This window comes from Eleutherodactylus coqui, chromosome 2, assembly GCF_035609145.1.
Source record: "Eleutherodactylus coqui strain aEleCoq1 chromosome 2, aEleCoq1.hap1, whole genome shotgun sequence".
Taxonomy (NCBI): Eukaryota; Metazoa; Chordata; class Amphibia; order Anura; family Eleutherodactylidae; genus Eleutherodactylus; species Eleutherodactylus coqui.
The window spans coordinates 316,395,259-316,683,616 of NC_089838.1; the positions used below are offsets into that span (position 1 = coordinate 316,395,259).

Consider the following 288,358-nt stretch of genomic DNA (forward strand, 5'->3'; position numbering starts at 1 on the left):
TCAAAGCTGCCCTGGTAGTCTAGTGGCTTAATAAATAATATCTGGTGGTCTAGTGGCTTAATCAGTGATATCCCTGATGGTCTAGTGGCTTAAAGGGGTTGTCCCGCGCCGAAACGGGTTTTTTTTTTTTTCAATCCCCCCCCATTCGGCGCGAGACAACCCCGATGCAGGGGTTAAAAAAGAACACCGGAGAGTGCTTACCTGAATCCCCGCGCTCCGGTGACTTCTTACTTACCTGCTGAAGATGGCCGCCGGGATCTTCACCCTCGGTGGACCGCAGGGCTTCTGTGCGGTCCATTGTCGATTCCAGCCTCCTGATTGGCTGGAATCGGCACGTGACGGGGCGGAGCTACAAGGAGCCGGCATCCAGCACGAGCGGCCCCATTGAGGAAAGAAGAAGACCCGGACTGCGCAAGCGCGGCTAATTTGGCCATTAGACGGCGAAAATTAGTCGGCTCCATGGAAACGAGGACGCTAGCAACGGAGCAGGTAAGTGAAAAACTTCTTATAACTTCTGTATGGCTCATAATTAATGCACAATGTACATTACAAAGTGCATTAATATGGCCATACAGAAGTGTATAGACCCACTTGCTGCCGCGGGACAACCCCTTTAATCAATTATATACCTGGTGGTCTAATGGCTTAATAAATAATATTTCTGGTGGTCTAGTGGATTGAAGAGTGATTGGTGGTCTAGTGGATTAATAAATAATATTCCAGGTAGTAAGCATCCATGATACTGTAGAGGCTTTGCAGTACAATAGGTTAATGATAATAAATGATGATTTTTATATCCGTGGTGGACTAGTAAATAAACAGAATGAAGGTTGAGTTGGCAGAGACAATGGCTAGATTTTGACCTACTTCTGCACTCAAAGAATCAGAGCAGGTGAGGAGGAATGGTGTAATCAGGCATAGCATGTCTATTTCTACATCGGCGTGTGACTAGTAGGGAAGCTGTCTTCTTGAGATCCAGTGTCACAATATGGTGAGATGTACAAATTCCTTGTTGCCACATATCCTCCTGTTTGTATCACTTCACAGTAGAAAGTATAGCTCATTTCCTCCTGTATGTGCCACACTGTAGTGGAATGAGCAGACTCCACATCACATAACTACTCCCTATTGGTGTCAACCAATGATGGAAGAGCCTTATTCCATGTCACGTAGATCCTTTCTATCTGCCAATGGTAGGAGTACGGTAGACACCCCTCCCACCAAGAAGTACTGACCGTCAAAGAAGATGGCATGATCTTGGTGTAGTGGCCCAAATGGGTCCTATAAAAGTGCATTGCCTTTAAATGGCGGTGCTCAGTTCATGTTTAACTAGCAGGGGTTAACCACTACTTAATTTGTCCTACGACAGAGCTATTAGTAATCTGCCAGGTGGATAATTAATTTTGATTGGTTGTTGGCAGATTGAACTCGGATTGGCTGCAAGCCAGTGGGTGACAGTTGGGCGGCTGTTGATCGTGCAGGTCTGAGAAGTGAAGAGCGAGAGTGAGCGGTAGGAGAGGAGTCATGTCGTAGTAATGGTGAGAAGATCGTCAGTCAGTGAGATTTCAGTCATATCAAAACAGTAAAGTTTGCAGAGCGTTTGTCATTAAGTCGGCTGTTAAACAAGTGAACCATATACTTAGTCAGTGTGACCATGTGTGTAGTTGAGAGGAGTCAATCAGACAAGTGAGAGAGTTAGAGAGTAAAAATCTTCGGGTGTCCATCAGAGAGAGAGAGAGAGAGAGAGAGAGAGACAGTGTTAGTGTGTATAGAGAGTGAGTTACAATTACCGGGAGAAGAAAGATCAGTCAGCATTGCAGTCAGGCAGCTGCCGGAATCTCCAGAATAGCTGTTGGATCCAGAGGAGAGTTACGGTCTGTCACAGGAGAGTCCCTGCGAGGTGGCCGAGACATGAGAGGTAAAACACAAAAGTATTTATTTTACTGTGAGGATAGGGCCCCAAATACGGAGCAGAGTTCTAACTGCAAACCCCAGAGCCACGGAATACCCTCATAACCTGGGCCAGAACAAAAGTGTATACTGCTCACAGTTCATGCCACTGAAGAGCCATTAAACCAGCCCAAAGAAGACTACCAGCACTGCCATATGTTACCCCGAGCATCATCTCTGTCTGTAACCTGAGGAACCCCATGTACATCATTATCCCTGTTAATGATACTGCTAACAGGTAAATAAAAAAATAACCACTTTTAATGAAAGGCTGGTATGTGTATACTGATATATGATCGCTACTGACAGCAACAAAAAATTGGAAAAGAAAGTTATTACGTTTTAAACCCTGGTTCTTGGGATTTCTTAATTGCATCACATTTAACATTCCTGTGTTAATGTAGCACTGGCGTCACGATTTAATAATAACATAAATAAAATCGCAATAACGCCATGAAGAGTCCGTTGTGGCTCTGTCACAGACAACAGGGAGTCTCTTCAGAGCACCTAAGCAGCCACCTCTTACATTGGGAGCATGTCTTCATGCAAAGTCTGAATTATATAATACCCCTGGGGTCTAAGGTACTGAAAAGCTTAATACCAATGTCCTGGGTGGTCAGTGGCAGTAAAGGGGTTGATACAGGCATATCTGGTGCTCTAGGACTGGGAGAAGGTAACTTCGGCATCTCTGATGGCCTAGGGTACTAAGCAGTTAAATGAGATGTCTGGGCTCATTTCAACTGATGGCCTATCCTCTGGATAGGTCACCTGTAGTTGATGGACGGGAGTCTGCCGCTTGGGACCCCCATTCATCAGCTGATCGTCTTTTCGCGGGTCAAACTTTGTCATCATCGGATAGGGGAGAAAGTGTGAGTGCCGGCTTCACCCCTTTAATTCCAGTATTCCTGGTGGTCTAGGGCATTAAGTGGTTAATTTCAGTATGCCTGACGTTCTAGGTATGTAAGAGATAATGCTAATATCCCTGGTGTTCTATGGCTGTTATGGGTTCATCTCAGCATTACTCGTCGCATAGTGCAGCAAAGGATTGGTATCAGCTTTCCTTGTGGTTTAGTGTAGTGAAATGGTTAATTATACCTGGTTTCTAGTTGGTTTCTTAGCTCCTCAGGCTCCTGTGATGACAGGAAGTTGAATACAATGTGTTAATCATGTTCCGCTTCCTGCTACTTTCCCACTGTAGATTTTTATGGCATATCCAGAGGATGTGCATGCGGGTCCCACCTCTGGGACTGTCAACTATTTTCAGAAAGGGGGTCCTATTCTTGCTTGGCTATTTCTATAACTCCAGTAGAGATTATAGGAGAAAGCTTTGCACATGCGCCGCCACTTCTTCTCCATTCATTTCCTGTCTGGATGCGGGGGAGTAGTCAGCTTACCAGGTGGGATGGGAGAGCCGTGACGTACTGCAGCCAATCACTGGCTTCAGTAGTCTCATGTCATACATGCAAGCATCACTACTGAGGTCAGTAATTGGTCGAAGTGGTCACATGCATACCTCCAATCCCTCCCCGATCCAGTAGGACAGTCCTGGATTTCAGTAGGCGTGCCACGTGTCCCGATTTGAACTGTATGGGTGTTCTCAGGATGTAGATACAGTTGATTATTATGGTGGAGCAGGAGGCCGTCAGCTCTTTGCTCCCATATTTATCTTGTGACTCCTCCAACTTGCAATGTGTATGTGCTCAAGTTAATGTCAGGGGGTGGGCAAATACACAACGAACGTCCCCAAGCCAACAGAACACAATAAGGAGGTTGCTGTTGTCCCAGTACACCCTTCTCTATGGCTATGTGAGTTGGTCGAGGCCCCTACTGTTCTGAGGGGAACCGCCTGTTCATCTAGGAGTCAGAGGCCCAGCTCCAGAAGGGTCACCAGAGTTTCCTATTGGTTTAGGTGGGACCTAGGGCTAGCAATGCCTCATGGCCTACCTTGGACCGGACAAGTTCGGGATAGACTGTAAGAAGCCCCGGGTTGTAGAGATGTACCGGAGGCTCCGGGGAAACTTTGTGAACTTTAATAAGGAATGTTGAACGGGAAACTTTGCCTGTTTTCGGGCCGCAGTTGGAAACAACTTTTCACCTGTATATCAGATACAAGGAGAATAACAGTCTATGTTCACAGGGAGTAGGATGTAAGTGAATGGAATTAGCATGTGAACAAGCCAACAGTGTATCAACAGGCTGACTGAGCGAACTGGTAAGAGGGCACTATTACTGCCAAAATCTATTGGCCATTGGGTAGATAGGGTTAGTACCCCCCCCCCCCCCCCCCCCCCCAGCATTTTAATGCAAGTTTTAGAGCCTAAACCAAGTGCGGATCATAATATGGAAAGTATAAAACACGGATACAACTTCTCTTCCATTATGATCCACTCCCATTTCTAGCTTCAAAATCTGCAGCAAGGTACGGAATGGCACTAAATATTCTTCTTATTGGCATTCTCAGACCCCGCCTGTTTGTTTGCTGTCACTGGTAACCTCTATGGCGTGGGCCACATTCCTGACACACATTTAACCACCGGTACTATGTGTTCCCAGCGCCGGACAATCCACGAGAAATGTCAGTGAGTGAAGCTGTGACGTCTGCAGCTTCTTATACACAATGTGTAAATGCAGGCGACCCGAGGAAATCACACGGCTGCTGTACACACGGCTGATCTGTTTTCCTCTGCAGGTTACGTAAGTTCCCCTCCCGCGTCTCTTCTGCGTGCAGCTAATGTTACAGCATGTTACAGAACCCGCTTGTCCTGACCTTATTACTGCAGGAGAGGAGGAGGCCGGGGAAGTGAGGACAACCGAACACAGAGCGGCAGCGACAGCATACTGCACTGAGCCATTATATACTGTACAATTATATATCTGTACACTGCTGATTATCACACAACACTTATAATGATATATCTATACACTGCTAATAATCACCCCGCACTGTATAATGATATATCTATATACTGCTAATAATCACACCGCACTGTATAAAGATATATCTGTACACTGCTAATAATCACACCGCTCTGTATAATGATATATCTATATACTGCTAATAATCACACAGCACCATATAATGATATATCTATATACTGCTAATAATCACACCGCACTGTATAATGATATATCTATACACTGCTAATAATCACACCACACTGTATAATGATATATCTATATACTGCTAATAATCACACCACACTGTATAATGATATATCTATATACTGCTAATAATCACACCGCACTGTATAATGATATATCTATATACTGCTAATAATCACACTGCACTGTATAATGATATATCTATATACTGCTAATAATCACACCGCACTGTATAATGATATATCTATACACTGCTAATAATCACACCGCACTGTATAATGATATATCTATATACTGCTAATAATCACACCACACTGTATAATGATATATCTATATACTGCTAATAATCACACCACACTGTATAATGATATATCTATATACTGCTAATAATCACACTACACTGTATAATGATATATCTATATACTGTGTGAGGGATTAGCGTTTAGGATCGGTAGCAACCTGGGCATAAGCAGTCAGAGACAGTGACACATAGGATAAAGTCTTTAGTCCAGGCTTTGCCTGGGTTTATTTCCAAGCAAAGAAAAGCAAAATACAGGCCTTAGCATCAGGCAAACATAACGTAAATCCTGCTCATCCTAGCACTTACTAAACATGTAGCGTCCCTGTCTACGTACTGGTAAACAAATGGCTCCTGCCCACAGCCAGCCAGGACTCTCAGACCTGCAAAGGTCTCAGCTCTCCCCCTGGCCCTGTAGGCCCAGGCTTTATAAGGCCTGGTACCAGCCCCACCTGGTACATGGGAGTGACCATCCCACCCTTCACTTTGGTCACTCCAGGAAAAGCCGGCCCGCACTGTATAATGATATATCTATATACTGCTAATAATCACACCGCACTGTATAATGATATATCTATACACTGCTAATAATCACACCGCACTTTATAATGATATATCTATATACTGCTAATAATCACACCGCACTGTATAATGATATATCTATACACTGCTAATAATCACCCCGCACTGTATAATGATATATCTCTACACTGCTAATAATCACACCGCACTGTATAATGATATATCTATACACTGCTAATAATCACACTGCACTGTATAATGATATATCTATACACTGCTAATAATCACACCACACTGTATAATGATATATCTATATACTGCTAATAATCACACCGCACTGTATAATGATATATCTATAGACTGCTAATAATCACACCGCACTGTATAATGATATATCTATATACTGCTAATAATCACACCACACTGTATAATGATATATCTATATACTGCTAATAATCACACTACACTGTATAATGATATATCTATATACTGTGTGAGGGATTAGCGTTTAGGATCGGTAGCAACCTGGGCATAAGCAGTCAGAGACAGTGACACATAGGATAAAGTCTTTAGTCCAGGCTTTGCCTGGGTTTATTTCCAAGCAAAGAAAAGCAAAATACAGGCCTTAGCATCAGGCAAACATAACGTAAATCCTGCTCATCCTAGCACTTACTAAACATGTAGCGTCCCTGTCTACGTACTGGTAAACAAATGGCTCCTGCCCACAGCCAGCCAGGACTCTCAGACCTGCAAAGGTCTCAGCTCTCCCCCTGGCCCTGTAGGCCCAGGCTTTATAAGGCCTGGTACCAGCCCCACCTGGTACATGGGAGTGACCATCCCACCCTTCACTTTGGTCACTCCAGGAAAAGCCGGCCCGCACTGTATAATGATATATCTATATACTGCTAATAATCACACCGCACTGTATAATGATATATCTATACACTGCTAATAATCACACCGCACTTTATAATGATATATCTATATACTGCTAATAATCACACCGCACTGTATAATGATATATCTATACACTGCTAATAATCACCCCGCACTGTATAATGATATATCTCTACACTGCTAATAATCACACCGCACTGTATAATGATATATCTATACACTGCTAATAATCACACTGCACTGTATAATGATATATCTATACACTGCTAATAATCACACCACACTGTATAATGATATATCTATATACTGCTAATAATCACACCGCACTGTATAATGATATATCTATAGACTGCTAATAATCACACCGCACTGTATAATGATATATCTATATACTGCTAATAATCACACCGCACTGTATAATGATATATCTATATACTGCTAATAATCACACTGCACTGTATAATGATATATCTATACACTGCTAATAATCACACCGCACTTTATAATGATATATCTATATACTGCTAATAATCACACCGCACTGTATAATGATATATCTATACACTGCTAATAATCACACTGCACTGTATAATGATATATCTATATACTGCTAATAATCACACCGCACGGTATAATGATATATCTCTACACTGCTAATAATCACACCGCACTGTATAATGATATATCTATACACTGCTAATAATCACACCGCACTGTATAATGATATATCTATACACTGCTAATAATCACACCGCACTGTATAATGATATATCTATATACTGCTAATAATCACACTGCACTGTATAATGATATATCTATACACTGCTAATAATCACACCACACTGTATAATGATATATCTATATACTGCTAATAATCACACCGCACTGTATAATGATATATCTATAGACTGCTAATAATCACACCGCACTGTATAATGATATATCTATATACTGCTAATAATCACACCGCACTGTATAATGATATATCTATATACTGCTAATAATCACACTGCACTGTATAATGATATATCTATACACTGCTAATAATCACACCGCACTTTATAATGATATATCTATACACTGTTAATAATCACACCACACTGTATAATGATATATCTATACACTGTTAATAATCACACCACACTGTATAATGATATATCTATATACTGCTAATAATCACACCGCACTGTATAATGATATATCTATACACTGTTAATAATCACACCACACTGTATAATGATATATCTATATACTGCTAATAATCACACCGCACTGTATAATGATATATCTATATACTGCTAATAATCACACCGCACTGTATAATGATCTATCTATACACTGCTAATAATCACACCGCACTGTATAATGATCTATCTATACACTGCTAATAATCACACCCCACTGTATAATGATATATTTATATACTGCTAATAATCACACCGCACTGTATAATGATATATCTATACACTGCTAATAATCACACCGCACTGTATAATGATCTATCTATACACTGCTAATAATCACACCGCACTGTATAATGATATATCTATATACTGCTAATAATCACACCGCACTGTATAATGATATATCTATGCACTGCTAATAATCACACTGCACTGTATAATGATATATCTATACACTGCTAATAATCACACCGCACTGTATAATGATATATCTATATACTGCTAATAATCACACCGCACTGTATAATGATATATCTATATACTGCTAATAATCACCCCGCACTGTATAATGATACATCTATACACTGCTAATAATCACCCCGCACCGTATAATGATATATCTATACACTGTTAATAATCACACCGCACTGTATAATGATATATCTATACACTGCTAATAATCACACCGCACTGTATAATGATATATCTATGCACTGTCAATAATCACACTGCACTGTATAATGATATATCTATATACTGCTAATAATCACACCGCACTGTATAATGATATATCTATACACTGCTAATAATCACACCGCACTGTATAATGATATATCTATATACTGCTAATAATCACCCCGCACTGTATAATGATACATCTATACACTGCTAATAATCATCCCGCACCGTATAATGATATATCTATACACTGCTAATAATCACACCGCACTGTATAATGATATATCTATATACTGCTAATAATCACACCGCACTGTATAATGATATATCTATACACTGATAATAATCACACCGCACTGTATAATGATATATCTATATACTGCTAATAATCACACCGCACTGTATAATGATATATCTATACACTGCTAATAATCACACTGCACTGTATAATGATATATGTATATACTGCTAATAATCACACCGCACTGTATAATGATATATCTATACACTGCTAATAATCACACTGTACTGTATAATGATATATCTATACACTGTTAATAGTCACACCACACTGTATAATGATATATCTATACACTGCTAATAATCACACCACTCTGTATAATGATATATCTATACACTGCTAATAATAACACCGCACTGTATAATGATATATCTATACACTGCTAATAATCACACCGCACTGTATAATGATATATCTATACACTGCTAATAATCACACCGCACTGTATAATGATATATCTATATACTGCTAATATTCACACCGCACTGTATAATGATATATCTATATACTGCTAATAATGACACTGCACTGTATAATGATATATCTATACACTGCTAATAATCACACCGCACTGTATAATGATATATCTATACACTGCTAATAATCACACCGCACTGTATAATGATATATCTATACACTGCTAATAATCACACTGTACTGTATAATGATATATCTATACACTGCTAATAATTATACCGCACTGTATAATGATATATCTATACACTGCTTATAATCACACCGCACTGTATAATATTATATCTATACACTGCTAATAATCACACCGCACTGTATAATGATATATCTATATACTGCTAATAATGACACTGCACTGTATAATGATATATCTATACACTGCTAATAATCACACCGCACTGTATAATGATATATCTATACACTGCTAATAATCACACCGCACTGTATAATGATATATCTATACACTGCTAATAATCACACCGCACTGTATAATGATATATCTATATACTGCTAATAATCACACCACACTGTATAATGATATATCTATACACTGCTAATAATCACACCGCACTGTATAATGATATATCTATATACTGCTAATAATCACACCACACTGTATAATGATATATCTATACACTGCTAATAATCACAGTGTACTGTATAATGATATATCTATACACTGCTAATAATTATACTGCACTGTATAATGATATATCTATACACTGCTTATAATCACACCGCACTGTATAATATTATATCTATACACTGCTAATAATCACACCGCACTGTATAATGATATATCTATATACTGCTAATAATCAAACCGCACTGTATAATGATATATCTATACACTGCTAATAATCACGTCACATTGTATAATTATACAGTGTGGTGTGATTATTATCAGTGCAGAGATATATCATTATACAGTGCGGTGTGATTATTAGCAGTGTATAGATATATCATTATACAGTGCAGTGTGATTATTAGCAGTATATAGATATATCATTATACAGTGCGGTGTGATTATTAGCAGTGTATAGATATATCATTATACAGTGTGGTGTGATTATTAGCAGTGTATAGATATATCATTATACAGTGCGGTTTGATTATTAGCAGTGTATAGATATATCATTATACAGTGCGGTATGATTATTAGCAGTGTATAGATATATCATTATACAGTGCGGTGTGATTATTAGCAGTATATAGATATATCATTATACAGTGCGGTGTGATTATTAGTAGTGTATAGATATATCATTATACAGTGCAGTGTGATTATTAGCAGTGTATAGAGGTATCATTATACAGTGCGGTGTGATTATTAGCAGTGTATAGATATATCATTATACAGTGCGGTGTGATTATTAGCAGTGTATAGATATATCATTATACAGTGCGGTGTGATTATTAGCAGTGTATAGATATATCATTATACAGTGCGGTGTGATTATTAGCAGTGTATAGATATATCATTATACAGTGCGGTGTGATTATTAGCAGTGTATAGATATATCAGTATACATTGCGGTGTGATTATTAGCAGTGTATAGATATATCATTATACAGTGCAGTGTGATTATTAGCAGTGTATAGATATATCATTATACAGTGCGGTGTGATTATTAGCAGTGTATAGATATATCATTATACAGTGCGGTGTGATTATTAGCGGTGTATAGATATATCATTATACAGTGCGGTGTGATTATTAGCAGTGTATAGATATATCATTATACAGTGCGGTGTGATTATTAGCAGTATATAGATATATCATTATACAGTGCGGTGTGATTATTAGCAGTATATAGATATATCATTATACAGTGCGGTGTGGTGATTAGCAGTATATAGATATATCATTATACGGTGCGGTGTGATTATTAGCAGTGTATAGATATATCATTATACAGTGCGGTGTGATTATTAGCAGTGTATAGATATATCATTATACGGTGCGGTGTGATTATTAGCAGTATATAGATATATCATTATACAGTGCGGTGTGATTATTAGCAGTGTATAGATATATCATTATACAGTGCGGTGTGATTATTAGCAGTGTAGAGATATATCATTATACAGTGCGGTGTGATTATTAGCAGTATATAAATATATCATTATACAGTGCGGTGTGATTATTAGCAGTGTATAGATATATCATTATACAGTGCAGTGTGATTATTAGCAGTGTATAGATATATCATTATACAGTGTGGTGTGATTATTAGCAGTATATAGATATATCATTATACAGTGCGGTGTGATTATTAGCAGTGTATAGATATATTATTATACAGTGCGGTGTGATTATTAGCAGTGTATAGATATATCATTATACAGTGCGGTGTGATTATTAGCAGTATACATATATATATATATCATTATACAGTGCGGTGTGATTATTAGCAGTGTATAGATATATCATTATACAGTGCGGTGTGATTATTAGCGGTGTATAGATATATCATTATACAGTGCGGTGTGATTATTAGCAGTATATAGATATATCATTATACAGTGCGGTGTGATTATTAGCAGTGTATAGATATATCATTATACAGTGTGGTGTGATTATTAGCAGTGTATAGATATATCATTATACATAGCGGTGTGATTATTAGCAGTGTATAGATATATCATTATACAGTGCGGTGTGATTATTAGCAGTGTATAGATTTATCATTATACAGTGCGGTGTGATTATTAGCAGTGTATAGATATATCATTATACAGTGCGGTGTGATTATTAGCAGTGTATAGATATATCATTATACAGTGAGGTGTGATTATTATCCACGGGGATGAAGGAAATTCCTGCCACAGCTGTCACAGCTGTGGCAGAAGTCTGCGGCATTCTCCCTATGTTTTCAATGGGGCTAGCGCAGCTGGCCCCATTGAAACCACTAGCGATATGCCGCTTCTATACTGGCGTCTTTCTTGCGCTGCGTGGCGAGAGATTTCTCGTGCTCTTGCAGCGCAAGGGAGAAAATATCGCTAGTGATTGTCCACCCTTAGGTAGACATGGAGGCTCTAGTACCCTGTTGAGTCGCCTCTAGCATGGATACAAGATCTGATATGGGTGGGCATGGAGGCATTAGTACCCTGTTGTATCGCCTCTAGCTTGCATAGAAGATGTGATACAGGTGGGCATGGAGGCTCTAGTACCCGGTTGGGCTGCCTCTAGCTTTAATTCAAGATGCGTTATAGGCGGGCATGGAGGCATACCGGTTCCTTTTGGTGTCCTATGGCGTATATGTCCACATTTGCTGTAACTGAGCCTCTCGATCGTGAGAACTCGTAGGCTGTCAGACGCAAGCCGGGAGCAGGCGACTGAGAGAGCCGCTGGAGGATCCATCCAGTGGGGAGAAGAGGAACAGGTCCTGGAGCGGCAGGAGGCCAGAAAGTGGAATCGCCATTGTGAGAAGTTGCGACGCTGAGCCTGCGCATGGTGGGAGACATCAGCTGCTGAAGAGGAAGACTGCTGCTGACAAGGGCTGATAAGTATATTCTGTGTCTGTAAGTGAGTGCGAGTGTCTGTAAGTGCGTGTGGCTGAGGTTTAAATGAAGCAAAATTGTGTGAGTGAGAGCAGACAGTAAGTGTGTGAGCAAAAAAAAAAGCGTGAGAGGTTGAGAATGGCGGAGGTGCGTTTGAAGGGTGATCTAGTCAATCTTCATTACTTTGTAGGTAAATTTGTAGATCCCCAGTAGAATGAGCTCCATGCTTGACAATGCCGTCCAGTGTGCTGATTGCAATGAATGCGCTCCTTGATCAGCCGATCGAGGGAGCGTACTGTTGCGCAAGATGCATGCATATCGCATATCTTAAAGCCCAAATCCTGGATCTAAATGGGCGACTGGCAACACTGAGATCCATTGGCATCATGGAAAGAAGTTTGCTGCTCACTGAGCGGGCACTCGCGGACGTAGAGGCAGGGGCAGATGGTAGTTCAGAAGAGCAGAGGGAGCAGGTAGTTAGCTGGATGACAGAAGGGGTAGAGGAAAGAGAACCAGGGAGGCTAGTCCTGAACTGGCATACCCCAACAAGTTTGCAAAATTGGCAGATGAGGGGGATGTCATTACAGAGCCCGCACCCCTGCAGCACGAGATGCCCACTGAACGAACGCCAAGGAGATGACTGCTCCACTAAGAAAGGGAAAGGGAGTGCAGGGGAGGTTAGACAAGTCATACTGGTGAGGGACTCAATTATAAGGGGGATAGACAGGGCAATCTGCCAGAAAGACCGGGATCATTGAACAGTGTGTTGTCTTCCTGGTGCTCGAGTTCGACAGATTGTGGATCGGGTTGACAGATTACTGAGAAGGGATTTGAGGATCCAGCGGTCATGGTGCACATTGGCACCAATGAAAAGATTAGAGGTCAATGGAGGGCCCTCAAAAATGATTTCAAGGACCTAGGATCAAAGCTTAGGGCGAGGACCTTCAAGGTAGGTTTCTCGGAAATACTACCTGCACCACGTGCCACACCAGAAAGGCAGCAGGATCTTAGGGAGGTAAACAAGTGGCTCCAGAGTTGGTGTAGGAAGGAGGGATTTGGGTTCCTGGATAACTGGGCTGACTTTGCTGTCGGCTACAGGCTCTACCATAGGGACGGGCTGCATCTCAATGGCAAGGGTACAGCTGTGCTGGGGGAGAAGATGGCTAGAAGGTTGGAGGAGTGTTTAAACTAGGGACCGGGGGAATGGCATCAAGAGAAATAGGGGAATAGACAGTGTAGACAGCGACCTGGGACCAAATAATGGGAGTGGGGGTCATGCAGGGGGTGGGGTTAGTACAGTTAGAACTGGTAGAAAAGCTAATAGAACCAGAAGTAGAACAATGAATATAAAGGATAACAGCCATCGTATGAATTTTATGGCAACGAATGCAAGAAGTCTGATCAATAATGTGGGTGAGCTTGAAGCGAGAATGACTACAATATAGTTGGAATAACAGAAACATGGCTTGATGAAAAGTGCGATTGGGCGGTGAAGATATAGGGTTACAATCTCTTCAGAAGAGACCGTGGGAACCAGAAAGGGGGAGAGGTGTGTCTGTACATTAAATCATACTTAATTCCGAGGCTACGGGACGATATAGGTGTAGGAGATGAAGATGTGGAATCTCTGCGGGTAGAAATACAGCAAAATATAACAAAATCCTGATAGGGGTTTTCTATAGGCCACCAAAAATAACAGAAGAAACTGAAAACTTATTATTAAGAAAAATAGAAGGGGTGTCAAACTACAATGAAGTAATTATTATGGGAGACTTTAATTATCCGGATATAATACGGGAAGACGAAACCTGTGAATCTCACAAGGGCGATAAGTTTTTTAGAATAATTAAAGATAACTGCCTTTCACAACTTGTACGGGAGCCAAATAGAGGGAGGGCCACTCTGGACTTAGTATTAACCAACAAACTGGACAGAATCACGGGGGTGCAGGTTGAGGGACACTTGGGAAATAGTGACCACAATATAATTAATTTCCAGCTGTCATTCAATAAGAAGCCTTATCAGGGAGCGACAAAAATGCTAAACTTTAGTAAAGCAAAATTTGATCAGCTCAGAATTACTCTTGGGAACATTAACTGGGACAACATCCTCAAAAATAACAGTACAGGCAACAAATGGTAAAAGTTTAAAAACATCCTAATTACTTCATGTCTGCAGTTCACACCCTTTAAAAATAAAAGAACTGCAAGTAGAAGGAAACCAATGTGGCTCGACAAGACTGTAAGGAGGGCAATAAACAAAACAAAGAAAGCGTTTAAATTACTAAAACAAAAAGGCAGCGAAAAAGTGCTAAAAACATACAGGGAAAATTATGTAAAATAAAAGATAAAAACTGCAAAAATAACCCTAAACTATTCTTCAATTATATAAATGGTAGAAGGATTTGCAATGAGAGCACTTGCCCTTTAACAAATTATGCAGGAGAAACCATAGAAGACAATAGGGGAAGGCAAATCCATTAAAAAGTTTTTTTTCAAGTGCATTCACGAATGAAAAAGAAATGCCACACGAGATGCAGGGAAATAAAACGAACCCCTCGCAAAACATTACATACCTAACGCAGAAGGAGGTGTAGAGTTGGTTAAGTAGGATTCAGATCGACAACTTGATGGACCCAGATGGAATACACCCAAAGGTTCCAAGGGAACTAAGTAACATGATAGATAAACAGCTATTTCTTATATTTAGGGACACTATTATGGCCGGGGTTGTACCACTGGATTACCGTATTGCAAGTGTAGTTTCAATATACAAAAAGCAGTCGAAAAGAGAGCCTGGTAACTACAGCCCAGTAAGTCTTACTTCAATAATTGGAAAAATATTCGAGGGGTTTCTGAGAGACGCCATCCTAGAATACCTCAAGGACAACTATGGTATAATTCCTCATCAGCACGGGTTCATGAGGGGTCGATCATGTCAGATCAATTTGACCAGCTTCTACAATGAAGTAAGTTCTAGGCTGGACCTGGTAGAGTCTATTGATCTCGTATATCTGGACTTCTCTAAGGCATTTGACACCGTGCCGCATAGTAGGTTGATATATAAAATGAGACAGCTCGGACTGGGTAGAAACGTGTATCTGCGTAAAGAACTGGCTCAGAGATAGAAAGCAGAGGGTGATAATAAATGGTTCATACTCTGATTGGGACACCATTGCGAGTGGGGTGCAACAGGGCTCAGTACTAGGCCCCATTCTGTTCAATATATTTATCAATGACCTAATAGAGGGGCGGCACAGTAAAATATTAATATTTACAGATGATATGAAATTATGCAAGATAATTAATAAAGGAGAACAATGTACGGCTACAAAAGGACCGAGATAAGTTGGGGGCTTGGGCAGAAAAAATGGCACATGAAGTTCAATATTGATAAATGTAAGGTAATGCACATGGGCAGGAGAAACATATGCCACCAATACACTAAATGGGGTGCCACTAGGGAAAAGTGAGATGGAAAAAGGGTACTAGTGGACTGTAGACTTAACTGGAGCAACCAATACCAGTCAGCTGCTGCAAAAGCTAATAAAGTCTTGGGTGCATTAAAAGAGGTATAGGGGCGAGGGATGAGAACATTATCCTCCCACTATATAAGGCACTTGTCAGGCCTCACATGGAATACTGTGTACAGTTCTGAACACCGGCACTCAGGAAGGATGTTGCAGTGCTTGAGGGGGTTCAAAGAAGGGCAACTAAATTAATAAATGGAATGACGGGACTGGAATACCAGAGAGGCTATCAAATTGGGATTATTCACCCTGGAAAAAAGACGACTAAGGGGCGATCAAATAATTATGTATAAATACATGAGGGGACAATACAAGGATCTCTCCCATGATCTGTTTATACCCAGGACTGCGATGGTAACAAGAGGGCATCCGCTACGTCTAGAAGAAAGCAGGTTTCATCACCAACACAGAAGGGGGTTCTTTACCGTAAGAGCAGTGAGACTGTGGAACTCTCTGCCTGAGGACGTGGTGATGGCAAAATCCATTGAGAAGTTTAAGAAGGGACTAGATGTCTATCTAGAGTGCTATGATATTACAGGATATAGACAATAGGTGTCCAGTGGGTTGTTAATCTGGGTCTTGGAGTCAGGTAGGGACTGAAACATTGATCCAGGGATTATTCTGGCTGCCATTATGGAGTCGGGAAGAAATTTTTTCCTCCAAATGAGCTAAACTGGCTTCTGCCTCATTGGGTTTTTTTTTGCCTTCCTCTGGACCAACAAGGAGGGGGGTTGAAACAGGCTGAACTAGATGGACATTGCCTTCATTCAGACTAACATACTATGTTGGGAGTTGACGTCCCAGATGGTCCCACACATGTTCTGTTGGTGATAAATCTGGTGAACGGGCAGCCACAGAAGTGTGACAATGTTGTGGGGGCTTCCTGTGACTCTCTTGTGTGTGCGGTCGAGCCTTATCCTGCTGAAAGCCACCATGAGAAGAACACATGTGGCTGCAGGACGTCCTGAACATATCGCTGAGCTGTCATTGTCCTTCGTACCACTACTAGGGGCGACCGACTGTCGTATGCGATCTCCCCCCAGACCATCACACCAGCAGGGGGCAGTGTGCCGCTCCACAACAAAGGCAGGATTGAGGCGCTCACCCCGAGGTCTCTAGATGCGAACACGGCCGCTGTCAGCGCCCAAACTAAACCTGGGTTCATCTCTAAAGACAACCTGGTTCTACTCCGTAGTGTCCAGTTTCATCATCCACGATACCACTGCAAATGGAGGCGATAGTGGGTGTCAAAAACAGCATATGTAATGGGGGCCGTGAGACCAAATGTCCTTCAGCCAAGCGCCTGGAAATGGTTCGGACACAGGGGTGTAAAAATGGCGCCACCTATCTCTGGATGGCGGACAATGAAATAGTTGGAGCTGCTTGTACTTGTTGGACGATCAGACTATTTTAACTTCTTTTGGTCTGTCGGGGGTGTCCTGAGCCCGGTCACCTTGTGTGCCCTCACACATCCACTGGTCCCAATACCTCCTAACAGTTTGGTCACACGCTCAGCCAAGCGCCTGGAAATGGTTCGGACACAGGGGTGTAACAATGGCGCCACCTATCTCTGGATGGCAGACAATGAAACAGTTGGAACTGCTTGTACTTGTTGGCCAATCAGACTATTCTCCCTACTTTTGGTCTGTATGGGGCATCCTGAGCCCGGTCACCCTGTGTGCCCTCACACATCCACTGGTCCCAACACCTCCTAACAGTCTAGTCAGACGCTTCTCTCTACTGGTGGTCTGTCGGGGGTCCTGAGCCCGGTCACCTTGTGTGTCCTCACACATCCACTGGTCCCAACACCTCCTAACAGTCTAGTCAGACGCTTCTCTCTACTGGTGGTCTGTCGGGGGTCCTGAGCCCGGTCTCCTTGTGTGCCCTCACACATCCACTAGTCCAACACCTCCTAAAAGTCTGGTCAGAATGGCCAGGTGGTGGACAATTCATCGGTACGACCATCCAGCTTCTCACATCCCAATAATGCGCCCCTTTCAGACCCTGGTAACGGGGTGAAATCTCTTCTCTGCATCATAGAGGCGTTTAGTGGTCAACAAGCTCTACACAAGCAGAAGAAGAGGTCACTACACACAAGGAGCCTCCGAGAGCCTTTTATAGGCCAAGGGGGGAACCACTTTTAGGGCCTCCGGTGACAAGACTGTCCATCTAATCACCACAACTCTCATCATTACATCAGTGCAGTGGACTATGTATGCATCATAGGGGATGGGAGCGCAAGTGCAAGTGGGAGTGCCCTAACTGGCTTTATTACCATTGAAATCGATGATGGCTGCAACGGACTATTACATTTCTGGTACTTCCGCCTCCAACACCAGAGACAGACATAGAAGTGTAATAGATGTTTCAGCTCCCATTGATTTTAATAGAAGTGAAGTCAGCTAGGGCACTTCCACTCCCATCCACCCCCTATGATTTACATCAGTGCAGCGGGCCAGGCGATCAGTCCATCGCTGGGGATCCCAAGTAGTGGGTCCCTGGCGATTTAACTATTTTTTAACTACTAGCAATAGATTTTGCCCAGAAAACCCCTTTAAGTCCTGCAACCTTCTAATAAACTTTAGAGCAGATTTTGAATACGGTCAGGTCTAGTTTTGGAGATATGGTAAGAAGTGGTAGAACTTCCTTAAGTTTTTCATTTGTACTCAATTTTTTTTTTTTTAAGTCATTTAGTAGATATTTTGTTGTAATTTATTGATTATAAGGAAGGTGCGGTTACTTATGATGACATAACACCGCCGTTCTAATAATTCAATTTTTTTACATGTCACATAAATTCCTTGAAAGGAGTAAGAAAAACTGTAAGCAGAGATTTTTGATGGTCCCCAGTTTAGACAACTCATAAATGACTCAGATTTCATAATTTCAATGGACAAGGTGGAGTCTAGTGTCTGCTCTTAGTTTCTTCTAGTTGTCAAAAACTTTCTTGGCCACCATAAGGCAAACAGCTACTCTGATTTAGGGCCCTTTTATGCGGGACAACCTGTCGGGTGAAGATACCCACCGGGTCGTCCCACTGATAATTATTCCTGTGGTTTACACAGAGATGATCAGCACTAGTGAATGGAGGCAGAGCGGGTCTGGGATTGTTCCAGGCCACCCGACTCAATTCACAATAAACAGGCAGTCATTCATAAGCAAACTGCCTGTTTACAGGCTGGATGCAGGAATCTGAACGATCTATCGTTCGGTGTATAAAGGACCACACACTGGTAGATTACTGCTGGAGCCTACAGAGAGGATCAGCCTGGAAGATTAGACTCCACAAAGTGCTCTCATTGCCGCACGTGAGAGCACGCCAGCCTTAATCAGGAAGTAGAGCCAGGGTAATGTCACAATGCCAGCCCCAACCCACCTTGTTGTTGGGCGCCAATGAATGCACCTCTCCTATGGTGTATGGACTGATTGGCTGCCAAGGAAGTGTTTTCTCTAACCAGCCAATCAGCCATAATGGAAGTGTATTTATTTCGGGCCCACCTTACATGGGCGCTGGTTATATTCCTGCCTCAGGTGTTTAATGAGGCAGCAGACTCCTGTCAGCTAAGTACCTGTGAGTATTCAATCTGTATGTGGCTTCACTTCTACAATATAAAAATTATATACATTATTCTTTCCATCTGCATTAAACATCTCCCCTATCCTCCACCTAGAGACAGACTAGTCCCCCTTAGGTTCCTGACGTGGGGCTGTCCCTATCAGGGCGATCACCCCACTTGTAGGTAGGTCTGCCATGCCAAAATTGGTTAGAGATAGTGTTCTTATTTCCATATTTCTTTTACCATTATTTGCCCTCACTTGTGTTCCCCACATTTTGGTGATATAATACATGTCAATATTGGTCCATCGGGGACATTAATTACGTCTTGGTCTGCCGTGTTGGTGACATTGGTGGGGATCTCACTGCTGAGACGCCCACTGATTCTGAGAACAAAGAGTAGTAATTAGTGACCCTCATACTAGTCCCAGTAGTAATTGCGACTTTCATATTGGCCTCTGGATTGGCAGCATCCCTACAGGTATTACCTTCACTCAGCCAGGTCTGGTTCGGCGATGGCAGTGCAGTCTATGACTGCTGACCTCTTCTTTTGGCGTCTGCGCTGCGTACAGGATGGCGCACCCAGACGCTGGGGGAGAGAGGTCGGTGGTCACCGACTGCACTGCTGCCGCCGCCGGACCGGACTTGCGGGCTGGGTGAGTGGAATGCAGCACAGATTTGCTGCACAGCTGGCGGGCCACAAAAAATGAGGTAGCAGGCCAAATTTGGCCTGCTGGCCCTGCGTTTGACATGTGTGGTCTAGACCATGCCCTGTGAGCTAAACTAAAATATCCTCAATGATGCAGTCAATTCTTCACGCTCTTCATTTCATCACCTTTTAGAATAGAGAACACCTTGTACTAGTACAATGGGCTTGTCCATGGGTGTAAGAACACACATATGTCTGTGACTGGGACCTCCCCTAATGGCCTCAACAGCAGTCTGCGAGTTAAAGGTGTTGTCTCACGGGTACCTGTTTGGATCCCCCTCTGTGAACCGCCATGCAATACCTCATTACTCCTGTAGTGGCTGCCATAGGAAAAATGAACCACTTGTCATATCCTCCCATGAACAGTATCCAGACCCAGTACCTTGTAAGTAGCTATCTGTAGTTAGAGAGCACCTTTAACCACTTTCCACCCTGGAACATACTATTACCGCCGTAGTAGTACATAGCAGTGATGGAGAGGGCACAGGAGCTGCCCGTGCCATCGTTTATAGGTGCTGGACACATACAGTCAACATGGGAAATTGGAGAGCTGTTTAACTGTATCTCCCACTGTACCCCCATGATGCCATGACAGGGTACCAATAGATTGCCATGGCAGTTGGGAGTCTAACAATGCCCCCCTGGTCTGCCACATACATAAGCCTGAAGTGGGACTTTTTAGGCTTCCTGTCAGGGTAACACTGACAGGCATGCAGATGGGACAAAACCTAAATTGCATGTACCCTAAAAATGGTACCAATGAAAACTATTACTTGTCCTGCAGCAAGTCCTCATAGCTCCGGGTACTTGTGGATTATCTGTCCCCACTTTCTTCATACATACCATTTGATACTATCTTGCAGGCTATTATATATGTGTTTATACCACCTGAATAATACTATAAATATTTATGTTTTGGAGAAATAAAGAGTTTATGAAATAAATAGTGTTTTTTACACATATGTATTGGTGAAACATTGGTGAAATAAAACTAAAAAGTGGTGACAGATAACTCAGAAGTCCCGGAAAAAGTTCTGTCTTGGAGTGCGAAAACACAAAGACAAATGAGTTACAAACATCTTTATGTTTTTATTGTGCGAAAGTCATAAAAGCCAAAGCTGTATATAAATATATATGTATATAAATGTATATATATATGTAAATGTAGTATCACTGCAGTCGTAACGACCAGCGCACACAGGCTGCATGGCGCTTCTTCTGCATGGTGAGCACAGATTACGGGACACTTATAGAAGGCGTCCTGCTACTCACTCCACTACATTTTCATTATTGTCTTGAAGAAAGTCTCAGACTTCTGATTAGTTCCGCATGCTTGCGGTCAGGAAGTGAAATTCTAAAAATGTTTTCTATAAATTGTTTTATGCTCTTATATCATCTCTCTCTGTACATATGTGATTATGATAATGTCATTGTGTAATTACAAATCTCAAATCAATCTATCCCGTAATTATCTGTCTTTCTATTTCATATCTATCTAATACAGTATGTATCTACTGTAACTTGTATCTATCTATCTATCTATCTATCTATCTATCTATCTATCTATCTATCTATCTATCTAATATGTATCTAATTGTATATTTCTATCTCATATCTATCTCATTATCTATCTATCTATCTATCTATCTATCTATCTATCTATCTATCTATCTATCTATCTATCTATCTATCTATCTATCTCCTATCTATCTCATATCTTTCTATTGCATATCTATCTAATATGTACCCTGTTTCCCTGAAAATAAGGCATAGCATGATTTTCCAGAATTTTTGAGGATGCAAAATGATTTTTCAGGCTTTTTGAGGATGCTTGAAATATAAGCCCTACTCCGAAATTAAGCCCTGCTAACAGTTTATTAAAAAAGTCAATTTAAATAGTGTCCAGGCAGCTCTACATGTAAAAAAGTTAAACCTTTTTGAACAAAAATTAATATAAGACACTGTCTTATTTTTGGGGAAACACGGTATCTACTGTATCTTGTATCTATCTATCTCATATCTATCTCATATCTTTCTATTTCATATCTATCTATCTAATATGTATCTATCTCATCTCATTTCTATCTATCTATTTCATATCTATCTATCTGATATATATATATATCTGTCTATCTATCTCATATCTTTCTATTTCATATCTATCTATCTGATATGTATCTATCTTGTATCTTTATATCTCATCTATCTGTCTATCTATCTCATATCTTTCCTTTTCAGATTTATCTAATATGTATCTATTTTGTATCTGTCTATCTATCTCATATCTTTCTATTTCATATCTATCTATCTAATATGATACTATCTTCTATCTGTCTATTTCATATCTATCTATCTGTTTGTCTGTCAAAGTCAGTTCTCGTAGATGTTGGAACCTAAAGTCGCCATCACTCCCAGCTTGCATTAGGCACATAAGTGCCTCTTGGGAGTTGTAGTCTCTGTCACCTCTATTACATTTGACACTTGATTAGTAAATGTCTTCATGACTTACAATGCTCATACATGCTGGGAGTTGTAGTCCACATCATCCCCAGCTTGCATTAGGCACGACTGACTCCAACTTATGTTATACTGATACATGCTGGGACTTGTAGTCCCCATCATCCTTGGCATGGATTAGGCACATGATTGTGTTCATATTATATAACACTCATACATACTAGGAGTTGTAGTCCCCATCACCCCCCGGTGGCATTAGGCACATGATTGTCCCCATAACATGTATTGCCCATATATGGTGGAAGTTGTAGTCCTCATCAACCCCAGCTGGAGTTAGGCACGATTGTCGCCATGTTTATACTTGCTGGGAGTTGTAGTCCCAGCACCCCAAGCTTGCATTAGGCACATGACTGCTTCCATGTTATGTTGTACATGCTGGGTGTTGTAGTCCCCATCATCCTTGGCATGCATTGGGCACATGATTGTGTTCATACTATATAACACTCATACATACTAGGAGTTGTAGTCCCCATCACCCCCAGGTGGCATTAGGCACATGACTGCCTCCATGTTATGTTGTACATGCTGGGTGTTGTAGTCCACATCACCCCCAGGTGGCATTAGGCACATGACTGCCTCCATGTTATGTTGTACATGCTGGGTGTTGTAGTCCACATCACCCCCAGGTGGCATTAGGCACATGACTGCCTCCATGTTATGTTGTACATGCTGGGTGTTGTAGTGCCATCCCCCCTATATTGCATTATGCACGATTATCACCATGTGATGCAAACCCTCGTAGATGCTGGGAGTTGTAGTCCTCCTGGGGCACAGGATTATTATGCAATGTCCATAGTGCAGCTGGTGTAATCTTATATCTCCCTATCTGTGGATATGGGGAGGGGGTAGAGGAAGAGGGATGTGCAGGGACAGCCCGGGAAGGAGAGGCTGGCACATTCTCACAGGACGCACGAGGGTTAAGTAAGGTGAACGCTCAGCCTCAGCTGAACTCTGCGGGGCAGGGAGAGAGACGGAGCGGAGCATGAGACACCCAGGGAGACTGCCGGAGCGCCCACACGCTGCCTGCTGCTGCTGCTGCCGCCCGACCCTGCAGGTACCCCGGCACAAGAGCTGACCATCTACTGCGGGGCGGCTGCAGAGCTGACCATCTAATGTGGGGGTGATGGGAGACAGTGGGGCTGCAGAGCTGACAATCTAATGTGGGGGTGATGGGAGAGAGTGAGGCTGCAGAGCTGACAATCTAATGTATGACTGCTGCAGAGCTGACCATCTAATGTGGGGGTGATGGGAGAGAGTGGGGCTGCAGAGCTGATAATCTACTGCGGGGGTGATGGGAGAGAGTGGGGCTGCAGAGCTGACCATCTAATGTGGGGGTGATGGGAGAGAGTGGGGCTGCAGAGCTGACCATCTAATGTGGGGGTGATGGGAGAGAGTGAGGCTGCAGAGCTGACAATCTAATGTGGGGGTGATGGGAGAGAGTGGGGCTGCAGAGCTGACAATCTAATGTGGGGGTGATGGGAGAGAGTGGGGCTGCAGAGCTGACAATCTAATGTGGGGGTGATGGGAGAGAGTGAGGCTGCAGAGCTGACAATCTAATGTATGACTGCTGCAGAGCTGACCATCTAATGTGTAGCTGATGCGGAGCTGACAATCTAATGTGTGGCTCATGGGGGAGAGTGAGGCTGCAGAGCTGACCATCTAATGTGTGGGTGATGGGGGAGAGTGAGGCTGCAGAGCTGACAATCTAATGTGTGGGTGATGGGGAAGAGTGAGGCTGCAGAGCTGACAATCTAATGTGGGGGTGATGGGAGAGAGTGAGGCTGCAGAGCTGACAATCTAATGTGGGGGTGATGGGAGAGAGTGAGGCTGCAGAGCTGACCATCTAATGTGGGGTTGATGGGAGAGAGTGAGGCTGCAGAGCTGACAATCTAATGTGTGGATATTGGGGTAGAATGGGGCTGCAGAGCTGACGATCTAATGTGGGGATGATGGGAAGAGTGAGGCTGCAGAGCTGACAATCTAATGTATGACTGCTGCAGAGCTGACTATCTACTGTGGGGATGATGGTGGAGAGTGAGGCTGCAGAGCTGACAATCTAATGTATGGATAATAGGGAAGAGTGAGCCTGCAGAGCTGACAATCTAATGTGGGACTGCTGCAGAGCTGCCACTCTAATGTATAGCTGATGGGGGAGAGTGAGAGCTGACAATCTAATATGTGTGGATGATGCAGGGCTGACAATCTAACAACCTTTATAATGTGTGGATGATGGAGGAGCTGCAGAGCTGACAATCTAATGTGTGACTTATGGAGGAGATTGAGGGGCTGCAGAGCTGATAATCTAATGTGTGACTACTGGGAAAGAGTGAATAGCTTTGGAGCTGACGATCTCATTTTTGACTGCTGGGGTGAGTGAGGGGCTACAGAGATGACAACTGAATGTATAACTACTGGGAGAGAGTAAGGGGCTGCAGAGCTGACAACCTAATGTGTTACTACTGGGTGGAGTGAGGGGCTGCAGAGCTGACAATCTAATGTGTGACTACTGGGTGGAGTGAGGGGCTGCAGAGCTGACAATCTAATGTGTGACTACTGGGTAGAGTGAGGGGCTGCAGAGCTGACAATCTAATTTGTGACTACTGGGTGGAGTGAGGGGATGCAGAGCTGACAATCTAATTTGTGACTACTGGGTGGAGTGAGGGGATGCAGAGCTGACAATCTAATGTGTGACTACTGGGGAGAGTGAGGGGATGCAGAGCTGACAATCTAATGTGTGACTACTGGGTGGAGTGAGGGGCTGCAGAGCTGACAATCTAATGTGTGACTACTGGGTGGAGTGAGGGGCTGCAGAGCTGACAATCTAATGTGTGACTACTGGGTGGAGTGAGAGGCTGCAGAGCTGACAATCTAATCTGTGACTACTGGGGAGAGTGAGGGGCTGCAGAGCTGACAATCTAATGTGTGACTACTGGGTAGAGTGAGGGGCTGCAGAGCTGACAATCTAATTTGTGACTACTGGGTGGAGTGAGGGGATGCAGAGCTGACAATCTAATTTGTGACTACTGGGTGGAGTGAGGGGATGCAGAGCTGACAATCTAATGTGTGACTACTGGGGAGAGTGAGGGGATGCAGAGCTGACAATCTAATGTGTGACTACTGGGTGGAGTGAGGGGCTGCAGAGCTGACAATCTAATGTGTGACTACTGGGTGGAGTGAGGGGCTGCAGAGCTGACAATCTAATGTGTGACTACTGGGTGGAGTGAGGGGCTGCAGAGCTGACAATCTAATGTGTGACTACTGGGTGGAGTGAGGGGCTGCAGAGCTGACAATCTAATCTGTGACTACTGGGGAGAGTGAGGGGCTGCAGAGCTGACAATCTAATGTGTGACTACTGGGTGGAGTGAGGGGCTGCAGAGCTGACAATCTAATGTGTGATTACTGGGTGGAGTGAGGGGCTGCAAAGATTGCAATCTAATGTCTGACTTCTGGGAGTGAGTGGCTGCAGAGCTGACACTCTAATTTGTGATTGCTATATAGTAAGGGTAGAATAATATACTGCAGAGCTGACACTCTAATCTTTGATTCTTATGTAGTAAAGGAAGAGCTGACCCTCCAACATGCGGCTGCCAAATAGTGAATGGGAAGAATGACTATGATACTGCACAGCTGCGCTCTAATTTGTGACTGCTGTATAGCAAACAGGAGAGAATAAAATAATGCAGAACTGATGCTCTAATCTATAATTCATATATAGTATTAAAAAGAGCTGACACTCTAATATGTGACTGCTCCCTGAATATGCTATTACAGAGCTGACACTCTAATATGTGACTGCTCCCTGAATATGCTATTACAGAGCTGACACTCTAATATGTGACTGCTCCCTGAATATGCTATTACAGAGCTGACACTCTAATATGTGACTGCTCCCTGAATATGCTATTGCAGAGCTGACACTCTAATATGTGACTGCTCCCTGAATATGCTATTGCAGAGCTGACACTTTAACACGTGACTGCTTATATAGTAAAGTGAGGAATGAACAGTGTGCTGCGGAGCTGACATCCCAATTTTCTGTACGATTCCTATAGTATTGGGAAAGCTGACAGTCTAATATATGATTATTATATACTACAATAATACATTACCGTAGAGCTGGCTGACTGTGTGTGACTGGTGCACAGTAATGGGGGGACAGGGTACTGCAGAGCTGACACTCTAATATATGACTGCTGTATAGTAAGGAGTAATTCATAGAATACTACAGAGCTGACACTCTAATGTGTACTTGTATAGTAAAGTGGAAAGAATGGGGCTCTGTGAAATAGAGTGTCTACTAAGGGACCACTATATATAATAAGATACTGCAGAGCTGACACTCTAATCTATAACTGGTATATAATGATGGGGAGAACTAGATCCTGCAGAGCTGACAGTCCAATATATGATTTTTATATGGGTCAGAGGAATGAACAGGTTGCTGACGCTCTAAAATGTGACTGCTATATAGGAAGAGAGGGACCTGTACTCTATGATTCTGATATAGTATTGGGAGGGACAGTATGGTGCAGCAGAGCTGACACTCTAATGTGTGACTGCTGTGTGATGCGTGTAGTACTCTGCCTGTATGTTGGATAGTAGACACACCCAAGTTACATTGTCTCTTTCATAAGAAGATTTTCTCCTGCTTTCTAAGAAATGGTTACACAATTTCAACTGGGTAATCACATGCGTGCACCTCCCTGCGGCCGGAGTTTCGCGAGCGTCGAACGTGTTCCGTGGCTCTCACTAGACAATTTTGGGATTGCCCGTTTTTCCTGTTGCTTTTCTATTAGGTAGTAGATGCAGAGTAGAAGATCAGTTATGAGATCTACTGTATGTGTGTCATTGGGGAAAGGAAGGGGGGGACGGGACGGAGCTTCTCCAGACAGGAAAACTATGCAAAAAGATTGGAGTTGGGGTTGGCTTTAGAGTGAGGTTTACTGTTAGGGTTAGGATGGAGATGGTTAGGGTTAGAGATCTACGTCATGGTTTTAAGGTTAGGGTTATAGGGCTGTGCCAAGATGAGGGCATAGAGCATAATCGAGCTCTCCATTCTGGGTCATAGAGGGATAGCGGCTCCTGTCCTAGCGGACCTGCTGTAAGAGAAATGTCAGGTCGGCCGCGGTCCTCCTCGTTGGGGACCTTTCACACAATATTCCGCAACGGCATTACGGAATACGCTGTCCCTGAATTCCGCTCCAAAATCTGCACGGCTAACTGCTGATTTGGATGCGGAATTGCAGATTGGATTCTGCTATTTTCAATTCCGCATCAGCATCAACATGCTAGCAACACGCAGGGAATAGAAAGTATTGATTTTAATGGGTTCATTCGCATGCGTGTATTTTGCGTATGCGTTTCAGTCGCACAAAAAAATACGCAGCATGCTCTGTTTTTCTGTGCATTTGCTCACGTATTGAACTCATTACACTAATTGGCTCTTTCAATAGATGAACGTGTTTTTTGGGAGCGCCAATACGCACGATTTGTGTACACGAAAAAGTACAGTTAAAAACGCACATACGCAACACCCATTCCGTAAAAGCGCAGCACAATTGCATGTGTAAATATGCATACTCTCCTGTGAATCTGGCCTTAGTGATAATTACGGTTCTAGGATTAGACTATGTTCACATGGGACGGATTTGCCATGCATTTTCCATGCAGGCCCTTCTGCAAGTTTTTTGATCATCAGTTGCTCTTGTGGAGACATCTGGATATGTATAATGTGGCGTAATCCATAAAAGAAAAAAACAGACTGTAATACTTTTCTTTTCCTGCAGGGGCACTGCAGGAAAATAAGAAAAGTTCATCAAACAGGTTAATCAAGTTCATCCAGTGAACAGTTCTAGTTAACTTGTAGAGCTCTTATAAGTTGTATCTACCAGGAACTGATTTCATAATACGAATCATTGTTCTTTCTTCCTTCTCTGTTGTGACATATTTCCTCTCTTGTTTTTTTCACAGGACTTTGCTCTTTGACCTTCAACTGTGTGTAATCCTGGCTCAACTCAGTGACCTCTCCCCTCCAGCCCTGTCCCCCCACCCCAATATGAACGGTCAGGTGCCTTGCTCCACCTCCGAGGATCTGTCTCCTCACCAGGCTCCTCCTACTCTTGAACCCTATGCTCCTCCTCCTGCTCCAGCATCTACACAGAATGCTCTTGAAGATGCCTCATCTCCAGGATCTCTCCTGTCCACTTCTGGCCTCCTTCTTGCTCGCTCTCTGCTTGGCCGCCGGAGTTCTTCACCAAGTGATTCATCATCACCCTCTAGTCTTCGGCGTCGCAGAGAATTCACTCCAGATGAGAAAAAAGATGACAATTACTGGGACAAACGGAAGAAGAACAATGAGGCAGCCAAACGCTCAAGAGAGAAGCGCCGTGCCGGTGACATTGCCCTGGAATCACGAGTTATTGCTCTCCTAGAGGAGAATGCAAGGCTGCGAGCTGAGCTGCTTGCTCTGCGGTTCCGCTTTGGTCTGGTACGGGATCCATGTGAAGAAGCTCGTGGGGCATATCCACAGCCATGTGGCCTCCATGATTCAACTCCACCCAACCCTCCTCCACCGATGCCTCACTCAGAAGACTCTGGATTCTCCACTCCCAGCGTCGGAAGTCCGGTTTTCTTTGAAGACAGAGTTCCTGAACAGGAAGCGCAGGTTTTACCGCCATCATCCATAAATTATTATGGATCTGTTCAAGCAGAGACTGTGGAAAATCCTCGAGGGAGACTTGACCTTCATCCTGAGACGTATAAAAGTCTCCCACACAAGTTGAGGTTTAAGGCCTGTACTCCAGGTGAAGAGGGACCGCATGCCGCAGCACCCATCTCGAGAGAAATGAACAGTTTTCCTACTGACGTGGCCCAAGCTTTTCCTCAGCCACCAATGGCCTGCCCACGGGGACGGTGGCCAAACCAAGGTCAAGATGGGACCCCTGCTCAGTCTGCAGAAAGCTCTGAACTTAGGTCCCAACTTGCCTCGCTGTCCGCAGAAGTGGCCCAGCTGAAGAGAATTTTTTCAGAGCAGATGATGGGTCGAAGTGGACCTGATTAGTACTGTGAGTTACTCATGAGCCACACATCATTGCATCTTACTTACCAGAAATACTTGACAGACTCATTACAAAAACCACACAACAGTTTTCCTCTACTTACCTGAAACAAGTCAGCTGCTCAACATAAGAAGGCATAATTCTGGTGCTAGATAAGACATTACTTCTCTTGCCAAAGGACACTGAAGCAGCTTGGTGTCTGAGATATACATTGGACTGATATGACCTCTTCTCCTCTGCTGGAGGCAGAGCGTAATAGAATACTGTCTGGGACGCGGAAAAAAAAAACATTTGTGTTTTGTGTCATGCTGCCAAAATTTTTGAAAATACGTCCTGTTAGGCCACATTATTGTAGTTTCTTCAATCGTTTAGTACACAACACTCAAGTGGAGACTTATTGACCTCCTCAGGTTAACACTACTTTGTTGTCTCACCCTCACTACGACACGGCACGGCCACAGGTTCGCCTCGATTGGTGGATGTTAGGACACAGATGTAGAAGAAAGTACTGTATGTTGTCGTGTTGTGCATCTGTGATCTTTGAAGTATCCACCGAGAATTATACCAGTCCTTTAAGTGTCCTTTTTGTGTCTATATTTTAGTGGTTGCTACTTATATTGTGTGTTGCCACAACTTTTTGGATTTGATATTTTTCCTAATGAGGACTCATCAACCAAACCAGCTCTAAGTCAAGCGTCTGAGAAATTGGACATAAACCTTCTTATGTAGTTGGAGATGTAAACTATGTAGAGTTATGACCTGAGGGTCAAACACCAGTATTTTGAAGGGTGCTATAAAGTAGCTGATACGTATGACATTACACAGACCCGGACCATTCAGTAGACATTTGGCCAATCATGGCATCTTCTGTTTGACCATTTCATATACCTCGGGATTATTATTTTCTTGCCTGCCTTCATCTGTTAAGTCCCCAAATACCGTTTGTTTTTAACTTTGCTCGTGTCTTTGACTGTTTCCCATTTCTGTCTTGTAGGGTTCTTCAGTACCCATCTCATCCATGTCTAACCATTTGTCTGGCCAAGGGAGGGCCGACATGGTGTGGACAGTGTTCTTTCACTACAAAAATAATCACTTCTGTCCCCCATTGCCACCATAATAGGTTACATTTTTTGGTTGGCACCAAATCTTTAGATTTCTTTTCTGTAGAAACTTTTTGTTGCTTTATTGGTCGTGCAACCATAACGTTAGACCTCCACAGTCTCCAGTTTACATTTTTCAATCCCTTTTTCAACATGTCATGGTCTCCCTAACTCACTTATCTTGTCTTTCCCTACTGTCTCCTGGAGTTTATATCTGAACTCTTCCAAGGTCTCTATGTCATGTTTGCCTCAAATCACAATCCTACCTTCCTAGATGTCCCTCACATTCCACAAAACATGAACTCTACCAGTGGAAGATGAAGAAATTCCTGAAGTGCTTGAGGGTGGGAGGGTTGTGACTATTAAGACTTATGGTGGAATCCTGTCCTTGTTTCTAAGACTCCTTGTCTAAAATATGTTGTAATAGGGTTCTGTGACATGTGTGGCAATAACTTTCTTCTAGCTGTGCCCCATGAGGCCTTGATCCATAGACCACTGGTTTCCACCATAAGAAATATCTTCTGTAGGTCATCTTGATACTTCTTCATCCTTCCTTATCTGCCAAACATCTTATGCTGAAGTGTTCCTCAACTCATCGCAGCTAAGTTCCACATTGTGCCCTCCATACTCCTCAGAGGTGGAGCAAGCTATCTCGGTGCTCAGGGTTGAAGGTCGCAGAATACACCTCCCACCCTTGCTTACTGAGGTTTAGCATAATAGCTGACATATGGACAATCATTTATATTATTGCTTCCTGTTGCCGCCCTCCCATACTGCCACTAAATGCTCACCCACTACAATCAGTCACTTCCCTGTACAGTGTAGCGTTGATTAGTTAAAGTAGGTTCCTGTCAAATGGGGAAGTTCCATAAAAATTTCTAGAACTTGTGCCCCTCCCCAGAGGTTTCCTAGGCAGCTGCCTACTTCGCCTAACCCTCATCCCAGCCCTGGTCCTTTCTTCTTGGTTTTCTTTCTGTGGAGATGCCACGTTTTGGTTGCCAATCTTGCTTAGGGTAAAAGGGCTGCACAGTATCCTAAATATACCTGCTATCCCTCCATCTTACCTGCTTATTATGTGAACATACACTACACGTGTGTTAATTACTGATCTCTGTAAATAAAGAAATGAATTGTTTTACAGTATGGTCATAATGTTTTTTTTTTGTTTGGGGTCATTCTCCAAACTTTGTGATTTCATAGTAACAAGAATCATCATGATATCCGGCCAATGACTTATTAAATGAGTCGTCCAGAATTAGTTTCTTTTGTTGTTTTTATTTCGAAAAGCAGCGCCACACCTATCCAAAGGTTGTGTATGGTATTGCAGCTCGACCTCATTCACTTCAATAGTGCATAGCTGCAGTCACAGAAACAACCCTACGGACATGAGTGGCGCTGTGTCGGAGGAAAGCAGCCATGTTTTTCTAATCCTGGAGAACCCATTTAAGTCTGGTTATGCTAGATTTGGTGGCCTGCAAATGGTAGAATGTGAAGGACCTGAAACGCTGTGACTAGTAATGGAGACCGATTCCCGGTGCTCCTCCCTCTCATTCTGGGAAAGGCATCTCTATCTCCGTAGCTACGTTTACCGTAGGATTTACCAACTCTAGGACTGGCAGCGATGTCTTTGTACGCGGTTATGTAATATTTTGGAATGACTTCCTAATAATATCAATCCCTTATGTAATTCCAGAGAGAACCTGTAATTATATTACTGCTTACATAAAGGGCTGATATCAGCCTGGTTAGCTCCCGTAAACTGAAAATAGTAATAGTAAGTAGATCCGAGTAATAGAGTGATCAAAGAGTACAATCAGAGATCAGTGGGAAAACCTGGCAGCAAGTGTTCAATTCCTCTGCAGCACCCCCAGAGGGAAGATGAAGTAGAACACAGTGCTGGACATGCTGGGTCCTCCAGAATAACAGTCAAGCTATACTCCAGCCAAAGGTGTAGCTAGCAGTGAATAACCAGGGCACATGCTTCAGACTTCTGGCCTAATGTCCTGGTCACAGAGCAAGTGCCACTTTTTAGTTGTTATCCACATCCTCAAGACTTGGACCAAGAGCCATTGGCTCCCTATCACTACCTTGCCGAACACTGGTCATTTTAGGCCCACAGAATGCCCTAGCCACATGAGTCCAGCTGAGGTGCTGTGTGTGTGGTCACTGCATTGACCCACCTGCAGCGGGATGCTTACTTTACAGGCCAGAAGTGGCTTCATTCGCTCTGCTCATCATAGGATCTGGGTTAGGCGGGTATAAGGGTTTTTTGGTGAGCAAAGAGGGCACAATATCGATCAGGGGGCACAAAGGTAACAATCTTAATTTGAATTTGAGCACAAATTACTGTTTTGGAGCACACAGAGGGCATTACTACTTCTTAGTGGGCACAAAGGGGGCATTATTACTTTCTAAAGGGCACATGGAGCGTTATTACGTTTTGGGGATATATAGGGGTTATTAATACTTTCTAAAGTGCCCTAAGTGTTTTTAATGTGATGGGTACAAAGTGGGTCATTAGATGGACATTAGAAAGTTGCAGAATGCAACGATTAACCTTTCTTACATTGAACCCCTTTAAGCCTAGCTACCTCCTCTGTACTAAAAAGTACTTAAATGAACCCCTCCGCTTTCTCTTTTTCCCAACAGAATGCAGTTTGTCTCAGGTAATCACTGAGATAACTGACTTACAGGACAGTAGTATGGGGTAACAGAGTGGGTATGTCAGCCAGCAGAAAGTTAGAGACTGCCTTCTGGGACACCAAACGAAATGTAAGTGCGGGGCTGTACTAAAATACACTAACTCTGGACTTTGGGAATTGTACCTGGATTCTTACACGTCAGATACGACCTTGTTTTGCTAATTCTTACCCAAACTGAGGGTTCTGTTTGTTATTCCTGCACACGGCCGGACCGGCTAACTTTGAACTGTTTGTTAAAAAGTTCTGAGCACTGCACTGATGTCTCAATATATGAGTTATCCCGCCGGTCTCAATGGATACCCCTATCCAGGGAACACTTTTCAGGAGCAAAACACCACCCTACACTGGACCTCCAGTGGCCAGAAATGGGACAGGAAGGGTTCATGTCTCTGCTACCAGGGATCAGAGCACCATGACTCCAACTCTCATGCACCTCCAGATCCAGACGGAGATAAGCCTCCCCGAACTCTCTCCTGCACCGACAGACATAGCCTTCGCCACAACCCTACACCTTCTCCCCGGTCACCATCCCCTTCACAGATACCAGGACAGAAGCTGTTCTGCTACAAGTAAGAAACCTGCTGCAAAGACACATGCCTTCTGCTCTGCAGGGCTCTATACTGGCATGTAGCTATATAGGTAAAGAAATCTTTCTTTTGAGTTAGGCTTGGAGCCCGGGGATCAGAAACCCCGCTTGGACCACCTGTCCTCAGTTTGTCCTGCACACTTCCAGTTTCTCTGAACTTCTGGATTAGTTTCCCGACAGTTCGTTCCCTCACTGGTTTCTTCCTGGATGTTCTTGATGGAAAGTCTCGGCCATCTCACGTGAACGTCTGTTGCCGACCATCAGAATGATCTCATTTCTGTCCGGGATTGATAATGACATTTTCTGGTACCTGAAAAGTAATGTGCTTAGGGTTTTCCATATCTCATACTTCAGCATAACAACTTTATTAATACTCAATATGACATAATCTATAACTCGAAAATGGTTGCAGATATTTAAAAAACTGCACCTATCACGTTGAATCATGTTTCCCATTGAGCTGAATCCAAGATGGCGGTCACCAACATGGCCAATAGGCACCATCATAGTGCAAAAAAGTTTTCCCCCATCTTCTAAGTTCTAGAAAGTCTTTCACTTGTATCTCTTTTCATTTCAAAGATTTTCCAGGTGGCCCCGACTTACAGAGAAAATCCTTCACCATAAACAAAGAATCCAAATAAGACACCGATGGAGAATTAAGTTCTGAACCACTGATTTTAATAAAAAAAGAAAATTGCACATCTCCCGTGGCCCAATAACCAAGAAGATCGGTAAGCAGTGGCGCCACCATGTTGGGCGATACAGTCATTAATGCAAGCTGGCATGGATTCAGAGAGCGCGGACATACAGTCCTCGGTGGTGCTGGCCATGTGGTATTGACCATAGTCCACAGGTCACCTTCATTGTGAGGATGTGGGGGAGCGATCCAATCCTGTCCCACAGATTCTCCATTGGAGAGAGATCTGGTGAACCTGCTGGCCAAGGGATCACCTGGACACCTTGTAAAGCTGCCCGCTGATGTTCGTTGATGGGGCTGCGTGTTATCCTGCTCGGTACGGCCTGAAGAAATGGTAGAGCAACTCATCAACTTTAAGGAGTTGTACTAAAATAAGTTATTCCCTATCTCCAGGATGTCCACATGACAGGGAATAACTTGCTGATTGGTGGGAGGGTCCCATGCGAAGACCTCCGCCGATCTGCAGACTGGGACTCCTGTGTTCCGCTCTCCTATGACTGTGGGGGTCACTCTGCATGTAGCGCTGGCGGAGCATGCATGGTCTGCGCTCCACTGATTTCAATATGGGTGATGGAAATACCCAAGCGGGTGCCACTCAGGTAAATCAGTAATCCCATCCAAAGTGAACAGAGAGCTGGTGTTCTTGCATGACCAGCGCTCCATTCAGTCTCCTTTTCACTTCGTGGGTGCAGTAACCCTACAGTGAATAGAAGGGGGGAAATGGGACTTCCATTCTCAAGATCAGTCGGGGGCTTCAGCAGTGAGACCCCCACTAATTAGAAAGTTATCCCCTTTCCTATGAATAGGGGATAACTTCTGATCTAGGTATAACCCCGTCCGTGCGCCCCTGTTGGGTGCTACAGGTTATTTAGGATGAAGGAAATTGCGTTTTGCTGCCAACCGTCTGCAATTTCAACCACAGTTTGACGCAAAGACCGCCCGCTGTACGAAGCCCGTCTGATGAATCGACCCTCACCAGCGACTTGGAGGCATCTTCACTCGGACACGAAAAACAACAGAAAGCAGTTTTTCATGGCGCGAGCTTCACACACTGGTTCTCCCTTTGATCACGCCGCCAGATTGGCCTGAAATTGCATCCGCTTGCATAACTTGTTTGTCCGAAGGCACTGTATTCCTGGAAATTGCACAATGCTGTGACTACATCTTCATGGTGCGCCGTTTTCTCTGTGAGTCGTGTATTAGGCCGGCGTCACACAGATGTATTTGCAATACGCAAAGAATAGAACCCACTGTTTTCGGTCGTGCAAAAAAAAAAAAAAGAGGGAAATTGTCCTATTTTTCTGCGTATTTGTGCCCCAAATAGAATTCAATGGGGATGCGCAATTGCACGCACAATACGAAGGAGATGCGTGAAACACTGCGCAATTGCGTAGGAAAAAGAACACACCTGGAACTCATTAGCCATTTCAATTGGTGCGCCTTTGTTTGCCGTAAACATTTGTTGGGGGCGCAAAAGGTATAGTAAAATATGCTGAGGCGCACGCAAAAACAGCATCGTTCGCTCCGCAAAAAAAGTTACGCTCATTTGCGCACAAACACACATGCACCCGTGTGCTGCAAACAGCTTCGCCTGTACATCAAACCTTCGACTTTAGGAATAAATTTCATTTAGTTCCCCTTCTGCCCAGTAGAGGGAGCCGAGTCCACGCTCAAAAATCCGAGGAATGTTCCGCACCGCAGGAATCTTAGTAATGTCCCTCAGATATTTATCAATCACGCAGCGGAAAGCGAATGTGTCATCACCTGCCAAGCGTCAACATATGAAGAATCGGGCTATCAGACCTCAGAATGGTGGCCGGTGGTCGCAGAATGGACGGAGAACATACGGAAGTGACCTACAACCTATCCTAACCTGCACCACAACTCCCAGCATGCCCTGACAGCCGTCATCACTCTGTGCTGAGGCAATAGTTCCACAACATTATTCGCATGGTATAACATAACAATAATGTCCTCGGATCCACCTGAAAAATAATAGCTTTGCCAATGGCGTAGGACTCCGGTCTGGACCCCCAGCATGGGAAACATGAAAGCCCCTTCAATATATTTAACCCTTTAGTGACTGGTCAATTATCTGACTCAAAGACCAAGTGATTTTCATCATTGCATTGGAAGAGCCATAACTGGTTGACATCCGTATGAGGCTTGTTCTTAGTGGGACGGGTTGTATATATTAATGACACCGCTCTGGGGACTTATAATGTGTTGTAGAACTTATATAACATTTTTTGGAGGGGAGATGGAAAAAAACATCCAGAAATTCCGCCATTGTTTTTGGATTTTGTTTTTATGGCGTTCACCATTCAGTAAAAATAACCGAGAGTATAGAGATTTTTTTTTTTTACTACTCTTGCACAATAAAAAAAACACATTTGTAAAGAAAAACTGTAGAATGGGCATCGCAGACCCCAAACATTTCTATTCTGCGGAGCTCTGTGGGGTCTTGTTTTTATGGGAAGAGTTGTACTTATCGGTACCGGTTTGTGGCACATGTGATTTTTGGATTGTTGAGATTGTTCCCAGCAAGAGAAACCAAGTCATCTTGTAGATATAATACCTTTTAATGGCTAACAAAAATACATGATGTTAATGCAAGCTTTCGAACCAACGCAGCGCTCTTCTTCAGGCTTAAATGGAATAGATCTGAAGAGGCATGCATATTTATACACACACTTATGACAAGGCACAGACATGGATGTGATTAATTTACACTTAAAAGAACACTACAACAGAAATACAAACATCTTTAAATAGTCACTGATAAGGGAGTGAAGGTTTTATGGTCCCTAAATTAGTGTTGGGGGGTTAAGGACCATTTAGGCACAATGATTATCGCTGAAAATTCCCTCGAAATCCATCTCTTCAGCAATAATTGTTGTGTCTGAATGCACGGCCATCGTACATTGTAAAGTCAGGGATGACTCTTATCAGTGCTGCGTGATGAGTTCTCAGCAGGATACCGCTGATACTATTCTTTCAGCTGGTATCCTGCTCAGAGCTCCCAGCAGGATACCAGCTGATAGCTTCGAGAACAAAGCAGCTGTATGCAGATGACAGCACTACCGCTGTCTTCTGCATACAGGGGCCGCCTTCATTTACAGACTAATAAGCTCTTAAGTAGCTAATTAGCTACTTAAGAGCTTATGCAATGTATTCGCTCAAAACTGTAACTCAAACTGATCATCTTTCCGTGTAAATGGGCCCTTAGCCATTAAAAGGTATCATATCTACAAGATTACTTGGTTTCTCTTGCTGGGAGCAATCACATTTTGCTCTACTGGCTAACACCGTACCAAACTTTTTTGGATTGTTTTCTACTGCATTTTTGGTAGCAGAACAAAAGAAAAAAGTAACAATTCTGGCATTAGTTTTTAAAATTATTTTTACAATGTTCACTATGAGATAAATGACAAAATATTTTCATTATTTGGGTCATAACGCAGTAAGGCTTTTCACTCCCGGCCGATATACGCTGCCCCTCTGATGCATTGGCTTACAATGCATCAGTGCACAGGGGCATACTTCCGAGGCATAAAAGCTCCCAGCCGGGCGCTTTCACGTCGGCAGCTGCATGGATTCCTATGGGAGCCTACGCTAGCTGTCGGAGAAGGGAGGTGGGAGGGAGTTTAGCAGCGTGACTGCTAAACTCCCTCCCCTTTCTCTTCTCCTCTCCGCCCCTTGCCGCTGCTTGCAATGAGAGGAGGCGGGACAGGGGTGGAGCTAAGCTCCACCTCCTCCCATTGCTGGCTGTGAACAGCGCTGGGTGGGCCTCGTTGACTTTCCAGTCAGTTGCCTGAGTTTCAGATGGAAGAAAAAACGCTGCATGCAGCACAGTATTTTCAACCGCACCTATGACAGAACCTCCGACATGCAGATGTAGAACCGCCCAACCAGCTGCTGTGCTGCTTTTTTTTTTTTTTCAAAAATAGTATTTTATTTATTTAAAAAAGGGCTTTTATGGCAAAGAAATTATATACTTTTGAATTGATTTTTCTTAATTCCACTTCATTTAATTTTTTTACACTATGTTTTAGTCCCTCAAGGGCACTTGAAGATGCGATTATTCGATTGCTACGATACTACACTGCATTACTTACGTAGTGCATTGTACTATTGCCTATGACAGCAGCATATTAGACCCTGATGGAGGCAAGGCTTAATAGGCTGAGTTACATGGCAGATATGAGGGCCTTTGTCAAGTATCTGGCTGCCATGAGAACCCATTGGTACTTTGAGATTGCCCTGCAGGGTGCAAATGGGTGACAGAAGGAGTTCCCTCCCACTATAATCTGCTTCCAGTTGCAGTTACTATTGATTGTGGAATATAAAGGGTTAAGCTGCCAGAATCTGAGGTTCCTCTACTATTGGTGGTTAGAGCAGGATCCTGGCTGTCACTCGTCAGCCAAGCCACCACCGTAATAACATGTATGTGGGGATTTAAAGCCTATTAGCGTGCTCAGATAAAAGGTGTATTGGCCGTCACTAAGGGGTTAAGGACTGATTTACATGGCTGTATGAGTCTTGCAGCGTAATTTGCATCGGACAGCACACTATCCGTCAGGACATGCGGCAATTTTTTTTTGGTCTGTCTCAAAACAAAATCGTACATCAGAATACATTATTATGAGGCCGTGGGCTTTCGTGGAATTTACCAGACAGCCCACACCCCAAGAGTACGGCCCGTCTAAAAGTTGTCAGATCCAAATCCTCTGTCAACCCTAAAGACGGCAGGGAATCCCATATCAGACAATTCATTATAGACGAGGCACAGCGTCCATGCCACAAACTCTGGGAAAGAGCTTAGAAGATGTATATCCAAACATCTCAGGTGTGTGCAAGTAAATAGTGACACCTCAGCAGCAAGACATGCCAGCAATCACCATGGCGGTAATGGCGGCTGCCGCAGATTCTGGGGATTATGCCAATTAAAAGTGAGACCATGTAGAGGCAACTGGATAAGCGCCTTTTACAGGAGGAGGCAAGGTGGCTTCATAGACTTCAAGGTATGAGTCCGAGTGGCCTTTGGCCGCCTTTATATCTGTGTCCGGGGGGTTCTGTTATCCTGCTACATTCGGGAAGCAAGAAGAGGGAATCCCCATGGCTAAATGGCTGCATGTTATGTCAGAACCGAACAGTGCCGAGTGGACCCTATTGACTATAGTGGGGGCCCTTTGGTTTCCGCTCAGCCACCCGGCATCTTACCGGAAGAACAAGCTCTGCATGTCAAGTAATATACTGCTGGCAATAGTCCCTGAAAGATGGGACTGCAGCTAAGGCCAGGTTCACACTAGAGACTCGGTCACCTACTTTTAGCTCTATGAGCTTAGCTGATGGGCTGAAAGTAGGTGACCCAATGAGTCCGGGGATGTCAGTGTTATACTTACCTCCCTGTTGTTACCCCGTTGTCCGGTGCATTAAGCGACACTGCTAAGTAGTCTGACCATTATAAAATTAGAATTTCCAGACTACTTAGCAGCGCCGCTCAATGCACTGGACACCAGGGGAATGGCAGGGAAGGTAAATATAACACTTACACCCCCGGACTCAGTGGGTCACCTACTTTCAGGCCTCATGTCCACGGGGAAAATATGGTGGGTGCGGATTTCTGCTGCAGATTTCCACAGCGGATACACTTTAAATTGTCTTTTTTTTTGCATGCGGGAGATCCATTGAGATAGAGGACAACTGAGCCCACCTGCGCATGATCCGTACTAAAATAGAGCATGTCGTGTTTTTTTTCACGCGTATGAAATCTGCAAATCACTTAAAATGCCAACCATATTTAATTAACTGCTTTCCTATAAAAATGTATTTTTTCACGCGCAGATTTGCTAAATATAATTTCCCCATGGACATGAGGCCTCAGCCCATAAGCTTAGCTCACAGTCATAAAAGTAAGTGACAGAGTCTCCTTAATGGCTCCATTCGTGTTTTCATTTTCCTACTCTTTTTTTGGAAAGAAATGTTAGTAAATCTGATCCCCTAGTTGTGTAGGATGGGGCAACTACAAGAAAGGTGTCAGTAGCGCCTACTATCAGTGCACTAGTGAGTGTAATTGTGCTCAGTAAATGACCTTCCTTTAGTAGCACCAAGAGGTGTTAAATGACAGGCTTCAAGGCTCTTTAACAAGAGAAAGAATCCTTGAGAGGTTTATTGCTTCCATCCCCTGACTGACACTTTAAGGGCTCTTTAGAATGTGCAAATACCCTAACATAAATGTATGCATCCAATTGGAGAAAGCTAAAAACAGACAATCCCCAAAATGACAAATGAGGAGACACATACATGACATTGGAAATACGGTTTTCTAATACTGTTATGCAGCAAATGCTTCTTGCTTTATACCCTGATTGTCCTTTATTATTATATTTTGTCTACATTTATCCAGGTTTTATTCACTTATTTTCTATTTGCTTTGAGAGCTTTTCCTGATCCTGGCTGGATGGCCAAACTATCATTTCACGTTTTACACATTTATTGTATAATATATGTTAAATTGAATTAAAACCAAGTTAAGAAATGTACACAGAAGTCATAGGGCCCAAAAGAGAGGCCAGTATGTGCTATTATAGGCAATGTCCATATTATATCCATATAATATATCTTTATGGGGGTCTAAGCTGCATTTGGTACACTCCAGATCCTCTGCTTCCCTTTACAGGCCATAGAGATATATGATAAAATTCCTGCTACCTGTAGTCATCACTAGGGGGAGCTTAGTGCATAAGGATGTATACAACTTTTATTTTACTTACTTGCAATCAATTGCAGACTTATTGTGCTTTATGGCAGTGAAGGACATAATGGGGACACCCCTGTTGACTCACAAAATGAAGAGGTGAATAATATTCCTGGAAGACAAGAGGTTAATGGAGACATCCCTGGTGGTAGGGTAGTTAATGGTTAAATCCTCAGTGGCCTATAGGTGGCAAATGAGGTAAAAGGGCTGTGCCAAAGTGGCATCCCCTGTTCATATGCCTTATTATGACACATGCATGTCATAGAGTAGATATTCTACAGAGGATATATTGCTGCTGGTGTGAAAGCTTGTATACCAGCAGAGAACTTATACGGGGTTCGATTGGAGGGAACAGAGACAGAAGCTGCATCATGTTTCTGTTGTTAGGCCCAGATATTCTATGGAGGATATATTTAAGGTGACCAAATTTTCCCAGGGTCAAAGAGGGACAGAGGGGTGTGGTCAGGGGCGGGGCTTATCATGACGTATGATTTTACCTTCGTCGTTATAAAAAGTATAGGGCCGTTTCAAAAAAAGACAGGGAGCAAATGCCGCACCGTTTCTGCATCCAAAAAATTGTGAAAATACGTACCATTGGGGCAGATTTTGACTGGAAATCAGCTGCAGATATGCAGCTGACTTCATGCTATGCGGCGCTCCGCCTTACCTCCTCCGAAGGCTTCCCGCTGTCAGCGCTCCCGGCTTTCGGTTCTCAGCGGCCTGTAGTGGCCTCACCTGACCAGCGGTGCCACATCTGACCAGGCCGCTGGGAACCGGAAGCCGGGGAGCACTGACAGCGGGAAGCCCTCGGAGGAGGTGAGGGGGAGCGCTGCTGCGTATCTGCAGCTGATTTCTAGTCAAAATCTGCATCAATGGTACAGATTTTGACAGTTTTTTTTAGATGCGGAATTTGCTGAGGAAATTTACACTGTGGACATTCTGCAGCATTTCCGCCATGCATAAACATACCCTGAGTCAGCTTGAGGTACGCTGCCACGTGCAAAGTGGCCTCACTAGTAATAGTGTCCCTTATACCAGCCCCAGCAATAATAGTGACCCCCACAGTAGCCCCAGTAGAATTAGCGCCCCCCATACCAGCCCCAGCAATAATAGTGACCCCCCCCCACAGTAGCCTCAGCAATAATAGTGCCCCCCCACAGTAGCCCCAGCAATAATAGTGACCCCCCACCACAGTAGCCCCAGCAATAATAGTGACACCCACAGTAGTCCCAGCAATAGTAGTGACACCCCACAGAAGCCCCAGCAATAATAGTGACCCCCCCCCCCCCCCACAGAAGCCGCATAGTATTGGCGCTCCCCCTAAACGTACCTTTTCCTGGTCTTCACAGTGCCGACGCTCCTCTCAGCGCTGATGCCGGTGACCGGAATTGTGCGTGCACTTGCAGCAGCACCTCCTACCTCTGCCTCTTTCGGAACCAAAGAGGAGAGGTGAGGGCGGGAAGATCTGGGATGCAAACACTGCCGGCAGCGTGTACATCCGGCCCATGGCGCTGAAGATTGATTACGGGCCAGGGAGCCGCAGCACCCAGGTTAGTAATTACTATAATGGTGACCCAACATCCCGAAAGCAGGACAAATTGCTATCTCGCTGGGGTCCCAGCGGAAAGCAGGACACAGGGGCCCAAAGCGGAACTGTGCCACCTAAATAGGGACATCTGGTCACCTTAAGATATTGCTGCTGACACGAAAGTTTGTATACCAGCAGAGAACTTAAATGGTCTTCTATTAGAGGGAGCAGAGAAAGAAGCTGCATCATGTTTCTATGCCTATATAACACATGGGCTGTTAGGGCCAAATATTCTACAGAGGATATATTGCAGTTGTCTGTTGTTAGGGCCAGATATTCTATGGAGGATATATTGCTGCTGGTGTGAAAGCTTGTATACCAGGGTTATATTAGAGGGAACAGAGAGAGAAGCTGCATCACATTTATATGCCTATATAACATGTGGTCTATGATTCATTTGCAGACTTTTTGCAGCTAGCGATTGTTTTTTGGGGAATTCAATTATGCTGCTCCAAACACGTGCAGCGTCCCATAGGGAGACCCCGGACACCTGACATGCGTGGGGAGCTGGGAGGGTAGAGTGCTGACTTGTCATTGTGGCCCTTACCATGCTCCTTCCTGGAGGGACACACGCAGCCAAGGCCAGAGTAGCACTGCAGTGCACCTCAGACACTCCTAGGATAGGGAATGTCCTCCAAACTGGATAACAGAGGGGTCGTTGTCACGTGTGACGCCAGCGTTCCAACACTTACACCGGTATGACCCTCGGCGGATAAGTAATTCAGCCACAGACAGTTCTTAAGTACCACGGGTCTCTGGGAACGGTCAGAGCCGGTGTAAACTTTACTTGAATAAAGAATAAACAATACAAGGCAGTTCAATTGTAGACTTCACAGTACAGGCAAATGAATAGACTTCAGAGATTAGTACCTCCACACGGCTCTTACAGGCTCAAAGACGCACATGTGTGAACAGAGATTATTATCTTGTAGTACCTCCACCCAGCCTTGGAGACGTATGGGTGTGACAAATAAAGGGTGTACCTCTACGCGGGGATCCAGACTTCAGACGGCCACATAGGAAAAATCAAAAGAGATAGATAGTACTTCTGCACTGGCCTTGAAGAAACACACTCTAGAACTCACAGATGCTCTCTCTCTCTCTCCCTTGGGGCTCACTCTCCTCACATCCAGATTGGGAAATCTCTCCTTCTCCATCTTCAACACACAAGGGCTGAAGGGTACTCGTGTATCTTGACACCACCGGAAGCTAGGGGCTGACCTGGGTTTGTTGCAGTTAACGCCCCCTGTCAAGCCCCTAGCTTCCGATTGGCTGTGTGTGCTTTGATTCAGTGAAGCTGTTACTCACGACCCCGCAGCTGCTGTGAGTGAAGAGGGTGGCGCTGGTGTCCCCGGAGAGGCTGGCGCTGGTGTCCCTGGAGAGGCTGCCGCTGGTGTCCCTGGAGAGGCCACCGCTGATGTCCCTGCCGCCGCTGCTGTCAGTGAGGACGCCACCACTGCCATGAGGAGGCCGCAGCAGCTGTAACTTAGGAGGCCGCCGCTACGGCTGGTTTCCCCAGGTGTCCGCTGCGCTGTCGGCTCCTGCACAGTCACCGCTGTGATGGCGAGCCACCGCAGCGGCTGCTCCGCTCACCATCGAACCACGACGGCAGCTGACCACTGTGCTGGCACTACAGAGGTATTATTCCATCTCCCTTATTTGCATATTACTCCGTGAGCATAAATAGCCCTTTGAGTCTTCTCACTCACTGTCTAGGTGTTCTCCCGCTAGCAGAAAGCAGCAGCAGCTGCACTCGACGGAACACCCGGGTGGTGAGTAAGACAGCTGGGGGAACGGGACAGCACAGTGACAACGCGCCAGTCCCTCTAGCTAAGCCCTGTCACACCCCTAGCTTCCGGTGGCGTCAAGGTACACCAGTACCAGGCTGAAGGTGTCCCCGTGTGTCTCTGTGTTTTCTCTTGCCGCCTTAGAAGATGGAACTCCTTCCCGCTCACAATCACCACTTTTATAAACTCTCTCATACCACATGACATGACAAACTTGATACATTTACATGCAGGCTTTGGATTTTATTAAAGGTTAACCTCTCAAGTGCCACAGCTGTGCATTAACATAGGACGTACATGTATGACATTTATGGAGGGGACCAGGATGAAGTACTGGGTCACTACACACGCACAGTGCACAAATATACAAACTGTACTGTGTGGCCTTCTGTGTTCACATTTTGTACCGCCCAGGGATTGGGATTGACTTAGCTGGCGGTGAGGTTTCAGGGAAACAGCAAATACACACAGTGCGTGTCAATGGTCTCAGAAGTTGTTCAGTCACGGGAGAGTCTCCCTCATGGCTCAGTATATGGAGCATCATGGCAGGAAGCGAGCCTCATCCTCCAAGATCGATCGGGCTGTGATATTTATCTACTTATCCCCCTCTTATTTATCTCATGCTCATCTACAGCACCCTCTGTACAATCGATCAGCATCTCTGTAGTAACCAGTCTCATTCTTCAAAGCCTATTGAGGTCTATTATGTAACGCCGTGGACTGATACTGTTACCTAACCCTGTTTAATAATCTGCTTATAAAACCCTGCGCAGCATACAAACAAGCATGTAACGAAGCTGCATCACATGAAAGCAACGCAAATTGTTTAATTGTGAGGAGGGTTACATACGGAAGAGACCATTCACGTCCCCTCGCCCCTGACTCCTCTTCATGTGCTCGCCCTTCTTACATTGACTCGGGCTCTTTGTGCTTCCACTCATTTCATGACCTACATCTCTCAATTCAGGTCAAGCCAGCAGCATGTGATGGAGCAGAACAGCTGCCTCATAACATAACAGGCTGCGGGCACACACTGTCCCTGTCTGCTGTCTAGGCGCTCTGCTTATTAGAGTGTAAGCTCTGTAGGACAGCCATGTCTCAATACTGGGCAGTATTATGTGTTAACAGTAAAGCAGTCACTATAGAGCAGTATTATGTGGGTAATGTCTGGCAGCATTATATGGGTGCTGTATGTTGGTTATCATAAAGCACAGTATGGCAGCATTATGTAAGATTATATATGTTTATGGAGCCACTGTATGACAGTATTATATGGCTACTGTGTGAGATTGTTTTGTGTTTACTGAATGGCACTAATGGAGCCATTTTGTACAGTATTATGTAGGCACTACAGGGCAGTATTATGTTTGCACTGTATGTTAGCAAACTTTAGGCCCAATATGGCAGTGTTATAGAAGTGCTATTATATATTCACTATATGACAGTATTATGTGTTCACAGTAAAGCAGTCACTATATAGCAGTATTATGTGGGGATTGTATGGTACTACTATGTGCTCAGTGTGTAGCAGTATTAGGCTGCCTATCCACAGGCGTTGCAATATCCTGCGGCAGATCTCCGCTGCGGGAGCCGCTGCCTGGGAGCAGGAGCCAGCTGACAGTTCTCCGCACTGAGCCTATCTGACAGATAGACTCACCGCGGAGAATCGCGGCAAATCGCAGGATTATCGCCGCGGGGAACACAATGAAAATTCGCCCGTGGACAGGCAGCCTTATTTAGGCAGAGAATGGCAGTATTATGTGGGTGTTGTATGTTGGTTGTCTAAAAGCACAGTATGGCAGCATTATTTAGGATAATATTGGATTAAATATTATTATGTAATCACTGTATGGCAGTACTATATGGGTACTGTATAGCACTGTTTTGTATTCACATAGTAGCACTAAGTAGTCACTGCATAGCACTGCGATGTGTTTTCAATTTATAGCGGCATTATGTAGGCAATGTATGGCAGTATTATGTGGGCACTGTATGCTAGCAAACATTAGACACAGCATGGCAGTGTTATATAAAGCACTATTATAGATTCACTGTACAACAGTACTATGTATTCACAATAAAAGAAGTCACTATATGGCAATGTTATGTTGGCACTATTTTATGCCCAATGTATTATGTAAATATTGTATGTTGTTTATCTTAAAGCACAATATGGCAGGATTATATAGATATTATTATGTAGTCACTGTATGGCCATATTATATAAATATTGTATCTCATTTGTCATCACATTATAGCACTATGTACTCACTGTATGGCACTGGTATGTTTTCACGGAATGACACTAATAACATAGTCACTCTATAGCAGTATTATTTAGGCAATAGGTGGCAGTATTATGTGGTCACTGTATCTTAGTAAATTTCAGGCACAATGTGGCAATGTTATATAAACACTATTATGTATTATGTAGGTACTATATGACACTGTTATGTGTTTACTGAATGGCACTAGTAATATAGTCACTTTATAGCACTACTACTTAGGCAATATATGGCAGTATTATGTGGGTACTGTTTGTTGGTAGATGTTAGACAGTGTGGCAATGTTATATAATATAAGGAAGATGGGAAGCAGTAGTGAATAAGTGTAGTGTTCGGAGGAACAACAGCAGATGGGTCGGGAAGAGACTGTGACCAAGAAGTAGGTCTGGAACAGCCAGGGGCCAAATCAGTTGGAATTGTGACCAGAGCTATTTGTATCGTGTCTGCAACAGTTAGTTCATCAATCATTCAGTGCTAGACAACCCCTGTAAGCAATATATGGCGCTATTATGTAAGAACTGTATGGTGAATACTGTTAGTCACATTATGGCTGTATTATACAGGCATTGCTTTGGCATTTGCTCCAGTTTTCTAGCATAACAAGTCACACATTTTGGGGGTCAGAAATGCTATCTTTTCTCCTTAGGGAGAGCACCGAGACGGTGAGTGAGAAGACTCAAAGGGCTATTCATGCTCATGGGGTAATATGTAAATAAGGGAGATGGAATAATACCTCCACAGTGCCACCTATTAGAAGGCAGCATTCCTTCAAGCCAAGGTCAGACTCTTTATACAAGCCTTGCAACAATAACTGGGAATTAAAAGCAAACCTAGACTCCATGTACACATCTGTTTCAGGGTATTTGCTCTTCATCAGTCTGGCTTTGCTAGTGAGAGGCCTGTGGTGGGGGTCAGAAATGCTATCTTTTCTCCTTAGGGAGAGCACCTAGATGGTGAGTGAGGAGACTCAAAAGACCATTCATGCTCCTCTGGGTAATATGCAAATAAGGGAGATTGAATAATACCTCCACAGTGCCACCTATTGGAAGGCAGCATTCCTTCAAGCCAAAGTTAGACTCTTTATACAAGCCTTGTAACAATAATTGGGAATTTTGGTCCACATTTTTTTTGTGTGAAAGTCCTAGTTTTTTTATTTTTTACTTTGCACTAAGTGGGCAGGACTTAGCAGGAGAGTTCATAGCCAACCACAGCCTGACAGATTCACTATTACATATGCAAAAACTGGTGAAAATTATGGACAAGCTGCCAAAGGATGAGCCAAATATGGCATACGGTTCATAATACATATGGTACATCTTACTCCAGAGCAGTTTACATTAAGACAGGAAACATCTGCCTTACTAAATCTGGGACTTTGGATTCACATAATAGCACTAATTAGGCAGTTACTCTATGTTAACATTATATTGGCACTTTATGGGTGAAGTCACACGAACGTATATCGGCTCGGTTTTTACGCCGAGCCGATATACGTTGTCCTCGTGTGCAGGGGGGGAGAATGGAAGAGCCCGGAGCAGGAACTGAGCTCCCGCCCCCCTCTCCGCCTCCTCTCCGCCCCTCTGCACTATTTGTAATGGGAAGAGGCGGGACAGGGGTGGGGCTAAGTGTGCGCAAATTAGCCCCCCCCCCCCCCCCGTCCCACCTCTCCCCATTGCAAACAGTGCAGAGGGGCGGAGAGGGGGCAGAGAGGGAGGCGGGAGCTCAGTTTCTGCACTTGGCTCTTCCATCTTCCCCCCCTCTGCACACTAGGACAACGTATATCGGCTCGGCGTGAAAACCGAGCCGATATACGTTCGTGTGACTTCACCCTAAGGCAGTATTATGAGGTGGTAATCATCAGACACATTATAACACTATTATGTGCTCATTTTATGGCAGCGTTAGGTGGCCACTGCATGGCACTTCGGTGGTAATCTATAGGTACTTTATGGTAATATCTGGAGCCCACCAAGCAGGTAGATTAAGAGGTGGAGCACACGTGATAAACAGTAACAGTCTTTACTTGGCAGTGGAATCAGCAGTCCAGTCTCTAGAACTTGACACACAGTTTGAGAATGTTGCAACATGGCTTCAATACTTGGCGATGTCGACTCTAAAACTTAGCAGCACTTTACCAGCTGGTCAGTCCTTGCGGGATCAAGTTGCAGTCTCTTTAAATACTCAGCAGGCCTGGTGTGACTCTGTGGACAGCTAACAATGATAGGCACTCGCAGTCTCCATCGTGGACTTCCTCTGTCTCACAGCAGTATAGTAAGTCTTGCCAGAGTTCCCTCAGCTCGATGGTCCAACTGACCGGGTACTTTCAGTTCTAATCAGGAGGTTCCAGGGCTTCTCCGCAGTACACCCACTCAGGCTGCACCCAGCCTCTCTCACAGCAAACTCACAACTCAGACCCGAAGACCAACAAGGGTGCCCTGATGACCCGGCCTCATCGTTAGCAATGCCTCACATGGGCCCAGGAAAGACGTCAATGGACCTTGGACACATGGCAGAAGGTCATCTGAAGTTATGAGTCCCATTTTCTGCTGAACCACACGGGTGGTCAAGTCCACTTTGGCATAAACATCATGGGTGCACCATTGGGGTTCACCAGTTCGGTGTTGGTGGTGTCATGGTCTGGGGAGCGTTCTCCTGGCATGACCTAGAACTGTTGGTCACCGTACCACAATCCTTGATTGATGGACACTACAAGGTCCTGTTAGCTGGCCATCTGCCCCCATATCTTCAGGAAGTCTTCCCCGACCACAGTGCCATCTTTCAGCAGGACAACGCTCCGTGTCATTGAGCTCAGATCACTAGGGAGTGGTTGGAGGAGCACAACAATGAATTCTCCGCACTGCCTTGGCCCCAAACTCCCTGGACTGTAACCACCATTGAACATGTTTGGGATATACTGGAGAGGGCTGTGAGATCTGCTCCCACAAAATGGGCACCAACTGATAGAGCTGTGGTAGCGGGCATGGGTCGGGTTCAGTATGGAGGATGTTCCCCAAAAAGGTGGACCAACCTGCTATTGGGTAGGTGTTTCTAATGCAGTGATTGGTCAGCGTATGCCACCTACCTTGATAAACCTACCTTGATATGCAGTTAGCGTTACCTCTCTACATAAACTAGCATTTACAGTATCTACCTGACTACGACTACGCTTAGTCAACTTTTATCACCCCCTTACAAATTACTCAAATGAATCCAATAAGGTCTCTGCTTGAGCCGTTTTCTATTACTTTTTGGCATTTATGATCTACGGAATAGCTTAGTGAACTGCGCTGTTCTGTCCAGCACAAATACACAATGAGCGTCTATGGCTCCGTCCCACTTTCAGGGATACAGATGTAACCTCGGGACGCCGTCTGTAACATGGTGTAACATCGCCTTACTTAGACAGTTATCAAATGGATTAGAGACTTGACCTACATTGCAGGGCATAGCAACAGAGGGTACATGCCAGGGCATACCAACACGAGCCGCACAGCGACAGTTATGCAACGCCAAGCGTGTCTAGTCAGAATGATCCATGCAGAGAAGGTTCTACAAGACTCCTGCATGTTTCAGGAGAAACACATGTAGCAGAGCCGAGTTTGTAACTTAGCATGCACAATGCATTAGTGGAGACTTTACATAGGACTGCAGAGACACCTACTGCGTTGTACTGAGTGTGCTAACACTGCGCACAAATGATCCTTCCCCCCAAGAGTAATGTGACAAATTCAGCTCTGCTACACCAGTTGGCTGAGAAAAGAGTTATATAGTCTTCAGTCTACAAAACAGGAGCAGTAGCTATAGTGCAGACTATTACGACATCCGACTACATTATAGACTGGCTGCTCACTAGGATCATCGTATAATGAAAGGTCCTGCAACCTTTGAACAGACTTTAATTCATTTCCTCACTGTGCTTGCTGTCAGTGAATGTAACACTGCTGTATACTACACATCTGAAGTCCGTCCCGATGACATCCAACTCACACAAGTGCAGTTCTTGAGGTTTACTCCATTGTAACAAACAAGGGCATACATAGAAGTCCCGGGGCCTCGTAGCAAAATGTAGAATTGGGCCCCTCATTAAAACAATGATATCTGCAGTATAACATGCTGGGTTTATAGGCATTTATGCTCAAGGATACCTCTAAATAATGCAGTCACCATATAATAGCTCTATTAAGTGATAGTGATTGCAGTGCGGTTACCTCCAGTGATCACTGGTAGCATGTTCTCTAATTGGTGAAGTCTGTTTTTGTTCTATATCTGGGCATAGATGACCATAAAGTTTTCCTTCAGCCATGACTTATCTCCACACACTCTTACCATCCTAACGCTACCCCTAATGAACCTCTCAGTACCCCCCATAGTAATGGTGTCTCCTATGTTGTCCTTCATAGAACTGCTGTTTTCTTAGTGGCCCCCCAAAACATTAGAGCCCCCTCTGTGACCTTTTAAATCACTGGTGTCCCCCTGTGCCACCCCCCAAAGCACTGGTGTCTCCAGGTGAACCCCCCAAAGCACTGGTGTCTTCCTGTGCCCCCCAAAGCACTGGTGTCCCTCTGTGCCCCCCCCCCCCCCAAAAAAAACCCACTGGTGTCCCTTTGGGGCCCCTCAAAGCATTGGTGTCCCTCTGTGGCCCCTCAAAGAACTGATTTTACCGCTATGCCCCACCAAAGCAGTGGTGTCCCCATGTGACACCCCCCCCCCCAAAGCGCTAGTGTCCCCCTGTGGCCCCCCCCCAAAGCACTGGTGTCCCCCTGTGGCCCATCAAAGTATTGATGTACCACATGTGTCCCAGCAAAGCACTGGTGTCCCCCTGTGGCCCATCAAAGTATTGATGTACCCCATGTGTCCCCCCCCAAGCACTGGTGTCCCCCTGTGGCCCATCAAAGTATTGATGTACCACATGTGTCCCCGCAAAGCACTGGTGTCCCCCTGTGGCCCATCAAAGTATTGATGTACCCCATGTGTCCCCCCATAGCACTGGTGTTCCCCTGTGGCCCATCAAAGTATTGATGTACCCCATGTGTCCCCCCCAAGCACTGGTGTCCCCCTGTGGCCAATCAAAGTATTGATGTGCCCCATGTGTCCCCCCCAAGCACTGGTGTCCCCCTGTGGCCCATCAAAGTATTGATGTACCACATGTGTCCCCGCAAAGCACTGGTGTACCCCTGTGGCCCATCAAAGTATTGATGTACCCCATGTGTCCCCCCCAAGCACTGGTGTCCCCCTGTGGCCCATCAAAGTATTGATGTACCCCATGTGTCCCCCCATAGCACTGGTGTCCCCCTGTGGCCCATCAAAGTATTGATGTACCCCATGTGTCCCCCCATAGCACTGGTGTTCCCCTGTGGCCCATCAAAGTATTGATGTACCCCATGTGTCCCCCCCCCAAGCACTGGTGTCCCCCTGTGGCCAATCAAAGTATTGATGTGCCCCATGTGTCCCCCCATAGCACTGGTGTTCCCCTGTGGCCCATCAAAGTTTTGATGTACTCCATGTGTCCCCCCAAAGCACTGGTGCCCCCCCTCTTCTCTAGAGGACCAACACCCACTTTGCGCTGTCGAAAGAGGGGGTGGAGCCTGTGCCAGCACTGAGAGCAGCGGAATGTAAGTGAAGCTTATGTACATTAGATTGCAAGCTGTTCAGTCAAGGATTCCTTTCCCTTGCGGAGCTATTGTTTGGCGCATTGCTCTGTTTGCGTAGCTATAACAGTTAGTGCCCGTCAGGCTGCGCAGGTAGTACGGGCGGGCTATGTTAACCATGTAACGCACCATGCGGCACACGGAAGTGTAATCTGTTTTTATGCACGCAAGAAAAGGGAGCGCACACACTCATGCCATGCGAGCGCATCCTGGGTGTTTTTCCCACGTCAGTGTATGAAGATACACGAAATCGGAACGTGCTGCCATTTTTAACATTTTTTAATTGTTGTGTGAAAAAAATCGTATGCGTTCTGTCAGATGCCAACTTGGATGGAACTTGGATGCTGACGTCACCCGTGTGGACAAGGATTACTTCATCATTAGTCTGGCTTTAATCAAGGGCATAGAGTATGCTCACAGCACTGGGTGCCATGAGTGGCAGCCATGCCACCAAAGTGGCACCATGTCATTTTGCCCTGGTCAGTGTATTTAGATACAAGTCTACGGCAGCGAACGGAATCTTTGCCCCAGTAAGCCGATCACATAACCTGCAGCCTACAAGGACCCTGAACACCATCAGTGCCCACCAGGACGGGCAGCGGGTGTATATCACTGCAGAGGTAGAAAGAGCACACACTCTTTGTCAAAAACACTCCGGTGCCAGAAGAAGTTGTTCTTTAATCCCAAAACCCGTCCTGCAGTTCCATCTCAGGGCTCAGTCACACGGGCACCGATCAGCCCGTGTTTCTGGATGATAAGATGGCCGCACTGCAGGTGTGGACGACTCTCCGCACTGGCCGGGAAAAAGAACATATGACCGGCAATGGAGCCGGTTATGTGGAGATTCGTCCGCACGCGGTGTGGCCGCCTTATCGTCCAGAAACACAGGCAGATCAGCGCCCGTGTGACTGAGCCCTCTGGTAGATATACAAATGATGAGAGTTGTGGTGATTAGATGGACGGTCTTGTCACCGGAGACCCTATAAGTGGTTCCCCCCTTGGCCTATAAGAGGCTCTCAGAGGCTCCTTGTGTGTAGTGCCCTTTTCTTCAGCTTGTGTAGAGCTTGTTGGCCACTAGACGCCTCTACGACGCAGAGAAGAGATGTCACCCCGTTACCAGAGTCTGAGAGGGGCGCATTATTGGGATGTGAGAAGCTGGATGGTCGTATCAATGAATTGTCCTCCACCGGCTGTTCTGATCGGACTGTTAGGAGGTGCTCGGACCAGTGGATGAGTGAGGGCACACAAGGTGACCGGGGCTTAGGACGCCCCCTACAGACCACCAGTAGGGAGGAGCGTCTGACCAGACTGTTAGGGGGTGTTGGAACCAGTGGATGTGTGAGGGCACACAAGGTGACCTGGCTCAGGGCACCCCCTACAGACCACCAGTATAAAGAAGCGTCTGACCAGACTTTTAGGAGGTGTTGGACTAGTGGATGTGTGAGGGCACACAAGGTGACCGGGCTCAGGACCCCCGATAGACCAGAGCGTCTGACCAGACTGTTAGGGGGTGTTGGGACCAGTGGATGTGTGAGGGCACACAAGGTGACCAGGCTCAGGACGCCCCCTACAGACAACCAGTAGAGAGGAGCGTCTGACCAGCCTGTTAGGAGGTGATGGGACCAGTGGATCTGTGAGGGCACACAAGGTGACCGGGCTTAGGACGCCCCCGACAGACCACCAGTAGAGAGGAGCGTCTGACCAGACTGTTAGGGGGTGTTGGAACCAGTGGATGTGTGAGGGCACACAAGGTGACCTGGCTCAGGGCACCCCCTACAGACCACCAGTAGAAAGAAGCGTCTGACCAGACTTTTAGGAGGTGTTGGACTAGTGGATGTGTGAGTGCACACAAGGTGACCGGGCTCAGGACCCCCGATAGACCAGAGCGTCTGACCAGACTGTTAGGGGGTGTTGGGACCAGTGGGATGTGTGAGGGCACACAAGGTGACCGGGCTCAGGGCGCCCCCTACAGACCACCAGTAGAGAGGAGCGTCTGACGAGACTGTTAGGGGGTGTTGGGACCAGTGGATGTGTGAGGGCACACAAGATGACCGGGCTTAGGGCGCCCCCTACAGACCACCAGTAGAAAGGAGAATTTGACCAGACAGTTAGAGGGTGTTGGGACCAGTAGATGTGTGAGGGCACACAAGATGACAGGGCTCAGGGCGCCCCCTACAGACCACCAGTAGAGAGGAGCGTCTGACGAGACTGTTAGGGGGTGTTGGGACCAGTGGATGTGGAGGACACACAAGGTGACCAGGCTCAGGACGCCCCCTACAGACCACCAGTAGAGAGGAGCATCTGACCAGACTGTTAGGAGGCGTTGGGACCAGTGTATGTGTGAGGGCACACAAGATGACCAGGCTTAGGGCGCCCCCTACAGACCACCAGTAGAAAGGAGAGTTTGACCAGACAGTTAGAGGGTGTTGGGACCAGTAGATGTGTGAGGGCACACAAGGGGACCGGGCTCAGGACGCCCCCTACAGACCACCAGTAGAGAGGAGCATCTGACCGGACTGTTAGGGGTGTTGGGAGCAGTGGATGTGTGAGGGCGCACAAGGTGACCGGGCTTAGGATGCCCCCTACAGACCACCAGTAGAGAGGAGCATCTGACCAGACTGTTAGGGGGTGTTGGGACCAGTGGATGAGGGCGCACAAGGTGACCGGGCTTAGGATGCCCCCTACAGACCACCAGTAGAGAGGAGCGTCTGATCTTCCGACAAGCATCAGCAGCGCCAACTGTTTCATTGTCCGCCATCCAGAGACAGGGGGCGCCATCGTTACTCCCCTGTGTCTGTTGGAACCATTTCCATTCTTGGCTGAAGGACATTTGGTCTCACGGCTCCCATTACATGTATGACCTCTGACCCCCACCGTCACCTCCGTTTGCAGTGGTGTAGTGAACAATGAAACTGGACGGTGATGGATCCAGGTTTAGTTTGGGCGCTGATGACGGCGGTATTCATGCCTGGAGACCTCGGGGTGAGCGCCTCAATCCTGCCTTTGCTGTGGAGCGGCACACTGCCCCCTGCTGGTGTGGTGGTCTGGGGGGACATCGCATACGACAGTCGGTCCCCCCTAGTAGTCGTATGAGGGACAATGACAGCTCAGCGATATGTTCAGGACGTCCTGCAGCCACATGTGCTCCTGTCATGGCGGCTTCCAGGGCCGCACACACAAGGGGTCGCAGGATCACCCCCCGTACATCAGTTACCCCCGCCTGGTTGTGCCACTACAACGATCAGCATATCATTGTATAACTGGCACAATGGCGGCTATATTGATTGTCACCCAGCTTTCCCAAAAGAAGGATTTCCTACGGTCTCACTCGAGTTCCATTAGATTGCGAGCTCAGTGGGTCAGCGATGCTTGGCGGTCTATTTTTATCCGGGTATCCCACCTTCCTGCGCCCGGTTCCTCTCCTCCCCCCATCAGACACAGATTGTGACGCCGGGTTATGCAATGTCTGACCCACTGACACACATTTTCTGAGAGACAGAGGAGAGCGATGCCAGGAAACTAGAGCACACACGGGAGGAGGAGAGAGCGCAGCAAACAACAAGAGACAGAACCGGCTGTGGCACTGGTACAGGACGCACACCGGCAGCGCACACCGCCAGCACCCAGCTCGCAGGTAAGTGGGTGCCAACCCCGATGCCACCCCACACTACTCCACTATATACAGAGCCTCTACCAAGTTGACACGTACGCCTGGGTATGGACGAAGCATCTAGTATGTGCGGGGCGTGGACCGCAGAACCGGTTTGTGCCAGCTGTATGAAGAAGGAGTGTAGCAGAGCTGAACTGGCCAGATATAGCAGAGCTGAGTATGTCAGACGTAGCAGAGCTGAGTTAGTCTCCTGGCACAATACACTCTACCGTGTTATTGTGATTTGCAAACAATGACATATTCGGTTCTGCTACATCTGGATGGGAATTAAGGCGTGCAAAAAAGGGTTTGTCACTTATACCCGAGATGTTGGGGAAGGAGCGTAGAACAGATGTGTGCGAGGTGCCTTCCATCTGCGTGACAGGTGGGCACCATCTGGGCAATGTAGACATAAGATTATGCTTTCCATGGGCATGAGGATAGGAACTGCTAAAGAAATGAGTTTGGCATTGATAGGTAAGCTGTGTGGTACGATGGATGGAGCAGTGCCCCACTCTGCAAGCGGGCATCAGCTATGCCAATGTGTACAAGGTAGGTTCCAAGCAGGGAAAGTGTGTTACATAGAGTGAGGCATGCCAGTAGGGAGCAAGCAGGCATGATGGATGGGCATCACCTGTGGCTGAAGTATATAGGGCACACGCCACAGAGTGGCAAGACTACAACTCCCACACTGAGGATGGCAGGAGTTGTAGTTTTGTAGCAATAGTCAGAGAGTTGACTGCCACAGAATGTGCAAACATTCACAGAGGGAAGCCAAACTTTGAGATTTTTAAGTACAGATGTAGCAGAGCTGAATTGGTCATGCAATTACCTCGTGAGCGCATCCTGCAGTTTAGTAAGTCATGCTAATGTGGAAGGTTGACCTGCAGTCCTACGTAAAACAAACTCAGCTAGACTATATTTGATGCATAAAATAATGCATTCTTAAAGGCCTAAGTAACAAATTCAGCTCTGCTACATCTGTGTCAATACTTTTTCTGCTTTAAAGTAAAGAACATATGACCGTTATAGAAGGATGGGGGGGGGGGGGGGGGTCATATCGTATTTTGAATCTAGAATACACTATAGTAATCGTCTAAATAAAACCAGGCACAGCAGAGCAGAGTTTGTCACTTGGCAAAACTATGAATATAGTGTCAGCTAGGGCGACAGGTAAACTTGCTACATCATCTGGGAGTTATCATCATGCAGAAAAGACACCTATGACAAATTCAGCTCCACTACATCTGTATAAAGAAACTGGTTTCACCCCGCCGGCACGTTGCATTATTGCATATAATAATAATAACAACGCCGGCGATACTTCCTGAATCTGTGACTACAGGACAAAGTATTCACGTGCAGTATGGCGCACACGTGCCGGGTGATTACTGATCTCCTCTCTCTACGCATTCCCTTCTCCTCCCTCCTCCAGATCCCATCAAAGTTGGTTACAAAACCGGGTAATACTGATGATCGGCGCCGACATGCCACAGCGATAAGCGGCAATAATTACCTCAGTGTTGTCATTCCCAGCAGCCGCAGCGTATTTAAGTATCACAATCTATTTTAATATAGCATAATACGGGCGGGGAGATACTGCGCGGGCGTTCAGACACGACATGGTAGGTCAGCCACGAAGAATGATGTGGGACGCACAGGGCATGAGAAGTAGTGCCATGCCATATAGGCACTATGTAGATAAGTGGTATCAAATATGTAGTGTATTGATAAGTGGTGCCTTGCCATAAAGGTAGTATATAGACAAGTGGTGCTGTGCCATATAGATTAGTGGTGCCGTGCCATATAGATTAGTGGTGCCATGCCATACAGGTAGTATATAGACAAGTGGTGCTGTGCCTTATAGATTAGTGGTGCCATGCCATACAGGTAGTATATAGATAAGTGGTACTATAGCATATAGATAAGTGGTGCCATGCCATACAGGTAGTATATAGACAAGTGGTGCTGTGCCTTATAGATTAGTGGTGCCATGCCATACAGGTAGTATATAGATAAGTGGTACTATAGCATATAGATAAGTGGTGCCATGCCATACAGGTAGTATATAGATAAGTGGTACTGTACCATATAGATAAGTGGTGCCATGCCATACAGGTAGTATGTTGATAAGTGGTGCTGTGCCATATAGATAAGTGGTGCCATGCCATAGAGGTAGTATGTAGATAAGTGGTACTGTACCATATAGATAAGTGGTGCCATGCCATACAGGTAGTATGTAGATAAGTGGTGCTGTGCCATATAGATAAGTGGTGCCATGCTAAACAGGTAGTATATAGATAAGTGGTACTGTAAAATATAGATAAGTGGTGCCATGCCATAGAGGTAGTATTTAGATAAGTGGTGCTGTGCCATATAGATAAGTGGTGCCATGCCATACAGGTAGTATATAGATAAGTGGTGCTGTGCTATATCTATACACTACCTATGTGGCACAATACCACTTTGGTGGGTACATGTAGAATATGGATATAGGCGGATAATAATGTAGCACATAGAAAATGGGAAGTGGTACTACTGTGCAGTATTACGTAACCGTGACCAATAGTCACTATTTTCCTGGGTTGGTCATGATAGGTGGCATGAGTTATCTGGTATTAGCACAGTCACTGTACTAGATGCCTGACATTGCAGGGACAGCTGGGCACAGGTGCCAGCAGAGGATGGTGCAGCAGCCTGGCAGGGAAGGGGTGCTTGGGAGTGGAGGGCAATAGTAGTCCGCAGTGAATGGATGTGTAGTCTGGCAGGGAATGGCACTAGGATCCTGGCAGGGAGGATTGTTGTGCTGCTCTCAGCATCTGGCACTGAATGGGTCCCTGGCAGCGTTGGGCATTGGTCTCTGGCTCAGCGCCCTCAGGTCTGTTTACGAAATCCTGACCTAGTTTCTGTGCCTTGCGCTGGATGATCACATGGCAGCGAGATTTTGGCATGTGGACTGGAAGAGAAGGGGAGGGTAGAAGAGGTAGGGTGTGTGCGCACATACTAACACACTGACACACATACATAGATGAGGCAGCGGAGTGACTGGGGGGGACGAAAATAATACATTGACCCTCCCCAATCCAAATGGGATCACGTGCATTTCCAGAGTCAATAAAAGCTTCATAAAAACGTGAAAAATCATATAGAAGTAGCAGAGCTGAAATTGTCATTTAAAGGGGCATACACATCACTAGGATCTGTTATAACATTCTGATCAGTGGCCGGACCCCACCATCCTTGAGAATGAAGGGAACGGGGTCGCTTCTGCACGCCCTCTGTACAGCGGCGCCTCAGTTACCCATCATGCTGGGTAGTACGCTGCAGTGCCACTCAAGTGAATGGGGTTACATTGTAATTCCTGCACGGCTGTACGGGAAAACACTCTGAGGGGCCGTTCTACAGGCGGCTGCAAGTTTACTCCATGAAAAAAACATAGTACTTTCCATATGTATGGGCATTAAAAACCGACCACCCATGGGCGTAAAACCGCACATGCCAACAAAAGTGCCTGCATCACGCACGGTGAAATCGGTCTATTTTTCACGTGCCAATATTGCATACGGCCTTGTGTATGAGTCCTTACTAATGCGGTTTGCATCAGTAGTAGTCAGTGTAGCTAGAGGGTGCTAGCAGGGCATGAGGTGCCAGGGAGCGCTAACAAGCCACTTTGGCCTTTACCAGGGTGCCTAACTACCCAACCAGGGTGGCAATCTCTAGAGCGACGTTGCCATTTTCTATATAGACAACTGCCCCCCCTTGGTTGGCACAAGGTCCATGTGAAGAATTCCCCGCACGTGTACCGCAGGACTTAGTCACCGCGATGTGATAATTCTAGATGCGCGGTTTTGGGTGTCGCCTCTGTGTATATATAATTCTATGTAATAAGACAACAGATTACAAAACACGGAGTCATTGATGTAATTAACGTATTAAGTAAACCAGGTCAAACGTGAGGCCGCTCCATGCCAAGCTCTGCACGGTCATATTATGTAAGACGTGCGGGGGAGGAGCCCCATTATAAGATCACTTTCCTAAGTTTTTTTTTTTTTCCTATAGGTGTGTCCAAGTCAGAAAAACCTGGCGAACAACGAAACAGAATTACTACCTGGCAGAGACGCGAGAGACGAAGGATCCTCCAAGTATCAGCGCTCCGGCTGAAGTTTACTGACGGATCATAACTCGCACAGTAAGATGCCCAAACTGCATGGTGAAGCCCACCAAGTGATACCTGCTTCCATTCATCATCTCAAGATCCAACGTTCAACTTGAGCGCCTTCATCCAACTTTAACCCGACCCTACTACTACCAGAAGTCTTCTTCAGGTTACACATTGAGAAGAAGTTGGGTTGACATGGAGTCTCCTCTCTCCAACTACACCCATATGGATGACGAACAGCATCCCATGGATAGAGTCTCCGGCAACCAGATGGGCGCTGGAAGCGGGCGCCGTAAGCGAGAGTTTATCTCCGACGAGAAGAAAGATGCCAGTTACTGGGAAAAGAGAAGAAAAAACAATGAAGCTGCCAAGAGGTCCCGGGAAAAGAGGCGTTTCCACGATCTGGTCCTGGAAGGCAGGGTGGCAGCCCTCGATGAGGAAAACGGGCGCCTGAGGAGCGAACTACTTCAGCTGAAGCTCCGCTTTGGGCTCATTAAAGCTGCCTCCTTCCTGGAAACGGGACACGGGCTGGGAGGGTGCAAAAGTGGGGACTCCGGGTCTCTTTTGTGCTCTGGAGGGAATTCATCCTACACTTCTTCCTACTTGGCAATGAATTCAGACTCCTCGGAGGCGGACAGTGGAGGGGGAGCAGTGAATGATAGCTACTCCCCCCGGGGGTCACTTTCAGACCTTTCAGACCAGTCTTCTAGAGGCAGCCCAGTGCCAACATCTTATGAAGATGCCAGGGCAATAGAAAATGACTTTGCCAACTTGTGCCCAATGGAGAGCAATGCATCCACCACATTAGCAGTGCCACGCGGGGGTGTAATTCTCTATAGAGTCGGTGGGCTCACGGTGGACCCTCAAACTAGACACGTTTCAAGTCCAGAACTTGCAGATCTGAGCCCCCTGAAGCACTTGGTCAGCGATAGCCACCCCCCACCACTGCGCTCCTCCATATTTATGCATGCGGACAGTTTACAGACTCAGTATCAGCAGCTGATGAAGACAGCGGCTGAGGCCAATGTTACGGGGGAACTGAGGTCACCCAAATCTTCCCATTCGGGATACCACAGTGAGGACAGTTGCAGTGAAGAAGGGGCATCTAGTTTCTGCCCCTTGGAATCCCCGACCTTCCAGGATCTCTCAGCGGCCGTGAAATTACCGCATAAACTGAGACTGAAAAGTCGAACACATGGACAAGAGGGATTGAGGGGTGACAAGTGGGAGGAGAACTAAGCGGACTACTTTTATAGACTTTTACTCTTGGTGCCGCCCCCGGGACTACTACACCTGTGTCACTACTGTACGATGAGGGTAGAAGGAGCTGAGAGCAATGTTGTATATATGTTATGTGAGTAGTAATAAAAGCTCCATATATGAACTGCAGTCCTTTAATCCATACATCCTACTAACTGCTCCGCGCTGCGGGAGCGGCTGCACATACTGCTCCATGTTTCTTACTAGTACACATCAAGCAAACTTTACCCTGACAACACATTAATAGGAGGTCCTGTGACGCAGTTTACCTGCATTTTCAATGGCTTTTGTTGTCTTAAGATGACTTGTTTCATCAAATTAGGGCAGATACATGGGTTTTCTAGGCTGAGCCCGCTGGGATACACTGGGGTCAGAGCGGAAGCCGATGCTCCAACCCCGGTATAGTGGCTGGCGCTTGTAACTGCAGGCTGGGATTTCAGCTGCGCCAGCCACTACACGAGGGTTTGGAGCAGCGACTCCTGATGTATCCTGGCACTGAGCGTGGGCACTGCCTGGAAAAACCCATTTGAGTTAACTTTTGCTACATCAATAGTTCATTTCTAGAATGTGTTGTGTTGGGGTTTATATCATGTGAAAAATGGTAAGTCCAGCTTTAAACACTGCTTTATAGTATATATGTTGCTATAATCACTGTACATACATTACTTGCCCTGTGCTGACCCTCAGTTACATCCTGTATTATACACCAGAGCTGCACTCACTATTCTGCTGGTGGAGTCACTGTGTACATACATTACTTATCCTGTACTGATCCTGAGTTACATCCCATATTATACTCCAGAGCTGTACTCACTATTCTGCTGGTGGAGTCACTGTGTACATACATTACTTATCCTGTACTGATCCTGAGTTACATCCTGTATTATACTCCAGAGCTGCACTCACTACTCTGCTGGTGGAGTCACTGTGTAGATATATTACTTATTCTGTACTGATCCTGAGTTACATCCCATATTATACTCCAGAGCTGTACTCACTATTCTGCTGGTAGAGTCACTGTGTACATACATTACTTATCCTGTACTGATCCTGAGTTACATCCCATATTATACTCCAGAGCTGTACTCACTATTCTGCTGGTGGAGTCACTGTGTACATACATTACTTATCCTGCACTGACCCTGAGTTACATCCTCCATTATACTCCAGAGCTGCGCTCACTATTCTGCTGGTAGAGTCACTGTATACATACATTAATTATCCTGTACTGATCCAGAGTCACATCCTGTATTATACTCCAGACCTGCACTCACTATTCTGCTGGTGGAGTCACTGTGTACATACATTACTTATCCTGTACTGCTCCTGAGTTACATCCTGTATTATACTCCAGAGCTGTACTCACTATTCTGCTGGTGGAGTCACTGGGTACATACATTACTTATCCTGTACTGCTCCTGAGTTACATCCTGTATTATACTCCAGAGCTGTACTCACTATTCTGCTGGTGGAGTCACTGGGTACATACATTACTTATCCTGTACTGCTCCTGAGTTACATCCTGTATTATACTCCAGAGCTGAACTCACTATTCTGCTGTTGGAGTCACTGTGTACGTACATTACTGATCCTGAGTTACATCCTGTATTATACTCCAGAGCTGCACTCATTGTTCTGCTGGTGGAGTCACTGTGTATATACATTACTTATCCTGTACTGATCCCGAGTTACATCCTCTATTATACTCCAGAGCTGCCCTCACTATTCTGCTGGTGGAGTCACTGTGTACATACATTACTTATCCTATACTGCTCCTGAGTTACATCTTATATTATACTCCAGAGCTGTGCTCACTATTCTGCTCCTGGAGTCAATGTGTACATACATTACTTATCCTGTACTGATCCTGAGTTACATCCTCTATTATACTCCAGAGCTAAGTTCCCTGATTGGTGTTCGGAGCCCCGGAATGACAACCCCCCAATGAAAACTCTAAGGTGTAGGTCATTGCCATGGCAGCGCAGGGTCTTCTGAAGGCCCCCAAGGCTGCCATAACTGCTTGTCAATCAAGCCTATGGCACGTCTTAATAGACTGCTAGTCAGAATACAATACAATGCAATACTCTAGTATTGCATGACACTGTATGATTACAAGCTCAAGTCCCCCAGAGAAGAAAAAGAAAGTAACGTTTTAGTAATTATTAGTAAAAAATAAACGGTAATAAAAGTTAAAGGGGATCTTTATCACTCGCCTCCCGGAAGTGAAGGAGCAGCGGAGGAGTGCGGCAGGGTGAGTGTGTAACCTGCAAGCTGAGCGAGGTTTGATGTACAGCTATGTCCCCACAAAACTTCTCTAAAAGAGCCTATTTCCCATATTATTAAGCTAACTACACACGGGCGAGCGCGATATCAGGCCGTGAATCCCGCCCCCATATCGCGCTCCCCATCATGTGAATAAAGCCTTGCATCACTGCGGGGATGAAGGGATCCCCCGGCGCGGCTGCCACAGCAGAGGATCACAGAGTATTCCCATTGCTTTTAATGGGGCCGCGATGCGAGAGCATGCAGCGAGATAAAACATTCTTGGTATCGTCGTGTCCGTAAAAGTCTGATCTCTCAAAGTTGCGCATTATTTACCGCGCTCGGTGGACGTCATCAGGAAAAAATACACAACTGCAGAAATGTGCTTCTTTTGTCTCACTGTTTTCAAGAAGAAATGCAATTAAAAGCAATCAAAAGATCACATGAACCCCGGAGAGGTGCCAAGAGAAACGGCAGGACGTCACGCAACAAACGAGCCGGCGCACGACTATGCGAACGGGAAAACGTTCTAGCTGTCAGAAGATGGCGGCAGAAAAAAAACTTAATTTTTTTCCAGAAACTTTATTTTTTAAAACTAATACAGAACCCCCCCCAATATATATAAATATGGTAACCGTGCCGACCCACAGGGGAAGGTATCAGGTCAGTTTAGCCGCAGTGCGTACGCCGTAGAAACAAGACCTCCGGAGACGGCGGAATGGCATTTTTTTTTTCATTTTACTCTCCTTTAGAAACTTTTAAAAAAAAATATCAGCACATTATATGAAACCACCGAAAAATACAACATCCTGCAAACAGCAACAACCCCAGAGATCGCAGGGGGTGGGTGAAAGGGGGCAGAAACACAAAAAATGGAAAAGAAAAAAACGGGCTACGTCCTTAACGGCTAAGCACTTATACTGTATACTATGTGTGCACTGATCGTCAGCTCTGTGGGTCAGGACTACTATTACATGGTGTGCACTGATCGTCAGCTCTGTAGGTCAGGACTACTATTACATGGTGTGCACTGATCGTCAGCTCTGTAGGTCAGGACTACTATTACATGGACTGCACTGACCGTCAGCTCTGTGGGTCAGGACTACTATTACATGGTGTGCACTGATCATCAGCTCTGTAGGTCAGGACTACTATTACATGGTGTGCACTGATCGTCAGCTCTGTAGGTCAGGACTACTATTACATGGTGTGCACTGATCGTCAGCTCTGTAGGTCAGGACTACTATTACATGGACTGCACTGACCGTCAGCTCTGTGGGTCAGGACTACTATTACATGGTGTGCACTGATCGTCAGCTCTGTAGGTCAGGACTACTATTACATGGTGTGCACTGATCGTCAGCTCCGTAGGTCAGGACTACTATTACATGGTGTGCACTGATCGTCAGCTCCGTAGGTCAGTACTACTATTACATGGTGTGCACTGATCGTCAGCTCTGTAGGTCAGGTCTACTATTACATGGTGTGCACTGATCGTCAGCTCTGTGGGTCAGGACTACTATTACATGGTGTGCACTGATCGTCAGCTCTGTGGGTCAGGACTACTATTATATGGTGTGCACTGATCATCAGCTCTGTAGGTCAGGACTACTATTACATGGTGTGCACTGATCGTCAGCTCTGTAGGTCAGGACTACTATTACATGGAGTGCACTGATCGTCAGCTCTGTAGGTAAGGACTACTATTACATGGTGTGCACTGATCGTCAGCTCTGTACGTCAGGACTACTATTACATGGTGTGCACTGATCGTCAGCTCTGTGGGTCAGGACTACTATTATATGGTGTGCACTGATCATCAGCTCTGTAGGTCAGGACTACTATTACATGGAGTGCACTGATCGTCAGCTCTGTAGGTAAGGACTACTATTACATGGTGTGCACTGATCGTCAGCTCTGTACGTCAGGACTACTATTACATGGAGTGCACTGATCGTCAGCTCTGTAGGTCAGGACTACTATTACATGGAGTGTACTGATCGTCAGCTCTGTAGGTCAGGACTACTATTACATGGAGTGTACTGATCGTCAGCTCTGTAGGTCAGAACTACTATTACATGGTGTGCACTGATCGTCAGCTCTGTGGGTCAGGACTACTATTACATGGTGTGCACTGATCGTCAGCTCTGTACGTCAGGACTACTATTACATGGTGTGCACTGATCGTCAGCTCTGTAGGTAAGGACTACTATTACATGGTGTGCACTGATCGTCAGCTCTGTAGGTCAGGACTACTATTACATAGAGTACACTGATCATCAGCTCTGTAGGTCAGGACTACTATTACATGGTGTGCACTGATCATCAGCTCTGTGGGTCAGGACTACTATTACATGGTGTGCACTGATCGTCAGCTCTGTAGGTCAGGACTACTATTACATAGAGAACACTGATCGTCAGCTCTGTAGGTCAGGACTACTATTACATGGTGTGCACTGATCGTCAGCTCTGTGGGTCAGGACTACTATTACATGGTGAGCACTGATCATCAGCTCTGTGGGTCAGTACTACTATTACATGGAGTGCACTGATCGTCAGCTCTGTAGGTCAGGACTACTATTACATAGAGTACACTGATCGTCAGCTCTGTAGGTCAGGACTACTATTACATGGTGTGCACTGATCGTCAGCTCTGTAGGTCAGGACTACTATTACATGGTGTGCACTGATCGTCAGCTCTGTAGGTCAGGACTACTATTACATGGAGTGCACTTATCATCAGCTCTGTAGCTCAGGACTACTATTACATGGAGTGCACTGATCGTCAGCTCTGTGGGTCAGGACTACTATTACATGGTGTGCACTGATCGTCAGCTCTGTAGGTCAGGACTACTATTATATGGAGTGCACTGACCGTCAGCTCTGTGGGTCAGGACTACTATTACATGGTGCGCACTGATCGTCAGCTCTGTAGGTCAGGACTACTATTACATGGTGTGCACTGATCATCAGCTCTGTAGGTCAGGACTACTATTACATGGTGTGCACTAATCGTCAGCTCTGTAGGTCAGGACTACTATTACATGGAGTGCACTGATCGTCAGCTCTGTGGGTCAGGACTACTATTACATGGACTGCACTGATCGTCAGCTCTGTGGGTCAGGACTACTATTACATGGAGTGCACTGATCGTCAGCTCTGTAGGTCAGGACTACTATTACATGGTGTGCACTGACCGTCAGCTCTGTGGGTCAGGACTACTATTACATGGACTGCACTGATCGTCAGCTCTGTAGGTCAGGACTACTATTACATGGTGTGCACTAATCGTCAGCTCTGTAGGTCAGGACTACTATTACATGGAGTGCACTGATCGTCAGCTCTGTGGGTCAGGACTACTATTACATGGACTGCACTGATCGTCAGCTCTGTGGGTCAGGACTACTATTACATGGACTGCACTGATCGTCAGCTCTATGGGTCAGGACTACTATTACATGGTGTGCACTGATCGTCAGCTCTGTAGGTCAGGACTACTATTACATGGTGTGCACTGATCGTCAGCTCTATAGGTCAGGACTACTATTACATGGTGTGCACTGATCGTCAGCTCTGTAGGTCAGGACTACTATTACATGGTGTGCACTGATCGTCAGCTCTATAGGTCAGGACTACTATTACATGGTGTGCACTAATCGTCAGCTCTGTAGGTCAGGACTACTATTACATGGTGTGCACTGATCGTCAGCTCTGTGGGTCAGGACTACTATTACATGGTGTGCACTGATCGTCAGCTCTGTGGGTCAGTACTACTATTACATGGTGTGCACTGATCGTCAGCTCTGTGGGTCAGGACTACTATTACATGGTGTGCACTGATCGTCAGCTCTGTGGGTCAGGACTACTATTACATGGTGTGCACTGATCGTCAGCTCTGTGGGTCAGGACTACTATTATATGGTGTGCACTGATCGTCAGCTCTGTAGGTCAGGACTACTATTACATGGAGTGCACTGATCGTCAGCTCTGTAGGTCAGGACTACTATTACATGGTGTGCACTGATCGTCAGCTTTGTGGGTTAGGACTACTATTACATGGTGTGCACTGATCGTCAGCTCTGTGGGTCAGGACTACTATTACATGGTGTGCACTGATCGTCAGCTCTGTAGGTCAGGACTACTATTACATGGTGTGCACTGATCATCAGCTCTGTAGGTCAGGACTCCTATTACATGGAGTGCACTGATCGTCAGCTCTGTAGGTCAGGACTACTATTACATGGTGTGCACTGATCATCAGCTCTGTAGGTCAGGACTCCTATTACATGGTGTGCAATGATCGTCAGCTCTGTAGGTCAGGACTACTATTACATGGAGTGCACTGATCGTCAGCTCTGTAGGTCAGGACTACTATTACATGGTGTGCACTGATCATCAGCTCTGTAGGTCAGGACTACTATTACATGGTGTGCAATGATCGTCAGCTCTGTAGGTCAGGACTCCTATTACATGGTGTGCAATGATCGTCAGCTCTGTAGGTCAGGACTACTATTACATGGTGTGCACTGATCGTCAGCTCTGTGGGTCAGGACTACTATTATATGGAGTGCACTGATCGTCAGCTCTGTGGGTCAGGACTACCATTACATGGTGTGCACTGATCGTCAGCTCTGTAGCTCAGGACTACTATTACATGGTGTGCACTGATCGTCAGCTCTGTAGGTCAGGACTACTATTACATGGTGTGCACTGATCGTCAGCTCTGTGGGTCAGTACTACTATTACATGGAGTGCACTGATCGTCAGCTCTGTAGGTCAGGACTACTATTATATGGTGTGCACTGATCGTCAGCTCTGTAGGTCAGGACTACTATTACATGGTGTGTACTGATCGTCAGCTCTGTAGGTCAGGACTACTATTATATGGAGTGCACTGATCGTCAGCTCTGTGGGTCAGGACTACTATTACATGGTGTGCACTGATCGTCAGCTCTGTAGGTCAGGACTACTGTTACATGGTGTGCACTGATCGTCAGCTCTGTAGGTCAGGACTACTATTACATGGTGTGCACTGATCATCAGCTCTGTAGGTCAGGACTCCTATTACATGGTGTGCAATGATCGTCAGCTCTGTAGGTCAGGACTACTATTATATGGAGTGCACTGATCGTCAGCTCTGTGGGTCAGGACTACTATTACATGGAGTGCACTGATCGTCAGCTCTGTAGGTCAGGACTACTATTACATGGTGTGCACTGATCGTCAGCTCTGTAGGTCAGGACTACTATTACATGCTGTGCACTGATCATCAGCTCTGTAGGTCAGGACTACTATTACATGGTGTGCACTGATCGTCAGCTCTGTAGCTCAGGACTACTATTACATGGTGTGCACTGATCGTCAGCTCTGTAGCTCAGTACTACTATTACATGGACTGCACTGATCGTCAGCTCTGTGGGTCAGGACTACTATTACATGGTGTGCACTGACCGTCAGCTCTGTAGGTCAGGACTACTGTTACATGGTGTGCACTGATCGTTAGCTCTGTGGGTCAGGACTACTATCACATGGTGTGCACTGATCATCAGCTCTGTAGGTCAGAACTACTATTACATGGACTGCACTGACCGTCAGCTCTGTAGGTCAGGACTACTATTACATGGTGTGCACTGATCGTCAGCTCTGTGGGTCAGGACTACTATTACATGGAGTGCACTGATCGTCAGCTCTGTAGGTCAGGACTACTATTACATGGTGTGCACTGATCGTCATCTCTGTGGGTCAGGACTACTATTACATGGAGTGCACTGATCATCAGCTCTGTAGGTCAGGTCTACTATTACATGGTGTGCACTGACCGTCAGCTCTGTGGGTCAGGACTACTATTACATGTTGTGCACTGATCGTCAGCTCTGTAGGTCAGGACTACTATTACATGGAGTACACTGATCGTCAGCTCTGTGGGTCAGGACTACTATTACATGGAGTACACTGATCGTCAGCTCTGTGGGTCAGGACTACTATTACATGGAGTACACTGATCGTCAGCTGTGTAGGTCAGGACCACTATTACATGGTGTGCACTGATCGTCAGCTCTGTAGGTCAGGACTACTATTACATGGTGTGCACTGATCGTCAGCTCTGTAGGTCAGGACTACTATTACATGGTGTGCACTGATCGTCAGCTCTATAGGTCAGGACTACTATTACATGGTGTGCACTGATCGTCAGCTCTGTAGGTCAGGACTACTATTACATGGTGTGCACTGATCGTCAGCTCTGTAGGTCAGGACTACTATTACACGGTGTGCACTGATCGTCAGCTCTGTAGGTCAGGACTACTATTACACGGTGTGCACTGATCGTCAGCTCTGTAGGTCAGGACTACTATTACATGGTGTGCACTGATCGTCAGCTCTGTAGGTCAGGACTACTATTACATGGACTGCACTGATCGTCAGCTCTGTGGGTCAGGACTACTATTACATGGTGTGCACTGATCGTCAGCTCTGTAGGTCAGGACTACTATTACATGGTGTGCACTGATCGTCAGCTCTGTAGGTCAGGACTACTATTACATGGTGTGCACTGACCGTCAGCTCTGTAGGTCAGGACTACTATTACATGGAGTGTACTGATCATCAGCTCTGTGGGTCAGGACTACTATTACATGGTGTGCACTGATCGTCAGCTCTGTAGGTCAGGACTACTATTACATGGACTGCACTGATCGTCAGCTCTGTAGGTCAGGACTACTATTACATGGAGTGCACTGATCGTCAGCTCTGTAGGTCAGTACTACTATTACATAGTGTGCACTGATCGTCAGCTCTGTAGGTCAGGACTACTATTATATGGTGTGCACTGATCATCACCTCTGTAGGTCAGAACTACTATTATATGGTGTGCACTGATCGTCAGCTCTGTAGGTCAGGACTACTATTACATGGTGTGCACTGATCGTCAGCTCTGTAGGTCAGGACTACTATTATATGGTGTGCACTGATCATCACCTCTGTAGGTCAGGACTACTATTACATGGTGTGCACTGATCGTCAGCTCTGTAGGTCAGGACTACTATTACATGGTGTGCACTGATCGTCAGCTCTGTAGGTCAGGACTACTATTACATGTTGTGCACTGATCGTCAGCTCTGCAGGTCAGGACTACTATTACATGTTGTGCACTGATCGTCAGCTCTGTGGGTCAGGACTACTATTACATGGTGTGTACTGATCGTCAGCTCTGTAGGTCAGGACTACTATTACATGGACTGCACTGATCGTCAGCTCTGTAGGTCAGGACTACTATTACATGGACTGCACTGATCGTCAGTTCTGTAGGTCAGGACTCCTATTACATGGTGTGCAATGATCGTCAGCTCTGTAGGTCAGGACTACTATTATATGGAGTGCACTGATCGTCAGCTCTGTGGGTCAGGACTACTATTACATGGTGTGCACTGATCGTCAGCTCTGTGGGTCAGTACTACTATTACATGGAGTGCACTGATCGTCAGCTCTGTAGGTCAGGACTACTAATACATGGTGTGCACTGATCGTCAGCTCTGTGGGTCAGGACTACTATTACATGGTGTGCACTGATCGTCAGCTCTGTAGGTCAGGACTACTATTACATGGTGTGCACTGATCATCAGCTCTGTAGGTCAGGACTCCTATTATATGGAGTGCAATGATCGTCAGCTCTGTAGGTCAGGACTACTATTACATGGTGTGCACTGATCGTCAGCTCTGTGGGTCAGGACTACTATTATATGGAGTGCACTGATCGTCAGCTCTGTGGGTCAGGACTACTATTACATGGTGCGCACTGATCGTCAGCTCTGTAGGTCAGGACTACTATTACATGGTGTGCACTGATCGTCAGCTCTGTGGGTCAGGACTACTATTATATGGAGTGCACTGATCGTCAGCTCTGTGGGTCAGGACTACTATTACATGGTGCGCACTGATCGTCAGCTCTGTAGGTCAGGACTACTATTACATGGACTGCACTGATCGTCAGCTCTGTGGGTCAGGACTACTATTACATGGTGTGCACTGATCGTCAGCTCTGTGGGTCAGTACTACTATTACATGGAGTGCACTGATCGTCAGCTCTGTAGGTCAGGACTACTATTATATGGTGTGCACTGATGGTCAGCTCTGTAGGTCAGGCCTACTATTACATGGTGTGCACTGATCGTCAGCTCTGTGGGTCAGGACTACTATTACATGGTGTGCACTGATCGTCAGCTCTGTGGGTCAGGACTACTATTACATGGTGTGCACTGATCGTCAGCTCTGTAGGTCAGGCCTACTATTACATGGACTGCACTGATCGTCAGCTCTGTGGGTCAGGACTACTATTACATGGTGTGCACTGATCGTCAGCTCTGTGGGTCTGGACTACTATTACATGGAGTGCACTGATCGTCAGCTCTGTGGGTCAGGACTACTATTACGTGGAGTGCACTGATCGTCAGCTCTGTAGGTCAGGACTACTATTACATGGACTGCACTGATCGTCAGCTCTGTGGGTCAGGACTACTATTACATGGTGTGCACTGATCGTTAGCTCTGTGGGTCAGGACTACTATTACATGGTGTGCACTGATCGTCAGCTCTGTAGGTCAGTACTACTATTACATGGACTGCACTGACCGTCAGCTCTGTAGGTCAGGACTACTATTATATGGAGTGCACTGACCGTCAGCTCTGTGGGTCAGGACTACTATTACATGGTGCGCACTGATCATCAGCTCTGTAGGTCAGGACTACTATTACATGGAGTACACTGATCGTCAGCTCTGTAGGTCAGGACTACTATTACATGGTGTGCACTGATCGTCAGCTCTGTAGGTCAGGACTACTATTACATGGTGTGCACTGATCGTCAGCTCTGTAGGTCAGGACTACTATTACATGGTGTGCACTGATCGTCAGCTCTGTAGGTCAGGACTACTATTACATGGTGTGCACTGATCGTCAGCTCTGTAGGTCAGGACTACTATTACATGGAGTGCACTGATCGTCAGCTCTGTAGGTCAGGACTACTATTACATGGAGTGCACTGATCGTCAGCTCTGTGGGTCAGGACTACTATTACATGGACTGCACTGATCGTCAGCTCTGTGGGTCAGGACTACTATTACATGGAGTGCACTGATCGTCAGCTCTGTAGGTCAGGACTACTATTACATGGTGTGCACTGACCGTCAGCTCTGTGGGTCAGGACTACTATTACATGGACTGCACTGATCGTCAGCTCTGTAGGTCAGGACTACTATTACATGGTGTGCACTGATCGTTAGCACTGTGGGTCAGGACTACTATTACATGGACTGCACTGATTGTCAGCTCTGTAGGTCAGGACTACTATTACATGGAGTGCACTGATCGTCAGCTCTGTGGGTCAGGACTACTATTACATGGTGTGCACTGATCGTCACCTCTGTGGGTCAGGACTACTATTACATGGTGTGCACTGATCGTCACCTCTGTGGGTCAGGACTACTATTACATGGAGTGCACTGATCGTCAGCTCTGTGGGTCAGGACTACTATTACATGGACTGCACTGATCGTCAGCTCTATGGGTCAGGACTACTATTACATGGTGTGCACTGATCGTCAGCTCTGTAGGTCAGGACTACTATTACATGGTGTGCACTGATCGTCAGCTCTATAGGTCAGGACTACTATTACATGGTGTGCACTGATCGTCAGCTCTGTAGGTCAGGACTACTATTACATGGTGTGCACTGATCGTCAGCTCTATAGGTCAGGACTACTATTACATGGTGTGCACTAATCGTCAGCTCTGTAGGTCAGGACTACTATTACATGGTGTGCACTGATCGTCAGCTCTGTGGGTCAGGACTACTATTACATGGTGTGCACTGATCGTCAGCTCTGTGGGTCAGGACTACTATTACATGGTGTGCACTGATCGTCAGCTCTGTGGGTCAGGACTACTATTACATGGTGTGCACTGATCGTCAGCTCTGTAGGTCAGGACTACTATTACATGGTGTGCACTGATCGTCAGCTCTGTAGGTCAGGACTACTATTACATGGTGTGCACTGATCGTCAGCTCTGTGGGTCAGGACTACTATTACATGGTGTGCACTGATCGTCAGCTCTGTGGGTCAGGACTACTATTACATGGAGTGCACTGATCGTCAGCTCTGTAGGTCAGGACTACTATTACATGGTGTGCACTGATCGTCAGCTTTGTGGGTTAGGACTACTATTACATGGTGTGCACTGATCGTCAGCTCTGTGGGTCAGGACTACTATTACATGGAGTGCACTGATCGTCAGCTCTGTAGGTCAGGACTACTATTACATGGTGTGCACTGATCGTCAGCTTTGTGGGTTAGGACTACTATTACATGGTGTGCACTGATCGTCAGCTCTGTAGGTCAGGACTCCTATTACATGGAGTGCACTGATCGTCAGCTCTGTAGGTCAGGACTACTATTACATGGTGTGCACTGATCATCAGCTCTGTAGGTCAGGACTCCTATTACATGGTGTGCAATGATCGTCAGCTCTGTAGGTCAGGACTACTATTACATGGAGTGCACTGATCGTCAGCTCTGTAGGTCAGGACTACTATTACATGGTGTGCACTGATCATCAGCTCTGTAGGTCAGGACTCCTATTACATGGTGTGCAATGATCGTCAGCTCTGTAGGTCAGGACTACTATTACATGGTGTGCACTGATCGTCAGCTCTGTGGGTCAGGACTACTATTATATGGAGTGCACTGATCGTCAGCTCTGTGGGTCAGGACTACCATTACATGGAGTGCACTGATCGTCAGCTCTGTAGCTCAGGACTACTATTACATGGTGTGCACTGATCGTCAGCTCTGTAGGTCAGGACTACTATTACATGGTGTGCACTGATCGTCAGCTCTGTGGGTCAGTACTACTATTACATGGAGTGCACTGATCGTCAGCTCTGTAGGTCAGGACTACTATTATATGGTGTGCACTGATCGTCAGCTCTGTAGGTCAGGCCTACTATGACATGGTGTGCACTGATCGTCAGCTCTGTAGGTCAGGACTACTATTACATGGTGTGTACTGATCGTCAGCTCTGTAGGTCAGGACTACTATTATATGGAGTGCACTGATCGTCAGCTCTGTGGGTCAGGACTACTATTACATGGTGTGCACTGATCGTCAGCTCTGTAGGTCAGGACTACTATTACATGGTGTGCACTGATCATCAGCTCTGTAGGTCAGGACTCCTATTACATGGTGTGCAATGATCGTCAGCTCTGTAGGTCAGGACTACTATTATATGGAGTGCACTGATCGTCAGCTCTGTGGGTCAGGACTACTATTACATGGAGTGCACTGATCGTCAGCTCTGTAGGTCAGGACTACTATTACATGGTGTGCACTGATCGTCAGCTCTGTAGGTCAGAACTACTATTACATGCTGTGCACTGATCATCAGCTCTGTAGGTCAGGACTACTATTACATGGTGTGCACTGATCGTCAGCTCTGTAGCTCAGTACTACTATTACATGGACTGCACTGATCGTCAGCTCTGTGGGTCAGGACTACTATTACATGGTGTGCACTGACCGTCAGCTCTGTGGGTCAGGACTACTGTTACATGGTGTGCACTGATCGTTAGCTCTGTGGGTCAGGACTACTATCACATGGTGTGCACTGATCATCAGCTCTGTAGGTCAGAACTACTATTACATGGACTGCACTGACCGTCAGCTCTGTAGGTCAGGACTACTATTACATGGTGTGCACTGATCATCAGCTCTGTGGGTCAGGACTACTATTACATGGTGTGCACTGATCGTCAGCTCTGTGGGTCAGGACTACTATTACATGGAGTGCACTGATCGTCAGCTCTGTAGGTCAGGACTACTATTACATGGTGTGCACTGATCGTCATCTCTGTGGGTCAGGACTACTATTACATGGAGTGCACTGATCATCAGCTCTGTAGGTCAGGTCTACTATTACATGGTGTGCACTGACCGTCAGCTCTGTGGGTCAGGACTACTATTACATGTTGTGCACTGACCGTCAGCTCTGTAGGTCAGGTCTACTATTACATGGAGTACACTGATCGTCAGCTCTGTGGGTCAGGACTACTATTACATGGAGTACACTGATCGTCAGCTCTGTAGGTCAGGACTACTATTACATGGTGTGCACTGATCGTCAGCTCTGTAGGTCAGGACTACTATTACATGGTGTGCACTGATCGTCAGCTCTATAGGTCAGGACTACTATTACATGGTGTGCACTGACCGTCAGCTCTGTAGGTCAGGACTACTATTACATGGTGTGCACTGATCGTCAGCTCTGTAGGTCAGGACTACTATTACATGGTGTGCACTGATCGTCAGCTCTATAGGTCAGGACTACTATTACATGGTGTGCACTGATCGTCAGCTCTGTAGGTCAGGACTACTATTACATGGTGTGCACTGATCGTCAGCTCTGTAGGTCAGGACTACTATTACACGGTGTGCACTGATCGTCAGCTCTGTAGGTCAGGACTACTATTACATGGACTGCACTGATCGTCAGCTCTGTGGGTCAGGACTACTATTACATGGTGTGCACTGATCGTCAGCTCTGTAGGTCAGGACTACTATTACATGGAGTGCACTGATCGTCAGCTCTGTAGGTCAGGACTACTATTACATGGTGTGCACTGACCGTCAGCTCTGTAGGTCAGGACTACTATTACATGGTGTGCACTGATCGTCAGCTCTGTAGGTCAGGACTACTATTACATGGACTGCACTGATCGTCAGCTCTGTAGGTCAGGACTACTATTACATGGAGTGCACTGATCGTCAGCTCTGTAGGTCAGTACTACTATTACATAGTGTGCACTGATCGTCAGCTCTGTAGGTCAGGACTACTATTATATGGTGTGCACTGATCATCACCTCTGTAGGTCAGAACTACTATTATATGGTGTGCACTGATCTTCAGCTCTGTAGGTCAGGACTACTATTACATGGTGTGCACTGATCGTCAGCTCTGTAGGTCAGGACTACTATTACATGGTGTGTACTGATCGTCAGCTCTGTAGGTCAGGACTACTATTACATGGTGTGTACTGATCGTCAGCTCTGTAGGTCAGGACTACTATTACATGGTGTGTACTGATCGTCAGCTCTGTAGGTCAGGACTACTATTACATGGACTGCACTGATCGTCAGCTCTGTAGGTCAGGACTACTATTACATGGACTGCACTGATCGTCAGTTCTGTAGGTCAGGACTCCTATTACATGGTGTGCAATGATCGTCAGCTCTGTAGGTCAGGACTACTATTATATGGAGTGCACTGATCGTCAGCTCTGTGGGTCAGGACTACTATTACATGGTGTGCACTGATCGTCAGCTCTGTGGGTCAGTACTACTATTACATGGAGTGCACTGATCGTCAGCTCTGTAGGTCAGGACTACTAATACATGGTGTGCACTGATCGTCAGCTCTGTGGGTCAGGACTACTATTACATGGTGTGCACTGATCGTCAGCTCTGTAGGTCAGGACTACTATTACATGGTGTGCACTGATCATCAGCTCTGTAGGTCAGGACTCCTATTACATGGTGTGCACTGATCGTCAGCTCTGTGGGTCAGTACTACTATTATATGGTGTGCACTGATCGTCAGCTCTGTAGGTCAGGCCTACTATTACATGGTGTGCACTGATCGTCAGCTCTGTGGGTCAGGACTACTATTACATGGTGTGCACTGATCATCAGCTCTGTGGGTCAGGACTACTATTACATGGTGTGCACTGATCGTCAGCTCTGTAGGTCAGGCCTACTATTACATGGACTGCACTGATCGTCAGCTCTGTGGGTCAGGACTACTATTACATGGTGTGCACTGATCGTCAGCTCTGTGGGTCTGGACTACTATTACATGGAGTGCACTGATCGTCAGCTCTGTAGGTCAGGACTACTATTACATGGTGTGCACTGATCGTCATCTCTGTAGGTCAGTACTACTATTACATGGTGTGCACTGATCGTCAGCTCTGTGGGTCAGGACTACTATTACATGGACTGCACTGATCGTCAGCTCTGTAGGTCAGGACTACTATTACATGGTGTGCACTGATCGTCAGCTCTGTGGGTCAGGACTACTATTACGTGGAGTGCACTGATCGTCAGCTCTGTAGGTCAGGACTACTATTACATGGTGTGCACTGATCGTCAGCTCTGCGGGTCAGGACTACTATTACATTGTGTGCACTGATCGTCAGCTCTGTAGGTCAGGACTACTATTACATGGTGTGCACTGATCGTCAGCTCTGTGGGTCAGGACTACTATTACATGGACTGCACTGATCGTCAGCTCCGTAGGTCAGGACTACTATTACATGGTGTGCACTCATCGTCAGCTCTGTAGGTCAGGACTACTATTACATGGAGTGCACTGATCGTCAGCTCTGTGGGTCAGGACTACTATTACATGGTGTGCACTGATCGTCAGCTCTGCGGGTCAGGACTACTATTACATTGTGTGCACTGATCGTCAGCTCTGTAGGTCAGGACTACTATTACATGGTGTGCACTGATCGTCAGCTCTGTGGGTCAGGACTCCTATTACATGGTGTGCACTGACCGTCACCTCTGTAGGTCAGGACTACTATTACATGGTGTCCACTGATCGTCAGCTCTGTAGGTCAGGACTACTATTACATGGTGCGCACTGATCGTTAGCTCTGTGGGTCAGTACTACTATTACAATGTTGTGCACTGATCGTCAGCTCTGTGGGTCAGGACTACTATTATATGGAGTGCACTGATCGTCAGCTCTGTAGGTCAGGACTACTATTACATGGTGCGCACTGATCGTCACCTCTGTGGGTCAGGACGACTATTACATGGTGTGCACTGATCGTCAGCTCTGTAGGTCAGGACTACTATTACATGGACTGCACTGATCGTCAGCTCTGTGGGTTAGGACTACTATTACATGGTGTCCACTGATCGTCAGCTCTGTAGGTCAGGACTACTATTACATGGTGTGCACTGATCGTTAGCTCTGTGGGTCAGGACTACTATTACATGGACTGCACTGATCGTCAGCTCTGTGGGTCAGGACTACTATTACATGGACTGCACTGATCGTCAGCTCTATGGGTCAGGACTACTATTACATGGTGTGCACTGATCGTCAGCTCTGTAGGTCAGGACTACTATTACATGGTGTGCACTGATCGTCAGCTCTATAGGTCAGGACTACTATTACATGGTGTGCACTGATCATCAGCTCTGTAGGTCAGGACTCCTATTACATGGTGTGCAATGATCGTCAGCTCTGTAGGTCAGGACTACTATTATATGGAGTGCACTGATCGTCAGCTCTGTGGGTCAGGACTACTATTACATGGTGTGCACTGATCGTCAGCTCTGTGGGTCAGGACTACTATTATATGGAGTGCACTGATCGTCAGCTCTGTGGGTCAGGACTACTATTACATGGTGTGCACTGATCGTCAGCTCTGTGGGTCAGGACTACTATTATATGGAGTGCACTGATCGTCAGCTCTGTGGGTCAGGACTACTATTACATGGTGTGCACTGATCGTCAGCTCTGTGGGTCAGGACTACTATTACATGGAGTGCACTGATCGTCACCTCTGTGGGTCAGGACTACTATTACATGGAGTGCACTAATCGTCAGCTCTGTAGGTCAGGACTACTATTACATGGTGTGCACTGATCGTCAGCTCTGTGGGTCAGGACTACTATTACATGGACTGCACTGATCGTCAGCTCTGTAGGTCAGGACTACTATTATATGGTGTGCACTGATCGTCAGCTCTGTGGGTCAGGACTACTATTACATGGACTGCACTGATCGTCAGCTCTGTGGGTCAGGACTACTATTATATGGTGTGCACTGATCGTCAGCTCTGTGGGTTAGGACTACTATTACATGGTGTCCACTGATCGTCAGCTCTGTAGGTCAGGACTACTTTTACATGGTGTGCACTGATCGTTAGCTCTGTGGGTCAGGACTACTATTACATGGTGTGCACCGATCGTCAGCTCTGTGGGTCAGGATTACTATTATATGGAGTGCACTGATCGTCAGCTCTGTGGGTCAGGACTACTATTACATGGTGTGCACTGATCGTCAGCTCTGTGGGTCAGGACTATTGTTACATGGTGTGCACTGATCATCAGCTCTGTAGGTCAGGACTACAATTACATGGAGTGCACTGATCGTTAGCTCTGTGGGTCAGGACTACTATTATATGGAGTGCACTGATCGTCAGCTCTGTAGGTCAGGACTACTATTACATGGTGCGCACTGATCGTCAGCTCTGTAGGTCAGGACTACTATTACATGGTGTGCACTGATCGTCAGCTCTGTAGGTCAGGACTACTATTATATGGTGTGCACTGATCATCAGCTCTGTAGGTCAGGACTACTATTACATGGTGTGCACTGATCGTCAGCTCTGTAGGTCAGGACTACTATTACATGGTGTGCACTGATCGTCAGCTCTATGGGTCAGGACTACTATTACATGGTGTGCAATGATCGTCAGCTCTATGGGTCAGGACTACTATTACATGGTGTGCACTGATCGTCAGCTCTGTAGGTCAGGACTACTATTACATGGTGTGCACTGATCGTCAGCTCTGTAGGTCAGGACTACTATTACATGGTGCGCACTGATCGTCAGCTCTGTAGGTCAGGACTACTATTACATGGTGTGCACTGATCGTCAGCTCTGTAGGTCAGGACTACTATTATATGGTGTGCACTGATCATCAGCTCTGTAGGTCAGGACTACTATTACATGGTGTGCACTGATCGTCAGCTCTGTAGGTCAGGACTACTATTACATGGTGTGCACTGATCGTCAGCTCTGTAGGTCAGGACTACTATTACATGGTGTGCACTGATCGTCAGCTCTGTAGGTCAGGACTACTATTACATGGTGTGCACTGATCGTCAGCTCTGTAGGTCAGGACTACTAATACATGGTGTCCACTGATCGTCAGCTCTGTGGGTCAGGACTACTATTACATGGTGTGCACTGATCATCAGCTCTGTAGGTCAGGACTACTATTACATGGTGTGCACTGATCGTCAGCTCTGTAGGTCAGGACTACTAATACATGGTGTCCACTGATCGTCAGCTCTGTGGGTCAGTACTACTATTACATGGTGTGCACTGATCGTCAGCTCTGTAGGTCAGGACTCCTATTACATGGTGTGCAATGATCGTCAGCTCTGTAGGTCAGGACTACTATTACATGGTGTGCACTGATCGTCAGCTCTGTAGGTCAGTACTACTATTACATGGTGTGCACTAATCGTCAGCTCTGTAGGTCAGGACTACTATTACATGGTGTGCACTGATCGTCAGCTCTGTAGGTCAGGACTACTATTACATGGACTGCACTGATCGTCAGCTCTGTGGGTCAGGACTACTATTACATGGAGTGCACTGATCGTCAGCTCTGTAGGTCAGGACTACTATTACATGGTGTGCACTGATCGTTAGCTCTGTGGGTCAGGACTACTATTATATGGAGTGCACTGACAGTCAGCTCTGTGGGTCAGGACTACTATTACATGGTGTGCACTGATCGTCAGCTCTGTGGGTCAGGACTATTGTTACATGGTGTGCACTGATCATCAGCTCTGTAGGTCAGGACTACTATTACATGGAGTGCACTGATCGTCAGCTCTGTAGGTCAGGACTACTATTACATGGTGTGCACTGATCGTCAGCTCTGTAGGTCAGGACTACTATTACATGGTGTGCACTGATCGTCAGCTCTGTAGGTCAGGACTACTATTACATGGTGTGCACTGATCGTCAGCTCTGTAGGTCAGGACTCCTATTACATGGTGTGCAATGATCGTCAGCTCTGTAGGTCAGGACTACTATTACATGGTGTGCACTGATCGTCAGCTCTGTAGGTCAGTACTACTATTACATGGTGTGCACTAATCGTCAGCTCTGTAGGTCAGGACTACTATTACATGGTGTGCACTGATCGTCAGCTCTGTAGGTCAGGACTACTATTACATGGACTGCACTGATCGTCAGCTCTGTGGGTCAGGACTACTATTACATGGTGTGCACTGATCGTTAGCTCTGTGGGTCAGGACTACTATTACATGGTGTGCACTGATCGTCAGCTCTGTAGGTCAGTACTACTATTACATGGACTGCACTGACCGTCAGCTCTGTAGGTCAGGACTACTATTATATGGAGTGCACTGACCGTCAGCTCTGTGGGTCAGGACTACTATTACATGGTGCGCACTGATCGTCAGCTCTGTAGGTCAGGACTACTATTACATGGTGTGCACTGATCATCAGCTCTGTAGGTCAGGACTACTATTACATGGAGTGCACTGATCGTCAGCTCTGTAGGTCAGGACTACTTTTACATGGAGTGCACTAATCGTCAGCTCTGTAGGTCAGGACTACTATTACATGGAGTGCACTGATCGTCAGCTCTGTGGGTCAGGACTACTATTACATGGACTGCACTGATCGTCAGCTCTGTGGGTCAGGACTACTATTACATGGAGTGCACTGATCGTCAGCTCTGTAGGTCAGGACTACTATTACATGGTGTGCACTGACCGTCAGCTCTGTGGGTCAGGACTACTATTACATGGACTGCACTGATCGTCAGCTCTGTAGGTCAGGACTACTATTACATGGTGTGCACTGATCGTTAGCACTGTGGGTCAGGACTACTATTACATGGACTGCACTGATCGTCAGCTCTGTGGGTCAGGACTACTATTACATGGACTGCACTGATCGTCAGCTCTATGGGTCAGGACTACTATTACATGGTGTGCACTGATCGTCAGCTCTATAGGTCAGGACTACTATTACATGGTGTGCACTGATCGTCAGCTCTGTAGGTCAGGACTACTATTACATGGTGTGCACTGATCGTCAGCTCTATAGGTCAGGACTACTATTACATGGTGTGCACTGATCGTCACCTCTGTGGGTCAGGACTACTATTACATGGAGTGCACTGATCGTCACCTCTGTGGGTCAGGACTACTATTACATGGAGTGCACTGATCGTCAGCTCTGTAGGTCAGGACTACTATTACATGGTGTGCACTAATCGTCAGCTGTGTAGGTCAGGACTACTATTACATGGTGTGCACTGATCGTCAGCTCTGTAGGTCAGGACTACTATTACATGGTGTGCACTGATCGTCAGCTCTGTGGGTCAGGACTACTATTACATGGTGTGCACTGATCGTCAGCTCTGTGGGTCAGGACTACTATTACATGGAGTGCACTGATCGTCAGCTCTGTAGGTCAGGACTACTATTACATGGTGTGCACTGATCGTCAGCTTTGTGGGTTAGGACTACTATTACATGGTGTGCACTGATCATCAGCTCTGTAGGTCAGGACTCCTATTACATGGAGTACACTGATCGTCAGCTCTGTAGGTCAGGCCTACTATTACATGGAGTGCACTGATCGTCAGCTCTGTAGGTCAGGACTACTATTACATGGTGTGCAATGATCGTCAGCTCTGTGGGTCAGGCCTACTATTATATGGACTGCACTGATCGTCAGCTCTGTAGGTAAGGACTACTATTATATGGACTGCACTGATCATCAGCTCTGTAGGTCAGGACTCCTATTACATGGAGTGCACTGACCGTCAGCTCTGTAGGTCAGGACTACTATTACATGGAGTACACTGATCGTCAGCTCTGTAGGTCAGGCCTACTATTACATGGAGTGCACTGATCGTCAGCTCTGTAGGTCAGGACTACTATTACATGGTGTGCAATGATCGTCAGCTCTGTAGGTCAGGACTACTATTATATGGACTGCACTGATCGTCAGCTCTGTAGGTAAGGACTACTATTATATGGACTGCACTGATCATCAGCTCTGTAGGTCAGGACTCCTATTACATGGAGTGCACTGACCGTCAGCTCTGTAGGTCAGGACTACTATTACATGGTCTGCACTGATCGTCAGCTCTGTAGGTCAGGACTCCTATTACATGGTGTGCAATGATCGTCAGCTCTGTAGGTCAGGACTACTATTACATGGTGTGCACTGATCGTCAGCTCTGTGGGTCAGGACTACTATTATATGGAGTGCACTGATCGTCAGCTCTGTGGGTCAGGACTACCATTACATGGTGTGCACTGATCGTCAGCTCTGTAGCTCAGGACTACTATTACATGGTGTGCACTGATCGTCAGCTCTGTAGGTCAGGACTACTATTACATGGTGTGCACTGATCGTCAGCTCTGTGGGTCAGTACTACTATTACATGGAGTGCACTGACCGTCAGCTCTGTAGGTCAGGACTACTATTATATGGTGTGCACTGATCGTCAGCTCTGTAGGTCAGGCCTACTATGACATGGTGTGCACTGATCGTCAGCTCTGTAGGTCAGGACTACTATTACATGGTGTGTACTGATCGTCAGCTCTGTGGGTCAGGACTACTATCACATGGTGTGCACTGATCATCAGCTCTGTAGGTCAGAACTACTATTACATGGACTGCACTGACCGTCAGCTCTGTAGGTCAGGACTACTATTACATGGTGTGCACTGATCGTCAGCTCTGTGGGTCAGGACTACTATTACATGGTGTGCACTGATCGTCAGCTCTGTGGGTCAGGACTACTATTACATGGAGTGCACTGACCGTCAGCTCTGTAGGTCAGGACTACTATTATATGGTGTGCACTGATCGTCAGCTCTGTAGGTCAGGCCTACTATGACATGGTGTGCACTGATCGTCAGCTCTGTAGGTCAGGACTACTATTACATGGTGTGTACTGATCGTCAGCTCTGTGGGTCAGGACTACTATCACATGGTGTGCACTGATCATCAGCTCTGTAGGTCAGAACTACTATTACATGGACTGCACTGACCGTCAGCTCTGTAGGTCAGGACTACTATTACATGGTGTGCACTGATCGTCAGCTCTGTGGGTCAGGACTACTATTACATGGTGTGCACTGATCGTCAGCTCTGTGGGTCAGGACTACTATTACATGGAGTGCACTGATCGTCAGCTCTGTAGGTCAGGACTACTATTACATGGTGTGCACTGATCGTCAGCTCTGTGGGTCAGGACTACTATTACATGGAGTGCACTGATCATCAGCTCTGTAGGTCAGGTCTACTATTACATGGAGTACACTGATCGTCAGCTCTGTGGGTCAGGTCTACTATTACATGTTGTGCACTGACCGTCAGCTCTGTAGGTCAGGTCTACTATTACATGGAGTACACTGATCGTCAGCTCTGTGGGTCAGGTCTACTATTACATGGAGTACACTGATCGTCAGCTCTGTAGGTCAGGACTACTATTACATGAAGTGCACTGATCGTCAGCTCTGTAGGTCAGGACTACTATTACATGGTGTGCACTGATCGTCAGCTCTGTGGGTCAGGACTACTATTACATGGAGTGCACTGATCGTCAGCTCTGTAGGTCAGGACTACTATTACATGGTGTGCACTGACCGTCAGCTCTGTGGGTCAGGACTACTATTACATGGACTGCACTGATCGTCAGCTCTGTAGGTCAGGACTACTATTACATGGTGTGCACTGATCGTTAGCACTGTGGGTCAGGACTACTATTACATGGACTGCACTGATCGTCAGCTCTGTGGGTCAGGACTACTATTACATGGACTGCACTGATCGTCAGCTCTATGGGTCAGGACTACTATTACATGGTGTGCACTGATCGTCAGCTCTGTAGGTCAGGACTACTATTACATGGTGTGCACTGATCGTCAGCTCTGTAGGTCAGGACTACTATTACATGGTGTGCACTGACCGTCAGCTCTGTGGGTCAGGACTACTATTACATGTTGTGCACTGACCGTCAGCTCTGTAGGTCAGGTCTACTATTACATGGAGTACACTGATCGTCAGCTCTGTGGGTCAGGTCTACTATTACATGGAGTACACTGATCGTCAGCTCTGTGGGTCAGGACTACTATTACATGGACTGCACTGATCGTCAGCTCTGTGGGTCAGGACTACTATTACATGGAGTGCACTGATCGTCAGCTCTGTAGGTCAGGACTACTATTACATGGTGTGCACTGATCGTCAGCTCTGTAGGTCAGGACTACTATTACATGGTGTGCACTGATCGTCAGCTCTGTAGGTCAGGACTACTATTACATGGTGTGCACTGATCGTCAGCTCTGTAGGTCAGGACTACTATTACACGGTGTGCACTGATCGTCAGCTCTGTAGGTCAGGACTACTATTACATGGTGTGCACTGATCGTCAGCTCTGTAGGTCAGGACTACTATTACATGGACTGCACTGATCGTCAGCTCTGTGGGTCAGGACTACTATTACATGGTGTGCACTGATCGTCAGCTCTGTAGGTCAGGACTACTATTACATGGTGTGCACTGATCGTCAGCTCTGTAGGTCAGGACTACTATTACATGGTGTGCACTGACCGTCAGCTCTGTAGGTCAGGACTACTATTACATGGTGTGCACTGATCGTCAGCTCTGTAGGTCAGGACTACTATTACATGGACTGCACTGATCGTCAGCTCTGTAGGTCAGAACTACTATTACATGGAGTGCACTGATCGTCAGCTCTGTAGGTCAGTACTACTATTCCATAGTGTGCACTGATCGTCAGCTCTGTAGGTCAGGACTACTATTATATGGTGTGCACTGATCGTCAGCTCTGTGGGTCAGGACTACTATTACATGGTGTGCACTGATCGTCAGCTCTGTAGGTCAGGACTACTATTACATGGTGTGCACTGATCGTCAGCTCTGTAGGTCAGGACTACTATTACATGGTGTGTACTGATCGTCAGCTCTGTAGGTCAGGACTACTATTACATGGTGTGCACTGATCGTCAGCTCTGTAGGTCAGGACTACTATTACATGGACTGCACTGATCGTCAGCTCTGTAGGTCAGGACTACTATTACATGGACTGCACTGATCGTCAGTTCTGTAGGTCAGGACTCCTATTACATGGTGTGCAATGATCGTCAGCTCTGTAGGTCAGGACTACTATTATATGGAGTGCACTGATCGTCAGCTCTGTGGGTCAGGACTACTATTACATGGTGTGCACTGATCGTCAGCTCTGTGGGTCAGTACTACTATTACATGGAGTGCACTGATCGTCAGCTCTGTAGGTCAGGACTACTAATACATGGTGTGCACTGATCGTCAGCTCTGTGGGTCAGGACTACTATTACATGGTGTGCACTGATCGTCAGCTCTGTAGGTCAGGACTACTATTACATGGTGTGCACTGATCATCAGCTCTGTAGGTCAGGACTCCTATTATATGGAGTGCACTGATCGTCAGCTCTGTGGGTCAGGACTACTATTACATGGTGTGCACTGATCGTCAGCTCTGTGGGTCAGTACTACTATTACATGGAGTGCACTGATCGTCAGCTCTGTAGGTCAGGACTACTATTATATGGTGTGCACTGATCGTCAGCTCTGTAGGTCAGGCCTACTATTACATGGTGTGCACTGATCGTCAGCTCTGTGGGTCAGGACTACTATTACATGGTGTGCACTGATCGTCAGCTCTGTGGGTCAGGACTACTATTACATGGTGTGCACTGATCGTCAGCTCTGTGGGTCTGGACTACTATTACATGGAGTGCACTGATCGTCAGCTCTGTAGGTCAGGACTACTATTACATGGTGTGCACTGATCGTCATCTCTGTAGGTCAGTACTACTATTACATGGAGTGCACTGATCGTCAGCTCTGTAGGTCAGGACTACTTTTACATGGTGTGCACTGATCGTCATCTCTGTAGGTCAGTACTACTATTACATGGAGTGCACTGATCATCAGCTCTGTGGGTCAGGACTACTATTACATGGTGTGCTCTGATCGTCAGCTCTGTAGGTCAGGACTACTATTACATGGTGTGCACTGATCGTCAGCTCTGTAGGTCAGGACTACTATTACATGGTGTGCACTGATCGTCAGCTCTGTAGGTCAGGACTACTATTACATGGTGTGCACTGATCGTCAGCTCTGTAGGTCAGGACTACTTTTACATGGAGTGCACTGATCATCAGCTCTGTGGGTCAGGACTACTATTACATGGTGTGCACTGATCGTCAGCTCTGTAGGTCAGGACTACTATTACATGGTGTGCACTGATCGTCAGCTCTGTAGGTCAGGACTACTATTACATGGTGTGCACTGATTGTCAGCTCTGTAGGTCAGGACTACTATTACATGGTGTGCACTGATTGTCAGCTCTGTAGGTCAGGACTACTATTACATGGAGTGCACTGATCGTCAGCTCTGTAGGTCAGGACTACTATTACATGGAGTGCACTGACCGTCAGCTCTGCGGGTCAGGACTACTATTACATGGAGTGCACTGATCGTCAGCTCTGCGGGTCAGGACTACCATTGCATGGTGTGCACTGATCGTCAGCTCTGTGGGTCAGGACTACTATTACATGGAGTGCACTGATCGTCAGCTCTGCGGGTCAGGACTACTATTACATGGTGTGCACTAATCGTCAGCTCTGTGGGTCAGGACTACTATTACATGGTGTGCACTGATCATCAGCTCTGTAGGTCAGGACTCCTATTACATGGAGTGCAATGATCGTCAGCTCTGTGGGTCAGGACTACTATTACATGGACTGCACTGATCGTCAGCTCTGTAGGTCAGGACTACTATTACATGGTGTGCACTAATCGTCAGCTCTGTGGGTCAGGACTACTATTACATGGTGTGCACTGATCGTCAGCTCTGTAGGTCAGGACTACTATTACATGGTGTGCACTGATCATCAGCTCTGTAGGTCAGGACTACTATTACATGGTGTGCACTGATCGTCAGCTCTGTAGGTCAGGACTACTATTACATGGTGTGCACTGATCGTCAGCTCTGTAGGTCAGGACTACTATTACATGGAGTGCACTGATCGTCAGCTCTGTAGGTCAGGACTACTATTACATGGAGTGCACTGATCGTCAGCTCTGCGGGTCAGGACTACTATTACATGGAGTGCACTGATCGTCAGCTCTGCGGGTCAGGACTACTATTACATGGAGTGCACTGATCGTCAGCTCTGCGGGTCAGGTTTACTATTACATGGTGTGCACTGATCGTCAGCTCTGTAGGTCAGGACTACTATTACATGGTGTGCACTGATCGTCAGCTCTGTAGGTCAGGACTACTATTACATGGTGTGCACTGATCGTCAGCTCTGTAGGTCAGGACTACTATTACATGGACTGCACTGATCGTCAGCTCTGTAGGTCAGGACTACTATTACATGGACTGCACTGATCGTCAGTTCTGTAGGTCAGGACTCCTATTACATGGTGTGCAATGATCGTCAGCTCTGTAGGTCAGGACTACTATTATATGGAGTGCACTGATCGTCAGCTCTGTGGGTCAGGACTACTATTACATGGTGTGCACTGATCGTCAGCTCTGTGGGTCAGTACTACTATTACATGGAGTGCACTGATCGTCAGCTCTGTAGGTCAGGACTACTAATACATGGTGTGCACTGATCGTCAGCTCTGTGGGTCAGGACTACTATTACATGGTGTGCACTGATCGTCAGCTCTGTAGGTCAGGACTACTATTACATGGTGTGCACTGATCATCAGCTCTGTAGGTCAGGACTCCTATTATATGGAGTGCACTGATCGTCAGCTCTGTGGGTCAGGACTACTATTACATGGTGTGCACTGATCGTCAGCTCTGTGGGTCAGTACTACTATTACATGGAGTGCACTGATCGTCAGCTCTGTAGGTCAGGACTACTATTATATGGTGTGCACTGATCGTCAGCTCTGTAGGTCAGGCCTACTATTACATGGTGTGCACTGATCGTCAGCTCTGTGGGTCAGGACTACTATTACATGGTGTGCACTGATCGTCAGCTCTGTGGGTCAGGACTACTATTACATGGTGTGCACTGATCGTCAGCTCTGTGGGTCTGGACTACTATTACATGGTGTGCACTGATCGTCAGCTCTGTGGGTCAGGACTACTATTACATGGTGTGCAATGATCGTCAGCTCTGTGGGTCAGGACTACTATTACATGGTGTGCACTGATCGTCAGCTCTGTAGGTCAGGACTACTATTACATGGAGTGCACTGATCGTCAGCTCTGTAGGTCAGGACTACTATTACATGGTGTGCACTGATCGTCATCTCTGTAGGTCAGTACTACTATTACATGGAGTGCACTGATCGTCAGCTCTGTAGGTCAGGACTACTTTTACATGGTGTGCACTGATCGTCATCTCTGTAGGTCAGTACTACTATTACATGGAGTGCACTGATCATCAGCTCTGTGGGTCAGGACTACTATTACATGGTGTGCTCTGATCGTCAGCTCTGTAGGTCAGGACTACTATTACATGGTGTGCACTGATCGTCAGCTCTGTAGGTCAGGACTACTATTACATGGTGTGCACTGATCGTCAGCTCTGTAGGTCAGGACTACTATTACATGGTGTGCACTGATCGTCAGCTCTGTAGGTCAGGACTACTTTTACATGGAGTGCACTGATCATCAGCTCTGTGGGTCAGGACTACTATTACATGGAGTGCACTGATCGTCAGCTCTGCGGGTCAGGTTTACTATTACATGGTGTGCACTGATCGTCAGCTCTGTAGGTCAGGACTACTATTACATGGTGTGCACTGATCGTCAGCTCTGTAGGTCAGGACTACTATTACATGGTGTGCACTGATCGTCAGCTCTGTAGGTCAGGACTACTATTACATGGACTGCACTGATCGTCAGCTCTGGGTTCAGCCCTGGACACAGAATGCTGTATAATCTCGGCTTACATAACTGTTCTATGGAGAGAAGATCTTGTACCAGATGCAATGGGCACAGTCCTATATATAACATCAGGCACTATATAAGCCGCCGCCAGCTCATCCAGTTGGTTCTGATCTCCTGGTATATTGTAGGCGTTGCCCCCTCCTGGTATATTACATTAGGACTCCTGCCAGCCGGCTAACAACCTGACCCATTTTGGTGTGACCTATATATGTAGCGCTGCTGGCACAAATCTTATTTATAGTAGGGCTGAAGAGGAAATTTGCCGAATGCCCGCAGCGCCAACAATGGACAAATGCATTCATTGTGACTCTCTGTATGATGATGGAGGGGGGGGGGGGGGTGGAGGTGAATGCGGGCATGATTGGTACTCAGCCATAGAATAGACATATGAATAGACTTGGTGGTTGTATATACAATGCCCTGGACAGGGGCAGAGCTATAGGGGTGCAGAGGTAGCTGTCACACCTGTGTTATATAGCAGACACATGTAGCGCTCTGTGTATAAAGACCTGTGGGATATCTTGTGTGTATCATATGATACACATCTGGAGAAAACAGGGAAAAAAACAATCTCAATTTACCTCCACTGTGTCACCCCCTACTTATCCTGAACTGCTGCTCAGTTACATCCTGTGTTATACTCCAGAGCTGCACTCACTATTCTGCTGGTGGAGTCACTGTGTACATACATTACTTATCCTGTACTGATCCTGAGTTACATCATGTATTATACTCCAGAGCTGCACTCACTATTCTGCTGGTGGAGTCACTGTGTACATACATTACTTCTCCTGTACTGATCCTGAGTTACATCCTGTATTATACTCCAGAGCTGCACTCACTATTCTGCTGGTGGAGTCACAGTGTACATACATTACTTATCCTGTACTGATCCTGAGTTACATCCTGTATTATACTCCAGAGCTGCACTCACTATTCTGCTGGTGGAGTCACAGTGTACATACATTACTTATCCTGTACTGATCCTGAGTTACATCCTGTAGATCTTTTTTATTATAAAAGTGAAAAACATAACAATAAACAGAACATAAATATCGCTCACTTGGCATAAAAGACAAACATAAAACCAAACCAAATCATCACTTATATTATCTGTACTTTGCCTTACTGCAGGACAAAGGGACAAAAGCAAAAGGTCCATCTGGTCCAAACAATACACACAGCACACTACACCAACCTGCACTCCAAACTACACTCACTCATCCTCACCAATACATATACACTACATACTACATATAACAATAAACCCACATGTAAGAAAACATCCCTAACTCACAGGATCCAGCCAGAAATCCCAAAAGAAGAAAGAAAATATGACTAATAACCGAAGCAATGATATAACAATAATGCAAACAACAACGAAAGTAATAATAATAACAATAATAAGAACAACCCAATCCCTTTTTTTTTTTTTTTTTTTTCTAATATTTTATTTTTTTTATTTTTATATATTTTTTTTTTTTTATTTATTTTTTTTTTAAATGCCCACCACCTAAAGAATAAAACCTTACATAATCCTAAACTAACCCTATACCCAGACCAAACCACCACACACCCCAAACAACCCCCTACGGTGCAGCCTGGGAGCCACGCCTGCATCCCAAGTCCGTGCTCAATGTCTATGTCCAGGACGAGCCGAGCTGCACCACATACACACACCCTGCCCGCCGCAGCCTGAGGGCCACGCCCGCACCAACAGTCCGTGCCCAGTGTTCATTGTCCGGGACGTGTCGAGCTACGGCTGAGGCATAAATCCCCCCCCCCCCCCTCCCCCCAATAAACCCCCACCCAACCTATCTATAACCCCTAGCCCTATATACAAAACAAAACATATAACATATCTTATATTACACCACTATAAACCAACACTACACATTAATACCCGAAAGCCTAAGGTTCAGTTACCTGCAGCCGTACATACTTCATCTTTGACCGAAAACAAAAACTCTACTAGTGTCACACTCAGCCCTCCACCAGGACTGGATATGATAAGCCGGGCACCGACCAAATAGAGAAAAACTATCCCTATAGTTAATCTGTCCCTACAATGTCCCTACTCCTTCCCTAAAACTTACCCTCAGAGAAACTGTCCCTACCTCTCCCTATTCTGTCCCTACAAAGACCCTAACAATAAGAAGACTGTCCCTAACGAAATACAAACCCTCTCCATAGGAGAGAGGCCTTAGTCGTGCCCAACCTCTCATAATCCAGAGAGCGCACCTTCACCAGGTCACCCAGGATGTTTCTATTCACCTCATCCACGGGGAGGATTTTCTCTTCCGTCGAAACTAAACACCGTGCGTTCCAAATGTGAAACCTGACCACTAGGCTGACTAAGAATAAAGTGCACCGGTCCCTGCCACCAAGGTCCCCGAATGCCCCATAGACCCATTCCGCATACGAGAGGCGTGCCAACCTGGGCCAACCAATGGAGGCTCCCACCCGTTTGTACACCTCTGTATTAAAGGGACACTGAAGCAGGAAATGCTCCATGCTTTCCAGTACGTTGCTGCACTCCTGGCGGGGGCAACCCCTATCCACCAGAGGCCTGCTCCTCAAGTTGCCCCTTACATACAGTCTCCCGTGGAAACAGCGCCAAGTCAAGTCCCAAAACTTCAAGGGGATCCTGTCAGAATTCAATAAACGTAACCCTCCCTCCAGGTCCCGACTTGGGCAGTCCTTGAGCGCCAGGGGCTTCTGGAAATGGGTCAACAGAACCCTCTTATCGAGGAGTTTCCTCGACAGAGTTCTGATCTCCCACATCCCCAGACCCCACCGACGTATCATCTTCAGAACCACGGTAGCGTAAGCTGGAAGATGCCCGTGCGGCGTGCGAAGATCCTTCACTCGCCCTCCTGTCTCCCATTCCTGGAAGAAAGGTCGAAGCCATCCCCAACAGGAGAATACCCACGGAGGAGCCCTCTCTTGCCAGAGGTTGCCTATATTGATCTTAACAAAGGTGTTTACGAGAAACACCACGGGGTTGACCATAGATAACCCCCCTAGTCTCCTCGTGCGATATGTGACATCTCTCCTAATTAGGTTCAACCTGTTCCCCCACAACATTAGGAAGAACAGGTTGTAGACCCGGGTCCAGAGAGGCTCTGGCAAAATGCATACGCTGCCCAGGTAGATGAATAAAGGGAGCAGGTATGTTTTGATCAGGTTAACCCTTTCCCGAAGGGTCAAAGACCAACCCTTCCACTGGGCCACCTTCTGAGTGGCACCATCGAGCCTGACCACCCAATTTTGCATGGGGTAACCTCCCCGGCCGAATTTGATGCCGAGAACTTTAGCCGAGTCCTGGGGCACTGGAAGGGTGTCCGGGAGACCAAATGTAGGATCTCCCCTTCCTAACCAGAGACTTTCGCACTTATCCCAGTTGATGCCGGACCCGGATGCTTCCGAGTAGCGATCCACCTCTGCCATCACGTACTCTGCCTCCCCCCTTGAGGACACAAAGACGGTGACGTCATCAGCGTACGCTGCCACCCTGAGGGTGGCTTCCGGCACCGCCCGATCCATCCCGACCCCCGCCATAGGCCCACCATCAATCATCCTAAGGAAAGGATCAATGGCAAACACGTACAGCAAGGGGCTCAGAGGACAACCCTGACGGACGCCAGACCCAACCTCAAATGGGTGGCCGACCCAACCATTCACTAGCGGGAAAGTCTCAGCCCCCGCGTACAATGTCTTGAGCCAATTGACAAACCCCACTGGCAGGCCATACCTCAGAAGAACAGACCTGAGGTACTCGTGATTAACCCGATCAAACGCTTTGGCCTGATCCAAGGACAGCAGGTACCCCTCCCAGTGACCAGCCCTACCCTGCTCCACTGCCTCCCGGACACCTAGAACAGCACTAAAGGTGCTACGGCCTGGAACAGAGCAATGCTGGGCGCCCGAGAGGAGCCGGGGTGCAAACTTGACCAGCCGATTAAACAGCACTTTTGCCAGAACCTTCCTGTCCGTGTTGAGAAGTGCTATGGGACGCCAGTTCTCAATACGGCTCGAGTCTTTACCCTTTGACAGAAGGATCAAAGCCGACCTCCTCATTGACTTTGGGAGAGTGTCCGAGGAAAGACACTCATTGAAAACCTCAGTCAAGAGGGGACTCAAGAGGTCCTTAAAGGTCTTATAGTACTCAGATGTTAAGCCATCCGGTCCTGGCGATTTTTTGAGCGCAAGCCCATCAATCGCCAGTTTAAACTTCCTCTATGTTGATCTCCTCTGTCAAAACATTAAGGGAGATGTCATCCCCTGGCTCAGGAACAGCTTCAGCCAGGAAAGCCGACATCATATCTCGATCTAGATCCCTCTTTCTCAAAAGGTGCGAGTAGAAGGATCTGATGACTTCCAGAATCCCTGATCTGGACCTGTTCAGAGATCCCATACCGTCGATCAGTCCAGTGACAACTTTACGATTCACTGACATCTTGCAGTTTCTGTAAGGGTCGGGCGAGTGGTACTTCCCGAAGTCCCTCTCAAAAACCAAAGATGCGTGCCTATTATACTGGCACCCTTTGAGCAAAGACTTCACTCTGGAGATCTCCTCGCGGCAACCTCCAGTCGAGACAAGATGCTCGAGTTTCCTCCTCAGGCCCTGATAAAGACGGTACTTACTCAGGCTCCTGAGGCTAGAGAGCTGGCGGAAGAACCTCGCCGCCCTGATCTTGAACATCTCCCACCACTCTGACTTACTGCTACAAAGATCCAGTAATGGTACCTGGCTCTGCAGAAAATCCTCAAAGGACTGTCTTATCTCTGCTTCCTCCAGGAGTGATGAATTCAGCCTCCATAAGCCTCTACCCATCCGGGGGGTCTCTGCAACATTCAGGGAAAACAAAATCAGACAGTGGTCGGAGAATTCCACCTCAACAACAGAAACTGGTGAAGAGATGGCTTCCTCCTTCAAATAAAACCTATCTATTCTAGACCTGCACTCGCCTCTATAATAGGTGAAACCCGCGTGGCCTGGGGTGTGCCGGATGTGGACATCCACCAGGCGAGCTTCGCTAGCTATGCTATTAAGCGCGACGCTATCATAAGTCAGCTTGCCTAGGGAGCCTCCCCTGTCACGGGTCCTCGTGACTGCGTTAAAGTCACCCCCAAAGATCACCTGCCGACTAGTAAAAAGGTACGGCTTGATCCTCATAAAAAGATCCTTGCGGTCCCGCTTGGTTTGGGGACCGTAGATGTTGATTAGCCGAAGCTCTTGTCCCTTCATGAGAACATCCAGGATCAGGCACCTCCCTATTTCTAACTCGATAACCCGTCGGCATTCAACCGCTGCGGTAAAAAGTACCGCCACTCCGCTATATGGCTCAGCCGCAAGAGACCAGTAAGATGGACCAGACCTCCATTCCCTCCTTGCCTTATGCACCGCTGCCAGATTTGGCAGCCTGGTCTCTTGCAAAAACAAAATGTCGGCTTCAACGCAGCCGAGAAAATCAAAGGCCGCAAATCTAGCCATATCAGATTTAATGCTGGCAACATTAATGGATGCCAGCGTCAACGGAGTGGGTGCCGCCATCATTGGTGATTGAGTTAGATGGCTTTCTTCTTCCCACCCCCCTTCTCATCAGGGTCTGAGGATGACCCCTTGCCACGTTTCTTGGACACTGAGAGGTCCATGGCAAGGGGCTCCTCAACCTCGTCCTCCTTGCCACTGGGCTCTGGGCCAGCCCTCCCCCTGGAGGTCACCAAACCCCCACAAGAGGAAGGCTCAGCACCCCCTGTAGGCCCCACGCTTGTCCTGGATACCTCTGCCTCCTCCGAGGACGAGAGAGCCTGGTACCTGTTGGAGAGCCCAACAAGAGGAGAGTTTAGATTGCCTTCCTGCACCTGGCCCGTTGCAGGGGAAGATTTCCCTTCCCTTTTTTTCATTTTCTTGGAGCCCTGCTTGCGCTTTTTCTTTTGCCACTCATCCTTGCCCTCACCCACACTTTCATAGTGGGAAGAATCTGAATAAGTGGCAGCCTCCTCCCTTTGGATCCTCCTGACCTCCTCATCCAGCTCCCTGTCCCCTGGAGCCTCAGCCACATGATTTGCGTCCGGAGCAGAGGCCAGCATTGACCCACCTGCCACCTGGGTTTCCACCAGCTCCCTGCCCCTTCCGCGCTTCTCTTGGCGCCTTAGCTTGGCTGCCCCAGCATGTTTGTTCTTCATTAGCTCCTGGGCTCCATCGCCTCTGCTGGTCCCCTCCCCTGCAGAAGCAACCTCACGGCTCTCCTCCGCTGGGGCCATGACCGCATTGGCGAAAGAGCGCGGACAGCGACTGAATGGGTGACCGAGGTCACCACACAGGTGACACCTAATCTCTGCACAAGATGCCGCAAGATGACCTACCTCGCCACACAGAGCGCACTTGATGACGTTACAGGCTGCACTCAAATGTGTGGGGTCGCCGCACTTGTGACAGAGCTTCGGCTGCCCCTGGTAGAAGGCCAAGATACGATCCCTGCCAAGGAAGGCCGCGGATGGTATGTGGGCCACCGAATTCCCTGAACGCTTAAGTTTTACCATAAACGTCCAGGCTCCGGACCAGATGCCGTGCTCGTCCCGGTTCTTATTGGGCATATCCACCACCTCTCCGTACCGACTTATCCAAGTCATGATATCGTAACAAGAGAGGGACTCGTTACGAGTCAAAACGGTCACTCTCTTGACTCCAGTCTGGCGGGTTACCACTTGTGCAGCGAAACCGCGCCAGCCGGGCTCGTCCTTCATCAGCTCATAATTCCCCCAGAAGAGCTTCAGGCCCTCTGGGCGAGCAAAGCTGATGTCGAACTCAGACGTGCCATAAGGATGGATCAGGGCATAGATGTCATTTGCCCTGAAACCCATCTTCAGCAGAAGCTCCACCACCTTACTCCTGGATGGGCACGCGTCATTGCCTCTCCACTGAAGACGAGCCACATTCCTACGGCCAATGTCCTGCCCGGTTGTCGGCAGGGACCAGACGGTCTCCCCCCTTTGTTCTCGGAAGGCACCAAGACCGTGTCTCTCCACCCAGAGAGACAAATCCACAACTCTGCCCCCTACATTCATTGAGCTCTCCCCTCTCCTCAAGGCCTCCAGGAGGCGCTGTTGCAAAACGCCGTCCCCAGAGCCCAAAGACGAGGAGGACGCATCCCCCCTCCCTCCAGCGGCGACACTGGCATAACTTCTACCAGATGTTGTCGCCGCTGGAGGGGCGACTGGATCCTGACCCACCCCCTGACTACCCTCCGAAGCCCCACCCACCTGTACACAAGATGGCATACTAACTGGGGAACCAGGGACACCTGGAGTTCCCAGGGTCCTTGCAGGAACAGGGGCAACAGGGACAGGGGCAGCAGGGGTACCAACAGCCACATCCATTACCTCAATCGCCTCTCCATTAGCTGCTGGACCAGGACCCTTATTATTTTTACCCTCTTTTTTCCCTTTTTGCCCAGAGGGCAAGTCCGTGGCACCTCCAGTGGGTGGCTGGAGATGCACTTCAGAGGATTCAGTGTCTGGCCTTTTAACATTTTTCCTTACTTTGGTTGATGTAGCTCCGCCCACCTTAGCCACTCTGGGAGTTGTAGTTCCTTCAACTTCCCTTCCAGGAACAGGAGCATATTTACCATGGGTGGGAGGATCGGTAGACCCGGCCACCACCCACTGCGCCCCCTCTGCACCTGAAAGGCGCTTTAGGGACACAGGCGGGACAGCCAGGCCACCACAGGTGGGACCTGGCGCCGGATCACGCCCCCCTCCCACTGGGACATGACCGACAGCACCAGCACCTCTGGACTGGCCGCGACCCTTTGCTTTCCCGACACTCTTTTCTACCTCCTTTATTCCTCCATTCCCACTACTGGCACAAGCGGACTTGGAGTTTTGGGCCGCATTAACCCTCTCTTCCCCAGTCTCCTGCACCGGACCCACCACAGAGCCCGGGACTAGGAGCTCAGGGTTACCACCCTGGTCTGACTTTGCGGCCAAACCAGAGTGCTTGGTGACATAAACAAATTTTTCTTGTATATATTTTTTTTCCTTTTTCCTCTTCTTCTTGCTTGAGGTGTCTGGGGGCAAATCATTCCCAAAATGGAAGGACTGCAGCCTCTCTGGGGACTCTTGCAGCTGAATCTGACGCATTATCAGCGCCCCCTCTCCACTGCTGCTGCAGCTGTCATCACTGTCCTCCAGGTCAGATTCACCCGACGTGAGGGGCAGGCTCACCTGTTCAGCTGGGATGCTGGGCCCAGTAGTCCCACCTGGCAGCGAAGATTGCTGCTCACCAGAGCACGCAGCTCGCCCATCCTGAGCACCGTCAGATTCACCCGTGCTGCTGCTTGAGTGCCTGGCAGAGCGCTCTTTAATGCCACCGCTGCTCACCAATGCCATTTTGCTGAACCTCTCATCATTTAGCAGTTTCTCTTTGAAAGGCCCACTTCTTTCCAGAATCCTTTCCCTCTCCTCCTCATAAAAGTCTATAGCGTCCTCACAGACTTCAATCTGCCGTGATATGGCCAGTTTTCTGGTACGGGATCTGGCCCGCTCCGCATCATAGCGGGCAATGCGCAGCTCCTGCCTATATTTAGTCAGCTGCCTCCCGACATGCCCAAAGTCTTTCATGTATTTGGCAATACGGGTTGCCACATCAGTCACCGACTCGCCCTCCTTGCGATCGGCCCAACTTGCCTGCATATTTTGTTTTTCAGCATGATCCTCCACTCTCTTACTCTGGCTGCGAGTCCTCTTGGGCTCCTCCAGGGGAGTCAGGGTGACATTGCTGCCACTCTGACCAGGTGTTCTCCCCTCCTGGGGTGCAGTCCTCCCTCCCCCAGACCGAAGCCGGAGGGAGGAGGTCCGGGACTCCATGGCTGGAGCAAGCCCAGCACCTGTAGCCTTGGCTGGGTAAGATTCCTCTCACTGCTGACCACACCCTGGATCCTGCAGAGCTCTCACACACCCAACCTTCTCCAGAGATGCACTCACTATTCTGCTGGTGGAGTCACTGTGTACATACATTACTTATCCTGCACTGACCCTGAGTTACATCCTGTATTATACTCCAGAGCTGCACTCACTATTCTGCTGGTGGAGTCACTGTGTACATACATTACTGGTCCTGCACTGCTCCTGAGTTACATCCTGTAGATCTTTTTATTATAAAAGTGAAAAACATAACAGTAAACAGAACATAAATCTCGCTCACTTGGCATAAAAGACAAACATAAAACCAAACCAAATCATCACTTATATTATCTGTACTTTGCCTTACTTCAGGACAAAGGAACAAAAGCAAAAGGTCCATCTGGTCCAAATAATACACACCGCACACTACACCAACCTGCACTCCAAAACTACACTCACCCATCCTCACCAATACATATACACTACATACTACATATAACAATATACACACATGTAAGAAAACATCCCTAACTCACAGGATCCAGCCTGAAATCCCCAAAAAAGAAGAAAGAAAACGACTAATAACCAAAGCAATTATATAATAACAATAATGCAAATAACAAAAGTAGTAACAATAAGAACAACCCAATACCTTTTTTTTTTTTATATTTTTTGCATTTTTTTTTTTTTTTTTTTATAAATTTTTTTTATTTTATTTTATTTTTTTTTATTTATTTATTTTTTTTAATGCCCACCACCTAAAAAAATAAAACCTTACATAATCCTAAACTAACCCTATATCCAGACCAAACCACCACACACCCCAAACAACCCCCTACGGTGCAGCCTGGGAGCCACGCCTGCATCCCAAGTCCGTGCTCAATGTCTATGTCCAGGACGAGCCGAGCTGCACCGCATACACACACCCTGCCCGCCGCAGCCTGAGGGCCACGCCCGCACCAACAGTCCGTGCCCAGTGTTCATTGTCCGGGACGTGTCAAGCTACGGCTGAGGCATTAATCCCCCCCCCCTCCCCCCAATAAACCCCCACCCAACCTATCTATAACCCCTAACCCTATATACAAAACAAAACATAACATAACATAACATATAACATCTCTTATACTACACAACTACAAACCAACACTACACATTAATACCCGAAAGCCTAAGGTTCAGTTACCTGCAGCCGTACATACTTTATCTTTGACCGAAAACAAAAACTCTACTAGTGTCACACTCAGCCCTCCACAAGGACTGGATATGATAAGCCGGGCACCGACCAAATAGAAAAACTATCCCTATAGTTAATCTGTCCCTACAATGTCCCTACTCCTTCCCTAAAACTTACCCTCAGAGAAACTGTCCCTACCTCTCCCTATTCTGTCCCTACAAAGACCCTAACAATAAGAAAAATGTCCCTAACGAAATACAAACCCTCTCCATAGGAGAGAGGCCTTAGTCGTGCCCAACCTCTCATAATCCAGAGAGCGCACCTTCACCAGGTCACCCAGGATGTTTCTATTCACCTCATCCACGGGGAGGATTTTCTCTTCCGTCGAAACTAGACACCGTGCGTTCCAAATGTGAAACCTGACCACTAGGCTGACTAAGAATAAAGTGCACCGGTCCCTGCGACCAAGGTCCCCGAATGCCCCATAGACCCATTCCGCATACGAGAGGCGTGCCAACCTGGGCCAACCAATGGAGGCTCCCACCCGTTTGTACACCTCTGTATTAAAGGGACACTGAAGCAGGAAATGCTCCATGCTTTCCAGTACGTTGCTGCACTCCTGGCGGGGGCAACCCCTATCCACCAGTGGCCTGCTCTTCAAGTTGCCCCTTACATACAGTCTCCCGTGGAAACAGCGCCAAGTCAAGTCCCAAAACTTCAAGGGGATCCTGTCAGAATTCAATAAACGTAACCCTCCCTCCAGGTCCCGACTTGGGCAGTCCTTGAGCGCCAGGGGCTTCTGGAAATGGGTCAACAGAACCCTCTTATCGAGGAGTTTCCTCGACAGAGTTCTGATCTCCCACATCCCCAGACCCCACCGACGTATCATCTTCAGAACCACGGTAGCGTAAGCCGGAAGATGCCCATGCGGCGTGCGAAGATCCTTCACTCGCCCTCCTGTCTCCCATTCCTGGAAGAAAGGCCGAAGCCATCCCCAACAGGAGAATACCCACGGAGGAGCCCTCTCTTGCCAGAGGTTGCCTATATTGATCTTAACAAAGGTGTTTACGAGAAATACCACAGGGTTGACCATAGATAACCCCCCTAGTCTCCTCGTGCGGTACGTGACATCTCTCCTAATTAGGTTCAACCTGTTCCCCCACAACATTAGGAAGAACAGGTTGTAGACCCGGGTCCAGAGAGGTTCTGGCAAAATGCATACGCTGCCCAGGTAGATGAATAAAGGGAGCAGGTATGTTTTGATCAGGTTAACCCTTTCCCGAAGGGTCAAAGACCAACCCTTCCACTGGGCCACCTTCTGAGTGGCACCATCGAGCCTGACCACCCAATTTTGCATGGGGTAATCTCCCCGGCCAAATTTGATGCCGAGAACTTTAGCCGAGTCCTGGGGCACTGGAAGGGTGTCCGGGAGACCAAATGTAGGATCTCCCCTTCCTAACCAGAGACTTTCGCACTTATCCCAGTTGATGCCGGACCCGGATGCTTCCGAGTAGCCATCCACCTCTGCCATCACGTACTCTGCCTCCCCCCTCGAGGACACAAAGACGGTGACGTCATCAGCGTACGCTGCCACCCTGAGGGCGGCTTCCGGCACCGCCCGATCCATCCCGACCCCCGCCATAGGCCCACCATCAATCATCCTAAGGAAAGGATCAATGGCAAACACGTACAGCAAGGGGCTCAGAGGACAACCCTGACGGACGCCAGACCCAACCTCAAATGGGTGGCCGACCCAACCGTTCACTAGCGGGAAAGTCTCAGCCCCCGCGTACAATGTCCTGAGCCAATTGACAAACCCCACTGGCAGGCCATATCTCAGAAGAACAGACCAGAGGTACTCGTGATTAACCCGATCAAACGCTTTGGCCTGATCCAAGGACAGCAGGTACCCCTCCCAGTGACCAGCCCTACCCTGCTCCACTGCCTCCCGGACACCTAGAACAGCACTAAAGGTGCTACGGCCTGGAACAGAGCAATGCTGGGCGCCCGAGAGGAGCCGGGGTGCAAACTTGACCAGCCGATTAAACAGCACTTTTGCCAGAACCTTCCTGTCCATATTGAGAAGCGCTATGGGACGCCAGTTCTCAATACGGCTCGAGTCTTTACCCTTTGACAGAAGGATCAAAGCCGACCTCCTCATTGACTTTGGGAGAGTGTCCGAGGAAAGACACTCATTGAAAACCTCAGTCAAGAGGGGACTCAAGAGGTCCTTAAAGGTCTTATAGTACTCAGATGTTAAGCCATCCGGTCCTGGCGATTTTTTGAGCGCAAGCCCATCAATCGCCAGTTTAACTTCCTCTATGTTGATCTCCTCTGTCAAAACATTAAGGGAGAGGTTATCCCCTGGCTCAGGAACAGCTTCAGCCAGGAAAGCCGACATCACATCTCGATCTAGATCCCTCTTCCTCAAAAGGTGCGAGTAGAAGGATCTGATGACTTCCAGAATCCCTGATCTGGACCTGTTCAGAGATCCCGTACCGTCGATCAGTCCAGTGACAACTTTACGATTCACTGACATCTTGCAGTTTCTGTAAGGGTCAGGTGAGTGGTACTTCCCGAAGTCCCTCTCAAAAACCAAAGATGCGTGCCTATTATACTGGCACCCTTTGAGCAAAGACTTCACTCTGGAGATCTCCTCGCGGCTACCTCCAGTCGAGACGAGATGTTCGAGTTTCCTTCTCAGGCCCTGATAAAGACGATACTTACTCAGGCTCCTGAGGCTAGAGAGCTGGCGGAAGAACCTCGCAGCCCTGATCTTGAACATCTCCCACCACTCTGACTTACTGCTACAAAGATCCAGTAATGGTACCTGGCTCTGCAGAAAATCCTCAAAGGACTGTCTTATCTCTGCTTCCTCCAGGAGTGATGAATTCAGCCTCCATAAGCCTCTACCCATCCGGGGGGTCTCTGCAACATTCAGGGAAAACAAAATCAGACAGTGGTCGGAGAATTCCACCTCAACAACAGAAACTGGTGAAGAGATGGCTTCCTCCTTCAAATAAAACCTATCTATTCTAGACCTGCACTCGCCTCTATAATAGGTGAAACCCGCGTGGCCTGGGGTGTGCCGGATGTGGACATCCACCAGGCGAGCTTCGCTAGCTATGCTATTAAGCGCGACGCTATCATAAGTCAGCTTGCCTAGGGAGCCTCCCCTGTCACGGGTCCTCGTGACTGCGTTAAAGTCACCCCCAAAGATCACCTGCCGACTAGTAAAAAGGTACGGCTTGATCCTCATAAAAAGATCCTTGCAGTCCCGCTTGGTTTGGGGACCGTAGATGTTGATTAGCCGAAGCTCTTGTCCCTTCATGAGAACATCCAGGATCAGGCACCTCCCTATTTCTAACTCAATAACCCGTCGGCATTCAACTGCTGCGGTAAAAAGTACCGCCACTCCGCTATATGGCTCGGCCGCAAGAGACCAATAAGATGGACCAGACCTCCATTCCCTCCTTGCCTTGTGCACAGCTGCCAAATTTGGCAGCCTGGTCTCTTGCAAAAACAAAATGTCGGCTTCAACGCGGCCGAGAAAATCAAAGGCCGCAAATCTAGCCATATCAGACTTAATGCTGGCAACATTAATGGATGCCAGCGTCAACGGAGCGGGTGCCGCCATCATTGGTGATTGAGTTAGATGGCTTTCTTCTTCCCACCCCCCTTCTCATCAGGGTCTGAGGATGACCCCTTGCCACGTTTCTTGGACACTGAAAGGTCCATGGCAAGGGGCTCCTCAACCTCGTCCTCCTTGCCACTGGGCTCTGGGCCAGCCCTCCCCCTGGATGTCACCAAACCCCCACAAGAGGAAGGCTCAGCACCCCCTGTAGGCCTCACGCTTGTCCTAGGCACCTCTCCCTCCGAGGACGAGAGAGCTTGGTACCTGTTGGAGAGCCCAAGAAGAGGAGAGTTTGGATTGCCTTCCTGCACCTGGCCCGTTGCAGGGGAAGATTTCCCTTCCCTTTTTTTCATTTTCTTGGAGCCCTGCTTGCGCTTTTTCTTTTGCCACACATCCTTGCCCTCACCCACACTTTCATAGTGGGAAGAATCTGAATAAGTGGCATCCTCTTCCCTTTGGATCCTCCTGACCTCCTCATCCAGCTCCCTGTCCCCTGGAGCCTCAGCCACATGATTTGCGTCCGGAGCAGGGGCCAGCATTGACCCACCTGCCACCTGGGTTTCTACCAGCTCCCTGCCCCTTCCGCGCTTCTCTTGGCGCCTTAGCTTGGCTGCCCCAGCATGTTTGTTCTTCCTTGGCTCCTGGGCTCCATCGCCTCTGCTGGTCCCCTCCCCTGCAGAAGCAACCTCACGGCTCTCCTCCGCTGGGGCCATGACCGCATTGGCGAAAGAGCGCGGACAGCGACTGAATGGGTGACCGAGGTCACCACACAGGTGACACCTAATCTCTGCACAAGATGCCGCAAGATGACCTACCTCGCCACACAGAGCGCACTTGATGACGTTACAGGCTGCACTCAAATGTGTGGGGTCGCCGCACTTGTGACAGAGCTTCGGCTGCCCCTGGTAGAAGGCCAAGATACGATCCCTGCCAAGGAAGGCCGCGGATGGTATGTGGGCCACCGAATTCCCTGAACGCTTAAGTTTTACCATAAACGTCCAGGCTCCGGACCAGATGCCGTGTTCGTCCCGGTTCTTATTGGGCATATCCACCACCTCTCCGTACCGACTTATCCAAGTCATGATATCATAACAAGAGAGGGACTCGTTACGAGTCAAAACGGTCACTCTCTTGACTCCAGTCTGGCGGGTTACCACTTGTGCAGCGAAACCGCGCCAGCCGGGCTCGTCCTTCATCAGCTCATAATTCTCCCAGAAGAGCTCCAGGCCCTCTGGGCGAGCAAAGCTGATGTCGAACTCAGACGAGCCGTAGGGGTGGATCAGGGCATAGATGTCATTTGCCCTGAAACCCATCTTCAGCAGAAGCTCCACCACCCTACTCCTGGATGGGCACGCGTCATTGCCTCTCCACTGAAGACGAGCCACATTCCTACGGCCAATGTCCTGCCCGGTTGTCGGCAGGGACCAAACAGTCTCCCCCCTTTGTTCTCGGAAGGCACCAAGACCATGTCTCTCCACCCAGAGAGACAAATCCACAACTCTGCCCCCTACATTCATCGAGCTCTCCCCCCTCCTCAAGGCCTCCAGGAGGCGCTGTTGCAAAACGCTGTCCCCAGAGCCCAAAGACAAGGAGGACGCCTCTCCCCTCCCTCCAGCGGCGACACTGGCATAACTTCTACCAGATGTTGTCGCCGCTGGAGGGGCGACTGGATCCTGACCCACGCCCTGACTACCCTCCGAAGCCCCACCCACCCGTACACAAGGTGGCATACTTGCCGGGGAACCGGGGACAGCTGTTCCTGCAGGAACAGGGGCAGCAGGAACAGGGGCAGCAGGGGTACCAACAGCCGCATCCATTACCTCACTCACTTCTCCATTCGCTGCTGGACCAGGACCCATGTAATCTTTACCATTAACTTTCCCTTTATGCCCTAAGGGGAAGTCCATGGCACTTCCGGTGGGTGGCTGAAGATGCACTTCAACATTTCTCTGGACATTGGTGGCTGTAGCTCCGCCCACCTTAGCCACTCTAGGAGTTGTAGTTCCTCCAACTGTCCTTGCAGGATCTTTACCATGTGTGGGAGGATCGGCAGACCCAGCCACCACCCCCTGCGCCCCCTCCGCACCGGAAAGGCGCTTTAGGGACACAGGGGGGACAGCTAAGCCACCACCGGTGGGACCTGGTGCCGGATCACGCCCCCCTCCCACTGGGACGTGACCAACAGCGCCAGCACCTCTGGACTGGCCGCGACTCTTCGCTTTCCCAATGCTCTTCTCCACCTCCTTTACTCCTCCATTCCCACTACTAGCACAAGCGGGCTTGGAGTTTTGGGCCGCATTAACCCTCTCTTCCCCAGTCCCCTGCACCGGACCCACCACAGAGCCCGGGACTAGGAGCTCAGGGTTACCACCCTGGTTTGACTTTGCAGCCAAACCAGAGTGCTTGGTGACATAAACAAACTTTTCTTCAATATACGTTTTTTCCTTTTTCCTCCTCTTTTTGCTTGAGGTCTCCGGGGGTAAATCATTCCCAAAATAGCAAGACTGCAGCCTCTCTGGGGACTCCTGCAGCTGTATCTGCCGCATTATCAGCGCCCCCTCTCCACTGCTGCTGCAGCTATCATCAGTGTCCTCTGAATCAGACTCGCCTGATGTGGAGGGCAGGCTGACCTGTTCAGCTGGGATGCTGGGCCCTGTAGTCCCACCTGGCAGTGCTGATTGCTGCTCTCCAGAGCACCCAGCTCGACCATCCTGAGCAGCATCGGATTCCACCGAGCTGCTGCTGCTGGAGTGCCTGGCAGAGCGCTCTTTAATAGCAGCGCTGCTCACAGACGCCATTTTGATAAACCTTTCGTCATTTAACAGTTTTTCTTTGAAAGGTCCACTTCTTTCCAGGATCCTTTCCCTCTCCTCCGCATAAAACTCAATGGCCTCCTCACAAGCTTCAATCTGCCGTGATATGGCCAGTTTCCTGGTACGGGATTTTGCCCGCTTCGCATCATGTCGGGCAGCGTGCAGCTCCTGCGTATATTTATTCAGCTGCCTCCCGACATGTCCATAGTCCTTCATATATTTGGCGATACGGGTTGCCACATCCGTTACTGACTCGCCCTCCCTGCGATCAGCCCAACTTGCCTGCAAACGTTGTTTTGCCGCATGGTCCTCCACTCTCTTCCTCTGGCTGCGGGTCCTCTTGGGCTCCTCCAGGGGAGTCAGGGTGACATTGCTGCCACTCCGACCAGGTGTTCTCCCCTCCTGGGGTGCAGTCCTCCCTCCCCCTGACCGAAGCCAGAGGGAGGAGGTCCGGGACTCCATGGCTGGAGCAAGCCCAGCACCTGTAGACTTTTCTGGGTAAGATTCCTCTCAGTGGTGACCACACCCTGGATCCTGCAGAGCTCTCACACACCCAACCTTCTCCAGAGATGCACTCACTATTCTGCTGGTGGAGTCAGTGTGTACATACATTACTGATCCTGTACTGATCCTGAGTTACATCCTGTATTATACTGCAGAGCTGCACTCACTATTCTACTGGTGGAGTTTCGTACATACATTACTTATCCTGTATTATACTATTAAGCTCCAGAGCTGCACTCACTATTCTGCTGGTGGAGTCACTGTGTACATACATTACTTATCCTGCACTGATCCTGCGTTACATCCTGTATTATACTCCAGAGCTGCACTCATTGTTCTGCTGGTGGAGTCGCTGTGTACATACATTACTTATCCTGTACTGAACCTTAGTTACATCCTCTATTATACTCCAGAGCTGCGCTCACTATTCTGCTGGTGGAGTCGCTGTGTACATACATTACTTATCCTGCACTGATCCTGAGTTACATCCTGTATTATACTCCAGAGCTGCACTCCCTATTCTGCTAGTGGAGTTTCATACATACATTACTGATCCTGCACTGATCCTGAGTTACATCCTGTATTATACTCCAGAGCTGCACTCACTATTCTGCTGGTGGAGTCACTGTGTACATACATTACTTATCCTGTACTGATCCTGAGTTACATGCTGTATTATACTCCAGAGCTGCATTCACTATTCTGCTCGTTGAGTCACTTTGTACATACATTACTTATCCTGTACTGGTCCTGAGTTACATCCTGTATTATACTCCAGAGCTGCATTCACTATTCTGCTCGTTGAGTCACTTTGTACATACATTACTTATCCTGTACTGGTCCTGAGTTACATGCTGTATTATACTCCAGAGCTGCACTCCCTATTCTGCTAGTGGAGTTTCGTACATACATTACTTATCCTGTATTATACTATTAAGCTCCAGAGCTGCACTCACTATTCTGCTGGTAAAGTATTAACAGCCGTGATCAGCATCTGTTGTGAGCAGGTGCTAGAACCCGCTGTGGATAGAACAGGATTTGCCTCCAATGCCACTCAATACAAACCCTGCATGCCCTGGACTTAAATGTACGTCTTGTGGTGTGAAGCGGTTAATATTGTGTAAGTCGCCCTCTCTAACCCTTCAGTTTCTGGACTCCACAAAACCTCTGATGTGCCCTGTGGTATCTGGTACAAGACGTTACCAGCAGGTCTAGTTTAGGTTCTGTAAGTTGCTTGATGCGTCCTCCATGGATCAGATTTGTTTTACCAGCACATCCCACAAGTTGTCGATGGCATGGAGATCTGGGCTATTCGGAGGACAAGTCATCACCTTGATCGCTTTGTCATGTTCTTGAACAGTTTTGCAGTGTGGTCGGGCACTTTATTCTGCTGATAGAGGGCACTGCCATCAGGGAATCCCGCTACCATGAAGGGTGTATTTGTCTGCACAATGGTAGGTTGGTGGTATGATGCCAGGAACCAAGTGCCCAGCAGAGCATTGTCTGGCACATTGCCTCTGCCTGCTTGTCTTCCTCCCATAGTGCCTCATTGGTGCTATGACCGGTCTGTTGCTCTGTGGTCTCATACGGAGCGAGCTGCGATGCCCTGTGTGATCTGACTCCTCTCTATCGTAGCCATAGTAGTCATTTGTACTACTGTTGCTCTTCTGTAGGCACCTGGAGAGAAGGGCTCCTGTTCGCTCCATCCTCTATGCTATGCCTCCCTGCTTCAGAGAACAAGGGGGTAAGGAGCCGGCCCGAGGGGTCTGCTCTCTGTTTAGAAGCCCCATTTCTTCTATGTATATCCCTGTCTGTTCAGGTCTTCAGCCTCTCTGCATGGACACACTAATTTTAATTTTCACTGACAGTAAGCAGAGATCTTGAAAACTGTGTGAAAGTTGCAGAACTTCTGTATTATACAACGATGGGGCGGGTATATTTATGCCGTGACGCCAGTCGCAGGGACTCTGGCGTCCTCTCCAGCTGGCTCGGTCAGCGCGGTGTTAAAGCAATCATGATTTGATTATTCAGAGATCCAGGCTTAGCAGGATATTAATAACCTCCCGGCGGGGCGAGGCAGAGCGCACACGTGAGTCCTCCGCTCGTGAGCCTCAGCGCACCTACTGACTGACCTGCAGAGCGGAGGCTGCGCCGGTGGCCTGATGACCAACATTCATAGCCCGTCCATATACACTGGACAAGTCACTGCAGCGACCCACAGAGCTGACACTCTAATGTGCAGACAGACTGGGATACACTGATCCTGACCTGCAGAGCTGACACTCTAATGTGCAGACAGACTGGGATACACTGATTCTGACCTGCAGAGCTGACACTCTAATGTAGAGACAGCCTGAGATACACTGATCCTGACCCGCAGAGCTGACACTCTAATGTGAAGACAGACTGGGATACACTGATCCTGACCTGCAGAGCTGACACTCTAATGTAGAGACAGACTGGGATACACTGATCCTGACCCGCAGAGCTGACACTCTAATGTAGAGACAGACTGGGATACACTGATCCTGACCTGCAGAGCTGACACTCTAATGTAGAGACAGACTGGGATACACTGATCCTGACCTGCAGAGCTGACACTCTAATGTAGAGACAGACTGGGATACACTGATCCTGACCTGCAGAGCTGACACTCTAATGTAGAGACAGACTGGGATACACTGATCCTGACCCGCAGAGCTGACACTCTAATGTACAAATAGACTGAAATACACTGAATCTTACCCAAAGAGCTGACAATCTTAATGTGCAGACAGACTGGGATAAGCTGATCCTGACCCACAGAGCTGACGCTCTAATGTGCAGACAGACTGGGATAGGCTGATCCTGACCCACAGAGCTGACACTCTAATGTATAGATGACTGAATACACTGATCCTGAACTGACACTCTACTGTAAGTGGGGTCATGATATAGTACAGAGGGGCAGAACCCTGAAGCTTTCTAACGCTGTCCCACAGAGCTAACCCTCTAATCCACACGACACATAAGACACACTGAGCGAGGAGCGGCGTCTGTGCCAGTTTCCATATGTGGGTCATGAGGCCGCAGGCGCAGTTCTAGATCAGGTCTTCGCAGGACAATCTGCTGCAGTCACGTTGCCCCGCTTCTACATGTGACCCGCCCTCCTCTCATTACCTAAACTTTCGGAGCTTTTTATATAACTTAAAAATAGCTTTAAGGAGAAGAAACGTTAAGCGGGAAGCGGGCGCCGCCAAAATGGGCCAAGATGACAGGTCTGGACTGGAGGAGAGAAAACAGAAGCTATTTACAGGAAGAAAGATGTCAGTGTCAGAGGGCCTGCGCCGCGGGCGCTCTCAGCCACGTTACACAATTCTTGGCAGGCGTTCAGCAGCAGCGAACACGAGACTGGCATGTCACCTGTTACAGGTAACTGCCGCTACCCAGAATGCAACCCGCTGACATTTACCAGCTCCGGATGACAAAGTAAACAGAGTTAATAAGAGGCCGCCTGGACTTTCAGGTTGATGGACGAGTTCTGGGGTTCAACTGTGAGAAGGTTTCATAGACAGATCGAGGAATGTGCAGGAAAAAACGTAACAATCTGCGCTGCCTCCCCACCGCAATAAAGACGGGACAGGGTCCCTTTAAATTAGGGCAAGAGTTTAATCAGCATTAAGGGGTATACCTGTGCAGGGGCCACTATGGCGCTCCCCGACAGCTACTGAGAAGAGTGTAACAGTAAGCGCCATGCACATTTGCGTTGCCGTTCCGTTCAGAGCCTGCGTCGCAGATCGAGCGGAAAATCTTGTAGGAAATAATGCTATTGTGTCAGGTAAAATGGCAGCCGGAATGCCACAAGCCGAACGGACGCCATTATAGTAAATAAGGTCCGTTCTGCACTGGAATCGGCGGTTCTGGCATTTTCGTTATTTGGCTCTGCGGATGGACAGGTGTGAGAAGGGCCTTCTGCTCACCGCAAATTTACGGACCATCCCGTCATGCACATCAGGAGGTGCGGACCTCTCTAGTAGCCCGACAACCATATATTCCGAGATAATAATAATCTTTGTATAGCGCCAACTTATTCCGCAGCGCTTACAGGCATTGGATAAATGCAAACAATACAGCAATTACAATGTGAGGTGCAATCAGTTTGAAAAATGTTGACCGCTTCACGATTTGCGTGCCATCCTTGCGCAGCGGCCATGCTAATCTCCTCTGTATCGTTCCAATTTTAGTATATGTGCTTCCATGAGAGCTGATCTGCATTACCTTTCTCCCAGGGAGCATTGCCAGGCTATGACTCTCTATTCCAGGCCGGATTCACATCGGCATCGAAACCTCCAACCGTCGCAGATCCAGCTGAGAATATATGAAGACAAAGCGTGGCACGATCCATGATGGCGGGCAGCCGAGCAGAAAGCAGGCAGACCGCATTATAGTCAATGGGGCCCGCCCAGCGCTACTTGGTTCTGTCCAGAGACGGAATCATTTGGTCACGGGATAACTCTTTCCTGCTCCCTAAATGGAGCAGGAAAGCAGAACCCCCGCCGCAGGGTGAAGCCACGGCAGTTTCCGTGCGCGCGTTCTGTCCGATTGCGTTATGGCGTTGCTTTTCTACACATGGCCGTTTTTTCTTTCGGACTGAGAGTTGGACAGGGGTTTTAGTGCATATCGCCCATTATTTCTTATGGGAGCAAGAAAATGGCATGCGCATCCAGATACGATTGTCATACAAGTTTATTTTTCCAATTTCCCATTTTCATGCTTGTGAAGAAAGGGAGTCTAAAACGCGAGAGCGGTGAAGCGCTTTTCTCCCAAAACACATCGCAATTTCAGGTAAAATCGCATGATATCGCACTCGTATAGAAAATAATGGTGAATAGATTTGACAAATTGGATATGCCGCGATTTTCGTATTTCGGACTCTATGGTATAAAACCATAGAAAATAATGGGTCCCTTTCTCATGTGAGTTCCATCTGTACGGCGGCCTTACTGAAAGCAGGAACAAAGGATCGTGATGGGAGGAGATCTGTGCTGCTGGTGGGTTTCACTCGCAGAGGATTGTCTAGACCGGATACAGTTGTAGCAAAACCAGGTCGCCAGGGATGCCAGGCATATGCCAGGCTGCCCTAGTACCCGGGCTGTGGATCATAAGCGGCCGTGCAGTAAGCCTGCTGTTGTTCGGAGCTGCTGCTTGCGTCAGCGCAGGACACGTAACAGCCCCGGGCGGAGCGCCGCCTTCTCTCTCAGCCAGGAACACGTGAGGGGAAAGTCTCATGTGCCCTGAGAAGTAAGACACCCAGTAACACCCTGACCTGCTTATTACATGCAGGGAACAAGGAGGAGGGGAGGGCACGGCTGGTACACGGATGATTAGTAGACAGCGGGGGGGTAAGGAGGTCTCAGACTGTTCTCAAGGTGACAGGAGAGGTATTAGTGCCGCTTGTCTTATATAACCACAAGGTGAGGCTGCAAGGATCAGCGTTCAGGCTCCGATTCCATACAGCTGCCCGGCACTGGGCAACGATGCGGGCACAGTTGTGGCCCAGATCTGTCCCAGGGTCCCACCAATGTCTTATTATGTGGCAGAGGGGCTTGGCTGTAACTTAGCAAACAAATTGTATGCATGTGCTAAATTGATTATATGTTTTATAGCCACTTCAAAAGTTCTGAAGCGTGTCGGATTTGTAAAATGCGCAATTTTTTTAAAGATGTGTACAGTCTATTGGTGTGTATGCGTTAGGTGGCACAAGGGCAGGTACGCAAGACCTGCACCAAATGTATCAGCGCTGTTTTGTGTCATCTTTGATGGATACAGGGGCTTCATGATGGTGTAATTCTAAGTTCTGCTGCCTCAATTAGACCACATTTACACAGGCGAGAAACTGATGAAGAAGGGGCTCACTATGCCTGCCGCTTACTGTCAGATACTTGAGGTAATAGAACAGTGGCACCCTGACACTTGGGGTACAAAATAATGACATGTCGACACTTGGGGTACAGAATAATGACATGCTGACACTTGGGGTACAGAATAATGATACAGCAAAACTTGGGGTACAGAATAATGACACGCTGACACTTGGGGTACAGAATAATGACACGCCGACACTTGGGGTACAGAATAATGACACGCTGACACTTGGGGTACAGAATAATGACACGCCTGACACTTGGGGTACAGAATAATGACACACCGAAACTTGGGGTACAGAATAATGACATGCCTGACACTTTGGGTACAGAATAATGACATGCCTGACACTTGGGGTACAGAATAATGACATGATGACACTTGGGGTACAGAATAAGGACATGATGACACTTGGGGTACAGAATAATGACACGCCTGACACTTGGGGTACAGAATAATGACACATCGAAACTTGGGGTACAGAATAATGACACCCTGACACTTGGGGTACAGAATAATGACATGCCTGACTCTTGGGGTAAAGAATAAGGACATGATGACACTTGGGGTACAGAATAAGGACACATCGAAACTTGGGGTACAGAATAATGACACCCTGACACTTGGGGTACAGAATAATGACACCCTGACTCTTGGGGTACAGAATAATGACACACCTGACACTTGGGGTAAAGAATAATGACACACCGAAACTTGGGGTACAGAATAATGACATGCCTGACACTTGGGGTACAGAATAAGGACATGATGACACTTGGGGTACAGAATAAGGACATGGTGACACTTGGGGTACAGAATAAGGACACGCCTGACACTTGGGGTACAGAATAAGGACATGATGACACTTGGGGTACAGGATGATGACATGCTGACACTTGGAGTACAGAATAATGACACCCTGACACTTGGGGTACAGAATAATGACACGCTGACACTTGGGGTACAGAATAATGACACTGACATTTGAGGTACAGGACAATGACACACTGACACTTGGCGCTCTGAACAATGATATGCTGACATTTGGGGTGCAGAATAATGACATGCCTGACACTTGGGGTACAGAATAATGACACACCTGACACTTGGGGTAAAGAATAAGGACATGATGACACTTGGGGTACAGAATAAGGACATGCCTGACACTTGGGGTAAAGAATAAGGACATGATGACACTTGGGGTACAGAATAATGACACTGACATTTGAGGTACAGGACAATGACACACTGACACTTGGCGCTCTGAACAATGATATGCTGACATTTGGGGTACAGGACAATGATACTAGGGGTTCAGGTTCCCATTCTGAAGACTAATTATATGGATAAACTGTATAGTACCAATGTAGCACTGCCACCTGCTGGACAGTCTATAAAGCTTCCGCCTCATCCTGCTATGTATCATTGGTGACAGAGACCCTCCAGACTGCTGTGCTGTGTCTCCGGGTGTCAGACAGCTCAGTACTTGTGACCGGCTTTCTGTCAGCCCCCATGAAATGAGTAAAGCTGCAGCCGTGTACGTGCGACCAGCAGCCCATACCCCACTACACTACAGAAATGGGAGAGTGGGTTTTCAACTGTGACACAGGATTGGTGGGGGTCCCAGCTGTTGGACCCCACCTAACTAGTAGTTTTTGGTTGTCCAGTGGATGGGTGAACACTGAAATAAAATGCCCCATCACCAGGATACCCGTCTCAGTAACTGGGTGGACTCTGGGTCCCGTGACGCCAGGCAGCAGACGTGTCACCATCTCCACCATGGCACCATGACTCATGTTTTCATTGGTCCACAGTGAAGGAAAGGTTTGGCTTTTGGTACTAGCTAGCACTGCACTCCATTTATTACTGTAGAATCATCTGCACGGTTTACGGTAATCGCTTGCGTCTTAGTAAAACGCCTAATACGTGTTGCCTGGCGCCATTGTCTGACTTGGGAACACCAGGAAAAGGAAGGGCTGGTGTCTACTAGCAACGAGGGAGGGGCTGGTTTTGACCTGGACAGGCGGATCGGGGGGGGGGGGGCTTTATGCCCTAATCTTGAGCACCTGGGAACAGACTAAAGACCCCGACACACATTAGGCAACCGCCGTCTGAAGTGGGAGCGAGTGGCCAACTATTGGGTGTGATGATGTCCGCAGGCATGTCGGCTTTCAATGCTTGACCTTTATGTCCGCCTGGAGATAAGCCGCCATTAGAACCAAATTTCTGCAAGTTTCGGCACTGTCCACATGCTTGCCCACATTAAGACCACTGGCAATTGCCCCCACCAAATGATATACCCACAGGGAGAAACTTAGGGCAGCTTCACATGGACATATAGCGTTCAGAATCCCCAGAGATTGGAACCATTGATGTCAATAGGTTTGTTCTCATTAACGATTATTTGCACGCAAAAAAATTGTACCTGCTCTACTTTCTGCATATTTGTGCACCAAAAAGTCCCATAGAAGTCTATGAGGAGGGGGGGGGGGATAAATGTGCAATATGCTGTGCAATGCCATGAAGAATTGAATTCAGAGTCGGGGCGCTGCTTGTGTTTTCAAATTTCCTGCTTTATTAATAAAATGTGCATCTCACAAACATGGAGAACGCGTTTCGGTTTTGTAAAACCTTGTTCACCTCCACATCACATTCCAACAAATTTCCTTAAAAACTAAATCTTTAATTGGTTAATTGAAGTCAAATGTGAGTTACCCCCTAATTAGTATACAGCATTGAATGCCTCTCCACTCGTTACTTCCCGCACGCTCCGACGCCCAAGGCGCACCACATGTTACAATCCCATATTGCATCGATTACACCATTTCGCATACACAAATATATTAATTCTATCTGGTCCAGTGAAATCATCGAACAAACATTAAGAATTCATTAATTAGACGTCTCAAGTGAAATGAATGTTAGCTTCGGATTTTACCTTACAAGCAAGAGCCGACATTAACCCCTGGCCGCTGATACCCTACCCGATCCTTCATGTAGATCGTACTAATATCAGAACACAATCAAAAACGAGGAAGAGAAAGATCTGGCGGATTTTGTGCCCTACATGAAGAATAATTCTGCTAATCTGCATTTTTTGACTTCTCCTGATGACAGGGAAGTGCCATTTTTGGACTTAGTTGTAAGTGGAAATTAGAGATGAGCGAGTATACTCGCTAAGGCACATTACTCGAGCGAGTAGTGCCTTAGCCGAGTATCTCCCCGCTCGCCTCTAAAGATTCGGGGGCCGGCGCGGGTGACAGGTGAGCTACCGCGGGGAGCGGGGGGGAGAGAGCGAGACAGAGATCTCCCCTCCGTTCCTCCCCGCTCTCCAACGCCGCTCCCCGCCCCACATCTTTAGAGACGAGCGGGGAGATACTCGGCTAAGGCACTACTCGCTCCAGTAATGTGCCTTAGCGAGTATACTCGCTCATCTCTAGTGGAAATATATCCACAGAAACTATAGAAACCAGGTTATATAGGAAGGAAACAGCCGGTAACACTGTACTGCATGCGGACAGCAGCCATCCCCGGCATACAATAAGAGCAATCCCCACAGGGGAATTCATTCGGGCGAAAAGGGCATGCACAAGAATCTCCATATTTATTGAAACAAAGGATGAAATAAAGGAAAGACTTAGTGAAAGAGGGTATAAAAAATCCATACTCGATAAGACGTGTAACACTTCTTGAGGAAAGCAAACATAAAAATAATGGGAGAAAGGGCTTGATATTTTCCACAGCTTACAATAAAAATTTCTATGTCATTAAAAACGTTTTTGACAAATACTTACCTATTTTACGGCAGGATGAGGTCACGGATAATATTTTGGACAGAGGTGTAATGCGCGTAGCGAGAAAAAATAGAGCGAGCATACTCGGTAAGGCGATATACTCGAGAGAGCATCGCCTTTTTCGAGTTCCTGCTGGCTCGTCCCTGAAGATTCGAGGGGGCCGCGGGTGTCGAGGGCGGCGCGGGGCAGCGCTCACGCCCTGCTCACCCTCGCGACCCCCCTGAATCTTCAGGGACAAGCCAGCAGGAACTTGAAAAAGGCGATGCTCTCTTGAGTACATCGTCTTACTGAGTATGCTCGCTCATCTCTGGAGACTTGCTATCCCCTAGTTCAAAAACTAAAAATTCCCATTGGCTGAGCAGTAATGGATTTTTAAATGCGGTAATGCAAGGTGTAGCGTCTGTCATCTGACCCCCAAGAGGAATAAAGAGTATAAAATAATGAGTTACAATAATTGCCACACAACCGATGCCGTTTATATCATCTCTTGTACGGAGTGCAGTAAGAACTACATTGGGTGTACAATCCGTAAAATAAGAACGAGGATTGCGGAACGTGTGAGACACATTAAAAATGGCGACATCAATAATCCAGGTGCGGTAAAACACTTTTTGGAAAAACACTCAGGTAGTTTAAAGAGTTTTGTGTTTCATGATATAGAAAGAGTGTCTAGTAAAAAGAAAGGGGGGGTCAGCCAAGAACAAGTGCTCAGGAGAGAAGCAGATTGGATGCTGAGTTACTAACCCTTGATACAAGGGTTTCCAAAGGGATGAATCAAAGATCCGATTTATTCTATATTTATTAATTACACTATTTGGTACTATACATTACTAAAGATCAATCACCCGGTCAGTCCGATAGGAAATGGAATTAATTTATTTTTTTAAAGCAGAGTTTGATATTTACTGGCATTTTTTGATTGTGTTCTGATATTATTACGATCTACATGAAGGATCGGGTAGGGTATCAGCCGCCGGGGGTTAATGTCGGCTCTTGCTTGTAAGGTAAAATCCGAAGCGAACATTCATTTCACTTGAGACGTCTAATTAATGAATTCTTAATGTTTGTTCGATAATTTCACTGGACCAGATAGAATTAATATATTTGTGTATGCGAAATGGTGTAATCGATGCAATATGGGATTGTAACATGTGGTGCGCCTTGGGCGTCGGAGCGTGCGGGAAGTAACGAGTGGAGAGGCATTCAATGCTGTATACTAATTAGGGGGTAACTCTCATTTGACTTCAATTAACCAATTAAAGATTTAGTTTTTAAGGAAGTTTGTTGGAATGTGATGTGGAGGTGAAAAAGGTTTTACAAAACCGAAACGCGTTCTCCATGTTTGTGAGATGCACATTTTATTAATAAAGCAGGAAATTTGAAAACACAAGCAGCGCCCCGACTCTGAATGTTACCTGGACAAGGAAGCCAAGAAAACCAGTGGCTGATTAAGTCTTGTGGAAGACGCCTGCTGAGAGGAGCAGGGAGCAGAAACCAACCAAGGTGGGGTAAAACTTAATGAAGAATAGAACACATCTAGAACTTATTAGGCTAAAAGCCTTTCAAATCACGGTAGGAGGGAGGTGTCGCGTGCACCTATGAACAGGCCCTCCGTGCATAAGAAAGTACAGTACAGTGCGCCAATACGCGAAAAATCAACCTCCTTTAAAATGCGTTGCACTGAGACGAGCGTATTTGCAGACCCGCTTGTCAGAATCTGCCCTTACACGGGTCTTGCAGGCGGCACCCGCTGTAAGAGCCAGGATATATTGGGGTCAGAGCGCAAGCCGCTGCTCCAACCCCTGTGTAGTGGCTAGCGCTTGTAATAGCAGGCTGGGGTCTCATTGAAATCAGTGGGCGCTGTGCCTGCAATTACAAGCTCTGGCCACTACACAGGGGTTAGAGAAGCAGTTTCTGCTCTGACCCAGTGTATTCCTGCACTGGAAAACCCCTTTAAGTTACTCTGTTGCACCCTGGTGGGCTAGCCCTTGCTTTAATATTGGTTATGGAGTGCCTGCGTCATATTCTCTTTTATAAGCAGGCCCTTTTTGACACAAATTCCTTTTCTCAGTATTGTCAAAAGAGGCCACACCCCTGCCAAAAGCCCGCCCATGCACTGTTTATGCATGAATTAGCTAGAGCCCACCCCTGAGGGGAAAACCAAAACAATACAGTTAGCATGTAGCCAAAAGTGTCCACAATAACGATGCCTGGGCCATGAGGGTAGCGGGGCACAGCTTTATTGATTAAAAAAATACACAAAAGTAAATAAATTAAAAAAAAATTACAATAGTTCACAAACTAACCTCTGCAGTGCCGACAGTGAACCAAAGCGGCCAGCCAGGAACTGACAAGGTTAAATTTTACCATAAATCTTCTTGCATAGAAATAGTGGAGCCCCTATAGACAATATATTTATATATTTATATAGATCTATATATATAGTGCGTCCAGATAAATATACTCCATATGTATAGACGTATGTTTTTCTATATGTAGATAAGACAAGGCATGGCAGGACATCACCGGACGTGGCACAGGCTCATGATGACATCATAGGCTGGGAGGTGATGTCATAGATCGGAAGGTTTGAGCACAGAATGAGGTCTCAGGAAAAGGGTTATGGTGGTGGCAGTGATGTCATGCAGGGGCATGGCGGAAACCTGCAGTTCATTACTCTGTTAACCCTCCCTTTTAAAGGGGACTGGTCACCATCCAAGACTGGAGGCAGCCATTTTGAGGAGTAATGTTGCCGGCAGTTTCTGGCAAAGAAAGTGGCGGCCTCCAATGTTTGTTGGGAACAGGTCCAATCTGTGGCTTCTCTACCTGTCGAACCTCCATGGACAGACCTGCTGAGTGTCGACTCTATGATCTCTTTAGTTTCTAGCGCTAAGTGTGTGTGTATGTGCAGTAACTTTTTTCCCAACTAAATAACAATTAAGGCACAGCACAAACACACGGATACACAGACACACACACAGACACACACATACACGCCTGTGCAGCCCCTATCTCTCTCAGAGGCTGCAGGAAGGGGAGGGGGCAATAAGGCTCATTTCAAGAATCCAGTATGGGGCAGGTAGGACACCTGACCCCTTGTCATTGCACTCTCCTGAATAGAGGGGCTAAATTCGTTATATCATCAACATCATTATTCTTTCACCCTGACGAAGACAAGAAACCGCTTATCCTTAGGAGCGCCGCTGATTTGTGATTGTGGTTGTGGCCGTCTGGGAACTTGGAGATTTTACAGTTGGGCTCTGAGTGTCGCTCTCGGCTCGACTAATCTTAATGGTTACCGGCGACTCCTTCGGTTGATCTTCGGTTGTCTTAGCAGAAACTTGGAACACCTTACTATTTTTGTCAATGTCGCAACTTCCTGTAACAGTTTTGGTCATCTGGTCGCTTACCCCAGTCACGGGTTTATTACATGATAGTGCGGGAGGGACCTTGACTTGGGTGGTGTCCACCATGCTTACTCTATCAAAGCTTGCAGAGATGATGGTCTTCTTGGACTGATCGCTCAGAATTCTACTGATGCTGCTATCAGAAGCAGCCGTGGTCAACTTTGCCCTGGTACTACTTGTTTCTTCACTAGTCTGGATGGTACTCAGTGGCCTGGTTGACCCTTTTATCTTGTCATCTTCTGTTCCTGAAGGCTTACTAATAACTGGGATGCTATCGGTAGGCCTGGTCTGCCCAGCTTCAGTGCAACTGATCTTATTAGTAGCTGAAGGAGCCATGGCCACCTTGGTCTTGTCACTTTCTGGTCCACTTGTTTTACTTGTGGTTGTGGTATTGCTTGCTTGGCTCTTTTCAGTTGCACTTAGAGTTGGTGGAGATGTATGGGTGGACAACACTTTATCTTCTGCTTCATTCACTTTAACAGTTGGGAGGATGTTGGTCACCTTGGTCTGACTTGCTTCCTTCCCATTCGCTGTAATGTTATTGGTTAATGTGGTGGTCCCTCGTATTTGTTCATTTTCAGCTTTGGTTATCTGAATACTTATGGGAGAAATAGCCGGTGGACCTGGCGGAAGCAACGGAGGTATCTCCGCAGTCAACCCGTTTCCTTTCACATTTTCTGTGGTGGGGATGGATGGAGAAGACTTTGTAGATTCACTGGTCTTCTCCGCCAGTAAATTGATGGTGGTCGGAGTTGATGCAGGCTTTAAACCATTTGTGCTGAAGGTGGAAACCTTTACATCATCCCTTAATCTAACAGGGTGTGAGGAAGAAGACTGGAATGTTTCGGGGTGCTTCCCATTGGACCGAGATAGAGATGGACATTTTGGAACATCAGCCGTCAGCTTCTCATCCTTAATACTACAGGATGGATCACATTTTGCATTGCTGAGGTCTAGCCGCTTTATTTCAGCTTGTTGAGATAAAGTGGTTGAAATTTTAGGGGCAGAAGCCTTTACGGAGGATACCTCAAGGTCTTTATTTTTTGTGGTGTGCCTGACATCGGATTGTACATGTGTGACACTGCTGGGTGTGCTCTTCGTTGGGTCAACTTCAACACTCTTGGGCTTAACAGAATGTGAACAGTCTGTTAGAGTGGTTGGGGCTCCTTTCGTTGTGGCATGGGTGGAACTTTTTCCCACGGTGGTCAGCTCTTCCACCACTTCAAGATACCAGCGTTCTCTCATGGTTCCACAATCTTCTTCATCTTCCTCACCTTTTTCTCCTTTCTTTCCTTCTCCCTCTCCTACACCTTCTTCTCCTTCACCTCTTCTGCCCTCGTGTTCCTGTACAGGACTCAGAGTTTTCACCTGGCATCTCCCCACCATTGCATGGGAAGGGTCACCTTGTGTTGGTAGGGCAGATGTTGCTGTGGATGGAGGCTCTTGTGGTGAAAACGTAGCAGGACTTCGGACTACTGTACCGATTTTTCCAACTACTTGGACCTTACCTTCTGTACTTTTGTGTCCCTCTGTCTGCTGTAACATTCCTCCCCCCAAGTCACCTTCCAATCTCTCTAAATTATCTACCAACAGATCTCCTGCACACAGGCTCCTTGGGGACTCCTGTCTACCTACTCTTCTAACTGCTTGTGTTCTACCTCCAAGGGTTTCTCCTAGTTCTCCATCTGGAGTTCCACCGCCACCTCCTGGCTCCTGTTTTCTAGGTGCTCCACCACTTCCCCCTCCTCCTAACTTCTCTGCGGATTGCACTCTCTTCAGGAGAGGGGAACGTGGTGGTTCTGCACTCTTAGGACGTGGACGGGAGACAGGAGGGGAAGGATGCAACTTTGGAGGGAAGCTTTGTGTGGTTAGGCTGCTTCCTACACTGTGACCTGGAATCAGAGGAGGAGAGGCAGCTGTAGTAGGTGATGGAGTATGAGCTAGAGGAGAAAGCGGCATGTTACCGGCGGACTTGCAACGTGCAGAACGGTATTGGCGGTGAAGTTTTGGAGACAGGCCATGAAGGGTACTGGGGCGAATGTGGGGAGAGGGTGGTGCTGGATTTGATGTGGAGGATGATGTGGAGGCACAAGATGTGGAGGAAGATGGAGGAGGAGGGGCAGGGGAATTAGGAGTGCTAGAAGAAGGGGAGCTGCCTTGAGAAGAGGCACCTGAAACAAGAAAAAGTAGAAAGATATTAGTTCTTTTCTTCAGTCCCTAGTGGGTCAAGTTGACTAATGCAACTCAAATCCCCTAATGTCTTTCTCTAGTAGACGATACAGTAAACACCTTTTCATCAACCCTACCTAGATATGCAGAATCCATTGACCGATAGCTGTGAGTTGGAGAGCGGGCAGAGAGGCTGTGAGTAGGAGATCCTGGCAGACTGTCACTAGAGGAGAGAGAGCGGCTGAGAGAAGATAGAGAGCGGCTGGTATGCAGGAGATTGGACTGCTTGGTGATCTTACGAAAGAGAGAACTGCGCTTCTTGCTGTTAAGGGAAGAGACAGGACAGAAAGAAGAAGGAATAGAAAAAAAGAGAAGAAATGCTAGATGATCCTCTACCCAAAATCTGCCACTATATTGCTAGACACCATCAAATTGACTTCTGCATAAACTCCTGTGGGTCGTCACATGGTCCTCTACTCCATGCACAATTGACCTGTCGCTTTGCACCAGCTCCTCTTATTTCTGTTCTCCTCTACCTCCTCTATGGTGGACCTATAAACTCTTCTGCTCACTATCTACCCTCCTCTCACCTCACATCTCTTACCTCTCTTGCCCTTCTCTTCCCATACTCCTCTTGCTTCTCCGGGCCATCTTGGACCTGTAGCTGCTCCTCCTAGCTGGACCAGTTCTGATTGAGGTGTTCTCAAAAGGTGTTGTGGTGACCAGCACCTTGTTACCGCTCTATGGGAAGGAAATTGTGCGCCATCAGTAAACTATGGTGTCGACAGAACCGCTAAAGACAAATGTTTTTGACTTTTTTCCACAAACCTCCTACCTTCAGGATCAGCTCAACCACCTCCGTGTGCACCAAACCATGCACAGGTTCTCCATTAACATGAGTAATAAGGTCCCCGGCACAGAGCCCTGCCTCGTGAGCCGGACCTCCATCCTCAACATGCTGGAAAAAAAAAGAGAAGTAAGATGGGTTATTTCCTCTGGTGACAAGTTGGGATTCAATTCAATTATCTGCATTTCAGATTTGATCATGTGTTGAATTTTGGAGTTGCCTCCTTAGACTTTTCTCGGGTGATGTTGAGCCTTGATAAGTCTCAGAGCTGCAAAGATCTTCGGGCAAGATGAATTATAGCTAGGGAGTTAGAGTTCGTAAAAGAAAAAGAATTGACATCTACATTCTTGGCACGGTTTCAATGTGGAAACCGCATCAAGTGGCCACATGTCAATTTCCCCCATTGACTGAAGCTAAATCCACATGCAGATCCGCATGAGAATTTTCGGCACATCTCCAGGGTTCAGCATCAGACCTCTGCAGCAAATTAAAGGGTTTTTTCGGTCAAAAATTATTGATGTAGCTAGCTTTAACTCCCACTGAGATCGATGAGAACTGAAGCTGGCTATTCCACTTCCATGTCCGACTATGGTGTCGGAAGTGTAATAGCTGGCTTCAGCTCCCACTGATCTCAATGGGAGCGAGGTCTGCTATGGCACTTCCTGTCTTGACCCCAATCATGACATCTGGCTTGCTGCACTGACAGCAGGCATGCGATTACCTAATCGCTTGGGATCCCGAGCAGTGGGTCCCCAGTGATTAATCAATAGTTTATGCCCAGAAAACTCCTTTAAGTGTCACATGCATGTCGGAAAGATCCAATGTGGGTCTGACACTTTTAAGGCTCATTCAGAGCAGTGCTGGGGGGTTTCCATTTTTGCATTGGACATGAAAGAAAAGGAAGCTGGCTTAGTTATTGAAACGAGAAAGTCAGCCCAGTGATGACGTCACTAACAAGAGGGGGGTAGAAGACTACATACAATATGACCCAGCATTGCAACTGGGTCAGAAATGGAGATGCCAGCGATCTCAACCCAAACTGGACCGGGTAAGTATTTCCCTTCAATAACCCCATTAAGAGCTTGTATGAGATTAGATACAGAAGGAATTTCACCTTCATGCACCTCTTCAAGTCATGACTCATGTAGAAATCCCCATCCAACAAAATGAATGGCTTGATAACATGATGTATAAACAGTTGCAATTGACAGAAACTACCCAGAATTTCCAAACTTACCCAAACTATATGTTGAACGCTGTAAACATCGCTCTCCCCCATGTACACCCGAATGGCCCTCAAGGTGAAGCCATACTTCTTTCCTGACCGCTGGATGGAGATGGGGGAGCGGAGACTGCTGACTGCTGGGGTGTAGTCACGGCTGGGAGAAGAGTCCCGCGAAGATGGATTGGATGAGAGAGAGCGCGGGGACATTGGACTGACCAGGGGTGAACTGCTGTGCTGTTCGACTGCGGGGAAGGAGACATTAAGCTGTGTTACCATATTCAAAAGGAACTATGTACTCAGGTCCTCGAGTGAGGAGCCTTCAGTCACTCTGAAACTTCCTTCCTCAATTAGGACTGTCAGACTGAGCAGCTTAAAGGGGTTCTCCGTTTTGTTATCTCTCTTTGTAAGAAGTTCCTCTCCCAATAAGCTAATCACGGGGCAGATCCAGTGATCAGGGAAGCCAGCAGGAAGTGTTCAATTCCCTGCAGTGCCACCGCAGGGGAAGTTAGGTATAACATGGCTACTCACTGAAACCAATGAACTGTCTGTGTAATGTATGAACAAGTGGAGTCCTCCAGAGAGAGATGCTTTTTGTAGTCGCTTTACATCCTAGCCATGTCAAAATAGGGCTGGAAGTCTCTTCTGGTCAATAATCTGTAGTGTGAAGAGTCACCATACCTGCTTATGGGGAGCTAAGACTTTAGAAGATCTGGTGGATCCATTAACAGTCTGATGTCTATGGGCTTACCCAAGTCATCTACTGTAAGTGGATCACACAGTCCAGATTTTTACCTGTCTAATTCTTCGTACAGGCATGAGTAAAACTAAGTATACAATCTTTGAATTCTAGGGTTTTACATATCAGGACAAAAAACATCTTCTTAGAAGGTCTTGAAATTAGGCAAATACAACTTCAGATGATCAACATATGATGAATTGTCAAAAATAGCCTAATGGTTATACCCTCCCAAAGAGAATTCTATAAAATTATATATTTTATTGACATATATGCGCTCAAAACAGACGAAGACACTTTAAAATTAAGGAGCAAGTGATGAAAAAAGTGACTGCACTCATAAGGGTTGGTGTAAAGGAAATACAAAATCATGTAACTTACATGAAGAGAAGGGGGTATACACAACAAAAGTAAGGAGTCCCCCTCCTACTTGAGCCCAAGGAGGAATCCAAAGATCTATATTATGGTTCTTTAATCCAGTTTAGGCTGCCTGCAGACGAGCGGGTCGGATCCGGCAGCGAGAATTCTCGCCGCGCGATCCGACCCGAGCGCCTGCAGGGACGAGCGCGTACTCACCCGCGCCTGGCGGCCCCGGATCTTTCATGTGCCGGCTGCCGCGCAGCCGGCGTATGCGCAGACCGGAGCCGGCGGGTGGGTGAGTGCGTGACCCGCAGAAAATTAGTACATGCCGCGGTTTGTTTGCCGCGCGAGATTTCGCGTGGCCAAACCGCGGCCGTCTGCATAGGAGTGCGTATTTTAATGCACTCCTATGCAAACTTTCAGCGGCGGAAATCCCGCGGGAAATCCCGCCGCGGGATTTCCGCTCGTGTGCAGGCGGCCTTAGAGGAACAAGACTACAACGTGTTTCGGTGCTACACTGTATCTTAAGGTAAAAAAGTAAAGTGCCCTGGTGCAAGCACCGAGTCGTGACCGACTGCTAGGGTGACGTCACAATGTGACGTTTTCTTGGCAGACTGTTTTTGCGGGGTGGTTTGCCATTGCCTTCCCCAGTCATCTTTACCCCCCAGCAAGCTGGGTACTCATTTTACCGACCTCAGAAGGATGGAAAGCTGACCCGGCTACCTGAACCAAGCGGTAATTGAACCCGCAACCTTCAGGTCGTGAGCGAGAGGGTAGGACTGCATACTGCGTCCCTAACGCTCTGCACCAGACTCTGCGCCTCACTCAAGCGTAATCAGTAGGTAACAGGGGAAAACAATTATAGAAAAACAATCAAACAATCAGCTCACCGCAAGAATCAGTGCCGCCAGAGGGTCGCAGATCCCGTGACGCGCTGCCGAATGGAACACAAACTTGTGTTCTAGAATGTACAGAGGGCGGGGGCCCGGTGTGTGAACAGCGGGATTCCAGACGACGTGATATATTTTAGGCCACAAGCGCTTTCGACGAGGTAAATAACACTGCCATAGTTCAAAAATAGCTTTAGCTTTATCAGATCCTGATCAGGGGTTAAGGAAATCTCTTCTTCCATGGCACAGAATGGGCAGCACTTACATCTTTTTTGACCGGATTTATAGGCATCTACAAACTGTTTCAAAGGTGTATTATTTTTTAAACGGAAAAACTGAAAAATGAGTATGGGGACATGAAGGGGCCAGGATATTTTTTAGGCTCCTGTTTTTCCAAAATATGATTTTCGGATTTTCAGGAATGTCCTTCTGTAGAAAAGGGGTTACCTTGAGGATGTTTTCTACTTGTATATTAATCTCATTGTAGACTAATGGACTCCAAATTGTTTGGAAATGGCCTTATAACCCTTCCCAGATTGATCAACGGCAACAATTGCTTCACTAAGATCACTGCTGATGTTTTTCCTTCTTAACATTGTGATAACACATGCCTGAATGCTCCAGACCAGCAAACTGCCAAAACTTTTGCTTTTATGGAAGTGGTCCCATTTGCTGATGATCAGTTATTCAAGGGCATTTGATCACATCTGTCTGCTACTTACCCTCTAAATTCCTATGGAAGCAGAAAGGCTGTACTTAATTTTCACACAACGCCTTTTGCACTTTGGCCTAGTTTTTGTTAAATAAATAATGACATGGCGTAATTAGTCGAGTTGTTGTTCAATCAGGTTGCATTTACCTAATTTTAAGACTTTGAGGACCAAATGTTTTTTTTACTATATACTAATATATAAAACCATAGATTTCAGAGAGGGTGTACTTATTTTCTCATGAGTGTATAATTCCCACATTTCCTGCTCAGCCATATGACGCCAATTAGTGGGTGTCCAAGGAGGCCTTTAACCCAAGAAGTGCACGTCCTCTTTACTTCCCTGTACGATGAAGCTTGGAATACACGACGCTCACCTGTAGGAATCATGACAGACAGCGCGGTGGTGGAGGCGGACTTAATAACTTTTCCTCCAGTCCTCCTCCTGTCGCTGTCCCCAGAGAGGTGCTGATGACGAGCTCTGCGCAGGACAAGGTCATTGGTGGCGCGGGGGGAGGAGTCTGTGTCCTGATGGATTGGTGATTCTGAAGACTTGTCTGCACAGGGTGAACAGCAGACAGATTACAGACCACTGGTTTTCAGTAATGTCCCCCATTACATCAGATTTTTGGGGGTCACTCACCTGCCTCCAGCTCTCCCAGGGGGATCTTGCTATGACCAAAGTGAGTCCCGCTGCTGCTTCTTACTCTGGGTTCTATTTCTCCTTCTAGAGGCGCCACGAAGCGAGCGGTGTCCACCAAGGCAGAGAAGCGGCGCCTGGCAGCTAATGGGGGACTGGAATCCGCGTCCGCGGCATCCGAGAAATGCTTCCTGCAATATAATCAGGTTATATGTAGCTTTCCTCTACTGGGGGAAGCTTCCGTTCACTGCCCTCGCCCAATCATCTAGTTACCCTGCAAAGGCAAAATGGCGCCCATCTGTCAATCCTGTACAGCGTGAGCTGTTTGCTGTCAGACCTATGTTTATGTTCGCCTGGCATATTTTAGCGCAAATTGCATTGCAAAGTCTGCACCTAAACGTGCGCCAAATTAGCGTCCCATTCGTTTGAATGGGAATCTATGTTGCTGTTTTCACTATGTAGATTTTTGTGCTGCGGCTCTGAAAGCAGCGCTGGGTCCCGTCCGTCACACAAACTATTTTTACATCCGAATTTTGGACAAAAAAAATTGTACCAAAATTGGATAGAAATTAAGATTATTATTATAGATGTTTTTTTTAATCAGATGAACACTCTGAGCAAAAAAATAAATAAATGGGGTATGTCCTATTTGGTGAAAATTGTGCTGAAAATCACCCATTCAAGTCTATGGGTGCAATTATAAAAACAAATCGCACTTGTTCGATGCGATTGTGATTTTATCGCATGTAACCATGGTAACATCCTGCTTTTTTTTTTTTTTTTTGCACATAAAAATCTGAAAATCACAGAAAAGCAAAAAGAACTGCAAGAAAAAAAAATAAAAATCGGTCTGATTTTTCAGGACCGAAAAAAAACCCCAATCCCTTGTGTGTATAAGAGCCTTAGGGCCCCAGCAGACGGGCGATTTTTCACAAGTGCAAAATTCCTTACGCAAAGCACAGAGAGCACAGCCCATCGTATTAAGAATTTTTACGCTAGATTTTTGCATGCGCAAAAATATCTGCGACATGCTTTATTTTTCCGTGCGCACCCACGGCACCATAGGAGTCTTTGGGGGTGAGTAAATGTACACCCAGTCCGCACAAAATCGTCTAACACCGAGGACTAATCAGGCTGCCCAGCCGGCTCAATCGCCGTGCGGGAGTGTCCTGCGCAGCGTAGAAAAGTACAGTAAACAGCGCTGCTATGTGATAGCGCTCCTCTCACAGTGCAATCACGTCATGTTCTTGCGAGCGTATATGCGCCTACGCTCGTCTGCAGGAGCCCTTAACGTGGGTCGGAGTTGGACAGACTTGCTGCAGATTTCTGCCGCAGTTTTAGACCGCCCTTACACGGCGTATATTTGCTGCTGGCTTTCTGCAGTGGAAAACCCACAACAAAATACCGGGTGTATCGGGTGATACACATGAGCGATGTTTGCCTGCCCGGCATTTGGACGTGATGCGAGAAACAAATTGCGCATGTCCTATCTTCCTGCATGCTCTCGCATCGCAGCACCAATTGTTTTTAATGGGGCTGGCGCAGCATCGCGAAGCCTCGCTGACAGCTGCGGCGGTGGATTGCTTCTTTCTTGTTGTGAGGCTGTTTTGACATGAAAACGCCTCCCATCCCCGGGGAATTCACATGGTTGGGAGCGTGATATGGCGGCGGAATTCATGGCCCAATATCACGTTCGCCAGTGTGAAGTTAGCTTTAGAGGCCCAATCTGCGCAGAAAAATTTGTGTCGGACTTGGCCGTGTGAACGCACCTTAAGATGCCTGAAGCACAACGTGTGTGACAATTGTATCCACCTGGAATACTCTTCTGAGGGTCCCACAGTGATACATTGCGGTTCCTATTTATCTGAGAAACCATGGAAAAGTGTCGGCCCGTCGTATGTCAGAAGCCTCAATAGCCTGACTGACCCCACTAACTTATAAAGGGGTCCGCCATGCTCGTTCGTGGTGCAGTATGGTGCACACTCACATTTCCGGTGACACGGTCCTCCAGCAGCGGTCTCTCAGGGTGACCCCGCCAAGTGTCTCCCTCTTGCTTGTCCTCTCGGACCGCTCCTGCTTGGTGGAGTCTTGGACAGGGGTGGAGGGTTTTTGCTCCAGTTGGGACAGCTGCTCCATACTGCTGTATACCTATATACAGACGGGCAAGCACAATGCAGAGAGGTAAAACACCGCAACCTGGAAATCCACCATTGCCAGACTCATAAGGGGCACTTACTTTACTGAATCTTGGAGTACAGGATGAAAACTGCCTGATCTCCACAGAGTCTTCATCGTTCGTATCATCTTCATCGTAGGAATTAATGTGCTGATATCGATCTGACCGAGCTGCAAAGGCAAAAAATAGGTGGCACATTGACTTACAGGGGAACGACCTATAGGAGGCACTAGAGATACAGCTTTATGGAGGAGAGTGATTTTGCATATTGTTTCCCAGGGAGCATTGCTGGATCTCCACAAGGAGAATGAGCAGCGTTTCAAAAGTTGCAAGCAGAAAAAATGAGTTGATGCATCTTAAACATCCTCTCAGTAGGCACTCAGTTCTCCAGTGCCCAGACTTGCCAACGCCACCCAGCTGGGCTTGTGGATGTAGGTTACGGACCATGTCACAGAACTGCACACTGACGAGGGGCGAAAACCCCAAAACAGCTGTCTATGTATGGATTCTGGCTTGGCACTCAATTCCCAATCATTGCTCTACAGACATGCATAAAGGGTCAAGCATTGATTTGCAGGAATGCTGCCATCCAATAGGTGGCGCTGCAGAGTATTGTTCCATCTTCCTTATTCACAGAAATTATACTCACTGTCAAAGTAGCTGGTGTCATCCTCAGCCTCCAGATGAGGGATAAATTCTGCTTTTTGCCTCAGCAAGCCATTCCAGTCCAAATCAGTGAAAAACTTGTGCGCCCTTACCTCAATAGCGCCACCTAGTGTGTAAAAGAGGGAAACTCAGTATGTTGAACATTAGGTTAAATTAGACATACACATATTATAGTGGAGTATTTCATTCGAAAATTTGTAGGGCGTTGTTATATCATTGATAGAAGTCATTTTTTTTGCGTTATTAACATCTTAGGTTTTTCCTCCTCACTTTAAAAAAATCCTAACTTTTTATTGTTCTGTTTACATAATTGCATGAGGGCTTGTTTTTTTCCAGGACGAGCTGCATTTTTCAATGGTACTATTTAGGCCGGCTTCAAACTGGAGAGAAAATTGTGCGAGATTTGTGCGATGTTTTTCTGCATGGCGCTGCAATACAATGCTATGCGAGAAACAATGTGCGGCATGTTCTATCTTGCTGCATGCTCTTGCATCGCACCGCCCATTGTTTTCAATGGGGCTGGCAGCAGCATCGCACCCCGTGTTAGGTGCAGCAAAGTGATGTGAGGCTATTTTGACACCGCCTCGCTTTCTCAGGGAATACACATGGTGGAGAGCACGATATGGGGGTGGAATTTGCCCCATATCGCACTCGTTGTGTGAAGTTAGCCTCATTGTACCATATAATTTACTGGAAAACTCTCAAAAAAATTCTAATTGGCGTGAGATGGAAAAAAAACGCAAGTTTGCCGTCTTGTTTCTACAGTGTACACATTGCAGCAAAAATGACATGAAACTTTTATCCTATGGGTTCCTGAAGACACGATACTCACAGAGCTGAGTGCTTCATCTTTATTGCGCAAGTAGACAATGTTTCAACTACCTTGCAGTATCGAGACTGCAAGACAGTCGAAACGTTGTCTACTTGCGCACATTTTGCTTGTTTTTTACGAAACGTCCTGCAGTTTCTTTTGCTTCCTTTGGGTGACTTTTTGCCCGATTCTTATTACACTTTTTCTTAGAGGCGGAGTGACCAAAAATGCCCAATTCTGGTGTTTTTTTTGCTGACGACATTCATCGTGTGGTATAAATAATAGGTTACTTTGATGGATCGGACTTTTATGGATGTGGCGCTACCAAATATGTTTTTTGTTTTTTTTATTATAATGGGACAATGTTTGTTTTTTTAAACCTTCACTTTCTTTCATTTTTTCCAACAATTAATTTTTTTTCACTTATCTTTATATATTTTTTTAGTCCCTATAGAGGACTTGAACTTGCAATCACTTGATTGCTCATAGAGTATAATGTTATACCGCAGTATTACATTATACCGCATTTTGACAGGCAGTCTATGAAGGTGTGCCACAGGCATATATTCATGGCGCTCCTGGGGACCTTCCCAAGGCACCCGGCTGTCATTGCAACCAAATAGCGCCACACAATAGCATCGCAGGGTGAGGGAGTGTTCAGAACCTCAAACAACAATCGGGGCACTTAAATGCTGCTATCAGAATTGAGTCTAGTACTACAGGTTATATCACTGATTACTCAGAAGGGTCGGTGATTCGGGAATGATTCCAATTGCCAAATTGGAGTCGAGAAGGAATTTTTTCGCTCACATGAGGAAAATTGGCTTCTATCTCATGGTTGATTTTTGCCTTCTTCTGGATTAACATTGGAACAATGAGGGTAATAATCTAAACTGGGTGGATCTTTTTTCCACCTTCCACAGTCTCACTGCTCTTACAGTAAGGAACCCCTTCTGTGTTGGTGATGAAACCTGCTTTCTTCTAGACGTAGTGGATGCCCTCTTGTTACCGTCGTAGTCCTGGGTATAAACAGATCATGGCAGAGATCCTTGTATCGTCCCCTCATGTATTTATACATAGTTAGTCGATCACCCCCTAGCTGTCTTTTTTCCAGGGTGAATAATCCTATTTTTAGTAGCCTCTCTGGGTATTCCAGTCCTTCCATTCCATTTATTAACCTAGTTACCCTTCTTTGGACCCCCTCCAGTACTGTAACATCCTTCCTGAGCACCGGTGTCCAGAACTGTACGCAGTATTCCATGTGGCGCCTGACAAGTGCCTTATATAGTGGGAGGATAATGTTCTTGTCCCTCGCCCCTATAACTCTTTTAATGCACCCCAAGACTTTATTAGCTTTTGCAGCAGCTGACTGGCATTGGTTACTCCGGTTTAGTCTACAGTCCACTAGTACCCCCAGGTCCTTTTCCATATCACTTTTCCCTAGCTGTACCCCATTTAGTGTATATTGGTGACATCCGTTTCTCCTGCCCATGTGCATAGTCTTACATTTTTCCACATTGAACTTCATTTGCCATTTTTCTGCCCAAGCCTCCAGCTTATCTCGGTCCGTTAGTAGCCGTACATTGTCCTCCATTGCATTAATTGTCTTATATAGTGTAGTTTTGTATCATCTACAAATATTGATATTTTACTGTGCAGCCCCTCTATCAGGTCATTAATAAATATGTTGAACAGAGTGGGGCCTAATACTGAACCCTGTGGCACCCCGCTAGCGACAGTGGCCCAATCAGAGTGTGAACCATTTATTACCATCCTCTGCTTTCTATCTCTGAGCCAATTCTTTACCCAGATGCACACGCTTTTACCCAATCCGAGCTGTCTCATTTTATATATCAGCCTATTATGCGGCACGGTGTCAAATGCTTTAGAGAAGTCCAGATATACGAGATCAATAGACTCTCCCTGGTTCAGCCTAGAACTTACTTCATCGTAGAAACTGATAAAATTCTATGATGGCGTCTCTCTGAAATCCCTCAAATATTTTTCCAGTTATTGAAGTGAGACTTACCGGCCTGTAGTTACCAGGCTCACTGTTGAACCCCTTTTTGTAGATTGGAACCATGTTGGCAATGCGCCAATCCAATGGTACAACCCCGGTCTTTATTGTGTCCATAGATATAAGAAATAGCAGCCTAGCTTAGTACCCTTAGAACCCTTGGGTGTATTCCATCTGGACCCGGTGATTTATCGATTTTAATCCTCTTTTAACGTCTCTGCACTTCCTCCTGTGTTAGGTATGCTATATGTAGCGGGGGGGGGGGGGGGTCGTTTTATTCCCCTGCATCTCATGTGACATTTCATTTTCATTCGTGAATACACTTGTACAGAAACTATTTAATAGATTTGCCTTCCCCAATTGTCTTCTATGGTTTCTCCTGTATTATTTGTTAAAGGGCCAGTGCTCTTGGTGCAAATCCTTTTGCTGTTAATATAGTTGATGAATAGTTTCGGGTTGTTTTTGCTCTCTTTGGCAATCAGTCTTTCTGCCTCCTCCTTGGCAATCTTGATCTTTCCTTTACATATTTTGTTTTTTTTTTCCCTGTATGATTTTAGCGCTTCTTCGCTGCCTTCTTGTTTTAGTAGTTTAAACGCTTTCTTTTTTTCGTTTATTGCCCTACTTACAGTCTTGTTGAGCCACATTGGTTTCCTTCTACTTGTCTTTTTTTTTTTTTTTAAAGGGAATGAACTGCTCACACAAGGAGATTAGGATGTTTTTAAACTTTTCCCATTTGTCCTCTGTACCGTTATTTTTGAGGATGTTGTCCCATTTAATGTTACCGATAGTAATTCTGAGCTGATCAAATTTTGCTTTACTAAAGTTTAGTTTATTTGTCGCTCCCTGATAAGGCTTCCTATTGAATGACAGCTGGAAGTTGATTATATTGTGGTCACTGTTCCCCAAGTGCCCCTCAACCTGCACCCCCTTTATTCGGTCCGGTTTGTTAGTTAGTTCTAAGTCCAGAGTGGCCCTCCTTCTATTTGGTTCACACACAAGTTTGGTAAGGTAGTTATCTTTAATTGTTCTCAGGAACTTATCACCCCTGTGAGATTTGCAGGTCTCGTTATCCCACATTATATCCAGGTAATTAAAGTCCCCTATAATAATTACTTTGTTGCGGTTTGACACCTCTTCTATCTGCCTTAATAGTAAGATTTCAGTTTCTTCTGTTGCTTTTGGTGGTCTATAGAAAACCCCTATCAGGATTTTATTTTTTCTTCTCCCTGTATTTCTACCCACAGAGATTCTACGTGTTCATCTCCTGCCCCTATAACCTCCCGCAGCCTCGGCATTAAGTACGATTTAACGTTCAGACATACCCCTCCCCCTTTCTCTTCACCACGGTCTCTTCTGAAGAGATTGCAACCCTGTAAATTCACCTCCCAATCGCACTTATCATCAAGCCATGTTTCCGTTATTCCAACTATATCGTAGTTTTCATCAGTCATTCTCGCTTCAAGCTCACCCACTTTGCCGATCAGACTTGTTGCACTCATAGCCATACAATTTATACGGATGTTGTTGTTCTTTAAATTAATTTTGCTACTAATGGTACTATTGGCTGTTCTGTCAGTTCTACCTGTACTAACCCCACCCCCTGCTCGATCCCCATTCCTATTATTTGGACTCAGGTCGCTATCGACATAGTGTAATCATCCATAGTGCAGAGAGAAAAAGTAAGTGAACCTCTTTTCCTAGAGCTAATTGGCAAAAGGTGTTTCCATTAAGGAGATGAAATGGGAAAGTATAGATGTCACAGGTGCTTTGCTCATTAAATAAAGCCGCACAAACCCTGGTTAGTGACAAACCTGCTCTTCTCAAGAAAGTGTGTACCATGCCCCGATGCAAACAAGTTTCAGAAGATCTCAGAAGTCGTGTTATAGAGATGCATGAAGCTGAAAAGGCTGCAAATGTACTGCTAAAGATCTGGGTGTACAGCATTCGGCAGACAGGCAAATTATCTACATATGAAGAAAATTCAGAACTGTTCTACTCTCCTTAGGAGCGGGCATTATGTTAAGATCATTTCAAGACCACAACGGCCAATCCAAAGAAAAATGAGAAAGAACCCAAGGGAAAGACCTAGAGAAGACTACAAACTGCAGAAACCTATTCATGTGTGCACCATTAGAAAAACACTGAACAAGAATGCCGTTCATGGAAGGACGCCAAGAAGGAAGCAACTGCAGGCCAAGAAACATTGCAGCCATCTCAGTTTAGCCTGAGACCACCTGGATGATCCACAATGCTTCTGGGAAATATTCTATAGACGGATGAGACAAAATTGGAGATTTTTAGCACAAATGAACAAAGCTGTTTGGAGGAAAAAGAAACACTGCACACCAAAACCTCATCCAACTGTGAAACTTGGTGGAGGGGGAATCATGATTTGGGGCTACTTTGCTGCCTCGGGTCTGGATGCTTTGTGATCATGGAGAGAACAATGAAATCTAAGTAGGAGCAGAACATATATAAGGGAAGTCTTTCATGAGCTCAATCTACAGGGACGTCAGGTGATGCAACAAGACAATGACCCAAAGCTCTCACATAAATCACCAAAGAATAGTTAAAAAAGCAGATTTGTCTTTTTGAGTCCTGACCTTAACACTATGGAGATGCTGTGGTGTGACCTGAAGAAGGCTGTGTTCGCAAAGGCATCCCAGAAATACTGATAAACTCAAATGCATTTGCAGACTGGTGTTTGAAATGCTGGTCTTCTTAAATTTCCACCTAGGTCTCCATAGATGTTTATGGACACATAGGCAGAAATCTATTCAGACCAGCATTCCAAGCGCCAGTGATGTGAGACGTTTCACATTACATGTCCTGATATGTGCTCCTCTACAGAAGTCTCAGTGGTAATCACTACTGCACACAATGTACTGGCAGCGGATAGATCTCCACTAATGGTCCTTTATATAGAACTGCTGCCTGTTCACTGGATTTTAGGTTACATGCTAATTTGCCATTAAAGCTGATCTTTATATACTTATCTCTTCCTGCCCAGTAATCTGGAATGTTCTCTACTCCAGCATCTGTGACTCCCCATTGATGCAGGATTATAGGATTGTACTGTGGTAGGTGCAAGCCCGGCACTTTCATCATTCTAGTTCTGCACACTCATGCAAAATCGAAATTTTGCTTTGCCGGTTGCAATCCTTAGAATGAGATGATGAGAGGACGATTCTCTCCGGTCACACTTGCTTATAATTTGCTGACATTTGCGGATACAGCGCAGCAGAATGATCAGTGTGGTTTATGATGAAGTATATATGTCTCACCTGTCCCCAGTCTGAGTAAGGGGTCTGTCTGCAGCAGGCTGGAGATGAGGTTCTGGGCATCTGCTGGTAAGGCTTCTTCACCCTCCGGCCAGACAATATCATCTGGGGAAAGTGGCGTAGACATGTGAGTAATTGTGGTACCAATAACAGATGGCAGAACGTTACATCCATTAGTTCTACATCCATTACTAGAACCATACAAATATAGGCCCATATGACCATATGGAACTCTTCCCAGTAGAAAGGGATTGTCTTATTCAAGGTGTTCCCCTGCTCAGGACCCTCTATCAAATGGAGCTGAGAGCCACTGCAAAAAGTGACCCCCACCCTAGCAGTATGTAATACTATATTTTTCCAGCAGTGGCTGTGAGTAAGAGGATAAAGCTTATATACTCACCACTGATCACCTGACCAAACAGCTCTTCAGGGGTGTCTCCAAAGAAAGGGACACAGCCCACAAGGAACTCATACAAGATAATGCCCATTGCCCACCAGTCCACGGGTTTTCCGTAACCCTGACGCAGGATCACCTCTGGTGCTATGTACTCCGGGGTCCCACACACCTGGAAGAGAAACAAATTGAGGAATTACCTATCACTTTCAGTATAAGGTGGCCTAAAAAAGGAGAGAGGTGCTACGTGACATGGAACCTGCTCCTCCCACTACCACAGGGTGACATATATACACAGCACATTCACCTGTTTGTCCAGGAATTCTCTTGCTTCGCTTTCTACATGTCCTTCGTATAAATTAGTAGTGTGATTCATGAGCCCCATTTTGGACAGGCCGAAATCAGTCAGTTTGACATGACCCATTGAAGTTATTAGAAGACTGAGGATGTAAGAAGAAGGGAGAAGACATCATGGTGCACAGGGTGAAGACAAAAAGACACAGAATCAAAGTTGCATGGAAGATGATGTAGAAATGACATCATCCATCATGCCTTTATGACAGGGGTGTCAAACTCATTTTCACTGAGGACCAAATCAGCCTTATGGTTGCCTTCAAAGGTCCAATTGTAATTGTAAGACATGCATAGTAAGACTAACAACCGTAGTAATAGTGGCCCCCATAGTGACCCCAGTAATAATAGGGACTCCCATAGTGGCCCCAGAAGTAATAGGGTCCCCTATAGTGACCCCTGTAATAATAGGGACCCCCATAGTATCCCCAGTAGTAATAGGGTCCCCTATAGAGGCCTCAGTAGTAAGTGACCTCAGTCATGACCCCAGTAGTAATAGTGAGCACCAGAGTGGCCCCAGTAGTAATAGTGCTTCCCCATTGTAGCTTAAGTAGTAATAGTGTCCGCCATAGTAGCCCCAGTAGTAATACTGACCTCTATTGTGGTCACGGTAGTAATAGTGACCCCCATTGTGGCCCCGGTAGTAATAGTGACCCCCATTATGGCCCCAGTAGTAATAAGTGACCCCTATTATGTCCCCAGTAGTAATAAGTGACCCCCATAGTAGTTCCAGTAGTAAAAGCAGCCCCCTATTGGCCTCTGACTTGCAGCATCCCTACAGGTATTCCACTCACCCAGCCTGCAGCTCCAGCGGCAGTGCTGTGTTTGGGACCACTGACCTTTCCCCTTGGCATCTGCGCTGTATACAGGACGGCGCACGCAGACTCTGCACTGCTGCCTGAATGGAGCTGAGGGCTGGTTGAGTGGAATGCCTGTTAGTCATCTGTACGGCCGGCAGGCCACATAAAACAAGGTGGTGGGCCAGATTCGGCCTTGTGTTTGACGTGTGATCTATGAGCCGAATACCTGCCAACACAGGCTGCTTGCCAGGGACCTGTCACCTAATAACCTCATATAAAGAAATATAGTAGTTAGGCAGTATGCCCCTAGCAACCAGTCTGTCCCAAATGGCTGAAAGCCGGACTGGCATTGTGCTGTTAGTAGCAAAAAAAACAGACAGACAACTGTCCGACAATGATATACCGCATTACGGGAGTCCTTATGACGGATCTTACAGTGGTGGATACCCAAGAGAGACAGCAGCAAAACTAGCAAAAACCCAAAGGGGTGAGGGAATCCCAACTCCAATAAATCTGCCAGCCACTTAGAATAGATTTTGGACCATAAAACCTCAAAACAGCAATCCAAGAATGAAGGAACGAGTGGCAGCTCCAGGAGGGTGAAAAAGGCCATTTATAGGTCGAAACGTTGTTTCCTTAGTTGTTCTGGAGGAATACATTTGTGCCTTTTATTTGTGCCCACAACTGCTGCCGCTCGTTCATTCATTCTTGTATCTTACAGTGGTGGCGTTATTACATATATGTAATCAGACTGCTACTCACTTGTCAGGTTTCAGGTCCCGGTGAACAATCCCGTAATTATGTAGATACTCCAAGGCCAGGACAGTCTCCGCAAAATATAATCGCGCCATCTCCAAAGGGAGAGCGCCAATGTGTTTCAGGAGAGTGGCACAGTCACCCCCTGCCAAGTATAGAAGATGGGAAAACACAGAGTTCGGGATGAGCTACAGTATTAGAGATAGACATATACAGACTGAGCAATGGCGAGACCCAAATCAGATATACCCCAAACTATTTCTTCATGGGGGTGTGAACCTGCACTCAGCTCCCCTTGTTCATAAGTACTACTATACAACAATGCTGAGGGGCAGAGTGATAACTGGGCTACCAATGCAAAATCTATAAACCCCTTATGTGCCCCTTATAATAGGTAAGCACCTGGGGGGAAGGGGCGGATACATTATATTAATATGGAAGGGTGGTAGAAGTAGCAGCCGACATTGTAAAGATGAAGAGGTTAACGGGGGAAATGAGCGCCGCTGCGTCCGGTACATTCTGTATCTCACCTTCCACATATTCCATCACCATGCAGAGGTGTCGACGGGTCTGGAAAGAGCAGAACATGCTGACCACAAATGGATTCTGTGCGAACGTCAGGATGTCTCGCTCCACGAACGCCTGGTGCACTTGGTTTCTCAACAGCAAGTTCTGCTTGTTGATCTTTTTCATGGCAAATCGTTGTCGGGTCTCCCGGTGCCGGACGAGATACACTGCTCTGTTGGAGGAGACACCATGACTCAAAGCTACAGAAACACAGTTTAACCTGATTGTTAACCTATAGATATGTATCCAGGATATGTTGCAGAGCATGTCTAAGGGCTATTCTAGAGTTCTCCTTTCTTAGACCACTTATAAACAGTGTGCAAGCCTTTACAGCAGCCATGTGACAAGTTCTGTGTCCTGACTGTGAATGAGAATTTCTCTCTTCCCCTCTCACAGCAGGAATTCCCCAGCTCCAATGTCTCTTCAGCAGCTAGGGATGGTATTGCAAGCTACAGTTTCTTGGTGGACCCTGCCAATCTACTCTTGCCAATAGGTCATCAGTAATGAAAAGCTGGAGAACCCTTTTAAGTCTATGGCAAGCTTTAGTGAATAAGACTTCTAAGATTTGGCGTAACAAGTCAGGACAATGAAAGAAGTACCAAACCAACTTCTTTCAAACTGACGTTCAATTTTCTACCTTCTCCAGTTCAACCATATTGGGTCATTTCTGATCCACTCACCCATAGGCGCCATTGCTGATCAGTTTAATGGTTTCAAAATCACTTTCCTCAGGGGGTCTTATTGGCTTAGTGGCTCCCTTTCCCTAAAAAGTAAAAAAAAATGGTTGACCAATGTGATAAACATGTTCATTAGGAGGTCCACAAGACTCAGTGACAGCACCAGATATAGCCTGTTACCTCTCCAGTATCTTCACTCTCAGGTGTATGTGTCTCTAAGGTGAGAGGTTCTTCATCAGCTACTTCTATAAAGGAAAAATCTTGGTTATATTAAGAACTGTGTATCACAGAGCAGTAAGAACGACTGTGAATGGGACCTTACCTGGGAAAGGGTCTCTTGTGAGTCCCAGCTGTCGTAGGATATATTGCGGAATATCCGTCTTAAGGTTTCCTTCCTTCACCTGGTCCTCAGCTGCTTCCAACAAGTGGTAAAATTCTTCAGGGTTAAACTCCTGTAAATTAAAATTTACTTTAAGGGGTTGTCCAGCTTTAAATAGTTCGCTACCTGGGACCCCTGTCCTTCTGCAGTTCTCTGGGCCGATGCACTTGTGCATGAAGCTGATTTCTGCAGGAAGCCAATGCATCAATGAAACAACTGTGACTTTGTCCCTGCTAATAAGGAAGATGGAACAATACCTCTGCAGCGCCACCTACTGGATGGCAGCATTCCTTCAAATCAATGTACAGCTTTTTAGAAACAATGATTGGGAATAGGAAACCAATCCAGAACCCATACACAGACAGCTGTTTTGAGGTGATTACCCCTCATCACTGTAGGTTTCTGGCTTGGCTGGTGAGAGTCCTGTGTGTCAAAAGGGGTATCGTCTCTCCTTAAGGAGAGCACACAGAAAGTGTGTGGAGACACCTAGGGGGAGAGTGAGTCGGTTAATGGCATCATCCCTCCCAAGAAGAGCAGCCAGAAGGGGTGTGAGAAGACACCTGAGAGGTGAGTGAGGAGACTTATAAGGCCATGAACGTTCCTCTGGGTAATTTATGCAAATAAGGAAAATGGAACAATACCTCTGCAGCACCACCTATTGGATGGCAGCATTCCTTTAAATCAATGTTAACAAGTCTGTAAAATAGTGATTGGTAATAGGAACACCCTGAAACAGCTGTCTGTGTATGCTTTTCTGGCTTGGTTTCTTATTCATAATCATGGTTTTACAGACTTGTTAAAAAGTCGTACATTGATTTGAAGGAATGCTGCCATCCAATAGGTGGCGCTGCAGAGGTATTCCATCCTTCATATTCGCGTAAATTACCCAGAGGAGCATACATGGCCTAATAAGTCTCCTCACTTACCTTTTAGGTGTCTTCTCACATGCCTTCCAGGTGCTCTCCTTGGGGAGAGACAATGCCATCCCCTGACCCACTCACCCCCTAGGTGTCTCCACACACTTTTTAGATGCTCTCCTTAAGGAGACACAACACCCCTTTTGTCCCTGCTATCACTAGAGATGGTTGTATAAAACATTGGATAAAAAGCCAAATGCTTCAAGAAGGCATGATGGAGCAGTGACGTCAGATGTCACTGGGGGAATAAGGCTGGACTGTAGGGTATAACGAATGATGCAGCCTGTAGGTTTAGAATGGAGATCCCCCTAGAAGTTATTTATTACTGAGAGCTTTGCAGATGGGTATGAGAGGCATTGGAAGGCCTGCTAATAGAGATGAGCGAACGTACTCGGTAAGGGCGATTTCGCAATCGAGCACCGCGATTTTCGAGTACTTCACTACTCGGGTGCGCCGGGGGTGAGCGGGGGGTTGCAGAGGGGAGTGGGGGGGGAGAGGGAGAGAGAGAGGGCTGGGGGTCTAAACAAAGTTAAGGGTCTAGTCTGGGGTCAGAAATTAACCTTTTCCAATCCACTGTCTGACCTTTGAAGACATTATGATTTAAGGCTGTACAGCTCCGATGTGGGAAGACATCTGTCGGGGTTCTCTTACTGTATATTGTCGGCCTCTCTGCTGTCGGAGCCTATCCAACGTGACACCTCATGCAGTACTGGCTCTAGCCAGCATCTAGCGCCGTTGTATAATGGCAGAAAAAGAGTAAGCCGACCAGGATACAAATTGGATTGGAAAGGGTTAATATATGGGGTCTAACTATATTAAAAAAAAACTTTTGTCTGCATTAAGTTACATGGGGTCTGAATATATTTAGGAGTCTGATGTGGGGTTTGATATGAATAAGGGGGCTGAATATATTTACTCCCGCCCTTTCATACAAGGTACACCCCTTGAAACGTTTACTCCCACTTTACCGTAATCTGCTGCTCAACCATCACCCGGTGAAGCTCTCCCAGGTTCATAGCTGTCTCTATGATTGGGTGGGGGAAGCAGGACTCCAGGCTTTCTCTATCAGTTCTGGCAGTAATTAAATAACGCCTTACAAGAAAATACGGAATCAAACCAGACAAAGCCCTATATCTCCGAGCTCCGCATCCCCCCCTGTATTCTATGCTGCCCTCATATTGGACACCGGACTGATCTGCTTTAAGCCACTGTCTAGGAGGAATTTTTCATAATTTGCACATTTACCAGACACCTCACAAATTATATCACTAAATGTTGAGAAACGGAAAAGGACTAAACTTCACCCATTGTCCGTAAAATTATACACCAAACACAAGGTCATTGACCCACCAAGCACTCCAGTAGACGGGCCGGCCGGGAGATGATAATGAGCAGATTCTTCATCAGCTGAGCGATAAAAGCCACTTCTGATCCATCTGAGCGTTCGACTGCCTGTAAAGCACAGAGGTGGTCATGTATTGTCTTATCTCCACATAGTTCCCCCCATGGTTCCTCTCCCCGGCATCTTACATCCTGCAGCAGCTTGTCCAGGTTGTCCTGCAGTTGGTAGAAGTAGGTACTGGTGATCATCCCCTCAGTGCTCCGTGTCAGGCAGTCTCTGGCAAGCTCCACAATTTGGTGGTGGATGAAGTTCAAAACGCCATCGGCCAGAGGCAGCACATTTTCAGGAGAGAAGTTGGAGATAAACACTCGGAGCCGATCCTCCATCTGAGCTGTGGCCTGAAAGGAACAAACATGATGCTTTTTACTACTGTGTTTCCCCGAAAATAGGACAGTGTCTTATATTAATTTTTGTTCAAAAAAGTTTAACTTTTTTTACATGTATAGCTGCCTGGACACTATTTAAATTGACTTTTTTAATTAACTGTTAGCAGGGCTTAATTTTGGAGTAGGGCTTATATTTCAAGCATCCTCAAAAAGCCTGAAAAATCATGTTGCATCTTCAAAAATTCTGGAAAATCATGCTATGTCTTATTTTCAGGGAAACAGGGTATGGCTAAGATGCAGGTGTAATAAGAGCAAAACTATGATAAAGTATTTGCACCCTTCCAGACATTGCTGAAATAAAGTAATACTTTAGACAGATATTGTAAAATCTTGAAGGGTTTGTGCAAAAGTTATAAAGGGGATAACTTTATGGTGGTTGGGGTCCAACTGCTGGAACCTCCACCAGTGCCAAAAACGGGAGTGCTGAAGGTTCCCACATGTGTGCTGCCACTCTATTCATCCCAATGCCAGCGCCAGAGATAGGGGAACACTTCTACTCGGCAATTTCCAACACTCCCATTGAAATTAATTGACCATGTGCAACCTCTATGCCATTCGTGCAGGGACTTTCAGAACCTCCATTCTTGGGATCAGTGAAGGTTCCAGCAAAATCAGACCCCCACCAATCATAAAGTTATCCCCTATCCTGTGAACAGGGAATAACTTTGTAACTTTTGCACAACCCCTTTAAGATTTTAAAATATCTGTATAAAATATTTGCCCCCTTTATTTCAGTATTGTCTGGAAGGGAACAAATACTTTATAACTTGGCACACTGCCTTTAACGATGAGCTACTATAATGTGTTGGGGAAGGGGGGGCAGTAATGGGCTGAGATTCTCCATTTAATTTTACTCGTACATAAGGATAGGCCATCAGTGTTTGATCGGTGGAGGTCCAATCAGGGAAGGGGTCCGGTCATGTTTACAGGTACACCAGCTCATTTGTATTGGTGACTGTGCCCAGTACTGTAGATCATCCCATTCACTTGAAGCTGCAGTACAAGAGACAGCTTCTGCATTGTGCTGATAAGTAGGGGTCCCATAGATTAAACCTCCTGTTGGGGTGTGCTGCTGGGATCTGTTGTTCTGCATGGGTTTCCAGCAGTGCAGCCCCACAGGAGCGGGTGGATTGAGCTGACTGGGTGTGGATTTCTCCAGCCAGCCAATCCCCCAGGTCTGGTACTCATATATAGCAGCTCCTCTGCTAGAGGCTGCTGAGCATTCCTCTGTTTGTTCAGTGTGAACAGTGGTATGTTCCTATGTGTCTGTGCATGTGCTGGATGTGTGGTGTGAACAGTCCTGTTCAGGGTGCATGGTGTGCTGTGTTGTATGCAAATCCCTGGCGTGTTGGGGTAAGCTACGTCCTGCTGTGTTTCGTTTCTCATCTAGGTGTATGTAGGTCCCTAGGATCCAGCACAGAGCCGTCCCTATCGGGATGATCGCCCTGCTTGCAGACAGGTTTCCTGGGATTAGTTGTCTCGTTAGAGTAGGGACCTGCGAGACAACGAGGACCCTTGAAGTGGAGTCGCAGGCTTAAATATCTTGGCCAACATACGAACCAATTGTATCGTATCTATTTACATCTGTTTATGCGTGCGGGTATGCTTGGTCGTGTTTTGGGCGTTTGTTAGTCTTGATTCATGTCTGCTGTTTCAGAGTTTCACTGGAGTTCGCCAGTTCATGAGTGTGAAGGACAGAACACCCCCACAATCAAACACGATCTTTCCCTAAGGACAGACCAGGAACGTTATAGTGGGGTATTCCCATCCTGGACACTTATAGCATATCTGTAAGAGTCTGATAGATGCAAGTACCTAACTCCACACCTATCTTCAGAACTGCCCCCCATGGGATGTTATGTATTCCAGTATGATGTGGCTGGGGGTTGTTGGGAATTACAGAAACAGTTCAGCGGGCTGTCTTACCCAGTTCCTGTAGCTTCCACAGAAGTGAATGGGAGCTATTGAAACCACATAAGACAATCCGTTTGGCTATTTCTGCCCCTCCTGCATCCCCTGGCTGTAGAGTTCAGAGAAGTATTCTCATTGCAGCCGTGATGGGATGAGATGGGAATAACCCTTTAACTAGGATATTTAAGTAACTCAGCCATTTTGCACCGATATTACATGTTCTTACTGCACCTTCAAGATGACTTCCTTATTTAGCCACAGTAATAAGTCACTTATGTCATGTTCGCAGTATGGATTCTGTTGCCGGGGATCTGCATTTTGATATACTGCGGATCCAAAGATGGGTTTAGTGTGGAATGTGTATCAGAATCCACATGAACCATTCTGTCATGTCAATGTAGCCTAATGATGACAACTGCTAGCCAAAGAACGCTCCATTCTTACCTTGGGGAACCTTTCTTTATACACATGGTTCATCATCACGATTTCGTTGTCGTAAGAGGACGGTGATCGGCCGGGGCTGAGGATAGAGAACAGAGCTCAGTGGTATACAGTTACATCTTCTGTATCGTCAATGCTCATTCATAGTGTGAATACCGAAGCCACTGCCTGGCTTGCCCTATACCATTTTCTTCCTGTGCTGCTTATTTATGACATGGGCCTACAATTACAGATGCAATCAAAATTAACCCCAAATTAGGTTTATTCGTCAAATTTACTAACTTTGAGCTGTTTGCAAAAAAACATCAAATGAGAACAATTTAAATAGCGCAACACTACTAATATAACGAGCGGTTTCTCCGAATTCACCGCAAAATGCCACATTTATTGGCTACTGCAGTCTCAGAATTATGTACCTCCTGAATAGAATCCCTCATAAGAGCAGACATTTAGGCCTCCTGCCCACAGCCATGCCGGACTCCGCCAGCGGAATATCGCAGCCCAGGTCATCAGGGCTCCGCCATCCGGGTATCTCTGTGGCTTGCATCGATTTCAGTCCTACAGAATGGCCACCACCACATCACTTGCAGACCTCTGTCTGCTGCACCTGCTACTGCCCGTTTAAGACACAGAGCTGTCTCGGTCCCTGCGGCTCACAGACTCCCCCTGTGACGCAGCTTTTTTATCTTATATACTGGGCACCTGAGGAGTCCAGAACTTTCTTGCTCATTCCTCATTCTAGCCCTCACACTTTCCCCCATCATGGGGACAGTCTTCACAGCACTGATGTGCTAGCTGTGTCAGTGTTGCATCACTATGGAGGTGGAGGCTCCCACGCAATATGGCACCTCACCGCGCCTGTCACAGCTCTCCCCTCACCGGCCGTAGCTCCTGGATGGCGTAGGGGCCTGCATCACAGCACTTCAGGGCGCCTTTCCATCGCCGGCACTGGCAAGTGCCAGTCATCTTTCTTTCTTCACTCCCAGGCGGATGCTGAATCGCAGGAGGCGGGGCTTCATGCTGCAGCCATTGGCTGCTTTTGACAGCGGCTGCTCTGCTGTATCCTGTAAAAGGGAAGCCAGCACTGCTCATTCCCCCTACAGAAGAATGAAGCACATGCTGAAAAGAGTCCCTTGCCTACAGTGAAGCAGAGCGGTGGCTCAGTGATGTTCATGAAGCATGGCGGTGGCTCGGTGATGCTACAGTGAAGTGCGGCGGTGGATCAGTGATGCTACAGTGAAGCACGGCGGTGGCTCGGTGATGCTACAGTGAAGTGCGGCGGTGGATCAGTGATGCTAGAGTGAAGCACGGCGGTGGCTCGGTGATGCTACAGTGAAGCACGGCGGTGGCTCCGTGATGCTACAGTGAAGCACGGCGGTGGTTCAGTGATGCTACAGTGAAGCACGGCAGTGGCTCGGTGATGCTACAGTGAAGCATGGGGGTGGATCAGTGATGCTAGAGTGAAGCACGGCGATGGCTCAATGATGCTACAGTGAAGCACGGCGGTGGCTCAGTGATGCTACAGTGAAGCATGGCGGGGGCTCAGTGATGCTACAGTGAAGCACGGCAGTGGTTCAGTGATGCTACAGTGAAGCACGGCAGTGGCTCAGTGATGCTACAGTGAAGCACGTCAGTGGCTCGGTGACGCTACAGTGAAGCACGGCGGTGGCTCGGTGATGCTACAGTGAAGCACGGCGGTGGCTCGGTGATGCTACAGTGAAACATGGCGGTGGGTCAGTGATGCTACAGTGAAGCACGGCGGTGGCTCGGTGATGCTACAGTGAAGCACGGCAGTGGCTTAGTGATGCTACAGTGAAGCGTGGTGGTGGATCAGTGATGCTAGAGTAAAGCATGGCGGTGGCTCGGTGATGCTACAGTGAAGCACGGCGGTGGCTCGGTGATGCTACAGTGCAGCACGGCGGTGGCTCGGTGATGCTACAGTGAAGCACGGCAGTGGCTCAGTGATGCTACAGTGAAGCACGGCGGCGACTCGGTGATGCTACAGTGAAGCACGGCAGTGGCTCAGTGATGCTACAGTGAAGCACGGCGGTGGCTCGGTGACGCTACAGTGAAGCACGGCGGTGGCTCGGTGATGCTACAGTGAAGCACGGCGGTGGCTCAGTGATGCTACAGTGAAGCACGGCGGCGGCTCGGTGATGCTACAGTGAAGCACGGCAGTGGCTCAGTGATGCTACAGTGAAGCACAGCGGTGGCTCGGTGATGCTACAGTGAAGCACGGCAGTGGCTCGGTGACGCTACAGTGAAGCACGGCGGTGGCTCGGTGATGCTACAGTGTATAACGAAGGTGGCTCCGTGATGTTACAGTGAAGTACGGCGGTGGCTCAGTGATGCTACAGTGAAGTACGGCAGTGGCTCTGTTATTCTATAGTGAAGCACGGCGGTGGCTCCGTGATGCTACAGTGAAGCACGGCGGTGGCTCAGTGATGCTACAGTGAAGCACGGCGGTGGCTCAGTGATGCTACAGTGAAGCACAGCGGTGGCTCAGTGATGCTACAGTGAAGCACGGCGGTGGCTCAGTGATGCTACAGTGAAGCACGGCGGTGGCTCAGTGATGCTACAGTGAAGCACGGCAGTGGCTCAGTGATGCTACAGTGAAGCACGGCGGTGGCTCGGTGATGCTACAGTGAAGCACGGCGGTGGCTCAGTGATGCTACAGTGAAGCACGGTGGTGGCTCAGTGATGCTACAGTGAAGCATCGTGGTGGCTCAGTGATGCTACAGTGAAGCACGGTGGTGGCTCAGTGATGCTACAGTGAAGCACGGTGGTGGCTCAGTGATGCTACAGTGAAGCATCGTGGTGGCTCAGTGATGCTACAGTGAAGCACGGCGGTGGCTCAGTGATGCTACAGTGAAGTACGGCGGTGCTTTGGTGCGGCTCTGCTTTCTCTGTTGCTGGAAACCTGCACCGTGTGGAGGATAATATGGATTTAATTAAGTATCAGGAAACCCTAGAAAAAAACATCATGCCTTCTGTGGGGGAGCTGAAGCTTAGGCATCATTAGACCTTCCAATGGGACAATCATCCCAAGTAAACCTTAAAGTCCACCAAGGCTTGGCTTTAGAAGAAGTCCCCCAAGATTCTGCAGTGGCCGCCTGACTTGTACCTCATAGTAAATCTTTGGTGGGATGTGAAGACGGCGGCTGCGCACCAACCCAAGAATATTAGTGACCTGGAGGCCATTGTCCATGAGGGACGGGCTAGGACTCCTCAGGAACGCCGTCAGAAGCTGCTGTCTGGCTGTACATCACGTCTGCAGCCGGTCAGAAGAGCAAAAGGGTCTCTACTAAGTACTAAAGATGGCGGTCCTGGAGGGGTGAATAATCCTGAGACTGCAGGAGTCATTCCATGTGGCATCTTGTGGTGAATCTGGAGGAACCGCTTGTTCTATTAGTTGTGTGGAACTATTTATATTGTTCTTGTTTTCTTGCGAACAGCTAAAATTCTGTAAATTTGGTGAATAAACCCGATTTATGGGGGGTAATAATGTTGATTACCCACAGTTACCAATATCCTGCATTAGTAGTAAAGGTGCTGACCAAGTATGACCAGGAACATGACTGACCTTAGACTTCTGGATCGTGGCCTGACGGCAGGTGACCTGCGGCCGTCATCGTCAGGGATACTCTCTGTACTGCCAAAGTGCTTGGATAGAAAGTGGAGTTCGTCCAAGGTGGGCTGGAATGGTAGCTGGTGAAGGCGTTCCTGAGAAGAGGAGGAGGACTGCAAAGGACAAGAGAGAAGATGACTGTTTATAGGGGACGAAGGACAAGAATGATGGGGGAGGGGGGGAGGCACTGAATGAAAATGGGCAGTTATGAACATAAACAAAAGGCAAATGGACATAATGGATGTGAATATCAGTCAACACGCAAACAGCAGTCATATCACCTGCAATCACATTCAGTCAACAAGCGTCACGGCTAGGACCTTGCAGTGAATCTCCCCCATTTATCACCATATTGTCTTTAGGTTCAAAATTCATTAGGAAGGTCAGAGCTTCATTTACCTCAAATGGAGCACCAAATCCCCTGCATAGAATAAGAGCTAAAATATACAGTTCTGTCTACTGACAGCCACCACTAGGTGGAGCTTGTGAGCTTACTGAATACTTCCTCTTGAAGTACAGTAAGCACTGAGCTCCCACAAGTGGTGCTTGCAGGCAGCTGCAATAGTATTTTCTTTTTACTCTACGTCTATGCAGAAGATTTGGGGAAACGTATCAGGAAAATAACAGCTTTGATGCCTATAGAGATACTTTATTAAATTAATCAGCACTGAATATTGAACCTTTAAAAAACCTTTGATACATGGGTGCACAATGGTTTCTAATCTGAAGGCCACATTGCCGTACTGAACCACTTCAGAGCCAAAAGGGTATTTCCATCTGAGACATTCACAGTATATCCTAAGTACATGCCATAATAAATCAAAGTAAGTTGCACTTGCAGGATGCCCACCTATTGGGAGAATGAGGGTCCCTTCCCAATCAGCAATCCAGAGAGGGGGAGAAAATGAATCCAGCTCTCTCCATTGCTGATGATGGATGTTGAGGTAACGGCCTGGTGTTGCATAAGTCATATGAACTACGATGGAAAGAGCTGCATGCATATCTGATGCCTCCAACTCATATACTTCTTTTTGGAGTGCAAAACGGGTCAAGAGACTTTATTCTCCTAATATATAGGAGTCCAGAAATGACTATAAAGTGCACCTGTAGCACTTGTCCTAATATACAGGGACCCAGACATGTCTAAATAGTGTACCCTTAGTACTTGTCCTAATATATAGGAGACCCAGACATGTCTACACAGTGCACCCTTAGTACGTGTCCTAATATATAGGGGACCCAGACATGGCAACACAGTGCACCCTTAGTACTTGTCCTAATATATAGGGACCCAGACATGGCAACACAGTGCACCCTTAGTACTTGTCCTAATATATAGGGACCCAGACATGGCTACACAGTGCACCCTTAGTACTTGTCCTAATATATAGAGGACGCAGACATGGCTACACAGTGCACCCTTAGTACTTGTCCTAATATATAGGGACCCAGACATGGCTACACAGTGCACCCTTAGTACTTGTCCTAATATATAGAGGACGCAGACTTGGCTACACAGTGCACCCTTAGTACTTGTCCTAATATATAGGGACCCAGACATGACTACACAGTGCACCCTTAGTACTTGTCCTAATATATAGGAGACTAGACATAACTACACAGTGCACCCTTAGTACTTGTCCTAATATATAGAGGACCCAGACATGTCTACACAGTGCACCCTTAGTACTTGTCCTAATATATAGAGGACCCAGACATGGCTACACAGTACACCCTTAGTACTTGTCCTAACATATAAGGGACCCAGACATGTCTACACAGTGCACCCTAGTACATGTCCTAATATATAGGAGACCCAGACATGGCTACACAGTGCACCCTTAGTACTTGTCCTAATATATAGGGGACCCAGACATGTCTACACAGTGCACCCTAGTACATGTCCTAATATATAGGAGACCCAGACATGGCTACACAGTGCACCCTTAGTACTTGTCCTCATATATAGGAGACCCAGACATGGCTACACAGTGCACCCTTAGTACTTGTCCTAACATATAGGAGACCCAGACATGGCTACACAGTGCACCCTTAGTACGTGTCCTAATATATAGAGGACCAGACTTGGCTACACAGTGCACCCTTAGTACTTGTCCTAATATATAGAGGACCAGACATGACTACACAGTGCACCCTTACTACTTGTCCTAATATATAGGGACCCAGACATGGCTACACAGTGCACCCTTAGTACTTGTCCTAATATATAGGGGACCCAGACATGTCTACACAGGGCACCCTTAGTACTTGTCCTAATATATAGAGGACCCAGACATGACTACACAGTGCACCCTTAGTACTTGTCCTAATATATAGAGGACCCAGACATGACTACACAGTGCACCTTAAGTACTTGTCCTAATATATAGGAGACCAGACATGACTACACAGTGCACCCTTAGTACTTGTCCTAATATATAGGGACCCAGACATGACTACACAGTGCACCCTAAGTACTTGTCCTAATATATAGGAGACCAGACATGACTACACAGTGCACCCTTAGTACTTGTCCTAATATATAGGAGACCCAGACATGGCTACACAGTGCACCCTTAGTACTTGTCCTAATAGATAGGGGACCAGACATGGCTACACAGTGCACACTTAGTACTTGTCCTAATATACAGGGGACCCAGACATGTCTACACAGTGCACCCTTAGTACTTGTCCTAATATATAGGAGTCCAGACATGACTACACAGTGCACCCTTAGTACTTGTCCTAATATATAGAGGACCCAGACATGTCTACACAGTGCACCCTTAGTACTTGTCCTAATATATAGAGGACCCAGACATGACTACACAGTGCACCCTTAGTACTTGTCCTAATATATAGAGGACCCAGACATGTCTACACAGTGCACCCCTAGTGCTTGTCCTAATATATAGGGACCCAGACATGACTACACAGGGTACCCTTAGTACTTGTCCTAATATATAGGAACCAGACATAGTAACATATTAACATAGTTCCTAAGGCTGAATGAAGACAATCTCTATCTAGTCCAGCCTGTTTATCCTCCTGTGTTGATCCAGAGGAAGGCAAAAAACCCCAAGAGCAGAAGCTAATTAGCCCTTTTGGGGAAAAAATTCCTCCCCGACTCCCTAATGGCAATCAGACTGTTCCCTGGATCAACCCCTAATAGTTCCTGCCTGCCTGTAAATCCGGATTAACAATTAACCTTAGATTTATAACCTATAATATCCTTCCTCTACAGAAAGACATCAAGTCCCCTTTTAAACTCCTCTATGGATTTTTGCCATCACCACGTTCTCAGACAGAGAGTTCCACAGTCTAACTGCTCTTACAGTAAAGAATCCCTTTCTATGTTGGTGATGAAACCTGCTTTCCTCTAGACATAGCGGATGCCCTCTTGTTACTGTCGCAGTCCTGGGTATAAACAGATCATGGCAGAGATCCCTGTATCATCCCCTCATGTATTTATACCTAGTTATTTGATCACCCCTTAGCCGTCTTTTTTCTAGAGTAAATAATCCCAATTTTGATGCCTCTCTGGGTATTCCAGTCCCCTCATTCCATGTATTAGTTTAGTTGCTCTTCTTTGAACCCCCTCCAGTACTGTAGCATCCTTCCTGAGCACCGGTGACCAGAACTGTATACAGTATTCCATGTGAGGCCTGACAAGTGCCTTATATAGTGGGGGGATAATGTTCTCGTCCCTCGCCCCGATACCTCTTTTAATGTACCCCAAGACTTTATTTGCCTTTGCAGCAGCTGCCTGGCATTGGTTACTCCAGTTTAGTCTACTATCCATTAATACCCCCAGGTCTTTTTCCATCTCACTTTTCCCTAGCAGTACCCCATTTAGTGTATATTGGTGACATCCGTTTCTCCTGCCCATGTGTATAACCTTATATTTGTCAACATTGAACTTCATTTGCCATTTTTCTGCCCAAGCCCCCAGCTTATCTCGGTCCTTTTGTAGCCGCACATTGTCCTCCATTGCATTAATTATATTGTATAATTTTGTGTCATCTGCAAATATTGATATTTTGCTGTGCAGCCCCTCTATCAGGTCATTGATAAATATGTTGAACAGAATGGGGCCCAATACTGAACCCTGTGACACCCCACTAGTGACTGTGGCCCAATCAGGGTATGAACCATTTATTACCACCCTCTGCTTTCTATCTCTGAGCCAATTCTTTACCCACTTACACACGTTTTCACCCAATCCGAGCTGCCTCATTTTGTATATTAGCCTATTATGTGGCACGGTGTCAAAGGCTTTAGAGAAGTCCAGATATACGAGATCAATAGATTCTCCCTGGTCCAGCTTAGAGCTTACTTCATCGTAGAAACTGATCAGATTTGTCTGACATGAGCGACCCTTCATGAATCCATGCTGGTGAGGAGTTATTCCCTTATTCTCCTTGAGGTACTCATCGATGGCGTCTCTCAGAATCCCCTTGAAAAGTTTTCCCGTTATGGAAGTGAGACTTACTGGCCTGTAGTTACCAGGCTCACTTTTGCTCCCCTTTTTGTAAATTGGAACCACGTTGGCAATGCGCCAATCCAATGGTACAACCCCGGTCTTGATAGTGTCTAGAAATATTATATATAGTGGCCTAGCTATCTCGTCACTTAGTTCCATTAGCATCCTTGGGTGTATTCCATCTGGGCCTGGTGATTTGTCGATTTTAGTCTTCTTTAATCGCTTGCGCACTTCCTCTTGTGTTAGGTATGACATATTTTGTGAGGGGTTCATTTTATTCCCCTGCATCTTGTGTGGCATTTCCTTTTCTTTTGTGAATACACTTGAAAAGAAACTGTTAAATAGATTTGCCTTCCATCCATCATCTTCAATGATTTCTCCTGCATTATTTGTTAAAGGGCCAGTGCTCTCCCTGCAAATTCTTTTGCTGTTAATATAGTTGAAAAATAGATTCGGGCTGTTTTTGCTCTCTTTGGCGATCAGTCTTTCTGCCACCTCCTTGGCAATTTTGATCTGATCTTTGCATAATTTGTTTTTTTCCCTGTATGATTTTAGCGCTTCTTCGCTGCCTTCCTGCTTTAGTAGTTTGAATGCTTTCTTTTTTTCATTTATTGCCCCTCTTACCATCTTGTCGAGCCACATTGGTTTCCTTTTGGTTGAGATTCTTTTTTGTTTTTTAAAGGGAATGAACTGCTCACATGAGGTGATTAGGATCCTTTTAAACTTTTCCCATTTGTCCTCTGTACTGGCATTTTTGAGGATGTTGTCCCATTTAATGTTACCGATAGTAGTTCTAAGCTGATCGAATTTTGCTTTACTAAAGTTTCGTTTTTTTGTCGCTCCCTGATAAGGCTTCCTATTGAATGACAGCTGGAAATTGATTATATTGTGGTCACTGTTCCCCAAGTGCCCCTCAGCCTTCACCCCCTTTATACGTTCCAGTTTGTTAGTTAGTACTAGGTCCAGAATGGCCCTCCCTCTCGTCGACTCCTGCACAAGTTGGTTCAGGTAATTAATAGGGATGAGCGAGTATACTCACTAAAGCACTACTCGCTCGAGTAATGTGCTTTAGACGAGTATCTCCCTGCTCGTCCCTGAAGATTCGGGGGCCGCCGCGGAGCGGGGAGCTGCGGGGGAGGGCGGAGAGGAACGGCGGGGAGATCTCTCTCTCCCTCTCTCCCGCCCGCTCTCCCCTGCTCCCCGCCGCAACTTACCTGTCAGCTGCGGCGGCCCCCGAATCTTCAGGGACGAGCAGGGAGATACTCGTCTAAAGCACATTACTCGAGCGAGTAGTGCTTTAGTGAGTATACTCGCTCATCCCTAGTAATTATCTTTAATTACTCTCAAGAACGTATCACCCCTATGAGATTTGCAGATTTCGTTCTCCCATGTTATATCTGGATAATTGAAGTCCCCCATGATAATTACTTCATTGCGCTTTGACACCTCTTCTATCTGCCTTAATAGTAAGTTTTTAGTTTCTTCTGTTGCTTTTGGTGATCTATAGAAGACCCCTATCAGGATTTTGTTATTTTTTCTCCCTGTATTTCGACCCTCAGATATTCCACCTGTTCATCTCCTACCCCTATATCCTCCCGTAGCCTCGGCTTTAAATTCGATTTGACGTACTAGACATGGCTACACAGTGCACCCTTAGTACTTGTCCTAATATATAGGGACCCAGACATGACTACACAGTGCACCCTTAGTACTTGTCCTAATATATAGGGGACCCAGACATGACTACACAGTGCACCCTTAGTACTTGTCCTAATATATAGGAGACCCAGACATGACTACACAGTGCACCCTTAGTACTTGTCCTAATATATAGGATGCCCAGACATGGCTACACAGTGCGCCCTTAGTACTTGTCCTAATATATAGGGACCCAGACATGGCTACACAGGGCACCCTTAGTACTTGTCCTAATATATAGAGGACCCAGACATGGCTACACAAGGCACCCTTAGTACTTGTCCTAATATATAGAGGACCCAGACATGGCTACACAGGGCACCCTTAGTACTTGTCCTAATATATAGATGACCCAGACATGGCTACACAGTGCACCCTTAGTACTTGTCCTAATATATAGGAGACCCACACATGGCTACACAGTGCACCCTTAGTACATGTCCTAATATATAGGAGACACAGACCTGACTACACAGTGCACCCTTAGTACTTGTCCTAATATATAGGGACCCAGACATGACTACACCGTGCACCCTTAGTACTTGTCCTAATATATAGGAGACCCAGACATGACTACACCGTGCACCCTTAGCACTTGTCCTAATATATAGCAGACTCAGACAAGGCTACACAGTGCACCCTTAGTACTTGTCCTAATATATAGAAGACCCAGACATGGCTACACAGTGCACCCTTAGTGCTTGTCCTAATATATAGGGAACCCAGACATGACTACACAGTGCATCCTTATTACTTGTCCTAATATACAGGGACCCAGACATGACTACACAGTGTACCCTTAGTACTTGTCCTAATATATAGGAGACACAGACATGAGTACACAGTTCACCCTTAGTACTAGTCCTAATATATAGGGACCCAGACATGGCTACACAGGGCACCCTTAGTACTTGTCCTAATATATAGAGGACCCAGACAAGACTACACAGTGCACCCTTAGTACTTGTCCTAATATATAGAGGACCCAGACATGACTACACAGTGCACCCTTAGTACTTGTCCTATTATATAGGGGACCAGACATGGCTACACAGTGCACCCTTAGTACTTGTCCTAATATATAGAGGACCCAGACATGGCTACACAGGGCACCCTTAGTACTTGTCCTAATATATAGAGGACCCAGACATGACCACACAGTGCACCCTTAGTACTTGTCCTAATATATAGAGGACCCAGACATGGCTACACAGGGCACCCTTAGTACTTGTCCTAATATATAGAGGACCCAGACATGGCTACACAGTGTACCCTTAGTACTTGTCCTAATATATAGAGGACCCAGACATGACTACACAGTGCACCCTTAGTACTTGTCCTAATATATAGAGGACCCAGACATGACCACACAGGGCACCCTTAGTACTTGTTCTAATATATAGGAGACCCAGACATGACTACACAGTGCACCCTTAGTACTTGTCCTAATATATAGGGGACCCAGACATGGCTACACAGGGCACCCTTAGTACTTGTCCTAATATATAGGAGACCCAGACATGGCTACACAGTGCACCCTTAGTACTTGTCCTACTATATATATATGGACCAGACATGACTACACAGTGCACCCTTAGTACTTGTCCTACTATATAGAGGACCCAGACATGGCTACACAGGGCACCCTTAGTACTTGTCCTACTATATAGAGGACCCAGACATGGCTACACAGTGCACCCTTAGTACTTGTCCTAATATATAGGGACCCAGACATGGCTACACAGTGCACCCTTAGTACTTGTCCTAATATATAGGAGACCCAGACATGGCTACACAGTGCACCCTTAGTACTTGTCCTAATATATAGCGGACCCAGACAAGACTACACAGTGCACCCTTAGTACTTGTCCTAATATATATGGGACCCAGACATGGCTACACAGTGCACCCTTAGTACTTGTCCTAATATATAGGAGACCCAGACATGGCTACACAGGGCACCCTTAGTACTTGTCCTAATATATAGGGGACCCAGACATGACTACACAGTGCACCCTTAGTACTTGTCCTAATATATAGGGGACCCAGACATGACTACACAGTGCACCCTTAGTACTTGTCCTACTATATATATATGGACCAGACATGACTACACAGTGCACCCTTAGTACATGTCCTAATATATAGGGGGCCAGACATGGCTACACAGTGTACCCTTAGTACTTGTCCTAATATATAGGGGACCCAGACATGGCTACACAGGGCACCCTTAGTACTTGTCCTACTATATAGAGGACCCAGACATGGCTACACAGTGCACCCTTAGTACTTGTCCTAATATATAGGGACACAGACCTGACTACACAGTGCACCCTTAGTACTTGTCCTAATATATAGGAGACCCAGACATGGCTACACAGTGCACCCTTAGTGCTTGTCCTAATATATAGCAGACCCAGACATGGCTACACAGTGCACCCTTAGTACTTGTCCTAATATATAGAAGACCCAGACATGGCTACACAGTTCACCCCTAGTGCTTGTCCTAATATATAGGGAACCCAGACATGACCACACAGGGCACCCTTAGTACTTGTCCTAACATATAGAGGACCAAGACATGACTACACAGTGCACCCTTAGTACTTGTCCTAATATATAGGGACCCAGACATGGCTACACAGGGCACCGTTAGTACTTGTCCTAACATATAGGGACCAAGACATGACTACACAGTGCACCCTTAGTACTTGTCCTAATATATAGAGGACCCAGACATGACTACACAGTGCACCCTTAGTACTTGTCCTAATATATAGGGACCCAGACATAACTACACAGTGCACCCTTAGTACTTGTCCTAATACATAGGGGACCAGACATGGCTACACAGTGCACCCTTAGTACTTGTCCTAATATATAGGGGACCCAGACATGACTACACAGGGCACCCTTAGCACTTGTCCTAATACATAGGGGACCAGACATGGCTACACAGTGCACCCTTAGTACTTGTCCTAATATATAGAGGACCCAGACATGTCTACACAGTGCACCCTTAGTACTTGTCCTATTATATAGGGGACCAGACATGGCTACACAGTGCACCCTTAGTACTTGTCCTAATATATAGAGGACCCAGACATGGCTACACAGGGCACCCTTAGTACTTGTCCTAATATATAGAGGACCCAGACATGACCACACAGTGCACCCTTAGTACTTGTCCTAATATATAGGAGACCCAGACATGGCTACACAGTGCCCCTTAGTACTTGTCCTAATATATAGGAGACCCAGACATGACTACACAGTGCACCCTTAGTACTTGTCCTAATATATAGGGGACCCAGACATGGCTACACAGTGCACCCTTAGTACTTGTCCTAATATATAGGGGACCAGACATGGCTACACAGTGCACCCTTAGTACTTGTCCTAATATATAGAGGACCCAGACATGACCACACAGTGCACCCTTAGTACTTGTCCTATTATATAGCGGACCCAGACATGACTACACAGTGCACCCTTAGTACTTGTCCTAATATATAGCAGACCCAGACATGACCACACAGTGCACCCTTAGTACTTGTCCTAATATATAGGAGACCCAGACATGGCTACACAGTGCAGCCTTAGTACTTGTCCTAATATATAGAGGACCCAGGCATGACTACACAGTGCACCCTTAGTACTTGTCCTAATATATAGGGGACCCAGACATGGCTACACAGTGCACCCTTAGTACTTGTCCTAATATATAGAGGACCCAGACATGACCACACAGTGCACCCTTAGTACTTGTCCTAATATATAGGGGACCAGACATGGCTACACAGTGCACCCTTAGTACTTGTCCTAATATATAGGAGACCCAGACATGACTACACAGTGCACCCTTAGTACTTGTCCTAATATATAGGAGACCCAGACATGACTACACAGTGCACCCTTAGTACTTGTCCTAATATATAGAGGACCCAGGCATGACCACACAGTGCACCCTTAGTACTTGTCCTAATATATAGGGACCCAGACATGGCTACACAGTGCACCCTTAGTACTTGTTCTAATATATAGGAGACCCAGACATGACTACACAGTGCACCCTTAGTACTTGTCCTAATATATAGAGGACCGAGACATGGCTACACAGTGCACCCTTAGTACTTGTCCTAATATATAGGAGACTCAGACATGACTACACAGCGCACCCTTAGTACTTGTCCTAATATATAGGAGACTCAGACATGACTACACAGTGCACCCTTAGTACTTGTCCTAATATATAGGAGACTCAGACATGACCACACAGGGCACCCTTAGTACTTGTCCTAATATATAGGGGACCAGACATGACCACACAGGGCCCCCTTAGTACTTGTCCTAATACATAGGGGACCCAGACAAGACTACACAGTGCACCCTTAGTACTTGTCCTAATATATAGGAGACTCAGACATGACCACACAGGGCACCCTTAGTACTTGTCCTAATATATAGGGGACCAGACATGACCACACAGGGCCCCCTTAGTACTTGTCCTAATACATAGGGGACCAGACATGGCTACACAGTGCACCCTTAGTACTTGTCCTAATATATAGGAGACCCAGACATGACTACACAGTGCACCCTTAGTACGTGTCCTAATATATAGGGACCCAGACATGGCTACACAGTGCACCCTTAGTACTTGTCCTAATATATAGGGGATCAGACATGGCTACACAGTGCACCCTTAGTACATGACCTAATATATAGGGACCCAGACATGGCTACACAGTGCACCCTTAGTACTTGTCCTAATATATAGGAGACCAGACATGGCTACACAGTGCACCCTTAGTACTTGTCCTAATACATAGGGGACCAGACATGGCTACACAGTGCACCCTTAGTACTTGTCCTAATATATAGGAGACCCAGACATGACTACACAGTGCACCCTTAGTACGTGTCCTAATATATAGGGACCCAGACATGGCTACACAGTGCACCCTTAGTACTTGTCCTAATATATAGGGGATCAGACATGGCTACATAGTGCACCCTTAGTACATGACCTAATATATAGGGACCCAGACATGGCTACACAGTGCACCCTTAGTACTTGTCCTAATATATAGGAGACCAGACATGGCTACACAGTGCACCCTTAGTACTTGTCCTAATATATAGGGACCCAGACATGACTACACAGTGCACCCTAAGTACTTGTCCTAATATATAGAAGACCGAGATATGACCACACAGGGCACCCTTAGTACTTGTCCTAATATATAGAGGACCCAGACATGTCTACACAGTGCACTCTTAGTAATTGTCCTGATATGCAGGGACCCAGACATGACTACACAGTGCACCCTTAGTACTTGTCCTAATAAATAGGGGACCCAGACATGACTACACAGGGCACCCTTAGTAATTGTCCTGATATGCAGGGACCCAGACATGACTACACAAGGCACCCTTAGTACTTGTCCTAATAAATAGGGGACACAGACCTGACTACACAGTGCACCCTTAGTACTTGTCCTAATATATAGGAGACTCAGACATGACCACACAGGGCACCCTTAGTACTTGTCCTAATATATAGGGGACCAGACATGACCACACAGGGCCCCCTTAGTACTTGTCCTAATATATAGGGGACCCAGACAAGACTACACAGTGCACCCTTAGTACTTGTCCTAATACATAGGGGACCAGACATGGCTACACAGTGCACCCTTAGTACTTGTCCTAATATATAGGGACCCAGACATGGCTACACAGTGCACCCTTAGTACTTGTCCTAATATATAGGGGATCAGACATGGCTACATAGTGCACCCTTAGTACATGACCTAATATATAGGGACCCAGACATGGCTACACAGTGCACCCTTAGTACTTGTCCTAATATATAGGAGACCAGACATGGCTACACAGTGCACCCTTAGTACTTGTCCTAATATATAGGGACCCAGACATGACTACACAGTGCACCCTAAGTACTTGTCCTAATATATAGAAGACCGAGATATGACCACACAGGGCACCCTTAGTACTTGTCCTAATATATAGAGGACCCAGACATGTCTACACAGTGCACTCTTAGTAATTGTCCTGATATGCAGGGACCCAGACATGACTACACAGTGCACCCTTAGTACTTGTCCTAATAAATAGGGGACCCAGACATGACTACACAGGGCACCCTTAGTAATTGTCCTGATATGCAGGGACCCAGACATGACTACACAAGGCACCCTTAGTACTTGTCCTAATAAATAGGGGACCCAGACATGGCTACACAGGGCACCCTTAGTACTTGTCCTAATATATAGATGACCCAGACATGGCTACACAGTGCACCCTTAGTACTTGTCCTAATATATAGGAGACCCACACATGGCTACACAGTGCACCCTTAGTACATGTCCTAATATATAGGAGACACAGACCTGACTACACAGTGTACCCTTAGTACTTGTCCTAATATATAGGGACCCAGACATGACTACACCGTGCACCCTTAGTACTTGTCCTAATATATAGGAGACCCAGACATGACTACACCGTGCACCCTTAGCACTTGTCCTAATATATAGCAGACTCAGACAAGGCTACACAGTGCACCCTTAGTACTTGTCCTAATATATAGAAGACCCAGACATGGCTACACAGTGCACCCTTAGTGCTTGTCCTAATATATAGGGAACCCAGACATGACTACACAGTGCATCCTTATTACTTGTCCTAATATACAGGGACCCAGACATGACTACACAGTGTACCCTTAGTACTTGTCCTAATATATAGGAGACACAGACATGAGTACACAGTTCACCCTTAGTACTAGTCCTAATATATAGGGACCCAGACATGGCTACACAGGGCACCCTTAGTACTTGTCCTAATATATAGAGGACCCAGACAAGACTACACAGTGCACCCTTAGTACTTGTCCTAATATATAGAGGACCCAGACATGACTACACAGTGCACCCTTAGTATTTGTCCTATTATATAGGGGACCAGACATGGCTACACAGTGCACCCTTAGTACTTGTCCTAATATATAGAGGACCCAGACATGGCTACACAGGGCACCCTTAGTACTTGTCCTAATATATAGAGGACCCAGACATGACCACACAGTGCACCCTTAGTACTTGTCCTAATATATAGAGGACCCAGACATGGCTACACAGGGCACCCTTAGTACTTGTCCTAATATATAGAGGACCCAGACATGGCTACACAGTGTACCCTTAGTACTTGTCCTAATATATAGAGGACCCAGACATGACTACACAGTGCACCCTTAGTACTTGTCCTAATATATAGAGGACCCAGACATGACCACACAGGGCACCCTTAGTACTTGTTCTAATATATAGGAGACCCAGACATGACTACACAGTGCACCCTTAGTACTTGTCCTAATATATAGGGGACCCAGACATGGCTACACAGGGCACCCTTAGTACTTGTCCTAATATATAGGAGACCCAGACATGGCTACACAGTGCACCCTTAGTACTTGTCCTACTATATATATATGGACCAGACATGACTACACAGTGCACCCTTAGTACTTGTCCTACTATATAGAGGACCCAGACATGGCTACACAGGGCACCCTTAGTACTTGTCCTACTATATAGAGGACCCAGACATGGCTACACAGTGCACCCTTAGTACTTGTCCTAATATATAGGGACCCAGACATGGCTACACAGTGCACCCTTAGTACTTGTCCTAATATATAGGAGACCCAGACATGGCTACACAGTGCACCCTTAGTACTTGTCCTAATATATAGCGGACCCAGACAAGACTACACAGTGCACCCTTAGTACTTGTCCTAATATATAGGGGACCCAGACATGGCTACACAGTGCACCCTTAGTACTTGTCCTAATATATAGGAGACCCAGACATGGCTACACAGGGCACCCTTAGTACTTGTCCTAATATATAGGGGACCCAGACATGACTACACAGTGCACCCTTAGTACTTGTCCTAATATATAGGGGACCCAGACATGACTACACAGTGCACCCTTAGTACTTGTCCTACTATATATATATGGACCAGACATGACTACACAGTGCACCCTTAGTACATGTCCTAATATATAGGGGGCCAGACATGGCTACACAGTGTACCCTTAGTACTTGTCCTAATATATAGGGGACCCAGACATGGCTACACAGGGCACCCTTAGTACTTGTCCTACTATATAGAGGACCCAGACATGGCTACACAGTGCACCCTTAGTACTTGTCCTAATATATAGGGACACAGACCTGACTACACAGTGCACCCTTAGTACTTGTCCTAATATATAGGAGACCCAGACATGGCTACACAGTGCACCCTTAGTGCTTGTCCTAATATATAGCAGACCCAGACATGGCTACACAGTGCACCCTTAGTACTTGTCCTAATATATAGAAGACCCAGACATGGCTACACAGTTCACCCCTAGTGCTTGTCCTAATATATAGGGAACCCAGACATGACCACACAGGGCACCCTTAGTACTTGTCCTAACATATAGAGGACCAAGACATGACTACACAGTGCACCCTTAGTACTTGTCCTAATATATAGGGACCCAGACATGGCTACACAGGGCACCGTTAGTACTTGTCCTAACATATAGGGACCAAGACATGACTACACAGTGCACCCTTAGTACTTGTCCTAATATATAGAGGACCCAGACATGACTACACAGTGCACCCTTAGTACTTGTCCTAATATATAGGGACCCAGACATAACTACACAGTGCACCCTTAGTACTTGTCCTAATACATAGGGGACCAGACATGGCTACACAGTGCACCCTTAGTACTTGTCCTAATATATAGGGGACCCAGACATGACTACACAGGGCACCCTTAGCACTTGTCCTAATACATAGGGGACCAGACATGGCTACACAGTGCACCCTTAGTACTTGTCCTAATATATAGAGGACCCAGACATGTCTACACAGTGCACCCTTAGTACTTGTCCTATTATATAGGGGACCAGACATGGCTACACAGTGCACCCTTAGTACTTGTCCTAATATATAGAGGACCCAGACATGGCTACACAGGGCACCCTTAGTACTTGTCCTAATATATAGAGGACCCAGACATGACCACACAGTGCACCCTTAGTACTTGTCCTAATATATAGGAGACCCAGACATGGCTACACAGTGCCCCTTAGTACTTGTCCTAATATATAGGAGACCCAGACATGACTACACAGTGCACCCTTAGTACTTGTCCTAATATATAGGGGACCCAGACATGGCTACACAGTGCACCCTTAGTACTTGTCCTAATATATAGGGGACCAGACATGGCTACACAGTGCACCCTTAGTACTTGTCCTAATATATAGAGGACCCAGACATGACCACACAGTGCACCCTTAGTACTTGTCCTATTATATAGCGGACCCAGACATGACTACACAGTGCACCCTTAGTACTTGTCCTAATATATAGCAGACCCAGACATGACCACACAGTGCACCCTTAGTACTTGTCCTAATATATAGGAGACCCAGACATGGCTACACAGTGCAGCCTTAGTACTTGTCCTAATATATAGAGGACCCAGGCATGACTACACAGTGCACCCTTAGTACTTGTCCTAATATATAGGGGACCCAGACATGGCTACACAGTGCACCCTTAGTACTTGTCCTAATATATAGAGGACCCAGACATGACCACACAGTGCACCCTTAGTACTTGTCCTAATATATAGGGGACCAGACATGGCTACACAGTGCACCCTTAGTACTTGTCCTAATATATAGGAGACCCAGACATGACTACACAGTGCACCCTTAGTACTTGTCCTAATATATAGGAGACCCAGACATGACTACACAGTGCACCCTTAGTACTTGTCCTAATATATAGAGGACCCAGGCATGACCACACAGTGCACCCTTAGTACTTGTCCTAATATATAGGAGACCTAGACATGACTATACAGTACACCCTTAGTACTTGTTCTAATATATAGGAGACCCAGACATAACTACACAGTGCACCCTTAGTACTTGTCCTAATATATAGAGGACCGAGACATGGCTACACAGTGCACCCTTAGTACTTGTCCTAATATATAGGAGACTCAGACATGACTACACAGCGCACCCTTAGTACTTGTCCTAATATATAGGAGACTCAGACATGACTACACAGTGCACCCTTAGTACTTGTCCTAATATATAGGAGACTCAGACATGACCACACAGGGCACCCTTAGTACTTGTCCTAATATATAGGGGACCAGACATGACCACACAGGGCCCCCTTAGTACTTGTCCTAATACATAGGGGACCCAGACAAGACTACACAGTGCACCCTTAGTACTTGTCCTAATATATAGGAGACTCAGACATGACCACACAGGGCACCCTTAGTACTTGTCCTAATATATAGGGGACCAGACATGACCACACAGGGCCCCCTTAGTACTTGTCCTAATACATAGGGGACCAGACATGGCTACACAGTGCACCCTTAGTACTTGTCCTAATATATAGGAGACCCAGACATGACTACACAGTGCACCCTTAGTACGTGTCCTAATATATAGGGACCCAGACATGGCTACACAGTGCACCCTTAGTACTTGTCCTAATATATAGGGGATCAGACATGGCTACACAGTGCACCCTTAGTACATGACCTAATATATAGGGACCCAGACATGGCTACACAGTGCACCCTTAGTACTTGTCCTAATATATAGGAGACCAGACATGGCTACACAGTGCACCCTTAGTACTTGTCCTAATACATAGGGGACCAGACATGGCTACACAGTGCACCCTTAGTACTTGTCCTAATATATAGGAGACCCAGACATGACTACACAGTGCACCCTTAGTACGTGTCCTAATATATAGGGACCCAGACATGGCTACACAGTGCACCCTTAGTACTTGTCCTAATATATAGGGGATCAGACATGGCTACATAGTGCACCCTTAGTACATGACCTAATATATAGGGACCCAGACATGGCTACACAGTGCACCCTTAGTACTTGTCCTAATATATAGGAGACCAGACATGGCTACACAGTGCACCCTTAGTACTTGTCCTAATATATAGGGACCCAGACATGACTACACAGTGCACCCTAAGTACTTGTCCTAATATATAGAAGACCGAGATATGACCACACAGGGCACCCTTAGTACTTGTCCTAATATATAGAGGACCCAGACATGTCTACACAGTGCACTCTTAGTAATTGTCCTGATATGCAGGGACCCAGACATGACTACACAGTGCACCCTTAGTACTTGTCCTAATAAATAGGGGACCCAGACATGACTACACAGGGCACCCTTAGTAATTGTCCTGATATGCAGGGACCCAGACATGACTACACAAGGCACCCTTAGTACTTGTCCTAATAAATAGGGGACACAGACCTGACTACACAGTGCACCCTTAGTACTTGTCCTAATATATAGGAGACTCAGACATGACCACACAGGGCACCCTTAGTACTTGTCCTAATATATAGGGGACCAGACATGACCACACAGGGCCCCCTTAGTACTTGTCCTAATATATAGGGGACCCAGACAAGACTACACAGTGCACCCTTAGTACTTGTCCTAATACATAGGGGACCAGACATGGCTACACAGTGCACCCTTAGTACTTGTCCTAATATATAGGGACCCAGACATGGCTACACAGTGCACCCTTAGTACTTGTCCTAATATATAGGGGATCAGACATGGCTACATAGTGCACCCTTAGTACATGACCTAATATATAGGGACCCAGACATGGCTACACAGTGCACCCTTAGTACTTGTCCTAATATATAGGAGACCAGACATGGCTACACAGTGCACCCTTAGTACTTGTCCTAATATATAGGGACCCAGACATGACTACACAGTGCACCCTAAGTACTTGTCCTAATATATAGAAGACCGAGATATGACCACACAGGGCACCCTTAGTACTTGTCCTAATATATAGAGGACCCAGACATGTCTACACAGTGCACTCTTAGTAATTGTCCTGATATGCAGGGACCCAGACATGACTACACAGTGCACCCTTAGTACTTGTCCTAATAAATAGGGGACCCAGACATGACTACACAGGGCACCCTTAGTAATTGTCCTGATATGCAGGGACCCAGACATGACTACACAAGGCACCCTTAGTACTTGTCCTAATAAATAGGGGACCCAGACATGACTACACAGGGCACCCTTAGTACTTGTCCTAATATATAGAGGACCCAGACATGTCTACACAGTGCACCCTTAGTAATTGTCCTGATATGCAGGGACCCAGACATGACTACACAAGGCACCCTTAGTACTTGTCCTAATAAATAGGGGACCCAGACATGACTACACAGGGCACCCTTAGTACTTGTCCTAATATATAGGAGACCCAGACATGACTACACAGTGCACCCTTAGTACTTGTCCTAATATATAGCAGACCCAGACATGACCACACAGTGCACCCTTAGTACTTGTCCTAATATATAGAAGAACCAGACATGACCACACAGGGCACCCTTAGTACTTGTCCTAATATATAGGAGACCCAGACATGGCTACACAGTGCACCCTTAGTACTTGTCCTAATATATAGGGACCCAGACATGGCTACACAGCGCACCCTTAGTACTTGTCCTAATATATAGCAGACCCAGACATGGCTACACAGTGCACCCTTATTACTTGTCCTAATATATAGGGGACCCAGACATGGCCACACAGTGCACCCTTAGTACTTGTCCTAATATATAGGAGACCCAGACATGATTACACAGTGCACCCTTAGTACTTGTCCTAATATATAGAGGACCCAGACATGTCTACACAGTGCACCCTTAGTACTTGTCCTAATATATAGGGGACCCAGACATGGCTACACAGTGTACGCTTAGTACTTGTCCTAATATATATGGGACCCAGACATTGCTACACAGTGCACCCTTAGTACTTGTCCTAATATATAGGGGACCCAGACATGGCTACACAGTGTACCCTTAGTACTTGTCCTAATATATATGGGACCCAGACATGGCTACACAGTGCACCCTTAGTACTTGTCCTAATATATAGGGGACCCAGACATGGCTACACAGTGTACCCTTAGTACTTGTCCTAATATATATGGGACCCAGACATGGCTACACAGTGCACCCTTAGTACTTCTCCATTACTGTTGCCCTGCTCTGTGTCCCTCCTCTTCACCCTGACATGGGAACTATATGTATGCAGCCATGCACAGGTATTTCTGTGCCCAGATGATTGGGGCCGCACAGAACGGCGTTGTGAGCTTCATGTGACCCCCGGGCTGCATGTAGTGCACTCCTACTTTAGTACATGACCTGCTTTAAGCCTAGTAGAGGTTTGTCAAATCTTTAAAGGGATTGTTCCCAACTCACCGATACCGTGGAGCTTGGAGTATTTGTCCCATATCCGGACGATGGAAGTGAAGCAAGAGACCAGCGTCGGCCATCTGTCCTGCTGAAAGGTTAGGAGAAGTTATGTAGAAAGTATGAATGAGAACACAGATAAACTTCCAGCTGTCCGCCTACTACAATATAACGCCCTAGTATCGGTGGGTGGCTGTAGGACCGCAGTGACTGTGACCCAGCATTATGGATCCCCAACTAACGAAGTGTCCTCGTTCGGGGTCGCCAAGTACTGGTGCGCCGCTATTCTTCAACTCCAACCCTAAACCATCCGAAACTCTAAGATCTGGTGTGTCATTGTTCTGCTTGCTCGCGGCTGGACCCGATACACTGACAGGGGTTCTCCGGGCATCAAGTGTATGCTACTGTATGTCACGACCCAGTGCACTGAGAGCCGCTGTCCGTGTGTCCGGGTCCAGCGACGAGCGCGCTGTGAAGGGAAGAAGCTGTCTGGAGCATAGAATGGCTTCCCTTCACTGCGCCCAGGACTGCGGTGGCATATGGGCAGGGAGGGCAGGAAAGCACACTGGGCATGGTACACAGGGGGCTCCGAAAATAAAGCATATATAATAGTCTTCTACATACACAACAGAACACTTGTGTACTGCAGACACATCTGGATGGAGCGCCCTCTACTGCTGGGTGAAGACGGATTTCTCAGCACTGTCGTCACCCAGCGGCGTGGGAGAACAGGGTTGTTTCTTTTTAAAGAAAAATGCAAACAAAAAGCTGAATAGTGCTAAGAATGCTAAAAGAAACCTTCAGTGTGCCATCAGTGTAGTACCCCACGTGTCAATGTGACATGAGTGTAATACTAAGAGGAAGTGTGCCATAAATGTAGCACCAAGTGTCATCAGTGTGCCATCAGTGTACTACTACAAGTGTCCGTGTGCCATCAGTGTACTACTACAAGTGTCCGTGTGCCATCAGTGTAGTACTACAAGTGTCCGTGTGCCATCAGTGTAGTACTACAAGTGTCCGTGTGCCATCAGTGTACTTCTACAAGTGTCCGTGTGCCATCAGTGTACTACTACAAGTGTCCGTGTGCCATTAGTGTAGTACTACAAGTGTCCGTATGCCATCAGTGTACTACTACAAGTGTCCGTGTGCCATTAGTGTAGTACTACAAGTGTCCGTGTGCCATCAGTGTGGTACTACAAGTGTCCGTGTGCCATTAGTGTAGTACTACAAGTGTCCGTATGCCATCAGTGTAGTACTACAAGTGTCCGTGTGCCATCAGTGTAGTACTACAAGTGTCCGTGTGCTATCAGTGTACTACTACAAGTGTCCGTGTGCCATCAGTGTAGTACTACAAGTGTCCGTGTGCCATCAGTGTACTACTACAAGTGTCCGTGTGCCATCAGTGTACTACTACAAGTGTCCGTGTGCCATCAGTGTACTACTACAAGTGTCCGTGTGCCATCAGTGTACTACTACAAGTGTCCGTGTGCCATCAGTGTAGTACTACAAGTGTCTGTGTGCCATCAGTGTACTACTACAAGTGTCCGTGTGCCATCAGTGTACTTCTACAAGTGTCCGTGTGCCATCAGTGTACTACTACAAGTGTCCGTGTGCCATCAGTGTAGTACTACAAGTGTCCGTGTGCCATCAGTGTACTACTACAAGTGTCCGTGTGCCATCAGTGTGGTACTACAAGTGTCCGTGTGCCATTAGTGTAGTACTACAAGTGTCCGTGTGCCATCAGTGTAGTACTACAAGTGTCCGTGTGCCATTAGTGTAGTACTACAAGTGTCCGTGTGCCATCAGTGTACTACTACAAGTGTCCGTGTGCCATTAGTGTACTTCTACAAGTGTCTGTGTGCCATCAGTGTAGTACTACAAGTGTCCGTGTGCCATCAGTGTAGTACTACAAGTGTCCGTGTGCCATTAGTGTAGTACTACAAGTGTCCGTGTGCCATCAGTGTACTACTACAAGTGTCTGTGTGCCATTAGTGTAGTACTACAAGTGTCCGTGTGCCATCACTGTACTACTACAAGTGTCCGTGTGCCATCAGTGTAATACTAGAAGTGTCCGTGTGCCATCAGTGTAGTACTACAAGTGTGTGCCATCAGTGTAGTACTACAAGTGTCCGTGTGCCATCACTTTAGTACTACAAGTGTCCGTGTGCCATCAGTGTAGTACTACAAGTGTCCGTGTGCCATCAGCCATCAGTGTAGTACTACAAGTGTCTGTGTGCCATCAGTTTAGTACTACAAGTGTCCGTGTGCCATCAGTGTAGTACTACAAGTGTCAGTGTGCCATCGGTATAGTACTACAAGTGTCAGTGTACCATCAGTGTAGTACTACAAGTGTCCGTGTGCCATCAGTGTAGTACTACAAGTGTCCGTGTGCCATCAGTGTAGTACTACAAGTGTCCGTGTGCCATCAGTATAGTACTACAACTGTCTGTGTGCCATCAGTGTAGTACTACAACTGTCTGTGTGCCATCATTGTACTACTACAAGTGTCCGTGTGCCATCAGTGTAGTACTACAAGTGTCCGTGTGCCATCAGTGTAGTACTACAAGTGTCCGTGTGCCATCAGTGTAGTACTACAAGTGTCCGTGTGCCATCAGTGTAGTACTACAAGTGTCCGTGTGCCATCAGTGTAATACTACAAGTGTCTGTGTGCCATCAGTGTAGTACTACAAGTGTCCGTGTGCCATCAGTGTACTACTACAAGTGTCCGTGTGCCATCAGTGTAGAACTACAAGTGTCCGTATGCCATCAGTGTAGTACTACAAGTGTCCGTGTGCCATCAGTGTAGTACTACAAGTGTCTGTGTGCCATCAGTGTAGTACTACAAGTGTCCGTGTGCCATCAGTGTAGTACTACAAGTGTCCGTGTGCCATCAGTGTAGTACTACAAGTGTCCGTGTGCCATCAGTGTAGTACTACAAGTGTCCGTGTGCCATCAGTGTAATACTACAAGTGTCCGTATGCCATCAGTGTAATACTACAAGTGTCCGTATGCCATCAGTGTAGTACTACAAGTGTCCGTGTGCCATCAGTGTAGTACTACAAGTGTCCGTGTGCCATCAGTGTAATACTACAAGTGTCTGTGTGCCATCAGTGTAGTACTACAAGTGTCCGTGTGCCATCAGTGTAGTACTACAAGTGTCCGTATGCCATCAGTGTAGTACTACAAGTGTCCGTGTGCCATCAGTGTAGTACTACAAGTGTCCGTGTGCCATCAGTGTAGTACTACAAGTGTCCGTGTGCCATCAGTATAGTACTACAACTGTCTGTGTGCCATCAGTGTAGTACTACAACTGTCTGTGTGCCATCATTGTACTACTACAAGTGTCCGTGTGCCATCAGTGTAGTACTACAAGTGTCCGTGTGCCATCAGTGTAGTACTACAAGTGTCCGTGTGCCATCAGTGTAGTACTACAAGTGTCCGTGTGCCATCAGTGTAATACTACAAGTGTCCGTGTGCCATCAGTGTAGTACTACAAGTGTCCGTGTGCCATCAGTGTACTACTACAAGTGTCCGTGTGCCATCAGTGTAGAACTACAAGTGTCCGTATGCCATCAGTGTAGTACTACAAGTGTCCGTGTGCCATCAGTGTAGTACTACAAGTGTCTGTGTGCCATCAGTGTAGTACTACAAGTGTCCGTGTGCCATCAGTGTAGTACTACAAGTGTCCGTGTGCCATCAGTGTAGTACTACAAGTGTCCGTGTGCCATCAGTGTAGTACTACAAGTGTCCGTGTGCCATCAGTGTAATACTACAAGTGTCCGTATGCCATCAGTGTAATACTACAAGTGTCCGTATGCCATCAGTGTAGTACTACAAGTGTCCGTGTGCCATCAGTGTAGTACTACAAGTGTCCGTGTGCCATCAGTGTAATACTACAAGTGTCTGTGTGCCATCAGTGTAGTACTACAAGTGTCCGTGTGCCATCAGTGTAGTACTACAAGTGTCCGTATGCCATCAGTGTAGTACTACAAGTGTCCGTGTGCCATCAGTGTAGTACTACAAGTGTCTGTGTGCCATCAGTGTAGTACTACAAGTGTCCGTGTGCCATCAGTGTAGTACTACAAGTGTCCGTGTGCCATCAGTGTAGTACTACAAGTGTCCGTGTGCCATCAGTATAGTACTACAACTGTCTGTGTGCCATCAGTGTAGTACTACAAGTGTCCGTGTGCCATCAGTGTAGTACTACAAGTGTCCGTGTGCCATCAGTGTAGTACTACAAGTGTCCGTGTGCCATTAGTGTAGTACTACAAGTGTCTGTGTGCCATCATTGTACTACTACAAGTGTCCGTGTGCCATCAGTGTACTACTACAAGTGTCCGTGTGCCATCAGCCATCGGTATAGTACTACAAGTGTCCGTGTGCCATCAGTGTAGTACTACAAGTGTCCGTGTGCCATCAGTGTAGTACTACAAGTGTCCGTGTGCCATCAGTGTAGTACTACAAGTGTCCGTGTGCCATCAGTGTAATACTACAAGTGTCCGTGTGCCATCAGTGTAGTACTACAAGTGTCCGTGTGCCATCAGTGTAGTACTACAAGTGTCCGTATGCCATCAGTGTAGTACTACAAGTGTCCGTGTGCCATCAGTGTAGTACTACAAGTGTCCGTGTGCCATCAGTGTAGTACTACAAGTGTCCGTGTGCCATCAGTGTAGTACTACAAGTGTCCGTGTGCCATCAGTGTAGTACTACAAGTGTCCGTGTGCCATCAGTGTAGTACTACAAGTGTCCGTGTGCCATCAGTGTAATACTACAAGTGTCCGTGTGCCATCAGTGTAATACTACAAGTGTCCGTGTGCCATCAGTGTACTACTACAAGTGTCCGTATGCCATCAGTGTAGTACTACAAGTGTCCGTGTGCCATCAGTGTACTACTACAAGTGTCCGTGTGCCATCAGTGTAATACTACAAGTGTCCGTGTGCCATCAGTGTAGTACTACAAGTGTCCGTGTGCCATCAGTGTAGTACTACAAGTGTCCGTGTGCCATCAGTGTAGTACTACAAGTGTCTGTGTGCCATCAGTGTAGTACTACAAGTGTCCGTGTGCCATCAGTGTACTACTACAAGTGTCCGTGTGCCATCAGTGTAATACTACAAGTGTCAGTGTGCCATCAGTGTAGTACTACAAGTGTCCGTGTGCCATCAGTGTAGTAAACCAAATGTTAGCATGCCATCAGTGTAGAACCCCCAAAGTCAGTGTACTACCAAGAAACGTGTGCCATCAGTGTAGTACTACAAGTGTTAATATGTCATCAGTGTAGTACTACAAGTGTTAATATGTCATCAGTGTAGTACCCCAAGGCTCAATCAGTGTATTGCCAAGTGTCATTGCGCTATCAGTGTAGTAACCCAACTGTCATAATGCCATCAGTACCCCAAATATCATTCTAGTTTCCCAAGAACCCATTTCCCATCAGTGAAATACCCCAAATATCAGTATTTCAATAGTATAATTCTCCCAGAGTCAATGTGCCCTCATTGGAGTACCCCAAGTGCCAGTGTGTCAACAGTGTAGTACGCCAAGCATCAGTATGCCATCATTGTAGTATCCCAAGTTTTAGTATGCCATCAGTGCCCAAAATGTCAGTCTCATACTCCAGCTATCACTGTGCCATCAGTGTGGTCTCCAAAGGGTTGGTGAGCCATCAGTGTATTTGCCAAGTGCCACTGTGCTATCAGTATGGCACCCCCAAGAGTCAGCGAGCCCACAGCGTAGTACCCCAAGTGTCAGGGTGTCCAGTACTACAGACCTAAGATCGGGTATGTACCTCCACACTTCCTTATCATTAGTGACCCTGCAGGAGAGGCAGAGACGTAGCATGAAGCTCCTGGACCCCCAAGTAAACTCTGTACCAGCCCCCCAACCTATGATGTACCATGTATAATAATGGTGCTGTACTATGTGGCAGAGGGGCCTTCTTGCCCACAGGAGGGCACAGCTTTGGGTTCTACCACTGGTGCCACCCCTGTAGTTACAGCACTGATGGAAAGGATACATACATGTGTGCTCATGGACAGAGCAGTATACAGTAAGTCTGAATAGACTGTAGGTGACACCCAGAGCCCCGGCTCCCATGCTTGTAATACATCTCCAAGATCAGGACCCCCTCACCCTGTACCACCAAACCTCTGATGATACCACCATCCCCATTACCTGCGTGACGATGCAAAGGAGAAGTGAGCAGCTGCACTTGGGGAGAAATTGCGCGGACTGTCCATAGGGCTTCCCCCTGTAATAAGACAAGACACGGGGTTGGATAAGGGGTCTCACTGTATGTAGCCCCCTAACAGGAGAGAAGGCTATTCGTTCTAATCGGTTTGTCTCACTGGTTGGGGCATCGCCCCGTAGGCAGGGGGCTAGTCACACCCAATGGTTTCTTATGAGACCAATAGGAGGATTTTGCCCTGGGGCACCTAATAATGGAAGGTCCGTGGAATTCATCTTGATGTCTCTTTTAACTCAATCTCATCAGATATTTAAAATGACATTTAACCCCTTCAGGATCAGAGATTTTTAATTGTTTAATTTTAGTTTTTTTGCCCCCGCCTTTCAAAAGCCATAACTTTCTAATTTTTGCGCCATTTTTATGGGTTTTAGGTTAGACAGTTCACAACTGACATGTGAACGTTGTTCTGCGGGTCAGCAGGGTTACGCGGATTTAAAGAGTTTCTTTTAAAAGGTGATTCACATTTTACTTTAAAAATCCTTTCCATCGCTATATTAAGGCCCCCGTACACATTAGGGAAGAGTCAGCCTGCCTACCAAAATCAGCGAGACCAGCCAACTGTGGAGTAAGAATGGGCGGTTATAGGGGCTCATGTATCTTCAATAGTAATTTCCCCCCACCCCACCCCCCACCCCAGCAGCTTATCCACGGGGGGCACAAAAGGATCGGGTGATAAACTTCATACCAATCTTTCCTTACCCCAATATTATTTGTGGGTGGGAACAGTATATATCTACCAAGAGATACCCAGGTTATATCAGCATGCTCCATGTCACTATATACAGGAGATGAATAACTTATACCAGCTGTACATATATAATTATATACAGAAGATACCCAGGTTATACCAGCATGCTCCATAACACTATATACAGGATGTAGAACTTATACCAGCTGTACATATATAATTATATACAGGAGATACCCAGGTTACACCAGCAAGTTCAGTATCACTAGATACAGGAGATGTGTAACTTATACGATCTGTACATATATAATTATATACACGAGATACCCAGGTTATACCAGCATGGTCCGGATCACTATATTTGGAAATGTATAACTTATACCAGCTGTACATATATAATTATATACAGGGGATACCCAGGTTATACCAGCATGCTCCATATCACTATATACAGGAGATGAATAACTTATACCAGCTGTACATATATAATTATATACAGGAGATACCTAGGTTATACCAGCATTGTTAGTATCACTATATACAGGAGATGTGTAACTTATACCATCTGTACATATATAATTATATACAGGAGATACCCAGGTTATACCAGCATGGACCGGATCACTATATTTGGAAATGTATAACTTATTCTAGCTGTACATATATAATTATATATAGGAGATACCCAGGTTATACCAGCATGGTCTATATCACTATATACAGGATGTATAACTTATACCAGATGTACATATATAATTATATACAGGAGATACCCAGGTTATACCAGCATGCTCCATATCACAATATACAGGAGATGAATAACTTATACCAGCTGTACATATATAATTATATACAGGAGATACCCAGGTTATACCGACATGGTCCATATCACAATATACAGGAGATGTATAACTTATACCAGCTGTACATATATAATTATATACAGGAGATACCCAGATTATAGCAGCATGGTCTATATCACTGTATACAGGAGATGTATGACTTATACCAGCTGTACATATATAATTATATACAGGAGATACCCAGATTATAGCAGCATGGTCTATATCACTGTATACAGGAGATGCATAACTTATACCAGCATGCTCCATATCACTATATACAAGAGATGTATAACTTATACCAGGTGTACATATATATTGATATACAGCAGATACCCAGGTTATACCAGCATGCTCCATATCACTATTTACAGGGAGATGTATAACTTATGCCAGCTGTACATATATAATTATATACGGAAAATACCCAGGCTATACCAGCTTGCTCCATCTTACTATATACAGGAGATGTATAACTTATACCAGCTGTACATATATAATTATATACAGGAGAGGCCCAGGTTATACCAGCATGCTCCATATCACTATATACAGGGAGATGTATAACGTATACCAACTGTACATGTATAATTGTATCCAGAAGATGCCTAGGTTATACCAGCATGGTCCATATCACTTTAACAGGAGATGTATAAGTTTTACCAGCTGTACATATATAATTATATACAGAAGATGCCCAGGTTATACCAGCATGGTCCATATCACTATATACAGGAGATGTATAAGTTATACCAGCTTTACATATATAATTACATACAGGAGATACCCAGGTTATAGCAGCATGGTCCATATGACTATATACAGGAGATGTATACCTTATACCACCTGTACATATATAATTGTATACAGGAGATACCCAGGTTATACCAGCATGGTCTATATCACTATATACAGGAGATGTATAACTTATGCCAGCTGTACATATATAATTATATACAGGAGATACCCAGGTTATACCAGCATGGTCAGTATCACTAGATACAGGAGATGTGTAACTTATACCAGCTGTACATATAGAATTATATACAGGAGATACCCAGGTTATATCAGCATGGTCCGTATCACTAGATACAGGAGATGTATAACTTATACCAGCTGTACATATATAATTATATACAGGAGATACCCAGGTTATACCAGCATGGTCAGTATCACTATATACAGGAGATGTATAACTTATACCATCTGTACATATATAATTATATACAGAAGATACCCAGGTTATACCAGCATGGTCTATATCACTATATACAGGAGATGTATAACTTATACCAGCTGTACATATATAATTATATACAACAGATACCCAGGTTATACCAGCATGCTCCATATCACTCTATACAGCAGATACGCAGGTTTTACCAGCATGCTCCATATTACCACGGATACCCAGGTTATACCCCAGGGTTGCAAAGATGATCCATACCCTATTTTCTGACTACTCACCTATGTGACCGGGCAGCGGGGAGTGCGGTCGGGGGAGGGTGGGAGAACTGCTGCTTGTCAGGATTAAACTTTTCCTGTTGCTGCTTCTGCAACTACATGAGACATGAGAGAAGATGGTTATTACATGGTTGTATATTTATCCTTAGACACGGCTTTTATGAGCAGAAGAACAAAAGCCCTGGAAGCGTGTCCGCTGACACAGAGCGCTGGGAGAGGAGCGCAGACACACAGTCTGGAATCTCAGACGAGACAGCTCAGCTGGCAGATACGAATCCCAGCGTGACACCCCAAGGGAGAGCTCGACATGCTTGCACTCTCACATACATGTAGCATGGCGGGCGCACACACAACCGCAGACAGCCAGCGATGAATAATACATGACACGCCAGCTGCCGGAATAGCCGGACTGCATCAGACGGAGTGTCAGCTCTTCAGATCTCCAGCCCCCGCTGCATCCTATATGTATATATAAGCCCCCAGCATCCAGGCGGTCTGATCACATGACTCCCTATCAAAGTGGGCATACATGAAACGCGTATCGATCCAAGGAACCATACGGCTGTATTTACACGGGTGTGAAAAACGTGCACGTTCTGTGCGATTGCGCTGCGCTGTATTAACCCATTATTTTCAATGGGTTAATTTACACGGATGATTTTCTCATCCATGGACGGCACACTGACCGCATCCATTGACGTAGGGTGACCACCCACTGGCGGGGTTTTTTTCCAATTGTCAATGGGACTGTCTAATGTTAAAAACGCAGCGCGACGCAACTTGTGTTTTTGGTGCGTTTTTAACATTAGAAAGTCCCATTGACAATTGGAAAAAAACGCTGCAAATTTGCAGCGGAAAAAAAACCGCTGGTGGGTGGGCACCATTAAACGGGTGGGCACCATTAAACGGGCGATTTTCGTCAGACCGTCTGTCTGAGTAAACGAAGGAACTTCGGTGTGAAAACTCCCATTTAAATCAATCTCTTTTATTTCCGTGCAATCGCCCCCCTCCCCAAAAAAATCTCCCATGTGAATACAGCCTTGTCTGCTAGAAAAACAATGGCTGACACGGGGAAGTAAAAAAACGCACACGGATGTGTGCGCACGCGGGCATACAGACGTTAAATCTGGTTCATTTCTACAGACCATCACCGCACATGCTCGTCCAAATAAGCCCTTAGAGTGTAAGCTCTGCTGGCCAGTTCTTTACATTGGGGTGCATTCACATGTGTGAGTGCGACTAACATTGCCCTCACAGGGCGCATTCACACGGCTGAGCTTCACGTGATATCTGACTGATTGAGATATGGTCACATATCACGCATGAAAAGAACACAGCGAGTCCAATGATTTAATCCACATCAGCGAGTCTTTTGCCAGCGCAATATTACCAGATGGAAACAAATTGCTACATATCCCATTTCTGGATGATTTTGCTAAAATATTGCCCATTTTCTATGAAAGCTGTAAAAAAAATCAATAAAAAAAAAATCGCATAGATGTGATTTTTATGCAAAATCGCCCAAATATAATTTTTCATATTGTAAAAAAAAAAAAAAAACAAAAAAAAAAACCCTCACGGAGACTAATTAATGAATTGTTCCTTCTTGCACACTATATCGGACCAGATTGCGGTCAGTCATATATTGCGCGTGTGAAGGCACCCGTAATGACATACGGGCAGCTATGAAGTCACCTGGATGGAGGACCTATGCATCTGTTCTGCTATTCTTCATGCTGCACAATATTAGATGCACTTGCCCAGTAGTTGCAGGATATAAGAGGCGGATTTAGGTCACCTATAGGACCCTGTAGATCTCAGCACTACGGACACTTCCACACAAAGACAGCAATGACATAATGCGATCCGGTATAACATAGGACATTTAAGCCCACATTACCTCTTGGTCCGCCTAAACATGGTGGTAGTTGTGGTAGGTAGGTGACCTCGTCCAGGTGAGTGTGATCAAAGGCAGATTAGGAGGAACATGATAGAAGGAGCTGGTGAACGGACAGAAGGGAAGAGGGTCTATCCGAAGGATGTACAAAGACTAATGGACGCAGCGAGGGGAGAGAAGGAGCCGGTGAGGATGGGAGGACGGCGGGGAGAGCGGTGAAGGTGATGGGATTACATCCTCAGGAGAGGGATAATCAGGGGGAGAAGGAGCTGAAGGAAGAGATGCGGAGAGAGGAGAAGGAGGGACGGATGGAGAGAGGGATGACAAGGATATTCTGAGGGCGAGCGGAGGGGAAAGGAAGCAGCAGAGAGATCTGCAGATGGGAGGGGGAGCAGACGGGAAGATGGAGAGGTGCGTCTGCAGATGTGCTTTCTACTGCCACTATGTGCAAACCGACCGCTGTGTCACTGACCCACAACATATGTGTACACCGACCGCTGTGTCACTGACCCACAACATATGTGTACAACGACCGCTGTCACTGACCCACAACATATGTGTACACCGACCGCTGTGTCACTGACCCACAACATATGTGTACACCGACCGCTGTGTCACTGACCCACAACATATGTGTACACCGACCGCTGTGTCACTGACCCACAACATATGTGTACACCGACCGCTGTGTCACTGACGCACAACATATGTGTAGACCGACCGCTGTGTCACTGACGCACAACATATGTGTACACCGACCGCTGTGTTACTGACCCACAACATATGTGTACACCGACCGCCGTGTCACTGACCCACAACATATGTGTACACCGACCGCTGTGTCACTGACCCACAACATATGTGTACACCTACCACTGTGTCACTGACCCACAACATATGTGTACACCAACTGCTGTCACTGACCCACAACATATGTGTACACCGACCGCTGTCACTGACCCACAACATATGTGTACACCGACCGCTGTGTCACTGACACACAACATATGTGTACACCGACCGCTGTGTCACTGACCCACAACATATGTGTACACCAACTGCTGTGTCACTGACCCACAACATATGTGCACACCGACCGCTGTGTCACTGACGCAGAACATATGTGTACACCGACCACTGTGTCACTGACCCAAAACATATATGTACATGTACTGCTGTGTCACTGACCCACAACATATGTGTATATGTACTACTGTGTCACTGAGCCAGAACATATGCGTACATGTACTACCGTGTCACTGAGTAAGAACATATGTGTACATCGATCGCTGTCACTGACCCAGAACATATGTGTACATGTACCGCTGTCACTGACCCAGAACATATATGTACATGTACTGCTGTGTCACTGAGCCAGAACATATGTGTACATGTACTACCATGTCACTGAGCCAGAACATATGTGTACACTGACCGCTGTGTCACTGACCCAGAACATATGTGTACATGAAACGCTGTGTCACTGAGCCAGAACATATGTGTACATGTACTACTGTGTCACTGAGCCACAACATATGTGTACACTGACCGCTGTGTCACTGACCCAGAACATATGTGTACACCGACCGCTGTCACTGACCCAGAACATATGTGTACACTGACCGCTGTGTCACTGACACAGGACATATGTGTACACCGACCGCTGTGTCACTGATCCAGAACATATGTGTACACCGACCACTGTGTCACTGACCCAAAACATATATGTACATGTACCGCTGTGTCACTGACCCAGAACATATGTGTACATCGACTGCTGTGTCACTGATCCAGAACATATCTGTACACCGACCACTGTGTCACTGACCCAAAACATATATGTACAGTACATGTACCGCTGTGTCACTGACCCACAGCATATGTGTATATGTACTACTGTGTCACTGAGCCAGAACATATGTGTACATGTACTACTGTGTCACTGAGTAAGAACATATGTGTACATCGACCGCTGTCACTGACCCAGAACATATGTGTACATGTACCGCTGTGTCACTGACCCAGAACATATATGTACATGTACCGCTGTGTCACTGAGCCAGAACATATGTGTATATGTACTACTGTGTCACTGAGCCAGAACATATGTGTACACTGACCGCTGTGTCACTGACCCAGAATATATGTGTACACCGACCGCTGTCACTGACCCAGAACATATGTGTACACTGACCGCTGTGTCACTGACCCAGAACATATATGTACATGAAACGCTGTGTCACTGAGCCAGGACATATGTGTACATGTACTACTGTGTCACTGAGCCAGAACATATGTGTACACTGACCGCTGTGTCACTGACCCAGAACATATATGTACATGTACCGCTGTGTCACTGACCCACAACATATGTGTACATGTACCGCTCTGTCACTGTCCCAGAGCATATGTGTACACCAACCGCTGTTTTACTGACCCAGAACATATGTGTACAGCTACCACTGTGTCACAGACCCACAACATACGTGTACATGTATTACTGTGTCACTGACCCAGAACATATATGTGTACACCTACCGCTGTGTCACTGACCCACAACATAAGTGTACATGTACTACTGTGTCACTGACCTACAACATATGTGTACACCGACTGCTGTGTCACTGACCCAGAACATATGTGTACATGTACCATTGTGTCACTGACCCAGAACATATGTGTACATGTACCATTGTGTCACTGACCCACAACATATGTATATATGTACTACTGTGTGTTGAGCCAGAACATATGTGTACACCTTCCGCTGTGTCACTGACCCAGAACACATGTGTACACCGACCGCTGTCACTGACCCAGAACATATATGTACACTGACCGCTGTGTCACTGACCCAGAACATATGTGTACACCGACCGCTGTCACTGACCCAGAACATATGTGTACACTGACCGCTGTGTCACTGACCCAGAACATATATGTACATGAAACGCTGTGTCACTGAGCCAGGACATATGTGTACATGTACTACTGTGTCACTGAGCCAGAAGATATGTGTACATGTACTACTGTGTCACTGAGCCAGAACATATGTGTACACTGACCGCTGTGTCACTGACCCAGAACATATATGTACATGTACCGCTGTGTCACTGACCCACAACATATGTGTACATGTACCGCTGTGTCACTGTCCCAGAGCATATGTGTACACCAACCGCTGTTTTACTGACCCAGAGCATATGTGTACAGCTACCACTGTGTCACAGACCCACAACATACGTGTACATGTATTACTGTGTCACTGACCCAGAACATATATGTGTACACCTACCGCTGTGTCACTGACCCACAACATAAGTGTACATGTACTACTGTGTCACTGACCTACAACATATGTGTACACCGACTGCTGTGTCACTGACCCAGAACATATGTGTACATGTACCATTGTGTCACTGACCCAGAACATATGTGTACATGTACCATTGTGTCACTGACCCACAACATATGTGTATATGTACTACTGTGTGTTGAGCCAGAACATATGTGTACACCTTCCGCTGTGTCACTGACCCAGAACACATGTGTACACCGACCGCTGTCACTGACCCAGAACATATATGTACACTGACCGCTGTGTCACTGACCCAGAACATATATGTACATGTACCGCTGTGTCACTGAGCCAGAACATATATGTAAATGTACTACTGTGTCACTGACCCAGAACATATATGTACATGTACTGATGTGTCACTGACCCAGAACATCTATGTGTACATGTACTGCTGTACCACTAACCCAGGACATATGTGTACATGTACTGATGTGTCACTAACCCTGTGTACTGCTCTACAGATTATATATACATACTATATACCCCGTGTACTACTCTATAGATTATATATACACACTATATACCCCGTGTACTGCTCTACAGATTATATATACACACTATATACCCCGTGTACTGCTCTACAGATTATATATACACACTATATACCCCGTGTACTGCTCTACAGATTATATATACACACTATATACCCCGTGTACTGCTCTACAGATTATATATACACACTATATACCCCGTGTACTGCTCTACAGATTATATATACACTCTTTGTCAAAACACTCCGCCCCCAGAAGAAATTGTTGTTTTGCTGTATAACCCGGCATACAGTTCCATCTCGGGCAGATCTGTAGATGATGAGAGTTGTGGTGATTAGATGAACAGTCTTGTCACCGGAGGCCCTAAAAGTGGTTCACCCCTTGGCCTATAAGAGGCTCTCGGAGGCTCCTTGTGTGTAGTGACCTCTTCTTCCGCTTGTGTAGAGCTTGTTGACCACTAGACGCCTCTACGACGCAGAGAAGAGATTTCACCCCGTTACCAGAGTCTGAGAGGGGCGCATTATTGGGGTGTGAGAAGCTGGATGGCCGTATCCATGAATTGTGCCCCACAGGCTGTTCTGACCAGACTGTTAGGAGGTGTTGGGACCAGTGGATGTGTGAGGGCACACAAGGAGACTGGGCTCAGGACACCCCCTACAGACCACCAGTAGAGAGGAGCGTCTGACCAGACTGTTAGGAGGTCTTGGGACCAGTGGATGACTGAGGGCACACAAGGTGACTGGGCTCAGGACGCCCCCTACAGACCACCAGTAGAGAGGAGCGTCTGACCAGACTGTTAGGGGGTGTTGGGGCCAGTGGATGTCTGAGAGCACACAAGGTGACCGGGCTTAGGGCGCCCCCTACAGACCACCAGTAGAGAGGAGCGTCTGACCAGACTGTTAGAAGGTGTTGGGATCAGTGGATGTGTGAGGGCACACAAGGTGACCGGGCTCAGAACGCCCCCTACAGACCACCAGTAGAGAGGAGCGTCTGACCAGACTGTTAGGGGGTGCTGGGATGGTCGTATCCATGAATTGTTCCCCACCAGTCGTTCTGATCAGACTGTTAGGGGTGTTGGGACCAGTGGATGTGTGAGGCACACAAGGTGACCGGGCACAGGACGCCCTCTACAGACCACCAGTAGAGAGGAGCGTCTGACCAGACTGCTAGGGGGTGCTGGGACTAGTGGATGTGTGAGGGCATACAAGGTGACCCGGCTCAGGACGCCCCCTACAGACTACCGGTAGAGAGGAGCGTCTGACCAGACTGTTAGGAGGTGTTGGGACCAGTGGATGTGTGGGGGCACACAAGGTGACCGGGCTCAGGACGCCCCCTACAGACAACCAGTAGAGAGGAGTGTCTGACTAGACTGTTGGGGGTGGTGGGACCAGTGGATATGTGAGGGCACACAAGGTGACCAGGCTCAGGATCCCCCGACAGACCACCAGTAGAGAGGAGCGTCTGACCAGACTGTTAGGGGGTGTTCGGACCAGTGGATGTGTGAGGACACACAAGGTGACCAGGCTAAGGACCCCTGACAGACCACCAGTAGGGAGGACCGTCTGATCATCCGACAAGCACTAGAAGCTCCTTTGTTGTGTATGGCACACTGCCCCCTGCTAGTGTGATGGTCTGTGTGGGCCATTGTATATGACAGTCGGTCCCCCCTAGTAGTGGCACGAGGGACAATGACAGCTCAGCGATATGTTCAGGATATCCTGCAGCCATGTGTGTTCCTCTCATGGCGGCTTCCAAGAGGCAGCAGGATAATGCTCGGCCGCACACACAAGGGGGTCACAGGAGCCCCCACAACATTGTCACACTTCCGTGGCTGCCCGGTCGCCAGATTTATCACCAATAGAACATGTATGGGATCATCTGGGATGCCATCTTCAACAGCCTATGAGTTTGCAATCTAACAATCTACCCCGTTTCCCCAAAAATAAGCCCTAATTACACTACATTAAAAAAAATATATATTACCTAGCAGGCTTGGTTCAGGTCCCTCCCACTGCTCTCTAGAGGTTCAGTGTGGGTCCCGCAGTCCTTAGCTGCTCGTACAACATCACTTCCTGGGTACGGAATTCATAAATATTACCTCCAGGAAGCAATAGCTATGATTGGTTCTTCGTCCGCTGCTCAGCCAAGCAATGCAGTGCTGGATGAACCAATGTGATGGCTGTGATTGGTTTATTCAGCGCTGCATTGATTGGCTGTGCAGCGGTAGAAGAACCAATCAATGTAGCGCTGAATAAACCAATCACAGCCATAGCAATGGTTCATCCAGCACTGCATTGATTAGCTGAGCCAATCACAGCCATCACTTCCTGGAGGTGGGATTTATGAATACCGTAACCAGGAAGTGATGTTGTATGAGCAGCGGAGGACTGAAGGAGGCGTGTTGGAGCTGTGGAGAGCAGCAGGAAGGACCAGGACTGAGACTGCTAGGTAAGTATAATAAGATATCCCCTGAAAATAAGACCTATTTCCTCTTTGGGGCAAAAATTAATATAAGACAGGGTCTTATTTTTCAGGGAAATAAGGTAGATGCTCAGTTACAGCAGATGTGGAGCGATATGCCACAGGATATCATACAGAACCTCTATGCCTCAATGCCTGCGCATATCACCTCTTGTATTAAAGCTAAAGGTAGCCCAGCAGGGTACTAGAGCCTCAATGCTTGTCGTATCACACCTTGTATCCAAGAGGGAGGCAGCCCAACAGGGTGCTATAGCCTCTATGGCCCCCCATACCCATCACATCTTTCATCCAAGCTAGAGACGACCCAACAGGGTATTAGAGCCTCCATGCCCACCTGTATCACAATCATGTATCCAAGCTAGAGGCGGTACAGCGGTATACTGAAGCATACGACAGTCGGTCCCCCCTAGTAGTGGTACGAGGGACAATGACAGCTCAGCGATATGTTCAGGATGTCCTGCAGCCACATGTGTTCTTGTCATGGCAGCTTCCATCAGGATAATGCTCGGCCGCACACACAAGGGGGTCACAGGAGCCCCCACAACGATGTCACACTTCAGTGGCTGCCCGGTTGCCAGACTTATCACAAATAAAACATGTATGGAACCATCTGGAACGCCACCTTCCACACCCAACGAGTCTGCAAGATCTAGAGACTCAGTCTGCAAAATCTAGAGACTCAGTTACAGCAATTGTGGAGCGATATGCCGCAGGATACAGAACCTGTATGCCTCCATGCCCGCCTGTATCACATCTTGTATCCAAGCTAGAGGCAGTATAACAGGGTACTAGAGCCTCCCTGCCCACCCATATCACATCTTGTATCCAAGTTACAGGTGGCCAAACAGGGTTCTAGAGCCTCCATGCCCCTCCCGTATCACATCTTGAATCCAAGCTAGAGGTGGTACAATAGGGTACTAGAGTCTTTATGCTGGCCCATGCCACATCTTGTATCTGAGATAGAGGCAATACAACAGGGTACTAGAGCCTCCATACTCGCTTGTATCATATCTTATATCCAAGGTATAGGTGGCCCAACAGGGTACTAGAGTCTTAATGCCCGCCCGTGCCACATCTTGTATCCATGCTAGAGGTGGTACAACAGAGTACTAGAGCCTCCATGCCTGCCCATGCCACATCTTGTATCCAAGCTAGAGGCGGGCCAACAGGGTACTAGAGCCTCCATGCACAGCCGTATCACATCTTTAATCTAGGCTTTAAGTGACCCAACAGGGTACTAGAGCCTCCATGCCCGTCTGTATCACATCTTGCATCCAAGCAAGAGGCAATCCAACAGGGTACTAGAGCCTGCATGCCCATCTGTATCACATCTTATATTCAAGCTAGAGGCGGGCCAGCAGGGTACTAGAGCCTCCATTCCCACCCGTATCACATCTTTAATCCAAGCTAGAGGTGACCCAACTGGGTAGTAGTGCCTCCTTGCCCGCCCATATCATATCTTGTATCCAAACTAGAGGCGATACAACAGGTACTGGAGCCTCTATGCCCACCTGTATCACATCTTGTATCCAAGCTGGTGGCAGTATAACAGGGTACTAGAGCCTCCATTCCCACCTATATCACATCTTGTATCCAAGCTAGAGGTGGTACAACAGGGTACTGGAGCCTCCATGCCCGCCTGTATTACAACTTGTATCCAAGCTAGAGCCACTATAACAGGATACTAGAGCCTCCATGCCCACCCATATCACATCTTGTATCCAAGCTAGAGGTGGTACAACAGGCTACTAGAGCCTCCATGCCCATCTGTATAACAACTTGTATCCAAGCTAGAGGCGGTACAACAGGGTACTAGAGCCTCCATGCCCACCTGTATCACATCTTGTATCCAAGCTAGAGCCAGTATAGCAGGATACTAGAGCCTCCATGCCCACCCATATCACATCTTGTATCTAAGCTAGAGCCAGTATAGCAGGATACTAGAGCCTCCATGCCCACCCATATCACATCTTGTATCTAAGCTAGAGCCAGTATAGCAGGATACTAGAGCCTCCATGCCCACATGTATCACATCTTGTATCCAAGCTAGAGGCGGTACAACAGGGTACTAGAGCCTCCATGCCCACCCGTATCACATCTTGTATCCAAGCTAGAGGTAGTACAACAGGGTACTAGAGCCTCCCTACAAGGGGTCGGTTCTCCACAATAAATGGTCTTTTTGCTCTGATATGTAATCACTTACTTATATCAACGTTACAATCACACAGACAAAGTTTCATTCGGTTCTGACAACTTCTAGGGGAGGGATTGGTTTACACTGAGTGTATGTCCAGCTCTATACATGATACACTAATATACCCCATGTACTGCTCTGAAGACTATATAATACACATGACATCGCTTATACCCAAGAGACAGCCATAGATGAATCTGCCGCATTCCTTACTGCCATTCACTCCGTATATACATCCCCCATATGGATGGAAGCCCAGGGCACTTACCCGCTGCTCTTCCTGGGCAGGGGCAGATCCTGTGGAGACAAGAGAGACCAATGAGAAGAAAATAAATCATAGACACATTATCAAACATAATCCTTTACTAAGGGAGCAATTTGACAACGTTCCTACACACACTGGGATCACCATGCTGGCCCTTGCAGATGTTATCCCAAGCAGGCGTTGCCCCAGTACAAACCAACCAAGATGGAAACTGCGCCATTTAAGGGGATTCTGTCACCAGGTTCATAAAGTTTGACTTGGAGCTGAGCCAAGTCACAGAGGCGGACCGCAACGACCATTCTCCACCTGCAGTATGCAGAACGGCAGCACTCCCCCTATACACAAAAGAAGAGATTGTTGTCAGTCTGCAGGATACGGGCGGGAGAAGCCGGCATGGCCCACCTCCCTGACTCGGAGCTCGGCCCCCAGACAGACTTTATGACCCTGGTGACAGAATCCCTTTAAGAAGAAAAAGTTGGAGAACTTCATAATGCAGCTATATGTGTTGACAAAAAACTTCCCTAAACCTCTGCTCATCCCGATCTTCTTGTTTCATGACATGCATTCCAGAATTATAGTGGAGAATGACACATACACCAGCAGCATAGTGGAAGATATTGGGCAGGGGGTGTTGACTAGATGATAGTGAAAATCTTTCTCATCTACGCTCTACTGTAAGATAGCGCTGCCATTGTCTTATTAACCTTGCTTCTATTGGAGATAATGAGGTAACATACCTATTCACTGTAGGCTGTAAAGTGAGATGTTTTTCTCAAGTGTATGCAAGTGCTGACATCTAGTGGTCATTATAAAAAAAGAGTGCAATTTTTTACAAATCATTTTTATATGGATAACTACTACAAAAATTAGGTTTTTGGGATAATGTCATAGAGAAAGAAATATTAGGGGTGATATATTTTTACATATCATGACAATTATACAGTAGGGTGCAATAAAATATTAAGATATAATCCAAAAATATCTATATCAAGGCAGCAGGTGTGGATCCATTGTGACACTAAACTGATTTGACTTAGAGCTAGACCTGAGGGCTACCCTGGGGATCCTTAGTTTTCACCCTTTAAACCCACCTCTTGGAATATGGTCATAACTGCAGGAACTTCAGACGGTTACCCCAGAAATAGTCTCAGTTTAGAGGCAGCTGAGGCAATTTGGTCAGGAATACTGTAAAACACTACTGGAGGGTGTAGACAGAGTCAACGTCAGGGTTGGTGGATTTCTCATGAATTGGCAGCAGAATAATCATGGTTAACAAACTAGCCGAGGTCAAGAGTGGGGAAATCGGGAAAGCTGAGTAGAACAGGAGCTGGGCAAAAAAATGGCAGTCAGACAGAAACATTCTAGAACCTTTCTACAGTAAAAGACTAATTGCTCAGGCACCCTTCAGTGGGGGCAAGTGGCTGAAAGTGATCTTCTAGCTTCGGGCAAAATTCTGTTCCAGGACCGAAGGGGGAGGCAAATATATTACCTGTTTTTCTCTGCAGTCCCTTTCATCTGTCGGTTGCAAGTTCTATTTTCAGCCTTCTAAGATGGCTGACGCAATTTTAAGATTATCTATTCCCCACCGTGCATTAGTAGTGTTAGACTACCAATGCACCATACCTGCTCTTTGACTGACGTGATCAGCACTGGCCAATCAGAGAGCCATCTTGGATGTCCAAATACAATACAAGCCCAGAACTGGTGGATTGGAGAGGAAGCAGAGAACAACTGCAGGTCATATACCTCCTCCACCTCCTATTCCAGGATAGAATTTTGTTCCAGTATCAGTTGGTTGCTTTAAGTAGACTGGAGGTTATCTGGATTGGCCTGGGACTGGAGAGCTGGGTGAGTATGCTGGCCCTTTAAGGGGTGGATTGGGCAGAAGTGACAGTTGGAGTGCAAGGAGAGAGGACACACTGTCTGCCACAGGTAACACGAGAGACACAGCGCTGGCTATGACTGATGGCGGGAGGAGGTAAGAGCCGCTGTCAGCAATGACCAACATATTATCACAGCATAAACCCTACAATGGATCCGAACAGACAGACAAAATTTTTAACCGTCCCCTTTAAGTAAAAATCTGTAATATTCCCATATTCCCAACCCTTGCTGCATTGGATCTCAGTTTCTACGGAGACCGGTAAGCAGCACAGAAAATGCTGAGACACTCTGGAGAGAGCAGAGCCAAGAGGAAAACAGAAATCTGCGAGACCATGTGGTGATGTGTGATGTCATCAGTAACGTGCGAGATGCAGATTTACAGGATCCGCTATCCAGAATGATTATAGCTGTGGACTGGTATTTCAACACAGCTGAGGTTCAAAACCTGCCAGTGCTGGACCTTGGGGGTCTTTCTGGGTCCTATAAGTTGTAAGGAACAGAACCTGGCACCCCTTGGCATCAAGTATCAGTTTTGCTAGAATTCACAGGACCAACAAAGCATAGCGATGGATGCAGCAGGTATAATAGAGGCAGGGCAGTGTAGGAGAGTCCTGTAGGCTCCCTGTCCTATCTAGGTTGTTCCTCAGGGGCGGGACCACATCAAGCTTGAATCCTTCCATAATAGCAGCAGACGGGACAGGTGAGATGTCACTGGTATTCAGAGGATGAAGTACTTAGTGACACTTATTTACAGTGGGCATTATGATGGCACGCTTTCAGGGGACACTAAGATGGCACTCTTTTTCATGGAGCACTGTACATGACTGTTATGGCTGCCAGCAAAAGACAGCCGTGCCTGTCCTCATCTCCAGCCTCAGCTGGTTACGGCAGTCAGTAACTTTATCGTCTTATGTGGGGCAGATGCTGCACTGTTCCCCCGGCTGCCTGATCTGCCCATAAGTGCATTCTCAGCCAACTTCATTTTCAGGGGCCACTATTATAGCACTTATTTTTGAAAGGCATTATCATGGCACTTATTTTCAGAGGGCACTACAATGGCACTTATTTTCAGAGGACACTATGATGGCAATTATTTTCAGGGGGCACCATGTGGCATTCCTTTTCAGGAAGTACTATGCATGGCACTTACTTTCAGGGAGCACTATGATGGCACTTATTTTCAGTAAGTACTATGCATAGCACTTACTTTTAGGGGGCACTATGATGGCACTTGTTTTCAGGGGGCACTATGTGGCACTCCATTTCAGGAAGTACTACATATCACACATTTTCAGGGGCACTATGCATGGCATCAATGCCGCATCATCTCTCCCTCCGGCGCCTGGAGCACCCTGTCGCTTCTCTGCCCTCTGCACATCACAGGAAGGGGCGGGGCTTTGCGTGGCAGCTGTTGGAGCAGCCTTGCCATGCTGTCAGTGTAGTAAAGGGAGCTAGTGTGCTTTCAAAAAATGCTGTGTGAATGTACCCTGTGAGACCCTTCACATGGCATGGAAAATCCGAGTTATGGAGTATGCCCTCCTGCGGAATATTCAGCCCCAAAATCCGCTTTCCTAATGTGCAGATTCTGGTGCAGAATTGAAAAAAGTCCTGTGTGAAAGGTCCCTAAGTGTGCTACCATGCTGTCAGCCACAGTGCCCTCATAACCATGACAACCGTCACTGTACCCACACCTCGCCATACCATGGTACCCTAGAACATGCTGGCACCGTAGGCACAGAACAAAATATAGCAGTTTGTAAATTTGTGCCTTTTTTGCCATACTCATCGACTGCGGTATTATGAAAGATGTTCTGGGAAATGTTCTTGAAGCCGTTTGTATGAAAACCCCGCTGACGTCAAGACGGAGAATCGCCAACATAATAGAACACATATGTGCAGAAAGATGTGCACCTCGTTCATTTGCATTTTGTTTCTTCGATTTTCTCGAGATGTTCTCGGATACGTGTCAAGAATAGCGTAACGTGTACAAAGCGAGCAGCTGAATGTGGGTGGCGCTGCAGCCGCGTGACTGACAGCGCTGCCGTAACGCCCTGTTGCCTAGACCTGATCCATCACACAATGCCTGATGAGCAGACGCAACGCAGACGATAGTCACAATACAGACACCTATTTTGGCTGCTTCCCGGTAGATGGGAAAACAGAAGTAAACACAGTTTGGCAGGAAATGAGGAGTCTGATGCCCAAAAACGGGAAAAATACCCAGTATGTGCGGACCGAGCGAGGAGACGGAAACACTTCATTGTGATCGTACACTGAATGGCCCCTTTATTAGAGCCCCCGGCATCTTAACGGTTCCCTGTATGGAAATTAGACCAGTGCCCCCGAAGTACAGCGTAAAATCACGTGCCAATTTTCCACGGATCACTTTGATTTTGACACTGAGTTAGCCGCGCTAAAAAAAACATGACTAACTCAGCCGAAAATCGGATGAACGAGGATTCGCCGCGATCGAGTTCTGAGCTTCAGCGGCATCTAATCGCCCATTCACACGGCTGGCTGCGGTGAAATAACGCCGCAGCCCCGAAATTCCTTGGTTGGCAGACATACTATTTAACTGATTCACAATCAAGAAAAAAAACGTATTGTATCGCGGTATATGTGATTTTCATGCAAGTGGAAAAAACAAAAACTAAAATCGCACATTGTTCCCATAGTTAAAATAAAAATAACGCATCACACTCACATGCGTTCGCCATGTGAATAGAGCCTTACACGCCCCGTATCTACCGCATATGGACTGAATCCGCGCCATATTGTCCCTGCGCACATATGCAGTACGTGCACAGCGTCTGTCGCTAAGGGGTTAAAGAGAATCTGCCACCTACTTCTACTCTATCAGCTAGGCATATTGGGTAAAAGTAGGTGAGCCGCTGATTTCGGGGATGTAACTGGTATACTTACCTTCCCCGTTGTCCCCCCGTTGTCAGCGCTGGAGGCCGCCGCTCAATGCATTACTCCACCCCATCTTTCACTGTCTGTAACTTATCAGGAGGTTCAGACTACATTGGGTCTGTTTGTAGTCTGTAACCATGGAGATACATAGTTCTGCAAAGGAGCTGGATACAAAAAACAGTAGGAGGGTTTTTTTTGGTTGTTTTTTAACCCCTTAGTGACCACAAATACACCTTTTTACTGACCTCACTAATAGGCTTTAAACCTGCGCATACATCTTTTTAAGGCGGTGGCCTAACTGACAACTAACAGCCAGGCTCCTGCTTTAACCACCAGTAGTGGCAGTTTAACCCCTTAAAAAAGCACATCTTCAAGTCTTCTTGAGGAACTAAAAATAGCATCAAAAAGTTCAATAAAGTTTACTTTAGGCCCCCTGTCCACGGCCGTGACGGAATGTCGCTAGCAATATTTCGTGGCAGTGGAGGAGGGGGGAGGACTGACAGGTTTCCGAGATAAGCCTATCCTAATAGATAGGCTCACTGCGGAGAATCACAGCACATCGCAGCGTGCCGCCATTTTAATCTCGCGCGCGGAGAATCGCTATGATTCTCTGCTCGTGGGCTGCGCCTTCCATAGTTAGCCTATGGAAAGCTTTCCACGATTTATCGCCGCCAATCACGCTATGATTATCGCCCTTGGACAGACAGCCTTGAAGAAAAGTATTTCAATTTTAAAAAACACACATTTTACCCACAAAAACCCTTTTTAAATGGCTAAATTACACATTCATAACGACTCAGACAATTAAAATATTTTGTTATTTATCTCATATGGTGAAGTCCGTAAAAATTGTTTTGAAAGTCACATGTAACTAAAACTGGAAGGCCTCATGTCCACGGGCAAAACTGAATTGCGGGTCACCCGCGCGGACAATCCACAGTTCAATATGCCCATAGACATGCATTCGGCATCCGCATGCTCCATTTTCTGCGGATTCCCGCACGGATGGCTTCAACTGAAGTCAATGGAAGACGTCAGGTCCGCGGCACACCCAGAGCTGAAAGTGCAGATGTACCGCGGATCCCGCGGAAAAGCAGGAGATTTGAAAAAAAAACGCTTAGGCATCCGCCGTGCAGAAGAAAGAAGATCCGGCCGCGACGGCGGAGACCTGTGCTGAATCCGGAGAGGTAAGAAAATGTACCATGGCTGCGGGCACGGGCGGATTCTGTGCGGGATTCCACACTCAGAATCCGTGCGTGCCCTGGGACATGAGGCCGCTGCCTTAATAAGTTTATTGCTAGTGTGAACATACATTTTAAAGGAGTTATCCAGTTGTAAATGATCAATACAGCAACAACTCCTCAGGACAGGTCATCAAGAGTTAATTGGTGGGGGTCTGCTGCCAGGGCCCATACTAATCAGCTACTCTGGGCCAATGCACTGAGCTGGTTTTTGCAGTAAGCAAACAGCTCCTTTCTCTCTGCAGTGGCCAAGCTTGGTACTGCAAGCATAGTTCCCATATATTTCAATGCCTGCAATACCAAGCCTGGCCACTGCAGAGAGAACGGCGCTGTCTGCTCCCTGCAGAAATCAGCTCAGTGCAAAAACACAGCAGCCCGCTGAGTAGCTGATTGGCGGGGTCCCAGTAGACAGACCCACGCCACTCTACTATTGTTGAACTATCCTTAGTATAAGCAATTGATAGTTTACAACTAGAAAACCATTTTATGGAATGATTAAGAGATCAGGCAGTGCCAACAGCATGGCAGCTGCAAGGGAACTCCAGACCCCATATCCACCACAAGGGTCCATTAATGACTTTTGGCCTTTCTGACAGTTGTTGCACCTCCTTATCTGATGGGGGGAGCTATACTACCTGCCTCCTCTTGCCAAACACAGTCATGTCGTAATGCAGGCTGCACCGCACTGCTAGACATCCCAGCCAGTAATTAGAGGGCTTGCCGTAACTCATGCTCGCAGCGCCATATTTCCCCTACAACAAGGGAGCAATGATGATCCTTGGATCAATACGTCTGTGTCATCCATCCTGGCATCCACTGACCACTCCACGGGCTCAGCTGCCAGCTGGTACAGTCTCTTCTATCTCCATGTAAAAATCTGTCAGCGGTAAAAAAATTTTCTCCCTTGCCAATTTGCTGGGCTAAAGCCATGCAGCAAAATCCGTATTACCTCGGCGCCCAGGAGAGACCTCTCCGCGAGCCGCCTGTGCTTCAGAGCGTGAAACTGAGGAGCGCAGCACTTCTCTGAACTCAGTATTACACTGCATTACACTACAGTGCAAAACGTATAGGACCGACGCGGCACGGATACCAGCAGCTTAGATACTGAGATACGGGGCATTACCTTCCCCAGTACATCCTGTCTTCTGGGAAGGATGAGAAACCACAAACATGGATCTTAAGACAGCTCAAGTGTATGTAGAAGACATTGTTAAAAAGGGCCATGAGGAGCAGTATGATTACCAAAAGGGGGCCCGGAGGGGCATTATTACTGAAAGAGAGCCATGAAGGGCATTATTACTAATGGCGGCCATGAGGAACATTAGTGCTGTTTGGGGATGGGGGTGGCAGTTACTATATGGGGCCTACAGGGAGCATGAAAGAGGATACTATTACTAGGCAGGTGGCTGTAAACTTGAAGAGCCAATATGTGTGTTAGATTCCACAGTGACAAGTTGATGTCATCATGGCGGTGTTACGTCCGTTGGTTCACTAAAGGGCCACACCTCAAAACGGACGCAGGATTGTGTCCTTTTAAAACCACAAGCACTCACAACTTGCACCTCTCCAGGCAATGATGGAAGGACCCCCGTCCCTTACTAATCAGGGAAAGTGTGGCACCCCTGCCTAAAAGCGAGGTGATTGCCCCAATAAGGACAGCCCCACCGTCTTCATCTGGTACCTGGTTATCCCTGATTAGGAACCTGGAGAGATGTACAAAAACACAGGACACGACACTTGTCACACACACTGAACAGGACTGCACATAGAGCACGTCTGGCCACCTGCACAGACATACAAAACACGTCGCTGTTCACACCAACATACGAGGTTGTAAATACCACCCAGAGCTCACATCATAAAGATGGAAAACCATAGCTAGTCCAAGTGTCCTCACTCCACAGGGAAAGAGAGTCAGCCACCATGCTGAGATACAGGGATCAGGCATCACCCTACTGACAAACATAAGACATCTGGAGGCTACACCTGCCGAGGGATAAGGAGAAACCTGTGGGCGCATGAACCCCAGAAACCGCAAGGTGGGGAGGGACAGCAGGTGTCCAGACCGTCTTCAGGGAAGAACAGAGAGACACTACAGACAAGCATGCAAATACCAGCTCTGAGTGGGATAAACACAGAAATACATAACATGATCAGCAATCTCTCACAAGTGTTGCTGGTATTTATCTGCCGCAGACCAGGGGGATTGACTGGTGGGAGAATACCACACCCAGCCAGCTCAATTAACCCCTACCTGTGAAGGTGTAAACAAGGAAACCTGTAGAACCACAGGTCCCAGACGCACAACCTTAGCAGGCGGTCTGGGCTGGATGTAGAAGAAAAGGAAAAGTGAACAACCCCAGACACAGATGACATCACTTGTGATTACTGGAGGTACCTGTACTGTAATCACATACTGTTTGCAGAGTGCATGTACCATAATATAGGTCTCTGTGAACTGTTTGTTTCAGTAACATTATGGTGGTATTATATGGTCGCAATCTAGGGGTATAATCCGGCCCTTATATAATGTTACTACTGGAAGCAGCCATAAAGACTCCCAGGAGTGCGAAATACAATTAACCCGGGCCAACCAAAGTGCCCCATGAATATTTGCCCCCAAGAATGCCAGTGGTATTACCACCGACTACGGTTAGGGTCACATCTCCATTCATAACATACTGCACTGTGCCAACTGGAAAAATGCTGGAGAGCAGGAAGGAAGCCAGGCGGACTCCATTAGAGTCAGTGGGGTCCATCCAGCAGTGCTCGTTCCCGTCATTGCACGGATCGGATATTCCATTTTCCAGCTTCAATGATGGAGCAGGAAAGCAGAACGCCTAGTGGTGATGAGAAGCAAGTCTAATACAAGCCATAAACTCCTCCAGGAATACCAGCCACAGCGCCCCTATCAGCACCACCACAATGCCCCCCAAACGATTACTTACTGCTATGCTAGTCATGGTATTAGGGGTACACGACACAACAGCCCCATTTATCCTGTCACCCCACACACTGCAGGTCCCTTAAGGGGTATTCTCACCTCAAATATTTATGGCATATCCACAGAACATGTAGATATGCCATAGAGGTCTTATAGGTGTGGGTCCCAGAGATGGAAATCGTCTGCATTACCTGACCAACGGCGCGGTGCTCAATAGTGGCTCAGTTGAGTCCCAGTCAAAATCTACACCATAGGTGCGCATTTTGGCACGTTTTTTGATGCTGAATAGTATCTCTCTTACTGACTGGGCAGATAGTGTCTCTCTTAGGGCTCACACCCACTGGCGTTTTTTTTTTCTTGCGTTGCGAGAGCGGGTGAAAACACTCGCCTTGCAGCACAAGAAAAACAGTTTTTTTCAATGGGGCCAGCGACAGCAGCGCTAACCCCATTGAAAACATAGAGAGAATACCGCGGGGATGAAGGAATAATCTGTCACAGCTGTGGCAGAAGTCCAGCATGCTATCACATTGCTTTCAATTCATTGATGAATAGCTAAGCGTTGCCTGTAATTGGCTGAGCGCTCAGCCAATCCTCACAGCCCTTTCAGGAGGCGGGGATTTTTAAATCCCCGGCTGCTGAAAATGCTGGACAGCAGTGCAGGGGAGCCAGCCGGAGGACGTGTCTGAGTGCCGGAGAGGTGAGTAAAGTTTTTTTGTTTTTTTTAACCAGCTAGAGATGATTTTCAGGGAAGGGCTTATATCTCAAGCCCTTCCCCAAAAATCATTCTGCGGGGGTTGCCACAAATCCACTGCTTTCAATGGGGCCGGCAGCAGCGCCGACCCTATTGAAAGCAATAGGATAGCATACTGGACTTCTGCCACAGCTATGACAGCTGTGGCAGAAGTCCGAGATTTACTCCATATGTTTTCAATGAGGCTAGAGCTGCTGCCGCTGGCCCGATTCAGAACACAGGCAATATTGTAGCATTTTTCTTGTGCTACGAGGTAAGTGTTTTGACTCGCTCTCGCGACACAAGAAAAAAAATCGCTAGTGGGTGTAAGCACGTACTGACCGGGCAGATAGTATCTCTCTTACTGACTGGGCAGATAATATCTTTCTTACTGACCGGGCAGATAGTATCTCTCTTACTGACCAGGCAGATAGTATCTCTCTTACTGAACAGGCAGATAGTATCTTTCTTACTGACCGGGCAGATAGTCTCTCTCTTACTGACCGGGCAGATAGTGTCTCTCTTACTGACCAGGCAGATAGTGTCTCTCTTACTGACCGGGCAGATAGTGTCTCTCTTACTGACTGGGCAGATAGTGCCTCTCTTACTGACGGGGCAGATAGTGTCTCTCTTACTGACCGGGCAGATAGTGTCTGTCTTACTGACCGGGCAGATAGTGTCTCTCTTACTAACCAGGCAGATAGTGTCTGTCTTACTGACCGGGCAGATAGTATCTCTCTTACTGACCGGGCAGATAGTGTCTCTCTTACTGACCAGACAGATAGTGTCTGTCTTACTGACCGGGCAGATAGTGTCTCTCTTACTGACCGGGCAGATAGTGTCTCTCTTACTGACCGGGCAGATAGTGTCTCTCTTACTGACTGGGCAGATAGTGTCTCTCTTACTGACCGGACAGATAGTGTCTCTTTCTTACTGACCAGGCAGATAGTGTCTCTCTTACTGACCGGACAGATAGTGTCTCTTTCTTACTGACCAGGCAGATAGTGTCTCTCTTACTGACTGGGCAGATAGTGTCTCTCTTACCGAACAGGCAGATAGTATATTTGTTACTGACCGGGCAGATAGTATCTCTCTTACTAACCGGGCAGATAGTGTCTCTCTTACTGACCGGGCAGATAGTTTCTCTCTTACTGACCGGGCGGATAGTGTCTCTCTTACTGACCGGGCACATAGTGTCTGTCTTACTGACCAGGCAGATAGTGTCTCTCTTATTGACCGGGCAGATAGTGTCTGTCTTACTGACCGGGCAGATAGTGTCTCTCTTACTGACCGGGCAGATAATGTCTCTCTTACTGACCGGGCAGATAGTGTCTGTCTTACTGACCAGGCAGATAGTGTCTCTCTTACTGACCGGGCAGATAGTGCCTCTCTTACTGACAGGGCAGATAGTGCCTCTCTTACTGACGGGGCAGATAGTGCCTCTCTTACTGACGGGGCAGATAGTGTCTCTCTTACTGACCAGGCAGATAGTGTCTGTCTTACTGACCAGGCAGATAGTGTCTCTCTTACTGACCGGGCGGATAGTGTCTCTCTTACTGACCAGGCAGATAGTGTCTGTCTTACTGACTGGGCAGATAGTGTCTCTCTTATTGACCGGGCAGATAGTGTCTCTCTTACTGACCGGGCAGATAGAGTCTCTCTTACTGACCGGGCGGATAGTGTCTCTCTTACTGACCGGGCAGATAGTGTCTGTCTTACTGACCAGGCAGATAGTGTCTCTCTTACTGACCGGGCAGATAGTTTCTCTCTTACTGACCGGGCAGATAGTGTCTCTCTTACTGACCGGGCAGATAGTGTCTCTCTTACTGACCGGACAGATAGTGTCTCTTTCTTACTGACCGGACAGATAGTATCTCTCTTACTGACTGGGCAGATAGTGTCTCTCTTACCGAACAGGCCGATAGTATATTCCTTACTGACCGGGCAAATAGTATCTCTCTTACTGACCAGGCAGATAGTGTCTGTCTTACTGACCGGGCAGATAGTGCCTCTCTTACCGAACAGGCAGATAGTATATTCCTTACTGACCGGGCAGATAGTATCTCTCTTACTGACCGGGCAGATAGTGTCTCTCTTACTGACCGGGCAGATAGTGTCTCTCTTACTGACCGGGCAGATAGTGTCTCTCTTACTGACTGGGCAGATAGTGTCTCTCTTACTGACCGGACAGATAGTGTCTCTTTCTTACTGACCAGGCAGATAGTGTCTCTCTTACTGACCGGACAGATAGTGTCTCTTTCTTACTGACCAGGCAGATAGTGTCTCTCTTACTGACTGGGCAGATAGTGTCTCTCTTACCGAACAGGCAGATAGTATATTTCTTACTGACCGGGCAGATAGTATCTCTCTTACTAACCGGGCAGATAGTGTCTCTCTTACTGACCAGGCAGATAGTTTCTCTCTTACTGACCGGGCGGATAGTGTCTCTCTTACTGACCGGGCACATAGTGTCTGTCTTACTGACCAGGCAGATAGTGTCTCTCTTATTGACCGGGCAGATAGTGTCTGTCTTACTGACCGGGCAGATAGTGTCTCTCTTACTGACCGGGCAGATAATGTCTCTCTTACTGACCGGGCAGATAGTGTCTGTCTTACTGACCAGGCAGATAGTGTCTCTCTTACTGACCGGGCAGATAGTGCCTCTCTTACTGACAGGGCAGATAGTGCCTCTCTTACTGACGGGGCAGATAGTGCCTCTCTTACTGACGGGGCAGATAGTGTCTCTCTTACTGACCGGGCAGATAGTGTCTGTCTTACTGACCAGGCAGATAGTGTCTCTCTTACTGACCGGGCGGATAGTGTCTCTCTTACTGACCAGGCAGATAGTGTCTGTCTTACTGACTGGGCAGATAGTGTCTCTCTTATTGACCGGGCAGATAGTGTCTCTCTTACTGACCGGGCAGATAGTGTCTCTCTTACTGACCGGGCGGATAGTGTCTCTCTTACTGACCGGGCAGATAGTGTCTGTCTTACTGACCAGGCAGATAGTGTCTCTCTTACTGACCGGGCAGATAGTTTCTCTCTTACTGACCGGGCAGATAGTGTCTCTCTTACTGACCGGACAGATAGTGTCTCTTTCTTACTGACCGGACAGATAGTATCTCTCTTACTGACTGGGCAGATAGTGTCTCTCTTACCGAACAGGCCGATAGTATATTCCTTACTGACCGGGCAAATAGTATCTCTCTTACTGACCAGGCAGATAGTGTCTGTCTTACTGACCGGGCAGATAGTGCCTCTCTTACCGAACAGGCAGATAGTATATTCCTTACTGACCGGGCAGATAGTATCTTTCTTACTGACCGGGCAGATAGTGTCTCTCTTACTGACCGGGCAGATAGTGTCTCTCTTACTGACCGGGCAGATAGTGTCTCTCTTACTGACTGGGCAGATAGTGTCTCTTTCTTACTGACCAGGCAGATAGTGTCTCTCTTACTGACCGGACAGATAGTGTCTCTTTCTTACTGACCAGGCAGATAGTGTCTCTCTTACTGACCGGGCAGATAGTGTCTCTCTTACTGACCGGACAGATAGTGTCTCTTTCTTACTGACCAGGCAGATAGTGTCTCTCTTACTGACCGGACAGATAGTGTCTCTTTCTTACTGACCAGGCAGATAGTGTCTCTCTTACTGACTGGGCAGATAGTGTCTCTCTTACCGAACAGGCAGATAGTATATTTCTTACTGACCGGGCAGATAGTATCTCTCTTACTAACCGGGCAGATAGTATCTCTCTTACTGACTGGGCAGATAATATCTTTCTTACTGACCGGGCAGATAGTATCTCTCTTACTGACCAGGCAGATAGTATCTCTCTTACTGAACAGGCAGATAGTATCTTTCTTACTGACCGGGCAGATAGTCTCTCTCTTACTGACCGGGCAGATAGTGTCTCTCTTACTGACCAGGCAGATAGTGTCTCTCTTACTGACCGGGCAGATAGTGTCTCTCTTACTGACTGGGCAGATAGTGCCTCTCTTACTGACGGGGCAGATAGTGCCTCTCTTACTGACGGGGCAGATAGTGTCTCTCTTACTGACCGGGCAGATAGTGTCTGTCTTACTGACCGGGCAGATAGTGTCTCTCTTACTAACCAGGCAGATAGTGTCTGTCTTACTGACTGGGCAGATAGTGTCTGTCTTACTGACCGGGCAGATAGTGTCTCTCTTACTAACCAGGCAGATAGTGTCTGTCTTACTGACCGGGCAGATAGTATCTCTCTTACTGACCGGGCAGATAGTATCTCTCTTACTAACCGGGCAGATAGTGTCTCTCTTACTGACCGGGCAGATAGTTTCTCTCTTACTGACCGGGCGGATAGTGTCTCTCTTACTGACCGGGCACATAGTGTCTGTCTTACTGACCAGGCAGATAGTGTCTCTCTTATTGACCGGGCAGATAGTGTCTGTCTTACTGACCGGGCAGATAGTGTCTCTCTTACTGACCGGGCAGATAATGTCTCTCTTACTGACCGGGCAGATAGTGTCTGTCTTACTGACCAGGCAGATAGTGTCTCTCTTACTGACCGGGCAGATAGTGCCTCTCTTACTGACAGGGCAGATAGTGCCTCTAATACTGACGGGGCAGATAGTGCCTCTCTTACTGATGGGGCAGATAGTGTCTCTCTTACTGACCAGGCAGATAGTGTCTGTCTTACTGACCAGGCAGATAGTGTCTCTCTTACTGACCGGGCGGATAGTGTCTCTCTTACTGACCAGGCAGATAGTGTCTGTCTTACTGACTGGGCAGATAGTGTCTCTCTTATTGACCGGGCAGATAGTGTCTCTCTTACTGACCGGGCAGATAGTGTCTCTCTTACTGACCGGGCGGATAGTGTCTCTCTTACTGAACGGGCAGATAGTGTCTGTCTTACTGACCAGGCAGATAGTGTCTCTCTTACTGACTGGGCAGATAGTTTCTCTCTTACTGACCGGGCAGATAGTGTCTCTCTTACTGACCGGGCAGATAGTGTCTCTCTTACTGACCGGACAGATAGTGTCTCTTTCTTACTGACCGGACAGATAGTATCTCTCTTACTGACTGGGCAGATAGTGTCTCTCTTACCGAACAGGCCGATAGTATATTCCTTACTGACCGGGCAAATAGTATCTCTCTTACTGACCAGGCAGATAGTGTCTGTCTTACTGACCGGGCAGATAGTGCCTCTCTTACCGAACAGGCAGATAGTATATTCCTTACTGACCGGGCAGATAGTATCTCTCTTACTGACCGGGCAGATAGTGTCTCTCTTACTGACCGGGCAGATAGTGTCTCTCTTACTGACCGGGCAGATAGTGTCTCTCTTACTGACTGGGCAGATAGTGTCTCTCTTACTGACCGGACAGATAGTGTCTCTTTCTTACTGACCAGGCAGATAGTGTCTCTCTTACTGACCGGACAGATAGTGTCTCTTTCTTACTGACCAGGCAGATAGTGTCTCTCTTACTGACTGGGCAGATAGTGTCTCTCTTACCGAACAGGCAGATAGTATATTTCTTACTGACCGGGCAGATAGTATCTCTCTTACTAACCGGGCAGATAGTGTCTCTCTTACTGACCAGGCAGATAGTTTCTCTCTTACTGACCGGGCGGATAGTGTCTCTCTTACTGACCGGGCACATAGTGTCTGTCTTACTGACCAGGCAGATAGTGTCTCTCTTATTGACCGGGCAGATAGTGTCTGTCTTACTGACCGGGCAGATAGTGTCTCTCTTACTGACCGGGCAGATAATGTCTCTCTTACTGACCGGGCAGATAGTGTCTGTCTTACTGACCAGGCAGATAGTGTCTCTCTTACTGACCGGGCAGATAGTGCCTCTCTTACTGACAGGGCAGATAGTGCCTCTCTTACTGACGGGGCAGATAGTGCCTCTCTTACTGACGGGGCAGATAGTGTCTCTCTTACTGACCAGGCAGATAGTGTCTGTCTTACTGACCAGGCAGATAGTGTCTCTCTTACTGACCGGGCGGATAGTGTCTCTCTTACTGACCAGGCAGATAGTGTCTGTCTTACTGACTGGGCAGATAGTGTCTCTCTTATTGACCGGGCAGATAGTGTCTCTCTTACTGACCGGGCAGATAGTGTCTCTCTTACTGACCGGGCGGATAGTGTCTCTCTTACTGACCGGGCAGATAGTGTCTGTCTTACTGACCAGGCAGATAGTGTCTCTCTTACTGACTGGGCAGATAGTTTCTCTCTTACTGACCGGGCAGATAGTGTCTCTCTTACTGACCGGGCAGATAGTGTCTCTCTTACTGACCGGACAGATAGTGTCTCTTTCTTACTGACCGGACAGATAGTATCTCTCTTACTGACTGGGCAGATAGTGTCTCTCTTACCGAACAGGCCGATAGTATATTCCTTACTGACCGGGCAAATAGTATCTCTCTTACTGACCAGGCAGATAGTGTCTGTCTTACTGACCGGGCAGATAGTGCCTCTCTTACCGAACAGGCAGATAGTATATTCCTTACTGACCGGGCAGATAGTATCTCTCTTACTGACCGGGCAGATAGTGTCTCTCTTACTGACCGGGCAGATAGTGTCTCTCTTACTGACCGGGCAGATAGTGTCTCTCTTACTGACTGGGCAGATAGTGTCTCTCTTACTGACCGGACAGATAGTGTCTCTTTCTTACTGACCAGGCAGATAGTGTCTCTCTTACTGACCGGACAGATAGTGTCTCTTTCTTACTGACCAGGCAGATAGTGTCTCTCTTACTGACTGGGCAGATAGTGTCTCTCTTACCGAACAGGCAGATAGTATATTTCTTACTGACCGGGCAGATAGTATCTCTCTTACTAACCGGGCAGATAGTGTCTCTCTTACTGACCGGGCAGATAGTTTCTCTCTTACTGACCGGGCGGATAGTGTCTCTCTTACTGACCGGGCACATAGTGTCTGTCTTACTGACCAGGCAGATAGTGTCTCTCTTATTGACCGGGCAGATAGTGTCTCTCTTATTGACCGGGCAGATAGTGTCTGTCTTACTGACCGGGCAGATAGTGTCTCTCTTACTGACCGGGCAGATAATGTCTCTCTTACTGACCGGGCAGATAGTGTCTGTCTTACTGACCAGGCAGATAGTGTCTCTCTTACTGACAGGGCAGATAGTGCCTCTCTTACTGACGGGGCAGATAGTGCCTCTCTTACTGACGGGGCAGATAGTGTCTCTCTTACTGACCAGGCAGATAGTGTCTGTCTTACTGACCAGGCAGATAGTGTCTCTCTTACTGACCGGGCGGATAGTGTCTCTCTTACTGACCAGGCAGATAGTGTCTGTCTTACTGACTGGGCAGATAGTGTCTCTCTTATTGACCGGGCAGATAGTGTCTCTCTTACTGACCGGGCAGATAGTGTCTCTCTTACTGACCGGGCAGATAGTGTCTCTCTTACTGACCAGGCAGATAGTGTCTCTCTTACTGACTGGGCAGATAGTGTCTGTCTTACTGACCAGGCAGATAGTGTCTCTTTTACTGACCGGGCGGATAGTGTCTCTCTTACTGACCAGGCAGATAGTGTCTGTCTTACTGACTGGGCAGATAGTGTCTCTCTTATTGACCGGGCAGATAGTGTCTCTCTTACTGACCGGGCAGATAGTGTCTCTCTTACTGACCGGGCGGATAGTGTCTCTCTTACTGACCGGGCAGATAGTGTCTGTCTTACTGACCAGGCAGATAGTGTCTCTCTTACTGACCGGGCAGATAGTTTCTCTCTTACTGACCGGGCAGATAGTGTCTCTCTTACTGACCGGGCAGATAGTGTCTCTCTTACTGACCGGACAGATAGTGTCTCTTTCTTACTGACCGGACAGATAGTATCTCTCTTACTGACTGGGCAGATAGTGTCTCTCTTACCGAACAGGCCGATAGTATATTCCTTACTGACCGGGCAAATAGTATCTCTCTTACTGACCAGGCAGATAGTGTCTGTCTTACTGACCGGGCAGATAGTGCCTCTCTTACCGAACAGGCAGATAGTATATTCCTTACTGACCGGGCAGATAGTATCTCTCTTACTGACCGGGCAGATAGTGTCTCTCTTACTGACCAGGCAGATAGTGTCTCTCTTACTGACTGGGCAGATAGTGTCTGTCTTACTGACCAGGCAGATAGTGTCTCTTTTACTGACCGGGCAGATAGTTTCTCTCTTACTGACCGGGTAGATAGTGTCTCTCTTACTGACTGGGCAGATAGTGTCTCTCTTACTGACCGGGCAGATAGTGTCTCTCTTATTGACCGGGCAGATAGTGCCTCTCTTACTGACCGGGCAGATAGTGCCTCTCTTACTGACGGGGCAGATAGTGTCTCTCTTACTTGCCGGGCAGATAGTGTCTCTCTTACTGACCGGGCAGATAGTATCTGTCTTACTGACAAGGCAGATAGTGCCTCTCTTACTGACCGGGCAGATAGTGTCTCTCTTACTGACAAGGCAGATAGTGTCTCTCTTACTGAACGGGCAGATAGTATCGTTCTTACTGACCGGGCAGATAGTTTCTCACTTACTGACTGGGCAGGCAGTGTCTCTCTTACTGACCGGGCAGATAGTGTCTCTCTTACTGAACAGGCAGATAGTGTCTCTCTTACTGACCGGGCAGATAGTCTCTCTCTTACTGACCGGGCAGATAGTGTCTGTCTTACTGACCGGGCAGATAGTATCTCTCTTACTGACCGGGCAGATAGTGTCTCTTTCTTACTGACCGGGCAGATAGTGTCTGTCTTACTGACCGGGCAGATAGTGTCTGTCTTACTGACCGGGCAGATAGTATCTCTCTTACTGACCGGGCAGATAGTTTCTCTCTTACTGACCGGGCAGATAGTGTCTCTCTTATTGACCGGGCAGATAGTGTCTCTCTTACTGACCAGGCAGATAGTGTCTCTCTTACTGACCGGGCAGATAGTGTCTCTCTTACTGACCGGGCAGATAGTGTCTCTCTTACTGACCGGGCAGATAGTATCTCTCTTACTGACCGGGCAGATAGTGTCTACGTTTTACTACGCTATGGGATTACATCGGGGTGCCGTCACAGCTGCCGAAAGCAGCACTGTGATGGAACCCCAACAGAAAGGACTGGAACCATTTACTAGTAAAAAGGAAGCCATTTTGGTGTCTGATTTACAAGGTTTCCGTTTATTTTATTTGGAGTATAGAATGGCGCAGTTGCCGACAATATTCCACTCCAAATATATTGGAAACAAGCAAAAATCTTGTCAAATAGGCAACATAGTGGTCTTATTTCACTAAAGCAAGTTAATAGTTCCGTTTGCTCTCATTCGGGGGTTCCATCACAATGTTTTCAGTAGTTGTTACAGAAACCCCTGATGTAACCCCACAGTGCAGTAAAAGATACTGTGAGAACACTCCACTACTAGTATTTGCTGACTGGATACTGCTCTGTGTAGTATGTATCACTAATGTTCCTCCTTGTGGAGAGAACCACAAATCTTCTAGGCCATGCAGTGCTCCCTGGGAAAAAGCTATGCAAATAAGTGATTGAATAACACCTCTACAGTGCCACCTATTGGAAGATGGAGCTGTGGACGCATTATTCCATCAGTCACTTGCAAAGCTCATATAATATTTGTCATGCATACTCATTGTCAGAACAATCCATCGCCGTGAAGTTGTCGGATGTTGTATCGCCTCTTGCTGGAAATAGAAGATGTGATACAGGTGGGCATGGAGGCTCTGGTACCCTGTTGGACTGCCTCTAGCTTGGATACAAGATGTGATACTGGTGGGTATGGAGACTCTAGTACCCTGTTGGTCCACCTGCAGCTTGGATACAAGATGTGATATAGGCCGGCATGGAGGCTCTAGTACCTTGTTGGGTTGCCTCTAGCTTGGATACAAGATGAGATGCAGGCAGGTATGGAGGCATACAGGTTCTGTATCCTGCGGCATATCCCTCCACAGTTGCTGTAACTGAGCCTCTAGATCATGCAGACTCCTAGGCTGTTACATTTGGCATCCCAGATGGTCCCATAGATGTTCTATTGGTGATAAGTCTGGTGACCGGGCAACCACAGAAGTGTGACAATGTTGTGGGGGCTCCTGTGACCCCCTTGTGTGTGCGGCCGAGCATTATCCTGCTGGAAGCTGCCATGACAGGAACACATGTGGCTGCAGGATGTCCTGAACATATCACTGAGCTGTCATTGTCCCTCGTACCACTACTAGGAAGGACCGACTGTCATATGTGATGTCCCCAAGACCATCACATCAGCAGGGGACAAATTGTAGGCGCTCACCCCGAGGTTTCCAGAAAAAATACGGCCATCGTCAGCGCCCAAACTGAACCTGGATTCATCACTGAAGACACCCCAGTTCCTCTCTGTAGCGTCCAGATTCCTCGTTCACGAAACCACTGCAAGCATAGACGGGCGGTGGGTGTCAGAGACCATACATGTTATGGGGCCAGTGAGCCCAAATGTCCTCCAGCCAAGTGCCTGGAAATGGTTCCGACAAACACAGGGGTGTAACAATGGCGCCCCCTGTGTCTGGATGGCGAACAACAAAATATTTGGAGCTGCTTATGCTTGTCGGAGGCTCCTCTCTACTGGAGGTCTGTAGGGGATCCTGAGCCTGGTCACCTTGTGTGCCCTCACACATCCACTGGTCCCAACACCTCCTAACAGTCTGGTCAGACGCTCCTCTCTACTAGTGGTCTGAAGGGGGCGTCCTGAGCCCGGTCACCTTGTGTGTCCCAATCTACTGGTCCCAACACCTCCTAACAGTCTAGACAGTACAGCCAGTGGGGGAAAATTCATCGCTACGACCATCCAGCTTCTCACATCCCAAGAACGCGCCCCTCTCAGACTCTGGTAACGGGGTGAAATCTCTTCTCTGCGTCATAGAGGCGTCTAGTGGTCAACAAGCTCTACACAAGTGGAAGAAGATGTCACTACACACAAGGAGCCTCCGAGAGACTCTTATGAGCCAAGGGGGAACCACTTTTAGGGTCTCCGGTGACAAGACCGTCCATCTAATCACGACAACTCTCATCATTTACAGATCTGCCGGGTTTTGCAGCAAAATGACAACTCCTTCCGGGTGCAGAGTGTTTTTGACAAAGAGTATACATATATGACCGGGTGGCTCCTGCTTTATAGAGCGCAACGTATTTCCCCTCCATCTCTTATCAACATGTTATTATATAGCATTATAACAAAGTTATTGGATGTGAAGTTAATAATTATATGTGTGATCTTTCTTGTAGGTTTTTTTGGTCCTGATTTATGTTACCTTTTAGTTGCTTTTTCTATTCTCACCCTTCCATTTTTATTGCCTCTATACATATCCGCCCTGCACGGCGCTCTACAGCCGGACTCCAGGCAGGATATGTATTATTCTCTCTAAATGAAGAGGACGCAGCGCTCCATATATTATCCGCTATCTCCATTATGCACTTGAATAATTTTCCAGCGGCTCCCATCAGGTCTCTTAATATGCAAATTTAGGACGCCTCAGGTATCGGCGCGCAGAATAAATCTGTTGATAAAGCATTATGGGGCTTGACTGACAGCTACACCCGGATCGCAGACAACTCCGCGTGTTGCGGGAAGTCGGAGTCAGCGCAGCAGCGAGCGTTTACCCATCCTGCACCTCATTAACTGGGCTCATTGTATATGGATGGCCTACAATGGAGGTAAGAAGCCTCCTGCATATTCATGTGCGCCTGCTGGGACGCCGGAGCGAGCCAGCTGCTTCTCACCGTCTCACGGGAAATGTAGTTTTTATAGCTCCTGGCAAAACTAGTCTACGGTGGCTCGCTGCCCGCTTCGCATCACGTGAGCATGTCAGGATTTTTTAACATTAAAATTTCATTATTTTAGCATAATTTGATGGAATGGTGTGTGCAAAACGGAATGTGGCGCTGCGTTCTCACCTCACCGTCTCGCAGACCAGTGGGAGCCAACATTTGTCAGGGACAGTCATTGCTGCCCCATGTAAGGGTGCATTCACACGAGCGAGCCCAATATCGATCTGAGAAATTCAGACCGACGTCGCAGTTGGAAAATGGTGATTCTGGATGCTTAAAAAATACATCGCCTCGCATCTACATACGTGAAAAAATCACAAGCGCTTCCAATAGTATTCAATGGTAAAAACCGCGCACTCGCATACAAATTACATGGCTCGCACGTACAATCTTTTTTTTCCCCCTAGGAAAAATTGCGTGACTCCTTACTCGCCCAAAAATAGGACGCACAGCGATCTTTTAATCTCGCTTCGAGGGGAAAAAAATTGGCCATATGGGGTAAACACACTGAAATCAATGTGTTATCACATGTGCAAGTTCCATATCGCTATTGGACGGAAGTCGTGTGTGTGAATACACCCTAAGGCGTCGTGTTTTTTCGGAATGAACAATGCTTTTTTGCGCGTACATCGGCATATTTTACTGTACTTTTTGCACCCACAAGGCATGTTCAGTGACGCGCGGTACACAAAGACGCACCGATTGAAATGGCTAATTAGTCTTAATGCATTCCAGATGGGTTCTTTTCCCTGTGTAATCACGCAGCGTTTCACACATCTCCTGCATTCGCACACTCAACATTGACGTGACTTCTATGGGAATCTTTGGTGCGCAAATTCACCGAAAAATAGAACATGTTCTGTTTTTTATTTTGCGTGACCAAAATGCGTGTGAAAATGGAAACGTGAACAAAAGTCATCGATGGGTTCTATTCTCTGAGGATTGCGCGCACAACTTTTGTACATGCAAATATGCCTGTGTGAAGGCGGCCTAAAGGGGGAAGCAGGATGGGAGGCACACAGAGGTGGTGAGGGCCATATTCTTCACGTCCGTATTTTAAAAACGCAGCATGACCTATTTTTTGCGCATCTGCCTCCATATTGCTATTGTTTTCTATTGGACATATACGGATCCGTAAATAAATAAAATATACAGAGACAAATACTGATGACGGTTGTAAGCCATCTGAAGCGCATGCGCATTACGGACGTGTTTCCATATGTGCACCGCATCCCACAAAGTAAAATCACATACATCCGCCCCATAGACACGAACTTTATGATTTGCTGGACCAAAAGCAATAAGAGACCAGAGCAGCAAGTGCGCAATACACTGCACAATACAGTTGGATAAAGAACATATCTGGAACTCATCTGAGCCATTTTAATTGGGCGCGGTTGTGTCCCGTGCACAAAAAAACATGCCTTGGAAGCACAAGAAGTACAGTAAAATACACTGATACGCATGCAATAAACCTCACTTATAGCGCAAATACATGGCGCTGAGTCATCCGCCATGGCACATTCGCCTATGTGAAGGAGTGCTAAGCAGTCAACAAATTCTCGTTCAGCACCCTGTTGGCGGCCATGTTTACATGGAACAACTGTTGCTCACATTCCCCCCGCTGAGCAACTATTCGGATGGTTGTCCCATGTAAAGCTACCTTCTCATAGACAGACCGCTGATTAGAATGGGAACTGTGTAATGCTGCCATGGCTGAACGCCCAACTTATTTGCACCAGTAGCCCCTGGTGATGTCACTTCCCTTACTTTTAGCTGGATTTATCCAAATGCATGCATGCGCAATACATGAACTGCGCATGCGTGAAACGGAAAAAACAATTGAGGAATCCTGAGACATGTAGCTGTTGACAGCTGGTGACATCGATGAGGATGTGCCATCTCTGCCTCAGACGGGAAGTTGAGGCGTCTCAATGGAACGCCATGTCTTGGATAGGCGGCATCACATGACCAGGAGGTGAAACTGGGGAATGCGATACTTTCTGAAATGTGAGTAAATTAGCAAGTGCTCAGTATGATGTGCGGGAACGGTTGCATTAATCATGGGTTCTACATGACAGCCTCTTTCATTTCCCTTGTGGTGGCGCTTCAGAAGGACTGAGCACTCTCTGCCCCAGAGGTTAGAGCTGAGTACTTTTATTGTCAAGGGACCCTTCTAACATGTACTAAAGGGGTTATCTACTTTGGACACCCCCTACAAGTACGCTGTAGGGTTCTGGGGGTTTGTGCCCATTATATTTGGAGTATAGAATAGTGTGAGACGACTACCCAAAACTTCTGTGAAAAAACTATTCACCTGGTTAAGTAGTACATCGGCGCCCTCCTTCCACTGATGACAGTGTTCTCAGCAGTTGGGGTAATGGTTGGCCATCTGTCATACTGTAGGGGGCACACATGTGCTTGTTGCTCATTGGCATGTGCACTGGCTATTCCTGGCATGTCTTTAGGTGCCGCCTTAGAGCACTTGGGAAGTTAATAAGGTGGTAGGCACAGTCTGACTTCAGAGGCAGCTAGTCGGAGGCCATGCTGCTGTAAGCAGCTTTCACGGACCCTCTTAATAGAAGGGTTGATCGGACTAATTAACAGTAAGAGGCACACTATGATAGTGAGGTAGAAATATTCTACCCCTACATTAGGGCACAACTAAACCAGATGGTCTGTGCAGGTCTATGATGTAACCAACAAGAAGGCACCATCGTCTCTGCTGCAAATGAGCAGATCAGTGTAGGAAGCGGTTAAACCAGTCCTTTTCCTTATCTTCAAAGCTCTGTCCTTCTCCTTCCCCATCCTTGTTCGGCTCCTCTTCCCTCCCTGTCCTGCTCCAATGCCTTCCTTTCCTGCTTATTTTCATTTCTCTTCCCGCTTCTCTCCTATCCCTGCCTGCTCCTCCTTACCTGTCCAGCTGTCTTCTACCCAGTCCCCACTTCTCTTCTGTCCCTGCCCTTTTCCTCTTACCTCCTTTTCCTCCTTTCTCTTCTCTCTGACCTGCTTCTTTTCCTTCCAGTCCCACTCTTTTTCCATCCGTCTACTTCTCTTTCATTCCTCCTCTCCTTTCCCTGCCTCTTTCCTACGAGTCTTACTTCTCCTGCTGCCCCTCCGTCTTTCTCCTGCTGCCTATCCGTCCCCCTGCTTCCCCTCCGCCCTTTTCCTGCTGCCCATCCGCCCTTTTCCTGCTGCCCATCTGCCCTTTTCCTGCTGCCCATCCGCCCTTCTTCTATTGCCCCTCCACCCTACTCCTGCTGCCCCTCCGCCCTTCTCCTGCTGCCCCTCCACCCTACTCCTGCTGCCCCTCTGCCCTACTCCTGCTGCCCCTCCGTCCTTCTCCTGCTGCCCCTCCGTCCTTCTCCTGCTGCCCCTCCGTCCTTCTCCTGCTGCCCCTCTGTCCTTCCCCTGCTTCTCTTCCATCTCTCTCCTTCTTCCCATTTCCTCCCTCCATTCCATGTCTTATCTAGTAAGCGGTACCCACAGTGCTTTTCACTATGCTGTGGGTACCGAATTTTGTCTGGGGTTCCGTCACAGCTGCCGAAAACAGAACTGTGAAGGCACCCCTGAACAGAATCAAACAGAGCATGGCGCAGGGGTCGGACATAATGCCCCTGGAGGTCCCTTCCAACTCTACCATTCCATGAGAGCCGTTCACTGGCATTAGTGAAGCAGATACCACTTTGGTGTCCTTTTAACAAGGGTTCCGTTGTATTCGGAGTACAGAATAACGCAGTCCACTACACTACTCTATACCCCAAATATAATGGACACAAACCCCCAGAACCCCACAGCGTACTGCCTTACATACATTTCTAGGACATTCCAGTAGTGATGTATCATTAATGAGCAGTACATCAGGATGTTCCATAGAGGACTACTAGGGAAAAGATGAAAGGGAAAGGGGAGGGTGGGAAAGGGAAAGGGACTTGTTATTTGTATAGCGCCAACTTATTTCACAGCGCTTTCAAGTAATTTTAAAAAAATGTATTTTATTTATTACCCCCCAGCAAGCTGGGTACTCATTTTACCAACCTCGGAAGGATGAGTCAACCTTGAACCATGAGGGGAACAAACCTGCAACCTTCAGGTCGTGAGCGAGAGCTTAGGACTGCATACTGCTGCCTTAACACTCTGCGCCACATGAGGCCCTTGATGACTCAATCTTTGTGTTCTTTGCACATTTTCCTCCATCTTCCAGTAATTTACTGTCATCCTCCTCCCCCAACTATCAGTGTTATTCTACGAGGATGAAAGGAAAAACCCAGACTCTCATGGGACCGAGAATCACCAAGGATTCTGGTGCTAGTAACAAGATAGCTTCAGGGGAGCATAGGGCTGCTTCTTGTTGTAGGGCTGTTACACAAATGTCTAATGTAGCCAAGGCCGGGACTTCAAGTGTGCCAGCTGAGGGGATGTGACGCCCATCCTTATATACTGGCCTTGGACTGCAACTGTCTGTAAACCATTGTAATGCAAGCTGCTGGTGGTGCAATGGTCTCAGGTTGGCATTCTGCTAGACAGGACCATAACTGGCCATAAGGGCACATTACTCGTGGGCAGGAGCATGCACTACAATGCCATACCTGTTGCCTGGACCTATAACATGGCAGCTGTACTCCATCTAACTGTTTGGCAGTGTTATTTGGGCATGGTATCATTAGGGCACTAAATGGTACAACAAAGTGGGTGCCAAAAGAGCATTATTCAACCTAAAACCATCCCTCAAATGGACAAACCAGAAACAACAAGCGGTTGTGCCAGAAGCCTCCTATATAGGAGCAGCAATGGGCCAATATGGGCTTAATGTCTTAGAAATGAGGCGGCCTATATACATTGCATTAGGCGGTATATGATGTCTTCTTGATGGAAAGATCTGAAAGAAATCCGGCCATTTATGATGATTGACAACTAAAACTAATATGGCCGTCCTGTCAGCATAGCTGACCATCCATATATGTGAGGGGATTGGCCGTGGACTTCAGAACACAATGACTTCAGATTCCTCCTATAAAAACACAGTACATGCTGGGACTGGGCAAGCTTACACTGTCATGCTCCTGCCTAGCAGAATGCCAACCTGAGACCATTGCACCACCACCAAAAGTAATAGGACCAGAACTAATATTGTGCAGCCCTCTAGGCTGGCAAAGTAGAGCAACTTGACATCAATTCCACAGGTGGACAGAAGACATATGGAGGGATGTTGAGCAGTCTGGATAGCCGCCCACAGCTCTGGGGTATTTGTAGGTACTGGATCTCGGGTGTAAATGGACCTCTCCACCACATCCCATAAATGCTCAACTGGGTTCATGCTGACAAAAGTGCAGGCCACACCATTCGTAGGAACTCTGTAGAATGCTTCTCAAACCAATTCTGCACAACTTTAGCCCGAGGGCACAGGGCATTATCCTGCTGGAATATCCCATCATTGTGGGAGAACATGAAGTCCATGAAGTGCTACAAGGGGTCACCAAGCACTGAAACGTAGTCAGTGATAAGTTTAGGTAGACCAAACCTGAAGAAGAACTCCAAGTAGGTTCGAAAGCTTGCTATAATCCCATGCCATTAGAACATATCCCTCACCAGTATGAAACCACCAGCCCACACAGTGCATTGTTAACAACTGGGGTCCATGGCTTCACGGGGTCTGCGCTACACACGAACCGTACCATCAGTCTGAAACAACTGGTATTGTGACTTATCGGACACATTACCAGTCCTCTAGGGTCCAGTTAGCAACCTCAGGACCCAGGTAGGGCACTGTGTCTGGTGCCGTGGTGCTAACAGAGGCGCTCTGGTGGGTCTCCTGCCCACATATCCCATAGAGGGTAAAGAACGCTGCGCTGACCTGCGGGATATACGTGTGGGGTCTCCGTTATTGGAAGCGGATGTGATTTCTGCCGGAGTCACTTATCTCACTGACAATTCTAGCGAAACGCCACTGGTCGTAATCATTAAACACTGGTGGCTGATGATGCCTTCTATGATATATTCCCGGTAATCACGCAACACTGTGCATCGAGGAATATTAACTGCCTGCGCAACTTTCGGAAATGGAACTTTGTAAATGGAATGTCCCATCCATCTGGTACCCGCCATCATGTCTCGTCCAAACTCCGATAATTCCCGTCGCCTTGCCCTGAGTACTCCGGCCGGGGTTGAACCTCGCTTACAAGATGACACTTCACACCTCATACAGGTGAGGGCGCTGCCGAGATGTCACCTGTGGTAACGCCGCTTCATCATCAGTTCACAACCTGCTATCCCATGATTTCTGGCATGTCGGTGTATAGATAGATATGTAAACATATGTAAAATGTAGCAGAGCTGAATTTGATAGTTAAGAAAACTACTTGTAAAGACAAAGGGGGAATTTAACCTTGTATGTGCCAGATTTCTAGCATAAAAAAATAGCAAAACAATTTATTTGTATGGCTATCACAAGTGGGCGGGGCAAAGCAGTAACGGTCCATAAGATTTACTGTAAAACACACCTAAAACTGCCATCCACGCAAATTCTGACTAGTCGTTTGTGATATTCTGATGCAACGGGAACGCCGTAAAAAACAAAATCCCCCCTAAATGTCATAATTGCGGGTTCTTTTTCTATTTTGCCCCACTTCGAATTTTTTTTAGGTTTTCCACTACATCATATTGTACTTCAAATGGTACCATTGAAAAATACACCTCGCCCCGCAAGAAATAAGCCGCCACGTAGCGACGTCACCGCAAGAATAAAAGAGCGGGGAGAAAGAATGAAAATGACGAAAACAAGCAGGGCGGCAGCAGCAGGAAGGGGTTAAATATCATATTAGCCACCGCTACATCTGGCCTTCTATCCACACAAGCCGTGTGACATGTAAGGTTCCAAGCACTAGCAGATACGCTGTATCCGAGCTGTACATCACTACCCATAATGCACTGCACATTCATAAATAAACATCGTAGCAAGGAGCCATCCGAGCATGAAGCAACCACATGAGTGTGCAGCCAGAGGAAATGCATAGATCAACATAAAGACCGCCACTCCCACAATGCATTGCACTGGATAGGGCTATACGGCCCACAATGCATTGCAAGGGGTGGGAGAATATCTCTCGGTTACACATTATGATGCAGTGGTTTCCTAGCAACAGACACCAGAGAGCATGTATAGCATAGCCGGGATATAATACAAAGGCAACACAAGGAAATATATGAGGGCTGTACTGGATGAATTATGGGATGTGAAGGGGTAACGGGTGATGGTGGGATCACAACTGCACCCGCTAACATATCTCATGCGTGGAAAATAACTTCCCACATTAGCCCCTCCAATCAAAAGAGCTGATATAAGTCACATGACGTGCCTCATTGCTGCCCTGACTACCAAGAAACAGGAAGTGTCCCATTTCATGTTTTCTCCAGGCCTTGTTAAGTGTTTCAGGAGATGTTAAAAAAGATAGTTTTTGTCGTAGGACACCATACCAATAAAAGGGTGTAAAAAGAAAAAAAACAGACTTGGTGATACTGTCCCTTTAATTAAAGGGGTATTCCAACACAGGAGTTTGTATGCCTTGTCATCAGGACTGTGTCAGTATCATAACATGTCCTAAAAGTCTTTTGCGGGGGAAAAGCCCTTTAAGAAAATGCAGAGATTTCACAGCCTTGTTTCAGACTGCGGATCCCTCTGTGTCATCTGAAGTGTTTATATTTGTAGCCAATATTGATGAGCTATCCTCAGGATAGGTTATCAACAGTTGATCACCAAGGGTCTGCAGCACAGGACCGCGGATCGATCAGCTGATCGGGTGTATGCTGTCAGCACCACTGTATGCAGGGGTTGGAGCGGAAGCCGCTGCTCCAATCCTGGGTAGTGGCCGGCACTTGTAATTGCAGACACAGCTCTCATTAAAATCAGTGGGATCTGCATCTGCAATTACAAGCACCGGCCACTATGTAGGGGTCGGGGCAGCAGCTTCCACTCCGACCCCAGTGTATTGTGGCAATACCAGCAGGCATCCAATCGGCTGATTGCCCAAAGTTCTAAGCAGCAGAAACCAGTCAATCAATTATTGAAGACCTATTCGGAGGATACATCATCAATAGTGTTTTGCAAGGAAAAACGCTTTTCATAAATTTCTGTACCATCCTTAATATAAAGTATGTCCTCCAGAGCCTACAGGAAGGGTGGACGTAATTGTATAGAGTAGTAGAAGATATAAGGGGAGGTTATATGGAGTAATAGGGGGAGATATGGGGTGTGGATAATGAAGTAATAGGGGGAGATATAGGAAGATGTTATACGAAGTAATAGGGGGAGATATGGGGTGTGGATAATGGAGTAATAGGAGGAGATATAGGAAAAGGTTATATAGAGTAATAGGGTGAGATATGGGGTGTGGATAATGGAGTAATAGGAGGAGATATAGGAAGAGGTTGTATAGAGTAATAGGGGGAGATATGGGGTGTGGATAATGGAGTAATAGGAGGAGATATAGGAAGAGGTTATGTTGAGTAATAGGGGGAGATATGGGGTGTGGATAATGGAGTAATAGGAGGAGATATAGGAAAAGGTTATATAGAGTAATAGGGGGAGATATGGGGTGTGGAGAATGGAGTAATAGGAGGAAATATAGGAAGAGGTTATATAGAGTAATAGGGGGAGATATGGGGTGTGGATAATGGAGTAAGAGGAGGAGATATAGGAAGAGGTTATATAGAGTAATAGGGGGAGATATGGGGTGTGGATAATGGAGTAAGAGGAGGAGATATAGGAAGAGGTTATACGGAGTAATAGGGGAGATATGGGGTGGGGATAATGGAGTAATAGGAGGAGATATAGGAAGAGGTTATATGGAGTAATAGGGGGAGCTATTGGGTGTGTATAATGTAGTAATAGGAGAAGATATAAGGAGAAGTTATATAGAGTAATAGGGGAGATATGGGGTGTGGATAATGGAGTAATAGGAGGAGATATAGGAAGAGGTTATACGGAGTAATAGGGGGAGATATGGGGTGTGTATAATGGAGTAATAGGAGGAGACATGGGGAGAGGTTATATAGAGTAATAGGAGGAGAATAAAGGGAGAGGTTATATGGAGTAATAGGGAGAGATATGGGGTGAGAATAATGGGGTAATAGGAGGAGATATAGGGAAGGTTATGTAGAGTAATATGACAAGATACAGGGTGAAGATATATGTAGTAATAGTTAAAGATATAGGAGCAGTTATATGGAGTAATAGAAGGAGATATAGTGGGAAGATATATGCAGTAATAGAGAAAGAGATAGGAGAGGTTATATGGAGTAATAGGGGGAGATATAGGGAGAGATTATATAAAGTAATATAAGATAAAGAGGGAGGCTATATGGAGCAATAGGGCAACATAAAAGGGGTGGATATATGGAGTAATAAAAGGAGATATAAGGGGAGGCTATATGGAGAAATAGGAGATATAGAAGAGGGTATATGGAGTAATAAAGGAGAACATACAAGAGGTTATCTGGAGTAATAGAGGGATATATAGGGGATGTTATATGGAATAGTAAAAGAAGATATGTGGAGTAATAGGTGGAGATATGGGGGAAGGTAATATGGAGTAAAAGGGGGAGATATGATGGGAAGATATATGGAGTAAAATGATAGGTTATGTGGATCAATAGGAACAGATACACAGGGGATATATGGAGTTAAAAGGGGATATATAGGTGGAGGTTATAAGCAGTAATAGGAGAAGATATAGAGGAGGTTATATGGAGTAACAGGAGGAAATATAGAGGAGGTTATATGGAGTAATGGGAGGAAATGTAGGGGGAGTCTATATGGAGTATAGGAGGAGGCGGAGATGTAGGGGGATATATATATAGAGTAACAGGAGGAGATATGGGGAGAGGTTATATGGAGTAATGGGAGGAGATATGGGGGGAGGTTATATGGAGTAATGGGAATATATATAGGGGAGGATAAATGGAGTAATAGAAGAAGATATAGGAGAGAATATATGGAGTAATAGGAGGAGATATAGGAGAGGATATACAGAGTAATAAAAGGTGATATAGGGTAGATAATATGGAGTAATAGGAGAAGATAAAGGCAGATGTTATATGGAGTATTATAAGGTTTTGCAGGGAGTGAGAGGAGATGGGTGTATAGATATGACAGGTATATATCATAAAATGATACATTCTATACGTAAGGTATGGCCATTAAAAAGAGGGGAGAGTGAGGTGGGGAGTGAGTTGGATGAAGGGAGGAGTAGTCTATAGGGTGGCAGTGAAGACATGCCAGGAGAGAGAAATGATGGAGCGTTACAGTAAATCCACCCGGAGAGCTTAGGCTCACACAGGAAACTCACAGCCAATACAACCCTCAGATAAGAAAGTGCAATAAAGGGTAGCTGGCAGCAAAGCCCATACCTGCAGCCTCCTGCGTCTGATGATGGCAGAATCATCCATGTCATATGGAGAGTGCGGAACAGAGAGAATGAGACAGGGAGGGGAAGATCCAGGCAGGAGAGGAGAGAGGGAGGAGAGGAGCGAGGGAGGAGGGAAGGAGGCAGGCACTACTCTACTCATCAACACAAAGACCAGGGAGGGGAGACCCCGCATACACACTCATCAGCCCCACAGTCCACCGGAATATGGGACAGGTGTACAGAGAGGACCCCCAGGTGATGAGGAAGCCTCAATGATGGAGCTGCCCCTGGTGCTGACCCCATCTACTCAGTACTGAATGCAAGGAAGACCACACTGCACTGTATAATAATATCTATACACTGCTAATAATCACACCGCACTGTATAATGATATATCTGTACACAGCTAATAATCACACTGCTCTGTATAATGATATATCTACACACTGCTAATAATCACACCACACTGTATAATGATATATCTATATACTGCTAATAATCACACCGCTCTGTATAATGATATATCTATATACTGCTAATAATCACACCGCTCTGTATAATGATATATCTATATACTGCTAATAATCACACCGCACTGTATAATGATATATCTATATAATGCTAATAATCACACTGCACTGTATAATGATATATCTATATACTGCTAATAATCACACCGCACTGTATAATGATATATCTATACACTGCTAATAATCACACCGCACTGTATAATGATATATCTATATACTGCTAATAATCACACCGCACTGTATAATGATATATCTATACACGGCTAATAATCACACCGCACTGTATAATGATATATCTATATACTGCTAATAATCACACCACACTGTATAATGATATATCTATATACTGCTAATAATCACACTGCACTGTATAATGATATATCTATACACTGCTAATAATCACACCGCACTATATAATGATATATCTATACAATGCTAATAATCACACCGCACTGTATAATGATATATCTATATACTGCTAATAATCACACCACACTGTATAATGATATATCTATATACTGCTAATAATCACACCGCACTGTATAATGATATATCTATATACTGCTAATAATCACACCGCACTGTATAATAATATATCTATACTCTGCTAATAATCACACCGCACTGTATAATGATATATCTATACACTGCTAATAATCACACCACACTGTATAATGATATATCTATATACTGCTAATAATCACACCACACTGTATAATGATATATCTATACACTGCTAATAATCACACTGCACTGTGTAATGATACATCTATATACTGCTAATAATCACACCACACTGTATAATGATATATCTATACACTGCTAATAATCACACCGCACTGTATAATGATATATCTATATACTGCTAATAATCACACCGCACTGTATAATGATATATCTATACACTGCTAATAATCACACTGCACTGTATAAGGATATATCTATATACTGCTAATAATCACACCGCACTATATAATGATATATCTATACAATGCTAATAATCACACCGCACTGTATAATGATATATCTATATACTGCTAATAATCACACCACACTGTATAATGATATATCTATACACGGCTAACATTCACACTGCACCGTATAATGATATATCTATATACTGCTAATAATCACACCACACTGTATAATGATATATCTATATACTGCTAATAATCACACCGCACTGTATAATGATATATCTATATACTGCTAATAATCACACCGCACCGTATAATGATATATCTATACACTGCTAATAATCACACCGCACTATATAATGATATATCTATACATTGCTAATAATCACACCGCACTGTATAATGATATATCTATACACTGCTAATAATCACACCACACTGTATAATGATATATCTATACACTGCTAATAATCACACCGCACTGTATAATGATATATCTATACACTGCTAATAATCACACCGCACTGTATAATGATATATCTATAAACTGCTAATAATCACACCGCACTGTATAATGATATATCTATACACTGCTAATAATCACACCACACTGTATAATGATATATCTATACACCGCTAATAATCACACCACACTGTATAATGATATATCTATATACTGCTAATAATCACACCGCACTGTATAATGATATATCTATACAATGCTAATAATCACACCGCACTATATAATGATATATCTATACACTGCTAATAATCACACCGCACTGTATAATGATATATATATACACTGCTAATAATCACACCGCACTGTATAATGATATATCTGTACACAGCTAATAATCACACCGCACTGTATAATGATATATCTATATACTGCTAATAATCACACCGCACTGTATAATGATATATCTATATACTGCTAATAATCACACCGCACCGTATAATGATATATCTATACACTGCTAATAATCACACCACACTGTATAATGATATATCTATATACTGCTAATAATCACACCGCACTGTATAATGATATATCTATACAATGCTAATAATCACACCGCACTATATAATGATATATCTATACACTGCTAATAATCACACCGCACTGTATAATGATATATATATACACTGCTAATAATCACACCGCACTGTATAATGATATATCTATACACTGCTAATAATCACACCACACTGTATAATGATATATCTATACACTGCTAATAATCACACCACACTGTATAATGATATATCTATATACTGCTAATAATCACACCGCACTGTATAATGATATATCTATACAATGCTAATAATCACACCGCACTATATAATGATATATCTATACACTGCTAATAATCACACCGCACTGTATAATGATATATATATACACTGCTAATAATCACACCGCACTGTATAATGATATATCTGTACACAGCTAATATTCACACCGCACTGTATAATGATATATCTATATACTGCTAATAATCACACCGCACTGTATAATGATATATCTATATACTGCTAATAATCACACCGCACCGTATAATGATATATCTATACACTGCTAATAATCACACCACACTGTATAATGATATATCTATACAATGCTAATAATCACACCGCACTATATAATGATATATCTATACACTGCTAATAATCACACCGCACTGTATAATGATATATATATACACTGCTAATAATCACACCGCACTGTATAATGATATATCTATATACTGCTAATAATCACACCGCACTGTATAATGATATATCTATACACTGCTAATAATCACACCGCACTGTATAATGATATATCTATATACTGCTAATAATCACACTGCACTGTATAATGATATATCTATACACTGCTAATAATCACACCGCACTGTATAATGATATATCTATACACTGCTAATAATCACACCGCACTGTAGAATGATATATCTATATACTGCTAATAATCACACCGCACTCTATAATGATATATCTATATACTGCTAATAATCACACCGCACTGTATAATGATATATCTATATACTGCTAATAATCACACCACACTGTATAATGATATATCTATACACTGCTAATAATCATACCGCACTGTACAATGATATATCTATACACTGCTAATAATCACACCACACTGTATAATGATATATGTATACACTGCTAATAGTCACACCGCACTGTATAATGATATATATATACACTGCTAATAATCACACCGCACTGTATAATGATATATCTATATACTGCTAATAATCACACCGCACTGTATAATGATATATCTATACACAGCTAATAATCACACCGCACTGTATAATGATATATCTATACACTGCTAATAATCACACCGCACTGTATAATGATATATCTATACACTGCTAATAATCACACCACACTGTATAATGATATATCTATATACTGCTAATAATCACACCGCACTGTATAATGATATATCTATATACTGCTAATAATCACACCGCACTGTATAATGATATATCTATACAATGCTAATAATCACACCGCACTATATAATGATATATCTATACACTGCTAATAATCACACCGCACTGTATAATGATATAACTATATACTGCTTATAATCAAACCGCACCGTATAATGATATATCTATACACTGCTAATAATCACACCGCACTGTATAATGATATATCTATACACTGCTAATAATCACACCGCACTGTATAATGATATATCTATACACTGCTAATAATCACACCGCACTGTATAATGATATATCTATACACTGCTAATAATCACACCGCACTGTATAATGATATATCTATCTAGCAGCGGGGTCATTGCACAGTGATTGAGAAATGTGTTTTTGCTGGCGTGGCCCTTTAAGTGGGGTAGAAATGTAAGGGGTTAAATTCTTGTGCATATAAATCTATGTTACAGGTCAAGATAGCCCGAAAACCTTTCTTGGCACGCAACGGCACAATCAAAGACAAAAGTGAGAAGGAACCGAATGACCAACAGAGTATCAAGGATAGGCAGAGGGAATACTCAGAGAAACTGTATGCCTGCATCCACATACCTGGACCATTGCATGAGGTGAAGCTCGTGGACTTGGAGCTTCCATAATGGAGTCAGAAGTGGTTATGGCAATGAAACAACTAGCCAGAAATAAAGCACCAGGTCTGTGAGCCTGACTTCTATACCGGGAAAAATCTTTGAACAAATTATTAAACAGTAGAGATGAGCGAGCATACTCGCTAAGGGCAATTACTCGATCGAGCATTGTCCTTAGCGAGTACCTGCCCGCTCGGAAGAAAAGGTTCGGCTGCCGGCGCGGATGAGAGGTGAGTTGCGGCAGTGAGCAGGGGGGAGAGATCTCCCCTCAGTTCCTCCCCGCTCTCCCCCACCGCTCCCCGCCCGCCGCCGACAGCCGAATCTTTTCTTCCGAGCGGGGAGGTACTCACTAAGGGCAATGCTCGATCGAGTGATTGCCCTTAGCGAGTATGCTCGCTCATCTCTATTAAACAGCATGTATGCAAGTACTTGAATAAGAATGGAGTAATTAACCAGAGCCAGCATGGGTTTGTAACAAACAAGTCATGCCAGACAAATCTAATTTCCTCCTATGACAGAATCACTGACTGCGTTGATCAGGGAAATGCGGTGGATATAGTATATCTTGACTTTAGTAAAGCATTTGACAAAGTAACTCATATCATACTTATTGAAAAATGACCAACTATGGGATTGACAAGGCAACTGTTAGGTGGATTCACAACTGGCTGAGTGATCGTACTCAAAGAGTGGTCATAAATGGCTGCACATTTGGGGTACCACAAGGCTCTGTCCTAGGCCCAGTGCTGTTCAACATTTTTATAAATGATCTAGAAGAGGGAATTGATTGGAAACTGATCAAATTTGCCGACAACACAAAGTTAGGAGGGGTAGCTAACACTAGGGAAGAGATAGAGAGCATTCAAAAAGATTTAGAAAAGCTTGCACAGTGGGCAGCGACTAACAGAATGGTATTTAACAAGGAGAAATGCAAAGTCCTACAGCTGGGCAGGAAAAATGAAAAAAGCCCATACAGAATGGGAGGAATTGGGCCAAGCAGCAGCACATGTGAAAAAGACTTGGGTATACTAATAGATCATAGACTGAACATGAGTCAACAATGTGATGCAGCAACCAAAAAGGCAAACACAATTCTGGGATGTATTAAGAGAAGCATAGAGTCTAGATCACCTGAGGTCATTATCCCCCTCTACTCTTCCTTAGTCAGACCTCATCTGGAATACTGTATCCAGTTCTGGGCACCCCAAAGTAAAAAAGGCATAGACAAATTGGAGCAAGTACAGAGAAGAGTAACCAAGATTGTGAGCAGTCTGCAAATCATGTCCTATGAGGAACGGTAAAGGATCTGGGAATGTTTAGCTTGCAAAAAAGAAGGCTGAGAGGAGACTTAATAGCTGTCTACATATATCTGAAGGGCTGTCACAGTGCAGAGGGATCAGCCCTATTCTCATCTGCACAAGGAAAGACTAGAAGCAATGGGAGGAAACTGAAAGGGAAGAGACACAGATTAGATATTAGAAAAAAATTTCTGACAGTGAGGGGGATCAATGAGTGGAAGAGGATACCACAGGAGGTGGTGAGTTCTCCTTCAATGGAAGTGTTCAGAGGCTGGACAGACATCTGTCTAGGATGACTTAGTGAATCCTGCACTGAGCAGGGGGTTGGACCAGATGATCCCGGAGGTCCCTTCCAACTCTACCATTCTAGGATTCTAGATAACATACCGGCAGAGCTATTGCTACCAGTACCAGTGAAAACCATCACAGCGCTGTGCCAGGCAGTAAGGGAATGCAGACAATGGCCACAGGACTGGAAAGGATCTGTCTTCACCCCTCTACCAAAGAAAGGCGACTCCCAGAAGAGCTCCAACATCCGAACAATAGCTCTCGTTCCGCATGCAAGCAAGATCCTTCTCAAAATTATACAGGAAAGACTGAGATCAGTAGATGAAGCGGCGCTCTCTGATGCGCAGGCAGGACTCCGGCGAGGATGCGGCACCCGCCACCATATTGCAAATCTGCAATGGACCATGGAAAAAGCTTGGGAATACTAAAAGAATATCAACATGTGCTTCATCAACTACATCAAGGCCTTTGACTGCTTCGACCATGACAAGCTATGGAGCCCCTACAAGAGCTGGGTGTATCGGCACATCTAGTCAAGCTGATAAAATCACTTTATACCAACCAAAAGGCCCTGTGAGAACACAGTATGGGGACATAGATTGGTTTAGGATCAGCAAAGGCGTCAGACAGGGCTGCATCCTCTTACCTGTCTTGTTTAACCTATATGCGGAAGTGATAATGCGGAAAATGAACCTAGATGAATTGGAAACCGGGGTGCAAATAGGTGGCAGAAACATCAACAATCTCCATTACATGGAAGACACAACTCTGCTTGCAGAATCAGAAGCCGGTGTGAAGCAGCTGATATGTAAGATTTAAACTGAAAGTGAAAAAATGGGCCTCTACCTGAATGTAAAGAAAACTAAAATGATGACAACTGCAAAAAATGGCCAAATTCAAATCAAAATTGACAACGAGACCATAGTATGCGTTCGAGACTTCATCTTCCTTGGTTCAATAATTGACGAGGCTGGAGGATCTATGCCAGAGATAAAACGTAGTATCGCATTAGGGCGAAGCGTGATGATAAACATGGACAAAATCTGGAAAAGTAGGGATATCGGCAGAGCCACTAAACGCAGGACAGTGCAAACCATCATATTCCCCAAGCCATGTATGAATGTGAGAGCTGGATTTCAAAAATATCTGATAGGAGGATTGATGCGTTGGAGCTGTGGTGTCGGCAAAAGCTGCTGCGTATGCCCTGGACGGCGAGAGCAACAAACAGAGAAATTGTATAAGACCCGATATATGACTGCTAGAGATGAGCGAGCATACTCGCTAAGACAAACTACTCCAGCGAGCAGTGCCTTATGCGAGTATCTGCCCGCTCGTCTCAAAAGATTCGGGTGCCGGAGGGGGGGGGAGAGGTGAGTTGTGGAAGTGAGCAGGGGGGGGGGGAGAATAAGAGATCCCCCCCCCCCCCCCTGTTCCTCCTTACTGGCACCTGAATCTTTTGAGACGAGCGGGCAGGTACTCGCATAAGGCACTACTCGCTCGAGTAGTTTGCCTTAGCGAGTACGCTCACTCATCTCTAATCACTGGGGGGGAGGGGGAGAGATGGTCGGGCTCAGACTCACGTATTTTGGCCATGTAATGCGAGCAGAGTCGCTAGAAAAATCTGTAATGTTTGGACAGATCGGTGGCAAAAGAAGACCCGGCGCCAAAGGACACGATGGCTGATACTGGCAGAGCGGATACTGGCATGGATATCACACAACTGAAAGAAGCAGTGCAAAACCGAAAAACATGGAGGGAGCTCGCTTTTTGGGTTGCTGATAGTTGTGAACAACTAAATGGCTAACAACAACATCATAAATCGATGTATATCATTGCTGGACTTTATACAGTGGATATAACGTCTACACACCCGTTAACATGCCATAGCTTTGTCACAGTAAAAATTCCGACAAAGACAAATAATTTCAGACTCCTTTTTGTCTTCCATGTGACCCGTTATCTGAACGATACCACTGAGACACAAGCTGAAATCTGTGGCTGCATCAGTGTTCACACCTCTTATACTTGGGGATGTGGGTGTGTCCAGAATTAGCCAATCACATGTAAACTCTGATAAACGGTAGTCAGCACTCTGCTGCCGTTATCTACAGGGATTCTGGTTTCCCCCAATCCTGTTCTAGGAGGATTTCCTGACATTTTCTTAGTTGGTCGGTAAAAATCCTACAGAACATCAAAGGGATCTGATTGTTGGAAGGTGTCAGTCAGGAGAAGGGGAGCAAGACATTACATGTACCATGGGGCACAGTGAAGACCGTCCGCAAGAAGGGGATTACATGTGGCACAACAGTGACATTGCCAAGTACTGGATGTCCCTCAAAAATTGCTAAAAAGACTAGAAGAAAATTGCCAAGAGACCAACAGCAACATTAAAGGAGCTGGGGGAGTTTCTGGCAAGTACTGGTTGTGTAGTGCATGTGATGACCATCTCCTGTATTCTTCATATGCCGGGCTATGTTTTGCCAAAATCTACATCAATTCTGCCAAGCTAAGTTACTTCAGAGGAGACTCCTATTTTCAGACAATGTCTTCAGAGCTATTTACCCCTGGCCAGGGCAAACCATATAGAGTGCTTATAATTCTTTAGTGTCCACTAGAGATGAGCGAGCACACTTGTCCGAGCTTGATGCTCAAGACGAACACCACGAGGTACTCGAGTCAATTGCATTTCCTTCCCCACATGTTTAGCGCCATTTTCTAGCCAATAGACATGCGGGGAAAGCATCACCACTTCCTGCTGTGATGTGCCAGCCCTATCCCACCCCACAGCAGTGAGTGGCTGGGCCGATCAGGTGACCGCCGAGTACTTAAACTGGTACCGCCCGCGGCTCGCCTCAGACACATGCTGGCAGAGGTTAGGGATAGTGCTGCTGCTGATATAGGGACAGTGTTAGAGTAGGATCATGTCATCAAGAGCCCCAACGGTCTTTCTTAGGGCTACTCCACATCGTGTGCATTACAGTTGTGGCTGGCTGGGAGCAGTAGTGCACCAATTTATTTAAGCATCTAGGGCTGTGCAGGCGATTTCAGTTATACCGTTCTGTGTCTGCAGTGCATAACGCAGAGTGTAGGGACAGAGCTGCTTCTATAGGGAAAGTTTTACAGTCCTGATCCTCCGTACAAGAACCCCAACGGTCCTTCTTAGGGCTACATCTCACAGTGTGCATTACAGTTGTGGCTGGCTGGGAGTAGTAGTGTACCAATTTTTGTATTACGCATCTAGGCCTGTTACCAGCCTTTCGGTGATAGCGTTCTCAGCCTGCAGTGCATTAAACGAGGTAATTTAAGACCAAAGTATTTCAGCTCTGCCGCTGTGCAGAGCGTCCCACAATACCCTTTCCTTGGTGGGGTTGAGATAGCCGTAGTTACCAGCACTATCCACTGGCTTTAGAGTCTTCTCCCACTCCATACAGCCTCTCTTATCTACAAGTCTCTGCGAGCGGTAAATTACCCCAAGGTATCAGCGCAAGACAGCGGGTTAATTTTTTCAAGTCACAGCATAGAGCCTCCGGTATCTACAAGTCACTGTATGCAGTGAATTAAGGCCCAGTTGTCAGTGCTGTACAGTGGGGTAATTTACTTGGGCCCTGCTCTATTCTTAATCCGCCATGATGAGGAGTAGGGGTAAGGGACGAGGACGCGGACATGGACGCGGATGCGGACGTCCAAGTGAGGGTGTGGGCACAGGCGAGTTCCTGGGCGGGGTGAATCACAGCCGGCTGATGCGGGATTAGGAGAGAGGCAAGTTTCTGGCCTCCCCAGCTTCATATCACAATTTGCAGGTCTGCGTGGTAGACCTTTATTAACAGAGCAGTGCGAGCAGGTCCTGTCATGGATGGCAGAAAACGCGTCCAGCAATGTATCGACCACCCAGTCTCTACGCAGTCCACTACTCCCGGCCTAGGGACTGCAACTCTGAATCCTCTGGCTGCTGCTCCTCCTTCCTCCCAGCCTCCTCACTCCATGAAAATGACACATTCTGAGCAGGCAGACTCCCAGGAACTGTTCTCGGGTCCCTGCAATGAGTGGGAAAAAACGGTTCCTCTCTCACCTGAGGAGTTTGTCGTGACCGATGCCCAACCTTTGGAAAGTTCCCGGAGTCCGGGTGATGAGGCTGGGGACTTCCGGCAACTGTCTCAAGAGCTTTCAGTGGATGAGGATAATGAGACACAGTTGTCTATCACTCAGGTAGTAGTAACTGCAGTAAGTCCGAGGGAGGAGCGCACAGAGGATTCGGGAGAAGAGCTGCTGGACGATGAGGTGACTGACCCCACCTGGCTTGCTAAGCCTACTGTGGACAGGGCTTCAGAGGGGGAGGCAAGTGCAGCAGCAGGACAGGTTGGAAGAGGCAGTTGAGTGGCCAGGGGTAGAGGCAGGGCCAGAGCGAAGAATCCCCCAACTGTTTCCCAAAGCACCACCACGCGCATGCACAAGCTTTAAATGTGCACATTGCCAAATTAATCAGCCTGAAGATCCTGCGTATAGGCTTGTGGAAACGGAGGCTTTCAAAAACATGATGGCAGCAGCGGCCCCGCGCTACTCGGTCCCCAGTCGCCACTATTTTTCCCGGTGTGCTGTCCCAGCCCTACACCAGCACGTCTCCCGCAACATAAATCGTGCCCTCACCAACATGGTTACTGGGAAGGTCCACTTAACCACGGACACATGGACAAGTACTGGCGGGCAGGGCCACTATATCTGCCTGACGGCACATTGGGTGAACTTGGTGGAGGCTGGGACCGATTAAATCCTGGGACCGCTCACGTCCTACCCACACCCAGAATAGCGGGTCCTACCTCGGTGCTGGTATCTGCAGCGTTTTATGCCCCCTCTTCAAACCCTCCCCCTCCTCCACCTCTCAATTAAGAAGTGTGAGCACGTCGCCAGCAGTCGGTAGCGCGCGGCAGCACAGCGGTGGGCTAGCGTCAGCAAGCCGTGCTGAAACTAATCAGCTTAGGTGACAAGAGGCACACGGCCCCCAAGCTGTTGCAGGGTCTGACAGAGCAGACCGACCTCTGGCTTTCGCCGCTGAGCCTCCAACCGGGCATGGTCGTGTGTGACAACGGCCGTAACCTGTTAGCGGTTCTGCAGCTCGGCAGCCTCACAAACATGCCATGCCTGGCCCAACGTCTTCAATCTGGTGGTTCAGCTGTTTCTGAAAAACTACCCCCACTTGTCTGACTTGCTCGGCAAGGTGCGTCGCGTCTGCGCACATTTCCGCAAGTCCCCACGGACGCTGCCACCCTGAGGACCCTGCAACATCGGTTTCAGCTGCCAGAGCAACGACTACTAAGCGACGTGCCCACACGCTGGAATTCTACGCTGCACATGTTGGCCAGGCTGTACGAGCAGCATAGAGCAATAATGGAATACCAGCTGCAACATGGGCGGCGGAGTGGTAGTCAGCCTCCGCAATTCTTTACTGAGGAGTGGGCATGGATGGCAGATATCTGCCAGGTCCTTGGAAACTTTGAGGAGTCTACCCAGATGGTGAGCGGCGATGCGGCCATCATTAGCATTACCATTCCGCTGCTTTGCCTGCTGAGAAGTTCGCTGCTAAGCATAAAGACTGATGCTTTGCAGTTGGAACAGGAGACGGGGGATGACAGTATGTCGCTTGATAGCCAGACCACCCTCATGTCTGTATCTCAGCGCGTTTTGGAGGAGGAGGAGGAAGAGGAGGAGGGGGAAGAGACAGCTAGCCACACTGCAGAGGGTACCCATGCTGCTTGCCTCTCATCTGTTCAGCGTGTATGGGCTGAAGAGGAGGAGGAGGATCCTGAAAGTCATCTTTCTAGTGAGGACAGCGATATGTTGCATACTGGGACTCTAGCACACATGGCTGACTTCATGTTAGGCTGCCTTTCCTGTGACCCTCGCGTTAGACGCATTCTGGCCAACACGGATTACTGGGTGTACACCCTTCTAGACCCATGGTTTAAGGAGAACCTTTCCACTCTCATTCCCGAAGAGGAAAGGGGTACGAGAGTGATGCAATACCACAGGGCCCTGGTGGAAAAAGTGATGCTAAAGTTCCCATCTGACAGCTCTAGTGGCAGAAGACGCAGTTCAGAGGGCCAACTAACAGAGGGGGCGCAAGGATCAGGCAGCATGTCCAGCGCAGGCAGGGGACCACTCTCCAAGGCCTTTGCCAGTTTTATGGCTCCCCAGCAAGACTGTGTCACCACTCCCCAGTCAAGGCTGAGTCGGAGGGAGCACTGTAAAAAGATGGTGAGGGGGTACATAGCTGATCGTACCACCACCCTCCGTGATGCCTCTGCTCCATACAACTATTGGGTGTCAAAGCTGGACCTATTACCACAGTTTTCTGAGACAGTGGTTTGGGCCAAACAAAAGGAGCGTTACTGCATTAATGAGACGTTCACAGCTGCACTAGCATCCGAGTCCACTTGAGGCCCACGATTACTGAGGGTGTGGGCAAAGGCCAAGGTCCTGGGGGGAAGAATCAACTGCGCTAGGTATGGCTTGTGGAACTTCTTTGTGGTTCATCCAGTCTTTGGAGCGATGAAAGCAACCATTACTGATTTAACCCCTTAGTGACGGCGCTATCGTAAAACTACGTCCTGCTATTGCAGGACGTGTATGGAGGGAGGTAGCGCCGCTATCTCCCTCCATACAGAGAGGGGGCGTCAGCTGTTTATTACAGCTGACACCCGCGGGCAATAGCCGCGCTCGGCCGTTCGGCCGATCGCGGCTATTAACCCTTTAAATGATGCCGCTGTCAATTCTGACAGCGGCATTTAAATCCCCCGAACGCTGTTTGGGGGTCCTGCACGGCCCCCCCGCGGTGAAATCGGGGTAGCCGTGCAGGTGTCATGGCAGCCGGGGGCCTAATGAATGGCCCCAGGGCTGCCTTAGCAGACTGCCTATCAAGCCATCCACACAGGGTGGCTTGAAAGACTGCCTGTAAAAAAGCAGTATGACGTAATGCTATAGCATTACGTCATACTGCAGGAGCGATCAAAGCATCGCATGTTAAAGTCCCCCAGGGGGACTTCAAAGTAAAGTAAGAAAAAAGATCAATAAAGTTTTTTAAATTGTAAAAAAAAAAAAGTTATAAAAGTTTAAATCACCCCCTTTTGCCATATCAATTATTAAAAAATCTAAATCATAAAATAAAAATATGTATTTGATATCGCCGCATCCGTAAAAGTCCGATCTATCAAAGTAGTGCATTATTTTTCCTGCACGGTGAACGTCGTCCGAAAAAAAAAATAAAGAATGCCAGAAATACACTTTTTTAGTTACCCTGTCTTCCAGAAAAAATGCAATAAAAAGCGATCAAAAAGTTGTGTGTATTCCAAATTGATACTATCGGAAACTACAGGACATCCCGCAAAAATTGAGCCCCTGCTTAACTACATCGACAGAAAAATAAAAAAGTTATTGCGCGCACAAAATGACCGCAGAAAATAATTGAAAGAAATTAAATATCTAAAAAAAAAAATACAAGTACTACAGCAAAAAAAAAAAACTATATAAGTTTGGTATCGTAGTAATCGTACTGACCCATAAAATAAAAATATTAGGTCGTTTTTGTTGCAGTTTGTGCGTCGTAGAAACAGGACGCACCGAAAGATGGTGGAATGTCGTTTTTTTTCCATTTCTCTCCGCTAAAAATTTTTTAAAAGTTTTTCAGTAAATTATATGGTGCAATAAATAATGCCATTGAAAAATACAACTCGTCCCGCAAAAAACAAGCCCTCATACAGCGACATCGATGGATAAATAAAGGAGCTACGATTTTTTAAAAGGGAGTAGGAAAAAACAAAAATGGAAAAAAGCTCAGTCACTAAGGGGTTAAAGAGACGTTCACAGATGTACTAGCATCCGAGTCTGCTTTATGCCCACGATTACTGAGGGTGTGAGTCGAGGCCGAGGTCCTTGGGGGGGTGAAACTGCCTTGTTTGGGTGCTCTGATTTCCTCATGTGTAATACCGCTTTTGAGTTTCATGGGCTCGCCTATGCTGTGGGTGCACAAAGACTTCCCATTGCGTTGTTTTATCTGTCTGGCAGAAATACACTGAATGACTTGGCTAGGGTGCAGACGGCTTTCCCATTGCGATATTTTACCTATCTTGCACAAATACACTGAATGACTAGGGCAGAAGTGTGGGCCGAGGTCCTGGGCAGGGTGAAACTCTGCCATGTTTGGGCACTCTCTTTTCTTTATGTTTAATACTGTCTTTGAGTTTCATGGGCTCGCCTATGCTGTGGGTGCACAAAGGCTTTCCCATTGCATTGTTCAGCTATCTGACACATACAAAGAATGAATTGGGCAGAAATGTGGGCCGAGGCGGAGGTCCTTGGTGGGGTGAAACTCTGCCATGTTTGGGCACTCTGATTTCCTTATGTGTAATACCATGTTTGAGTTCCTTGGCCACGCCTATGCTGTGGGTGCACAAAGACTTCCCATCGCAGTGTTTTACCTGTCTGGCACAAATACACTGACTGATTAGGGTAGAAATGTGGGCCGAGGTCGAGGCCCTTGGCGGGGTGAAACTCTGCCATGTTTGGGCACTCTGATTTCTTCCTGTGTAATACCATCTTTGTGCACCGACAGCATAGGCGAGCCCAAGGAACTCAAAGACTTTCCATGGCGGTGTTGAGCTGTCTGACACCTACACAAAATGAATTGTGTGGGGACACATGGATTTCCCATTGCTATGTAACTCGCGGCACCCTGGGTCACACAAGGTGGAGGCTGGGACCGAGCCTGACCCTGGGCCCACTCACGTGCTTCCCACACAGAGTATTGCTGCATTGTGGAGATATGTAGAAGTGCTGGCACCTGAGTCCACTTTATGCCCACGTTTGCGGCTCCTGACAATTTTGTGATGGAGGTGGCACAGGATTGGAATGATGATCATACGTCAATTTATAATCAATTCTCAACAGCATTGTGGGCTATCGCCCACACTTTCAAAGAGGGTCGCTGCCTAGCCCTGCCAACCCTCTGCAGTGTGTGCCTCCGGTTCCTCCTTATCCATTATGCACCTATAAATAGACATGAGGGTGGTGTGGCTATGAAGCCAGCATGTGGCATGAGGCCAGCTGAACGCTGCGCAGGGAAAATGTTGTGTGCGCTGTGGACGCAGGGTCGTGCGGAGGGTTGGACAGCAATGCCAGCATGTAACTCAGAAGAGGCAGTGGTGTCACCCGCAGGCGGTGATTGTCCTTGGTTGCAGATAGTGTGGTGTTTAGCTAAGATGTGCCAGCGCGTGTGCCTTGCTAATGAAGGTTTGTCCCAAGTAAATTGTTAGGGGGGGTCATGCCAGACTCTTGCCACCATTTTGGCTTAATAGTGGGACCTGGGAGCCTCAGATGCAGCCATGCATGCTGTCCCTGCCCTTCCCTATCCGTTTCTGTGGTGTTTCTATGACTTTCTGATGTTTTCTGGTGTCTCACAAGTCATGACCTATGCGGAGCATCGGTCCCATACAAAAATGCTCGAGTCGCCCATTAACTTCAGTGGAGTTCATTATTCGAAACAAGCTCTCGAGCATCGCGAAAAGTTTGACTCGAGTACCGAGCACCGAGCATTTTGGTGCTCGCTCATCTCTAGTGTCCACACAATATTAAGGACATCCTATTCGTAGGGTACAGACTGAGTGATCACTTTCATTGAACATTAGTAAACTGCTTGCATTGTGTCCCAGTAATACTGTTGTACATTATTGCCATATTATTCTTTATCGTACATTCAGTAAAGCATTGTTTGTTCAGCTGACCTGGTGTAAAGCGTCTCATCACCGGCCTCATATTCCGCACCTGCAACCGGTTTCAAACCCTTCCTTTCAAATGATCTGAACACATTGGCACCTAATCTGCAGCAACTACATGGAGCTTCCTGTCCGCAGGGGCCGATCACCCAGTGGAATCTATGCCTGTAAAAGCCAAAGGAGTCCAACACTCTACTGGATGGGGACTGGGGTCTCTAATATAGTATCCTTGCTATGTATATATAACTGAGCTGGGCTCCAGATAACACTTATTAACATAATTTGAATACAAATTAAGGGCTCTTTCCCACGGGCGTCTGTGTTTTTACGTTCGCCCGTTGGCACTGTAAAAATGCGTAAAGCGAACGCACAAAGCTAACTTTTGTGGACTCGTTCAGATGGCCTGGGGCATAAACATAGCACTGCTAAGCGGTCTCTCCATTCCCTCCCCCTCGCTCTCAGCAATGGGAGGAGGCGGGACGGGGTGGGAGCTAATGTGCTAAGCTCCCGCTGCCCTCCCATTGCTGGTTGCCGACAAGGGGTGGAGGGGAGGCGGGAGCTTAGCAGCTAGCGCTGCCTTCATCCTGCCCCTCCCATTGCAAACAGCTGGCAAGGGGCGGAGAGGAGGAGGTAGGGGGGTGGGAGTTTAGCAGTTATGCTGCTAAACTCCCTCCCACCTCCCTTCTCCGGCCGCTGCCATGGGCTCCCATAGGAGTCTATGCAGCGGCCGACGTATTCCGGCCAGGAAGATAGTTCCAGGACTATCTTTCCTGGGCGGCATAAAAGCGGCCGGCACTATATTACCTGGCTGGGCCAGTTACACCGCGTGAATACGCCCATGTGATCTGATGCATTGGAATCCAATGCATCAGATCATCGTAGCGTATATCGGCCGGCTGTGAAAACGGCGGCTGATATAAGCTCGTGTGAATAAGCCCCAAGCCACTGTAGAATCTTCTGACCTCTGAATTCTTTTCTTTACTGCACAGAGTGATAGCTTACACTTCACTCCCGTATGTAATAAATAGCAGTGATGACGGGTGAATACTGATCCGCAGAGCTAGCACTCATCCTCTAACCTCTCTCTGCCCTCATAGGTGTTTGCAATAGCACTCCTTTCAGCTCCTTTATTATTCCAGTCCCCTGCCCCTTCCTCTCTGTATACTGCAGTTGGTGTCAGTGACAAGGACAGTGGGCGAGCTGGGGATGATCCATGCCTGGGTGCTTCCGCTTATTCTGCCTGCTCATTTGCTGCTTAATCAGTTCTCTCCCCGCTGTAATCCGTCACATTGTCACCTCCTCGTCTACCCACCGTGTGGCGCTCCCTGAATTATTACTCTTCACTTTCTATCTGCGCTATCATGGACATGACGATACCCGGACATATACACACTGCAATCATTCCCACATCCCTGATCGTACTGAGGGATCTGGGAAAGTTGGGTGGCATTAATATGACCATCATGATATTGGCCATTAACACCAAGCTGAATATCACCTGACGTCCCCCATAACCCAGCACTGCCTGTGACGTCAGGTTACGCTGGGGGTTGTAGTTTTAGGATGGCTGTAGAGCCACATGTTGGGGAGCCGTGATGTTGAAGCATGTTGATTGGTGCTCGTTAGAGATGCTCGGGTGCTCGTCACTCGGGACGAAATTTTCGCGATGCTCGAGGGTTCGTTTCGAGTAACGAACCCCATTGAAGTCAATGGGCGACCCGAGCATTTTTGTATATCGCCGATGCTCGCTAAGGTTTCCATTTGTGAAAATCTGGGCAATTCAAGAAAGTGATGGGAACGACACAGAAACGGATAGGGCAGGCGAGGGGCTACATGTTGGGCTGCATCTCAAGTTCCCAGGTCCCACTATTAAGCCACAATACCGGCAAGAGTGGGCCCCCCCCCCCCCCTCCCAACAACTTTTACTTCTGAAAAGCCCTCATTAGCATGGCATACCTTAGCTAAGCACCACACTACCTCCAACAAAGCACAATCACTGCCTGCATGACACTCCGCTGCCACTTCTCCTGGGTTACATGCTGCCAACCCCCCCCCCCCCTCCCACACGACCCAGTGTCCACAGCGCACACCAAAGTGTCCCTGTGCAGCCTTCAGCTGCCCTCATGCCACACCACCCTCATGTCTATTTATAAGTGCGTCTGCCATGAGGAGGAACCACAGGCACACACTGCAGAGGATTGGCACGGCTAGGCAGCGACCCTCTTTAAAAGGGGCGGGGCGATAGCCCACAATGCTGTACAAAGGCAATGAGAAATAGAATCCTGTGCCACCGCCATCAGGAGCTGCACACGTGGGCATAGCAATGTGGAACCTATGTGCCACACACTATTCATTCTGTCAAGGTGTCTGCATGCCCCAGTCAGACCGCGTTTTTTTATAAATAGTCACAGGCAGGTACAACTCCGCAATGGGAATTCCGTGTGCACCCACAGCATGGGTGGCTCCCTGGAACCCACCGGCGGTACATAAAAATATCCCATTGCAGTGCCCTGGACAGCAGAGCTAACGTCAGATTAAATGCAGGTGGGCTTCGGCCCACATTGCATGCCCCAACCGGAGCAGGGTTTTTAATTTATAGACACAGGCAGGTACAACTCCCTATTGTGAAGTCCCTGTGGACCGACAGCATGGGTGGGTGCCAGGAAGCCACCGGCGGTACATAAATATATCCCATTGCATTGCCCATCACAGCTGAGGTAATGTCATGTTTAATGCAGGTGGGCTTCGGCCCACACTGCATGCCCCAGTCAGACTGGGGTTCTTTAGAAGTGGACACATGCAGTTACAACTCCGTGTGGACCCACAGCATGGGTGGCTCCCTGGAACCCACCGACGGTACATAAATATATCCCATTGCAGTGCCCAGCACAGCTGAGGTACTGTCATGTTTAATGCAGGTGGGCTTCAGCCCACACTGCATGCCCCAGTCTGACTGGGGTTCTTTAGAAGTGGACACATGCAGTTACAACTCCGTGTGGACCGACAGCATGGGTGGGTGCCAGGAAGCCACCGGCGGTACATAAATATATCCCATTGCAGTGTCCAGCACAGCTGATGTAACGTCAACTTTAATGCAGGTGGGCAAAAAATTAATTGGATTACACTGTAGGCGAGGGCCCCAAAAAATTGGTGTACCAACAGTACTAATGTACCTCAGAAAAATTGCCCATGCCCAACCAAGAGGGCAGGTGAAACCCATTAATCGCTTTGGTTAATGTGGCTTAATTTGTAACTAGGCCTGGAGGCAGCCCAGTTAAAATAAAAATTGGTTCAGGTGCAAGTTTCAACGCTTTAATGAGCATTGAAACGTATAAAAATTGTTTACAAAAATTATATGAGTGAGCCTTGTGGGCCTAAGAAAAATTGCCCGTTCGGCGTGATTACATCAGGTTTCAGGAGGAGGAGCAGGAGGAGGAGGAGGAATATAATACACAGATTGATGAAGCTAAAAGGTCCCCGTTTTTGATGGTGATAGAGAACAATGCTTCCATCCGCGGGTGCAGCCTACGTATTGCTTACGTATCGCTGCTCTCCGCTGGTGGAGAAAAGAAGTCTGGGGAAATCCAGGCTTTGTTCATCTTGATGAGTGTAAGCCTGTCGGCACTGTCGGTTGACAAGCGGCTACGCTTATCTGTGGTGATTCCCCCAGCCGCACTAAACACCCTCTCTGACAAGACGCTAGCCGCAGGACAAGCAAGCACCTCCAGGGCATACAGCACGAGTTCAGACCACGTGTCCAGCTTCGACACCCAGTAGTTGTGGGGGGCAGAGGCGTCACCGAGGATGGTCGTGCGATCGGCTACGTACTCCCTCACCATCCTTTTACAGTGCTCCCGCCGACTCAGCCTTGACTGGGGAGCGGTGACACAGTCTTGCTGGGGAGCCAGAAAGCTGTCAAAGGCCTTAGAGAGTGTTCCCCTGCCTGTGCTGTACATGCTGCCTGATCTCTGCGCCTCCCTTGCTACCTGGCCCTTGGAACTGCGCCTTCGGCCACTAGCGCTGTCGGATGGGAATTTTACCATCAGTTTGTCCGCCAGGGTCCTGTGGTATAGTATCACTCTCGAACCCCTTTCCTCTTCGGGTATGAGAGTGGAAAGGTTCTCCTTGTACCGTGGGTCGAGCAGTGTGTACACCCAGTAATCCGTAGTGGCCAGAATGCGTGTAACGCGAGGGTCACGAGAAAGGCATCCTAACATGAAGTCAGCCATGTGTGCCAGGGTACCTGTACGCAACACATGGCTGTCCTCACTAGGAAGATCACTTTCAGGATCCTCCTCAGGCCATACACGCTGAAAGGATGACAGGCAAGCAGCATGGGTACCCTCAGCAGTGGGCCAAGCTGTCTCTTCCCCCTCCTCCTCATCCTCCTCATGCTCCTCCTCCTCCTCCTCCTCAACGCGCTGAGATATAGACAGGAGGGTGCTCTGACTATCCAACGACATACTGTCTTCCCCCGCCTCTGTTTCCGAGCGCAAAGCGTCTGCCTTTATGCTTTGCAGAGAACTTCTCAAGAGGCATATCAGGGGAATGGTGACGCTAATGATTGCAGCATCGCCGCTCACCATCTGGGTAGACTCCTCAAAGTTTCCAAGGACCTGGCAGATGTCTGCCAACCAGGCCCACTCTTCTGTAAAGAATTGAGGAGGCTGACTCCCACTGCGCCGCCCATGTTGGAGTTGGTATTCCACTATAGCTCTACGCTGCTCATAGAGCCTGGCCAACATGTGGAGCGTAGAGTTCCACCATGTGGGCACGTCGCACAGCAGTCGATGCACTGGCAGATGAAATCGATGTTGCAGGGTCCGCAGGGTGACAGCGTCCGTGTGGGACTTGCGGAAATGTGCGCAGAGCCGGCGCACCTTTCCGAGCAGGTCTGACAAGCGTGGGTAGCTTTTCAGAAAGTGCTGAACCACCAAATTAAAAACATGGGCCAGGCATGGCACGTGCGTGAGGCTGCCGAGCTGCAGAGCCGCCACCAGGTTACGGCCATTGTCACACACGACCATGCCCGGTTGGAGGCCCAGCGGCACAAGCCAGCGGTCGGTCTGCTCTGTCAGACCCTGCAGCAGTTCGTGGGCCGTGTGCCTCTTCTCTCCTAGGCTGAGTAGTTTCAGCACGGCCTGCTGGCGCTTGCCCACCGCTCTGCTGCCACCCCGCGCGACACCGACTGGTGGCGACGTGCTGCTGACACATCTTGATTGCAAGACAGAGGTTGCGTAGGAGGAGGAGGAGGAGGGTGGTTTAGTGGAGGAAGCATACACCGCCGCAGATACCACCACCGAGCTGGGGCCCGCAATTCTGGGGGTGGGTAGGACGTGAGCGGTCCCAGGCTCTGACTCTGTCCCAGCCTCCACTAAATTCACCCAATGTGCCGTCAGGGAGATATAGTGGCCCTGCCCGCCTGTGCTTGTCCACGTGTCCGTTGTTAAGTGGACCTTGCCAGTAATCGCGTTGGTGAGGGCGCGTACAATGTTGCGGGAGATGTGGTCGTGCAGGGCTGGGACGGCACATCGGGAAAAGTAGTGGCGACTGGGAACTGAGTAGCGCGGGGCCGCCGCCGCCATCATACCTTTGAAAGCCTCCGTTTCCACAACCCTATACGGCAGCATCTCCAGGCTGATAAATTTGGCTATGTGCACGTTTAATGCTTGAGCATGCGGGTGCGTGGCGGCGTACTTGCGCTTGCGCTCCAACACTTGCGCTAGCGACGGCTGGACGCTGCGCTGAGAGACATTGGTGGATGGGGCCGAGCACAGCGGAGGTGAGGGTGTGGATGCAGCCCAGGAGACGGTAGTGCCTGTGTCCTCAGAGGGGGGCTGGATCTGAGTGGCAGGTTGGGGCACAGGGGGAGAGGCAGTGGTGCAAACCGGAGGCGGTGAACGGCCTTCGTCCCACCTTGTGGAGTGCTTGGCCATCATATGTCTGCACATGCTGGTGGTGGTGAGGCTGGTGGTGGTAGCTCCACGGCTGATCTTGGCGCAACAAAGGTTGCACACCCCTGTTCGTCGGTCGTCTGCACTCTCAGTGAAAAACTGCCAGACCTTTGAGCACCTCGGCCTCTGCAGGGTGGCATGGCGCGAGGGGGCGCTTTGGGAAACAGTTGGTGGATTATTCGGTCTGGCCCTGCCTCTACCCCTGGCCACCGCACTGCCTCTTCCAACCTGCCCTGCTGCTGCACTTGCCTCCCCCTCTGAAGACCTGTCCTCAGTAGGCTTAGCAAACCAGGTGGGGTCAGTCACCTCATCGTCCTGCTGCTCTTCCTCCGAATCCTCTGTGCGCTCCTCCCTCGGACTTACTGCAATTACTACTACCTGAGTGATAGACAACTGTGTCTCATCGTCGTCGTCCTCCTCACCCACTGAAAGCTCTTGAGACAGTTGCCGAAAGTCCCCAGCCTCATCCCCCGGACCCCGGGAACTCTCCAAAGGTTGGGCATCGGTCACGACAAACTCCTCCAGTGGGAGAGGATTCTGAACCATTGCTGCCCATTCTGGGCAGGGGCCCGAGAACAGTTCCTGGGAGTCTGCCTGCTCCTCAGAATGTGTCATTGTAATGGAGTGAGGAGGCTGGGAGGAAGGAGGAGCAGCAGCCAGAGGATTCAGAGTTGCAGCAGTGGACGGCGCAGAATTCTGGGTAGTCGATAGATTGCTGGATGCACTTTCTGCCATCCACGATAGGACCTGCTCACGCTGCTCATTTTCTAATAAAGGTCTACCGCGTGGACCCATTAATTGTGAGATGAATGTGGGGACGCCAGAAACGTGCCTCTCTCCTAATCCCGCAGCAGTCGGCTGCGATACACCTGGATCTGGACCTCGGTCTGTGCCCACACCCTGACTTGGGCCTCCGCGTCCTCGCCCGCGTCCACGTCCTCTAGGCCTACCCCTACCGCTCAGCATACTGTATTACCAGTAGTGCAGAAACAGAACGCTGTAATTAAATGTGCCGCTTATTGGCCTGTGGTTGGAGGCTGACTTCCCTTACGGAACGCACAGCAGATCCAGGAAACAATTTTGCGCAAGCCTGCTGTAACGCTTAGCTGCGTATTAATTAGGACTACTACCCCCAGCAGATAGATACTGTAGGCAGCGTATAATATTATGTATACTGTTTCCCTCTGGTGGGATGACGGCGCTGATGTAACAGAGACAGCAGATCCAGGAAACAATTTTGCGCCAGCCTGCTGTAACGCTTAGCTGCGTATTAATTAGGACTACTACCCCCAGCAGATAGATACTGTAGGCAGCGTATAATATTATGTATACTGTTTCCCTCTGGCGGGATGACGGCGCTGATGTAACAGAGACAGCAGATCCAGGAAACAATTTTGCGCAAGCCTGCTGTAACGCTTAGCTGCGTATTAATTAGGACTACTACCCCCAGCAGATAGATACTGTAGGCAGCGTATAATATTATGTATACTGTTTCCCTCTGGTGGGATGACGGCGCTGATGTAACAGAGACAGCAGATCCAGGAAACAATTTTGCGCAAGCCTGCTGTAACGCTTAACTGCGTATTAAATAGGACTACTACCCCCAGCAGACACGCAGTAAACTGAAGACGGTCACAGGCAGCCCAAATATAGTATTTTTCCCCAATTTTTTGGAAAAAGCCCACTGCCTATATAGCCTGAATATCTCTTTCCCTGCCTCACCAGTACTGGCCCTATACTCTGTACAATGACTGCAGACTGCAGACGCAATGCTCTGCACGGCCGATATACAAAAAAAAAAAAGTGCAACACTGCAAAAAGCAGCCTCCACAGTACTGCATACGGTCAGATGTGGCCCTAAGAAGGACCGTTGGGGTTCTTGAAGCCTAAAATCACTCCTAACGCTCTTCCTATAGCAGCTCCGGCACCAGCAGCACTGTCCCTGATCTCTGTCAGAATGCATCTGTGGCGAGCCGCGGGAGGGGCCGATTTATATACTCGGGTGACACCTGATCTCGCCAGCCACTCACTGCAGGGGGGTGGTATAGGGCTTGAACGTCGCAGGGGGAAGTTGTAATGCCTTCCCTGTCTTTCTATTGGCCAGAAAAGCGCGCTAACGTCTCAGAGATGAAAGTGAAAGTAACTCGAACATCGCGTGGTACTCGTCTCGAGTAACGAGCATCTCGAACATCCTAATACTCGAACGAGTATCAAGCTCGGACGAGTACGTTCGCTCATCTCTAGTGCTGGTCAATGTGATAATATGTTATGTTAGATAATACGTTATGTCGCCGCTCATCCCAAGACAGCTATCGTTTGCCAGCTCCTTGTTTACACAGGAAAATGTGCAGCCGAGGAACGAACATTTTTACATTTACGTAAATGAGCCAATCAGTCGACAAACATGTGTTTGCTGGTCTTCACCGCTTGTTTGCACTTTCACATGGCTAGATGATAGGACAAGCAAACATTCATGCCTGATCATCTGTCCACGGAAAAAGCGGCCGGAGAAGGGAGGGGGGAGGGAGTTTATCAGCGTGACTGCTGAACTCCCTCCCCCTCATCTCCTCCTCTCCAGCTGTTTGGAATGGGGAAAAGTGTGGGGGGGGGGGTAAGGCATTGCGGCCTTGGCGTATATGTGCCACCTCGGGCTGTCTGACGGACACACAAATGTTAGATTTGTGCACCCATTCATGCGTTTTTACGGCACCGCCGGGCGCACGTAAAAACACCTACATCTGTGTAAATAAGCCCTTGTGTAGATTTTTTTATGTTGTACTACACAAAAAATAAAATGCCTTTTAATAAAAAATAGTTTTCTGACACCATTTTTCGATGCCCCTGACTTTTTTATTTCTCCATCGCTGCAGCTTTGTGGGGGTTCATATTTTGGGGGGCAGTTTGTATCGGTACCCTTTTGTGGTACATGTGACTTTTTGATTACTTTTTGTTCTATTTTCTGTTGGAGGCCGAGTGACCACAGCGTTTACCGTGAAGCATAAATAATGTGATATTTTAATAGACTGGACTGTTACAGACACGCTGTTACTAATTATCTGGAGTTTTTTATGCCAGAACTCAGAATTTAAAAAAAGGGTAATTTTGTAAATTAACCAATCATTTTTTAAAATTACCGTATATACTCGAGTATTAGCCGACCCGAGTATAAGCCGAGTCAATAAGTTTCACCACAAAAAATTGGGAAAACTTATTGACTCGAGTATAAGCCGAGCTTTACTCGAGTATATACTAGGTGAAAAAAAACCCCTCCATACTCCCCTCCCAGCCGGCGTCTGTGTCTGTGCGACAAGCTGCTTGAATTCTCCCTGCTGTAATCCCCTGCCGTCCTCTCTGCTTGGCTCTGTCAGTGCTGTGTAAGTAAGCACTGTGATTGGATTGAGCGCCAGCCAATCACAGAGCTTACTTACACAGCACTGACGGCAGGGGATTTGAAAGCCGAGCAGGGAGAATTTTAAAGCAGCTGGATTGGCTGTGAATGATCGAGCACCGGTTGTGATTGGCTGGCGCTCGATCCAATCACAGCTCCTACTTACACAGCGCTGACGGCGGGGGATGACAGAGCCGAGAAAAGAGGATGGCGGGGGATGACAGCACAGAGAATTCAAGCAGCCTGCCACACCACCGCAGGAGACACAGATGCTGGCTGGGAGGGGAGTATGGAGGGGTTTTTTTAAGCCTTCCCTGACTCGAGCATAGGCCGAGGGGGGCTTTTTCAGCACAAAAAAATGTGCTGAAAAACTAGGCTTATACTCGAGTATATACAGTAATTACATTTTATTTGGTCTTTTTTCTTATCTCTATAGAGGACTTTAAAGGGGTTGTCCCGCGCCGAAACGTTTTTTTTTTTTTATTCAATAGGCCCCCGTTCGGCGCGAGACAAACCCAATGCATGGGTTAAAAAAAAAAAGGTTTATTACTTACCCGAATCCCCGCGCTGCGGCGACTTCTTCCTTACCTTACTAAGATGGCCGCCGGGATCTTCACCCATGATGCACCGCGGGTCTTCTCCCATGTGCACCGTGGGCTCTGTGCGGTCCATTGCCGATTCCAGCCTCCTGATTGGCTGGAATCGGCACACGTGACGGGGCGGAGCTACGAGGACCAGCTCTCCGGCACGAGCGGCCCCATTCAGCAGGGAGAAGACCGGACTGCGCAAGCGCGTCTAATCGGGCGATTAGACGCTGAAATTAGACGGCACCATGGAGACGGGGACGCTAGCAACGGAGCAGGTAAGTGAATAACTTCTGTATGGCTCATAATTAATGCACGATGTACATTACGAAGTGCATTAATATGGCCATACAGAAGTGTATAGACCCACTTGCTGCCGCGAGACAACCCCTTTAACTAGCTATCATTTGATAGCTTATACGCAATGCTGCGATACTTTAGTATTAGGGCGCCTTCACACTTGCAATCGTGATAGTGCTGCATTTTTTTAAGCGCAAATGTCAATAGGACTTTCTAATGTTAAAAAACGCATCTCACAAAAACCGCAAAGCACAAACTTTCGATGTTTGCGCGATGCGTTTTTAAAATTAGAAAGTCCTATCAACATTTGCGTTAAAAAAATACAGCAATATTATGATAACAAATGTGAAGGCGCCCTTACAGTATATTTTCTATACGCCGTGAATGGGCGCACAAATCTAACGTTTGTGTACCAGTTTAGGCGTCCCGAGCCTGGCATATATACGCCGAGGCCGCAATGCCTTAACCCCCATCCCGCTCGCGGGCTCTCTGCCTCTCTCGTCCCCTCCGGCTGTTTGCAATGGGCGCTGGCGGAGCTAAGCTCCCGCCACTTTCCTTGTCCACAGCCAGCAATGGGAGGGGCATTGCAAACAGCTCCAGCCACTGTCATTGGCTCCCATAGGAGTCTATGCAGCCGCCAAAGTATTCCGGCCAGGAAGATAGTTCCAGGACTGTCTTACCTGGCTGGTGTATTGAAAAATACAACTCATCCCACAAAAATTAAGCCTTCGCGTAGCTATGTCACTCGGATTTTTTGAAAGCGGACTAGAAAGAAAAAAGGGCTGCAGCGTGAAGGGGTTAAACCTGAAGCCATGGCACTAATGTGAACAGAGCCGAACAGTGTTTTCCAAACTCCAGTCCTCAGGGACCCCCACAGGTCATATTTTCAGGATGTCCTCAGTGTTGCACAGGTGATGTAATTATTGTCGGGGCCTCAGACATTGCCACAGGGGCTCTTACTATAGGAGATCCTGAAAGCATGACCTGTTGGGGTTCATGAGAAATGGAGTTTGGGAAACACTGGTCCAACATGAACATCTATGACAAAAAAATATTTTAAAAACCTACAAAAATGTATTAACCCCTTAACGCCACAAGATGTAAATTTACATCCTGGATGCATGGTATTTAACACAACAGGACGTAAACTTATGGCCTGTGGATGGGCGTGCCATCCCGCAGCAGAAGCCAGCAGTGGCTGACAGCTGGCCTCCCCGAGCAACAGCAGGGATCTGTGAGAACACCGATCCCAACTGTTAACCCCTTAAATGTCACAATCAATGTAGATTGCGGCATGTAAAAGCTTCTTCTGTGACTTCATTGGCCATGGTAACTGGATGTCACACAATGGCATTTAAGCTTACCATGGTCTATGATCGCTATTGTATGCGATAACGCATTGCAGTACAGAAGTACTGCAATGCATTATCATAGCGATCAGAGCTTTTCTTGTTCAAGTCCCTAAAAGGGATGTAAAAAATTTTTTTTTAAAAACTTCCCCTCTGTGTAAAAAAAATTTCAGACAAAACCCATATATTTGATATTGATCGTATCCGTAACCAGCTAAACATGCTATTTTTCCAGCACTGTAAAATACAATAAAAGTGATCAAAATGGTCGTATGTACCTCAATATGAAACCAACAAGCACTACACTAAATGTAGCAATGCAAAAAAAATAATTTCCATTAAAACGTGTTTTCATTGTGCAAAAGTGGCAAAACCTGCAACAATATATAAATTTAGTATTGTCGTAATTTTACCAAAAATTATCAGGGCATTTATGCTGCATTGTTAACGCTGTATGAAAAAAAAACAAAAAAACACAATGGCAAAATTGACTGTTTATTCTCTCTGCCCTCCAAAAAAATTAATAAAGGTTTTACACCACAGCATAAACCAGCCCTCATATGGCCATGATGACTGGAGAATTAAAAAGGTTATGGCTTTTGAAAAGTGCAGATAAAGATCCCCCCAAAATCGTTGCGTCCTTGTGGCCAAAATAGGCTGCGTCCTCAAGGGGTTAAAAATTCATGAACTGCCTTCTGATGGTGTCAATGTGGGTTATATTATAAAGTAGAAATACACTTACGTCAGCAACACCCCACTGAGCTTATAGCAGCAGGAACCTCTACTGAGGCTCTATAGGAACATCCTGCAGACAAATGTGAAACAGGAGAGCCTGCTAGTCCACAAATAACCACCAGATGGCAGTCTTGATCCATGAAAAACTTGATTTAGTGCAGTATATTACGCAGTACCGTACAGAGAACGGCTTTCCGTATGTTTCCGCAGAGGAAAAAAAGTGAGAGGGAATGTATCGCCCATATTTCTTTAATTAATATTTAATTAATACCAGATAGTGAGGCACTTTCAATTTAAGAATTTCTTTTTATTTTCTAATTGTAGATTTTTTTATGTTGTTATCTGTACATGACTGTGGGGGGCGGCTAACTTGACTTTACTGCAGAGATATGCTTTACAGCCTCATGGGCCATTCACACAATGAACAGGAGGGGATGCATTGAGTTCTATGGGGGTATCAATGTGGGCATGGCCTGTGATTTGTGCAGGGAGGAAGAGGAGGTGAGCTGTGATCGTCACCTATTGTGAATAATGCATAAGTGTCATTCTGCCTATGATGATAATGTCATGAGTGCTGAGGAGTGATGTCTACACAACAGGAAGTGACAGACCGTTATAAGGCCGAGTGGTCGGTGTGAGAACTGCGGGAATTTCAGAATGTCTTAAAATTACAGACGTTAAAAATATGAAAAAAGTCACCAGAAAATGTTGATAAAATATGCATAATGTAAAAACCTGATTTATACAATAGGTTGTTGTCTCGGGGGGGGGAGGGGGGGTGGACTGAGACTTGTGCATGTGTGCCCTACCTCCTAATACCCATTGCTGCCAGCGAGGGTGCATTCACGTGGGCGAGGACGATATTGCGCTAGTAAGATTGCCATCTTCAATGCGAGTTTATTGCGGTTTGCAAGAAAATCACATTGCATCAAAACTGCCAGTATGTGCAATAGGAGAGATTACACATGGCGCGCATGTACATGGGAGTGCGATGTGACTTTCTTCTCGCTGGTGTGAACGACCTCTTACAAATCAGTGCCAGGCGGGGCTTCTTCCCTTTATGATATGATATAAGAGTGGTGTTCCCAAAATCATCTCTACACAGGATAGGTGATACAATTGTGATCGGTGGGCGTCTCACCACTGAGATCCCTACAGATCCTGAGAATGGGGGGGTCCCATGTCCGCCTCTCCTCCTCACTGAGGGTTCGCTACACCCGCTACAGTGGCGTGGTGACTGAATAGAGGTCGGCCTAGCATGCGCTCTGCTGCTCCATTCATCTACAATGGAGCAGATGGAAATAGCGGGGTACAAGCGCTCGCCATGTGCAGCAGCCCCATTGCGGATCAAGAGCTGCACTGCGGGAGGGGCGAAGTCCAAGGTTAAAATAGACAGTATAAAGTGACTAAGGGTATAAAACCCCCACCACGTGTCAATTTACGCATGAATTTCGTTTTTTTTTTTTTACTGCTTTGTGTGGCCGTAGCCTAAAACCTCCTGCCCGTGTGTCGCCCTACTGCTTCGTCTATGGGAAGTTGTTCCTTTTCAATTTCCTTCAATTCGCCATTTCTTAGCCATATCAGGTCCTGGAAAAAATTGAGTGATAGCCAATATGGCGGCCACTGCAGCTCCCAGAGATTAGGGACATTGACTGTAGCTGACAACATGTTTACACAACCATAGCACCAGTCAGTCCACCATCAGGGCTGACTGTTTTATGCTCCTGCTTTTGTTTCTTTTGGGATAGGGGATTGGTTTTTCGGTTCTACTTGTCAGCCTGTGGGACTTGTCCCAGGGGGGCTGCCCAAGTCTGTTGGGACCCATTTTTTTAAAATCTCAGGCTGTTTTATGAGCCCCGTCTTCTTTCTGGACTTTGTATTCAGGCTGCTGCTGATCACTGTAAGCCTCATCAAGCTTTGATACCGGTCATGCATCAACTGGGTCTTGGGTGTCTTTTCCGACTTGGGTAATTAAGGATAGTTGACTCTGATTACACTGTGCAACACATTTTTTAAATTTCATAATTGATGTTTCTGTAAAATTAAAACCTGCTGATTCCACTGGTAAAACTGAGTAATAGCACCACGTCTCATTTTCAAGTTATTTAACCCCTTAGTGACAAAGCATTTTTTTTTTGCTTTAAAAAATCATAACTCCTTTATTTATCCATCAACGTAGCTGTATTTAGGGGACGAGTTGTATTTTTCAATGGTACTATTTAATGTACTGAAAACCGATACTGGTGCATCTTGTCTCCACCGGTACTGTAGGTGAAGACATGGGTATGTCCTGGTGGAGTTAGAGTGCACGCCCACAGCTGCCGATTGGCTACCTTGACGCAGGCTGAGGACTGCAGATGACACCCTGCATGGGACGGGGAAACGGTGAGCGGGGCCGGCAGGGAGAATGACAGCGGCGGATGGGAGCGCAGCTGATCCAACGCTTACCGACATGCATCTGACAACGGTGCCGGCTTCAGCACCGCCAAATCCTCAATCCATCCAACGATGTGAAAGCAGGGCCCACTGCAGAGCAGGAACACGACGAGAACACTGATTGTCCCGGAGATGGGATGGCTAGGGGGAGACTGACAGCACTGGAGGCTGCAGGGGAGAAGGTAGAGCGTCAGGAAAAAAATGACACTCGCCGGAAGGGGAAATGATTGGAGAACGCCTGGGACAGTGAGAGGAGGTGGGAGAGAAGATTATGTACATGGGCAGGTAGAGTGCCAGTGGGGTCGGGAGTAGCGAGGCCGGCAGAGGTCAGCACGACAGCGGAGTACAGATGTGCACTTGTGTCTGGCCAGGAATCTGTGCATCATCCAATTTGCAGTAGTGGCCGTAACCTGCCCCTCCCCTATAAGTCAACCCGGCCAACCCATGTCTCCACCCATTCTTGCGGTGGAGACAAGATGCATCAGTTCCCTGAAGTGGAGTAAAATGAAAAAGACGCCGAAATTCTCCCATCTTTCTGTGCGTCTTGTTTCTACAGCCCACAAACTGCAACAAAAATGACATCATAACTGTATTCTATAGGTCAGTACGATTGCTACGATACCAAACTTATGTAGGTTTTTTTTTGTTTTTTTTTTGCTGTACTACTTTTATTTTTTTTATTTAATTTTTAAAAATTATTTTCTGCTGCCATCTGCGCGTAATAACTTTTTATTTTTCCATTCACATAGTTGTGCAAAGGCTTATTTCTTGCAGGACGTCCTGTAGTTTGCGTTAGTACCATTTTAGAATACATGTGACTTTTTGTTTACTTTTATTGCATTTTTTCTTGAAGACAGGGTGACCAAAAAAGCGCATTTCTGGAGTTCTTAATTTTTTTTTTCAGATGATGTTCACCATGCGGGGTAAATAATGCATTACTTTAATAGATCAGACTTTTACAGACACAGCAATACCAAACATGTATTTTTGTTTTATGATTTTGATACTTTTATTTAGCAATGACCTGTAAAAACACAATTTATTACTTACAACTTACTGCTGGATGATCCGCAGTGTTTCTGCCATGTGGAAACATACCCTGTATGTTACATAAACCTACCCTTATACTGTTCAGTCAGCACAGTGTGTAACAGTAAATGCAAAATAACATCAGAATTGAGGATAGAATTGGACCAGGGGTGCTACCGGAATCAGGAATAGCATTCTATTTAATCAATACTGACCAGAGCAACATAGCTGCTGGCGGAACGGACCCTCCATCCACTAACGGATTACCATAATTATTGGAATTCCTTTATTTGTACTACTATTTCGCATGAGACGTAGGGGTCAGGTTATCATTCTATTGGATAGGAGTTGCTTGCTCCGAGCCGCCAGTCGAAGTATCCTCCTGAGGTTTGCCCGGTCTGACCTTTCAGCTCCTCTATCTACAGAGGCTTGGTACACCCTTGTGGTTCCTCATAGAGGCTACTCAAGATCCCCTTAGTTTTTTATTTATGCATGTCTGTCCATTATTTGGGTATTAGCCCCCTCTGTCGCAGTGAATTATAGTACCCCTTTACAATCAATGTCACATAAGGGCTCATTCACACATATTGGCGCATGCAATACGTAGTAAACAGAATCCATTGATTTCAGTGGGCTCATTCACGTGAGCGTATTTTATTCACTTGATGTGTGATGGCATGAAAAAATATGCGACATGACCTATACTGTGTAAATTTGTGAAACGCAAGACCCCACTGAGATCAAAAGGCTTTCGTAAATGCAAAGGAAACCTGCATATTCGCTGCACATACGCCCACGAAAGCAATATGATATTATGCATCAAATAGGCAGTGCATTCGGGAACAGGCAAAATACGTGGACGAAACCGCATTTTGGTCATGCAAACATAGTCAAAATGCACCCACGTTAGCCCGACCTAACTCACTGCTGCCTGCAGACACTCACTGTTGTATTGCTCTCCACCATGCTTCACTGCTGCCTGCAGACACTCACTATTGTATCGCTCTCCACCATGCTTCACTGCTGCCTGCAGACACTCACTATTGTACCACTCTCCACCATGCTTCACTGCTGCTTGCAGACACTTACTATTGTACTGCTCTCCACCATGCTTCAATGCTGCCTGCACTCACTATTGTACCGCTATACACCATACTTCACCCCTGCCTGCAGATGCTCACTATTGCTGTTCTCAATCGTGCGTCACTGCTGCCTGCAGACACTCGCTATTGTACCACTCTTCCCCATGCTTCACTGCTGCCTGCAGACTCACTATTTACCATTCTCCACCATGCTTCACTGCTGCCTACAGCTACTCCTTATAGTACCGCTCTCCATCGTGCTTCACTGCTGCCTGCAGACACTCATTATTGTACCTCTCTCCGCCATGCTTCACTGCTGCTTGCAGACACTCATTATTGTACAGCTCTGCACCATGCTTAACTGCTGCCTGCAGAAACTCATATTGTACCGCCCTTCACCATGCTTGACTGTTGCATGAAGGCACTCACTATAGTAGCGCTCTCCACCATGCTTAACTGTTGCCTGCAGACACTCACTATGTTGTTCTCCACCACGCTCTACTGCTGTCTGCAAAGTCATTATTGTACCACTGTCCACCATGCTTCACTGCTGCCTGCACTCATTATTGTACTGCTCTCCACCATGCTTCACTGCTGCCTGCAGACACTCATTATTGTACCACTCTCCCCTATGCTTCACTGCTGCCTGCAGACACTCATTATTGTACCACTCTCCACCATGCTTCACTGCTGCCTGCAGACACTCAGTATTGTACCGCTCTCCACCATGCTTCACTGCTGCCTGCAGACACTCAGTATTGTACCGCTCTCCACCATGCTTCACTGCTGCCTACAGACACTCAGTATTGTATTGCTCTCCAGCCCTTCAGCAAACAAACTGTCTTCTGTTACAGCCAAATATTTCACATTGTGACTCCCCAGTCTACAGCGCCTGCTGCCATTTTTCTGCACAGTTGAGTTGCTTGGTCTTGTTTATACGTGGAACGCATGGCTTTTTGGACGCAATTCTTCCATGAAGATCACTTCTGGCAGAATTACTCAAAACAAAAGATAGGTGTATCTGGGACTCACTAGTTTCTACCAGTTCTGAGCTAATGAGACTGCTGAACATCTTCTGCTTTTGAAGGGCAGTAAGCACGATGTGTCAAGTTTCCTTGGCCGACCGCTGCCCATTTCTTTGTGCTTCTTCAAAAGAGCTTGAACAGCACATTTTGACCCCCAGTCTGCTGTCCAATCTTAGCCTGGGAGAGAGATCACTGATGCAGTATAACTATCTTGTGTCTTGTTGCTGTGATCAGTCTCACCATGCTCTATGACCTGTAACATAAAACTGTCTTCCACAACCCCACCGTTGTGGCAGAATTTAGCTGATTCTCACCCCGGTTTAATCCTCCTACACAGCTGTTTGTTTCAGTTAATCAGTATGATTCAACCTCCATATGAAAATGATGATCATGGTCACCTGGTTGGTTAATCATATACCTGACTATTCTCCTACAAAACCCCCGACTTATACAAGTGTACCTAGAAGAATTGATGCGGCTTTGTAAGCAGAGCCGTCACACCAAATAGTGATGTGATTTAGATTTCTCTTTTGTTCAGTCATTTTGCATTTCGTTAATTGACAAAAAAAAACTATTAAAGGGGTTGTCTCGAGGAAGCAGTGAATTTTTTTTTTGCCCAGTCCCCCTAATTAAGCATACATTACTAAGCCCCCCTGTAAATTACTTTTCTAGCTGGTTTGTACTTACAGTTCCAGCGTTTCAACAACTTATAAAAATTTTCCCAAGATGGCCGCCGGCTTTTTTCCCATCGCTTGCTGTAGCCCGACGTGCGCGCTCCCGAGACGCTACCAGCTGTGTCTCCCTGACAACCAGACGCCCCGCAGCCGCCGACCGGACCCCTGGATTCAACACGGCCGACCACGGCACACAGTCACCCACCGCCAGGGAGCAGGTAACCGGCGCTAGACCCCTGACAACAGACGAAGGCGCCCCCCCCCCCCCCCCCCCGGCCCAGCGGCAGCCCCCCCGGCCCATCACTTACCTGGGCGGCAGGACGGCGGGACGGCAGGACGGCGGGACAGCTGGGCGGCTCAAGTTTCTGCACCTTCCTCTAAGAGAGGATGGTACAGAATGGCCGCTCCAGCGCGCTCCCGAGAAGTGACAGCTCGTCTGCGCATGCGCAGAAGAGCTGTAGCGGCTCGTGCTGAGAGCAGAAGACCGGACTGCGCAAGCGCGTCTAAAAAAGCAAGCTGCCAGCGAATTTAGACGGAACCATGGAGACGGGGACGCTAGCAACGGAGCAGGTAAGTGAATAACTTCTGTATGGCTCATAATTAATGCACGATGTATATTACAAAGTGCATTAATATGGCCATACAGAAGTGTATAGACCCACTTGATTTCGCGGGACAACCCCTTTAACACTTCTAGTTCTGAAAGCATTCTTACTGTGCAGCATTTTTCCACACCTGCCTAAAACTTTTGCACAGTACATATATGTTACACATACATGCACACAAACAGTGCAATACAGAGGACGCAGCAAATTTGTTCAGTCAATGGACAAGGGACGTTGACTGATGAGTCCCTTACAGCAGGTGACTTCAACGGGCTGGTCCAGTAGGAGGAGGAGGAGGGAGGAGATAAGGGGATATGATGCAGAGAGAGAGGGGGGAGGCAGCAGGAAATCTTTAGATACAGGAGGTAGAATCACTGCATAGGGAAGACACACGAGAGTGACTGCACCAGGTGCCAGCCTGCAGCCCCGCAACAAGGTGAGAGCTGGATATAGATCACTAGAGGGGATGATGAGCGAATACGCAGAATGAGGATGCTAGAAAGTGATCAGCGGGCAAGACATGGAGATTATACGGACTGAGACGTATAATGCAGTAAGGTCTCTGCTTGCAGATGGGGGGATCAGAGCAACAGGTGCTTACTGCTATACCATAATATATACAAAATCAGCTATTCACTACCATAAGTGGGTGTTGAGAGTTACAATGCTAGCAATTGAAGGACAGGTACCGTACAATGTGAGCAATGCAGGAGGGTTGTGTACAAAGAAAGCCCAGGGCTAATCTGTAGGATAAAGTGATCACAGTCAGCAGATATGATGTGGACGGAGTGTGACACCAGGGACGTCATGTGTGACTCATGGAAAACCACATAGCGAGGTCACCGTTATATGATGTTACAGGGGTAATAGGAAGGTTAGGAGCCGGGTTACTGTAATAAGATGTTACTGGGGGTAATAAGAGACTCAGGAGCCGGGTTACTGTAATAAGATGTTACAGGGGTAATAAGGGGCTCAGGAGCCGGGTTACTGTAATAAGATGTTACAGGGTAATAAGAGGCTCAGGAGCCAGGTTACTGTAATAAGATGTTACAGGGGTAATAAGAGGCTCAGGAGCCGGGTTACTGTAATAAGATGTTACAGGGTAATAAGAGGCTCAGGAGCCAGGTTACTGTAATAAGATGTTACAGGGGTAATAAGAGGCACAGGAGCCGGGTTACTGTAATAAGATGTTACAGGGGTAATAAGAGGCTCAGGAGCCGGGTTACTGTAATAAGATGTTACAGGGGTAATAAGGGGCTCAGGAGCCAGGTTACTGTAATAAGATGTTATAGGGGTAATAAGAGGCTCAGGGGCCGGGTTACTATAATGAGATGTTACTGGGGTAATGAAAGGCTCAGGAGCCGGGTTACTGAAATAAGATGTTACAGGGGTAATAAGAGGCTCAGGAGCCGGGTTACTGTAATAAGATGTTACAGGGGTAATAAGAGACTCAGGAGCCAGGTTACTGTAATAAGATGTTACAGGGGTAATAAGAGGCTCTGGAGCCAGGTTACTGTAATAAGATGTTACAGGGGTAATAAGAGACTCAGGAGCCAGGTTACTGTAATAAGATATTACAGGGGTAATAAGAGGCTCTGGAGGCGGGTTACTGTAATAAGATGTTACAGGGGTAATAAGAGACCCAGCAGCCAGGTTACTGTAATAAGATGTTACAGGGGTAATAAGGGACTCAGGAGCTGGGTTACTGTAATAAGATGTTACAGGGGTAATAAGAGGCTCAGGAGCCGGGTTACTGTAATAAGATGTTACAGGGGTAATAAGAGGCTCAGGAGCCGGGTTACTGTAATATAATGTTGTACGGTAATAAGACGCTCAGGTTCCAGGTTACTGTAATAGGATGTTACAGGGTAATAAGGTGATCAGGCTCCGGGTTGCTGTAATAAGTTTTCACAGTGGTAATAAGAGTCTAAAGAGCCGGGAAACTGTTATAAGATGTTATAGGGGTAATAAAAGGCCCAGGAGCTGGGTTATTGTAATGCGATGTTATGGGAGTAATAAGAGGATCAGGAGACAAATACTGTAATAAAGTGTTACAGGGGTAATAAGAGGGTCAGGTGTCAGGTTACTGTAATAAGATGTTACAGGGGTAATAAGGGGCTCAGGAGCCGGGTTACTGTAATAAGATGTTACAGGGGTAATAAGAGGGTCAGGTGTCAGGTTACTGTAATAAGATGTTACAGGGTAATAAGAGACTCGGGCTGGTTTACTGTAATAAGAGGCTCAGGATCCAGGTTACTGTAATATATTACAGGGTAATAAGAGGCTCAGGAGCTGCTTTACTGTAATAACATGTTACAGGGTATTAAAAGGCTCAGAAGCCGGGTGACCGTAATTAGATCTTTCCGAGGTAATAAAGGGCTCAGGAATCGGGTTACTGAAATAAGATGTTACAGGGTAATAAGAGACTCAGGACCCAGGTTACTGTAATAACATGTTACAAGAGTAATAAGACTCAAGGGTCACATTACTGTAATTATAGGTTTCTAGGGTAACAAGAGGCTCAGGATGCGGGTTATTATGATAATTATAACTTGCATATTGTTTCATTTTATCTGTATCACATTTTTATACAATTTTTTTTAAATTCCTCCCAGGAAAGAATGTCTCCATTTCTCTTCGGCCTCCTCTCTTCTTTTCTTATATTCTCCCAGTCCACTGGTTCCCCCGACACTTGCCTAGTAAACAGGAAGCAGAAGTTGACTGCCAGCCCTGAGCCCGGGCTGACCAAGTGCCAGCAGTATTCAAGTTGTGAGTATAGCCAGGGACATTGAGAGCGGTGGGTTAGAGGTGGGACATCTTTCATTAACCCAACTTAGTATGGCCACATTGGCCTATCTGCAACATAGAACCCAAATTTCTACTAATGACCCCTTATCGTAACAAGGAAATGTCCAACATATACAGACCCACAACTGGTCCAGCATTTCAGCTGGTCTTCAGTATCCCAAGGCCATTAGGTAATGATCGTAAAGACATATTGATGAGATACTTGTTTAGGCCTTCAAACTCCTTGATGATTGTCCAGGAGACAATGATAGAAGAGAGCTGGTGATGGCCACAGTAGCTTGCAACATGTCAGAAGAGGTTACCAATGGAAATCCATAGGCCTAGACCCCCATCACTATCTTTATCGTTAGCAGACTGTTTAGCTTCTCCCGCTGACTAGAGGTAGCATTCCCCAAGAACCTTTTGTCTTGTGTCTGGCAAGGATGTGGTAATAGTTCCCATTCGTTCTCTTTTCCCTTCCACCCATAAGGAGCGTCAAAACTGTATACAACAAACCTTGGTCAGCACCTGGGTGACCATTATCCATTCTTCCCTCCCGTAGATTCATGCTGTTCTCAGGAACATATAGATGTTGCCTCCTCTGTTCCCTTCCCATGGGCGAGCTGCGGCACCCTCAGCTCCAGGTAAGTACATGCTCCTGTCCTTTCTAGTGGTTATTCACATCATATACTATAAATGACCTGACCGTTTATGTTCCTCAGGTGTGAGGAATACATCAGCCGAGTGGAATGTATGTATCTCTGCTCTCCAGACATCTCCAAGTGGAGTCTCCCAGGCTCTGTTGCTGGAATGCATGATCTGCCCCTATGTGATACCTTCTGTGGTGAATGGTAAGACTAGGTTATGTGTAAATCTACACTCCGCTCACATTCTCTTCCAGGACGGACTGCATTACAGTAGTTGTATTCTCGTACATAGGAGACAGGGTTAGGCCCCATAAAAGTCAAACTCAATGTGTGCGATTACGCAATATGCTGCGCAATTCCATGGAAAGAACAACATATCAGGTCCTCATTAGGCTTAATAGACTTTTAGATCAAGACGGGCGGGATAGGTTTGACATGTGCACATGTGAAAAGTTCTGCGTGAGCAAAAAGTACAGTACTATGTGCCAATAAGCGTGCAGATCTACCTAATCAAACCTCGTTCACAGCGAAAACATGGTGGTCTGAAGTAGCTCCTGGGTAGTTAAATTATTGCCGATAGGAGGCAGTATGATAGCCGTTCTTGTCTGGTACACAGGTGGGGGGGGGGGGGCAGTATTATAGCCGGTATATTCCTGTACACGGGGGGGGGGGGGGGGGGGTAGTATTAAAGTAGTTATATTGTACATAGGGGGGCAGTAGTACAGTAGTTATGTTCTTCTACATAGGGGGCAGTATTATAGTAGTTATATTCTTGTACATAGGGGGCAGTATTATAGTAGTTATATTCTTGTACATAGAGGGTAGTATTATAGTAGTTATGTTCTTCTACATAGGGGGCAGTATTATAGTAGTTATATTCTTGTACATAGAGGGTAGTATTATAGTAGTTATATTCTTGTACATGGGGGGCAGTATTATAGTAGTTATATTCTTGTACATAGAGGGCAGTATTATAGTAGTTATATTCTTGTACATAGAGGGCAGTATTATAGTAGTTATGTTCTTGTACATAGGGGGGCAGTATTATAGTAGTTATATTCTTGTACATAGGGGCAGTATTACAGTAGATATATTCTTGTACATAGGGGCAGTATTACAGTAGATATATTCTTGTACATAGGGGCAGTATTACAGTAGATATATTCTTGTACATAGGAGCAGTATTATAGTAGTTATATTCTTGTACATAGGGGGCAGTATTATAGTAGTTATGTTCTTGTACATAGGGGCAGTATTATAGCAGTTATATTCTTGTACATAGGGGCAGTATTATAGTAGTTATATTCTTGTACATAGGGGGCAGTATTATAGTAGTTCTATTCTTGTACATAGGGGGCAGTATTATAGTAGTTCTATTCTTCTACATAGTGGGCAGTATTATAGTAGTTCTATTCTTCTACATAGGGGGCAGTATTATAGTAGTTCTATTCTTGTACATAGGGGGCAGTATTATAGTAGTTCTATTCTTGTACATAGGGGGCAGTATTATAGTAGTTCTATTCTTGTACATAGGGGGCAGTATTATAGTAGTTCTATTCTCGTACATAGGGAGCAGTATTATAGTAGTTCTATTCTCGTACATAGGGAGCAGTATTATAGTAGTTCTATTCTCGTACATAGGGGGCAGTATTATAGTAGTTCTATTCTCGTACACAGGGGGCAGTATTATAGTAGTTCTATTCTCGTACACAGGGGGCAGTATTATAGTAGTTCTATTCTCGTACACAGGGAGCAGTATTATAGTAGTTCTATTCTCGTACATAGGGAGCAGTATTATAGTAGTTCTATTCTCGTACATAGGGGGCAGTATTATAGTAGTTCTATTCTTGTACATAGGGGGCAGTATTACAGTAGTTATATTCTTGTACATAGGGGGCAGTATTATAGCAGTTATGTTCTTGTACATAGGGGGCAGTATTATAGTAGCTATATTCTTGTACATGGGGGGCACTATTATAGTAGTTATATTCTTGTACATAGTGGGCAGTATTATAGTAGTTATATTCTTGTACATAGGGGACAGTATTATAGTAGTTATATTCTTGTACACAGGGGACAGTATTATAGTAGTTCTAGTCTTGTACATAGGAGGCAGTATTACAGTTAATATGTTCTTCTTGAAAAGCAGAGGCTGTGTTAATGTTCCCTACATCTGTGGACTTCTATTAAGGGCGCGGTCACACGAGCGTAGGCATATTTACGTTCGCACGTGCGCAGCGTATAATCGCCGGAAAGAACATTTTTCGTTGATCATGACCAGAGCTAGAAAGCGTATTATCGTTTGTTCCTACTTTGCAAACTATCTTTTCGGCCATCGAATATGCGTTGGCGCGTATTTCGGTCGCATATGTTCCGCTTTTTTTTCGGGTTGCCGTTTTTACGCGCTGTAAAATCGCCCGTGCGAACGAATACATTGGAAACCAATGCCTTAGATGGTCACGTTTATACGATTGGGCGCAAAAACGCGCCGTTTATGCGCTCGTGTGAACGCACCCTAAGACTGTAGAAAATAAGCGAGTTCATTTACGCTAAACTATTATCTCTTAATCGAGCAAACAAAGTCAGAGTTCGCCCAGGCAGCCTATTTATACAGATACATCATTCACTTGTTTAAATAAGAAGTCGTTCAGTCATTCACTATAAAGGTCAATGTGAACAACTAAATGATCAGCGTTTAAACGCAATGATAAGTGAACGAGTCAACAATGATTCTTAGGTCTCCAGAAAGTGAACGATGAGCAAAAAGCAGACGATTTATCATTCATCATCGGTCGAGTTTACACTGAACAATTATCGTTCATTTTCACTTGTTTAAAAAAAATTATTCAAAATGATAGTTTTGTGTAAAAGGGCCTTAAATTGGTGGCCGACAGAGCATCGCTTTATGGGGAGATTTATTGTACTATTTTTTTTTGCCAAAACCCACAAAGCAAAAACTAAATATAACTGGTTTTACCACCAATCGCAGTGTTCCCTGCTGGCCGTGACACCACTAGTGATTTTTGCCACGTGGTTCAGTCACTTCCCAAAAAAATACAACCAAGGCCAAACTGAGTGTATTAACCCTTTTAATCCACTTGCCCTGCCACCCGCCCCTCCCCAGCTTTTATTTACTTTGGGAGGGAAAGCACATTGTGGATTTCTTGGAATTACTGAACAGAAACACATAAAAACGACCCGCCGTGATCATTTTATTAGCAATTTTTTGAAAATTAAACATGAGTTAATATGTATATTACGCTATGCAGAAGACCGGTTGTTTGTAACACTATGCAGAAGAGAGGTCTGACATCCATGTGTCGGACCCCCGCCCAACCTGGGAGCTATGCTGGGAAATCTGAAATGTTGCCCAAGCTGCAACACTGGAATGGAAAGGGTTAAGTAAGAAGCCCAAAAACGGCTGCAGGTTTTTAAATCCCCTAAACAGTCTGCAGGTCAGGAAGTTGTTTTTCATGGATTAAGGAGATTAATTTAAGTATATATTAGGCAATTACCGTGTAGGTGGAAAGTAAAGCTACATCCCCAATCCCATGGTGTCACCGGCTGTGGGATAACCTCTCTTCTCATTACAGGTTTGACGCATGCAAAGAAGATTTAATATGTTTGGAAACTACAAACCTCAAACGAAACTGCAGCAAAAGCTGCATCACCTACAAGCAGGTGGGTATAGGACCCCATAGAGAGGCAGGATTCCTACCACAGCAGATAAAGGGATTCCCATAGGTTTAAGTGATTGGCTTGTCTCATTGGAAATCATCCTGTGTGTAGGCAGGGGTGCTAGGAACTAGTAGCGGCAGCCATGGGAATTATCAGGATGTCTCTAATAAACTAATCAATCTTTTACAGAAATTTGGTTCAGGAGAACAGATGTGCAATAGGATCTGGAAACATGCGTTTGTAGCAATGCCCAAGCCATGCTTTTGCATCACTCCACCAGCAGAGGGAGCCAATCCCGCACAGGAAGGCTCCACCCATGCAGAACTGGACCCCACCCAGGAGTCCTCAGGGTATCCAGAAATATGTTTCCAGGACCCTCACAGTATTCCATATAAGAGACTGGTGAGAAGAGGGCTGCGCAAGAGAAGTATCCAACTGGATCTGGATGGGAGCGGCAGTGGAAACGGCTTGTAAATCGAAACCAAGTTCTTTGCTACAGTCTCACCCACCTCCCCATTTCCTGCCCCTCGAACAGCCTCCAAAAAAAAGTCCTTCTCGTTACCTAAAGTGTTACCAAAGTTGAAGGACTTGACAAGACTCCAGCAACAGAATCCAGATCCATCTCTGCAAGCACAATCTGCGCCAAAGAGCTGAAAATCATACATGACCCCCACCGCCTCAAACTATAGAATCCCACCCCCTTACTAACCAAACACCCTCATTGATCCTAAACGTTCACCAGCTAGAGGGGTGGCCAGTGAAGAGATGCTGGATGGGAAGTATATACCTCCAACAAAGCAAGAAGTATTAATAAATAAGTACATGATTAATTACCCTTCTGTCAAGCTTATTCTTCCAGTAGCAGACATCACAGCGCACGTAGTAGAGACAGCGGCAGGTACCCCCAGACCCTATAGAACCCATAACAGGGGTTGGTCAGGACTATAAAGATACATGCACATAGACGAGCTCACTATCGGACAGGGAAACTCGGCCTGATATCACACTTGTCAATGTGCAATCTTCACAATGATGCATTTTTGATTAAAAATCGTATTGTTTCTGTAAAATTGCAGTCATCACATGCCAGAAAGGATTGCGAGTGTTTCCCATACGGTTCAAAAAGGGGGGGGGGGGGGGGCTGGGTTCACACAGGGCGGATTTGCCACGTAAATTCCGTCCGGAATTTTGCCGCAGCAAACCCGCCTGCGGCCACTAATCCCGGCATTAGCCGGCCATGTGGACGAGATTTCTCTGGGACAGTGAATCCGTAGCAGCAAAGCCGGCATTGCGGTGTGAATGCGCCAGCCGCAGCATATCCATTCTTTTTTTTCCCCGGCTGCGGCCGCGCTCTCCTCTATGGGAGTGCCGGCCTCAACGGAAAAGCGTCAGGACAAGCCGCTTCAAAAACCCACAGCTAAGTGCCGCGGGTTTTGAAGCAGCGCTCTCCCGACGGAAATCTTGCGGTTTTTCAAAACCCACAAGATTTCCGCCGGGAATATGCCATGTGGGAACCCAGCCTAAAGGGAACCTGACGCATCTTTTCCACCCGCTAAACCTTCTCAGCACCATATGCTAATGAGGGCCTAAAACCTATATCCCAGGGTTTTACTATTGAGGACCTCTCTCTCAGGATAGGTCATCAATAGTTGATCGGTGGCGGTCCACCACGCAGGATCCCTGCCGATCAGTTGATCCTGTGGCCCACTGTCACTGTAGACGGCTGGACGTAGTCATCAATGGTCAGGGACAGTCGTGTAACAGACGGCTTCACACTCAATGAAATTAATGACTCCAAATTACATTTCTGGCTCTGACTGCAGGATCGGTCATTAATAGTAAAAGCTCGGAATACCCCTTTAACAGTGTGGTGGACGTGCATGAACCTTGAAGCACCCCAAGGGCTCTTACCTGCTTGCGTGCTTTTTTAACGTGATTGTCAATGGGAATTTTTAATGTTAAAAATGCATAGCAAAAAATTTTGCAAAGCACCAACTTGTGACGCGTCATTAAAAGTCCCATTGATATTCACGTGAAAAAAACAAAAACGCACCAATATTGCAGTGTTAACAAACGCAAGTGGGTAGGAGCCCTAAGCATTCTTTTAAACCTCACTTCTCTTCCTTAGGGCTCATGCACACTAGTGTTTTTCTCGTGCGATTTTGCTGCGTGTCAATAGGGATTTCTAATGTTAAAACCGCATCGCACAAAAATAGTGAGTTTGTGCGATGCGTTTTTAACATTAGAAAGTCCTACTGACATGCATGTGATAAAAAAACAGCGATATCGTGTCCAGGGGCCCCTAATGTCATCCAAGCGGCCGTCCAAACCTCGTAGTCCAGTAATATTAGTCAGGCAGGGACCAACGCAGATTTATAAAGTGCGGTTTATGTTACTCTGATGCCTCTATAAAGAGGTACCGTCTGATAAAGGAGTTTGTATACGCATCAGTGTAAGTGCGGTGCATGCGAGATACTTGGACAGCTGTCCTATGGCAAGTAGGAGCATAAATGAACGGAGCAGTGGTGTGCTCACACGTCCATCCTCTGCTCCATTCATGTGGGGACCATGTCCTTGTGATCAGTAGAGATCCCAGGGTTAGATCCCTATTGATCATAAAGTTACCCTTATCCTGTGGGAAGGAGATATTTTAGATTTTGGTACAACCCCTTTAAGCTTCACAGTATAACCCCAAGTCACTTAAAAAATAAAAAAATTTCACGTCAGTGACAGGTCAAAAGTTTTGACGAATGGGTGTCCCACTGCCAAGACCCCTGCCGATGACTGAAATGAAGGTGCTGCAGCACTCACCTGAGCACGGTGCCCCTTCAGCTCTCATCATTGCTCGTTGGCTCCTCTCGGCAGCTGAAGAGCGATGCATTAATGTCCACAGAAGTCTGACAGCCAAAAACTGCTGCATAATTAGAACCAACGAACAACAATCTTAGTCAAACGGGGAACAGCGCTCAACTGAGAACTGCAACCCCTTCATGTCGATGGGAATCTCAGGTCCTGGACCCCCACTGATCAAAAACTTTTTGCATGTTGCTCTGACATGCCAGAAGTTTTTTGTTGTTGTTTTTTATTAAAGCACAGTTATTCTTTAAACTTCTGTGATGTCAGTCTGTCCACTTGTGGTGCTAGTACATACATGAGCATTAATGGTGCTTAACAGCACTTACAGTTCAGCCCAGCAATTGTCAAGCAAATGCAGAAGGCTAGAGTTTGTGTAAGAGCGCCCTTAGGAAGCAAGAGTGACTGAGGATCCATGTGGTACAAATAAAAGTGGCAACAGGAACACCAGAGGCAAACAGCACGAAACCCCAAAAAGGGACTGGAGACAATTCACCTCTCCTGCCCGACTGATTCCTCTCTGGTTTATCATTTTGCCGTATCTTTAACACAACAAAGCCCATAAGGCATATTAGCCAGATATTACCCCACTAAGACCATCTTTTATTCCTCCAGCAAGTTATCCCGGGATCATGGCAGATGTAAGGTTTGGATCCTAATTAACACAGAGTTTACAGGTAACCCTTGGTGGTCTGGATACAATTAGATGTTTTATAGTTTAACAATAAGGCCTCTTTCACACAGGCTACAAAACGCATGTATGTGAAGCCCAGGGTTTCCGATGGGTTCTTCCACATGAGATGTTTTGTAGCCTGAAAGAACCCATTGGAAACCATCAGCTTCACATACATGCGTTTTGTAGCGATGATTTGTAACCCTTGTGAAAAAGGCCTAAAGGTTCCATTTTAGTGGAGTAATATCAGGCTTGTGTGCCGTACAGCCTCTGCTGTAGTGTCAGTGAGGATGTAGCCTGACTCCTTTTGGCAGTGGTAATTTGTTTTTTGCAGGTACCCCTGTCACTACATGCCGCCCAATCAGGACCGGCCATTAGCCCATACATTTACTCTGTGCCGCAGGGAGGGGTTAAGTAATCAGAACTTGAGAATCATTTAAAGTCTAGGTCAGGGCTAAAGTTCACAGTTGCAAAAAACAAGAGGAAAAGCTTTCAATTTGATTCCTGTTTTTATGAAAACCCAATGAAATCAATGGGGAAAAATGGAAGTGTTTAATTCAGTTTCTCTGCTCCAAAAACTAAACAGACGGAAGGCCCCAAAGGAGCCCCGACACGGGTGTGACGAGCGCTCATACAACCACACTGAACGGCATCTACAAATCACGTTTATTTACGTATATTACTAACTGGCAACGTGTCAAAAACTCACTCAAAAGTTATCAAGCACGTCATATATCCAAAGACGGCCTTCTAAAAGATGGTCTAATCCTCTACCACAAATAATGATGCTTCAACTTCACCTAAACATGGTCGAGCATATCACTGAATAATCTGCTGGGGAAAACAGCACCACACCTACCTACAGGTTGCATGTGGTATTGCAGCTGAACCCCATTACCTTCAATGGAGCTGGGCAGCAATATCAGAAGACCCATGGATAGATGTGGTACTGCTTTTGAAAGAAAGAAAGCTGCCTCGTTTCTATAATCCTGGACGACCCCCTAAAGACAGAATGTCCCACGAACAGAAGCTATCCCCTATCCAAAGGTGGGGGGATAACTAACTGATTGGGGGTTCGCCACCTGGAAGGTCCCCACATGAATGGAGCAATTGTCATACATGCACACCACTACTCCATTCACTTCAATGGGACCATCTTCAGAGTCCCATTGAAACGTATTGAACAGCAGTGTGCATACGTGATCATTGATGCACCTTCGGTGGGGGTGCAACCACTGGGAACCACACTGATTAGCTAGTTATACCAGATCCTATGGATAGCGGATAACGTGAGAGCCCTGTTAAGGTCTAACACGAGTTTGACAATGGGCGGACCAACAGCAATGCAAAAAAAAAAAATTACAATAGAGAGTTTGTCCTTCTATACGGCCAAGGGGGTTTGAACACTTTAAACAGAATCCCCCTTGATATAGGGGTGTATATGCTGATATTACAGTGTAACGTGTCTCCAGCCCCCTCACAAGTGGTCTTTGGGGTACTTTACAGTAAATATCTCCTACAAATCAACCAGAGGCTCCAGATGTCGCTCCGAGAAGAACCTGTGACTTCGGGGCTTTGAAGATTCCTTCGAGGCAGAAAAGTAGGAGAGGAGAGAATGCGAGGAAGATTTACCTGAATCCTCTTCATCGTCACCCCTGAGGAGAGACAAAATATGTATGTTAGCGTAATCATATACTGATCAGCAGCTACAGAAGAAAACAATGCACTCAAGGTCCTGCTCCTCGCCTTACAAGCAATTAGATGTGTGGCCAGGATGGGGGAGGGAGAGTAGATTGTACACCCAAATCCGCTTTAATAGGACACAAGGTCTGTCTGACCTCCCCTGCCTTCATCGCCCGGCATAATCTGACACGGCTAATCAGTGTAAATGTTACCAACAAGCAAGGCCATCGCCGGCTGAGCTGGAAGCCCACGTCCCACTGTTACCGCAAGTGTGCCGACTTAAAGGAAGAGGAGCATCTGTTCCTGTAAGCAACAACAGTCCAGACCCAGACTCCGCCGCCCCCTGCTGGTCTCTACAGGGAGGATTAACAACTTCTACACTACCGGTCAAAAGTTGTAGAACACCTCAATTTACAGTTTAATATCTCTAATGCACTGTGCAATGAGAGCAAAGAATAAAGTGAATCCATTATTTTTATCTTCACTTTATTTCACCAGATTAAATCTAGATTTTTGACCCTTTGCAGTCGCCCCTCTAGGATATGACAGCTTTACACCTTCGAGGCATTCTATGTACAGTTACATTCAGATATTGTTCAAACATTTCTTCCCAACATCGTTGCAGAAGTTCCCACAAATGTGCTGCACCCGATTGTCCAGTTCATCCCAAACAAGCTCACTGGGGTTTAAGTCTGGAGTCTGCAGGCCATTCCATTCTATGAAGCCTGGCAGCAGCTTCTTGTCTCCATAAGTAGTTCTGACAGAACCTAGAAGAATGTTTTGGATCATTGTCTTGCTGTTATATGACCTCCTGACCAACTAGGCGCACACCAGAGGGTATTGCCTGGTATATCAAAATGCTGTGGTAGCGCTTTTTGTCCAGTGTGCCAGTCAGCCTGTGTAAGTTGTCAACTCTGGATGCAACAATAGAGCCCCAGACATCAGGCTTCCTCCTCCATGTTTGACAGTTGGTGTCACGCACTCCAAAACTATCCTTCCACCTTCTGGACTGCATACAAAAACCTTGCGTGATTTACCAAAGATGTCACATTTTGAGTCATCAGTCTGTAAAACCTTCTTCCGCTCTTCAGTAGTGAACATACCCGGGCTAAGCAGCACTTCCAGTGGATTTTTTTTATTTTACAATCTTAGCTGTTGCTTACTTGCATTGATACTCCACCTGTCAGACCTGCAGACAGAAGTCGTCTCTTCGCAGTCAAAATGGAAATTTGCATATTTGTTGCTACATTAAGCTGTACTTGAAGATTTTGTCCTGTGAGGCATCGATTACACAAACTGGTGACCCTCAAAAACTTGTCATCTGATCTAGTAGTGGCCTTTGATCTGCCAGACCTCTTCCTGTCCGTTTCCTCCAGTTTCCAAGTACATTTACCTTTTATAGGCAACTGTACTGACTGCCACCTTGGCAATTTCTCTGTACAACAGACCTAGGCTTCCAAGAGCTCATTCACAAAGCCGTATGCGTACAACACTGCAAGTATCTCGCAACGTTGTAGCATCGCAGCCCATTTGCTATGCCAGCAGAGATTGCATACAGGCTGCGATTGGCGCATGTCTGGGATCAGGACGTCCCGAACATGCGCGGTGTGCATTATTATTCCCCCTCCCCTCAAATTCGCTGCTCTGTGCAGAGTGGGGTTCCGTATTTAACCCGGTCTATTCGCGGGCATTGCAAAGGGGCAGCATTTCAATATGCAGCCCTTCAACAGACGTTTTCACGACTGCTCATGCCCTCTACCCAAGTACCACCCCTTCCCTCTATCTGCTTGGTCATGCCCTCTACCCCAGTACCCCCCTTCTCTCCATCTGCCTGCTCATGCCCTCTACCCCAGCATCCCCCCTCTCCATCTGCTTGCTCATGCCCTCTACCCCAGCTCCCCCCCCTTTCTCCATCTGCTTGCTCATGCCCTCTACCCCAGCTCCCCCCCCTTTCTCCATCTGCTTGCTCATGCCCTCTACCCTAGTACCCCCTCTCTCCATCTGCTTGCTCATGCGCTCTACCCCAGTACCCCCCCTCTCTCAATCTGCTTGCTCATGCTCTCTACCCCAGTACCCCCCTTCTATCCATCTGCTTGCTCATGCTCACTACCCCAGTACCCCCCCCCTCCATCTGCTTGCTCATGCCCTCTACCCCAGTACCCCCTCTTCAATCCATCTGCTTGCTCATGCCCTCTACCCCATAACCCCTCCCCTTTCTCTCCATCCCCTAGCAACCCCCGCCCCTCTCTCCATCTGCCTGCTTATGCCCTCTACCCAAGTACCCCCCTTCTTTCCATCTGACTGCTCATGCTCTGTACCCCAGCACCACCCTCTTCTCTCCATCTGCTTGCTCATGCCCTTTGCCCCAGTACCCCCCACCCCCTTTTCTCCATCTGCCTGCTCATACTCTCTACCCCAGTACCCCCCCCCTTCTCTCCATCTGCCCGCTCATGCCCTCTACCCCAGTACCCCCCCCTTCTCTCCATCTGCCCGCTCATGCCCTCTACCCAAGTACCCCCCTTCTCTCCATCTGCCTGCTCATGCCCTCTACCCCAGTACCCCCCTACCTTTTCTTCATCTGCCTGCTCATGCCCTCTACCCCAGTACCCCCCCCTTCTCTCCATCTGCCTGTTTATGCCCTCTACCCCAGTACCCCCCCTTCTCTCCATCTGCCTGCTCATGCCCTCTACCCCAGTACCCCCCCTTCTCTCCATCTGCCTGCTCATGCCCTCTACCCTAGTACCCCCTCTCTCCATCTGCTTGCTCATGCGTTCTACCCCAGTACACCCCCCTTCTATCCATCTGCTTGCTCATGCTCTCTACCCCAGTACCCCCCTCCCCATCTGCTTGCTCATGCCCTCTACCCCACAGTAACCCCCTCTCCATCTGCTTGCTCATGCCCTCTACCCCACAGTAACCCCCTCTCCATCTGCTTGCTCATGCCCTCTACCCAAGTACCCCCTCTTCAATCCATCTGCTTGCTCATGCCCTCTACCCCATAACCCCTCCCCTTTCTCTCCATCCCCTAGCACCCCCTCGCCCCTCTCCCCATCTGCCTGCTCATGCCCTCTACCCAAGTACCCCCCTTCTTTCCATCTGACTGCTCATGCTCCGTACCCCAGCACCCCCCCCCTCCCCATGTGCTTGATGAGAAGAGGGCGGTGCTGGGGTAGAGGGTATGACCATCTGCTTGCTCATGCCCTCTACCCCAGCACCACCCTCTTCTCTCCATCTGCTTGCTCATGCCCTTTACCCCAGTACCCCCCACCCCCTTTTCTCCATCTGCCTGCTCATACTCTCTACCCCAGTACCCCCCCTTCTCTCCATCTGCCCGCTCATACCCTCTACCCCAGTACCCCCCCCCTTCTCTCCATCAGCCCGCTCATGACCTCTACCCCAGTACCCCCCTTCTCTCCATCTGCCCGCTCATGCCCTCTACCCAAGTACCCCCCTTCTCTCCATCTGCCTGCTCATGCCCTCTACCCCAGTCGCCCCCCTTCTCTCCATCTGCCTGCTCATGCCCTCTACCCCAGTCGCCCCCCATTCCCTCCATCTGCCTGCTCATGCCCTCTACCCCAGTCGCCCCCCATTCCCTCCATCTGCCTGCTCATGCCCTCTACCCCAGTCGCCCCCCATTCTCTCCATCTGCCTGCTCATGCCCTCTACCCCAGTCGCCCCCCATTCCCTCCATCTGCCTGCTCATGCCCTCTACCCCAGTCGCCCCCCATTCCCTCCATCTGCCTGCTCATGCCCTCTACCCCAGTCGCCCCCCATTCCCGCCATCTGCCTGCTCATGCCCTCTACCCCAGTCGCCCCCCATTCCCTCCATCTGCCTGCTCATGCCCTCTACCCCAGTCGCCCCCCATTCCCTCCATCTGCCTGCTCATGCCCTCTACCCCAGTCGCCCCCCATTCCCTCCATCTGCCTGCTCATGCCCTCTACCCCAGTCGCCCCCCATTCCCTCCATCTGCCTGCTCATGCCCTCTACCCCAGTCCCCCCCATTCCCTCCATCTGCCTGCTCATGCCCTCTACCCCAGTCCCCCCCCCATTCCCTCCATCTGCCTGCTCATGCCCTCTACCCCAGTCCCCCCCCCATTCCCTCCATCTGTCTGCTCATGCCCTCTACCCCAGTCCCCCCCCCATTCCCTCCATCTGCCTGCTCATGCCCTCTACCCCAGTCCCCCCCATTCCCTCCATCTGCCTGCTCATGCCCTCTACCCCAGTCCCCCCCATTCCCTCCATCTGCCTGCTCATGCCCTCTACCCCAGTCCCCCCCCATTCCCTCCATCTGCCTGCTCATGTCCTCTACCCCAGTCCCCCCCATTCCCTCCATCTGCCTGCTCATGCCCTCTACCCCAGTCCCCCTCATTCCCTCCATCTGCCTGCTCATGCCCTCTACCCCAGTCCCCCTCATTCCCTCCATCTGCCTGCTCATGCCCTCTACCCTAGTCCCCCTCATTCCCTCCATCTGCCTGCCCATGCCCTCTACCCCAGTCCCCCTCATTCCCTCCATCTGCCTGCTCATGCCCTCTACCCCAGTCCCCCTCATTCCCTCCATCTGCCTGCTCATGCCCTCTACCCCAGTCCCCCCCCTTCTCTCCATCTGCCTGCTCATGCTCTCTACCCCAGCACCCTCCCCGCCCCTCTCTCCATCTGCCTGCTCATGCCCTTCACCCCAGTACCCCTCTTCTCTCCATCTGCTTGCTCATGCCCTCTCCCCAGTACCCCCGCCCCTTTCTCTCCATCCGCCTGCTCATGCTCTCTACCTCACTACACCCCATCCTCTTTCCACAATCTTGCCATGCTCTCTATCAGTTCTCCTCCTGCTTGGTCGGGTCCTTTGCATGCCCACTACAGCAATATTGAACACTTTCCTCTCTCCACACCTTTGTGATGCCTAGTATAACTGAAATGCACCCCTATTGACTCTCCACACCCAACTATGCCCAGTCCCCTTTTACGATGGCCACCAAGTCTGTACCCTCCTCTCTCACCACATCAATACTGCGCTCTCCACTCACCATAGCACTGGGGCAGCTTTGCTTTCTAGAATAGACTGCGCTGTGCTCCAGCTGAACCGAACAAACTGGGGATATCCAAAAACAGGGTCCAGATATTTTGCCAGCCATCCTTTAGTCTTTGGATCTGTTGCATAAGAAAAAAAAAATATTGGAAGACTAAACCAATAACTTCAAGTTGTGTTCTTAAGATAAAAAGCTTAAAACTCATTCTGCGACGCTATGACACTCACACCCCGGACAAGGCTTTCCCAGCGACATCAGCTGAACTGTGAGTCAATGTAAGTTTCCGCTCCCCATCAATGAATAGCCATGAATGACACCAACAGAATTCTTGTGGTTGTCCCCATAGGGAAACACTGGAGCTTCAGTAACGCTACAACTTTAGAGCATGTTCACACGGCGAATTCGCTGCAGAACTCTGCCTCTAAAAACAGCGAGTTTGGGGAGCACAGCTTTATATTTACCAGGCTCCCCATTCCTGCTCGTGCCAGCAGCGTGACGTTTTCTGTCCCCCCTGTTTGCGTGCTCTCCCATAAAGTTGAATGGATGAGCACAGGCACAGATGGGAATAAAAAGAGTCATCCTGCTGGCGCATGGACTTCGCATACACAGTGCAGTAACAGGGTACCTGGTGAGCATAAAATTGTGCTCCCGGACTCCCCATTCTCTGACCTCTGAGGCCCATAATGTAGCTTATGGGGCTTAAATGACATGCCAGGTTGCCATAACTGATAAATGGCATGTTCAGTCAAAACCCAGTCAAATGCCAGCAGTGTCCACAGCAGAATAGTGAGGAAGGCGGCAGTGAATGACCCGGCCATATGATCATCTCTCATTCCAGCGTCTTATCACCACATTTGCCATTTTAAATAATGACGAACAGGAGATGCAAGATAGATTAATGTAACAAACTGGGGTCACTATGGCACACGCTCCCCCTCACTGTCAAGTACCTAATGAGAACAATACAGATTAGTGTTTCCAGCCAATTATGGAATGTGCCGACGAATTGTGTTAATGTCCAGAAAGATAAGAGAAGAAAAAACAAGCAAACCAAAAAAAAATAAAAAAGTTTTTTAAAAAACCACCACCTAAGGCCTCATGTCCATGGGGAAAATCAGGCCCGCTACGGATTCTGCATAGCTAATTAGCTACTTAAGAGTTAAACGCAGGCGGAGCGGGACATTGCTGACAGCTCAGAGAACAGCAGCTGCTTTGTATATGCAAACTTCGGACTTCTCAACTGGTATCCCGTTGAGAAGTCGGAGCGGGATAAAAGCTAAAAGAATACTATCAGCTGGTATCCCACTGAGAATTCAGCGTGCAGCGCTGATAACAGTCATCGCTGACTTTAAGCTTGCTAAAAAAAATCAGCGATTAATGAATCGTGCACGATGGCAGCGGGTTTAGATGCAACGGTTATCGCTCAAAAGATGGCTTTTGAGCAAAAATCGAGTCTAAATGGGCCTTTAGACCCTGCATGTGCCCCCAAACGGTACCTCCAAGAGACACATAGGATTCTAGAAATGACAGAAAAATTGCATTTTTGCATATTCTAGGTGGTCTCTCTGGACATTTTCTCCTCTTTCCTGCTGCTGTAAACCCCTTGGTGCACCACGAGACTCATATCACAGGGCTCGCACAGGCTTAGAGCCCTTTAACACTGAATGGTTGTTCAGGTACGGGCTGGATAGTGCAAAACTGAAAAATAAATCAGTGTAAACACGGCAAATTATGTAATGATAATTCATTCATTTATCGCTCATGCTTCATTTCACACGCAAAACTCAAATGAGCTCGTGTAAACAGGCAGTCGGACAAAGATCTCCAGTGCGCTCCGCCTCCAATCTGTGACAGATTAGCGCTACTGTGTAAAAACACCGCTTGTGCTGCAAAAAGCTAAAATCAATAGAATTTTTTTTTTCTACTCATGTCTGATTGGGATAAGGAGGAAAAAAGCTAAATAAAATGTCCAGTCTCTGAATGATTTAGGGCAAAAAGCTCCCAGTCACTGTAAAGCTGTGGGTTCCTGCAAATATTGGACAACTTCCAATAATCAGAAGAATTCCAATCTTGTCAGAATTCTTGCACTTGCGGCACAGCTGCCCCCCCCCCTACAAGGAGATTTGATATTGTGTGATATGATCAGACGTCCTATGTAGCCATCGCCTTAGTCACATGATCAGGACCAGCACTCCTGTAGTGGTATTTGCACTGAAAACAGGAAACGTAACTGACCATTTGGGTATCCGGAGCCGTAATCCACATCGACTTCACCCAAATCCTCCAGGAACTTCCAATTCTTGACCACTCTGTCCCTGGCAACCTGAAACACAGAGAACATGAATGTGAACGCAGGTTATATTAAAGCTATTAATCATCATTTGCTAGTAGTAGAACCCCAGAGAGCAGAGCGAGATTAGGGAGGAGATCAGCGTTGTACGACTACAAGGAAATATATAGCTTGCCCGGTGCCAACTCCTGATGAAAAGGTTAACTATATGAGCTAACATCTTAAAGTTAGTATTGCCCTGCTTTGGCCAGAAGGGGGCAAAATAAGGGTGCAGTCACACGACCGTATATCGGCTGGGTTTTCACGCCCAGCCGATATACGGCGTCTCTCTCTGCAGGGGGGAGGGGGCTGAAAGAGCCTGGAGCAGTGCTCTGAGCTCCCACCCCCTCTCTGCCTCCTCTCCACCCCTCTGCACTATTTGCAATGAGAGGAGGCGGAACGGGGCTGGGGATAAGTTCCAGAAATAAGCTCTGCCCCCGTCCCGCCTCTCCTCATTTAAAATAGTGCAGGGGGGTGGAGAGGAGGCAGAGGGGGCGGGAGCTCAGAGCACTGCTCCCGGCTCTTTCACCCTCATCCCCCTGCAGAGAGAGACGCCGTATATCGGCTGAGCGTGAAAACCCAGCCGATATACGGTCGTGAGAATGCACCCTTAGGCTTGGACATAGATCTAAAACTTTGATGCAGCATGTTCTTCTCCGCTTCCATGATCAATTCCCCTGAGGCAGTTAGTGTGGCTCCCAAAAACCAGCAGTTAGCCCGCCGCCCCGATAAATAGCTTGCTTTTAATTTCTAATCTGACTGAAGCCATGCAACAGCAACCAAAAAAAAAAAATCATGAATTTTCTATAGAATGCAAAAAGTTGAAAGAATAAAACAAATAAAAGGTGGTCCTACCCCCCCCTACTGTGCAACAGCAGTATTACACAAATTCAAGAGGTCCAGTAGGTAACAGCACACCTATGTCATTAGTAGCTTTCACGTTTTTAACTTACAAACACCCCCAAATTAAATATGAACTATTGTTCCCCATTATCAGCACACACCAAAGTTTAGAATAACCTCCGCCCCATCGTCACAGCTTTGCGTCACATTTCCAGTGCCAAAAGCAGATCTCAATGTGGGGGATTTCAAACTATCGATGATGACGTGTTAGTTCCACCTGCTTAAGTACAAGGCGGCTGTGTCCCTTACCTTCGCACAAATACTCGCTGCACTGACCACAGGAAAGAGGGAATCAGCTTTGGGTTTCACTGTAACTTCTATTCCAGGAAACAGTTTCTTCAGTTTTTCTTGATATTTGTCAGCGGGACCCACAGTATCCACAAATACCTGTAGGGGGCAGCAACAGACATAGGTTATGGTTATAGTTTGTAAGTCAGAATCCAATATCACCGAGGCAGTTAAGTTCTCGTAAGTCAAATATCTTTCACCGTAGGGAACCACAAAAATATAATAAAATATAACTTTTATTGATTAAAATAAAAACGAAAACTAAACAGTGCGATATAAAGTGATAGAAAAAAAACTATGCTCAGATAATAATAAAAAGGAGGTCTCGTTTGTTTCTGTTATTTGGTATAAGCCCAGATAGTCCCTTTGAGAGAAAGATCTTTATGGCCTATTAGGGTCACCAATGAAGATTCGCAGTTAGATTTTATTATTGTTTTCTTTTCCCTTAATTCTGCGAGGATGTTAACAGACTCCCCTATCAGGAATTCTCATGGATATGGTCACATGGAGAAAAGAAAGGGAGAATAGCTGAAGTTGGTGATTATTCGAGTCACTACATTAGATAGGGTAGTATCTTCCTCTAGAGTAGCAAGTCAGAATCCAAAGGCATAAAGGAAAGAAGAATAACTGCTATAACAAAGACTCCCGCATGTACAAGTGATATAAGTGCTCTCTCATAGTAGAGTATTTTACCCCGTATTACGCGGTACCTCTACGTTACTTTCAGTTGTGCCTCACACAGCGTGAAAAATGCACATGAAGGAAGAAAAAAAAAAAAGCGCAGCAAGCACTATCTTTGCACATTTTAAGTGTGCATACACGCCGAGTTAATGTATGGAGATTGTCGGCACCAAGCAAGTATGCGATGCGTTGCGTACCGCTGCGTGCTCCTGCGCAGGAGATGCAAGAGTGCAACTACTATAATACTGCCCCCTATCTAAAATAATATATTTGCAATGGCAGAAAAACATGGATCTGAAGGGAGAATTTTCCCACTTGACGTTAATTGCTCTCCAATTACCCCCTTCTTCCAACATTTCTAACCTGGACACAGTTATCCCTTTTAGCGTTCCGTGGCATTGCCTGTAGTGATTGCTAGAATCTTTTATACACACCTCAGTCACTTGTACGCCGCTGTCCAGAGCGTGCTGAACGAGGCCTATTGCAGTATCGTGGGATAAGGCATTGAGATTATATTTGGCCCTGAGAGGAGAAAGAAAAAAAAATCTGTAAGGCTGGTGAGGCATTGGTATATTCAGTCTCCATTTATGGGTCCGTTATATGGACAGGTGTCCAGGCCTGACACCAAGATTATAGAAATCTATGATGTTCGGGGCAGGAGACCCATAGTTAGGCTGGGACACAAGTCCATGTTATGGTCGGATAAATGCAAACAGATTACGCTCATGTGTCACCGGCCTCAATGACCGTAACTGATAAAACCCAGACTCTGAAGATCTACAAACCATTGAACTGAACAAAAACCAATCCCCATGGTAACTATAAAATCAGTCTGTAAAGGACCAGGTTTTGCTCAGAGCCCATTCACAGATTCTTGCACCAAGTGGAAGCAACCTGTGTCTGGACACAAGGAGACGTATGCAGTCACCGGAAGTACCCAGCTTCATCTCTCCCAACGGAAACCATCACAGACAGCTCCTGCTGGGCAATGTAAGACCACAGAGGCGGCCATAAGAGTACTATACAAGGAGACGCTACAAGCAGCAGCCAGAAACAGGTTACTGATATTAAGGTTCCTTCCAGCACTGGGCACATTGCAAGAGCTGTGTACTTGGGGGTGGAGAGGCCTTGCTATGACTACTTGGGGTAAGCTGGAGGATGTCCAGTTGTGACTACTGGAGATATGAGGGGGACCTGACTGCTAAACACTGCATCCTGGGGCATACAGAGCCATCACCTTTGCTGCATGCTGGTAGAGATGACATTGGGTGACAAGATATGCAGAGCCCAGCCAATAAAATCTGGTGCCCCATCCAACATCCCAAACAGTCGCTCCCTCTCAGGTTCACTTAGTGTCTTGGAGTCTACGGGGAAAAAAAAGATAAAGTGAATTTAACAGGAGATAACGCCATATGCAAATATCATGCGGAACAAATGAACAAGGCCAAGCTGCAATACCAGATATGGACAACGGAAGCAACGTTTCTGGGAAGGAGCAGATATTTTATGCAACCTCTTTTAAATTAATCCCATAATAGGTCCGGATATGATTGGCAGTGTCAACACATTTACATGATGCACCATAAATGTACCAGGGAGTAGTTGTACCCCTAAGTTATATCCCTTTAAAGCCACTTTAAAGGGATATAGCTCGCTGTCAGTGAATTGCACCGAATTTGCACCACACAGTACACAGACATTCTGTCGGTCAGAGTCGGGGGGGGGGGGGAGGGGGGGGGATAAATGGATTGACTTTGTGTGAGTTTCGGTGTTGGACTCAGACAGAACTCGTGCAAGATTATCAGCCATGTGAATACGACCTCACGTACCCATGTGGAGGGAGAGAGGGAAAAGAAAAAACTGAAAAATAAAAAGAAAGTCACCTGCAACTTTCAGGTCCTCCAAGTCTTTCTTCCGGGAGATGGGACAGTAACAGATCCCGTACACCATGGGACCTGCATGGGATAAAGACAATGACAGTGAATGGGACACTCAACACAGAACTGGTAACAATGTGGACATTAACTTGCTCACTCCTGAGCCATTTTTACATTTTCTTGCATTGTTTTTCCATCCTACCTTCCAAGATTGAAAAACAAATTAATAAGTCATGACTCTCTGCATCAGATATAGCAGGGGGCTCGTTGTTAAAAGCATCATTTAAAGGGGTTGTCTCGCGCCGAAACGGGGTTGTTTTTTTTCCATAGGCCCCCCGTTCGGCGCAGGACAACCCCAAGGGATGTGTTAAAAAAAAATACATATATATTACTTACCCGAATCCCCGCTCTGCGACGTCTTCCTTCTTCCTACTTCTTCCTTCACCAAGATGGCCGCCGGGATCTTCACCCACAATGCACCGTGGGCTCTGTGCGGTCCATTGCCGATTCCAGCCTCCTGATTGGCTGGAATCGGCACACGTGACGGGGCGGAGCTACGATGACCAGCTCTCCGGCACGAGCCGCCCCATTCACCAGGAAGAAGACCGCACAGCGCAAGCGCGTTTAAAAACGTCAGCAGAAAGCGAAATTAGACGGATCCATGGCGACGGGGACGCCAGCAACGGAGCAGGTAAGTGAATAACTTCTGTATGGCTCATATTTAATGCATGATGTATATTACAAAGTGCATTAATATGGCCATACAGAAGTGTATAACCCCACTTGCTGCCGCGAGACAACCCCTTTAATGTACTGAGAAACTTTCAAAAATGTTTAAAGGGTTTTCAAGGGAAATACTTGTACTATCAATGATCTACACTTGGGGTACGTCATCAATCGTTGATGGCTGGGTTCTGCCACTTGGGACCAGTCCGTCAGCACCGCTACACACAGGGGTACGGAGCACAACCTGCTGCTGCCACCCCTATGGAGTGGCAGGTGCTTGTAAATGCAGGCTGGGATCTCATTAAAATCAATGGGAACTGTGCCTGCAGTTACAAGCGCTGGCCACTACACCAAAGTCGAAGCAGCAGGTTCTGCTCCGTAACCCCATTTGTAACATCCCTGACCAGAGGATAGGTCATCAGTAGTATTTCCCTGGAAAATCCCTTTATCTCCTTCATGCTGCAGGACTTACGTTTGCTTGCCGGCTGCGGGGTACATAACAGGGCAAAAACTTATGTCTTGTGGATCGCATAGGCTCAGAGGAAGAATAGGCCTCGTCTTTAAGGGGTTAAGTGGGGGTGAAATGGGAAGTCTGAAAGAAAACAACTGACCCATTGTCCTCTTAAAGCCGCTCGCTGCGCTGTAAGTCCTACTGGGCAGCTTTATTACTCTGCGGCTCGCTGCAATTACACTTGCATTCTACTACTTTCCGCCGCCGTATTCAGAGAACCGCAACTTGTTTTCTGTTAATGGGGCTGTGAGTTTTTTGCGGGGTACACTGTAGTTTTTGTATTAGTACCATTATGGGGTAAACAGGACCTTGTGGTCACTTTATTCAATTTTACTTTATGCACTTCTGGTGATTATGGCGGTCACTGCAGGTGCGTGCCAGATGCTTAACCCCTTAATGACATACGTATATTTATGTCATGGAGGCACGGAGTTTGTATGGAGCAGGAACCGATCCCACTCCATAAACGGTGGGTGCTCGCCATCTTTGACAGGTGCCACCCGCCAGCAACAGCTGCGATCAGCGTGAATGCCGATTACTGGTGTTAACCCTTTTTAAATGCCACTGATGAGCTCGTGATGTTCTGTTGCCATGGCAGCCTGAAGCCTTGATAGACTGCCCGTGAGAACACGATATAATGCAATACTGTGGTACTGCATTATACTCTGAGTGATCAAACAATTACATTAAAAAAAAGGAATAGGCGAGTTTAAAAAAGTGAATGTCCTAAAGTCTCCGAAATTGGCTCTACTGCTACTAAACCTAGTTTTCCTATCTGATAGGGCATGCTCTTATGGTGGCAAAAACACTCCTAGCAAGGAGATGGACCGCCTACTTGCCACCGACAATAGGGGAGTTCAAAAAGCATATGGCGGAACACTGCCTTCATGAATAATGGTTAGCCGTACGCACCAATTCATACAGAAGTATTTACATGTGTGGAAAGGGTGGTGACATAAGAAAACGGGAAAGTCATAGAAAGAGAAATACGATGCCAAGTTGTTGTTGTATGTGGAAACTGATGTTCTGTATACTTATAGGAACACAACGCAGCCATGTATGATGTCAATGAGCGCTATTAACATACCAGCAGCAACAATGTCTATTTATGGCCCCCTGCACACGGGTAGAAATTCCACGGCAGGATTTCCCGCAGAATTTCCACCCGTGCCCGCTGCCATAGGATTGCATGCACAGAATCCTATGCAGACGGCCGCAATTTGTCTGCGTGAAAACACACACCGAAAACAAATCGCAGCATGTTCTATTACTGTGCGGGTCTCGCAGAGGCTCGCACAGAAATGTCAGTAAAGACCCGGCGGCTCTGCTCATGTTCCAGCTGGGTGGCAGCCGACACATCACAGAGAAGAGGAGACGCCAGGAACGGGTGAGCAGCAGGTCTCTGTGGGGGCATGGGTCCGCATCTTGCTGCGAGAATTCTCGCAGCGGGGTCCGACCCGGCCATCTGTAGGCGGCCCATGAATGATGCTTCGTAATTCCTATGACATTCATATACCTGAAGATTGCAGTGAGATGCAGAAGTTTGATAATTCCCCAATAAAAAAATACTAATGGAGGGGGGGGGGGGGGGGGAAATAAAAAATAGGGCAGTAAAAGGAAGGATAAAGAAAAAAAAAAAAAAAAAACATTTTCCCAAATTGTTTTAAAAAAAAAAAAACAGCCCCCTGTAAACATATTTGGTATCGCTGCATCTGTAAGACTTCAATTTATCACATTATTTACACACAAAAAAATAATAATAAAAACGCCAGAATTGCGCTTTTTTGGACATCCCACCTTCATTAAATAACTGAAGAAAAGGGGATCAAAAAGTCGCATGTACTCGAGGATGGCACCAATAGAATCTACAGGACGCCCTCACACAATTATCATAGAATGGTAGTTGGAAGGGACCTCCAGGGTCATCGGGTCCCCCTGCTCAGTGCAGGATCACTAAATCATCCCAGACAGATGTCTGTCCAGCCTATAAAGATGCTAACTTTTCCAAAGAAGAGCTTGTCGTCTCTTCAAACACTATGTAAGCTGGCCCGTACGGGGATCGAACCCGCGGCCTTGGCGTTATTAGCACCACGCTCTAACCAGCCATGAATTATGTCGCTGACCATATAAAGTTCTGGAGGTCAGAAAATAATTTTATATTTTTCCCCCAAAGATACTTTAAAAAGTAGAAGCAAAAAAAAAATGTATATAAATTTGGCGTCATACAAAGGCTTGCTGTGTACATGCACGCACAGATGCCATCTACTGGATCCGGCAGCGCAGTCAGTGCGTGCCCGCAGACAGAAAGACATTTCCCTAGCTGTCCGGATCCTGCGCCGGTCTCCTGTGCCGGCCGGACGCATGCGCAGTGCAATTTTTTTTTTTTTTTTTTTTAAACCTTCTGCTTTCCTGCGGCACAGCCATAGTGACAGCTGTCGCTGCACCGCGGATCGGACGGCCTCCACTGACCCCAACAGCAGCCGCCCCGCAGGACCTGCAGAAAAACAGAGTGCCGCGATTTCTTCCCGCACGCCGGGGAAAAAAGTACATCCGCAAGCTTTTAACCGCTTTGTGGATGCTAACGTATCCCTACGGGCGGCTTGATTTGCGGACGCCTCACATTGATTTTCATTTGGGCACCTTTCTCAGGGGGGCCGCAGGCGGAGGCGGATTCCCTTACCCTCAAGGGAGCCACATGGAGTTCCCTTGTTCCTCAAGGGGGCCGGACACCACAGGGGCTGAAAGCTGAATGCCGAGGCCCACAAACACAAATGCCCTGAGAGGGTCTATAAACAGGGGAGCCACAGACTGACCGCCGGGGTAACAGCCCACCGCACAGCCGCTTACCCAGGACGGGTCCCCTGCCCGCCTCGTCTATCCCCAGGCAGCACGGCTCCGCCCGGCACAGCTCCGGCACCGGGGACGCCAGCAGGCAGCTCTGAGAATTGTCCCGCTCGAACTTCTGCAGCTCCATGCTGGCGGCGCCACTTCCGGCAACACGGCTGCTTGGCGCCAAAACCACGTCAGCTGTCAGCCAATCAGAAGCGGCCGCCTGTCAACAAGCTTTATTAACACACTCAGGAGTGCGACAAGACACATGAGCCATTATGTAGTGCATCCCAGGAGGGTCTAGCAGCTGCCATAACTGCGCCTCTATCCGCCTCTGTATGCTGGTGGTCTTTAGGGCATTTTATTTATTTCATATGTTTATTATGTTATTATATTATAATGTATTTTATTGCAGGACCCGCCTTTATCTCCTCGTTTTAGACACTGTTAATTAAAATCCTTTTCAGTTTCATTCATATATATATTTACACTTTTCACATTTTTCTGTTTTTCAATAAGTTTATGTAACGTTATTTTAAAATGTATTTTAGGGTGCGGGCAGACGAGCGTAGGCGTATTTACGTTCGCACGAGCGCAACGTATAATCGCCCGAGCGATCGTTTTTCACCGATCACGACCAGAGCTAGAAAGCGTATTTTCGTTTGTTCCTACTTTGCAAACTATCTTTTCGGCGATCGAATATGCGTTGGCACGTATTTCGGTCGCATATGTTCTGGTTTTTTTCGAATTGCCGTTTTTACGCGCCGTAAAATCGCCCATGTGAACGAATACATTCGAAACCAACGCCTCAGATGGTCACGTATATACGTTTGGTCGCAAAAACGCGCCGTTTATGCGCTCGTCTGCCCGCACCCTTAGGGTGCATTCACATGAACGTATATCGGCTCGGTTTTCACGCCGAGCCGATATACGTTGTCCTCGTGTGCAGAGGGGGGAGGATGGAAGAGCCCAGGAGCAGGAACTGTGCTCCCGCCCCCTCTCTGCCTCCTCTCCGCCCCTCTGCACTATTTGCAATGGGGAGGGGCGGGGCGGGGCTAATTTCTGTACCTTAGCCACGCCCCCTTTCTGCCTCCTCTCATTGCAAATGGGGCGGAGAGGAGGCAGAGAGGGGGCGGGAGCACAGTTCCTGGCCCTGGCTCTTCCATCCTCCCCCCTCTGCACATGAGGACAACGTATATCGGCTCAGCGTGAAAACCGAGCCGATATACGTTCGTGTGAATGCACCCTTAAGTGTCTGTTTCCCCTGATTACCCCTCACCCTCCATAATCTCCCTTTTTCTTTAGGCTGGGCTCACACAACCGTGTGTTTACCGTGTATTCCGCGGGCGCTGTACGCCCATGTGATACACAGTAGCTCGCAGTCAATCAATTACATTGCCTTACGCAGTTCCACTTTCGTTAGCGTGTCGGAATTGCGTAATATGCAAGTGCAAAGTAGACCGCAGCATGTTATATTTTGCCGTGTATATACATGATATAGAGCCCGTTGCTCTCTATTGTTGCATATATACACACACGCCCATATGCAATTACACTGTGAACGGGCGGCGGGTATATGCGTCAGCGCTAAGCGACAGCCAGGATATAGAAACAACAAAAACCAGCTGTACTTTGCGTGACCGCCTGCGTGTCGGTAAGATCGCATCGCCACTCAACTGGAGAGGAAAAGACGGAATTACCTGTGGCAAAACATTTTGTGGTCACGGACAGCATAGAGCTGATGAGAGTTATCATACTGAAGGGCAACTTCAAGTCACAGCGTCACAGAAGAATGTGGAAGTATAAGTTTATGGCCATGTTTGACACCCTCAAGAATGGAATGAACCTCAGCCCGGAATCCTTGCATAAGTGGAGAATATGAAAGGTCTGAAGGAGGTCAAGAAAGGTGTCCCCCTCCCAATCATTGTTTGTTTTTCTCATAAGAATTCAGAAACTGGGATACTTTTGAGCCCCATGTGGTGCAGAGTGTTAAGGCAGCAGTACGCAGTCCTAAGCTCTCACTCACGACCTGAAGGCTCTGGGTTAAATCCCCACATGGTTCAGGTAGCGGCTCAAGGTTGACTCAGCCTTCGATCCTTCCAAATTTGGTAAAATGAGTACCCAGCTTGGTGGGGGTAATAAATAAAAGGTTCCTGAAAGTGCTGCGGAATAAGGGCGCCCACCCACTGGCGTTTGCGTTTTTTGTGTGCGTGAAAAACACAGCGTTTTCCGCGCGTTTTTCGTGCCTTTTCCGTTAATTTCCATTGACATTCATGGGTGCATTAAGAGAAAAATAAGGACACATATGCAACTGACAGTTCCTATGGTAAGAATTGCAACGGACCGGAAAAAAAAACGCCAGTGGACAGAAACACATTCAATACTAATTGCTCTTGAGAAAAACGCAAAGGAAAAAAAATCGCCAGTGGGTGGGCGCCCTTAGTTGGCGCTATACAAATAACAAGATGTATTTTATTTAAGCCAACCTGGATTTTTGAGGAGGTTCGCCTGTGAACCCCTCATTCCAGTACTTCATACATAGATATTCTCTGCCGACCATCCACTTTGTAACGTCTTTTCCTAAATTACAACCGAGGTCCCTGCGTACCCTGGACTACCCCGGTCCGTATGCAGGGATTTAGTGGCGGGGTGGACAAGTGAACTAGCACCAGCAGTGTGGCGGTCTGTCCGCACCAGGCGAGTCCTAATTTATTGTTCTAACGCAACCACATTCTTGAGGCGCCTCCTTAACCGGATTGTATACCTGGCTTTCATCATGGAGACCTCATGGCCGGGCAGCACGGAGGCACGCGGTGCGATATTCTCTTGAGAACGCAACGATTTTTGGGGAGGATTTTCATCTCCACTGTTCATATTTCTGAGGGCTTGTTTTTTGTGTGACGAGCTGTAGTGTTCATTGCTACCATTATAATGTGTTGTATAACCTTAGTTACATTTTTTGGAGGGCAGGGAGAAAAAAAAACACTAAGGGCTCCTGCACATGCGTTTTTCTTGCGCGTTTTTTTTCACGCAATATCACTGCGTTTTTTCACGCGATTGTCAATGGGACTTTCTAATGTTAAAAATGCAGCGATATCCCGTGAAAAAAACGCGCAAGAAACACGCAATTGTGCAGGAACCCTAATTCTGGCACTGTTTTTTGTATTGTTTTTTACAGTGTGAATCCTGGAGCATAAATGACATGGAGCAAAAAATGATTTTTTTCTGCAGATTGGTACGATCAGGACGATACCAGAAATACATATTATTTTTAGGTTTTTACACTTTTGCATAATAGAAAACCCCTTTTTTTGGAAATGATCTTTTTTTGCATCCCTACATGCAAAGTCCTCTAACTTTTTATATTTCCATGGACGAAGCGTGTTTTCTTCGTGATGAGCTGTAGTTTTTGTTGCTACCCTTTTGGGGTACCTGCAGCTTTTTTGATCACTCTTAGGGCTCCCACACACTTGCGTTTTTTGGTAACGCGATTG

The 288,358-nt window shown here is 46.7% G+C and overlaps 5 protein-coding genes and 1 non-coding gene across 8 annotated transcripts; 3 read left to right on the forward strand and 3 right to left on the reverse strand.

Moving 5' to 3' along the window:
* Positions 1-24,134: 24,134 nt before the first annotated feature.
* Positions 24,135-32,519, forward strand: LOC136612915 (uncharacterized). Its single transcript, XM_066593680.1, has 2 exons — positions 24,135-24,275; positions 29,192-32,519. Exon 2 carries the CDS (start codon positions 29,277-29,279, stop codon positions 30,279-30,281), a length of 1,005 nt encoding a protein of 334 aa, XP_066449777.1. The 5' UTR covers positions 24,135-24,275; positions 29,192-29,276; the 3' UTR covers positions 30,282-32,519.
* Positions 32,520-56,944: 24,425 nt separating this feature from the next.
* Positions 56,945-62,624, forward strand: LOC136612917 (nuclear factor interleukin-3-regulated protein-like). The gene is made up of 2 exons (XM_066593681.1): positions 56,945-57,066; positions 61,141-62,624. The coding sequence occupies exon 2, from the start codon at positions 61,436-61,438 to the stop codon at positions 62,477-62,479; it is 1,044 nt and encodes a 347-aa protein (XP_066449778.1). The 5' UTR covers positions 56,945-57,066; positions 61,141-61,435; the 3' UTR covers positions 62,480-62,624.
* Positions 62,625-112,785: 50,161 nt separating this feature from the next.
* On the reverse strand, positions 112,786-112,888 carry LOC136613686 (U6 spliceosomal RNA). Its single transcript, XR_010790910.1, has one exon. It is a non-coding gene; the product is annotated as a U6 spliceosomal RNA (small nuclear RNA).
* A 7,689-nt stretch (positions 112,889-120,577) lies between these two features.
* On the reverse strand, positions 120,578-222,355 carry MAST1 (microtubule associated serine/threonine kinase 1). Of its 3 annotated transcripts, none has more exons than XM_066593683.1 (27): positions 222,309-222,355; positions 190,413-190,441; positions 179,724-179,815; positions 176,654-176,729; positions 170,491-170,569; positions 150,841-150,998; positions 147,261-147,336; positions 144,648-144,857; positions 144,468-144,569; positions 142,144-142,273; positions 142,002-142,066; positions 141,825-141,907; positions 141,108-141,316; positions 140,584-140,722; positions 138,978-139,110; positions 138,677-138,842; positions 138,280-138,381; positions 132,151-132,273; positions 131,562-131,671; positions 131,313-131,473; positions 129,329-129,516; positions 129,063-129,242; positions 126,003-126,232; positions 124,754-124,876; positions 124,523-124,659; positions 124,056-124,240; positions 120,578-123,920 (listed from the first exon to the last, which is right to left on the reverse strand). In XM_066593683.1, the coding sequence occupies exons 1-27, from the start codon at positions 222,345-222,347 to the stop codon at positions 121,534-121,536; spliced, it is 5,712 nt and encodes a 1,903-aa protein (XP_066449780.1). In that variant the 5' UTR covers positions 222,348-222,355; the 3' UTR covers positions 120,578-121,533. The 3 variants fall into 3 exon arrangements, with proteins under 3 accessions (XP_066449780.1, XP_066449779.1, XP_066449781.1); XM_066593682.1 differs by having other exon boundaries at positions 170,491-170,572; XM_066593684.1 differs by lacking the exon at positions 124,056-124,240 and having other exon boundaries at positions 123,812-123,920; positions 170,491-170,572.
* A 35,365-nt stretch (positions 222,356-257,720) lies between these two features.
* RTBDN (retbindin) lies at positions 257,721-265,303 on the forward strand. Its single transcript, XM_066593685.1, has 6 exons — positions 257,721-257,810; positions 259,990-260,143; positions 260,724-260,805; positions 260,884-261,012; positions 264,402-264,489; positions 264,676-265,303. Exons 2-6 carry the CDS (start codon positions 259,996-259,998, stop codon positions 264,958-264,960), a joined length of 732 nt encoding a protein of 243 aa, XP_066449782.1. The 5' UTR covers positions 257,721-257,810; positions 259,990-259,995; the 3' UTR covers positions 264,961-265,303.
* A 3,358-nt stretch (positions 265,304-268,661) lies between these two features.
* On the reverse strand, positions 268,662-285,049 carry RNASEH2A (ribonuclease H2 subunit A). Its single transcript, XM_066593694.1, has 8 exons — positions 284,883-285,049; positions 280,805-280,876; positions 280,159-280,285; positions 279,356-279,443; positions 278,202-278,339; positions 276,956-277,043; positions 274,718-274,841; positions 268,662-269,667 (listed from the first exon to the last, which is right to left on the reverse strand). The coding sequence occupies exons 1-8, from the start codon at positions 285,007-285,009 to the stop codon at positions 269,529-269,531; spliced, it is 903 nt and encodes a 300-aa protein (XP_066449791.1). The 5' UTR covers positions 285,010-285,049; the 3' UTR covers positions 268,662-269,528.
* Positions 285,050-288,358: the final 3,309 nt, after the last annotated feature.

Coding starts and splice junctions, on each gene's coding strand:
- LOC136612915 (XM_066593680.1), top strand. CDS start 29,277: ATGAACGGTCAGGTGCCTTGCTCCACCTCCGAGGATCTGTCTCCTCAC.
- LOC136612917 (XM_066593681.1), top strand. CDS start 61,436: ATGGAGTCTCCTCTCTCCAACTACACCCATATGGATGACGAACAGCAT.
- MAST1 (XM_066593682.1), bottom strand. CDS start 222,347: ATGGATGATTCTGCCATCATCAGACGCAGGAGGCTGCAG. Junction 138,382..138,676: donor GTTTGGTCAGGTGATCAGTG/GTGAGTATATAA, acceptor CACTTTCCCCAG/ATGATATTGTCTGGCCGGAG. Junction 131,672..132,150: donor TGACACCAGCTACTTTGACA/GTGAGTATAATT, acceptor TTGCCTTTGCAG/CTCGGTCAGATCGATATCAG.
- RTBDN (XM_066593685.1), top strand. CDS start 259,996: ATGTCTCCATTTCTCTTCGGCCTCCTCTCTTCTTTTCTTATATTCTCC. Junction 260,144..260,723: donor GTGCCAGCAGTATTCAAGTT/GTGAGTATAGCC, acceptor TCCCTCCCGTAG/ATTCATGCTGTTCTCAGGAA. Junction 260,806..260,883: donor TGCGGCACCCTCAGCTCCAG/GTAAGTACATGC, acceptor TATGTTCCTCAG/GTGTGAGGAATACATCAGCC.
- RNASEH2A (XM_066593694.1), bottom strand. CDS start 285,009: ATGGAGCTGCAGAAGTTCGAGCGGGACAATTCTCAGAGCTGCCTGCTG. Junction 280,877..284,882: donor GGGCAGGGGACCCGTCCTGG/GTAAGCGGCTGT, acceptor TATCCCATGCAG/GTCCCATGGTGTACGGGATC. Junction 279,444..280,158: donor TCTACCAGCATGCAGCAAAG/GTGATGGCTCTG, acceptor TTCTCCTCTCAG/GGCCAAATATAATCTCAATG.